The 264554-nt window shown below is 43.8% G+C and overlaps 2 protein-coding genes across 3 annotated transcripts; one reads left to right on the top strand and one right to left on the bottom strand.

Annotated features, from left to right (window-relative positions):
• Positions 1–49944: 49944 nt before the first annotated feature.
• Positions 49945–121896, top strand: PDE6A (phosphodiesterase 6A). The gene is made up of 22 exons (XM_066591312.1): positions 49945–50418; positions 80440–80592; positions 81732–81821; positions 82653–82793; positions 84797–84871; positions 86791–86855; positions 93585–93651; positions 94548–94595; positions 95906–96055; positions 99795–99938; positions 103201–103266; positions 104914–105060; positions 107556–107663; positions 109734–109843; positions 110837–110924; positions 112394–112494; positions 113856–113963; positions 115377–115440; positions 116628–116702; positions 117570–117653; positions 119734–119890; positions 121766–121896. Exons 1-22 carry the CDS (start codon positions 49945–49947, stop codon positions 121849–121851), a joined length of 2601 nt encoding a protein of 866 aa, XP_066447409.1. The 3' UTR covers positions 121852–121896.
• Positions 121897–131256: 9360 nt separating this feature from the next.
• PPARGC1B (PPARG coactivator 1 beta) lies at positions 131257–230707 on the bottom strand. Of its 2 annotated transcripts, none has more exons than XM_066591310.1 (12): positions 230625–230707; positions 165294–165461; positions 161320–161514; positions 157656–157772; positions 156394–157426; positions 152826–152862; positions 149422–149486; positions 146576–147290; positions 145377–145455; positions 138507–138625; positions 138268–138422; positions 131257–136899 (listed from the first exon to the last, which is right to left on the bottom strand). In XM_066591310.1, the coding sequence occupies exons 1-12, from the start codon at positions 230694–230696 to the stop codon at positions 136796–136798; spliced, it is 2859 nt and encodes a 952-aa protein (XP_066447407.1). In that variant the 5' UTR covers positions 230697–230707; the 3' UTR covers positions 131257–136795. The 2 variants fall into 2 exon arrangements, with proteins under 2 accessions (XP_066447407.1, XP_066447408.1); XM_066591311.1 differs by having other exon boundaries at positions 145377–145452.
• Between the last annotated feature and the right edge of the window lie 33847 nt (positions 230708–264554).

Genomic DNA, 264554 nt, shown 5'->3' with positions numbered 1-264554 from the left:
GCATCACATTGCGGTGCCATGCATCATGCTACATTTAGAGGAGGCTCACACACCAGCGTGATTTCATTGCATAGTACGTGCGCATAATACGCGGTGAATGGGGTCAATGAAAGTATATTGATTTTCATTGATCGACTGACGTGTTTTGCAATTCGCTCCTGCGCAATTTTTTGTGCAAAGCACAAATGTATTTTGCGCACATGCCCGCGCAATTACTGTGCGTACTTCTGCAGGCACCAGGCACCGCCCATTCAGACGCATATGGGTGGGTTAGATTCCGCATGTGGGAGCTTATAGTGGAATCTGTGCCCAGCCGGCGTACCTGCTTTCTTGATCTTCATCTGCGGATGGTCCACATGGTTCGCCGTCGGACATGCGCAGGACAGATTTCTTTCTAAAAACTCCTACTTTTTTTGTGGAATCCGCAGGAAAATGGAGCATGCTGTGATTTTTTTCTCTGCGAGCGGAAATCGCAGTTGATTTCCGCTCATGTGTAGTAAGCAGCACATCTCCATAGAAAGTAACCGGCGGTACTTGCTGCAGATTCGCTGTGCGGACGCCGACCACGATTTTTTCCACAGCAAATATCCGCCTGTGTGCCTTCACCCTAAAGAGATCCCGGTGATACCCGTGCATGCAGATGTTTGCGTTTGCGCACCTCCAATAGACCTCTATAGGGTGCTCTGGTGCGCAAATATACACAAAATAGAACAGGTCCTACTTGTTTGCGCCCGTGAAAATAGCAGGCGCAAAAAAAGTGAGAATAAACCTATTGAAATCAATGGATTCTATTCTCTGTGTATTGTAAGCAAAAACATGCTCGCTTGTCAAAGACCTTACTGCTTATTGCGCATAATAGAGCCCTGTTGTTCTCTATGGGTGCGTAATAAACGCTATACATATGCAATTACATCACGTATGCGCAGCGTTTTCACACGACATAGCAAAGTGACAGCGGGAATTTATAGATAAAAAAAGGAAAACTGCGCATGATAGCGTGCGTCTGATACTCTGTAATGCGCAGTCAAAAACGGCTGCTCTACGTGGCGATACACCAGCTCAAACAGTGGTAGAACACTGCGTTATATACAGTGTTTTAGCCCACGCTTGTGTGACCCTGGTTTTACTATGTCTTTTAGACACTTTTGTCACTGTGCCTGACCCAGGGCATCCCTTTGAGTAAAAGGGGCACATGGCCTAAATGCAACATCGTTCTCCACTGCTCTCTGCTAACACAGATTTAGGCCTCATTCACATGACCGTATGCGTTTTTACACTCGGCCGATCATAGCTAAAAATCACACGAATGAAGAATTGTCGCGATCAAGTCCCAATCTTTAGCTGCGTATTTTCTGCTGTTCCCATGGGCGTCTGTGGAGTATCCATAAAAAATATGCCGCAGTGCTGTAATCCTTGGAATGACTGCTAATGCTTAAATAGAGCCAGCTGTCTTCTTTTCCTGGTGTTAGACGCAGATAAACTCCTTCCTCTTTCCCTTTTTTCAGCTCCCATAGAAGTCTATGGGAGCTTCCAGTATATCTCAGCCAAAGATTGAGCAAGACTTATCTTTGGACGCAGTGTATGAAATCGGTTACTGATGTGTTATTGTTGTTGTTTTTTTAAGCACCCAAAAATTGCTAATCTGAATGAAAACATTGGAATCCAATGCTTCAGATGGTCCCGCCCCCTTCCCATTGTAATCAGCCAGAGGGGAGGAGAGAAGAGGGAGAAAGTTTAGCAGTCACGCTGCTAAACTCCCTCCCACCTCCCTTCTCCGGCCGCTGTCGTTGGCTCCCATGCAGTGGCCGATGTATTCCGGCCCAAAAGATAGTTCCAGGACTATCTTTCGGGCCCGATGTAAAAAAGCCCAGCGCTATATTAGCCAGCCGGGCGCTTTTACGTCTCAGTAATACGCCCATGTAGTATGATGTATTGGAATCCAATGCATTAGATCATAGTGTATATCGGCCAATATAAGGAAAGAGCCCTGTGTGCAGTAAAGTTTTTTATGTATTGCCCATCCACACACAGTGACCTAAGCACTGCCAACTTCGGACACAGGGGTCTAGTCGTTATGAGAGGTGGGGTCCCAATCCAAAGATTGTGGTATTAGAGCTCCTCTAAGCAGGCCATAGTCGTTGTATTCAAGGACATTCTGATTAGAACAACTTGTCCTGAAGTCCAGCAGGCGATTATGTAGTCAAAATACGTAAGCGCTGCTCGTATCTCGCATCCATGTCATACAGCAACACTATGGAGGGAAATGCCTTTGACACAGTGATGTGATAAGATTATTTGTGAAGAATAAATACAAGTAGGAACTAGGACTTTGAAATCCATATATAATGAATCATATTAATTGTTAACACCGTCATTACTGGTATCATTTACCATCATAATCTGCCAATGTACATTTTCACAACTCAGCTTTGATAGCCTAATTTGCAGTAGAATTGGCCTGGTCTGACAGCTGGCTGATATGAAAGTTGCGGTGTATTCCAGTATTGCGGTATGACATGCAGGGAGTGGCAGCTGAGTTGGTATTACCATGTGGCTGTCAAAACAATAGGTTAATAATTTAGCACATTTATCTACAAACATTGCAGAAATGAGTCTCATTAGTGACCAATGTAGATGTTTTGCTTTGACTGCAGATGTTATAAAGTTTTGCTATGTATCTGATTTTTCATATATTGTATATTTCAGCACTTGGTTACATCCGCAGAAAAGTAGCCTGAAACGATAAGGGCTCCTTCACATGAGTGTATGCACAAATTTGCACACTTCAGCGCAACGTGCTTGCGCTATGAACGAGGCTGATTTGCGGGGGCGAAAGAACACGCCCTGATTTAAATGAGGTCTAGATGTGTTATTTTTGCAGCAGAATTGCGTAGCGTATTGCACATTTGCGTGCGTATTTAGCGAGCATTTGCTCTGCTGTCGGGATATGAGAACGAACCCATGGAGATCAATGGCTTCTATTGTCTGCGTATTGCGTGAAATAGACTCATGTGAAGGCGTCCTAAATCCAAATTATACATAGTGGAGGGGATCTGTGTAGACTAGCTTAGCTTGTAAATTCTATGGACAAGACAAGTTGGGTTCATCATTGTAACTATGTTTCTGCTTGTGAACACAGCCCATTCTTTAAAAGGAATGTATGACCTAGATTTATTTACTTCACTAATTAAAACCAGATACCAAACATTTCTTCCTAATATGTTTTTTTTTCTAGTTGTAGAATTTTTCTTCTATTTTCTGTACAAAATTATAGATTCAGCCATCTTTAGTTCACAGCATTCAGAGACATGCTTTACAGCAGCCATATGGACATAGGAACCTGTAGACTGGAGATGTTCATGTACTTCTTTGGTAAAGTATTTGTTTTTCTTCATTTATACTCATTGTAGTATTTCAAAAACAAACAAACAAATATATTACACAACCAATAGAAACATTGTATAAAAAATAGACTAAAGAACATATTCCTATCAAAGCAGGACATTACCAACAGGAAACCTCCTGCATTGCCTCAAATGAAATAACAGACAAGGTAGTTTACATGACTATTGTATTTGTATTCCAAAAACAAAATGTGGTAAATGATTGTTTTACCTGATTTGCATGAAACAGAGAACTGTTGTTTGAGGAAGAGGCAATCATGGATTCAGACCAACAGTTATGGTGAGTACTTTAGACATGATCTGTAAGCTGTGAAGAAGTAATTGTGCAGGGAGGGGGAGGAAGTGAGCTGTGACCATCACATATTGATTAGAGATGAGCGAGTATACTCGCTAAAGACAATTGCTCGAGCGATCATTGCCTTTAGTGAGTACCTGCCCGCTCGAGATGAAAGGTTCGGGTGCCGGCAGCGGGCAGGGAGCTGTGGGGGAGGGGAGATCTCTCTCTCCCCCCACTCCCTCCTGCTGACAGCCGCTACTCACCGCTCCCCCGCGCCGGCACCCGAACCTTTCATTTCGAGCGGGCAGATACTCGATAAAGGCAATGCTCGCTCGAGCAATTCCCTTTACCGAGTATACTCGCTCATCTCTAATATTGATGTATCCTGTATTACCTGCCTGTAAGTGGAGTAGATCTCATAGTTGCTCCTTTTGGTAAATTGTGTTTTTCACTTTAACCAGTTAAAGACCTAGCGCCATAAATATATGGTGCTTCGTCCTGGGCTTTAATCCTAGCTGGCGCGGGACTAACGCTCCTGCAATATAGCAGGAGGAGGTCAGGTGCTTGGCTGTCACAGACCACTAAGGAACTGGAGGAGAAGACAGAAGTGGTTTATAACTGCTTCTGTGTTCTATTTTTCAGGCTACATACACTCAATTAGTGCTATGCAAAGAATAGAGGAAACACCAGTGCCATCTCCTCTACGGGATGCAGCGATCACGTGATCACTGGTGACCCCTGGCATGGCAGAGCTATGTTATGGTAGTAGGGTCACCATGTGTTGCTGTGCCCACTAAAAAGAGGTCAGCATGAAATGGCTGGTGAGTTTATACAATTTGATCAAAATGTAACAAAGAACCTCATGTTTATAAGTATAGCTGAGAAGCGCTAGATCTATGTATCATATGTAGATGTATGTCCATTCTATTTTTAAACAATGTAGGTATATTATTACATTGGAGACTTCTTAGGTCCCAAGTCAACATCAGCAGTCAACTATCAATCAATACCTTAGGCTTTCCAAAAAACGATTTATGGATTAGATTTCTTGATGGCAGGCTTTCTGCATAAATGCATGTGTAACCCCTGTAACTATCTGCCGGTCTGCACTGGTCATACCAAACCTTCTCTAACTGCATGCTTTGGCTTCCATAACTTAGAACATATTCACTTTAATAACTTATTGTCCTAATAAAAATTAGAAAAACTACTATGAACTAAAAAAACCTGTATTGGGTAAGATAGAAAAACAAAAAGAAAAGTGCTATATCTGAAGCCCCTTGTGGCTAAAATCAAAAGAACGGTCATAGAGCTGCTCACCTGGGTTAACTGTGGTGTGATAGCTCCTCGCGGTGTGGTGGCCCCAGAGGACAATAATATTTAGTTGTGGTGCACTGCGGTCCGTCATCTACGTTCTTTCTTTGCTTAAGAAAGGAAGATGCCATGTGAATCTGTGCATATATATATATGTTGGAGTCGGAAGCAAAGCTCCATGGGGCACTATGGAAGATTCCAAATGAGGATATAAAATTGTTTCCTTTTCATAGTAAATTGGTTAATTAAATCCGAAGAGAGTGTGACTGTGAGCTGCTACATGTGATCTAGTGTAATAAGTACATTTGTGATGCTCCGTTACGTTGCTTTGACATTTTATCCGTATAAACTTAGTATTTGAGTAGCAAAATGCACTATATCTGTGAATAATGTCCCAAGAACTCATCATTAAAGTTGTTTAAGGTAAATGCATACATATATGTGATTGTTCATGTGATCCAACTAATTTGTCACATCATGAGACAAATCCCTGTTTGTAGTTGATAATAATCATTAGGAAATGTGTGTCATCAGGGAAGTCAAATTGGGTAAGCCATTCTTAGTTATTATCAGCATAGGATTAATAGTTTGTCCATGGCAGTCTTTAATCAATGATATGACGGAATTAGTCTCCATGTCTTTGCATTGTAACACACAGGACTATGGGATTGTATAACAGTGATAATCGATGCAACAGTGTTGGTGCCCCAGCCGCCACACTGACATGGCATGGCAGCCATGACACGGAAGCGGGTCAGGGCTGACATCATGATGTCAACCCAGCCCATGTGACTGTGGCATCACAACACTCACCCTGTCTTTTGGCGCTGGGGTTTGATTGGTTAGCAGGGGGGTTCCAGCCGGCAATCAACCTTTATTGTATTATGTAAATTTTGGTCCCTCCTCTCACAGGACGCCAGTTATTTCTCTGCATGGTGGAGTTCAAGTCAGGTCCATGTACTCCTAGTACCATCTCACAGTTAGATAAGTCCATTTTTACTTATTATTTGGGGTTAAATCTGCTTTTTAGTACAGTTGTCTTCTCCTTTTCCATCCAAGGACAGTGTAGATAGCCCCCAGGTTCTGGACGTGAAGCCACCCTTTTCAGGGCAATCGCCCCACTTTTAGGCAGGGTTTTACCATATTAGTATGATAGGATAAGATTTTCCTTAACCCATTGTTTAGTTTCATTATTAATACTTTAGTTCTCTGAGTTGTCAAATAGCGTGTATATTCGTCCTTTTAGACAACCCTTTTTTCCGATCCAGACAAGGTGTTTTTGGCTTCTGGTTGAAAGTAACATTAACGGTCTATATAATGCCATATTCAGACCTGAATAATAGGGTTCCATATCCAATCCCAAAAATAGGGTAACCGAAAGGTATTTTGGGGAGATAAGTTTTCCTGCATTCCCATATGGATTCCATATCTTAATGTGCCCATCTAAGTAAGCTAAATGGATCTCCCTTGTCCAGGTCTACCATATAGCGAGGGAACATATTTTGTAGCAATAGTCACTGACATTTATGTCGATTGTATTGTGTACATATTTGTGCTAAAAACATATCAAAATTATAAATACATATTTTTTTAATTATTGGTATTTCCAGGACGACTTATTACGTTTTTTCTTGTCGTCTACTTATGTTTGTGTATTTGTTAGCCCATGGTTTAATAGTTATCATTAAAGTATTATTTTTTAGTCTATATCTGTGTGGGGAATTTTTTAGTATATTCCTCTTGATTAGCTAACATACCAGACTAAGGGCTAATGCCTGCGGCTGGATTTCTTCCGCGTCTTACGTCGCGGAAATCCACGGCGTTATGTCGCAGCTATTAGGTTCTTTTGAACCTAATAGCTCAATGTTCACTCTGTGGAATTCAACTCTGCGTGAAAGAAATCGAGGCATGCTCTAATTGCTGCAGGAGTCAATGGAAGCTGGCCATCACGCTACGTGAATACGCGTTCCCGCCCACCGCGTCATCCAGCACTGCCGGCGCGTCACGTGCTGTACTGCACATGCGCGCCGGCTCGAGGGACGGGAATAACGCGGCGGCTCCGGGAGGTGAGTATGAGGGTTTTGGGGGGTGCCATGGCAGACTCCACTACGATATTCCGCTAGAGGAGACCACCACAGCCGTAGGCATGAGGCCATAGAAAGATGAATGACTGATGACAGCAGTGCTGATATTAATATAATACAAGTGATACAAAACAACATGCCTGAGGCCTTCATCATACTGTACTTGACCTAAAACATAGCCAGGACACCAGGGCACCTATCAGCCTGAAGACTATGGTGGGATGTGAGCCAGCTAGAAATCCATTGTCTGCATATTTAACGCAATGTTGAGTTTTATAAACAATAGGTGAATAGTTATTTCTATTAGACAAACAATTGGACAATATATTTATATTAATGGAGAAAGGGTCCAACTATCCAGAAAGCAGCAAAACACAGTAGGACCTGCTTGGCACCCAGCACCTTGTTTTCTGCTGGTTTCACAGATAAGCATCACATGCAGAGTCAGATTTCAGCTACAGCTGTGCAAACAAACACCTTGAAGCAATTGTCAAAAAGTGCAATGCATCTGTTATGTAAGTCCCTGATTGTAGGATTGTACATATCCCACAACTTCTCACATGAAGAATATTTCGGCAGTACCAGTCATATATTCTTCACCTATGTACATACACAACACAATACACACCAGTTGGAGAATATGTCTATCCTCTGAGCAACTTCAAGTCAAGTGCCAAACTGATGTAGTGGCATTCATGTATTTGGTGTATTGTATAGAATGTTTATTCTTTCATGTTCTTCAATATAGAAGGAAACTGGACCCGTCCTATCATGTAACCAAACCGCATTGGACAGAAACCAGACTAACAGCTAATATCACAACGGAGCAAATATACTGTGTTTCCCCGAAAATAAGGCACCCCCTGAAAATAAGACACCCCCTGAAATTTGCAGAATTGCCAAATATAAGGCACCCCCCAATAGTAAGGCATAGTAAAGTGTGCAGGCAAGTCAAGAGGCCTGTCCCCTGCTGCCATCCCCGTTGTCTCCTACCTCCAGATGTATAGGTAGATCTGCAGACAGTCTGCTGTTATCCTGTCCCTGCTGTGCTGTACGAGTGTGCTGTTGTGAGCTCCCCTTGCTGGCTGGAAAAGTCCATTCTGTACGTTCTGTTCCTGCTGTACATATCTGCTGTGATGAGCTCCCCCTGGTGGCCGGAAGCTGCAATACCATCCCTGCTTACAAGTGGTACAGGAACTTCTGTCTGCAGACAGGTATGTTACTTTACAGCCCTTATTTTTTTATGGCTCTGTGTGTGAGTCAGGCAACCTGTGTGTGATTCTTAAGGCTGGGTTGTCACAGAGCGTATTTCCAGCGGAAATCTCGCAGTTTGGCCACAGCAATACAAAGCGAGATTTCCCCTGGGAAAGCGCTGCTTCAAAACCCACAGCACTCAGCCTCTTGTTTTGAAGCGACCTGGCTGCACGCTTTTCCGTTTCTGTGGCCGGTAAATCCGAACCACAACACCGGCTTCTCCCAGCTTTGCCGTGACAGATTTGCTGTCCCATGTGGACGAGATTTCTGAGAAATTTCGTCCACAAAGCTGGCCAATTGAGGGATTAGCGGCCAAAGACGGATTTGCCGCATCGAAATAAGACACCCCCTGAAAATAAGACATACCGCATATTTGGGAGCAAAAATTAATTTTCGGGGAAACAGGGTATATTAATGCAAGTGTTACCATGCAGGGTGGCGCTGGGTCCCGCGGCCGGCGCGCGGCGCTCCGATGTCGGAGCTCTGCTGTCGGGGCTCTCCCGGCGGAGTGGAGCAGCCAGCGTGCAGCGGCGTGGACGTGTCCGCCCGTAGGGTGCCGCCCGCTCTCCTCCACCTTCCATATGCAACAGTGGGAGAGTCGGCTCCTCCCACTCTCCGCCCCTGGGCGGAGGCTTTAAGTTAAAAGGCTGGCAGTCACCTGAGCTCACTGCCAGTTATTGGTTCTGCTAGCCTCTAGTCAGGTCTGTCTTAGTCTGCTCTAGTTGCTCGTCGGTATCCTGTCAGTTTGCCTGTGAGCTCCATCTCCAGCCTTACTCTGCTTAGTAAGTTTTGTTGGTCTGTTCCACCTGCCCCTTCTGTCGGCACTCTGTCCCCTGTTAGTAGTTCCATCTAGGTAGTCGCCAGGTCCCTAGCCAGCGCAGGGACCGCCGCCCAGTTGTCTGCCTGGGGTTAGCCAGGGCCGAGGCAAGTAGGCAGGGACAGTGGGGTGCGGGAAGATCAGGGCACCCCACCTGGCGCTCGGGGGGCAGAGTGCCGTAACATAATAACTGGCCCTTAAAACCTGTTTGTCATGGAGGCGATCAGTTCCCTCACGAACCAGCTGCAGGCCCTGGTGCCTGTGATCCAGGATTTATCCGCCCGCATGGTGGCCCAGGAGTAGCGGGGGTGTCGCAGAGGTCGGACGCCTCAACCAGCCCCGAACCCAAGTGCCCTCTTCCCGAGGTGTTTTCTGGGGAGAGGAACAAGTTTTTTGTTTTCCGACAGGCGTGTCGCCTGTTTTTTCGGATGCGTCCCCGTTCTTCCGAGTCGGAGGCTCAGAGGGTCGGGCTGATAATGTCCCTGCTGCGGGGCTCTGCCCAGACATGGGCCTTTTCCATCCCTGAGGGTTCCTCCTGCCTGCAGTCTGTGGACTCCTTTTTTCAGGAACTCGGGGGTATCTTCGACGAACCGGACCGAGCGGGGTTGGCGGTTTCGCGGTTGTTGGCGCTGCGGCAGGGGTCGTCTTGTGTGGAGGACTATTGCTCCAACTTCAGACGCTATGCGGGGGATACGACATGGAACGATAGCGCGCTGAAAGACGTTTTTCTACAGGGCCTCTCGGACGCAGTTAAAGACCTGTTAATTTCCCATCCCGTTCCTGGGTCCTTAAGGGAGGCTATGGAGCTAGCGGTGAGGGCAGATAGGAGGCTCAGGTCTAGGAGGCAGGACAGGCAGACCCGTAGAGTCAGGGAAGTCGGTTGCCCTGGTCCCTCTTCCTCCTTACCAGTCCCTGTCCCTGAGCCGATGGAGGTGGATCCGCTGGACCCCAAAGAGCGACGCCGGATCCGTTTGTTGCATCGTCTCTGCCTCTACTGCGGGAAAGCTGGACATCGGGTGATAACCTGCCCACTGAGGTCTCAACACTCGCAGCCGGAATCGGCAGAAAACTCCGAGTCCTAGGCGATTGCAGGGAGGATCGCCTAGGACTTCAGGTACTTCCTAAACTTTTGGTACCATGTCAGGTTAGATTCCGGGACTTTTCCCGATCAGGACGGGCGTTTATTGATTCTGGAGCAGCTGCCAACTTGATAAGTCTGTGTTTTGTCCGTTCTCTAATGGCGGAATTTGTGGCGCTGAAGACGCCAATTCATTTTACCAGTATTGATGCTACCCCCCTCTCTACAGGCCTGGTACGATGGAGGACCCCAACATTACAGTTCACGGTGGGGATCCTCCACTCGGAAGAACTGTCTTTCCTGGTTATGGAAAAAATGTCGCAAATTCATTAGGAATTATTCAGTTATTGCTCAACCTCTGACCGACCTGACTAAGAAGGGGGCCGACTTGGGTAAGTGGTCGCCTGCAGCCCTTGAGGCCTTTAGCCGTCTAAAAAAGGCATTCACGACTGCCCCGGTGCTAATACAGCCGGACGCACTACTACCCTTTTTTTATTGAGGTAGACGCGTCTGAAGTGGGGACAGGAGCAGTATTGTCGCAGGAAGTCAGTGGGAGGTCTGGGTATAGCCCATGTGCGTTCTTTTCGTGGAAGTTCAATTCCGCAGAGCGCAACTATGACGTGGGTAACCGTGAATTATTGGCTATCAAATGGGCTCTGGAAGAGTGGCGACACCATCTTGAGGGGGGCTTACCGTATATACTGATCACAAGAATCTGGTATATCTCGCCAATGCGAAAAGACTCACAGCTCGTCAAGCCAGGTGGGCGTTGTTCTTTGCCAGGTTTAATTTCGTCGTGACATATATCCCAGGAGAGAAGAACATGAAGGCGGACGCCCTCTCACAGAGTTTCGGGGTACCGGATAGTGAGACCATGACTCCCGAGAACATCTTAGCCCCCGGCGGGGTGGTGGCAGCTGTGGAGTCTAACTTCGTCCCTCAACTACAGGATGCTCAGCAGGACGCTCCTTCGGGGGTGCCGGAGGGCAGATGGTTTGTGCCAGAGACCCTACGCCCTAGAGTCATGGACGAGTCTCACTCGTCGGTTCTCGCCGGGCATCCAGGGTTCCAGGGGACCCTGGAGCTTTGTTCCAGACACTTCTGGTGGCCAGGCATGTCTCAGGAGAGCCGCAACTTTGTGAGGGGTTGCTCGGTCTGTGCTCACAATAAGAGTCGGCGGCGTCCTCCGGAGGGTCCCCTGAGACCGCTACCTGTTCCTTCCAGTCCATGGTCGCACCTATCAGTAGATTTCATCACTGACCTACCAGAATCCCAGAAGTGCACCACTATCTTAGTGGTGGTCGACCGGTTGTCAAAGATGGCGCATTTTGTGGCGTTAAAAAAGCTACTCTCGGCAAAAGAGTTCGCCACGATTTTTGTAAAGGAAATAATTCGCCTACATGGGGTTCCCCAAAATATTGTATCTGATCGCGGGGTTCAGTTTGTGTCGCAGTTTTGGCGTGCCTTCTGCAGAAACGTGGGAACGTCGCTTTCTTTCTCTTCAGCGTTCCACCCGCAGACTAATGGTCAGACTGAGCGGAAGAACCAAGATTTAGTGCAATATTTACGGTTGTTTGCTAGCGAAAAGGCTCATCAGTGGGCAGAGTTCCTGCCATTGGCAGAGTTTGCACTAAACAACCGCCTTTGTTCTTCCACTGGGGTGTCTCCATTTTTTTGTGTATACGGTCAGCATCCTCGCTTCCTTACAGCAGTCCCTACTCCGTCAGTCTGTCCTGCAGCTGATGTCGCCACAGATACGCTTCGGGGGGTATGTAAAGAGGTACAGAGAAACTTGGAGGCAGCGGGGGCCCGTATGCAGTTGCGTAGTGGGAAGAGTCTGTCTGTGTCTGAACCTTACAGGGTGGGACAGAAGGTATACCTGTCTTCTAAAAATCTCAAATTGCGGGTCCCGTCCTTGAAGCTGGCGCCACGTTACGTGGGGCCGTTTGCCATCACACGTGTGGTGAACCCACTCGCCTACGAGCTGGGGTTGCCAGCCACATGGAGGGTTCACAGGGTATTCCATAAGTCGCTATTGAAACCTTTTGTCCCTTCGGTGATGCCCACCCTGGTCCGGGATGAAAGTGGAATACGAAGTCCAGGAGATACTCGATTCTCGTCTGTGTCGAGGAACCCTACAATATTTGGTGGCCTGGAAGGGGTTTCGACCGGAAGATCACTCCTGGGTGGCCGCACGTGATGTTCACACTGCTGTGTTGGTACGGCGGTTCCACCGTCGTTTTCCGGATAAGCCTGGAGGTCCCCCGTCAGAGGGGGGGTAATGTTACCATGCAGGGTGGCGCTGGGTCCCGCGGCCGGCGCGCGGCGCTCCGATGTCGGCTCCGGCGTCCCAGAGCTCTGCTGTCGGGGCTCTCCCGGCGGCGTGGAGCAGCCAGCGTGCAGCGGCGTGGGCGTGTCCGCCCGTAGGGTGCCGCCCGCTCTCCTCCACCTTCCATATGCAACAGTGGGAGAGTCGGCTCCTCCCACTCTCTGCCCCTGGGCGGAGGCTTTAAGTTAAAAGGCTGGCAGTCACCTGAGCTCACTGCCAGTTTTTGGTTCTGCTAGCCTCTAGTCAGGTCTGTCTTAGTCTGCTCTAGTTGCTCGTCGGTATCCTGTCAGTTTGCCTGTGAGCTCCATCTCCAGCCTTACTCTGCTTAGTAAGTTTTGTTGGTCTGTTCCACCTGCCCCTTCTGTCGGCACTCTGTCCCCTGTTAGTAGTTCCATCTAGGTAGTCGCCAGGTCCCTAGCCAGCGCAGGGACCGCCGCCCAGTTGTCCGCCTGGGGTTAGCCAGCGCCGAGGCAAGTAGGCAGGGACAGTGGGGTGCGGGAAGATCAGGGCACCCCACCTGGCGGTCGGGGGCAGAGTGCCGTAACAGCAAGTCTATTAGCCTACAGCTATGCTTGGGCTTCTTCCAGCACAACGGTTCCAGTTTCTCAGGCAAAATTGGGACTTATTTACACAATTGTGTCCAACAAGCTGCACATGGACAGTTCACTGGCCCATTGACAGTACTGCGGCTTTTCAGACATACAATTTAAGAAAAAAAAAGTTTTCAACCATATCACTGACAAGAATAGGAAATGCAATATCCAATGCCTGCGAGAGGCTTGGACAGCAAATGGACTTGCATCTGTGTGCTTTGCAATGCAAATTGTACCTGTGAGTATTGGTCACAACTCGAATATGCCTGTGTAGATAAGCCCTGAGGCATACAGAGACTAAACTCTGTTCACTTGGGAGGTATGCAAACCATTGACCACTCGCACCTGCCGTTCATGGCCACATTGATTTATAGTAGGCCTTTTCAGAGGAAAGTACTTGTAGGAAATATTTCTAGAACAAGACTGTTAAAAATGTTGTTCTTTTTCAGTGGTCTAAAAAATATGACCGCTGCAGAAGTCAAGGGATCAGCTGATAATCTATTGCATCATAAAGGGGTTGTTCTCCTTGGAGCTGTTTTGCTGCAGGAAGCAGATAGCTCCATATATTGCGTAGTGGCCTGGGTTAGTATCGCAGGCTGAATCTATTGAAGTGGATGGGACTCCGTTTGCATTACCAGCCTGGGCCACTGTGCAATGTGGAGAGCTGTCTTCTACGTACAGCAAAATAGCTAGAAGTTGGACAACCCTTTTTACATTCTCCTTGATCCACTCACTTCTCTACTAAGTGCCTTCCTGTAAAGACTGTGTAAATGTCCAACAGGCTGTTCTTAACCCTTTGCAATCCAATTTTGGATTCAGGGTTTCCTAGGGGGTTTTCTCTTTCTGCCATTATACAATGCCGCCATCTGCTGGCTTGAGGCAGTGCTGCAGTATGGGACATGCTGGAGAGGCCCCCGACAACAGAGCGGCCAGTAATCTACAATAAGAATACCCGACATCGGAGCTGGACAGCCTTAAATCAGAATGTCTTTAGACGTCAGAGAGTTGATTGGAAAGGGTTAAATATCTGCACAGCTGTAAAATTACTTATTGCAAGATCTTGGAATTACATAGCAACATAGTATGTTAGGCTGAATGAAGAAAATGTCTATCTAGTTCAGCCTATTTCAACCCGCCTTGCTGGTCCAGAGGAAGGCAAAAAAAAAAGCAATGAGCAAATTTAATTCATTTGGAGGGAAACAAAATCCTTCCTGACTCCATAATGGCAGCCACAGTAATCCCTGGATCAACGTTTGAGATCAACAACCCCGCTAGTCACCAATGTCTATATCCTGTAATATTATAGCGCTCTAGAAAGACGTCTAGTCCCCTCTTAAACCCCTCTATGGATTTTGCTATCACCACGTCCTCAGGCAGAGAGTTCCACAGTCTCACTGCTCTTACAGTAAAGAACCCCCTTCTGCATTGGTGATGAAATCTTCTTTCCTCTAACCGTAAAGGATGCCCTCTTGTTACCGTGACAGTCCTGGGTATAAACAGATCATGGGAGAGATCCTTGTATTGTCCTCTAATGTATTTATACATAGTTATTTGGACGCCCCTCAGCCTTCTTTTTTCCAGGGTAAATTAAAGGGGTTGTCTCGCAGGAGCAAGTGGGGTTAAGCACTTCTGTATGGCCATATTAATGCACTTTGTAATATACATCGTGCATTAAATATGAGCCATACAGAAGTTATTCACTTACCTGCTCCGTTGCTGGCGTCCCCGTCTCCATGGCTCCGTCTAATTCTGCTGTCTTCTGGCGTTTTTAGACGCGCTTGCGCAGAAGGGTCTTCTGGCTTCTCTTCGGTCCGGCACGAGCGGTGTTCTGGCTCCGCCCCCTTCTACGCATCATCACGTAGCTCCGCCCCGTCACGTGTGCCGATTCCAGCCAATCAGGAGGCTGGAATCGGCAATGGAACGCACAGAGACCATGGTGCACCATGGGAGAAGACCCGCGGTGCACCATGGGAGAAAACAGCAGTGCATCCCTGGGAAAGGACCGGCGGCCATCTTAGGCAGAAGATTTTTTAAAGTTCATATTTCGTCGGATCGGTGAGTAGCAAGCGGCTTAAAAACCGCTTTAAATTGCTATTTTATGAAGGGGGGGGGCAGGGGGAATGGGGTAATGTAAAATTTTGATGTTTGCCGTGAGACAACCCCTTTAACCCAATTTTGATAGCCTCTCTGCGTATTCCAGTCCTTCCATTCCGTTCATTTATTTAGTTGCCCGTCTTTGTACCCCCTCAAGCACTGTGACATCTTTCCTGAGCACCAATGTCCAGAACTGTACGCAGTATTCCATGTGAGGCCTGACAAGTTCCTTATATAGTGGAAGGATAATGTTCTCGTCCCTCGCCCCTATACCTCTTTTAATGCACCCCAAGACTTTATTGGCTTTTGCAGCAGCTGACTGGCATTGGTTACTCCAGTTTAATCTACAGTCCACTAGTACCCCCAGGTCTTTCTTAATATCACTTTTCCCTAGCAGTACCCCATTTAGTGTATATTGGTGACATCCGTTTCTCCTGCCCATGTGCATAACCTTACATTTATCAATATTCAACTTCATTTGCCTAGTACTGAACCCTGTGCCACTCCACTAGCAACGGTGACCCAAGAGATGTTACAGCATGCCGAGTTTTACAGCAAAATGACAACTCTTTCTAGGTGCTTGATTTTTATTTTAGAAAAAATGTAATTTCTTAGTGGGGTAAAATGGAAAAATACCTACAATTTTGTCATTTTTATTTTGCTTTATGGCATTCATGGTGCCGTAAAAATAAAACATTACCGGTGGCTCAGAACTTTGTGGGGACGCTACATTTTAAATGGTTTATGTCGTAAAGAAATACCTTTTTTTAAATGGTGTTTTGCTTCCATCTTTTGATTCCTATATCTTGCTGCCATATTTTGACCCCCATAACCTTTTGAAATTTCCATCGATGGGCTGTTGTGAGCGCTGTTGTCGTGGAGAATGGATGACCAAAAAAAACACAATTTTGCCATTCCACTTTTTTCTTCTTTTTATCCATGCAGGATAAATCTTACATTTTAATAAATTGGATACGGCAATACCCATTTTTTAATTCTTAATTCTCTATTTTGATGTGACAACTTGGGAAGGGAAGAGGCGTGTTGAACTTTAATATTTTTAAAATTTACTAATAATTTTAAAAAATCTCTATTCATCTTATTTTTTACTTTTTTTTAGTCTTCATAGGAGAGTTAAACTGGTGATCGACTGACTTCATGTACAATATATTGGAATACCTCAGTATTGCAGTACATCATACCCTTGCGGGCATTCTATTAACGCCAACCACGCAGATTAACAGGAAAACATGCATGATGCCAGGCTGCCATGGTAACCAAATCATAGCAGGGGAGCTGTTAAGGTGAAGAGGAAGCCCCCCATTGCGCCCTTTAACCCTTTCCAATCCACTGTCTGACGTCTTCAGACATTCTGATTGAAGGCTGTACAGCTCTGATGTCGGAAGACGTCCGGCAGGGTATTCTTACTATATATTACAACAGTACTCTGTTGTCAGGGGCCTCTCCAGCATGTCTCATACCGCAGTACTGGCTCTAGCCACCAGATGGCGACATTGTATAATGGCAGAAAGAGAAAGCCCCCTAGGAAACTCTGAATCCAAAATTGGATTGAAAAAGGTTAAATGCCGCTGTCAGTACAGCATCTAATGAGAACTGCCATGATTAGCGTTCCCCCTGATTCAGCCCACTCCATATAATGACATGGACAGTACAGCGCTTGTCGGTAAAGCGTTAATAAAAATATTTGTTAAAAATATGACTGCTGTAATAACAAACAGTAAATGCCATGTGTGAACTTGGCCTGAGTGATAAGAATATTGAATGTAGAACCTTATGGGTTGCATACTGTACCTCCCGAATCCGCAAGAAAAAAAATTGTGGCATGTTCTACTGCACAATGTGTTACCAAGGTATTCTCCCCCATTGTTTCTAGAGAAGAATGCAGTTCTTCACAGAGGCACCGTGTGTTGGTAATCATACATGTATTTTGTATGTACCATTGACCAGTATGAATTACATTGTTATTCCATTGATGTTTCATCTGGATGGGCAGCAGTAGAGCTTCCTGTCATATGAGCCAGGGTTAATTAATTTAGTATATGGACCGTTTTCAGTTTCCTGCAATATTGTATCCTCCATTTCCTCTTGGGAAACTGACACTTCATTTTATTACAGCAGTCACAACAAGCAGTTATCCTGTGTCATTTTATATACAATCGTTTAGAAGAATTCTATCCCAGTATTGAAGTGCTGGCAAAAAATATTCGTCTAATCTAAACTTTTCACAAGACTACACAATTGTAAAATACGTGAGTCTCTGGTCAAACAAGATTCTAAGAGGCTATGGTCACCTTTTGACATAGGAAAAATTATTTCACACAGGTTTGTATTTGCCTTAAGTAAAAAGAGAGCTGTTTCAGCATGGTGGCTCAGTGGTTAGCGTTGTTGCCTTGCAGTGCTTGGGTTCTGGGTTCAAATCCTGCCAAGAACAACATCTGCATGGAGTGTGTATGTTCTGCCTGTGTTTGTGTAGCTTTCTTCTTGGTACTCTGATTTCCCCTCACATTCTAAAAACATATTAATAGACAACTTAGACTTTTCTCACGTGGGATGTCCCTCCCTGTAATAGATGTGAGATCTGTGTTCATGATGCTGCAGCCTTTGCTTGCTTTTATATACAAGCCTAACTTCATTCCTGTACTACTTTCTCATTCTATAGCCCATTAAGGGATCTTTTATCCCCTCTGTTTAAAGGCCCATTTACACGGGACAAATGTCAGGCAAACGATGCCCGATACTTGTCCCTGTGTGTCCTCGCTCCTGTGCTGTTATACAGGAGCGAGTATCACTGGCTTGCTCACAGAGCGGCTAGCATGGGTCTGGGACAGTTGGAGGAGATTTCACTCCTCGCTCTCCACCACCCCTCTCCATTCACTTAACACAGCGGACGTTCAGTACTGAATGGCTGCTGTTTACACTGAGCGATCATCGTTCAGGATTTTATAGCGAGGAGTAAAATCTCCTCCAGCCGCCCCAGCCCCCTGCTGGCTGCTCTAAGAGCGAGTGAGTGATACTCGCTCCTGCGCAGCAGCATGGGAGCAAATACACACAGGGACAAGTGTCAGGCATTGTAAATGGGCCTTAACTGATGCTGAGAATGTGTGATTCCTCTTCTCCTCTGTGATGGGTGGTCTCCTCTCTCTATACACTGATAGGCAATCTATGTGATTTCCCTTTCCCATCCTTGGCCTCTACCTCATTGAGTTTTTTTTGCCTTCCTTTGAAGCACCTTTAGGGGAATGGGGTGATAATAGGCTGAACTAAATAGACAAATGCATTGTTTGATCTAATGTCTTTTTTCATTGTTAAACCCCTACGACTGTGCTTTTCTCCCTATCTACAGCATATGTAATCTGCCTTCCCTGAAAATGTGGATGTTTTCTTCAGTTGCCTAAGCAGACCATAGGTCATGAGCTATTTGCTGTTCCAACAGTTATCTCGCCAGTGCTTTTGCGCAGGAGCAATAATAATTCAGTGAATGGAGGCAGAGCATCCCCACCTCTATTCAGAGTAAACAAGCAGATGAACAACTGTCTGTTTGCACGGGGCATGATTTTTTGATTAACAACGTCTTTCCATATTTGTTGTTGCTATTGTCAACTACTAAGCCACTTTCCCATATTCAGTGCTAAGTAACTCTTTACTTGCTGTTTCATGCCTGGAGGACTATATCCATCCCTTTATGGGCCGGGTTTCTGACAAGTGATTGCAATAGTGAATTTCCTCATAACGTTCTATTTCTATTGACAATTGTTTCTCCTTGTCAGCAGCATATTTCAATCAAATTGTCATCAGACTCCTCTGACGAATGTTCCTCTTACTAGATAGGCATCATATCTGACCGTGTGCTCAGAAACAGTGTAATATACATTATTCCTTTATCCCAATAAGCATGGTGCATTATACCAAGCTTTCAGACAAATGGCACAATTGTTTACCAATATCAATGTTCCTCTTTTGCATTCAAGTCAAATTGACACGACTGATTATTCATAACTTGACAGATAAAGGGGTTTTCTGTCTTCCTAGCTTCCTTCTCATTGTTACTTCCATGACAACCTATAATTTCTACACAAGCATGCTACCTCTTCCTCTCTCAGTGCTGGGAACACTGCTTCCTGTTAGAGAAAAGTTCCAATTGTCCTTATCACTAACTTCAATTAGTTAGTGAAAATTGAAGATTTGTAATTTTCTTTGGTCCTTGGACCTTGTTCACTTTTGTTTCCTATGTTTTACTTCTCTACTTAAAACCAGGATAAGATGCTCCTCGAATCCCATATTTGGCCTTCTTTGGAAGAAAAACACAAAAATGAGTACACAAGTCCTGACAATTGAGTACATACATTTTACATTATTACTGGCAAATATTTGCTGTTACTATATTTCAGTTAGCATTCTCCTAGTGCAAGCTACGGTGTGTTCATGCTCTGTCCTAATCTACGTTTTGGGGTTCCATTTGAAGCCCTGTAAGTAGTCTTTGTTCTTTTCTGGCATTTGTTCAGGACCTGCAGGATGGAACCCTGAGACATAAATCAAGCCTTGGTGGTAGGGGTATTACAGCGCCTCATGGAAGAACCGCATGTTGGATAGAGTGTCTATGCTATTCTGTGAGCTGCTTTACAGGGTCAGTGTCATGTGAATGGACACTAAGGTCCAGCTGTTCGATCAGCTTCGGAAGGAGGTGTGATCTGGAATTACATACACCAACACCAATATGCATTGTTATCTCCTGTGAAAAGAGTCCTGGTCACCCTGAGATTAGTACATGGTCTGTTCGATATTATAATCGCTCTCTTTTATAAATGTCTTAAACATTATTCTTGTCTATTGTATCGTGTTTTTTTAAGAATTAATATTTTTAGCAAAAAGTTTTTCGTTTGGCTTCTTTATGCAGTTTTTGGCCACGGGAAATTCATATGCTTTGTTTCATTTCAAGGTTCTATTGGGGAAATCTACTACTTCTGGAATCGGCAGGAAGACCTGTGATGTGCTTTGGCAGCATCTGGTGCTTTTGGTGATGGCTCTGCCCTCTCGTCAAGACTGAATCAACATCGCCAGAGGATTCCAGGCTGCCGTGTAGTTTCCGAACTGCACTAGGGCGCTGGAAGGCAAACATATCCATGTTAAAAAAATGCTGCTCTCGGGGTCCCGATATTACAGTTATAAGCTGTACTTCTCGGTAGTGCTGTTGGCGTTTTCTAATAGTAACTATCAATTTATAATTGTGCATGTTGGGGCCTAAGGTAGCACTATGGATGCTCACATTTTCAGGGCTTCCAGCAACTTATGGCTAACCAACTGTCCATGCCAGAAACATGGAACTTTCTTAGTTCTTCACGTCCATGTGTCCTACTCATCATTGTAGCGGGTGCCTGATCACTCATGCTTTGTGTCCCTTCGTTTGCAGGGACATGGACACCAGGAGGCAGTCTTTAATTCAGACTCACAATTGCCTAGCATTTTTTGAGTATTCCACTGGCATTCTCACCAACAAATGGAGAGTTTTCCACAGCATGCTTCAGCTGAAACCTGAGAACATGTGTGCTGTAATAAGAGCCTGCGTGATTCTGCATATTTTATGCCTGGACAGTGATGTGGGTTGGAATGCAGAAGAGGAAGAACCTACAACTCTCCCATGGGAAGTTGGGGATGACCCCAGGCTGTAGTGAAGACCAGCAGCAATTGCTCTCCAAGTGAGGGACATCTTCACGGACTACTTTCTGAGCCCTTAGGGAGCAGTTCCATGGCAGATGTTTGAGAAATCAGATGAGCTGATCTCTCCAAACAGCATTTTTTTTCAAGTCAACTGTGCTTTCATTTTTTTTGTTTAGCTAGACATTTTTTGGCACATGTTTAGTTAGGGACTCACAAGATAACGAGGTCACTTGGCATGGCCTCCATCCACCATGTGTTGGTGTGTCTATATTGTCAGTAAACCTAATGTGGCTCATAACGCTGCCACTGTATGATTACTGCCTCAAAAGTTGACAATAAGGCAGTGCTCACGCGAGAATATTATAAAACGCTGTAGATATAACTGAGGTTGGTATTTACATGCAGAGACCTTTCCTGATAGGCTGGCAGGAGCAATCCACAGACAGACAGCAAAATCAACCACACCTGCAGCCATGTGCTCTTGGACATACATATTACTATAGATCTCAGGAGCACAATGTGACGCGGCGTTGCAGCTCATCCTCACTGCCTTGATGCAGCAAGGCACGGCACTGCCACAGAGTAGAGGGCCGTGCAAGATCCTTGGCAGCTTTCTGGGTCTCAGGAGTGATTTTACGTGGCAAGGAGATGCCAGCAGGGTCAGTCGCCTCCCCTACATCAATATCATCATCAGGGAAGTTATCAGATGACCTAATAGAAGAAAAAACAGACTGTAATCAAACACGTTTTTAAGGTGCATTTACACACAAAGATGATCACTCAAAAGATGGCTTTTGAGTGATCATTTAGCATAAACTACTATTTGGTACTAATGCCCATTAGTACCATTTAGTAGCTTGTGAGCCACCAGGAGCTGTATTCAGGGAACAGACCACCCGCTGTTCTCTGAATAAATTCCCTTTGTTCTGCCATGGGGGTGACAGCTGAGACAATGTAATCAGTGCTTCCCGGGCAGAACACAGCATGCGGTCCTTCTTATCAGCTGTTCATCATTCCGCAAAAAAGTCCTTCATTCAGCGGAAAAGTGAAAGACGGCCCATTTACACCCTATGATTATCGCTCAAAAGATGGCTTTTGAGCGATAAGCGTTGTGTCTTGATGGGCCTTTAGAGTGTTTGATATATTAGCAAAGTTCTAAACAGGTGACAGGTATAATCCTATAATGCTATTAAACACAGGTAAGTATCAGTCTTCATGAAGCTAACCTGGTGGATGTAAAACGCAACTAGCGCATGCAACTTTCCAAAGTTTGGAGGGTATTTACATCATGTCTCTGTGGTAATTAATAGTCCTTCACCACTATCTTCACATCTCCTGAACATGATATCGTGTCATCTCAAGGGCTAATGCCGCCAACACCAGTCCAGCCTTCATCTAATCGTCAACCGTTGTCCAGTGTTGAAGCTAACTGTTGCTGTCATGCAAACATGTCACCACCGAGGATTTAATGCTGCCGTGTTATCCATGCATGTCAGTTCAAGCCCTGTATTTTAATAGTTTGAATAAAATCTCGTTTTAAGTTGTCTATACTGTGAAGGCCCAATGCAAATTATGTTTATTTGTCAAATTTGCTAATTTTTTCAGCTGTTTGCAAAAAATCATATTTTTTTTTGTTAATTCACTTTTTATTGAAAGGTTTTTCATATAATAGAGTATACAACAGCATAAAGGTGCGCTTTACAGACTTAAAGTTTCACACTGTAAGTATCAGATATTTTGTTTTGGATTTATAAACAGGTACAATCAAAGGTCTTATCTATATCCGGTCGCAGCAGCCCATCCCCGCCCAGATTTGTACGCTTAGAGGCTTTATTCGCCGGGTCGGAGTGGGTCGCTGCCACCTTTCTATGGACACACTCATGCATTTGAGAACATTTAATAGCCTTGTAAGTTGGTTAAGGATTATCAACAAGGGGGGTGGGGAGAAAGAGAGGGGGGGGGAGAGAGGGTGGACGGGGGGAGGGGAGGGGGGGAGAGGGAGGTGGCGGCGCTATTATCCACAGGGTAGAGTCTGGTTTCCCGACCCACCCTGCTTATATTGTTTACTTCTGCCTGCGTTCCGTGTGATACGGTGTTCCTGGTGTGATTACCCCTGCTTCTCTACGTGTGCTCCAACATGCAAATCGTTGCACCCTCTGTTTGCAAAGCTATAGGATTTTGAACTATGTCTGATCTCGGCCGAAGTAGCCTAGACGAATTGCCGCGTCTCCGCCGGGGGATTGCAGAAAGGCAGCCGCCAGAGGGCGCACCCGATTCGCTGTCTCAAAAGCTGAGCTCGCTCTAACCCAACGGGGAAGATATTCCGTGTAGAGTTGCCAATTGGTTTTGTCTTGGGGCCAAGGGCCCGAGGGGCTGTCAACCTCCTAACCTGTGTGTCCGATTCTTTGTTTTCTGAGTGACGATTAGGTGTAGAATTGGAAGTGGAGGGATGGTTAGGTCATATTGTGTTGGCAGCCAGGAAGGTATTTCAATTGGGTCGATCTTTAGATGTTGCCAGACCACTTCAAGATCTTCAGGAGTTCTAATTGATATTCTGCGTCCTGAGTCATTAATAGCTAGACCAAAAGGAAACATCCAAGAATACTGGATTCCTTTAGATTTTAGGACTTCCAGTAGGAGTCGCAATAATCTCCTTTTCGCTAGGGTGGAAGGTGCAATGTCTTGGAAGAACTGGATTGTCGACTCACCGTATTTAAGCGGGTGGTGTGTTCTTGCAGCATTCAATATAGCACTTGTGTCAGTGAAGGAGAGTAAACCGCATATTACATCTCTTGGCGGGTCTCCTTCTTTGGGTTTGGGTCTAATTGCTCTTTGTATTCTTTCAATTTGAATTTGCATGGCTCTCTCTTCTCCTAGTAGAGCTGTGAAAATTTTTCCGGCCACTTTGCATAGAGACTCTGTTGCCCAGGTTTCCGGGAGACCCTTTATCCGGGTATTACAGCGTCTGCTGCGATTTTCTTGGTCTTCGATTAGGGTGAGGGCCCGGTCTAGATATGTGCGGTGGACTTTCACTACCTGTGAGGTCGCTTTTGCATGTTTAATGATAGCGGAGCATGTACCCTCCAGGTCTTCTACCCTGTGACCAATTTGTTGTAGTTCGGATTTAATATCTGCCAGTTCTGACATTATTGGTTGAGTAACTTTGAGGAGTGCTTTCTGTAGAAAGGATTTTGAGATTTGGGCACTGAGGTTGCATTCTTCCTCTTCTATTTCACTCTCATTCTCTGAATCCTGTGGCGCGAAGTCTGGTTCGTTTTGTAGGGGGAGTGCTTTTGCCATGGGGCTTTGTGAGCTTTTCTTTTTTAGAAATTTTTGCATGTCCGCTTGATTTTTTTGCCTTCTTGGAGTATCTGGTGGGTCGCTACTGCGTTCTCTGCTGCCTTTCACCATTTTATATTATAACTGAATGTACTTAATGGGCCTCTAGCTATTATGTTAGCCTTGGGGTACAAAAGTCCTGGGAATGACACACTTCACAAGGCCGGGAGCGTCTCTCTCCACACTATTTGGTGATTAGTCAGTCATCTTTGCAGGTACCCTCCGCAAGTGGTCAGGTGGTATTGTGATATACTTAGATAGATTAGAGTTTTGTGGTTATAACTGGCCTATGTCAAGGGTCCTGAAAAATTGTGGTGGTTATAGAGCTGAGAAGTTCAGTTCCAGAAAAATTTGAGCTGAGCCCTGTAAGAATCTTCTATGTCTTTTCGGGATTGGTGGTCACCTGTGGCGAGATAGTGCTGCGTTTGAGTACAGGGATGCTGTAGATATGCAGTTGGGATATAGCCACGCCTATGGTCCTTGAAAAATTGAATATTAGAAAAAATTGAGAGTATTATAGAGCTGGCTACAGCTCCCGGAAAAATTAGGGCAGCGCCCTTTATTCTCTTCTGTCTCACTGTACTGTGGGTAGTCTGTTTCTAGTGAGCTGCAGGCAATTAAGTTCTCTTTCCTCACCCTCCGCTCACTGCTGCAGAGCTATAGAGGAGGGAGGGGGGGGCAAAATGGCGGGGAGTTCAGGTGGGAAACTGTGTTTTGTGGGCAGTAAGTGGGGGGGGGGGGCAGATGTCAGCGCCACTCCCTTGGCCCCAGGGTGAATGTCCAATAATGAGGGCTTCTCTGGGGCCGTTAATACTCACTGCCCTTGTAGCGGATTCTACTCTTCTCTGTGTCGGCTCCCGCTCGCCGGTCTGTCTGAGCAGGGTCTCCGTGCACTGGCTCGATGTCCGTAGGGCTCACTCTGCCTCCCCGCTACTGTGGCTTTCTCCACTGTGGGACCGCTGCAGATCTCAGCCTCTCCGTATAGCCTCAGCGCGCGCCACCTCCCTCTCCTCTCCTGAGGTAAAGACCGCGGCTCCGTGCAGGCACCAGTCTCCTGACCTCTCGCTCCGCCGATTTCGTGATGGGACCTCTCAAACTGATCCCCTCGCTGCAGGTAAGGTGTTGGTAAAGATGTGAGGTGCAGCTGATGGCTTTAAAACACCAAAAGAAGCTGTAAAGACTTCTATGGCTCGGGAGCCCAATTCCAGCGCATCCTCACAATCTGCAGGCTTAGCCACGCCCCCCCAATAAATCATATTTAATACAATTAGCGCACTACAACTAATAGAACAAGCGGTTTCTCCAAATTCAACACAAAATGCCACTTTTAATGACCACTGCAACTGTACATGCTGCATCATTATCTAACATCAATGTATGGAGCTATAATGGGCTTCCATAGAGGTGCATGGGGCCTCTTCTGTACCTCTGTATGTGTCTGCTTTCAAACAGAGGTTTCATTCTAGCACATATATCGCATGGCAAAACCACATGTGCTTCACCACAAATTTCCACTTTTGAATTGCATCTTTAACCCCTTAAGGACATGGCCTATTTTGGGCTTAAAGGAGATGTCCCGCGCCGAAACGGGTTTTTTTTTTTTTAAACCCCCCCCCCGTTCGGCGCGAGACAACCCCGATGCAGGGGTTAAAAAAACCACCCGCACAGCGCTTACCTGAATCCCGGCGCTCCGGTGACTTCTCTACTCACCGCTGAAGATGGCCTCTTCCTCCGTGGACCGCAGCTCTTCTGTGCGGTCCACTGCCGATTCCAGCCTCCTGATTGGCTGGAATCGGCACGTGACGGGGCGGAGCTACACGGAGCTACACGGAGCCCCATAGAGAACAGCAGAAGACCCGGACTGCGCAAGCGCGGCTAATTTGGCCATCGGAGGGCGAAAATTAGTCGGCACCATGGAGACCAGGACGCTAGCAACGGAGCAGGTAAGTAAAAAACTTTTTATAACTTCTGTATGGCTCATAATTAATGCACAATGTATATTACAAAGTGCATTATTATGGCCATACAGAAGTGTATAACCCCACTTGCTGCCTCGGGACATCTCCTTTAAGGACGCAACGGTTTTTGGCGAATTTTAATCTCCATTTTTCAAAAGTCATAAGTTTTTTACTTTTCTGTCGACGCAGCCGTATAAGGGCTTGTTTTTGCGTGGCGAACTGTAGTTTTTATCGGTGCCATTTTTGGGTACATAGACTATATTGTAAAACTTTTATTATTTTTTTTTCATGATAACAGGGAGAAAAAACGCATCATTTCTGCCATAGATTTTTGGTTTGTTTTTTTTACAGTGTTAATCATGCAGCATAAATAATACAATACATTTTTTCCTGCAGGTCGCTGCATTCAAAGTCCTGTAACTTTTTTATTTTTCTATGTACAGAGCTCTTTGAAGGCTTATTTTTTGCAAGACGAGTTGTAGTTTTTATTGGTACCATTTTGGGGTACATACGGCTTTTATGATCACTTTTATTGCGTTTTTAGGGAGGCAAAATTCTATAAATTAGCATTTTGCCTGTTTTTTTAGAGGTTTTTTTACGCTTTTTTTCTGCGCAGAATAAAAAAACGTGCAACCTATTGTACATGTCGTTACGGACGCGGCAATACCAAATATGTATGTTTTTTATGCTAATATGAGAAAAAGCACAAAAAAGGGTTTTTTTTACATTTTTCTTTTTTGTATATTTTTATTGTCTTTTTTTACACCATCTGTGTCCCTCTTGGGGGACTTATAGTACAGCACTGATGAACGCTGTGATAAGGCATGGCAGGACTTCTCTCCTGCCATGCCTTATCGCTTTTCAGCGATCACAGGCTCTGGCAATACAGGACGCTGATATCTGGCGTCCTGTTGCCATGGCAAACAGTCGGTCTCTCTGCAATTATATCGCAAGAGCCCGGCAACTTCACAGAGGGAGCGCGCTCCCTCTGTGAACCCTTCCCATGCCGCAATCTACATAGATCACGGCAGGGAAGGGGTTAACAGCGGGGGGCGCATCTCTGATGCACCCCCGCTGTTGCAGTGGGAGGCCGGCTATTACTGACAGCTGGCTCCTGCTGCCGGATAGCGCAAGATCTGTCATGATCTCGTGCTATCCCTATGACGTAAGGGTACGTCATTTTGCAGGAAGTACCCCGCTCCCTTACATCATGGGGAGGGAACGGGTTAATGATCACTGCAACTGTACATGCTGCATCATTATCTAACCTCAATGTATGGAGCTATAACAGGCTTCCATAGAGGTGCATGGGGCCTCTTCTGTACCTCTGTATGTGTCTGATTTCAAACAGAGGTTTCATTCTAGCACATATATCGTATGGCAAAACCACATGTGCTTCACCACAAATTTCCACTTTTGAATTGCATCTTTAACTGTTAGTGTTTCACCTGCAATGGCTGTGTCATAAAAAGCTATCAGAAACATGTAGTCAAATGCAGGTGGTATCAACGTATGTTTCTCACCACTACCAGTGCCTTTCTGTACCTTAGAATCCACCCTAAAACCACAAGCAATTGGGCGCTGTAAAGTTTAAAAACAAAATAAGGCATCACTTAAAAACATTCACTATAAGAAGTATCACAGTGACAAAACCTAGGGATTTTATAGAATAATATTGCTGAGAATGATCAATCAGTAGTTTCTCTAATGACTGTACAAAGCTGGCATCACACAGTGGCTGAACAATAACGCCTTCTGAATAGTTTATTCTCACATAAAGGGAAGCTATTGTTCTTTTCACTAATTGCGCCTCTCCATGAGCAGTAGCCATAAACTCCAGATCAGGATAACCCAAGGTTGACAATTCCCCAAATGTCAAAGAAATAAAGCACTGTGCTCTACAGCTTCCTAATGAGCCATGTTTGTAATAAAACAACAAATAGGAGCATCCTAATTATAGATAGAATACACAAAGCAGCTTACATGAGTCACCTAATCTATGGATCATCATCTTACAGGTATTATCACCCTGTGCGATGTGTGAAGATACTGCCTCTAGAACGCAGATCCCATTTAATATACAGCAATGCAAACTGTTAAAGACACTTGAGAACTAACTACTCCCAGATCGCATTTTGACAGCTGGGCGGGTTAGTTACTATCTGATTTCAGTTTATTTTGCCTCAGTGAAGTTAGACTTTTATCAAGGTCATAATCAGTTTTTGAGTTGTTTTCGTTCCATCTGTTGTGCAATAAATTGGCTGTATTTTGCATTTCTGTACTGAGAGCAATGAATAACTATTAGAAAAAAACAAACAAACAAGACTTTAGAACTAGTGATGAGCGAGCATACTCGCTAAGGGCAATTGCTTGAGCGAGCATTGCCCTTAGCGAGTACCTGCCCGCTCAAGAGAAAAGGTTCGGCTGCCGGCTGCGGGCAGGGAGCGGCGGAGGAGAGCGGGGAGGAATGGAGGGGAGATCTCTCTTTCCCTCTCTGCCCCCCTTTCCCGCTCCCTCCTGCTCACTGCCACAACTCACCTGTCACCCCCGCCGGCAGCCGAACCTTTTGTCTCGAGCGGGCAGGTACTCGCTAAGGGCAATGCTCGCTCAAGCAATTGCCCTTAGCGAGTATGCTCACTCATCTCTATTTAGAACCCAACAAATGTCATCCAAACATGCAAAATCATTTTATGGTACAGTTTCTAGGATTTAGTTTTTTGGGGTATTGTGTGTGCCTCACTATTCTGGCTGCAGTCTCCCTTAGGCCTCGTGTCCATGATCATGGGGATACATCGGTGTCCGCAAATGCATTAAAGCATGCGGATTTGTTTTGCAGGCCTTTCAGTCCAGAAAATAAATTGCAGGATGTTTAGTTTTATTGCGGATTGAAGTCAATGGAAGCCATCCAATCCGCGGCCCGGTATAATTGTGGAAGGGCTGTGGATACCACGGGAAAGCAGGAGTTTAAAACATAAAAATGTACTGCGCATGTGCGCCGGCGCGATGCTGGCACATCCACAAGACAGACAAGAAATAATCTGGGCAGATACGCAGGGGTCGCAGTGAAAAAGAAAAAAGATCCGCACAGGAAGCAGAGACCCGCATAGGACCTACAGAGGTAAATATATGTCCTCGGCCACGGGCAGGGTGGGATTCCGCTACGGAATAGACATACGTACACGCCCTTGTGAAGATGCCCTTAAGGGCTCAGTCACACAGGCGCATCCGGGCGCCGATGCGCCCGTGTTCATGCAGGATAAGATGGCCACACTGCAGGTGCGGACAACTCTCCTCACCACAAGAAGAAAGAACACATGACCGGCTCCATTGCCAGTCATGTGTTTTTTCTTACGGTGGTGCGGAGAGTCAGCCGCACCTGCAGTGTGGCTGTCTTCTTCATGCAGTGACACGGGTGGATCTGTGCCCGGATGCGCCCGTGTGACTGAGCCCTAAGGAAGTATACTATATTTTGGATCCATACAAGACAGCTATGTAATATGGTTCTGTGCTGAAATGTACTCCAGATATTTGATGATCTGTAGCAAGATTATATGGGGTGAATGTCAGCAGTTTACCTTTTCTTTTAGAGTAAACATGAGCCGCCTTTCACAAACACATTAGCATGATAATTATTCAGTAACTATTAGTCATGATAATTATTATGTAACTGCTCCTAAAATGGGATATATTTGATAACTAATGTTGAAACTTGGACTGATTGCTGGGATTTTTTGGCCCGTAAATATGTTTGGATACTTTTCCTAGAAAAGTCCAGGCGAATCTCCAAAATATTTGACTTGCGTAAGAAAATAAATAGATCTTTTATTTGTTGGACTTTTCATCCGTACAAGGGTGAGGCAATTTGGCAGGCACTCATGGAGACCTTATGGCTTGCACTGTGGCTGGAAATGAAGTGGGCACTGCTGAGGAAGTGTCGGGGGTTGAAGTATGGTGGTGCTGGGCTCAGGATACGATACAGAAGATGGAGTAACCAAAAGTATGCAATATTTATTTAAGAACACAAGAATAAAAGTAAACAACAGAATAGGAATGAGTAAGCAAACAAGTTTACACCTTCACTTATCTAGACACAGTGTACTATCAACTACACTGTACTGATGCTAATAATACATTAGTACAAACAATAAACTATAAGGCCTCATGTCCATGGGGAAAATCAGGCCCGCCGCGGATTCTTCATGCAGAATCAGCGGGTCCCCCCTTTCCCAGGGACATGAGGCTAAAAAAAGATTAAACTTACCTGTCCGGACGCTGCGGATCTTCCCTCCGTCGCGGCCGGATGTGCTCGGCATCCGGTGTGGTGCTACTTGCATTTGTTACCACAGAATTTGGTGTGGAATTGCTGCAAATTTTACTCCCTTGCTTGAAGAGGTGAAGTCCACAGTGAAAATCCACAATGCAAATTGACATGCTGTGGAGTTTAACCTCTTAGTAACCACACATAAGTGCTTTCACATCCTGGGTATCTGGACTTTATTCTGCAGGGCCGTGAAAGCACGTTGGCCCTGCAGAATAAAGTAGCGCGGTCGGGGAGTGCGAAAGCTCCCTGCTTGGACCTGTTACTAGGTGCTGCGGTGTGCCGGTCACGTACGCACCGTTATTAAACAGATATAATAGTGATAATGTGAAAGTTTAAATAAAAGATCCGACCCATGAGGGGAGATGAAACTACTCACCTAAGGCTCCTAAGGCGATGTTCCCCGATCTCTTCCTCCACTGACCTTTCACCGGCTTCTGCACATGCACCCGCCGGCAAAATGGTGGACACATGCTCAGAAGCCGGGGAAAGTTAAAATATCCTTGCTCTTGGCTACTAAAGGTAAGCAAAATCCTGGAGCCACTGGATAACGGTGATCACATAAAAGTTAAAGTTTCATCTCCCCTGGGGATGGAACTTCTTACCGGAGGCCCCCAGATTTGTCAACCAATGCGATCATCCTCCACGGACCTACCATAGCTTCTGTGCGAGTGCAATGGGGCCTGAAACACCTTCAAGCAAAATGTCTGTTCTGAAAGCCACCGGCTGCTCCTTTTGGTTTGGGCCCCGTTGTGAATAAGGACATAAGATTAGGGCCACAATGGGTATGTTTCTGAACACGCGACAAACGGGGGTATCCATTTTGGGGTGCAAAATCTGTCTTTAAAATGATGCATTTGCAAATATATGAAATTTTATTTTTTCTCCTCTAAATTGCATTAACTCCTGAAAAAAACAGTGCAGTCAAAATACTTATGACCACAGTCAGTGAATACATTAAGGCTGCCGGTCCACAGGCGAGATGTCATAGTGAGATCCGCGACGATAAATCGCACGCAGAGCTCACATGACACGCTTTCCATGGGATAACTATGGAAAGCACAGCCCAACGTCCATGAGCGGAGAATCATAGCGATTCTCTGCTTGCGCGATTAAAATTGCGTCATGACGCGATTTGCCGCAATTCTCTGCGGTGAGCCTATCATTTAAATAGGCTCATCGTGGAGATCTTGTAGTGCGCCTCCCTCCTCACCCATAGCAGAATATTACTAGCAATATTCTGTCCCGGCCATGGACAGGCAGCCTAAGCAATGTATTTTTTAAAATGACACTAGAGATGAGCGAGTATACTCACTAAGGCACATTACTCGAGCGAGTAGTGCCTTAGCCGAGTATCACCCCGCTCGTCTCTAAAGATTTGGGGTCGGCGGGGGGCGTGGAGCAGCGGGGGAGAGCAGGGAGGAACGGAGGAGAGATCTCCCTCTCTCCCGCCCGCTCCCCGCCGCAACTCACCCGCGTCGGCCCCCAAATCTTTAGAGACGAGCGTGGAGATACTCAGCTAAGGCACTACTCGCTCGAGCAATGTGCCTTAGCGAGTATACTCGCTCATCTCTAAATGACACCTATGAGCCTTTACAATTTTGGTTTGATGTAGGAAAACAAACTGTTCCTCAAAATTGTAATAACACGAGAACAGAAAAAAATATTTCCTGGTGCCTTGAATTTTAGACTTTATTCTTGGTATTTTTGTTCCGCTGAATCCAGAAATACAATCCATTTTGTTCTAGGAACTCAAGTTTTTGAGATATTCCTGTTTTCTTCTTTATTTTTGTTATATTTCCTTTATTTTCCTGCCAGCATTTGCTTACTATTAGTACATATGATACATATTGTCACCACTATCTCTGTGTATTGCACGTGCAAATATTACATGCTTAAATACGCCTGTGAATTCAGCCTAACCTTTGTATTGTCGTAAATGTACCAACCCATAAAAAATGTATCATGTCATTTATGCTACATGATTAACGCTGTAAAAATAAACTCCAAAAAACAATGGCAGAAGTGATGTGTTTTTTCTCCCAGCCCTCAAAAAAAAATGAAAGCTATATAATTCATTAAATGCACCAAAAAATGGAACAAATGAAAACAGCAGCTCACCACGCAAAAAGCAAACCCTCATATGGCCATATCGACAAAAAAGTTACGGCTTTTGAAAAGCAGAGATGGAAATCCCCTAAAAATTAAGACAAAACAGGCCACGTCACTAAGGGTTAAAGTCTAAATGCCATATGAACTGCAGCACATACAGTGTATTTTGCTCTGGGGTGTTTTCAGGATCAGTGGCAGGGTTTTTCTATAGCACTTTTCAATGCCTGCGTTTTGCCGCAGATTCCGCAAATGGAATTCACGCGAGTGAATCGGTCTTTAGGATTGTATAGTCCTGGCCTCGGAGGTGTATTGCAGTGTGTAGCTCCAGTGATTGCACTGTTCCCTCACTGTTCTCTCTCTTTCATTGTTGCAGATACTTGTATAAAAAATGTATCCAACACGTTGTACATTGTGTCACAAGATATGCAAATAGACAAGCAATTACAAACCTATGCACTCACCTTGCAAAATCTTTTGTCACTTCAATATTTGCGAAGAACATGAGTCATATAATCCTCTCTGTTACAAGAAGCATTACCATAATGAAGAGTGATGGCTGGAGACCACTGCTGGAGTCGAGCCAATGACCTATTGTGTACAGCTACCAGCCTCATGCGTTATGTATCGTGCACTCCTGCCATGCTGACGGACTAGAATATCGTGCCACTTTGACACATTTAAACGAGGAGGAGGCAAAGCAAAGACTCCAATGTACTGCTTAAGGGCTCCTGCACGCTGGAGCCCGGGCAATAAAAGTGCGCGATTGTCCAGCACTGTGAGAAATCGCAAAATTATGAAGCCAATGGCTCATGTCACATGTGAGATGTTTGAATGCTTGCCATGCAATGTGAAAACAAAATCGCAGCATGTTCATTATTTTCGCAATCTTGCCCATGGTCGCCAATGGGGCTTGCGGCAGCAGCGCTGGCCCCACTGAAAGCAATGGGGGAAGATCGCGATCCTCTGTTGCAGCTGTGACAGGGGATTCTTTCATCCCCGCGGGGAGTACCCTCATCACTGAACACCCTGCTGCTGTCACAGTGTTTAGTGATGATGCGACTCCCAGCGGAATAAAAGGAATCCCCTGCTGCAGCTGTCACAGCAGCGGCCGAAGATCGCGATGTTTTCACTATGTATTCAGTGGGGCCGGCGCTGCAGTTGCTGCCGGTCCCATTGAGAACTAAGTTAAAGGGGTTGTCCCGCGCCGAAACGGTTTTTTTTTTTTTTCAAACCCCCCCCCCCCCCCCCCGTTCGGCGCGAGACAACCCCGATGCAGGGACGTAAAAAAAAAACCGCTCAGCGCTTACCTTAATCCCGGCGCTCCGGTGACTTCTATACTTACCGGTGAAGATGGCCGCCGGGATCCTCTTCCTCCGTGGACCGCAGCTCTTCTGTGCGGTCCATTGCCGATTCCAGCCTCCTGATTGGCTGGAATCGGCACGTGACGGGGCGGAGCTACACGGAGCCGGCATTCTGCACGAGCGGCCCCATTGAAGACAGGAGAAGACCCGGACTGCACAAGCGCGGCTAATTTGGCCATCGGAGGCCGAAAATTAGTCGGCACCATGGAGACGAGGACGCCAGCAATGGAGCAGGTAAGTATAAAACTTTTGATAACTTCTGTATGGCTCATAATTAATGCACAATGTACATTACAAAGTGCATTAATATGGCCATACAGAAGTGTATAGACCCACTTGCTGCCGCGGGACAACCCCTTTAAACCTCTGGATGTGACAGCTGTAACAGCTGCAGCTGGGGATCACAATCTTCTCCCATTGCTCCTCATACATCTCCTAACCATCTGCTAACCCTCTCTATCCTGCTGCTACTAGCTGCTGGGGATATCTCTCCCAATCCTGCCCCACCCTCCACTGCTCCTAGCTATCACCCCCCTACCTGACTCACTAATAAAATCCCCAAGCCCAACTGTTAGCCCATGCATACCCTCCCCTAACTCCTTTAAATGTGCCCTCTGGAACTTCCAGTCAGCATGTAATAAACTCCCCAGCATACACGACTTTTTTACTGCAAAATCTTTAAGTCTGCTCGCTCTCACAGAAACGTGGATACAGCAGTCTGACACGGCCTCCCCTGCTGCACTGTCTTACAATGGCCTGCAGTTGTCTCATACCCAAGACCAGATGACAGGCGTGTCGGAGGAGTAGGTACTCTTCTCTCCCTGAAATGTACCTACCAGGTCATCCCCCTGTACCCTCACTCACTTTCCCATCATTTCAAGTACATATGCTACGGCTTTTCCATCCGCTGTCCATGCGAGTAGCCGTTATCTACCGCCCCCCAGGTGCTCCTCGCCTGTTTTTGGACCACTTTGCTGCCTGGCTCCCTCACTTCCTCTCCTGCAAAATTCCAACCCTCATCTTAGGTGATTTTAACGTCCCCACTAATGACCCCAACTCCCTATCTGCCTCTCAGCTTCTTTTGCTCACCTCCTCCCTTGGTCTCTCTCAACTCACAGCCTCTCCCATTCACAGGGATGGCAACACTCTTGATCTGGTCTTCCTCCGTCTCTGCTCTGCTTCCAACTTCACTAACTCCCTGCTCCCGCTCTCAAATCATCACCTCCTCTCTTTCTCTGTCATGCTCCCTAACATCTCTCCAGACCCACCTACCTACTGTACCTACAGGAAACTTAAAGCCATTCACACACAGGACTTTGCTGAATCTCTATAGTCCTCTCTGTCCCCTATCTCTCTCCTCTCCTGCCCCAACCTGGCTGCCGCTGAATACAAAACCGCTCTCAAACATGCCCTGGATGAAGCGGCACCCCCCCATGACCCGAGCCATCCGATGTAGAACGCGGCAACCCTGGCTCACACCTCAAACATGTTTCATCCGGCGGTGCTCTAGAAGTGCTGAATGGCTGTGGAGGAAGTCGCAAACGTCCGCAGACTTCCTCCACAACAAATTCATGCTCAGAACCTACAACCTCGCCCTCCATCACGCCAAGCAAGTCTATTTCACCTCTCTAGTCTCCTCACTATCCCACAACCCTAAACGGCTCTTTGATACTTTTCACTCCCTTCTCAGCCCTAAACCGCAGCCCCCTGTGACAGATCTCAGTGCTGTAGAGTTGGCTTCTTACTTCAAAAAGAAAATTGATGACATCTGTCAGGAAATAACATCCCAATCCCAGACTAGCCCTGACCCTAGTCTTGTCAGCACTGCATCTAGCTCCTGCTCACTGTCTGTACTCAGACCAGTGACAGAGGAAGAAGTCTCCAAATTGCTCTTCTCTGCTCGTCCCACCACCTGCGCTAGCGACCCCCTCCCCTCACACCTCCTCCGATCCCTCTCCCCAGTGGTCATCTCCCATCCCACCACTATATTAAACCTCTCTCTGACCACTGGCATCTTTCCCTCTTCTTTCAAACATGCCATTATATCCCCACTGCTAAAGAAGCGGACTCTGGACGCGACTGATGCTGCCAACTACCGACCCATCTCTAATCTCCCCTTCATCTCCAAACTACTAGAACGCCTGGTTTACTCCCGCCTTGTAAGCTATCAGAGCACTCTCTCCTAGACCCCCTACAGTCTGGCTTCCGACCTCAACACTCAACAGAAACTGCCCTTACAAGGGTATCCAATGACCTACTGACAGTCAAATCGAGGGGCGATTACTCCATACTGATCCTCCTCGACCTTTCCGCTCTTTCAGCGTCTCCTTTGCTGGCTCTACCTCTCCTCCTCTTCCCCTTGCTGTTGGGGTCCCCCAGGGCTCGGTCCTCGGCCCCCTTCTTTTCTCTAACTACACAGCCCCTATTGGACAAACCATCAGGAGATTTTGCCTCCAATACCACCTGTATGCTGATGACACCCAGCTATACACCTCTTCCCGTGACATCTCTGCACTTTTCCTCAAAACATCACTGTCTCTCTGTCCGCTGTCTCTAACACTATGTCCTCTCTCTACCTAAAACTAAACCTCTCTAAACTGACTTACTGGTATTTCCACCCTCCACTAACCGACCTCATCCTGACATCTCCATCTCAGTGTGTTGTGCCACCATAACTCCTAGACAACATGCCCGCTGCCTTGGGGTCATATTCGACTCTGATCTATCATTTACCCCCTACATCCAATCTCTCGCCCGAACATGTCAGCTGCACCTCAAGAACATCGCAAGAATCCGCTCTTTTCTCACTGTGGACACGCTAAAACCGCTTACTGTTGCCCCCATCCACTCCCGGTTTGATTATTGCAACTCGTTGCTGATCGGCCTCCTCTGCACCAGACTCTACCCTCTCCAATCCATCCTGAATGCAGCAGCCAGGCTCATCTTCCTGTCCAGCCGCTATTTGGACGCCTCTGCCCTGTGCCAGTCACTACACTGGCTGCCCGTTAAATATAGAATTCAATTTAAACTCACTACCTTCATTCACAAAGCCCTCCACAGTGCAGCGCCCCCCTATACTGCCTCCCTCATCTTAATCCATCACCCAGCCCGGGCTCTCCGCTCTGCTAACGAAACTAGACTGAGCGCCCCTTTAATTCTAACTTCTCATTCCCGCATCCAAGACTTCTCCAGAGCAGCACCTGTCCTCTGGAACGCACTACCAAAGGACACCCGAGCAATCCAGGACTTGCAGAACTTCAGGCGTGCTCTAAAAGCGCACCTCTTCAGGGAGGCATACCGCATTCCCTAAACAAACCCCTCTGTACTCCGCCTGATAACACGCTCCCTGACATACTGCCTGCAATCCCTGCTAGCCATCATAAACCGCTCCTGCAGTCATACTGTTTCTGCCGTCACACGGCTAAATGTCTGACCATTGTCTATGTGTATAGCATCCCACACTCTCCACCTCGCCATACCGTGCACATCTCCAGCCATTTTACCTTCTGTATCACCCCACTATTCGTAGTATGTAAGCTCGTTGGAGCAGGACCCTCACCCCTATTGTTTCCATCAACTGATTACTATGTAACCGTGGTTCTGTAATTTTAGTATTTTTTGTCTTTCTGTATTCCCCCTGTCTATGTAAGTGCTACAGAATATGTTGGCGCTATACAAATAAAGTATATTATTATTTATTATTATTATTCAATGGGGCCGGCGCTGCTGCCGCCCTATTGAAAGCAATGGGATGAAGGGATATCCCGCAGTAATGCGAGGCTGTTTTTATATGAAAACGCCTCGCATCCTGGGGTTTAGAAGGTTTGCAAAAGCGATATCAGGCTGTGTGCAGCGGCCCTGAAAATTAGTTATTCCAAGTGATTTGCAGATGCAAATATTTTTGTCATGCGGGATTAGTCTGTGCGGACATTTCGGCGTCACAATGTTATCACTTAGGGGCTTGAATTTAGCACCTGTTAACCCCTAATGCTGCAGGGCGTACAGTTACATCCTGCAGCTTCGGCGTATGTCGTCAGGGCGATCTCGCTCCATACAACACGGTGGCCGGCTGTTTCTTACAGCCAGCACGCAACTGCAAAAGCTCTGATAAACCGCGACGCTCATCGCAGCTATTAACATTTTAAATGCTGCGGTCGATTCTAACAGTGACATTTAAATGTCACATAGTATCTGTATCCTGTGCAATGAGCCCTTGTGACCCCTTCACTCGGGCGGATTTAGGGGTTGTGCAAATTTGTGTGCAATATAGTAGATGGAGATGCGTCAAACACTGCGTAACACACCTGGAACTCATTAAATTATTTTAATCGGTGCATCTTTGTTTGCCACGCACAAATGAACTTGCCCTGTAGGCACAAAAAAGTACAGTAAAATATATACCAATGCATGCGCACAAAAGCATAGTTCATTCCACAAATCTGCAGCGATCAGGCCCACACAAATATGCATACGCTCATGTGAAGGGGGGCCTTATGAGCACCTCAAGGTGTGTGCTTTATGGCTTCTGCAATGAATGAAGTTAAAGGGGTTGTCCCGCGAAAGCAAGTGGGGGTATACACTTCTGTATGGCCATATTAATGCACTTTGTAATGTACATTGTGCATTAATTATGAGCCATACAGAAGTTATTCACTTACCTGTTCCGTTGCTGGCGTCCCCGTCGCCATGGCTCCGTCTAATTTCAGCGTCTAATCTCCCGATTAGACGCGCTTGCGCAGTCCGGTCTTCTCCCTTCTGAATGGGGCCGCTCGTGCTGGAGAGCTGCTCCTCGTAGCTCCGCCCCGTCACGTGTGCCGATTCCAGCCAATCAGGAGACTGGAATCGGCAATGGAACGCACAGAGCCCACGGTGCACCATGGGAGAAGACCTGCGGTCCACTGTGGGTGAAGATCCCGGCGGCCATCTTCGCAAGGTAAGTAAGAAGTCACCGGAGCGCGGGGATTCGGGTAAGTACTATGCGTTTTTTTTTTTTAAACCCCTGCATCGGGTTTGTCTCACGCCGAATGGGGGGGCTATTGAAAAAAAAAAAACCCGTTTCGACGCGGGACAACCCCTTTAAGGGCTCTTTCACACGAGTGTACGCATTGTCTTGCTGGCCACACCGCACCTGAAAATCGTGTGAACGAGGAAAAGCCACGATGAAGTCCCAAGTTTAAGTAGCATTTTCTCGTCCATTCACACAAGGGTTTTCCGGGCTGCGGTGTATTGTTTTGCTAATACGTCGCACCCCGGATCTCCCTCGGCCGGCATAAAATCTCAGAATGACTTCTAACGCCTAAATAGTGGCACCTGCATGTTTTTCGCTGCATTGGATGCAGCCGAAATCATTCTCCCTCCCTTTTCTGGCAGCATATAATTCGGTTGCTGATTTCGTATGTGCTATTTTTTCCGGCGCAACATTTTTACCTAGCTAAAAATTGGTCATCTGACCAAATAAATTGGAAGCCAATCCTTCAGATGACGCATTTATATGGCTAAATAGCCACGCAAAAATGCTTATGTAAATAAGGCTTAATGGTCAGAGAAATCTCAATAGACTACTTCAGTCTCCAGAAAGGGTAATATAATACCACACCTTTAACTGAGGGCTCATTCACATGTTCCCTCAGGCGTCCTTCACATGGGCTACAAAAACACGCAGAAGTTAGTCGCACAAAAAAATCACGGCTAACTCGCGAGAAAATCGCATGAATGGACAATTTCCTGCTAGCAAGTCTCAAGCTTAATTAGCTGTGAAATTGCCCATTCACACAATTTGGAGTTGCGTGTCACTGATAAAAAGCGCTGCTGCTCCAGGAGGAGACAGAGGGGCTTTCCTTCATCACTGGAGACTCCCTTTATCTCAGTGGGGATGGAGGGATTCCCCTGCAGGGGAGCTGGATGGATATCCCTGCTGCCAGGAAATCCCTCCATCTCCCTTGCAGGGAAATCCTTCTCTCCCTGCTGCGGGGATATCCTTCTAGCACTGCTAAGATGAAGGGAATCGCCAGTGATGAAGGGGGTTCCCTGGGGACTCCCTTCATCTCGCTCTATCTCCCCGCTGTGGGAAAATCCCCACAGCCCCGCAGAAATGAAGGGAACCCAGAGGAAGTCCTCTCATCCCCGCGGGGACTAATAGGAGCATACAGGAGGACATTTAAAACGTGCTTCTGGGTTTAGCGTCGTTGGACACCCCACACACCCATCCTCCCTTTTTGCTCAGCTCCCATAGGTCAGGTCCTATCTTTTCACACAGCAGGGATTTTGAGTTGCGTGAATTTCAATCACTGATGTTCTCTCTTTTAAGGTACAAGTTTTTTGCGCAGTTAAAATTCCTTCATCTGAACATTTCCATAGGAAACCATTGGTTCTAATAGTCACGATTTTTTGAGGCATGTAAGTTACCTACCCCAATTTCCCCGTATAAAAGAGCCCTGACTCTGTATGAAGTCTACACAGCATTACTGACAAGTAAGCTACAGAAATAGAAAGTATAATGTGTGTTCTGTAGTGGCCAATGTGAAATATGTGTGAATATTTTAAGGTTTTTTCTGACAGTAAACATCACTAATAAAAAAAATATTTAAAAATAAGCCGCCGTAAATGTCATTTTCTGGTAATGCATTCAGCTTAAATGTTTTTCATTTGACATGATAAATACATTTGCATGAATACATTTACTATAATGCTTCAGAAAGCATCTGTTTTGTTCCAAACAGCATCTTAGACCCCAATTTACATATAATTTCATGATTTGTTGCAATTTGAACGTTAAAATCGTCTGTATTCAGGTGCTTCTTATGTAAATGAAGAAAACTGTTCAAGCATATTTATATGCAAAAGCGGATCTTTTCACGATGAACCATCCAATACGTTAGAAAGGGATGAGGAGTGAGGGACATTTAGGAGGAAACCAGCATGAATCTGTGCTGGAGTTAAAGGGAATTGCTTAGAAACAACATATATCATCTACCAATAGGATAAGTTAGAAATACCATATTTTTGAGACATGCTAAAAAGAATCAAGAAACGGAATGAACAGTATGACCAATTACCAACTGAAAATATAAAGAAAGGTGAAAAAAATTCCTTGATAGAAGTGTAGTTTATAGTGGAATGAAGGGAAATCCCAAATGGCAGATGCCTAATAAATTGGCTGTGCCTAATAGACGTGGAATGAACAGGATATATATTGTTTACAGTGGAATGAACGGGTCAGATTCTACATGCAGAAATCCCCAGTGGAAAACCTGTGATCCATCGCAGAAACAAATTGCGCATGAACGCAGTCGGTCGTAGATGTGTGCAATTTTCCACGTGGATGTAGGCGTATAAACAGCGTATCGTTCGCATGGAAACATAGTAACATAGTATATTGGGCTGAAAAAAGTCAAATGTCCATTAGTTCAGCCAGTTTCCACCCCCATGTTGATCCAGAGGAAGGCGAAAACCCCCAATGAGGCAGAAGCTAATTTACCCAATGCTGGGGGAAGAAATTCCTTTCGACTCCCTGGATCAACAAAAGGATCGCTGAAAGGGAATCACCAGAAAGCAGGAGAACATCACTGAGGTGAGATACATAGATTCTCTCTCTTCTTTCTCTCTCCTCTCTCCTTCCCCAGCTGGCATTCTAGCTTTTCTGTGTGGTCTGCGAGCTATTCCGCCAGTCATATGCAATGTTAATTGTAAATTGGCATCTATTGACTTAAATGGAGGCCATCTGCATGGACACGGGCTGAGTTTATGGCCTGATATCGCGCTTGGCCGTGTGAAACTAGCCTTAGAGGTGTGCAGCTACACAACGTGCATCACTCCTCCCCGGATCACAGGGCTGTTAATATTCTCCTTGTCAGTAGCTCAGCTATAATCTAGTAAAAGAGCATGGCCAAAATGCAATGTGCACTTATGTGTATATATATATATATATATATATTTATATATATATATATATATATATATATATATATATATACACACACACATTTTTTTAGAGAGTGGCTAGTGGCCTGTTGGCTGCATTTAGCTTTTGTACAGTTGAGCAAAGACACCGCTGTCCTGAAAAAAAACAGTTGCTGCAGAGAGATTCTTCCCCGATGTCATACAACACAGGAGGAGGCATGTTCACAGTAATCCTATTTTATGTTCACTATCAAAACAGGAGGGATTAAACAAATGTTTGAATTGAGTTTCTCCGAGCTCTAATCTGACGGCATATTGTGGCTGACTAGGTGGGGACACTATGACTTGTTCTTATAGAGGGGGAACATTGCTGCTCTCACATCATTTTTCCAATGAAAGTAGCTCTAGTTGTTGGAAATATTGTTTTTGTCCATTGTCGCAAATGTATCTAAAGACATTGACACGTTCTATACACATAGTAGGGGCTCTCCTCAATAGCACAGACATTTAAAGTACAAAAGTTTTATTGAAGAGCGGCACAAGTTGCGTGAAGCTGTCCTTAACCAGGGTCCAGGACTTTCCCTTATGCTGGAGGTACCACCAAATCCAGTTGCTCCAAATTGACTGTTGGCTTTTAGCTTGTCCTACTATTTGGCTGTTTGGTCTTCAAGAGGTCTCTCTGCCACAGCCTGCCCACCTGCACCACTCCAGTCATTTATTCTAGCTATTGTCTTGTGTTTCCATGCGTCCTTGGGGCCACTATAGAATTACCCCGGCATTCTCTGGGAAGGATGCCCTATAGTGACGAGAGACTATAACAATTATTACAAGGCTCCAGAGGCGTAACTTGAAGCTCCTGGGCCCCAATGCAAAACCTGCAACAGGGCCCCCAACTATAATGCTTTATTCATAGTACTCGGCTCCCTATATGGAGAAGAGAGGTCTTATGGGCCCCCTAAGGCTCCTGGGCCCGGGTGCAACCGCATCCTCTATAGTTACGCCCCTGCAAGGCTCACATAGAACATTTTGGCATTGTGGCAAACCGCTTATGTATAGGGCGGTTAGCCTATACACCAGGTCAGTTTATTCCATTGTCAATTGTCTTATATATTTTTATTGGTGCTCAGGGCGCTGTCTGGCATCCCCCATTTTATATTGTCTATTTGTACTTTTTTATTTATTGTGCTGCCTCTCTTCTCCATTTAGGTAGCCCAGTACTATGAATAAAGCATTATAGTTGGGGGCCCTGTTACTGGTTTCTCATTGGGACCCAGAAGCTTTAAGTTATGCCTATGATCATTGCTATGTCCAGTTTAATATGGTTGTTGTTAGCCGTTTAGTCGTTCACGACCCTCAGCGACCCTAAAGGCAAGCTCCCTCCATGTTTTTCGGTTTTGCACGGCTTCTTTCAGTTGTGTAATATCCATGCCAGTATCTGCTCTGACAGTATCAGCCATCGTGTCCTTTGGCGCCTGGGTCTTATTTTGCCACTGATCAGTCCAAGCATTATAGATTTTTCTAGTGACTCGCATTACATGGCCAAAATCCGTTAGTCTGAGTCTTGTCATCTTCCCCTCCAGTGATATATCATGTCTAATACGATTCGGGACTTCTGTTTGTTGCTCTCGCCGTCCAGGTGATTCGCAGCAGCTCTCACCAGCACCACAACTCAAACGCATCAATCCTACCACTATCAGCTGTTTTCGCAGTTCAGCTTTCGCATCCATACATACAGTGGTTTGCACTATCCTGCGTTTAGTTGTGATGCTGATATCCTTACTTTTCCAGATTTTGTCCATGTTTAGCATTGTCCTTCGCCCCATTGCCATCCTACGTTTCTCTGGCATGGATTCCCCAGCCTGGTCAATTTTTGAGCCAAGGAAGATGAAGTCTCGCATGCATTCTATGGCTTCATTGTCAATTTTGATTTGGTACTTTTAACTTTTAGATCCTAGCCCACCTTCAGAGGCAGATCATTTGTAAATGTCATTGTCATCAAAGAACAAAATCGCTGCTAGTACAAACTTGATCTATACATAAATTCATTTCTTTCTATGCTGGTTTTAGGTTGAGAATGGTAATTGAAACTTTATGGTAGAGACTCCCATGTTGTGTGCTTGCACACACACGCATTGGCAAAATAAATCAAGCACCTAGAAGGAGTTGTCGGAACGCAATGAAACTTTCTATGTGTGATTATAAGGTTGATATTACTAAGTGATTACAATATCAAAGCAAAAGGATCATTAAATTTAAAGGCACGCCCATATGTTTAAGTCCTAAGGCCTAATTCTCATGGCGGGAATCCGCGGCATTACACTGCAGCTATTAGGTTCTGTTGAACCTAATAGCTCAATGTACATGCTGCGGAATTCGGCAGTATGAAATTACCTGTGGCATTGTCCTATTTGCCGCTGGAGTATGCGCTGACGGCTTCCATTGTAGTTAATGGAAGCCGCCTGTCTTGCTATACTTCAGCTGCAGCACAGCAGAGGTATAGCGGGAATACGCGCCTTGCCCACCGTGTCATGTGACACCGCCGACACGTCATGCGCTGTACTGTGCATGTGCGCCGGAGCATCATGCGGGACTTCGCGCAGTGGATCCGGAGGTAAGTATGGGGTCTTTGGGGGGTTGGGGGGCACCGTGACAGACTCCGCTGCAGTATTCCGCTTGCGGAGACCATCATGGACGTGTGCATAAGGCCTTAGTGTGGATTTTTTCCACAGTATTTCGATAGGATTCTGAAAATCCCATCCACATTACTGCAGCTGTAAATGCTACAGATTTTTCACTCAGTGTGAACATGGCCAAAGGGTTCATTCACAGGTACCCTGTTTCCGCAGAAAAAAAGACCTACCCTAAAAAAAACCAAAAAGCCCTACCCTGGTTTTCAGGATTTTCAGGGAGACTTGAAATATAAGCCCTATCCTGAAAATAAGCCCAGCTGTAAAAACAAAAAGGAATACATTACTTAGCAGGCTCGATTCAGCTTCCTCCCGCTGCTCTCTGGAGCTTCGGGGCCCGGGTGCAAAAGTTCAGCTCGGGCCCCCCCAGGCCCTTTTTCCCCCTCGCCCTGTATCTATGCCTGAGGGCCAATGTCCACGTGCGGATTTTATTTATAGAATCCGCACGTGGCCCCCGCACGGGAGACCCGTGCATCTTACTGCCCAGAGGGATGCATTGGCATCGGTAGGGCAGCTAAAAGCATGCAGATGGGATTCCTTCCTGGTTTGCGGGTCACACGCACAGGAAGAAATCGCAGCATGCTCCATTTTCCTGCGGATCTGCCACACGGATGGCTGCCGCGGCTTCCGTTGAAGCCTATGGAAGCCGTTCGTATCTGTGGCACAGCCGCAGCTGTTTTTGTGCTGTGCCACGGATACACGGGAGAACAGGAGATTTTTTAAAATATTGGTGCGCACGTCCGCCGACCGGAAGAAAGAAAATCCGGCCAGCACAGAGGGGAGCCAGTGTCCGGAGAGGTGAGTATAATGTATTTTCCCTCTCCATGTCTGCGGGCATGTACGGATTACACTGCGGGATTCAGCAGTGAAATCCGTGCGAGCAAGTGGGCATGAGGCCTAAGAGAGAGAGATAGATAGATACATAGATATGAGAGAGACATATAGATAGACAGATGGATAGATATGAGATGTATTCATAGATAGAGAGATATTAGATAGATAGATAGATAGATAGATAGATAGATAGATAGATAGATAGGAGATAGATAGATAGATAGATAGATAGATAGATAGATAGATAGATAGATAGATAGATAGATAGATAGATAGATAGGAGAAAGATAGATAGATAGATAGATAGATAGATAGATAGATAGATAGATAGATAGATAGATAGATAGATAGATAGGAGAAAGATAGATAGATAGATAGATAGATAGATAGATAGATAGATAGATAGATAGATAGATAGATAGATAGATAGATAGATAGGTGATATATAGATACAGTTAGGGCCAGAAATATTTCGACAGTAACACAATTTTCGCGAGTTGGGCTCTGCATGCCACCGCATTGGATTTGAAATGAAGCCTCTACAACAGAATTCAAGTGCAGATTGTAACGTTTAATTTAAAGGGTTGAACAAAAATATCTGATAGAAAATGTAGGAATTGTACACATTTCTTTACAAACACTCCACATTTTAGGAGCTCAAAAGTAATTGGACAAATAAACATAACCCAAACAAAATATTTTTTTTTCAATATTTTGTTGCGAATCCTTTGAAGGCAATCACTGCCTTAAGTCTGGAACCCATGGACATCACCAAACGCTGGGTTTCCTCCTTCTTAATGCTTTGCCAGGCCTTTACAGCCGCAGCCTTCAGGTCTTGCTTGTTTGTGGGTCTTTCCGTCTGAAGTCTGGATTTGAGCAAGTGAAATGCATGCTCAATTGGGTTAAGATCTGGTGATTGACTTGGCCATTGCAGAATGTTCCACTTTTTTGCACTCATGAACTCCTGGGTAGCTTTGGCTGTATGCTTGGGGTCATTATCCATCTGTACTGTGAAGCGCCGTCCGATCAACTTTGCAGCATTTGGCTGAATCTGGGCTGAAAGTATATCCCGGTACACTTCAGAATTCATCCCGCTACTCTTGTCTGCTGTTATGTCATCAATTAACACAAGTGACCCAGTGCCATTGAAAGCCATGCATGCCCATGCCATCACGTTGCCTCCACCATGTTTTACAGAGGATGTGGTGTGCCTTGGATCATGTGCCGTTCCCTTTCTTCTCCAAACTTTTTTCTTCCCATCATTCTGGTACAGGTTGATCTTTGTCTCATCTGTCCATAGAATACTTTTCCAGAACTGGGCTGGCTTCTTGAGGTGTTTTTCGGCAAATTTAACTTGGCCTGTCTATTTTTGGAATTGATGAATGGTTTGCATCTAGATGTGAACCCTTTGTATTTACTTTCATGGAGTCTTCTCTTTACTGTTGACTTAGAGACAGATACACCTACTTCCCTGAGAGTGTTCTGGACTTCAGTTGATGTTGTGAACGGGTTCTTCTTCACCAAAGAAAGTATGCGGCGATCATCCACCACCGTTGTCTTCTGTGGACGCCCAGGCCTTTTTGAGTTCCCAAGCTCACCAGTGAATTCCTTTTTTCTCAGAATGTACCCGACTGTTGATTTTGCTACTCCAAGCATGTCTGCTATCTCTCTGATGGATTTTTTCTTTTTTTTCAGCCTCAGGATGTTCTGCTTCACCTCAATTGAGAGTTCTTTTGACCGCATGTTGTCTGGTCACAGCAACAGCTTCCAAATCCAAAACCACACACCTGGAATCAACCCCAGACCTTTTAACTACTTAATTGATTACAGGTTAACGAGGGAGACGCCTTCTGAGTTAATTGCAGCCCTTAGAGTCCATTGTCCAATTACTTTTGGTCCCTTGAAAAAGAGGAGGCTATGCATTACAGAGCTATGATTCCTAAACCCTTTCTCCGATTTGGATGTGGAAACTCTCATATTGCAGCTGGGAGTGTGCACTTTCAGCCCATATTATATATATAATTGTATTTCTGAACATGTTTTTGTAAACAGCTAAAATAACAAAACTTGTGTCACTGTCCAAATATTTCTGGCCCTAACTGTAGATAGATTAGATAGATATGAGACTAGGCAAGATAGATAGACAGACACATAGAAAGACATACAGACAGACAGATAGATAGATACATACCCTGGTGCCCGGACTACTTCTCTGCTGAGGAGAGCAGGTGTACGCAGTGTCAGCAGGAGGGAAGCAGCAGGGAGATGACATCATCCCTGGGCCACTCGATGCCTTGCTGTGCTGTGCCCATGTGCCGGTAAGTCTTCCCCTTCCCCTGTCCTCTCTCCAAATCCTCCCCCCTGCCTTTTCCTACTCTCCTCCTGGCTTGTGCTGTCGGCTGGACCGCACTAACTTAGCAAGCGGCCGCCGACAGTGCAAAGTGAAAGTGACCTGTATATGCTAGAGGGCGGCCTCTGGGCCCCCTCAAGCGCAGGGGCCGGGTCACTGTTGCGCCCCCGGTACCCTCTGCCGGTACGCCTATGGATCCGGGAATGTTTAGCTTGCAAAAAAGAAGGCTGAGAGGAGACTTAATAGCTGTCTACAAATATCTGAAGGGCTGTCACAGTGCAGAGGGATCAGCACTATTCTCGTCTGTACAAGGAAAGACTAGAAGTAATGGGATGAAACTGAAAGGGAGGAGACACAGATTAGATATTAGAAAAAACTTACTGAGAGTGAGGGTGATCAATGAGTGGAACAGGTTACCACAGGAGTTGGTGAGTTCTCCTTCAATGGAAGTGTTCAAACAAAAGTTGGACAGACATCTGTCTGGGATGATTTAGTGATCCTGCACTGAGCATGGGGTTGGACCAGATGATGTTCTATGTTCAATACCGCTGTTGTGGAATATTTCCTCCTGCGTGAAATGTCACTTAGGGTTCCTTCACATGGGCGTACGCATAATTGTTGATGCCTCAGCGCAAAGTTTTTGCGCCATAAACTAGTTTTTTTTTTGCGCGTGTATAGGCATATTTTACAGTACTTTTTGCGCCCGCAGGTCATGTTCATTTGCGCGTGTCATACAAACATACCCCGATTTGAATGAGTTCTAGATGTGTTTTTTTTAGTGCAGAATTGCATTGTTTTTCACACATCTGCTTGTGTATTACATGCACATTTTTGCACTCCCATGGACTTCTAGGGGAACCTTTGGTGCGCAAATGCACACAAAAGTAGAGCATGCTGCGTTTTTTTGTGCAAGCAAAATATGGAACTGTGTATGAATCTATTGTAATCAGTTGGTTCTATTTTCTACACATTGCAATTGCAAAGTTCATGCGTCCAAACACGCAGGCAAATACACTCGTGTGAACCATTAGGCGTCACCCATGCAGGCGCTTTTTCCCACTATTAACGCAACGTTTTCAGTGCCACACTAATCGCGGTATAACATTTCCCATTGTTTTCAATGGAGGCTATTAGACAGTGGCTCTATCGCTGCGCTTTCCAGCGCTGCGATTTTTGAGCGGAGTCTGTTCTTATCAATGATGACGTATGATAAACCCAGCTGTCGGACGCAGGTAGCTGCGGCCAAAAGCGAAGAATCACAGCAAAGCACCGTAATTGAAATTGTGGCATTTGCTGAATGCTTGTGTGAGGGAAGCCTTAGCATGCATTCACACATGACTGATTTGCTGTAGATTGACAGCAGCGGAAAACATCTGCATCAAATCCAATCTATACCAAAATGCACCATTTGGCGTGGATTTTGACACAGATTTTGGTGCGAATCTGCAGAAGATTTCACCCTTGCAATTGAATTCAAGTAGGAGTAAAGTAGATCTGCACTAGACTCAGCTATGTGTGAACGCACCCTCATATTTTAAGATATTTTTCACATGGCTAGTCACATAAAAAAAAAAAAAATTTTTAAAAAATATGTTTAGAATAAAAATCTAAAAACTAAAAAAGAATCCTTTTCCTCAGCAGTTGAAGACAAAGTTCTGCAGTTCTTGAAGCACGTGCAAAACCATTCCAAGTGTGTGCTTACTTTAGCATGCTGTGAATTTCTGATTGGTATTCATCTACAACATGCTGCTTTCTTTCACTCCTTCCTAATCTGCCAGCTGCAATGGATTGAGTATCATTGGCAATCATCTTCAGCCTTTAATGTCATTGGTTACTGGATTACAGAAATGTCATGTGACCATTTAAAATGATCATGGTAATCCCCATTTCACCTTCACTATTAGTGGAATAATGCTGGCCTTGCTAAGAATCATCTTACACGACTACTTCCAAATCAGGCTTACAGCTCAGAGCAGGGAGATGGCATGAGCTCCTTCCGTCCCCCTGAAGGCGAAATACCCAGGGGATATCTGAATTTCCCTGGGTTTCCACAATTCTCCATTCTTTCTACTTTTTTTTTTTCATCTGAATGTGTTGAACTATCTCGGTTGGATTCAGAGGCATTCCTGTGAAGGTGCAGTCTGAACCGTAAGTATTGTACTCAACATGAGCACGCTGACAGAGGAGGCAGTGGAGAAGTATTTAGACTCCAATCCAACTTTTGCCAAAGATTACTATGACAATAAATTTCGACCGGCTGTTATATTTGAGCTCCTGAGCTCTGACAAAACCAATGTGGACTTCAGCGTTTACCGTGACCTAAGCAGCGTGGATGAAAGTGAAATAGTCTTCGACCTGATCAGAGGCTTCCAGGAGAACCTCAATGTTGAAAGATGTGTGTTCAACGTACTCAAGAGGATGTCCTTTATTATTCAAGCCGACCGGATGAGTTTGTTCATGTACCGAATGAGGAATGGTACTGCAGAATTGGCCACCAGACTCTTTAATGTCAACAAGGATGCTGTCCTGGAAGACTGCTTGGTGCCACCAGACTGTGAAATTGTTTTCCCTTTGGATACTGGAGTACTGGGACATGTTGCACAGTCTAAAAAGTTAATTAATGTTGCGAATGTGACACAGGTGAGTAAAATGTTCTAAACTGATTTTGTTACCTATTGATTCGTCTTTATCGAATATGTCCAAGCTAGGCTTGCTATTGTTTCCTTCATAGCCTTCCCTGCATACCAAGCACAGTAATAATTCCATGCAGGAGTTCAAACAGGTCATGTACAATACACATGAATATTTAATCCAGGATTAAAGCCTTCCTTTGAAAGTTGTACCTTAGGAAGATAAGCTGCCATGCCTTGTGCAACATGAATGTCTTTCGATTACAAATGTAACAAAAAAAACTATTCCCGTGTGACCCATCTACATCTTCGGCAAGTAGTACATCATACAATCATATAAATGTACTAGACATACTAACGAAACATTTAGTTATAGAATTCGAAAGCAGTTCTGCAGAGCTCATTTGTGTCTGAGAGGATAATCCCATTAGGATGATATGGGTGGAAGACGTGTCAAGGAGAGAGAGAGTTTTATGCATTATGATATATTTTTATTTGTTTTATGTTTATTACTACTTTCTTTCTATTATTTTTTAGAAAGTCACAAATTGTAATTGTGTATACATTACATGGGCTTTGTAAACAGTAGTAAGGTGCACAATGAATCCCTATTAACGCATACATTTGACAATTTCTAAAAGTAAGAAGAATAAAGCCCCATTTAGACACACAGATGATCACTCAAAATTCACCGTTTGAGTGACAGTTTTGAGCGATAATTTTGCATAAACTATTAATGATGTTAATTAGCTGCTAATTTCCATTAGTTGCCGGGAGATGTATTTACAGAACAGCATGTGGTCTGTTCTTCAAATACACGTCTATTGATCTCCAGTGGGCTGGCGGCTGATAACAATGTTATCAGCACTGCCCGGAAAGAGAGCTTGGTGTGCGGTCTCTTATCAGGCATGATGGCTTTTATGCTGAGATGAACTCAGTGATGGACGAAGAGTGCATGGTTCATTTACATGCAATGGATATTGCTTAAAAGCTGTCGTTGGAGAAATTTTTAGCGATAATCGTTGCGTGTAAATCAGCCTTAATATTTATAAAGCGCCAATGTATTCTGCTGCACAAAGGCTGAAGGAATATACACAAAATAAGATGTAACATACAGTATGAAACCGACAGTTAAAACAATAGGAATGAAGGCCCTACTTGCAAGAGCGTAGACTATAAGGAAATAGGGGTGACATAAGAGGTACGAATGCTTGTTCTGTACAATGGTCCAACCAAATAACAGGTGAGGGTGCTATATAGATATACATAAAGATCTATGAGCCAGTATGCACATACACATGTTACAGTACATTACATTATATATTATACCTCCAAAGATCATGTAATAATGCAAATACTAGAAGCTGGTCAGAGCTGCATATTTATGGAGACATTTTGTATGAAACAACTTTCTCATAGTAAATTTGACATTTTCCCATAGAAAATAATTTCTGTATCGACGATTTACATTCTATCACAGCTAGAGCCCATCATTACAGATAAAAATAAAAGTCAGATACATTTCCTAGGTGGAAATGAACATTTTGGTCCTTTAATAATTATGGCTATTATGGATCATTTCAAATGGATAGTACAAAAAAATACACTCAAAAAAGGAATAAACTGCAATACAAAATAGCTAATTTTCTTAAACACACATACTAAATAAAATGTATCAAGATATAAGGAGCAGGTCTGTAGGGCATTACATCATTCACATTATGAGATCAATATAAAAATATAAGATAGATAGATAATGCTATCAATAATAGATATATAAAACATCCATGGCCAAAAGTTTGTGGACACACAATGGACCCCATGCTGTCTTTAGGATAAGCAATATTAAAGGGATTTTTTCCACCAAAGGCATCTAACATCTATCCACAGGATAGCTGATAAATGCATGATCACTAGGGGTTCGAACTTTGGGACCCACAGGGATGATAAGAACAGTGCACCCCAAGGCCTCCAGGTGTCCTGTCAAATCAAAGTACTGTTTAGTTACAAAAGTTCAGCCATAAATCAGTAGGCCACAAACCCTTACTGAACCACTAAGTGCTGATGCTCATTTTGAGTCTCTGGTGTCAGCACTCACCACTGAGTTCTAAACCTCTTCTAGATCAGCCCTAAAACTGTTGGGGTGCTTCAAGGATTGAATTTCCATGGCTGAATGGCCAAATCTAAGCCTGAGATCCACATATGCAAAACTTGGTTAGAATGACCTAAACTTAATGGAAAATTGTTCTTTGGACTGATGACCCAAAGGTCACCATCTGGCAGTCTCATGAATGAATCTGAGTTCAGCAGAAGGTCCAAATTCATATAGCCAAAGTTTGGTGGAGAAAAAACTAACTAGCAGCTGTTTTCTATAATCTGGAATATGGAAGTCTTAAATTGGCATTTTCTAATGCCTTTCTAGAGAACTAAAGATTTTCAGCTCTGTATCATGAGTTTCCTTATCAACATACAATGCCCATGAAAATGGTTTGCCAAAGCTGTGAAAGACTGGTTAATCCTAATAAACAACTTTCCGAAGCAGTTCAAACTTTTCATAATTATTGATGAACACCACTGTCCAGCTTCACTAATGCTTTTATACCTATACGGATGTGATGACTCGCAGTTATGTTCCAAAACCTATTTGGACACTCCAAGAGGAGTAGAGGCTAATATAGCTACATAGGAGGGATGAATGAGATATCTAACAAGCACATATGGATGGGATTTTTGGGGTATGCATCTGCTTTTAGCAATAGTCCTTAGTACATAGTCAAATTTTTTTACCATGTTTAGAAACAGAAACAAAAAGGAAGAAAGGACTGCTTAAGTAGCCATTTTGGTTGGCCAATATTTAATAATAATGTAGGAGGAATGTAGTTAATAAAAATATGTCTTTTACATTTTGGTAGACTTTTAACTAGATATTAATCATAAATAAATATGGCAACTCTCATTGATAGTGTTGCAGATTAGCACCGTGGACACATGGACTTCAGAACTTGTCTTCTGGGTTCTGACTCACCAACTTCGTGTCTCCAAGAAATTCTGCATTCCTTTTTCAGTTATGTAGCCACTCTTTAGCGCTTTTATATTGGATTTCTGTGATTTTTAGGCATTTTTTTTGGCATTATTAATGGCCTTTTTAAGGTAAGGTAAAAGATATTACTGTCGAGTCTATAAGAAATTATCAAAAAATCTACATAGAAAAATATTTTTATTGGTAGCATTCTAGTGGCTTATTTGGGGTTTGTGTACTAAGTATGGTATTTTCCCGGTGTTTTTCTATTAAGCTTCTATATATGACTTGAAATATGACAGGAAAAAGCACATTGTCACATTAAAAGGACACTGGTCATCTTCTTTTACCTGCTATGAAGGAGCCATTAGGTCTACACGGACAAATTTACTATTGTGAGTTTTCGTGTTCACCCTGACTCCCAGATTGAGGCAGAGCACTATCACAAGGTTTTGATCCTGGACAACTTTGATGGTATGGCCAGGTTAATCGTGGGCAGGATTAGGGTGGAGCTTGGTCCTGCACTGAGCAGGTGGTTGGACCAGATGACCCTGGAGGTCCCTTCCAACTCTACCATTCTATGAAAACATGACCTGCTGGGCTCTGTTGAGGACTGGAGTTGTGCACTCCTGCCATATGGCCTAGAGTCTACATCTATAAGTAAATTTTTGTAAAAGTCATATTACAAATGTGGAGGAGAGACTAGTCAGAGGAGAGAAGTGAAATAACCATTATACAGGATATAGTCTACCCAAAGTTATTTTCCAAGATACAGTACTAACATAGTAACATGTTACGGGTACAACTGAAAAAAAAACTTTTGTCCATTTAGTTAAACCTGCCACCTCCCTCCAGTATTGATCTACAGGAAGGCAAAAAAAAACATGAAGTAGAAGCCAATTTTCCTCATTTTAGAGAAAAAATTCCTCCCTGAATCCAGTCTAGTAATCAGAATAATCCCTGGATCAACAACCATTCTGAAGTGATCAGTGGTTATAATATTTGTAATTAATATTGTAACACTCAAGAATGGCATCCAGGACCCTCTTAAGCTCTTTTAGTGAGTTCACCACGTCCTCAGACAGAGAGTTCCACAGTCTCACTGCTCTTACAGTAAACAAACCCTCTTCAGTGTCAGTGTAGAAACTTTCTTCCTTCCACACATAGAGGATGCCCACTTGTTACAGTCACAGTCCTGGAAATGAATAGATCATGGGAGAGATCTCTGTATTGTCCCCTGATATATCTATACATAGTTATTAGGTCTCCCTTCAGTTGTCTTTTTTCCAAATTAAAGAACTCCAGTTTTGATAACCTCTCTGAGCATTGTAGTCCGCCAATTCCATTTATTAACCTAGGTGCCTGTCTTTATACCCACCTAAGCTGGGATATGTCCTTCTTGTGTACTGGTGCCCCAAACTGTCCACAATGTTCCATGTATGGTCTGTGTTGCTTTGCTCACAAAGACATGACAGTGACATTTTACTTACTAAAAGCCATTCTTGAAATGTAAAAACATTGGCCATTATACCTGAAGGTACAATATAAGGCACCATTCATGTACATCAGAGGTTCAGGCAGAGTTTTCAATTAAAACTCTGTGTGTAAGTCATTTAAAACTCTTACAGTTTGCGGACATCATCAAACCTAACCTTCCTTTACTGGTGATTGTGGTGCACACTCTCTCCATGTCTGTGGCAGACATCTGGCTCTGGCCTCTTCTTTGTCCCTCTCTGCTGCCTGAAGGGCACGAACAAACAAACCTGCAGTCTTCAATGACCAGCGTACTTCCTACTATTCTGTCCCCTGCCAATAATGGAGCGGTTCTGGTTATATCTGGTGTCTTTCCCTAAAAAAAGGTGCCTAAGCTTTTGGTTCTTTTGGTGCAGCTTAAGGTCCTCTCTAGTAGTGATGACATAATGGTTTCTTGCTCTGGCTACTGATGACTTTTCTACATTCTCCACTCCTGACCACTGCTTGTTGTATGGACCATTTTCCTGTCTACTGCTTACCCCAACCCTGGCTCTGTGTGCCCTTAACTCTGGCCTGTCCTTTTTGTGAAGTTATACTGCCTGCCTCATCTTTTATTTCTTGGACTACGCTTCTGTTCACATATTCTGGTACTGCATCATGGTCTATTGTAGCATCAACTGCACATAACTGGGACCACTTCCGCTGTAATGGCCTGAAGACTATGTCTGCTAGGGTAAATGGATGAAGCTGCCCAAAGTCAAACCAATGTGCGGCACAGCAGGTACACATCCGTTGACCCTGACAAAAATGGTTCACCAAACCCGATCTGTGTAGAGCTAGTGTATTTTTTACAGCAAGTAAACAATGAATACTGTCAAGGGCGTAACTATAGGGGGTGCAGGGGATCCGGTTGCACCCGGGCCCAAGAGCCTTAGGGGGCCCATAAGGCCTCTCTTCTCCATATAGGAAGCCGAATACTATGAATAAAGCATTATAGTTGGGGGCCCTGTTACAGGTTTTGCATGGGGGCCCAGAAGCTTCAAGTTACGCCTCTGGATACTGTAGAGCATCTCTGGGGACAAGCTTACTTTACTTCATTCCTGCCTTTTTCTATTGCATTTCAGCTGCCACATTTGAAAAAAGTGATCCAATTTGCCCCCATATTGGTTGTCACACAGTAAGGTCCTGTATGTATCGCCCTTGTCTCTCCCTGAGATTTGACAAAGCGGCATTTTCCTAAACCAAATGGGGTGCTGCTTTTGTGCCAAAAAAGATTGTGTGAGAAAAAGAAAAAGCAGATAGAACACAATATGTAAAAAGCGCACACCCAAAATAAGAAAACAAACTTTATTAACACACTATGAAGCAGATATTAAAAACATTAAAAAAAAGAAAAATGCCTATACAATATGGTGCAGATACACCTGTGCAATCAAAACTAACATAGCATTCCCAGCCCTTATCATCGGGTTTGGTTAGGGTTTACTATATTATTTTTCTTGATATTGGATGTCATATTTTGCTATGAATATTATTATTTGTTGGTATTTGCTCTTTATCGTTCAGACACCGTAGTGATTTATTATTGGGGGAAGTCTTGTCTTTTATTTTTGTATTTATTTTATAGATACTGATTTAGGGCTTATTCAGACAGGCGTATATCGGGCGGGTTTTCACGCTGGCCGATATACACTGCCCCTTTTTGCAAGGGGAGGAGGCTGGACGGGAGCAGTGCTCTGAGCTCCCGCCCCATCTTCCCTGTTTGCAATGGGAGGGGTGGGATAGGGGCGGAGCTAACTTTATTCATACATGGTTTACATGCTGCTTTGTATATATATATTTTTGGAGGGTTAGTTTTCATGTTATTTTTGAATGCACAGGTGTATCTGCGCCATATTGTGTGGGCAGTTTTGTGTTCTTTTCAAATGTTTTAAATGTCTGCTTCATAGTGTGTTAATAAAGTGTACATTAGTTTTTTTTAATTTTGGGTGTGCACTTTTTGCATATTGTCTTGCTTTTTCTTTTTCTCACACACACTCCCTGAGATTTGTCTTTTAATGATTATGATTCATTGCATCAGCCCTAAAGCACCTACAAGCCTTCTTGATTGCATAATTGGGAAATGGACTTGTTATTTGTATAGCGCCAGGTTATTCTGCAGCGCTTTCAGGTAATTTATTTATTACCCCCCACCAAGCTGGGTACTGATTTTACCGACCTTAGAAGGATGGAAGGCTGAGTACCTTGAGCCGGCTACCTGAACCAAGCGGGGATTTAACCCACAACCTTCAGGTCGTGAGCGAAAGCTTAGGACTGCATACTGCTGCCTTAACACTCTGTGCCACTCGAGGCCCAAAGTACATATACATCATGCAGTCGCAGAGGGTGTATGGAAGGAGCTCAGGGGTCAGGTCTGCTCTGTACCTGGTAGGTGTCAGATGTATGATTCTAACTATGGGGATGAACAATCACTCCCATACTACCAATAAACAATGAGTACTGACTGGCATGCCGATAGTCAGTCAGAGCTTACTACCACAGGCAGATGACCTGCGCAGGTAAAAGGACCCTTCGATCCTTAATATATACAAAACTAAGAATAATTATTAAGTGGAATGAAGTAATTTTATTATCATTCTTATTAGATAGTGCTGACTACTAGAAAGGTCTGCATTACCCACAAATCTCTTCCCCATTGGTTGTGGTATTCTCACACTTGCTGAAATTGCAAATAAAGTGCCTATCAGATTGAACTGTAGCATCATTTCTTCACATAAAGTTAATGTCAAGTTTCTATATGATTCTAAGTAACTTTCCAAGGGCTCGGTTTAAAGTGTTGAAGTACTATTACATATTATGTTGCTATGCTGACCTCAGAAGGGTTGTTGATCCAGGGAGTTATTCTGATTTCCAGATTTGGAGTCGGGAAGGATTTTTTTCCCCTAAAATGGAGATAGCATTCTCACAATGTGCCAGGTGTCTCTGTTCAGAAAATGGCAGTATAAGATGTCAAATAAAACCTGAATTCTAAAATAAAAAAAATATTTGTGTATGTAAAGACTGTGAGAATTGTTCTGGCAGTAAAAGGGTTAAATAATGCCAAGACTAAGTGAGGAATGCTGAAACACATCAGCATATTACAGTGCCAGGGTGAGGATGCCTGTCTCTATTGCTGAATTATAAAGGGATTTTAATTATGCAATAGCATTTGCAAGTTTGGATCTGATGTCCTGAATACTCCATGATATGATGCCGCCCCCTGCTGGTAGAAAGTAATATGGTGGTGAGGAAAGATGCTGAGCAAGGGACAGATGTCTGTCAGATGGTGAAATGCTAATGCTAGTAAACTACAGAAATACAAAGAAGCTCTAAACTGTACAGGGAGGAATAGAAGGACAGGCACGGTGGCGTCATTTTTTAAAGCCCCACCCCCAATTAGATCCCCACCCCTGGCCACACCCATTCTCCACTCCTGACCATACCCTGTCTCCACTCCTGACCATGCCAAATCTATCAGGAGGAGATGCTTTTTGTGGTGAGACTCAAAATTTTCATAACACATTCCTTACCTGGGTGATTAAGACATGCAAAATGTCTGTGATGCAGCACGCCGCAGAAAATTATCTCTAAACTAATAGTCCAACAAAACAATTATATTACTCCAAACATATATCATTGTAATCAGTAATAGTAGAACAGTTCATTGCATAAATACAGGACCAGAACCAACATCATAAGTATGGGACCAGAACCTAGCTCTGTACATAAATACAGTCCCAGAACCAAACTCAGTTCATAAATGCATGAAGAGATAAATCGTACAGTCACGTCAGCCCCTGCTATTTAAATTTGTACTTCAAAGTATGACTTGTATGATGGGAGGTGCCAGTTCACAAACAAGAATGCTACTTCCCATCATCACTCTACAGTTCATGCAGTGACGTCAGGATTAATCAAAGACAGCCAGTAGCAGAATAATCAATCACACTGACTTACATGTAACGTCATTAGTGTTGTGGTTTTCTTCTTCATCCAGTCCAGACCGGCATGACAGCTTCTCTTGAACACAACTTGTCTCTTCAGTGGTTGTCTTTGACTCTTTGCTTTTTCATATCTGTAATACTTATATTTAGATAAACCTTTAATAGTGCCAAACACAAATTTCCCCAAATACTGTATAAGAGTGCAACTCATAGCACCCCGTACAGTACCCCGCAGTAAAAATAGCCATACTGTCCTCCTGTAGTAATATATTGACCGTATTGTCCCCCTGTAGTAATAACCATACTGGCCTCCTGTTGGAATATGTAGTAGTTGTGACTGCCTATTACTATAGGTAATAATTGCCCTGCAGTAATATGTAGCTATAATGTTGTCCTGTAGTAATATATAGCTGTATTGTCCCAATGTAGGAAATTTATAGCTATACTGTCCGCCTGTAGAAATATATAGCCGTAATATTCCCTTGTAGGAATATATAGCTTTACTGCCCCCCTGTAGAAATATATAGCCGTAGTATTCCCTTGTAGGAATATATAGCTATATTGCCCCTTGCAGTATTAAATAGCAGCCATACTGTCCCCTGTAATAATATATAGCCTTATTGTCCCCCTGTAGCCAAAATGTCTCCCTACAGTAATATATATATACATTATGTCCCCCTGTAGTAACATATCCATAATACGTCCTGTAGGAATATACAGCCATAATGTTCCCCTGTAGGAGTATATAGCTACAATTTTCTCTGTAGTAATACACTCATTGCCAAAAAAATCAAGCACCTAGAAGGAGTTCTTGCAATTGAGTGAAACTTTTTATATGTGAAAGTAACGTTGATATAAGTGAGAGATTACAATATCAGAGCAGAAGGATAATTTATTGCGGAACTGAACCCTTTAAGGGAGGTTCTAGAAGCTCTGTTGTACCACGTCTAGCTTAGATACAAGATGTAATATGGGCAGGCATGGGGGCTCTAGTACACTGTTATACCACATCTAGCTTGGATGCAAGATGTGATACGGGCGGGAATGGAGGCTCTATTACCCTGTTGTACCGCCTCTAGCTTGGATACAAGATGTGATACAGACGGGCATGCAGGCTCTAGTACCCTGTTGTACCACCTCTAGCTTGGATACAAAATGTGATACATGGGCATGGAGCCTCTAGTACCCTGTTGTACCGCCTCTAGCTTGGATGCAAGATGTGATATGGGCGGGCATGGACGCTCTAGTACCTTGTTGTACCGCCTCTAGCTTGGATGCAAGATGTGATACGAGTGGGCATGGAGGCTCTAGTACCCTGTTGTACCGCCTCTAGCTTGGATACAAGATGTGATACGGGCGGGCATGGAGGCATGCAAGTTCTGTATAGTAAGCTGTAGCATATCAGTCCACATTTGCTGTAACTGAGCCTCTAGATCGTGCAAACTTGTAGGCTGTTGGAGTTGGCATTCCAGATGGTCCCATACATGTTCTATTAGCCATAAATCTAGTGACCGGGCAGCCATGGAAGTATGACAATGTTATGGGGCCTTCCTGTGACCCCCTTGCTGTATGCGGCTGTTGGAAAATGCCTCTTGGAAGCCGCCATGAGAGGAACACATGTGGCTACAGGATGTCCTGAACATATCACTGAGCTGTCATTGTCCCTCGCACCACTACTAGTGGTGACCGACTGTTGTATGTGATGGCCCCCCAGGCCATCATACTAACAGTGGGGGCTGTTTTCCACTCCACAGCAAAGGCAGGAGTGAGGCCTCCTCTAGGTCTCCAGACATGAAAATGGCCATCATCAGTGCCCAAACTAAACCTGGATTAATTGCAGAAGACAACCCCATTCCACTCTGTAGCACTCCAGTTTCTTTATTCACGACACCACTATAAACAGAGACAATGGTGGCACTCATAATCAGTACACATAATGGGCGCCATGGGACAAAATGCCCTTCAAAAAAGTGTCTGGAAATGATTTAGACAAGCACAGTAGCCTGTAAGGATGGTGCTACCTGTCTCTGGATGGCAGACAACAAAACAGTTAAAGCTGCTTGTGCTTGTCGGACCATCAGACGATCCTCTCTACTGGTGGTCTAAGGAAAGCATCCTGAGACTGGTTGCTTTGTGTGCATCCACTGTCCCAGTCTGGTTAGAACGGCGCAGTTGACAGCAATTCGTGGATACGACCATCCAGCTTCTCGTATTTCAATAATACTCCCCTCTCAAACTCTGTTCACTGGGTGAAATCTCATCATAGAGGCGTCTAGTGGTCAAAAAGCTCTACACAAGAGGAAAAAGTGGTCCACTACACACAAGGAGCCTCTGAGAGCCTTTTATAGGCCAGGATTATAACACTTTTAGGTTATCAGTTGGCAAGACCCGTATTATTTACAACTCGTATTATTTCCATATCTGCCTGAGATGTAACTGCATGCAGTGTTTTGCACCAAAACGATAACTTCTTCTAGCTGTAATAATATATAGCCATATTGCCCTCTATAGGAATAAATAGTCATAACATATTAAGATAATAAACTTACTCCCCTCCCCCCTGGTCCTATGGTGCTTTTCATCCACTTCCTGAGCTCTTCCAGCCAAGTTTCCTGTGGAATGACACAGGCAACGCAATAACATCATCACTCTGCCTGCGTCAATTAGAAGACTCTGAGTGGCGGAGCCGGGAGCCCAGTGGGGCATCATGAAATGATCATGCTGAGCGCACGAAGATGTGGGCGGGGCAAGACAGGAGGCGGCCGGGACGAGCAGTAGGCCACATGGGAAGGCAGAACAGCAATTGAAAATCGGGACTGTCCCATTGACATTGCAAGTGCAGCTTCTTTCAAATTCAATGGGAACTGTGCCTGCAGTATCAACCTGGGCTAGTGTGCTACAGATATTTCCAGGAGGGGGTATAAAAGAACTACTACTCCCAGCACAGCCAGGCTATTATAATGAGAAATCAGAAGAGGAGAGAACTACAGCTTCCAACATTTCCCCCTGGCTATCCAAGGACCTTCAGGCTTCACTGCTGAACTCATCCCTTGTGACCATCACTGGTCCTTTACCACTATAGCAAAGAGCGTATTCTCCACTGCTGAGCTCTGCCTCCTCGTGAAATCACCGCAGGCTCTGTCCTATTTGTATCACACCGCAGGTCTCAGGGTGCTGGCGCCGGACCTAATGGAAGACTGGATTTTGGCGGGACATGCCTCCTGCTGCCCAGGACTATGGGATAGGATTCCAGATTCAAGACTGTCCTGCAGAATCCGGATAAGTTGGGAGACCTGCAAAAAAGAGAACTTTATTCTGGAACTGCTATTGCTCTAAGAGCTTCTTCACTTGGGCGAATGCGCAACTACGTTCACCTCTATGGAGCGTAGTTATGCATAAACAAGGTAAAAATCTTTTTTTTGACCTTTCAAGCTCCGCACTATTCCATGCGAGTTTGGAAAAAAAAGTGGGACAATAAGTCCTGCCCTATATTTCTCACCCGTTAATACCTCTAATCACAACAAAATCGTTGAAATCAATGGTTTTGTTAAGTCCTGTTATGCGGCCGTGATCACAGCCTCATAACGTGACGAAATCATGCCTACGTGTTTTTTGCCTCACTCCTGAATTTCTAATACATATGTGATTTTTACGTTTTGGGTGGGGAAGCTCTTTGGGGTGCATTCACATGGGGCGGATTTACTGTGGATTTTCCACAATGTATAAGCATGCAGAAAATCTGCAACAAATCACAACAGCAGCAAAGTATATCAGATTTCAGCAAATCTCATAACCTAGTTGTGGAGAAAATCGCCAGCATTTGGCCTCCAGCTCTCTAGTGTATTTGGGTCTACGTGCTGTTAAATTATGGGCAGCACACACACCAGTGACAGCCTATGGGGCTATGCACACTGCCATTCTTTCACTCGGACTGATGGTCTGCAGGAAAAAACTCGACAGGTGTTCCTTGTGAGTTATGCCAGAACCTCTCGAGTGCAACTCACACATGACAAGTGCGCCCCCGCCTGGCCTTAGTTGACCTGCAGTGCAAATTTTAAATACTAAGCATGCCAATTTACGCTGTGGATTGTTCACCCTGGATTTTGCCACATTGGTTGAAGGTTTTTTTTTGCTGACTTTATTCTCAGTGTGGCTCTACAGTTCAACAGAACTTGCAAATGCAAGATCAGGTTACAGTAAATTCAATTACTTAATAATCGGTGAAGTATAATTCCAAAGTAGGCAATGGGTCACATACATAAATCCACTGCAGTGGCCTCTGAGGTCTGTCAGGAGGATTGGCATCTGCCCAGATTTTCTTACTGCATGCCTTTGCATGGAATATTACTGTCTACTGCGCTAATCCATAATTTCCTATGGGTATATTTGACGTACATCCAGTGAGCTTTCATGTGCGTACAGCAAACATGCAGCGGAAACAGTGTGAAAGGAGCCTAAATGACAGTATATTCGTCTTGCAGCAGTTGAAGGATCATCCACTTAATGGACAATGCTGCCACCATCTGGTCATATTGTATAAAGACACAAACAATACAGCTGCCTCATGCAGTTTGTAAAGGCGCCAGTAAATGTCCTGCTTCCCCCTTCAGGTTCAGGATTTGTATGTTTCCTTTTACAAGACTGTTTAATTGTTTGAGATGCTGCTGAGTTGTTGGTTTATTGTTCTGTACACGCCATTTAAATACAATGTATATAAACATACATTATACTGTGTGGATGTGATGTTGTATTGTGTATGTGTTGTATTATGCACTTTTGGATCCTGGGATTGGTGAACCACAGTATTCAGCCGTGTCAACATATCTTGTGGCTGGCAGCGAGAGTAGTTAAGGCCCATTTACACGCAACGATTGTCGTTTGAATGAACAAATTAACGGCATTTTTGCTTTCAATTGCTGAGCATTTACATGTAAGGATAATTGTTTGAAATCCTCGGCATTTCGCTTGTTAGCTATGTAAACACTGTATGTTGTTTGCTCAGGTGGGCGTGTATTAATGCCAAGTATCTCCAAGCTGGAGGTTTTTAATTAGTGCGAAGAAAAACCATTGTCTTCTGCTGCATGAGCCATTGTGTTTAGCTGGACAGACAATCACCCCTCCACTCAAGTCGTTTGAAAGACTGAACAACTGAACAAATGCTTTTTAAACTTAACGATAAGCAAACAAACTAACAACCATTTTTATGCAGGCTGAAATTCAACGATGAACGACAAGTGAGCGAATAGCACAGGGTGGCTTTGCGCACTTTTACATGTAACGATTGGTGCTCAGATGCATTTGTTTGAATGAATTTTGAGCGATCATCGTTGCGTGTAAATGGGCACTTACTCAGCTGTCAGCTAACAGGAGAAGGTCCCAGCATTGTCCCATTTACAGCCTGATGCTGATATGGATGTGTGCAGATAGAAGAGACAGCTGATAAACGATGAGTTTTGGCACCAAAAGACTGAATGCGGATTTGTTGTGTCAAAAAGACCTGTAATTGGTCCTTGTGAATTGTTATGCCTTATGGCCCTTTTACACGGTCCGACAGTCATTCAATCGTTTGCACAAACTCTGACATCATCGCTAAGGTCGTCAGCGCTCGTGCAGAGTGTTTACACGGAAAGACTTGCAGCTGGATCGCAGCCTTCTAAAGATGAGCGAGCGTACTCGCTAGGGGCATATACTCGAGCGAGTATTGCCTTTTGCGAGTACCTGCCCGCTTGTCTCAAAAGATGCGGGTGCCGGCGGGGGAGAGCGTGAGTTGCAGGAGTGAGCAGGGGGGAGCCGGGGGGAGGGGGAGAGAGAGATCTCCCCCTCTTCCTCCCCGCTCTCCCCTGACGGCACCCGAATCTTTTGAGACCAGCGGGCAGGTACTCGCATAAGGCAATACTCGCTCGAGTATTTGCCCTTAGCGAGTACACTCCCTCATCTCTACAGCCTTCTTATCCGCTTCTTTTATGGCACTATTTCGGGATGCATTCAATGTATCGTTTAACTTATTAAATTTGTTTGGGGTGAGCGGAAACCCCCCCAGAAAGTCTGCTATTGTACAGTATAAATGACATTAGAGTCTTGTGTGGTGCAGAGTGTAAGCTCTCGCCTACGACCTGAAGGTTGTACATTCAATCCCCACATGATTCAGGTAGCCGGCTCAAGGTTGACTCAGCCTTCCATCCTTCCGAGGTCGGTAAAATGAGAACCCAGCTTGGCGGGGGGTAATAAATACCTGAAAGCGCTGCGGAATAAGTTGGAGCTATACAAATACCAAGATTTACATACGGCGATACCACATTTTTATTTCTTTCGTCTGTTACTACTTTTCCATAACAAAAATAACTTTTAAAACCTGCGCTGGCATTGCTGCATCCAGAGACACAGAACGCTTCTATTTTTTTGCCAAAAGAGCTGTGTGAGTTTTTATTGTGTTTTATGAGACAGATAATTAAAAAGTAGCAATTCCAGTATTTTTCAATATTTTTCAGAATATTGTTATTGCAATGTTTTTTTAGTTTTTTTTTACAATAAGGTTCTTCGTAGGAGAAACTGTGTTTTTTTTTTCTTTACTATTTTAGACTCAATTACACTTTTTCTTAAATATTTTGTTTTGTCCCTTAGCGGGACTTGAAGAAGTGACTGGGGACCCCAGGCCAGCAGAGTACTTTAAGAGCGTAGCTGCTACAGCAGCCACCCGGCTCCACACTCTATAATTAATCGGTGACAGTGTTGGCTGGACAACACTAATGTAGCAGTGATAAGTAAATGTCCTCAGCGACTGCCACGTTAGTTGTTATCTTGTTAAAAATGAACTGTTGCAACAGCTGCCAGGCACATTTAGCCTGCGCTAAATGAGCCTTTCACAGCATAGCATGGAATATGACTGAGATAGCAGTAAGCTTTGGTGCAGTATAGTACTAGTCAAAGGGTCACTAGTTCTGTATTGCACCAAGGCTTACTGCTATCTCAGTCACATAATTTGGATAAATGAGCCAGGCGGCTGTTGCATCAGTTACACTGATAGAAGCAATGGGTTGCTGTAAAAATGAACTAATGCAACAGTTCCTGCATATTCACTTATCCCTAATATGTGACGGCGCTGCCCGGCCGACAGGGACACTGACTGTATATGGGAGCTGGGTGACTGCGGTATCCACTCCTTTCCAGCTGTGCTCCCCCTATATTACCAGTGACCACCTGCAGCTCTGCTCCCTTGCTTCTTCTTAGTTCCTCCATGGCGATAGTAAGATTATCAGCAGAGCCGCAGAGGCAGGCGACAGAAGCTTCTTGCTTTCCCGGGTCACTGGGGGGCAGGCAGGAAGCAGAGGCTCCTTCTCAAGGATTGGTTCCAACCTCCAGCCCACCCATCCAAATGTTCCTATCAATATTTGGTAGAGGCAGTCTCCCAACACTGCTGGAACACCCTGAGCAGGAAGTTGTTTTTTTTCATAGCATGATGCATCGCCCACGATGTCAAACAGTGAAAAGTTTGGTTTCTGAGTAAAAACAAAACTGCAAAGCTCGTAGACCACCTAAAAAAACACACTTCAACCACTAATCTTCTGTGCCTTATATGAGCAATTGTAGTTGTCATGAATTTGTATGCCACTGTACTGTAAAGAAAGTACAATCTTGGTCATTAAAGGGGTAGCTTCATACTACTGACAAGTTCAAATATCATTGTTTTTTTGTGCACTTCCTTTTTAGGTAAAGCCAAGAGAAAATCCTTGAAGAAGGAAAAATGAAATGTTTGTTTTTACTTTGACTTCCTTTTTGTATCCAATTCTGATTTAGGCTAATAGAAATGCATAAAAAATGTGGTGGGTGAAAAAGCACTTAGTAAGAATTAGAGATGAGCGGGCGTACTCGGTTCGGGCGTTTTTGCACTCGAGCACCGCTTTTTCCGAGTAACTGACTACTCGGACGAAAAGATTCGGGGGGCGCCGGGGGTGATCGGGGGGTTGCAGAGGGGAGTGGGGGGGGGGGAGAGAGAGCTCCCCGCTGTTCCCCACTGCTACCCCCCGCTCCACCACGCCGCCCCCGCCCCCCGGCGCCCACCGAATCTTTTCGTCCGAGTAGTCAGTTACTCGGAAAAAGCAGTGCTCAAGTGCAAAAACACCCGAACCGAGTACGCTCGCTCATCTCTAGTAAGAATCTGTCCAACCTTTTAGACTTTCCTTGCCATGATGCTGTGGAGGGTCGACAAGTTCCTTGTCTGCAGAGATATTAACAGATATGACAATATCTGTTTGTTACCCCACTACACCAAAGGGAGTTGGTATTTCACTAAGCGGGGCAATAGCACCTGCTGGATCTTTCATGTGGAAATCACAACACCCCTTTCATGCCTTTAAAAGTTATAGAAACCTGAACCCCAATTGCCTAGGGTCTGTAACAAGTCCTTCATGTAAATTGTGACATAGATATTTCTTGCAACAGAGGCTGACAACTTTACACAGTTAGTTTTGGCACATGGGAGATTAGGCTGATCATACACATTAATTAACTGTCAGTTTGTTCCTTAACACCTATCTCTCCTGACCCCCCATAGATATATATGGTCCACTCACCCAAATTCCACAGAGGGGATTAAGTCACTACTAAACTGCTCTGGTGGAGGCTTATCTTCTTGAGACCAAACAGATCTGGCAAGTGGAAATCCAAGTGCCTGATTCTTATCTCCCCCAAGATCTCCATTGGGAAAAATCGGGAAGCCACAATGCACATTAGATGATTGGCCGGTCTAGACAAAATAGGCTGGTTCAGCTGATGAACATCTAATGTACAGGGCCATCTAAAAGCAAAGAGAGATCAGCTGGAACTAATAGTGCATTTCAAGGACTAGTAGTACTGCTCCAGTTTACGGGACATTCGTTACCATATGCTTGTTACATATTGGTAATTTAAGCATTTCTATAAAGCACGTTAAAAGAGCAATTAGACACATATATTTGATATTTTCAAGGATGTATTATATATAATAAATTGCACTCCTTTCTCTTCTCAGGAAACGTAATGAAACATTTCTTGTGGCAAGTCTATTTAAACATAATTGCTAATATATGACAAGCAATTCACTGAAAAGGAAACAAATTAGCACTGCACTGCTAATTAGAATAGCACTGAAGAAAGCCACACTTGTTGATACAAGGTTAAAATACCAGATCACTGCAGGATGCAGACAGGTCCTAATTGTGTATGAGGGAGGTTGTACAGGTGCAAAATACTGATGGACATTCACTTCACCAACCCATGGGGGTGGATGTTTAGGGTTCCAAATCAGTGTTTCCCAACTCCAGCCCTCACGTATCTCCAACGGGTCATGTTTGCAGGATTTCCTTAGTATTGCAATGTAATTATTGTCAGTGCCTCAAAAATTACCAGAATTATCAGAATGTTCTGTCTGCAAGGCAGGGGCGTAACTATAGAGGGTGCAGGGGATGCGGTTGCACCCGGGCCCAGGACCCTTAGGGGGCCCATAAGGCCTCTCTTCTCCATATAGGGAGCCCAGTACTATGAATAAAGCATTATAGTTGGGGGCCCTGTTACAGGTTTTGCATTGGAGCCCAGAAGCTTCAAGTTATGTCTCTGTGCAGTACGGTTTAGGTATGGGTACGGGTACAGATACAGATAGAGGGGGAGCCCCAGCTCACATTTTGCATCAGGGCCCCTGAGCCTTTAGTTACGCCCCTGCTGCAAGGTATCCTTAAATCATGGCCTCTTGCGCACTTGAAGACTGGAGTTGGGAGACACTGTTCTAATGTACAGAAATAAGGCATCTACTGTATAATAAGGTGCCAGTCACATGGTTATGTGTAGTGCACCCTACTGGCCACCAGAGTATTGGTTACCCTCATACTATGGCCTTCAGGCACCTCTGTAAGTACACCTCACAAGTATCACACAAGCCCTCTATCAAAGAGAAGTCAAATGGATTTTTGATCAGTGAGTATCATTATGGACAGCCATGATATATTTAAGAAAATCTGGTCCCTCAGGATTGCTTACAATTTATCCTGGAAACTTTTTTCTCTATTGGAGCCAACTCCCTTCCATCTTGTTGATCTCTCCCCACACCATTTTCATGTCTTTATCTCTTGTTTGCTTTGTGATTCTTTCCTTCCAAGTAGTTTACTGTTTATCATTGTTCCGGGTAGTCACCGATTACCTTAGGCCTCGATCTTTTGGGCCATCTATATTGTATTTCGTTTTGGGCCTGTTTATTCAATTCTCTATAAATTAAAAACAATAATCTTAAACTTAGATTTTGGGTGTGTTAAATATTTTGACACTTGTATAGTTCGCCTAGTTATGTGCAGAACAAACATAGAAACTGCTAATCTTTTAATCCTAATTTAATTAGAACAGTCCTAGATTAACCTAGAGGTACAAGTTGATTTAGCAGTTTGCTTCAGCTTGCTAGCTGCTGGCTGCAAAGCTTTATTTCTACATTGTGATAAAATCCATACTGTACATTACACTATGCCGGGCATGGAATAGTTTCTTAAAGTGGATAAGGCATACAACCCAGGACAGCATACACGCATGTGTTCTAGATACTGGCTGGATCAGGGCATCCTGTACTTATTGTAACTGGCCTCAATTAGTATATACTAAAATATTACATTTTTTGCACCTATCACCAAATAAGATTCGGTTCTATACAGGGTACTATGCATGTCAACAAAGCACAATGAAATTTCAATGCAATGTTAGACTGGCACTTCACAGTACCAGGGGATCAACCAGTGGGACCAGGTTAAGACCCAGTAATTGGCCTTAAAAGTCCAACAGGAGACAAGCTGATTTGGAGTTGATTCACAAGTGACCTATTCGAATTTATTATATGCCATGTGTGCAGAATTATAGCAGCATAGTTTAGGATGGGGTTAAAAGTGGACAAGTACTTAGTCTGTATAGTTTGACAACAAGAACTCACAATCATTTCCTTTGGTGGATCCAACATACCCTTCCAACATTGTTTCTAAGTAGCCCTCCCATAAAGGATCAATACATACAATATCTCTTGCACATATTGCTTATTTGTGGACAGGCAACTACTTCTACCGCAGATAGACACAGGAAAGTGGCTGCCCTGCATCAAGTGCAACAAATAGTGGTTCAACCACATGTCTTGGGTAAAGGTTTAGCAGCTACTATAGTTACACTTTCTCACTGAGAGTTCTTTGTAAATGAAATAGACCAAGGGACCAGCTAACAAGGAGATTATAGGTAAATTGCAGGGAACGTAGCTAGAGAAATAGGGCAAGCATAAAAGTTTTCTTAACTTTGGAAACATTTTGTTAGGCACACTGGGTCCAATGCATGTTGATCTGTAATTAAAATCTCTATATGCATAATCACATTGACTAAGAATGCCCATTGGATTTCTAGATGGGGCAAGGTTCTAAATCAAATTATTACAAGTTGTACTGTTATACATTTAGTCTGCTCTTGCTTTCTTTACCATGTATGCTGCCCATAAATAGAGTGGCATGTTCAAAATGGCAAACTCACTTTACATTCTCCAGGCTTTCCATCTTATTCATAATACTCTTGACGTTAAGGGAAGTGATTAAGGTAATAGGTATCCATTAGAAGATACAGTTTGTGTAATCCCCTAATGTATCCTGATAAGTTTAGATAATGTCAGCCTATGCTTAAAAAGCAAATACATTTTGTGAAAGATACGACCTACAGTACAATAAAGAAGTTGGAGTCAAACCAACTCTGAAGGAAGTTCACAATGGTAACATAATAACAAGTAATTATAGACTTCATGGATTAGTAGCTATTACAGGAACAGAGCAATCAGAAAAAAATCATGTCATCCTCACCTGGGCAAAAGAGAAACAGTATATTCTCTGACAAAGGCATTCATTACAGCCCAAAGTTTCCTGGTTTACCAATACGTTCAGTTGCATGGCTCTCAATTCATTCTGCTTTAACCCCCTTAGGACCAGATGCTTTTTAGGGATTTTACCCAGATGGTGGTTTTACTCCTTTAGCTACCAAGATTATTTTTCCGTTGGGTAAAACGAAAAAAAGGGGATTTAGTACGGTGTTAGCCTGTTGAGCAAAGTGTGATTCTTCTCAGTAAGCGAAACCAAGTAATCTTGTAGATATGATACCTTTTAATGGCTAAGAAAAATAAATGATGTTACAGCAAGTTTTCAGGTCTTCTATAGACTCTTCATCAGGCTAAATGAAACTCGTTTGGATGGAGCACATATCTAATATATAAATGCAGAGAGTACACCCCTCTTGATCTAAATACAAATGTTCACACAAAGAAATTTGAGACTGTTTTGCACTTAAAACTTAAAACACCAGATAAACTGAGCTGAGAGATAAATACTTAATCAGTCCACTAAGATCAGGTATGGGACAGTTTTATGATGTGTGTTATCTCTCCTTCAACCTGCACACAGAAGGAGATGGAACAATGCCTCTGCAGCGCCACATATTGGATGGCAACATTCTTATAAGTCAATCTCTGAATTTTTATGAAGTTTTTTTAAAAAAAACATTGATTTGGAAGAGGACATCCCTCTTGACCTCCTTCAGACCTTTCATATTCTCCACTTATGCAAGAATCCCAGGCTGAAGTTCATTCCATTCTTGAGGGTATCAAACATGGCCATAAATGTATATTCCCAAATTCTTCTGTGATGCTGAGACTTGAAGTTGCGCTTCAGTATTATAACTCTCATCTGCTCTATACTGTGTCCCTGACCACAAAAATGTTTTGCCTTGGGTAAATCTGTCTTTCCCTCTGTAATTAAGTGGCGATGAGACTACAGATAGGATATGGATCCCCAACACACAGCAAGACTATAAGATCCCTGGGAAATTCACGTTTCACGTCCAATGTTGTTTACCTAATCCGGTGCAGCAAATGTCCTGTTGGGGGGCTTTATATTGGGGAAACAGGCCAAAAAATGAGAGGTAGGATGAGATCTCATCGCCACACAAACATTTTGTACAGTTTTGGATTACAGGGCAAATAGGGCAATGGTTTTGGTTGGTGTCGGTTTTGGGTCATTTTCTTTTTTATGTATATATTTTTATTTTATTCTGTAGTTTTTTTACCTTATTTTTGTAAGTATTTATTTACCATCTATGTCCCCCATGATGTCATATAAGACCTTTGGGGGTCATTCACATGGGCATTATTTTATTTCAAACTTCTCCACTGTAGCTGGGGCTTCCATAGGAGACCCATGTGATTGTTCTCAACAAGAGAAACCAAATAATCTTGTAGATATGATACCTTTTAATGGCTAACAAAAATACATGATGTTATAGCAAAATTTCAAACCTACTCAGGGTTCTTTCTCAGTAGGAGAACAATCACATGGGGCTCCTATGGATTCATTAAAGGGGTTGTCCCGAGGCAGCAAGTGGGTCTGTACACTTCTGCATGGCCATAATAATGCACTTTGTAATGTACATTGTGCATTAATTATGAGCCATGCAGAAGTTATAAAAAGTTTTATACTTACCTGTTCCGTTGCTGGCGTCCTCGTCTCCATGGTGCCGACTAATTTTCGCCCTCCGATGGCCAAATTAGCCGCGCTTGCGCAGTCCGGGTCTTCTGCAGTCTTCTATGGGGCTCCGTGTAGCTCCGTGTAGCTCCGCCCCGTCACGTGCCGATTCCAGCCAATCAGGAGGCTGGAATCGGCAATGGACCGCACAGAAGAGCTGCGGTCCACGGAGGAAGAGGCCATCTTCAGCGGTGAGTAGAGAAGTCACCGGAGCGCGGGGATTCAGGTAAGCGCTCCGGTGAGCTTTCTTTACCTCCCTGCATCGGGGTTGTCTCGCGCCGAACGGGGGGGGGGTTGAAAAAAAAAAAAACCCGTTTCGGCGCGGGACAACCCCTTTAAGTGCTTTCATGTAGTTGTCTAAGATTGCTAAGATTTGCATGCTAGTCTTGTGCAGTACATTTATGGTAAAGCATTAAAAAGCCCATCCCAGGATGATGACTGCAATCTATATACAGTATGTAGGTATCCATGCTCAGGAGCCATTTGATGTAGCCTTGCCGCTCACTGTTCCTCACTTTTGTTGGTTCCTCGTTGTCTCATTCTCTCTGCTTGTGCAGCTCAGCACTCCTCTTCGCTGCTATATATTTGAGGATGCACCAAGAGTTCACAGGACTTAAGTTTGGAATTTGTTACATCAAGATTTTGCCTCTTCATGAAACCATCATCATGGAACCTCAGTAGATGATTAATGAAAAAGTTTACACTTTACAAAGTAGGCTACTGTGTTTGATTGACATATGGTAACTTCTTCCCACTTGAGTAGATGTAGATGATGTGAAGCATGAAGTTTTTTTTACAGGATTAACCAAGAAAAAATTACTCCAGTATCACACTCTTATAAAAGCTCTCTAAAAAAAGCTTTGTTGCCCATAGCAACCAATCACAGCACAGCTTACATTTTACCTCAACAGTGTAAGAAAAGAAAGCTTTGTTGTGATTGATTGCTATGGGCAACAATGGCAGATTTTCTTTTAGACAGCTTTCATAAGTGTGTTGTGCTAGGCTACTTTTCCGTGGCCCACTCTGTAGATGCTATGGTGATGATGAGTGACTGTGAGGCATAGCAGGTAGTACAACATAATATAAGATAGTATATATACATCTTAGCCTGATGTGGTATGGTTTGTCATCAAATAAAGTAAGCCGGCACCACACTCTTTTGAAAGCTGTCTAAAAGAAAATCTGTCTTTGTTGCCCATAGCAACCAATCAAAGCGCAGCTTTAATTTCTTATATTGTTGAGGTATAATGAAAGTTGTGCTGTGATTGGTTGCTATGGGCAAAGTTGTTTTGATAAGAAACCACACCACATCATTGTAAGACAGGGGTGTCAAACTCATTTTCAATGAGGGTCTTCTGCTTCAATTTTTCTCTCATTAGACATTTTGGCATTCAAATTGTTCCAGCAGAGATGTAATGGTGCATCACCTAAGTAAAAGACCAAGATGTCCTTTAGGACCAGGTTATATAATAATCAGCCGCTTCCATCTCTTTAGCACCAAGCTATGGCCCAAATAATGCCTGCCTTTGTGCTCTGCATAGTCAGAAGAGGTGCTGACAGTTCTCCAACATACTCAGTAGCTCCCGGCTTACTGGTTACCCTTTATACAATTGGGGATGAAAATATAATGGCGCCCGGTGTGTTGATGACAGCAGTGATCTGTGGCTAAACCTCCAGGCCATCTTGTGGAGGTGAGACCAAGACTGGAGAGATAGGACGAATTGGTGAGGGGAAGACCCAACCACAGCATGCAGGAACTCCTGTCAAATCTGGAAGTCCTGCTGCTCTGGCGCTGCATGTAAAAACCTGATTCAGGCCCAATGTCCACAGGCGGATTTGATTTGCGGAATCCGCACATGAGATCCGCAAATCAAGCCGACCATAGGGAAGGATTGGGTGTCCACACTGCATTTAACACCTGTGGATTTGTTTTTATTTGATTTGCGGATGCCACACACGGATAATAAATCGCAGCATGCTCCATTTTACAGTGGATCATACTCCATTCTTCGCAGCATGCCCCATTCATCTCTATGGGACCTTACGATCCGCAGTACATCCGCAAATCCATTTGCGGATTCACTTCGGACTTGACGGTTAAAATCAATTTGGGAGGTAGGGTTGTGGATTTTTTGCGCGTAGATGATCCGCAGTGCATCCGCGTGAAAAAAAACCCCGCAATCCACGATCTCCTGCAAGTAATAAGAAATCTATTTAATGACGACTCGCAGTGCATCTGCTATGGAAATCCATATGAAAATTCTGCACATGCTGTGGACATGAGGCCTCAGATTTTTACATGCATCGGACATCGTAGGCCATGTAAAATCAGGTGGCGGGCTGAATTTGGTCTGTGGGCCTTATGTTTGACATATGTGGTCTTAAGATATATATACATGTGTGTGTATATATATATATATATATATATATATATATATAAGATAATGGAAATTTGCTTAATAATAGTGTGAAAATATCTTGTAGTACAGCAGTCAATATTTTGTTATATAAAAATGACAACTGTTTCCCTTAATTGATGGTCCTCTGTAGTGATAAGGGATTAGTGGAATATTCGGTTCATATCGGTATTAGGCCGATTTCATGAAAATCTTTGTGAATCGGGATGGTCGATTCTGACTCCCATTAAAGTCAACGAGAGTAAAAGTTCGGTTCACTAATTTGCCCTCCAAAATGTCTCCAATGTGTGAAAGCCCCTCAAATTGCATGGGATTATTGTCACACATCTAGGGAAGACTGTTCTCCTTCCAAAAGTTGGTCAAAATAGTGTAAAATGGTGTAGGGGGTCAATCATAGCACAGAGTTTTCACTGAAAACAAAATAAAGCCCACATAAGATGTGCTGCTTGTTTTAAAAGCAATGTGATAAATTTTACAAGGACAAATTCTACAAGGTGAACACAACACTCAAGCACGGGCCTACTCAAAGGAACCGCTGTACAGCTACCACAAATTACACCTGATGTTGGTGCTGCAACTAGTAGTAGCTGTGGGTGACAGTACAGGTCTTATGTTTGTCTACGATACCCTACTCTCTATATGAGCATCGTGCTACCATGCAACATCCACCTCTTACTCCCCCCTGCAAGCTGCTATTATGACTCTCCCTGTCTGTCCATGTTGGGCCAAGCACCGCAGCCTCTTCTGCCTCCTCTTCCTCTTTCTTAACCTTATCCTTCTGACTGGACTGTATGTCATAGAGAGCACTGGGAGCTGGCACCTCTATTTCCACATGGTCCTGAGTACACATTGCCTGTAGAGTGCTAACCACATGCACTGACCCACCTTCCTCTTCGGAGGAAAGAAATGGTTGGGCATCATTGCATTCAATGTCTAGGTCTTCTCCTGGTTGTTTGGACTACCGGTTGACATCCATGACACTGAATGATTAAACAGTTCCTCAGACTGACCCTTGTGGACTGCTTTGTAGGATGTGGGGAATTTGGCATGGGGTAAAGTAGAGAGGGGATACTGATGCTCATGGCTGATGGCAAACTGATTACTGTGTGCCTGCCACTGGGAGGAAGAAGAGGTCGGGATACTTGATGCAGGCTGTGTGAGCCACTTTATGGCATGTTCTGTGTGCTGCAGATTTAATCCACAGACAGAATCACATCTCAGGAATAGCAGTGGGCTTGCCTAACTTACTGCAGAACATGGAGCTGCTGCTTCAATGGGAGCCATTTAAAGTGCCAACTTGGTCCGTCCTCTACCACCTCCACCACTACCACTACCAACAAGTCTCCTACCCCTTGCTTTCTTCATGTTTCCTTTTTATTTATGTTTTTTTATTTACTTTTTAGTGTAGTTTTATGTAACTTATCAACAAACTTTGTAGTTTGTAGAAAACCACTGCAAGCTGCGTAAGGCCTGCAAATAATAGTGGCTGGACTGGCGATTTGAATGACGTTTGGGGCTATTGACATGCACTGTGTGTATTTGCTGTTTCCCTGTTTGGGTTTCTTTTTGTTCTATTTTAACAAAAGAAATATTACCAACTACATAAGGCAGAATACCTGGGCGACATGACATATGAGAACAGAAGGGCACATAGTACAGTTTGTATATTTGTGCAATGTCTCTATTTGATGCAGCATAATTGAATTCCCCAAACCCCACTGCTGGCTGCATATGGACTGCAAATAATCCATAGTGACCAGACTGGCAACTTTGAATGGTGTCTGAGGCCACAAACAGACAAAATATGCTTTGGTTGTGGGGAATATTGTAGTTATCTGTCTTCTTTGCTGCTATATACGTTGACAGCAGCAGAAATATACCCTCTCCCAATGTACAGACCACGTTTTGTATACGCATATAAACGTGATGCAACAACATTCTCTGTTCTCTCCAACGGAACTCTGTTTAAGTTCTCTGCTGGTATACAAGCATTCACACCAGCAGCTATATATCATCTGTGGAATATCTTGCCCTACTAACAGCAGACCACGTTTTATATAGGCATATAAACATGATGCAGCTTCTTACTGTAGTTCTTTCAATAGAGCCTCGCTATACAAGATTTCACACCAGCAGCAATATATCCTCTGCAGAGTATCTGGCCATAATAACAGACCACATGTTATACAGGCATATAAACATTATGCAGCTTCTCTGTCCTTTGCTCAACTGTAAAATGTCCACTTGTTACACCGTGCCTATGTTATATATACCTACGTCATGTGATGCAGGTATCCAATAAAACTGCTGCCCATATGCAACACGGAGGACACATTTGGTGACATCAGCAAGGTGCCATGGCTGCCAATTGGCTGCAAGTTAACCTCTGCAGCAGGCATTATGAGAAATTTGATTTTCGTGCAATTTTTGACAAAAATCTGTTCAAACTTACACAATTTGATTTTGCTAAAATTGGGGCAATTTTATTGGCAATCTGATCAAGATGAGCAACACTAGTCTTCTGTCACAATAGGGGCACAGCTTTAGGGGGTGCAGAGGTAGCAGTTGCTACCAAGCCGTAAGGCTCCTCTATCATATAAGAAAACACCAGTATTATAAATGACACATGGTAGGTAGGAGCCTTGTTACCGAATTTGCATTTGAGCCCAAGAGCCTCTAGCGATATAAAGCAGTTAGGCCGGCTGTCCACGGGCGATGCGGTATTCCACGGTGAAGCACCGCCGCGGGAGCCGCCACCCAGGAGCAGGAGCAGCCGGCGAATCTCCGCCGGTCAGCCTTATCTAATAGATAGGCTGACCGCGGAGAATCGGGGCAATTCGCAGCATGCTGCGAATTGCCTACCGTGAGCAGAGAATCGCAATGATTCTCCACTTGTGGACAGGTGCCGGCGCTTTCCATAGCAATGCTATCCCATGCCATCCTAGGGTATCCACTTCTGAGACTGTGCTGACTAGGGTGGCATGCTACATATTTGGTTAACCTGTGCTTGTGTAACCTACTTTTGCAATGGGATTCATGGCCTACCATTTTCCAGGAACCCTTAGATGATGTTCTGTCTGTAACGGTTCATGGTCTCGGCGTCATCTTGTCTCACCTGCTGAGTTGATGCTCACAGCCTATTGCCAGCCTATCTCAGCTGCCATATTACTAGGACTACTTCTAGTGTAATGGCCTGTAGACCCTGCAACAAAGACCAGATTCCAACTGGTAGGGTGAAAGAGTGAAGACTGGGGTTCCTCAAGTGTCACCTCTTGATTTGGCTGTGTTTGGCATAGCGGGTCCACATCTGCTGATCCTGACACTTTCGCATTACATATCCCATCTCCCTCCTCTTACTTCTTTACAAATACAATACCTGGTGCTTGAAATAAAAGGCTATAAAAATTTACTCTAATTTTGAGGGACTTTAGATTTTTGGGAACTTGTGGCAAGTAGATCAACCTGGCCTGTCCTAAGCTATACTGTATCTGTTAACTATTTGACCAAGGTCCTTGAAAAGACCCTGGTTTTCTCCTAAGTATTGATTCTCAACATGCCCCTATTTCCTCTTACCTATGGCTCAACCTCACTGAACATACTTACCACTATGTTTTAGTAAGGTTCTCCTTACCGATTCACCATTTACCCATTTTAAGTTTTCCCTTTGAACCTCAATAATTCATTAGTTTATTGCTTATGCCCAAATGTTGAGATTTTATTCCGTATTGGTGTTAGACTCATCCAGTGTTAATAAAGAAGTACTATTGGCAAACCAAACAAAATACAATTTCAAGCTTTCAGGGCACAAAGATCCCTCCCTGCCCAGAAAGGCTGCAATTATTACTTTTCCTAGCTTGTCAATCAATGTATTGTGCCCCATATGTATATTGTAGACATGAAGGGAAAATATATACAGCAGTTTATTCTTAAAGCTTGCACATATAAGCTTTAGGCTTATGAGATTTCAGACAGATACAGTATGCACAAAATGATTTGGCAACAAAACAGGATAAGAATTAAGGTTATCATGACCTGCTGGAAGGGAAGGAACTAAAAAGTCATCAAATCAAAGACATTACCAATACAGATGTAACAAAGGTTAACTTGACACTTAACTCTTTCCAATCCACTGTCTGATGTCTAAAGACATTATGATTTAAAGCTGTACAGCTCCGATGTTGGAAGACATCTGTTGGGGTTCTCTTACTGTATATTGCCAGCCTCTCTGCTGTCGGAGCCTATCCAACGTGTCACCTCATGCAGTACTGGCTTTAGCCAGCAGATAGCGCCATTGTATAACAGCAGAAAAAGAGTAAGCCCCCTAGAAAAACCAGGATACAAATTGGATTGGAAAGAGTTACCATGTTAAACTATGGCACAGAACTTTTTCTTGCCCTTTCAATAACTTTTCAAAGACTTTCAACGTGTTGCTGCAAGTTATCAGCATTAAGTTATACTTTGCTAAATCTATACATAGATAGATGCCAGTTATGAGCTGCTCTAAGTCAAGTCAGAAGTCCCATTAATGCAAGGCTTCTCTCAATGGGTGCCCTTTTTTCCCCAAATGTATGGAAAGTACATGGCAGGCAGGGTCGCTTGATGAAGGTTCCCCTTGCAGTAGTAGTGTTTATATGTGAACAAAGGCAATGTTTATACTGATGTGACATTAAATTGTCCTTCCAGTATGCTGATAGGGCATTGTTTGTATAGCAACAATATACTGTCTGAAAATGACTATTTATGACTTGTCTGCTTAGATGCTGCAAGTCATTTACCTGTAAATTACATCAGACGTTGAGCTAGATGAGTCAATTACTTACAAACCATTTATTAAAAGGCGATTTCAATCAGATACTGGTGTCACGAGGATGAACTTGCACTTTCTAGATTCCGGACGGCTTCATTTAAATTCAAAATATTTGAAAGTTTTAAAAAAGAAAGTTTTAGTAAAGAAAAAGTGGATGCATTCTGCCATCTGCTGGTAGCAAGTGGTTTTGCAATAAGTGACACTGGTTTGGTTAGATACCGTACCGTAGTAAGCAATATTTTTAATTTTTTTTAAATATTAGAGAAGGAAATCTGCATGAAATATGTAACCTGACATAATCAGAACTGAGGTAGTTAATCATCTACATTGCATTGACTTCACCGGGGGAGCTCTAAACCCATTCACTCATAGTTTAATTTTAAGGTAGTCTGCCAAGGACACCATTACCATATCAAAATGAAAGTTCACAATGTTCTGTTCCATAAGTGCTTCTCTTCAGCAGCCATGAGCGATATATGCTTGGAATAGATGCAGAGTCATGCCCACTGCCAGGGTGGCACCTCTAGTAATCTGCAGGCTCTGAGTGGCTACAAAATGTATTCAGTTGACTTTTTGGAATCACTGTGAGCCACTTGTTGCAAGTGAATATTGAGCTATTCAACAGCAAGTTCTATTGCTTTGTTAACATTCTTTCTCCTCTCTTGCTTCCATATTCTTGATGTTTTAGGCTGTGAAGTAATGTACAAACCTTTTAAGATTTTATGCAAAGTTAACAAACAAAAAAGCTATAATACATGTTTCTCAACATGAATCCTTTTCCTTAGGACACCCACTTTTGCAGTTTTGTAGATAACCTTACAGAATATGAAACAAAGAGCATATTGGCCGCCCCTGTGATGAATGGAAAAGATGTAGTGTCTGTACTAATGGCTGTTAACAAAAATGATGGCAACAGTTTTACTAAGAGAGATGAAGAGGTAAGGACTATCAGTTATACATGGACTACATCAGTCTCTATTCTGTACGTTGTGTGATTAATGTCATTCTATATAAATGTACACTGATTAACATTAAAACCACTGACAAAGTGAATAACATTGATTATCTTGGGAAAGTGGCACCTGTCAAAGGGCGGAATATATTAGGCAGCAAGTCGACACTCGGTTCTTAAAGTTGATATGTTGGAACCAGGAGAAAGGGGCAAGTGTAAGGATGCAAACAATTTTTACAAGGGCCAAACAGGTGAATGGATCAGAGCATCTGCAAAATGGCAGGTCTTCTAGGGTGTTCCTGATATGGAGTGGTTGGTATCTACCAAAAGTGGTCCAAAGAAGGACGGTCAGTGAACTAACAACAGCCCAAAATCTCAATGATACACGTGGGCAGTGAAGTATAGGGGATGCAGTTGCACCTGGGCCCAGGAGCCTTAAGGGGCTTATAAAGCCACTTTTCTCCCTATAGGGGGCACAGTACTATGAATAAAGCATTATAGTTGGGGCCTTGTTACAGGTTTTGCATGGAGGCTCAGAAGCTTCAAGTTACACGTCTGGAGTGAAGGTTAGCCTACTTGGTCAGATCCAACATAAGAGCTACTGTAGCACAAACTTCAGAAAAAGTTACTGCAGGCTATCATAGAAAGGCGCCAGAACACACAGTGCATTGCAGCTTGGTCTGTATGGGGCAGCGTAGCCACAGAACAGTAAAAGTGTCCATTCTGACCTATGTCTACTACTGACACTTTCTGAGATGGGAACATGAACATCAGAAACTGGACTATGATGCAGTGGAAGAAGGTAGCCTAGGTGACTTTAACGCTTTGGGCAATTAATGTGTTTGTGTTAAGACCACCTACTTATATGAATGCTATATATGTAAAGAAGGGACATATAGTGCTGAGCTACAAGACAGCTTCACTTTCAAAACCGTTGCATGAATGTGGATTAGTGTTGACCCACAAGCTAAGAAAGGCAAATTGTTGCTATGCATAGCATTTGCAAAAACTTTATGGTAGATGCAGTTCACACATAATTGAGATGAGAAAAACAAAAATCTTATTTTCTACAAAATATTTATTCTCGCTAAAGTGGAATTTGACATAGTATATATTTTTTTTCAGATGTTTCATAAGTACCTCAATTTTGCCAACTTGGTACTCAAGGTGTATCATCTATCCTACCTTCACAATTGTGAAACTAGAAGAGGGCAGGTATGTAAACATTGGGTTGATGCAATATTAATGGGTAGGCATAATTAAAGAGTGAAAACAAAACAGTAAAGGCATTGTCTTGCCTTATAGGGGACATCCTATAGAGAGTCCTTTCCCCATTTAGGACCTCCCCTTTATTAGCCACAGTGGAAAACTGCTAAAATTGGTGGGTCTTTTGATTAATAAATTTGGTGGCCTAGCTTAATTGGGTTGTCCCGCGCCGAAACGGGTTTTTTTTTTTTTTCAATAGCCCCCCGTTCGACGCGAGACAAACCCAATGCAGGGGTTAAAAATAAAAACGGGACAGTGCTTACCTGAATCCCCGCGCTCCGGTGACTTCTTACTTACCTGGTGAAGATGGCCGCCGGGATCTTCTCCCTCGGTGGACCGCAGCTCTTCTGTGCGGTCCATTGCCGATTCCAGCCTCCTGATTGGCTGGAATCGGCACGTGACAGGGCGGAGCTACGAGGAGCCGCTCTCCGGCACGAGCGGCCCCATTGAGGAAAGAAGAAGACCGGACTGCGCAAGCGCGTCTAATCGGGCGATTAGACGCTGAAAATTAGACGGCACCATGGGAACGAGGACGCCAGCAACGGAGCAGGTAAGTGAAAAACTTCTTATAACTTCTGTATGGCTCATAATTAATGCACAATGTACATTACAAAGTGCATTAATATGGCCATACAGAAGTGTATAACCCCAATTGCTTTCGCGGGACAACCCCTCTAATACCACATTTTCACTCTAGCGGCCGTGCAGAAATGTGCCAACTTTGATGTATGAATCTAAGAAATACTTTCAATTTGTAATGCTTTTTTCTCTTTTCCATAGATACTGTTGTGGTCAGCCAGCAAGGTCTTTGAGGAGCTTACTGACATTGAGAGACAGTTTCACAAAGCCCTTTATACAGTCCGCGCCTTCCTTAACTGTGAAAGATACTCCGTGGGGCTTCTTGACATGACTAAGACAAAGGTGCTTTGACTCATAAAAAATTGTGTATGTTCATTAAGGCTGGGCTCACACGAACGTATGGTAAAACGTTGTGTTTTACCGGGGTGTATAATGGCTTATCGGTGCGTATTGTTGCGGTTTTTGCCTGCGCATGACCACTTATTTCACACACTGTCCTGCACTGGTTTCTTCTTTCTTTTTGACTTTCCTTCTATTGTCTCTTAGTGACGTTGTGTAGAAATGTTGCAATTTGCCATGTAATTGCGTATGTACAGCGTTTTCATACGCACCCATAGAGAACAATAGGGCTGTATCGTGCGTAATACGCGGTAAAATAGAACATCCTGCCTTCTTTTTTTATGGGAGTATCATACGCAATGAATATACACAAGTGTGAGTGGAACAGCGAAAATCAATGTATGTGAATTACGTCATGCATGCAATATGCAATTCCAATACGGTCGTGTGAGCCCGGCCTTACACTGCTTTATGTAGTATTTTTATTTATTTGTCACTAGCTGTACACATATACATTTTAATGTGATTCTTCTTATAAGCTTTCAACATGAACTTGTTTCCAGATAGTGAAATAAACGTTTAGCCCCTGGGCACAAAGCGCAGTACATTTACAGCACCCTGCTTTGAGGGCAGCATAAGGTAGTGACAGTCTCGCTGATTACAGTGATATGTCTGCTGGGTGTATCTGTGCAGCAGTTTGGGAGAAACTTATCAGTAGCAGCACATGCATAGTGCACTACAAGAAGTAGTCCTCGATATTCATGAACTGCAGATAGCCCCACCCATATCATACTCACTGATTGACTGTTGTCTGCCTATTCTATTACTGTGTATAGATAGACAGCTCTCAGTTAGTGACTGTAGGACAGGATGGGCTGCAGCTGGACATCAATGACTAGCTTTCTGTGTGATTGGTACTACCAAAATGCAAGTTTCTCCCAAACTACTGCTCAGATACATACAGCACTGTAATCGGCGTGCCTATTACTACCTTATGCCGCTCTTAGTGAGGTCTGCTGAACCATGGAGACAGATTCCCTTTAATGCCTGGTGCTGTAAATAAATGGCGCAGACATGATGTGGGTGTCACCAGTAACTGGAGTCAGCTGTATATTAGTAAATTCCGCAAGGAGTGGGTGTAAAAAAAAGGATATGAAGAATTCTTGAATTATCAAGTCAAGCTCTGGATCCAAATTCCATACTGATCTTGTGGAGAGATTTAAACAAGCTGTTTCATGCAAGATATGGCTCAGTAAAACAAAATCATCCAGAGACCAATAGAAAATAAATATCCCCAGTAAACGTCACATATTAATGGACAGTGATAAGAAACATCCGCTGGAAGTTGTTTCCGCCAAAGGCGGGTTTACTATGTAGTAGAACCATGGGTTACTTAAACTTTCCACCAAAAGAAATGACACATCTGTGAATGATTAGTTTAAAAACTAATTAGCTATTGTTCTCTTTGTTCAGTAACATCACTTTTATCTTTATAGATTGTTTAGAGGTGGAAAGACTACTCACTTTACATGGGGTGTCTTTACTGTTCATGACACTTAGCCCCTGCTGCTGATGTCATTACTCTGATGATTTCATTGGTTACCAGTTGCCCCCCTTTCTTCTTAAGCAGTGTCAAAGGCAAAGTAGAGCTGAAGAATAAGGCCAAAAGATCCTAGTGAATTCCTCAATAACATTCACAATGTAACTTTTTTACAGAAATTAGAATTTTTTGTAAAACAATTTTTTTTTAAATCTATATAATTCATATAGAATACTTTAACATCTATTCTGTATAAATTTAAAATATACAGTGGTAAGCAGTCATTGCCTTCCTAGCCATGTGTGAATGCTATGCTTCGCTGCATATTTTCACAAAATTTAACCTTTAGCGCATAGTCTTCTATACAAATTGTTGGCATTTAGGCATTAGAACACAGGAACAATTTTAGTATTTGCCTCTAGTGTGTAACTATCACAATTTTACTGATACTCTTCTCTTTCTGCAGGAATTCTTTGATCTGTGGCCAGTGCTAATGGGTGAAGTGCCCCCATATGATGGACCAAGGACACCAGATGGCAGAGTACGGCATCAGGCTCAGAATTATATTTTATGCTTCCCTATTCCAAATGCTTCCTTCCCAACTTCCACTGCTATCCTGACCTTCTTCAGTTGTAAACCCCATAAATATTGAACATTAAAACCTAGTAGTAGTACCGGGTTACCACAGACAGATTAGATTAGAATATTTACAACACAATGTCATGGTGTAGTGGCTGTGACACTATTATGAGGGCCGCGAGACAGAAGCAAGTCTGGGCTGATGTGATTGTGGTGGCGTCCCATGCGCCCAATTATTTGGTGTTGTACACTGATGTATTAACATCTATGTGTTGTGTGAGGTTTGATTGGTTGGCAGGCAGGTGGATTGCTATTTACATCTGTCAGTAGTCATCCCCCTTTCCATCTAGGAACAATCTAGATAGTCCCCAGGTTCAAGACATGGGGCTGCCCTTATCAGGGCAATTACCCTGCTTTTAGGCAGGGGTTTCCTGTATTAGTATGATAGGGTGAGATTTCCTGTTTTCCCCTTAATTTTGTTATTAATCATTTTGTTCTCCGAGTTATAACTAGTGTGTATATTGCTCCTTTTGGACACCTATTACATCCGATCCAATGTTTTTGGTGTCCAGCTTGAGTGTAACAGTTGTACTGTAATGCTAAATTAGTGTGTGAGCTTGTAATTACATCCTCAGAGTGCTACTCTGGAGACTGCAATATAGGGTACCATTATGATAATGGACATTAGTGGACATCCATGTTGTGACTAGCGATGTCCATTAAGTAGTACCAATAAGATCTGTCAGTGTTTTGCAAGCTTTGAAGCTCCAACTTCAAAAGAATTAAAAAGGTGAGGAAGTTGCATATTCACCAATGTGCCTCATAGCTTTCTCTTAGACTTTTAGTGTTTGTTTAATGGGTCATGTTTAGCCCACTAATTCATGTGGTATGTTTAGGACACATTAAACACACATGTCTAACTTACCTCTAGGACAACAGTTAATAACCAGGGGTTTCAGGTAACAGACCTGCAGCGATTAAAGGGTTGTACCAAGAATGCAAGTTATTCACTGCCCATAGAATAGGGGATAACTTGCAATCTTGGTAAAACCTCTTTTAGGCTGCTACACATGGCAAAGCCGGATTCCACATGCGAGAGCCTGCAGTAGAATCCGACCCTGGCAGCAGGAGCATCCATGCGTACCTGTAGTTTCTTTGCCTTTTCTGTACTGCAGATGGTCCGCACGGCTCGCCGTCGGACATGAGCAGTACAGCTTTTTTTTCTAACTTCTGCTTTTACCGCGTAATCGCCTAGTGGTGACACAGAATCCGCGACCCATCTGCAATGTCAATTATGGAAAGGCTGCGGGTTGGAGGGCTTCCATTGACTTCAATGGAAGCCGTCCGTGTGGAATCTGCGCAAAAATGGAGCATGCTGTGATTTTTCCTCCACTTGCGAAGATGGCAATTAGTTTCTGCAAGTGTGCAGGAAGAAGCATTTTTCCATAGCATGCTGTGAACAGCATTTGCTGCGGATCCGCAGTGCGGACGTCCGCTGCGGGTTCCGCAGCAAAACGCCTCCCGTGTGCAGGTGGCCTAACTGATTGCTGTTCTGGCATCATTACATGTAACAAGTTCCTGATATGTAAAAATGGGATTGGAAAATTAATAAACGGAATAGAATAAATAATTCATCTAGTACAATTCCAGTAATCCTGAGCCCCCTGGCCCCAGATATACGTGAATACAAATGTATTAGCCTACAAGCATTGGGCCACCATGTACTGAATTATCAAAATCCATCATCTTATTCTCCAGCTAAACATTAATTTTATATTCCACGTTTGTTTACCTCTATCTCCAGTAACAATTACAGCCAAAAATGTTATTTGGAAGATTACTATTAAACTTGTTTTTCATTCTTTAACATTCTTTCACCAGGAAATATCATTTTATAAAGTGATCGACTATATATTGCACGGAAAAGAAGAGATTAAAGTTATTCCGTAAGTTTTAATGAAATTGGCTTCATACAATTTTATCATGACTAAAGGGTTTTATGGTACAGCAGTAGATTTCACTTGACATGTCTATATGCAATTGTATCCATTATATAATCCAAAATATTACTACTCGAGCCTGCTGGATAACTTAGAGCTCAGTCACATGGGCGCATCGGCACCCGTGTTACTGCAGGAAGGAGACGGCCGTACCTCAAGACGGACGTCTCTCTGCAGCGCCGGGAGAAAGAACATGTGACTGGCTTCATTGCCGGTCATGTGTTCTTTCTTCAGCGCTGCAGAGAGACGTCCGTCTTCAGGTACGGCCGTCTTCCTCCTGCAGTAACGGCTCAGTCACACGGGCGCATCCGCGCCAGTGTACGGGTGCCGATGTGCCCGTGTGACTGAGCCCTTAAAAGGGCAAGGGCTGTAAGAAGGAAGTCAGTATGTCTATAACTCCCTCCCTTTTTGCAACACTTTCCTTTAAAGGGATGTATCATCAGTAAATAAGCTATTATAAATCAAGTTTTTATGTTAAACATATTTTTAAAGAATTTTTGTTTTAGTTTTCCATTTTCAGTCACAGTATATATTTTCACACGGACCACAGAGCCTAATAATAGACTGAGAATTCCTAATCTGTAGGTAAAACTTTGCAACAGTTATCTCAGTAATGGCCCTTTTGCATAGGCTGACAGTCGAGTAAACGACAGCATGAGCACTGAGAGACTTTACTGTTGGATCGAGGGCTTCTCACTCATCACTTCACCTTCTGTGAATGAATAGTGAGCGATGTTTGTGCATTTACACTGCACAATTATCGTTCAAATTCGTTCGAACAAATCATTCCGTGTAAATGGCCCATAATTTCACAGGTAGAATTAAGGCCCATTTAGACACAACGATCATCACTCAAAATTTGACCAAACGATGGTTTTTGAGCGATTATCGTATCTAAAGGCCCATTTACACAAAGCAATGATCGCTCAAAAATCGCTAAAAAGCAATCATTTTAGTAATAATATTTGCGTCTAAACATGTGCCCATTTGCACTTTTCGTGCACTGCCAGCTGATCCCTAAATTCAGTTCAACCTAAAAATCATCCTTAGGCCTTATCAGTAGTTCTCCACGGGGAGTGCTGATAGCATTGTTTCCCGTTGGAGAACAAAGGATCTAAATGTAGATAATAGCTCTGGAGCTATTAGCTGCATTCAGTGAAGGCTTCATTTGCACACTTAATTGCTCTTAAGTAGCTGAGTAGCTACTTATTAGTTTATGCAAAATGATCGCTCAAAGCTGTCACTCAAACTGTTGTTTGAGCGATCTTTGAGCGATCCTTGCTCCATGTAAATGGGCCTTAAATCCGACCATTGTTTGCTTTTCTGCTGAACAATCGATTTCATGTGAGCATGAAATCCATCATTTGTGATAGCAGGCACCGCACGCTGAGTTCTCAGTGGGCAGCACTGATAAGATTGTTATTAGACTTCAGCCTGCAGCAGAACAAAGGACATGTATTTATAGAACAAACCACCTGCTGTTCTGTAAATATATCTTCTGGTGGCTCATTAACATGCAAATGATATTAATTAGCTGCTACTGAACATTAGTGCCCATAAGTTGCTATGCAAAATGATCTCTCAAAACTGTTAAGACCCATTTACATTGGACAAGTGTCGGGCAAAGGATGCCTGACACTCGTCCCTGTATCCCCACGCTCCTGCATGGGAGCTAGCACAGCTGGCTCGCACACGGAGCGGCCAGCAGGGGACAGGGCAGTGCAGGAGATTTCTCTCCTTTCACTTCCCCGCCCCTCTTCATTCACATAACACAGGCACCGTTCGCTACTGAACAACCGCTATTTAAATTGCACTATGAGCGATGATCATGCAGTTTAAACAGCTGCCATTCAATAGCGAACGGCACCTGTGTTATGTGAATGGAGAGGGGCGGGGGAGCAAGAGGAGAGAAATCTCCTGCACTGCCCCGCGCTCCTGCTGACGGCTCCGTGTGCGAGCCAGCTGTGCTAGCTCCCGTGCAGGAGCATGGGAGCGCGGTGATACAGGGACGAGACACTCGTCCATTGTAAATGGGCCTTTACTCAAACTGTCTTTTGAGTGTATTTTGAGCGGTCATCTTTGAGTGTAAATGGCGCTTTACACTGAAAGGCATCATCTGCATGTAGATAACACAGGATCGACCATTCACTGTAGGTGATCAGCTGTGACTATTTACTCCCCTCCCTGCAAAATGACCTCTGAACAGGTCACAGTGCATGTCTAGAACAGTCTCCCATACAAGTTAATGGGTCTCCTCCTGTCTGTTATGTGAATGGCCCATGAAGCTGCTGTAAAGTATATCTCTAAATCCTCTAAAAGCTGTTAAATATAGTTCAGGCAAGATCGAAGCCCCCATAGTCATGTATAGATAACAGAATCAAAAAATATACAATAAGAAAATAAATACAAATTAGAAAAATTGGAAATGTTTTACTCTCTGATTTTAATTAGTAAAAAAATATATAGGCAACACATTCCCTTTAGTGCCTCTTCCTATGTCATCTGGATTATAAACTCTAGTAGAGCAATCTCTCAGTTATATTTTCATCAGTAAATGTTTGTTTCCTTGAAATTGTTATCATTTTGTTTACAATTTCCCTGAATATAAAATAAATTCTACTGATTCCGGAGTGGTAAATGCTAATTAGTTGAGGTTGCATACTATCATATTTATTGATGCTTTATGCTATGATACACGCAGGGCTTAAGGGAGATAGAGAATGTACAATATGCGGAACGAGTAATAATAACCAATACTTTGGATCTGAAGAAAACTGATTTTAAGAAGATTATCCCCATTTTAATGTGCAGGTGATGAGCTGGCATGGAAATAATGACATGTAGACACAGAGCTAAAATCACAAAAAACTTACATTTTTACTTAACATATGCCAAACCTGGAAAACAAAGATGGTGACTACATACCATGTATTTACAGAGTCCATACGCTTTGTGGTTACTTATGTACAGTCCATGTATAACTACATTGCAGCCTCTCCTGGGTCTTAGGTGCCTCCAGCTTGGCATCTCTCTCTCCTGCAGCTTGTCCCACTCTATCTCCCGGACACTGGAGGGCAGTTGCCTTACTCAACTGGACCACTAGAAGTCAATTGGCCCGACTCCTCTCCATCCACTCTCTCAATGAGCTCCACATTAATCATCTCACAACAGCCGTCTCACAGGGGGTCATTCCAGCTCTCTTAACCCCTTGAGTGGCGGGTTTCCTACCACTCTGTCGTGCCCACCAGGGCAGTTTTTTTAAAATGGTCTAATCATTGCATTTCAACTAATTTTGCAGTTGCGTCTCAAGAGCCATAACTTTTTCATTTTTCCATTGACACGGCCATATAAGTGTTTGTTTTTTGCAGGACAAGTTGTGATTTTTTAAACAGGGGGGAGGAAAAAAAGAAATGGGGAAAAAAGAAAAAAAGGGGCCATGTCATTAAGGGGTTAAATAATGTTTTAACTTCCTTCTCTGGGTCATTACGACGCATTGATACCACATGTGTGATTATATTTTTGATTTTTTTACAAAGTAAAGGGAGACAAGTGTTTTTATTATTTTTTTAATAATTTTTTTACTTTTTTTTATTTTTATTTTTTTGTCCCTTTAGGGGACTTCCACAGGGACCCATCAGGACCCCTGATCACATTCCGGGGGTCCGATGGTGACAGCCCTTTACATGCTGCAGTGACAGCCCTTTACATGCTGCAGTCACATAGACTGCAGCATGTAAAGGGTTAACACAGCAGAGATCGGAGGTTTTCTCTGATCTCTGCTGTAAGAGCTAGTACCTGGCTGTCCTCTGACAGCTAACAACCAGCTCTCCCTGCCACAGAGACCATCGGCTTGCTTCTGACAAGCCGATGGTCTCTATGGCAACCTGTAAACAAAGCAGGAGATTGCCGGCATATCGGCAATATCTTCTGCTGGTTTTTCAAACCCCTTGCTTTGTTCTCTGTGGGTCTGTGCAGGCAGAGCACAATGTCACAGCTTGTGGCATTGTGCTCTGCAGCTCCCATAGTGATACATAGCCCGGAAATCTTCCGGGCTATGTTGCTATGAGCAGTGGAGCTCGTCCCGGAAAATTTCCAGGCGTGCCACTCAAGGGGTTAATAGGCAACTTTCACCGCAGCTCAAACACTCTATTCATGTAATAAGTAGCCTCTGCCACCTCCCAACTGCTATCTCTGTTCGGCTAGGAGCAACAGATCCCGTTGCAGCACATATGGTTTCTACGACATTCTGCTCTCCTCTTCCTCTTACCAACCCTTTTTACATAGCTGACGTGACATAGAAATCTATTGGCAGCAGCCACACAACACCAGACAACCATGATAGTGCAAAACAGTAAGGCCTCATTTACATGCGTTTTCATGATCACCCGCACACGCTGTAAAAATCGCATTAATGAAGAATAGTTGTGATCAAGTCACAAGTTTGATTGCATTTTATCATCCACTCACACGGGCGTATCGCGGGAAAAATACACTGCAGTGTGCAATTCCATCGGTCGGAAGAAATCCTTGGACTTCTAATAGCTTCAGTAGCTTAAATAGCGGCAGCTGTCTTCTTTTGATGGCGCAATTTTAACAACGCAATTTTTTCACACAAGCAAAAATTACTCATGTGAATGAATGCATTGGAATCCAATGCTTTACATGGTCACGATTTTCGGACAACGTTTTTTCGCAGCTAAATGGCTGCGTAAAAACACTTGGGTGAATAAGGCCTAATGCACATGGCAGAACAGGGTACAGCAGTCATTTTTAGAAGGTGGGCTCTGGCCACACCTTACACAGCAAGATATCTATAAGCAGTTAAGGGCACAGTACACAATAAGCATATATTTACCCCTATCAATAAATGGACTTATTGTATCTCATCAGCTAGAGATATTTCCCATATCCCACCCTACCTGTATGTTCTGTTGATCTTGCAGATACAGCAACTACGTCCACATAACTACCAAAAAGAGCTTAGATGAGTTATTAATGAGTAATTACCTAAGCGGGAGTATAGATAATTTGGTTTTGATCCATAAAGTATTTTGGCAGTAGTAGTGAAGTCTTTTGCCGTTGCTTTCCCCTCTCCTCCCCATTTATACGGGCTTGGGACCGGCATGCAGCTGTTGCCAACAACACGGCCACTGGAAGAGGCCACATGGTGCTGGAGGAGAATGCATCAGCAATCATAGATAATAATTTGGAAATAAAGCTTATGGTGAAGAGAATCTAGTAGACAAAAACAAAGGTCAGTCGTTTTTAGGCATGAGCATTAAAAATGACAGAAGTGGAATCCAGTGGATGACTACTGGATTGTTAACCAAATTACACATAACCATGAAATCTATATGACTATGTATATGAAGCATCGTATTTTGGACATTTCAGGGTAAGACCTAGCCCAACAGAAAGGACAGGTACAATCGGAGTAGGAATCAGCTACTAAACAGCAAGAAAAGAACGGGCTTTCTTCAGGGAAGGCCAGCATCTGTACGCAAGTACTTTTGAGACCACAAGTGGAAAAAACAGTAACCATTGTGTGGCTTCTATTCGGTAAAGCTGTGTAAAAGACACAGCACTATCATGGCCATAGAGGAGATTCATCTGTCCTGGGTAAACTGGGTTCAAGTTACCGGAGTGTAAGCTGGAGTATAAGGATCTTCATCTCATATACAGAAATGTGCAAAAGGATTAGACAGGTGTGAAAAAATGCTGCATACTGAGAAGGCTTTCAAAGAAAGAAGTGTTAATAGTTTTTTTTTGCTAATTAATATACAAAATAAATGAACAAAAGAAACATCTAAATTAAATCAATACTTGGAGTGACCACCCTTTACTTTCCAAACAGCATGAATTCTTCTAGGCACACCTTCTTGCAGTTTTTGAATGACATTGGCATGAAGGTTGTTCCAAACAGATCTTCGGGGATGTAGCTTCCTCAAATTATTCTGTCTCTCCATGTAATCCCGGACAGACTCGATGAAATTGAAATCAGGGCTCTGTGAGCGATATCATCAATTCCAGGACTTCATAGTTCTTAATGACATTGGCTGTATGGTTGGGGTCGTTGTCCTGATGCAGAATAAATTTTGGAGCCAATCAGATGCCTTTTATTTTTTTTAAAATTGCTGTTTTGCAGCATTTTTTTTTCAGACCAGCCTAAAACATTTATACAATTCTGTGTATTTAGTTTGATTGCTCTTATCACATCAGATTACAGATCCTAACTAGAGATGAGCGAGCATACTCGGTAAGGCGATATACTCGAGAGAGCATCGTCTTTTTCGAGTACCTGCTGGCTCGTCCCTGAAGATTCAGGGGGGCCGCGGGCGGTTGCAGAAGGGATCGGGAGGGAGAGAGAGAGAGGTATCTCTCTCTTTCCTTCCCGCTCCCCCTCGCTGCCCCGTGCTGGCCCCGCTCACCCCCGCGGCCCCCCCGAATCTTCAGGGACGAGCCAGCAGGTACTCGAAAAAGGCGATGCTCTCTCAAGTATATCGCCTTACCGAGTATTCTCGCTCATCTCTAATCCTTATGTCCAGATTTTTCATATAGTATCTAGGGGAGAAATTTGACTTGGTAGCACTGTGCATATAAATATGTGGGGAACATCATCAATGGTATAACAGTAAGGACGCACCGCAGCACTAAGGCTTAATATGTTTTTTACAGGAACCCACCTGCGGATCATTGGGCCTTGCTTAGTAAGCTTCCCACATATGTTGCAGAAAATGGTCTTGTAAGTATAATACGCATTACACAGATATCATTAATATATCTACCAGCAGAACAAAGAGATAAAATACAATTTCAATAATAAAGAAAATTGAATTTTAAAAAAAGAATTGCTGTACAATAGAAAAGAATGGTGCATATTACAGCATGCATACACGCTAAGATAGTGCCTGGGGATTGTCTGCACGAAGCAAGTAAGCAGTGCCTAGCATGGTGCACTGGCAAAAAACGCTTGTGTGGGAGAGCGCTTAACCATGTTGTCTAGTATAGAATACCCCTTTTGAATACCCTATTAGAGAATTTTAAATTAAAGCGGTTGTCCAGTTTAGAAAACCCATTTTCATATATAGTGCAATATTAGGTAATTCTGAGTTCATAGAGGAGGGTGTTCTCTTCGGGATCCTCAACTCTTGGCCAGAGTGGAGCATGGCTACATTGAGCGACTATCACTTTGGAGGACCTCTTCTGTCCTACATTACACAGACAGCTCCTTGATTTGAATGGACACTGTGTAATGCTTAATTTCCCCTGTGAAGGCGCTGCAGGGAAAGAGAGCACTTTACTGCTAAGATAAAAGCTGAATGCTGGGGTTCCAGCAGAGGAACACATTGTGATCAGCTTGTTATAAAGGAACCCTTCTAAGGCCAGGCTCACATAGGCGAACCAAAGTCTGTGTTCTGCCTCAGAGCCCGACTGGTCACCTTGCGAACCTGTTTCCACTGTATTGCGAATGACTGCAGTCATGTGCAGTACAGGGCTTTTTTGTCTGTATTTCCTGTGCCGTCGCTTAGTGAAGCCTTCATTGACATCAATGGAGGCTGTCCGCACGGAAATCACGCTGATGAATAGAGCATGCTGCGATATATGTTGAAAAATGAATACTGAATTTGCTTCTTTTAGATTTGCAATATGATGAACACGGGTGCTGACGACTTCTTTGAATTTCAGGTAAAGACTGGAGAGTTGTATAGTGTAGAGTTCAAAAGCTAAAAGCAAAAAGAAAGTAAAGGAAATGAAAATAGATTAGATAGATAGATAGATAGATAGATAGATAGATAGATAGATAGATATGAGATAGGATATAGATAGATAGATAGATAGATAGATAGATAGATAGATAGATAGATAGATAGATAGATAGATATGAGATAGATAGATAGATAGATAGATATGAGATAGGATATAGATAGATAGATAGATAGATAGATAGATAGATAGATATGAGATAGATAGATAGATAGATAGATAGATAGATATCAGATAGATAGATATCAGATAGATAGATAGATAGATAGATAGATATGAGAGAGATATAGATAGATATGAGCTAGATAGATAGATAGATAGATAGATAGATATGAGATAGATAGATAGATATGAGATAGATATAAATGAGATAGATAGATAGATATGAGATAGATATGCGATAGATAGATAGATAGATATCAGATAGATAGATAGATAGATAGATATGAGAGAGATATAGATAGATATGAGATAGATAGATAGATAGATAGATATGAGATAGATAGATAGATATGAAATAGATAGATAGATAGATATGAGATAGATATAAATGAGATAGATAGATATAAATGAGATAGATAGATAGATATGAGATAGATATGCGATAGATAGATAGATAGATAGATATGAGATAGATAGATTGATAGATATGAGATAGATAGATTGATAGATAGATATGAGATAGATAGATATGCGATAGATAGATAGATAGATATGCGATAGATAGATGGATAGAAATGAGATAGATAGATAGATATGCGATAGATAGAAATGAGATAGTTAGATATGAGGTAGATAGGTATGCGATAGATATGCGATAGATAGATATGAGATAGATAGATAGATATGAGATAGATAGATAGATAGATAGATAGATAGATAGATTGATTGATTTGGGTCAGGTTCACACTGAGCGATATTATGCAATTTTGAATCAGTTATTTTAAGCCAAAACAAGAATTGGATAAAGTATAAACCAAAGACTCTTACTTTTCTGCCCTTGTTTTATTTCATTATTTTGTTATATACTTAGACATTACTTATCCATTTTTGCATTGAATAACATGGATAAAGCTGCCATATTGATTGTCTCTAGCTTCAGTGTCCCAATACAATGATGATTTTACCAGTCAAACTACCCGGTAACATGACGCTCATCACCTTGCGGTTTGTGCACTAACGTTCCACAGAAATATCTATAAACTAAACACTTTGTCCTTATCTGTCTGTAGAAAGGTCCAGTTGACGATTCTGGGTGGATAATTAAAAATGTCCTTTCACTGCCAATTGTCAACAAAAAGGAAGAAATTGTTGGAGTTGCCACATTTTACAACAGAAAAGATGGAAAACCATTTGATGAAATGGACGAAGTATTAACTGAAGTGAGTACACACTACGGCTCCTGAAGGCTTTGTTAAGAGCAACAATTCCCGGGATTGGGGTATATTGTCTACAATACCTTCAATATAGTCTCTTGTGTAATGTGAATTAGATTGCAATTCTGCAACTAGAATAGATTTCACACACATTTTGTATCTTGTAACCACACAAGCTATGTAATACCGGCTCCATGCTTTTTATTGTGGTGTTTGTTGCTCTTATGATTCCAGCATTACTATTGTCAAATCCAATATCATTTGCAACGGAAGCTCCAGATGGAGCCTGTAAACAGAGCCCAAGACATGACTAGGTATGGCAAGCTGAGCCATAAAATACTTAGCATGTGGTAACATCCTCTGATAGTATTATATATTTCTATAGTCGTAATACATTATGCACTTGGGATGAAAAAACTAATTTTAGTTACTAAAAGAGGTCTTGCAATATTGGTTTACAGTAAACTTGTCTCAAGCAATCAGCATCAAGCAGCTGCTGAAAAGGGATATAATATTAATGGGATGCATCAAAAGGGGCCAAGATGCAGAGATGATAAAACATAACTTTACCGTCATACGAATAATATCACCATATAGCAAATATAGTGCAACTGTGAAATACATAGAATAATTAGAGCAAGGAATTGGTGAATTGGTGTTTCAAGAAAGATGAAGAAAAAATGTCTTTGGAACAAACGTATTACCGTATATACTCTAGTATTAGCCGACCCGAGTATAAGCCGAGACAATAAGTTTCACCACAAAAAAACTGGGAAAACTTATTGATTGGAGTATAAGCCAAGCTATACTCAAGTATATACTAAGTAAAAAAAAACCTCCATACTCACCTCCCAGCCGGCGTCTGTGTCTGTGCGACAAGCTGCTTGAATTCTCTCCGCTGTCATCACCCGCTGTCCTCTCTGGCTCTGTCAGTGCTAAGCGCTGTGATTGGATTCAAGCAGCCTGCCACACCGCCGCCAGAGACACAGTATGGAGGGTTTTTTTTAAAGCCTTCCCTGACTCGAATATAAGCCGAGGGGGGCTTTTTCAGCACAAAAAATGTGCTGAAAAACTAGGCTTATACTCGAGTATATACAGTATGTACAAATATAGCAGTGGTTGGTATTAAATGTGCACACATAGGTTGTTATTTTGACCAGCGAATATCCACTATGTCTGGAGGAAAGAGGGTTCAATCATCAGTTTGAGGGCAAAAACACACGGCCATATGCTCAACTACACTCACTGCTGCGGACCGTAGTTGCGCATGAACTGTCTTTTTTGGGGGGAGTTTCGGAGTATTTAAACTCTGCGCTATAGTGTATGAGTTTGAATAAAACAGCGGGAAGATAGGTCCTGCCCTATCTTTCCCATACGTAGTTAATATTGCATGTGGGAAAGATAGGGTAAGTCCTATCGTTTCTCACCCGTACTACTAATGGGTGAGAATACTGCTAGTGAAAACTATACCATTGAAATTCATGGTTTCCTTCCGTCCAGTTATGCGGTCGTGATTTTTACAGCCGCATAACCGGACTAAAACACGCCCATGTGAAGAAGCCCTAAAAGGGTTTTCTTTACTGTAAAAGCTATGGAGCTCTCTATCACAGGATGTTCTTTAAAAGAGGTCTGAAGGACATGTTTCTCATTAATAAATGATAGAAGTAGTGTTGAGTGAACTAAACCAGTGGAACCCTGTATCGGGTAGAACTTTGCTAAAAGTTTGATTTGGAACGAACTTGAACTGAGCTCTTAGCAAAGCTCTACCCAAATGGGGTCCTATTGGTTTGGTTCTCCGATCACTGGTGTATAACACTGTCTAAGAGCCTTAAAAGACCTATATAACACATCCAGGGTGTTGCACGGGGCTTTTATGGCTCTTAAACAGTGTTATACACCACTTTTAGTGTTTTTTGTGAACTTCTCTTTATGTTCTGAACTGAACTTTTTGCAAATATTCGGTGAACCAGATGAACGGAACTTTTCAAAACTTCACTCATCAGTAGATACAACTTTTCTGTAGTAGACCCTCTATTCGCTTCCCTCCTTCTCCCATGTTATAGAGCAGTTTACATGCAGTTGAGCTACTAGTTTGGCTTTAGATTGAGAAAGATGGAGACTGGAACTTAATGCCAGGAGAACTTCCAAACTTTTTACAGGTAATAACCCTAAAGTGATCACAGCCAAAACCATAAACACTGTCAAGGCTATTCAGTGCAGATGTAACAAGCTCTTGGTCCCCAAAGCTAAATGTGTAAAAGAAACCTCACTTATAATACTAGTGGCTTTTTATGTGGTTTGTGGAACCTTCTCATGCACCATGGCCCAAGTGCAACTGCTATCTCTCCACCCCATGTAGCTACAGGGTGTAACTGCAGGGGATGCAGAGGGTGCAATTGCACCCAGGCCCAGGAGCCTTAGGCCTCATGTCCACGGGCAAATTATGAATTAAAATCCGGAGCGTTTTTCCTGCACGCGGATCCGCGCCCCATAGGGATGCATTACACACCCGCAGGTAGTTAAAGGGGTTGTCTCGCGAAATCAAGTGGGGTTATACACTTCTGTATGGCCATATTAATGCACTTTGTAATAAACATCGTGCATTAAATATGAGCCATACAGAAGTTATTCACTTACCTGCTCCGTTGCTGGCGTCCCCGTCGCCATGGTTCCGTCTAATTTCGGTGTCTTCTTGCTTTTTTAGACGCGCTTGCGCAGATGGGTCTTCTCCCTTCGGCTCCGCTCGGCAGCATCGGCGTTTGGGCTCCGCCCCCTTGTACGCGTCATTGCGTAGCTCCGCCCCATGACGTGTGCCGGTTCCAGCTTCCTGATTGGCTGCAATTGGCACGTGACGGGGCGGAGCTACGCGATGACGCGTACAAGGGGGCGGAGCCAAAACGCCGATGCTGCCGAGCAGAGCCGAAGGGAGAAGACCGCACAGCGCAAGCGCGTCTAAAAAAGCAAGAAGACACCGAAATTAGACGAAACCATGGCGACGAGGACGCTAGCAACGGAGCAGGTAAGTGAATAACTTCTGTATGGCTCATATTTAATGCACGATGTATATTACAAAGTGCATTAATATGGCCATACAGAAGTGTATAACCCCACTTGATTTCGCGAGACAACCCCTTTAAATACCTGCGGATGTCATTTTTCCCTGCAGGCGCGGGTCCCGCGTGCAGGAAAAAATCCGGACATGCTCCATTTTAGTGCGGGTCTCCCGCGGGGACGTCTCCCGCAGGCTTCTATTGAAGAATTTAACTCACCTGCTCCAGACGGTATGGGTCTTCCCTTCTTCGCGGCCGGATCTGCTTTCTTCGGCCCGGTGGATGTGCCCGGCGCATGCGTGCCAAGCACATCCGCCGGGCCGAAGAAAGAAGATCCGGCCGTGACGGAGAGAAGATCAGGCTGTGAAGAAGGGAAGATCCGGAGCATGTGGAGAGCTGAGTAATTCTTATTTTTAGCCCTCATGTCCACTGGGCAGGAGGGACCCGCTACGGATTCTCCATGGAGAATCCGTAGCGGGCCTGATTTTCCCCGTGGACATGAGGTCTTAGGGGTCCCATAAGGCCTCTCTTCTCCATACAAGGAGCCCAGTACTATGAATAAAGCATATTACAGACTTTGTACTGGAGCCCAGAAGCTTCAATTTACGCCTCTGGCCACACGACTACTATTCTTCATCCCTACTGTACTTCAAAACTACTTCAGTCATATTCTCCTTATCACTTTCTTCTTGCAGTCTTTGACGCAGTTCCTTGGTTGGTCTGTCTTGAATACTGACACGTATGACAAGATGAACAAGCTTGAGAACAGAAAAGATATCTTTCAAGAGATGGTTAATTATCATGTAAAATGCAATAATGATGAATTACAGATAATCTTGGTAAGCAAGCATCTTCCACCTCAATGATGTGTATGTATATCGAATTATGTGCTTGATACACGTAGACTGCACACATTATTGGGAGGTTTCAAGCTTCTTATTTAGAATAATATACATGGTGTTCTATATATACTGTAGATGTTGCTCACCTCCTTTCAATCTGCATTCATGTCTGTACTATCTTGGTGAGATCCTAACATCAAAGGCATGCACTAGCGACAAAGAATAGCTTGTCTGTCCACAAGATATAATACGAACATGTGACAAATGTCTAACACTGGGCAAAGATACAATTATTTCTTTACTTCATTCAGTAAAAGCATGTTGACAGGCATCAGATTCTATAGCCAGGCTCCAACTAGGAGCTGCATTGCCGCTTGAAACGCGTAAACATACTATGAAACCTGATATTTGTCAACATGCTTTTACTATGGCCAATGCTGGCCTTTTTTTTTTAATTACTATTCAAAAATATGTACATTACAATAAATCATCCATATACCCCATTCACATTAAATGATAACCTGATGCTTATTTCAGCTAATTTCTCATAATAACCCCTTAGTGACCACAATACGCCTTTTTACAGCAGGCACTGATAGGCATTAAGACTGCACATACATCTTCTTAAGGCCGTGGCTTGGTTGACTACTGACAGTCAGGCTCCTGCTGTCATTGCCAGGAATGGAGAAACCTCAGATCCTGGTAGTTTAATCTCTTACATGCCACAATCAATAACAACTGCAGCATGTAAACAGATGACAGGAGGAGGGGGCTCTGTCAGACATTAGCACCCACTGTGCAATCAAAAGGTACCAATGGGCTCTCATGGCAGCTGGAGGCCTAACAAGGGCCTCCATGTCTGCCATGTAACTTGGCCTATTAGGCCATGTTTCCTGTAGGGTCTAATAGGCTGATGTCATAGACATAGTAGAATGCACTACATAAGTAATGCAGTGTACGATCATAGAGATCTAAACATCGCATCTTCATGTCCCCTTGGGGGCCAAAAAATAGCATAAAAAAGTTTTTTTTTTAAATCTAGTTTAAAAAAGTTTTTTTTCCCGCAAAAATTTAAATGGATAAAATACCAAGAAATGTTTAAAAAAAACAGCCTATATTAGGTATTACTGCAGTAATTTAAAAAACTAATGCTAACATTTTAATTTTTCTTTTGTTCACCCCCCAAACAAACACAATAAAAAGTCCAATCCAAAAGTCCCATGTACCTCAAACAGGAAGCAATAAAAACTGTTACTCTTCCTGCAACATATAAGCCTCCACAAAGTTCTGTTGCTGGAATAATAAAAGTGCTATGGCTCCTAGAATGCAGATTCAATTATTTTTCTTTAAAAACTTTTTTCGTTCTAAAGTACTAAAAAATAAAAAATCTATATAAAAACGTGGTATCGCAGTAATTGTGCTGACCCAGATAATAGTTTTTTCATGTTATTTTTACCGAATGGTGAACACTGTAAAAACAAAACCACAAGACAATGGCGGAATTTCTGAGAGATTTTTCCTTCTCCCCCTAAACAAATGTAACTTTTAATAAAAGTTGCACAATGTACGATTGTATGCTTCCCAGGGTGGTGCCAATAAAAAAAATACAACCAGTCCCAAAAAACAACAAGCCGCCATATGGTCGTGTCAATGAGTTATCGCTCTTACAATGAAAATCACTTGGTCCTAAAGGCACAAAATAGGCTGATCACTAAGCAGATAAATAAGCGTTTTTGAAACTGTTCTTGCAAACTATTTCCATTGACTTTAGTGCACATCTCCGGTTAACCCTTTCCAGTCCACTGTCTGACGTCTTCCTACATTCTGATTGAAGCTTGTACAGCTCCAATGTCAGAAGACGGCTGACAGGGTATTCTTACCGTCTATTGCCAGCCACTCTACGGTCAGAGCCTCTCTGGCGCACACACACTGGCTTTAGCTTACAGATGGAACCATTGTATAACAGCAAAAAGAGAAAGCCTTTTAGGAAACCCTGAATCCAAAATTGGATTGGAAAGGGTTAAACTGTAAATTTGAGTTTGAATGCAGTTAATCATAGTAATAAGTTAGAGCAAGTCATGCACACCAAAGGGTCTAGACAAGTGGAGGAGTAGGGCTGTGTTCAGGGTCCAAGCAATGGAGATCTATTTAAAGCGCCCCTCTAGTTCTGCACAAACTTTCCAGGGACCAGAGTGGAGAGAGTCATAGTTCCTGGTCACATCCTATTCCCACTTCGGCTGCTACTCCGCTTGTTCCTGGAGCCTCTTATTATATGTCCAAGATGGCTGTGGCCATTTTTAGACTACCCAATGCACATTATGCACTGATGATGCATTAATAATCTAAATCATTGCACGCTGTTCTAATTGGCTAGTGATGTTCATGTGAACAGCACTGGCCAATCAGTGAGCAGCATGCAATGTTTGACAGCCAATGCACAGTATGCATTGAGTAGTGACACAAGCTCTGCGGCCAAGCTGGAAGAAGGACCCCAACTGTGGTCCCGGGACAAATTTTGTCCTAGAACTGGAGGGTCGCTTTAAGGTACCCTTGTAATTGCAGAACCTATAAGGAGGCAGAAGTGAGCTGTGAATGTCTTCTCCTGATTTACAAAACATAAATACCATTTCATTAGTCCCATAGAGCCACAACTTAGCCAACTCTTTAGAACAAGAACTCTCTGTATAAGAGAAAAAAATGGGTAGATAGCATGCACTACAACTAGAGATGAGCGAGCATACTCGCTAAGGGCAATTACTCGAGCGAGCAATTGTCCTTAGCGAGTACCTGCCCACTCGGGAGCAAAGACTCGGGTGTCGGCACGGGTGAGCAGTGAGTTGCGGGAGTGAGCAGGGAGCAGGGGGGAGCAGGGGAGAGAGAGAGATCTCCCCTCCGTTCCCCCCCGCTCTCCCCCACCCGAATCTTTTCTTCCGAGCGGGCAGGTACTTGCTAAGGACAATGCTCGCTCGAGTAACTGCCCTTAGCGAGTATGCTCACTCATCTCTAACTACAACCAATAAAGTAGTTCTTGGTAAACAGATTAAAGTTCTGAGGTTACATTTCTGTTATATGTAATGAATCACATATAGATAAAGTAGAAATTGAGTCACAGCCGTCCACAGGTTACATGTAGATACAAGTCAATCCCCATGCATGCAGTAATAACAATTGGGTCAACCAAAGATTCTAGCTGTCAATCCTTTTCATCCATTGCTGTAGATGGTTCTGCATTTTAATGACACATTTTTTCTATGCACAGAAAACCAGAGAAATATTAGAAAGGCAACCAGATGAATGTGAAGAAGAAGAGCTGTATGAAATATTGGTAAGTCAAAAAGAACTTGTTTTCCTGACCTGTATGTAACTTCAGAGTATCAAGAGAGAAATCTACAATGTAGCTTATCAAAATGCATCAGAAAACTGATAAAGAATATTGTAATATCTTAATAACTAGGACTTCTAACATCTGGGGTATATCTATAGGGGCTGCAGCAATCACATTTGGAACCACGGCCATGATGCATCATGTCTCTTAGAAAAATGAGTCTAGTAATTAGGGCCTATGTAGTTTCCATTAGGTGAAATTATCACAGCAACTCTTTCATTTACTCATCCTCCTCGCTCTCAGGTCAGGTCCTCTTCAGCTCTGATGCCACAGCTAATACTGTTCAGGATATTGTGTGTATCATGCATACAACAGGGCCTAACATACCATTAATGCAGCAGTGCTCGGAGCTGAAGAAGACCCAACTTGGAAGCGAAGAGCCATAAGTAAATGTAGGGGTCTGGTTTGAGGTCCAACATAATTTAGGGGTCTAGTTTTAGGTCTGCATCCGTTTCATGGTCTAGTCTGGGGTCTTCATTTAGTAGGTCTGATCTGAGGTCTGAATTTATTTGCGGTCTGATCTGGGGAAATGGACCTATGAAATGGTCTGGGTTTGACTTAATTTTAGGGTCTGGTCTAGTATGTGCATTCATTTTGTGGTTTGGAATTTAGCTAGAAAGATGGTTCAGAAGGGGCACGACATAACCAGTTGTAAATGTCAAACAACCGTATACTCCCATGGTGTACTCTCCAATAGAAGGCGACAGTAAATTATCTAATTAAATAACCAGTGTCATTTTCATACAATGGAAAATTCTGGAAAGTATGCCTCGCTTAGTTGTCTGAAAAAATTACAAATGAAAGTATAACGGACTAAGGCTATTTAAATTTAATTTACATTTTGCTTAATTTTCTAATAAGACTGAGCAAAATATATGAGCATAAATGAATCTGCATAGAATTCTCTGTTCCTTGGCCTTTCACAATAAAATGAACAGAGGCTGATTTAAATTTCTCTTCTCTTCTAATATTAAAAAAGGTACATACCAGTTCTTGTTAGGCATATAAAATCAAAGGAATCCTCCACTGTCTGAAGAATTTAGTTGATTAGATTGGAGAGAGCACTTTGCAGGCTTTTCTAAGTACGTCCCTTTAACATTCATTCTCTATACTGCTGTTTTTATCCATGTCTTAAAGGGGTTGGTAGTTACTGCACAGCGTCAAGTCAATAGGGCTGGCTGTAGTAAAATAAACTGAGTATTACTTACTCCTCCACCATCACCGGGATCCAGTGCTGCAGCCCCGCTGTGGTCCCGGTGTTTGTTGTAGCAGCAGACATCACTGGAAGTCAGGTGACTGCTGCAGCCAATCAGAGGCTACAGTATCACATTCCTGAACTCCTTGCATGACTGGTTGAAATAAAACATGTACAACCCCACAGTTTTCACCTGTTTGCGTCATAATGGCTGAGGGCCACATAGGACGGTTACACTTCCATGACTTCTTTAGAGGATAAGGCAGTTTTTGTTATTATTGTCATCTTTGTAAATTGCTGTAATGCTAGCATGAACACAATGCCAAACAGCAATCTAGAAAAGATTCATTTCCCTATTATTAGCTAACTACTTATTGTTCCTACTCTTACAGCAAGAAGAGCTGCCTGATCCAACAGACGCTGAAATTTACGAGTTCCACTTCAGTGATTTGCCTCAAACAGAGCTGTTCTTAGTAAAATGTGCAATTCAGATGTACTACGAATTAGAAGTGGTTGACAAATTCCATATACCTCAAGAGGTAAGTGCATTCATTGTTAGTCACTTTACAGTGTTGGACATAAATTACAGCATAAATAGGTTACATCGACAGTTCAAAGAAACATTCTGCAGGGAGCACTTTAAAGGGCCACCAATGCCTCCCATAATGCAGCATTATAAGGTATGCTGCTGATACAATGTATCTGGGAAACTGAAGACATGTGAGATCTATTAGTAACTAGGGGGGCAGAAACTACTTCCTGCAATCATTCAATTGAAGAAGAACTTGGTCAACTACTCGTCAGCTTAAAAATAACTTGGAGACCATGAACAGGAGACAGAGACAAGAGTGTCCTCCTTGAGGACTTTTTTTACACGGGCATTGAGATTTGCATCACATGAACGAGAGAAAGCCACGATCAAGTCGTGGCTAAATCTTGCCTTTTTTGCCCATTCAGACTGCTAGGTGTAGCATAAATACACTGCAACCCAGAATTACGTCGGCCAGAGAAGAGAGTTTAGCGATGCTAAGCAGTCTCCTCTTCCCTTTGCCGGCTGATCGCTGCAATAGAATCTCCCATAGAAGCCTATGGGAGCTTCCTGAAAAGGGAGGGAGGTGGGAGGGAGTTTAGCAGGGCTGGCCACTGCTGAAGCTCCTCCCCCTCCCCTTGCCAGCAGCATCCATAGGCTTCTATGGGAGTTGCCGGCTGATCGCGGTCAAAAGATAGGACAAGATGGGAATCCACAGCGTATGTGCTATCTTTTCCGGATGGCCGCTTTTACATGCCAGAAAATCTCCCACCTGAAAAAAGGCATTGGAAACCAATGCTTCAGATGGCCGTCATTTTTGGCAAACCTTTTATTGTGGCAAAATGGCTGCAATGAAAGACTTGTGTGAATAAGGCCTACAGAGGAGTGGTAAAAAGCTAGAGACCCAGGGTCTGTTTACACCAAACGATTTACCATGTGAATGAGTGAACAATGTCAGAGTTTGCTCGCTTATGCAGCCTGTTTATACAGGCAGATACATTGTTCACTCTTTCATTCAGTTGTTTACATTCACTGTATAAGTGAACGAGAATGACTGAATGAGCGCTATTCAAACCGGACGATTAGTGAATGAGCCAACGATGATTTTTATGCTTCCACAAAATGATCAATAAACGAAAATTGGACGATTATCGTTCTTCGTTTGGTCGTTGGCATGTGCATTTACACTGAACAATTACCACTCACTTTTGCTTGTGTGAACGTTTTTATGAATGGTAATTTGCAGGCATATAAATCATTGTTCGTTGTTTGCCAGTCAGTCTGTGTAAGAGATGACCGTTCAATCATTCGCAAACCATTTCCAGACTCCCCTGACAGACCAACGATGGACTGAATGAGCTATGACCAAATTTTTTTTAAAGTTTAAGCGAATTATCTGCACTTGTTTGAAAGCAGCAACTTTTTCGCTCGTTCCAATAATTAATTGCTCAATGTGAAAGAACTCACAGAGGTAATTAGACTTTGTAGTGGACGTGAATTGCACACTTCAAAATCTCTATCATGTTATGAATGGAGATGAGCGAGCATACTCGGTAAGGCGATATACTTGAGAGAGCATCGCCTTTTTCGAGTACCTGCTGGCTCGTCCCTGAAGATTCCGGGGGGCGGCGGGGGGCAGGGGCAGCAAGGGGGAGCGGGGAGGAGAGTGAGAGAGATCCCTCTCTTTCTCTCTCCCTCCCGATCCCCTCTGCAACCCCCCGCTCACCCCCGCACCTCCCCCGAATCTTCAGGGACGAGCCAGCAGGTACTCAAAAAAGGCGATGCCCTCTCGAGTATATCGCCTTACCGATTATGCTCGCTCATCTCTAGTTATGAACTATGACAGTAAAAGTTTGCTTCCCATGAGTCTGAAGAGTAATTCACCTCTTAAGGCCCTTTTACACGCATTGATTATCGCACAAAATTCGTTCAAACGTCTGAAAGAAAATAATAATCGCTACGTGTGCACTATTTGTTCACTTGTCTTTTGCGGCTGGTTTTTAGCCAGCATAAAAACCATTGTTCAGCTGCTCAAAAGACATTCCATTTAAATAAAATTCCTGCAGTCTTTTGAGCAGCTTGCAGACTTGAACAGGAAGTGTTTGTTTGCCTTGCATACACAATGAGACTCATTCCAGGAGAAGACAATCGAATCTGCTGGCCAGATAATCCATCACATAAACACATGCCCACCTAAGCAAACAACTCCTACTGAATTTACTTTAGCTATTCAGGAAATAGAGATAATTAAAAGACATTATCTGTATGTGTGATTTTATGCAAAAATGTTGTCAGTTCATTCAGTGGTGCGGCTGTTTTAGCGATAATTGTTGCTTGTAGAAAGGCCTTCAGAGCACTGACCTGATGTAGCAACAAACTGATCCTATTATTAAAATAATCTCTGTAGATACGTGCAACAAACTGCTCATCTCTTTCTTATTTTACCTATTTGCTCCCTGTGTCTTTAATGAAAATCATTAACAAAATGCAATGTCTATCACACAGGTTTTAGTGCGGTTCTTATTCTCAGTAAGCAAAGGGTACCGAAAAATTACCTATCACAACTGGAGACATGGCTTCAATGTGGGACAAACCATGTTCACTCTCCTCATGGTAAGGAAATTATAATACTAGTAATAGTGTTGATAATGTAGAATATTTATTTTAAAGCACAGATACACGTTTGCATCTTGGTAATGACTGGGCTGGAACTAGAGATGAGCGAGTATACTCGCTAAGGCACATTACTCGAGCGAGTAGTGCCTTAGCCGAGTATCTCCCTGCTCGTCTCTAAAGATTCGGGGGCCGGCGCGGGTGACAGGTGAGTTGCGGCGGGGAGCAGGGGGGAGCGGGGGGGAGAGAGGGAGAGAGAGATCTTCCCTCCGTTCCTCCCCACTCTCCCCTGCCGCTTCCCGCCCCCCGCCAGCCCCCGAATCTTTACAGGCGAGCGGGGATATACTCGGCTAAGGCACTACTCGCTCGAGTAAAGTGCCTTAGTGAGTATACTCGCTCATCACTAGCTGTAACCTCCAAGCAGTTGATACTTAAATTACCTGGTTAGTCTAGTAGCATAGTAGGATTTCTGCAACAGCATACACACTTTGCAAAAAAAATTCAAGTGCTAGTGTTTCCCATCTCCAGTCCTCAAGACACCCCAACGGGTCATGTTTTCAGGAGATTCTATAGTAAGAACACCTTTGGCAATGTCTGAAGCACTGACTTTAATTTCATCCCCTGTGTAATACTAAGGAATTCCACAAAGCATGGCCTTGAGGACTGAAGTTGGTAAACACTGATCTAGAAGGAGTTGGCATTTTATTGCAAAACTCAGCATGCCATTACATCTCAGGCAGATATGCAAATGATTAGAGTTGTAGCATGATTAGATGAACAGTCTTGCCACCTGAGGCCATAAAAGTGGTCCTACCCTTGGCTTACAAAAAGGCTCTCAGAGGCTACATGTGTGCAGTGGACCTCTTTTTCCGCTTGAGTAGAGCTTGTTGACCACTAGACGCCTCTACGATGCAATCCAAGAGATTTCAACCATTTAACAGGGTTTGAAAGGGGGTGCATTATTGGAATGCGAGAAGCTGGATGGTTATATCAACAAATTTTCTACCACCTGGGCTGTTTTGAGCAGGCTGTTAGAAGGTGTTGAGACCAGTGGATATGTGAGGGCATGTACACAAGGCCCCCCAGCAGACCACCAGTAGAGAGGATTGTCTGATCATCTGAGAAATACGAGCAGGTCCAACTGTTTTGTTGTCTGCCATCCAGAGATAGCTGGCACCATTGTTACAGGCCCCTGTGTCTGTCGGAACCATTTCTAGGCACTTGGCTGAAAGAATTTGGTCTCACAGTGCCCATTACATATACTATCTTTGACATTTGCACTGATGTCAGGAATGACAAAACTGGACTACAATGGCGTGGAACCGGGTTGCCTTTAGCAACGAATCTAGGTTTAATCTGGGCTCTGATGACAGCCATGTTCGTGTCTAGAGACCTAGGGGTGAGCACTTGAACCTGCCTTTGTTGTGGACCTGCAAATGGCCTCCAGTGCTGGTGTGATGACCTAGAGGGCAACTGCATATGACAGCTGGTCACCCCTAGTAGTGGTATGAGGGACAATAACAGCTCAGTGATATATTCAGGACATCCTGCAGAGCTTCCAAGAGGCATTTTCCAGCAGGATAATGCTCAGTTGCAAACAGCAAGGGTGTCACAGGAGTCCCTCCATTGTCCGTGGCCTGCCTTATCACCAGCTTTTTTTGCCAGTAGAACATGTATGGGACTATCCGGGACACCAACTTTAACAGCCTACAAGTTTGCATGATCTAGAGGCTCAGTTACAGTAAATGTGGACCGATATGCCACAGGATAACATAAAATACTTGTATGACTCCATTCAGCCTGTATCACATCTTACATCCACGCTAGAGGCGACCCAACATGGTGGTAGAACGTCCATTCAAGTGTTCAGTTTTCTGCAATACATTCTTCTTTTGCTCTGATATCGTAATTACTTATATCAACGTTACAATAACACATAGAAAGTTTCATTTGATTTCGACAACTCCTTGTAGGTGCTTGATTTTTTTGAGAATGAGTGTATACTATTACCATTAATGGCCAGCATCATTTCTCCTTCAGTTGGTTAAAGCTTTCTATTTTTCGTTTTAGACAGGAAAATTAAAACGTTATTTTTCTGATCTGGAGGCCATGGCGATGGTGACTGCTGCATTCTGCCATGATATTGACCACCGAGGTACTAACAACTTATACCAGATGAAGTAAGTTTACATGGACATCATTTACATTTTTACTGTAGTATACTTTGGATATTTTTTGTTGTAGACTGATTTCTCAATCTCATTAATGCTATTTCTAGACAATGAGTGGTCATTTTAAGGTCAAAGGCCAATGTTAAGTTCTAGTATGTGCTATAGACAGTGGATAGTTTGCAAGTAAGTGGTGTTGAGATGCAGATTCAGGATACAATGCAGCAGAAGGAGTTACAAAACAATCTTTATTTACTAACAAAGACATTAAAATGAGTAATGTTATAATAACAAGCAGGCAGTAGTAGTAATGCTATAACCGAATCAGTCCTGCAGAACAGAAATATAATTCTCACAACCTAATGTACAGTTCATTCATGATGAGGTTAACACTTCATTTTCTGCGATCAATATACCACTCAATCTTTTAGAAAAACTGTTTTCAATATCCAAGTACACAGTCCATAACCCAGATTTGAGTACCTGGAATTTACACAATGTCACTGTCTGTATTAGCCATACCTATTGCCATCACATAGTTTTTAGCGGTGTGCACACCTAGCGATTTTACTGAGGCTGGCCTCACTTACAATTCATTAACAACAGACTCTTTGGTGCCCTCTTTGGTCTTGTTCTGTTGACCTGCCACATAATTCCTTGCTCTTTTTGTTCTCTAGACAGCTTCTCTTCGTGAATCCAGGCATTTACTTAGACAGTACAACAGGAGCAACTCAAACTACCCTTCTTACACCCAGGAGCAGAAGCAGTCTCCTGCTGCTTATTTCCTCTCTAGCAGCTGCAGTTCCTCTGCAAGCTGTGGCACCTATCCCCCACTCACTAACACAGTCTATGCACTCTGTCTGTCCTGTAGTAGAATTTCCTCTTTTAGTGCTGACATCATCTCAGTAGAAAGTTCCCAGGGAGAATGCTTAGTTCGTTTTTCCTTCCTCTTATAATGTATAGTATTTAAACTTAGGGCCTTACCTGAACTGTTCTTCTTTTCAGATCAGGACATCCACTAGCAAAACTTCATGGGTCTTCTATCCTAGAAAGGCATCATTTGGAATTCAGCAAGACACTACTTAAAGATGAGGTAATATTAAATGGATTCCAGACATCATATGCAAATATTAGAGGCACACAAGAACCAGTTTTTAATTAAATCAACATTATTATATACAATGTACAATTTATCATTGAAAGTTAAACCATCTTAGATAATTACAAAATTTTGACCAAAGTCAACTTTTTAAGACTTTGTATTCTTGTATTTTTTCATTAGCCTACAGAATTATGTTCTACCCAAACTGCTATAAATGAAAAGGCATTAGTCACACAATGTCCCATGTTCTTCTAATTGATGCAGAAATGGCTACCTGGATGTTCGAATCGATGTGCATTAGGTTCTACTAGCCAGAGTTACAATCCAAGAAGGAACCCTAGCTTAAAGAGGTTACTTGACAAACTCAACCCCTAGCCACATGTCTACTTAGGGCATATAGATATCATAGAATCATTCTTCTGCTCGAAGTAACCCATAAAAGAAACAGCGTGAAGCTGAATTAATAGTAGTTCTTGCTCTGATAGAATTAAACCTTCCATTTATCACATGGTTATCCATTAGTACAGGAGAAATGTATGGTCAGCTGCAGCTTCAGAGATCCACAGAGATCAGTTACTAGGCTTTTTAATAAAATATGATTAAGAGAAGATAAAAATGAATGCAGTAGTCCCAACTATGGATTAGTCATAAAAGCTTAGTCTAGCCAATTGTAATGTTTGGGAACATATAGCTCAAAAGTTAAAATATGCTTACACCCTTTCCCACTGAACCACGCCTCCTTGTCCAGTGACGCATAGAAACTGTCAAACACATATAATAAATGGGGTGAAAGACATATACTCTAATTTTTGTGTAAACTGAACCAGGTGATTTAGCTTAGCAGATCTCCTCCAGTGTTTTGAAAACCTCTATGAATTATGCTTAATCTATTGTTATTAAAGATTTTGTTGCAAACAAGAATAAAAGGAAAAACACAAGGCATCGGGTTATTAAAAGATCATGCACATATAATCAGGATTAACAAAGAAAATACCCAAGGCATTAACAATGGAGACATTTGAGTCTATCATAAATAAGACTAGAACCTAGAAAAGGCACCATCCCCCTAAGTAACAGATGAACCGAACTGTTATTAGCAAGTTTCTAACTCAAGAACAAATACATAATACAGGACTTGGGGACAAGACACACTAGACAACATGGCAGGGAAAGGAATGGGCAAGGGGAGGAAGGAGTAGAGAGATACAAGGAGAAAAAAGGGGAGGCGTTACAATTTATATTATAGTATATAGCTACATTCACAATTCTGCTAAGGAGTTAGGGGTGTCTGTCCATAAGGTCGTTTTCCATTGACAACCACTGGACCTGGGAATGTAACTCTAGACTGTAATACGGGATTTAATTCAGGCCTCTTACCAGATAAAGTAATGTACAATAGCTATATGTTTAGCTTTCTTGAGAAGATATCCACCTGATGCCATGTGCCTTATTATTCACAGTCAATAAACATCTACCAGAACCTGAACAGGAGACAGTATGATCACGCCATCCATATGATGGATATTGCAATTATTGCAACAGATTTGGCTTTGTACTTCAAGTAAGTATTCGGCAGATTTTCTACTGTGTGTGAAAGGATAATGCAATAGACATGTTCAGAGGACTTATTTTCTTACACTCTCTAACATAAATACTGTACTGTATATAGTTAGGTTTCCACAACAGTTAAGGTCCAGTAAAGCCTACAGTCATATGACTAGTGCAACAGTGAATAGCTACTCTTCAGCTTCAAACTCACACTTGTCAAAATACCATCAAGACGTTATAATCATCATCATAACAATAATAATTAATTGCAATCTCTTCAAAAACTGCTGTCTGTCCACAATAAAGAACTACCGGGACCAGGAGCCCGAAAAAGAGGCACAAAATGAAGCTGCAAAAATACTCTGGGATTACCACATACAAACAGACAAAGTCTTAAGGCCCATTTACACAGAACAATGATTGCTCAAAATTTGCTCAAACAACAGTTTGAGTAACAGTTTTGAGCAATCATCTTTGCATAACTCTAAGTAGGTAATTAGCTACTTAAGAGTCAATGCAGGTGGAGCAGGATACTGCCGCGATAGCTCTGAGAACAATGCAGCTGTTTTCTATTTGCAAACAGCTGCGTTGTTCTCGGAGCTTTCAGCTGGTATCCCGTTGAGAGCTACCAGCAGGATACCAGCTAAAAGAATGCTATCAGCGCCACCCGCTGAGAAAATTAGTGTGCTGTGCTTATAACAGTCGTCAATGATTTCTAGCTTGCATAAACCTTTGGCATATAGACATGACAACGTGTGAGTCTAAAGACACTTTTACACCGGGTGATTATTGCCTGAATCATCACTGGAAAGAGCAAGTCCAGGTGACAGTTATTCTGCATACACATGGCCACCAGCAGGGCACTGAGCAAGAAATCGGTTACTAGTCGGAGTCACTTAGTTTTTAGCTCATCTAAAGCAGCCATATGAATGATGGCCTGGAGTGAAAGCGGGTGGCCGGCAGAGATCTCCAGTGCGCTCCACCTCCATTCACTGAACTACTATGATTCCTGTGTGAAAGCCCCAGAGTATTAGTCTGTGGGGTGGCTGTTGGGTCATTATGTACCAGACAGTTGTCCCTGTAAAGGTACCTTTACTCTTGTCAGAAGCTAGATGAAGGCTGTGATCTGCATTTTCTCTTATCAGCATATCTAATAATCACTAAATGCCTAATAAAGAGACTCACACTGAATTGGGCAAAAAGTATGTAAATAGGGACATGGTTCAAAAGCAGCAATATTTTATATTGTAATTGCAAATGAAAAGTACATGTAAGATGATGCTTTCATTGTTATTTCATTTTCTATCTGCCGCATATACAAATCCAGGATGTGGAAAGTACAGAATATTTGGAACTTTTTTGTTTCTCTTACAGAAAGAGGGCCATGTTCCAGAAGATAGTAGACCAGTCTAAAACATACGACAGTGAAGCAGCTTGGACAGACTATATGAAGCTGGAACAGACCCGCAAAGAAATTATCATGTATGTTACATGTATACCTTCCAACTTTTTTAGGGGTGGAAGGGGTCGAAATAGACATTTATGTTTCTCTGTATGAAGGATCTATATCTGCATATATATACAGTATATTTACATATAATGTATATATCTTTTCATTTACACATTAGGACTCAAGTTTAAATACAAGCATTTTAAGATTTTAGGTACAAGTGCTTGTTCTGTATAACAGTCCGGCCATCTTTCATATAAATACAGTAGTATGCATAAAGTTGTGTGAACCAGAAATAGAGAAGAGCGAGCGTACTCGCTACGGCAAATTACTCGAGCGAGTATTGCCATTTTCGAGTACATGCCCGCCCCAAAAGATTCGGGGGCCGGCAGGGGGAGCGGTGAGTTGCAGGAATGAGCAGGGAGGAGGGGGGGGGGGAGAGAGAGCTCTCCCCTCCCCGTTCCTCCCCGCTCTCCCCCGCCGGCCCCGAATCTTTTGAGACGAGCAGGCATGTACTCGAAAATGGCAATACTCGCTCGAGTAATTTGCCTTAGCGAGTATACTCGCTCATCTCTAGCCAGTAACCACCAACATCTACAGATGCAGTTCATTAAAAGTTGAATTTCAGATAACACTACATAGTTCGCTTAGTACACCTATGCTGTTTGCTTAACCCCAGAGTCATTGACTGAACTGGTACAGAAATAGTACAGCATGCCAAACTATCAGTCAGAATCTTAAATACACAGATCTAGTGCGCCAAACCTCATATTGGTGCACACTACATCTTTATATACGTACAGATGTAAAATGCTTTAAGGTGTAAGAGGTGTAGGAGATGTAGTGGGATGAAGAGGTCAGCTTCCAAGGGGAATGTAGAACAGGGATTTATGAACAACAATCAGATTAGGGAATTAGATACATTAAACTGTGGGTGTTGGTATTAGCCTGACTATCTGGCGTAGGGTATTTCACAGAACGGATGCAGTTCAGCAAAAACTTTGAAGACAGCAGCGGAGGGTTCGGGTAAAGGAAGAATTTAGCGGAAGATCATTAGCAGAACGGAGAGCACGGATAAGGGGACAGACAGAGATGAGGGAAGAGATGTAGGACGGGCAACCAGTGCGGTGACTGGAAGAGGGTGGAGGCATCATTGTAGCAGTTGGGCAAAATTATGGACCCGGCTGCTGTATTCAGAATGGATTACAGAGGAGAGTTTGAGTGATGACCAGTGGTGTGATTACCACTTCAGTACTTACAGTTACTACAAGGAAACCATAGGATAAATCTAATTATTTAATACTGATGAGTAATAGACGAATATACAATTAGGATAGCAGTCTGCCTAATGATTCTACTTATCTACTGAAGATATAATTTTTGTGTATGCTGTCTATACAATGAAGCAGCACTTCAGGATAAATCCTTTTTTTCTTTCTTTCTAGGGCAATGATGATGACTGCATGTGACTTGTCAGCCATTGCAAAACCCTGGGAGATCCAGAGCAAAGTATGATAACCCAATACATAGAAAAGAAGACTTTTTGGGGGCCACTATTAAAAAATATAAAGTTCTGTTGAGCTTGCATTCATCCCTTCATGTAATTTAAAGGGGTTTTCCAGGCAAAATACTATTGATGACCTATTCTCAAGCTAGATCATCAATAGTTGATCGGTTGGGGTCCCCCACTTGGGACTCTAGCCAATCCGCTGATCGGGTGCAGGCTGTCAGTGCCGCAAATTCACAGGGGTCAGAGTGGAAGCTGCTGCTCTGCTCCCTGTGTAGTGGCCAGTGCTTGTAATTGCAGGCACAGCTCTAATTGAAATCAATGGGACCTGCACCTGTATTTACAAGCATCAGCCACTACACAGGGGTTGAGGCAGTGACTTCGGCTTTGACTCCCATGTATGCCGGTGCTGACAGCAGGCGCTTGATCAACTATTGATGACCTATCCTTTAAAGGGCAAGTCTAGACAAAGAGATTTTCTAATATTTTATGGATAATTTACATGTCAGAGGATCATTGACCACCAATCATTTGCAGAATAAAAGTATAGAGTAAAACCCCTTTGGTGCTGCTCGGAGCTTTCCATGCTTGAATTCTAGATTCAGCTAAGGTAGATCAATGTAGGCATGAAATATTAAAGCCTTTTCTTTTGTTGATGTCAGTTTCAGAACATTTAAGAATTATGTCAGATTCTTTTTAGCAACAGTCAAAATTGTCATTTTTTTCAACATGTGCTGTTACTAAGAGAATGGTATCTTGTAGTCTGTTTCTAAGGAACAGGAAAGGAGCAACTGGAGGATGTAAATGGTCACTGTCCAAAGCCTTGGACATGTCATAGCAACTGCTGCTGAGACTGGAGTGAAGAGGCAGAAGCGCTCACCTGAGCACTGCGTCCCTTCTGCTCTTATCACTTTTTTGTTTTCCCAGAAAATATAGCGTCTCTACAAAGTAATTGAATAACCCAATATATAGAAAAAAAAGACTTTTTGGGGGCCACTATTAAGAAATATAAAGTTTTGTTGAGCTTGCATTCATCCCTTCATGTAATTTAAAGGGGTTTTCCAGACAAAATGTTTCATCGACATCAGTGTAAATCAATGGAAAGATATATTGTACATGGCTGGCCTTGTGTAATAGTGACTGTATGAACCGGTGTTGTTATATTACATACCTTTGCTTTATCTTGTAGGTTGCATTATTTGTTGCTGCTGAGTTCTGGGAACAAGGTGACCTGGAAAGAACCGTACTGCAACAAAACCCAATTGTAAGTTACCAAATACAAAACTGGGAGATCATGTCTGAATAAGATGTTGGGAACCAAGTTACTGAATGTCTTTACCACAATAAGACAACATGACCTCAATGAAGAGTGTCAATGGGTGCATTTTTTTCCGCATAGAGGAATTCAGTGACATACCTTTACTTTATACACACTTTCATGTCAGACTGCCCCTCTGCTGCCATCTGTCCAATGGCAACAAGATTTAACAGCTATTGGCTGGAAGGCTTAAACTCTATTGTCATACCACCAACATCTCCCTCTGACATCATGTGCCAACATAATAAAATGGGAGGCATTCGTTTTGTAGCAACCCTTGTATATCACTACTTGCACTACAGGTATACAGTATAGACTTTGGGGTAGATTTGTAAAAGCTTTTACACCCCTTTCTGGCGTAAAAACGTCGCAACATATTGTGCAAATGGGTATTTATGACTTTTTCTCCTTTTGACACGGCCCTTTTCCAAAAGTGGGTGTGGCTTGTCAGAAGGAGGCGTGGTCATCCTGGAACGGCAGACTTATGTATAAAATAACACCATAAACCAGTGTAAATTATACCAGAAATTGATATCAGGTCAAACCTGGCCTACATTTCTGAGAGGGCGCACAGAGGTTCTGGGATGTGCTAAATACATGAAGAGTTGTGCGCACTATTCAGTGCACCACGCACAAGGGAACATTGTACTAAACCCGCTGCCAGAAATGCCAAGCTTTAGTATATTCCCCCCTTTGTTCTAGGAACTGCTGCTATCCAGAGATTAGAAATGAGCACTGAGCACATTTATTTAACTTATACCAAACAGACAATATTCTACTGAAAAACATAACTCTTTTCTGGCTTTCTTATAGCCAATGATGGACAGGAACAAAGCGGAAGAGCTGCCCAAGCTGCAATGTGGTTTTATCGATTTTGTTTGTACATTTGTTTATAAGGTAAGTTATTCCTATTTATATATGAATTAATGATAAAATGATCAATCAAAAATGTATTAGCTTACCGTATATGATAAAATATATTGATCTGAGGAGTGAGAAGCCCTGTTATATAGAATATACAATACTATATGAGTTCTATGAGTCCTCATAGCATTGCTTTCTTATGTGGCTAGCTAGGCAAGGAGCCCTTAGGGGCCTCGTTACTGTTCCTTCATTTGTAAGCCCACTAGCACTGTGAAACCAATTTAGAACATATAATTGTCTATCGGTCATTTGTAATTTTTATAAGATTGATTATGGGCAAAAACCCATGGGTGTATGCACTAATATGCTTACCGCTACGGAGTGTATTAGAGCATGAACCGTTTCTTCTTCCTAGACTACTCAAACTCTGCATTATAGCACATGACTTTAAAGAAAAAGCGGGAAGATAAGTCCTGTCCTATCATCCTCGCACGTAGTATTAATGCATGAGAATAGTGGAAATTAAGTCATTAAAATCAATGGTTTTGTCCCGTTATGCGGCCAAGATTTTCACAGCCACATAACGGGATTATAACATGCTCATCTGTTTACACCCTAACTGTAGTAGTAAAATAGAAATGTTGGCGTTTACAAGAATGAAGGTTATAGATAATGAGGTTCCAGCACAAAAAAATTATCCCCTATACACACAGGATAGGGGACAACTTCCTGATTGGTGGGGATCTGAATGTTGGTATTCCTACTGGTCAGGAAAATGGGGGTTCTGAGCATCTATAAATGAATGGAGCAATGGTTGCGCATGCACACTACTACTGTTACGATAGTGTGGGCAAACCAAGCTCGGGGCCCACACAATCATGACCAAGAGAGGACTGGGTACGCACACGGGTTTCTGGCAAACTGACCCTATTCTACAAGGAGGCATGGCATGGCCCTACCTAAGCAGGGACATTGCCCCAATAAGGGCAGCCAAGCGGTCTTCGGATCTGGGCCCTAGCTGATCCTGGGAGCCATGCACCAGAACAGGACACATTCACATGCCACATGACACGGACTGAACAACAGGACACACAGAGCCAGAATACACAGCATACAACAGCCAAAATGCTAGTAACAGATGATAAGCTGAATATAAATACCAAGTGTTAGGTGACATTTTGTACAAAACATGAAAGCTAGCAGGCCACTTCATGGCTCCCGGCTATACCGCTAGTCCCTACACTAACCAGGAGTCCAGCAGCACCAGACACAGTTCACACAGCAAGCTGCAACAGGACAGGACACAGATCACAGGTCACACAGCAAGCTGACACAAAACTGACAGAATATAAATGAACAAACGGACATGGACCAGCACAGGGCACAAATCACACAGCAACCTTCAACAGACAAGGATTCGTGACTGCTCACCCTGAACACCAGACAGAGACTGACCAGGAGATGGGTTGATATGTGAGTACAGACCCAGGAAAATGGCTAGCAGGAAGTACCACACCCAGCCAGCTCAATCAATTAACCCTGTGAGGTCTGTGCTGCTAGGAAGCTTATAACTACAGATCCTAGCAGCACACGTAACAACTACTGCTTGCATTTCACTGGAATTGCTAAAGCTAGCCCAGCGCTTGAGTTGTTCAGGGAGGGTGAAGGTTAGTCTGGTGCTCGTTACCCATTCACAACCTTTCCATGAGCCCCTGGCAAAATTCCCACTAATTTACTTGCTAACAACACCTTCTGGAGACGGGTCCTTCAAAAGGTCTCACCATGCTGTAGCAAAGGAAATGAAATCAAGAGCTCCATAGTAGCCACATAGGCTACCTCTATGATCTACCCTTCTTTGTAGCCATTATTAATTTCTGTAAATATATCAGAATGGCAGACTACAAGAGTAGAATTTGGATCAGTTATGTAACACTCTATGCATACACTATACTAATCTGATTCCCAGTGAACTTGGCACATTTCATACTTCATCTCCAAGGAAAGAAGACACCACTGATCATGATTTCATTGGATAAACACTGATAAAAAGCTAAGTTGCCATTACACATAACCAGATCTAATCTTTAATATACGGTTCTTTGTCCTGATCCAGGAATTCTCAAGATTCCACCCAGAAATAACACCAATGTATGACAGGATTCTCAACAACAAAAAGGAATGGAAGGCACTGGCTGATGAGCATGAAGCAAAAGTGAAAGCTCTAGAAGAGGAGAAGCAGAAGAGAGAAGGCATCCAGCCTGCAAAGCCAGGTAGTGATACAATAAGGCACGAGCTATAAATTAAAGGGGTTTTCCAGGGAAATAATATTGAAGACCTATCATTAGGATAGGTTATCAATAGTTGATCGGCTGGTGTCCGTCACTTGAGACCCCAACCAATCAGCTGAGCAGGCACATGCTGCCAGCACCACAATAACACAGAGGTCGGAGCAGAAGCCTCTGCACCGACCTCCATGTAGTGGCCGGCACTTGTAACTGCTGTGACGTCTCTCATTGAAATTAAGGGGAACCGTGCCTACTACTATACTATACAAGTGCCGGCTACTATACGGAGGTCAAGCGCGGAGACTTCCACTCTGACCTCTCTGTATTTAGAGCAGAAGCCTCCGTGGTGACCTCCCGTGTTGTAGCCCCGGCGCTTGTAACTGCAGGCATTGCTCCCATTGATTTCAATTGGAGCTGTACCTGCAGTTAAAAGCACTGGCCACGACAAAGAGGTCGGCGCAGAGGCTTCCACTTCGACCTATATGTATTTGCGGCGCTGACAGCATGCGCCCGTTTAGCTGATTGGTCGAGGTGCCGAGCAACAGACCCCAGCCAATTAACTAATAATGACCTATCCTGATGATAGTTCATCAATAGTATTTCATTGGAAAACCCCTTTAAGTAACAAAAAGCCTAAAAGATAGGAAACGTGGTACCTGAAGGTACTACAACACCCATGCAGCCTGTAAAACAGCAGAGCCCCACCCCACCACAGACCAGCACAAGCCTCCAATCACTAGTGAAAGTATGGAGAAAGAAAACCTGCTGTATCTGCATACAGCGAAGGGAGGCTCATTTACATGCAAATGAAGCTAATAAGCTACTAATGGGCAGTAGTGCCCATTAGCAACTTATGAAAAATGATCGCTCAAACCGTCATTCTCCCTAAGTTTTAAATGAATTTTGAGCGATCATCTTTGCGTGTAAATAGGGGTTTAGAGGTATAACCCGTAGAGAGAGAGAGAGAGAGAGATTGTGATCCACTGTATAGCGCTCTGGTGAGACCATATCTAGAATACTGTGTTCAGTTCTGGAGATCTCACCTACAGAACGACATTGATAAATAAGAGAGTCCAAAGACGGGCTACAAAAATTATGGAAGAACAAAACTCAAGAACAAAACTTGTCAGAAAAGATTAAGAAATTAATCTGTACAGCCTGGAAGAAGACAGGGAAAGGAAGGACATGATGGAAACTATTTCATATGTTAAAGGTATAAAAAAGGTTCAAGGGGGAAGAGTTTTTCTTAGGAAGCTAAACACTAGAAGGGGAACAATCTGAGATTAGTTAGAGAAAGACCAGAAGCAACGTCAGGAAATATTAGTTTACTGAAAGAGCCGTAGATTCTTGGAACAATGTCCAACAAACATGGTTGGAAAATCAACAATCAAAGAATTCAAGCTACCCGGGATAAGCATAGAGCTATCTCAAGAGAAAAGTAAAAAGGACATACTGTTAAGGGTGTACTAGACAGACTATGTGGTCTTTTTCTGCTGTCAATTGTTCTATGTGTCTCTGACAACGAAATATATTATATGGCCAGAGATTGCAGTGTGCCACCACTGCATCGCGACCTATTGTAAGTGAATGCACTGCAACTCCCAAGTGGCTCCAACCCAACAACCACAGGAAATTCTAACCTACTAGATTTCTCGTGTTTATCAGGTTGGGGTCATTTCAACTTGCGAGTCACAACACAACTACCTCCACATGCATTAAATTGCCATACAGCAATTTTTGACCCTGCAATGTGTGTTTCGGTCAAGATCGTTGTGTAACCCTACCCTAACCTGGAGAACCTACTCATGTGACCTATAGCCCGATGTTTGATTTACTCATGATTTCTTCTTGTCTCTACAGCCCCAGCAGCGACAGGGAAAGAAAATGGAGGAAACGTCCCAGTAGCTGAGCAGGCACCTCAGTCAAAAAGCTGTTCTATCTTATGAGACTGTAAATATTTTTTTCCTTGGTTTCCTTTTTTCTGTTTTCCATTTTCTGGGTAGATCATGGATAAGATTATATGATAATAATCTAGTTCTGGTGCTGTGAACAGTTATGACAACATACATTTGTAATGTTATTATTGGCCCACATTGACAGATATGTCTATTTTTGTAGTTTACATGAAGATATTGTCTTATATTAACATTTCTTGTCGACTGAAATAAAAAATAAAGCTGCAATCAGAACAGTGTTCCACATATAAAAACTGGTGTATATTGGCTAATAGTTATGTTTCCTTCCTATTCTTAACCAGTTAAATAAAGTAATAATGCGCATTGTGCAGATTTCAAACATCGCTTGCCACATGTGATCATTTGACATGCCCCCCTGACATGTAGGAAAAGATAGATGAGCATTATTGCATGGGAATAAAGCATTTACTACATTTCCAGGAGGAATAGCAGATGAACTGTAGAACTAAGAGTTCGAAGAAAAGATGCTCTAGGATTGTAACTTCAAGGGCAATACAACTATTTATTACACCATGCATGTCAGGATAGTTTTATCTCCCTACAGCTGTAATAAAAAGGCCATACTTCACAGAGAAGGCGGCTTGCCCCACATTTTAAGAGTAAATATGATACCCACATCAATGGGCCTTAAAGCCTTACATGAAAGCCTTGATACATTTTCATGTTCTATAGAACCATATTATTAACCAGTTATCAAATATAATTTTTCTTGAAGTTTACATGTTGTCTAGGGAAAGCTACAAATTGTATCAGAGAAGGGACCAGCAAACACAACTAATCAGAGACTATGAATGGAAGCTTAAGTCATTGGCTACAAAGGGGCAAACAGGCAGCACTATGTAAGGGACCAATATTAAGTGGTGCCCATTTTGACTTTGTGAGTTTTTGTTACTTTTGAGTAACTTTTTTGTTACTTTTTTAGACAAATGAAAAAATATGGTTCAGTAGCCTCCCTGTCTGCATCCTCGGATCCCATGGAAGATTCTAGCTACTTGCGATCCCTGTCACTTGGGAGTACCATTAGCTGTGAAGTTATTTGATCATGGGTTGAAAATGTTATTTCACCAGCTGTCAATACTGTTGTGATTGCAGATGGATTGTTTGTTTCAGTCATAAAGTAACCCCATAAATGAAGTACAGTAAATATGTGATGTATCAGTTCTTTTAGGTTTTAGGTCACCAAAGTGAAAATATGAAGAAAGTGCGCACAGCTCAGATTTTGACTGGTAGTGTTTATAAAACAAGTGTTACTTGTACATACATGTATAAACTTTCGTCTTTTTAACATAGCAAGGCTGTCATCAAAATTAGTCTGTTTGCACAATGCAGACAAAAAGTTAAAAAGTTGCCCATAGGGACCAGCCCGACCAGAAGTGAAAGCTAATGTAGATTCTCACTAATGGCTATGAGCAGCTCCTCTAGTTTTTGTGTGCGCTAGGTTAATAGACTCCACCATATTTTACTAATAGGCACTTGATTCGTATGCAGAATAGATGACAGATTGGTAAACCTTCCCCATGTACTAGGGGGAAGATTAATTGAAACCTGTAAAGCTGTAAAATAAACTTCATTTAAGAGATTTACACCCAACATTATCATATAAAAATATGTTAAAATGATATAATCCAAATACATAGAAGGTTAACAGAAATTGGTAGCTTTGCCACTTACGAATAGTATTTAGTCAACATTTATTTATGTGCTTTAGAATTATCCATAACCTGAATTTTGTAAAAGTTGGCAAAGGGGGTTTAAGGCCACATAAGTCAACAGCATTGTTACACAATGCAGCGAAGACGTAAGTGACCCATGGAAAGGTTTATCCACCAATTACTGAAGTTCAATTTATCATTAAAGGATTAAGGAAATTACTAATGACCATCTGAAAGTTCCATAAAAACTGGTTCTAAGCTGACTGTTATTACACGCACTTAAGAGGAGACCCGTGGTGGCTGTAATGTTAAAGTCTAAGCTTTAGGTTGTTGCAGAAATTTAGGAAGAGAAGAATGTTTTGGGGGAATGTCTATAGTAGAATTGACTCCAAGCATGGAGGAGGCAAGAGTAGCCCAATGTCTGCTTGAATGTTCCATCAAACAATTGGTTTTGATCTATACAATAAGTTAAGAGTCTGGAAGAGATATATACCCCATGGAAGTTTCATCAAGTACTTAGATTTAAGCTTTATATCATACCCAAAGATGAAGAAGAGACCATGGTCATTTGCCAGATTAATCAATTTGTTCTAAGGCTAATGTCATTTCAATGACTGGGAAAGAATCAAATGCATGTATTGATACTATTGTTCATCTTGTAACTAAGGAGTTAAAAGCATTTGAATATATTACTTTTAATACTTGCTTTATGTTGTACTTTTCAATGATTTAATCAGCAATGCAAAGTGATTCTTAATTTCAAAGGCCTGAAATGTTAGTATTAGCATCACTGAGTAGTCCTTAGGAAGGTGAAGAAAAATGTGTAAAAATAGCTTAGTTATAAATTAGCAGACTATGCACTGTATTAAAGCAAGCCTAGGAACAGAATTTGAAGTTAGACTGGGGGTTAATATTACCTATTTGCACCGGAGCTGCCCTTTCTGGAGTCCCTTTTCTGTCTGCTAAGGTGGCCATAGCTCTTCCATGACAACCGGATGAACATTGTGCATTGGTAGTCCGAATCACTTCATATGGCTTTAGGATTGGCAAGCATTGTTCATATGAAGAGAGCTGGCCAGTTCGAAAGCAGCATGGCAGTGTCTACTGATGGACCACCAATACACAATGTGCATCAGGGAAGCCCCATGGTCATCATAGAAGTCAGAAGGGCTCAGGAGCCAGCAAAATCAGCAGATCATTACAAACAGAAAGCACAAGGTAATATTACCACTCCAGCTTAACTTCAAAATTTGTCCTGGGAACCGAGGGTCACATTAACTGTATAAAACTGTCCCTACGGAGATGTAATGTTAAGACATTCCACAATGGGCTGCTTGTAAATAAAGGAATATAAATGACATTTGCCATCAATTGTGTCTGTCCAAGAAACACTTTGGAAGACATACACATATACTGTATAGCCTTAAAGGTTACTTCAGTTAGGTTTAATTCTAGAACTTTCCAAAAGTTGTAAAACTTATCTATATAATGTTGTTATGGGTAATTCATGGACCTTCTAAAACATCTACAGGATACCATCTGTGTGCACTTTGTTGATTGTCTCCCCATTTCTATTGGTTACGTCCTGTATGCACTTCACAAGCAGTGGGCAAGCATAGTTCAGAAAACAGACCCACTCACGGTAAAGTATGTCTACTGCTAATTTGTCCTGATAAAATCGAGAACTCACAGCAAAGAATTCTGGGATTTGTCGTAGATAAACTGATTGGGTGGGTCAGCAGCTGCTGCTATCTTGCTAAAGTAAGGAAAAAAAAGAAGAGGATGGCAAGGGCTGGACATTATGATAAAGTATTTGCTTAAGTGATGAACACTATTGACAAAGCTTTATTTAAAGGCTTTGGATGCCTTCATTTGAAATTGTTTTTATTAAATTGATGAATTTTTGCATATAAAGCATTTCTCTAAATGTTCTAACATAGTGTAAGCTGGAGGACCAAGATTCTTCTAAAATCTGTCAGACAGGCAGAATGACAGGAGGAAGGGGCGGGAGGAGATGCAAATTAGCAGTTTATTGCAGGGGAAGGAGGAGATGATAACACTTCATGTTACAGCCATGGAGGTCGTGGTTGGTGGTGCGACACGGGTTCAGGATGGTACAGTCATGACAGAGGCGGCACATTCTTTTTTTCTTATAACTTCACTGAACAATTGCACAATTAATAAGTTTTGCGCTCCATAGGAAGGTTCGGTTATTTTTAACGTTACATAATAAAATGGAAGCATATCTCTCTCATTGAGGTGACAGTACTCTTGGAGCAACAGTGCTTCTCATCACTTGCCGACATAAACATCTCGTTCTGTTCCTCTATAGTACCTCCTTGCATCAGCAAGGCACAGGGCGTTCCTCCTATTTTATCAGCGGAATGTTACATCTCATTATTGCTGCATAACCGCTACATCCATTATCATCGTGGCCATAGGCCTCAACCACAAATGTGTAGTGTAGAGGAGCACTGCTAGGAAATGGTTAAAAATTTGTAATGAAAACCAATTAAAGAAATGTTTTATATCTAAAAATGCATTGATTTCTGGAAAAAAAAATATCCAAATGGCTGGGTCAGTCTTTACATGATGGGGATATTGAAAATACATTATGGCACTGGAATATGGGTAAGGGTTAGAGACGAGATTTTACACTTTGCACGTACTCACTAATGACATGTATGACCTGCGGATTGTACTTGAACATTCTTTCCCACATATTTTGTGCTGTTTATCTTATTTCTCACTTCTGTTTATAAATTCTCATTAATTTGCTCTATGACTAATAGAAGAAAATGCTAAATATTCCATGGGTAATACGGCTCTATTGCACATTACTTCTGTCATCTGCCGCACCATATACTGATGCTGCCGATAGCGAATACTGGATACAACCCCCCCTCCTCCCCCCCAACTCTAATTAAATTATTTGACCTGCAATGTGACAAGAAAAACTAACTTTTAAAATATCCAAGAATGAAGCATCCTCCGGAAATAGCAAATTCTCTGCAGTCGCTTCAGGTTGGGAATCATCAAGTATATTATGTGTTATTAAATGGAATGCTTGCAGATACTTTATAATATCCATGGTAGATGCAGGTCCCCATTTTAAGGTGGAGCTGTTATAGTACACATGCTTGTTTACCAGCCCATACAAAAGATCTGGTTTAGGGCCCTTTTACACTGAACAATAATTGTTCAGATTCTTGCTGGATCGGGAGAATCCGAATAATCGTTTACTGTGAATTCCGGCAAAGACTGAACAATGAACAATAATTCTTCTTTCTTGCTACAAGGAAACTAAACACCTACCTCCAGGTTCCCACAGAGTTGGCAGCTGATTTCTGGGGGTCCCAGGAATGCTATAGTTTGTGATCAGCTTATTGTAGGGGGACTTTTCTAACAGAAAAGGATTGTCCAATGTGGAGAACTCAACCCTTTTAAGTTGGAAGATTTAGCTTCAAACCTTACTACTTGTGGTGGTCCAAAGGCAGAACATACAGATTGGTTGAGAACTTCTACCTAGATTAAACAGTGCAATTTTCTTTACAACCATTGTGTGGGGAGGGGTGTAAGCGAATGCCCATTTAACATATATGGATACAATCGATCAGCTTGTGATTTCTATTATACGCCACTGCCGGTTTAAGACAGTGTGGATTCCTGTGATTCGGGGCCTGTACTAGAAATATGCACACATATATAGTATCTTGTATATAACTTTATCTGTAAAGTTACTGAGAAAACTGTGTGATTGTAACAGACATTGTAACCCGGGAAACTGTTCTAAAAAAGAATAAATGTCTGACAAGTAAGGGGATGTGATCTGCTTCAATGCTGTCATTCTTAATTCAGCTTACTTACTTGGAATGATAGGGACATCATGAACATACAAGTTACATTGCTGACAAAGAAAAGTTCATGTAAGCAGTGCCAATAAGACCTGGCAAGCTTCTGCTCCTTATTGCTATTAGTTGCATCATTTTCATTTCTTGCTAAAAGGCCATACAAACAAAAAATGACTCGTAGATCTCTACTAGATTATTCTGCAGCTCTTCTCCTGATATACTTTGTCATGCTCCTCCCCTTGGGTCTCAATCTGTGTACATAACATTCTTCACCCGGTGGGTTCTTCACTCCGCTTCCCGCAGGCCGAGCTTCATTCCACCATTCGAACAAAAATAGGTATTCTTCCTTTGCTCATGTTATATCAAATATGTATTAGGCCCAATGCGCATGGCCGGATTTGCATTGCAGAATGTGGAGCGGGTGTCTGCCTCTGGATTCTGCAGCAAATACTGCCCATAGACATGCTATGGAAAATCACTTTTCCCCGTCCACGAGCAGAAATCAATAGCGATTTTCCGCTCACAGAGGGAAAATCGCAGCATGTCCTATTTTGGCACAGATTCCGCACAGAAAGTAGAGATGAGCGAGCGTACTCGGATAAGCACTACTCGCTCGAGTAATTGGCTTTATCCGAGTATCCCTGTGCTCGGGTCTAAAGATTCGGGTGCCGCTGCGGCTGACAGGTGAGTCGCAGCGGGGAGCAGGGGAGAGCGGGCGGGAGAGAAGGAGAGAAAGATCTTACCTCCGTTCCTCCCCGCTCTCCCCTGCAGCTCCCCGCTCCGTGCCGGCACCCGAATCTTTAGACCCGAGCACAGCGATACTCGGATAAAACCAATTACTCGAGCGAGTAGTGCTTATCCGAGTACGCTCATCTCTAACAGAAAGCTTTCATTGAAGTCAATGGAAACAGTCAGATCTGTGGCCCGTCCGCAGTTTTCACTGCCGAATCTACGTCATCGCCTAATGATGGCGCGACGTCATCTGTACTGTGCATGTGTGCCGGCCGGCACATCCACATTACAGATGAAGAACACTGCGGACAGGTACGCAGAAGGTCACCGGGTCCGATTCCGGTGCAGAATGAAAAAGCCTTATGAAAGATATGTAAATGCACTTATATATTAGTAGTGATGAAATGTTTAAATATTGAGAACATAGGCTGTTCTAGTCTGTGCCTGGAAATCATCTTTATGTAAAAATGCAGATTATTCATAATTGCTACAATTCATAATGAAAAAAGCCAGGTCCAATCAGCAGTTACTGGGCTTGTATAAGAAAGTGATTTCCTTGAACTTCTTGGTTAAATGGACACTAACTTTTTAAAAAAACTTCTGCTTAGATGATAGTAGTTTTGCAAATTATTTCACTGGCTTTTTACTTTATTCACCTAAAAGTACATATTTGTGCTGAAAAATCACTCTAAAGTTCTGGCCACTAGGGGTCTCCCTTCTGCCTAGTGGCTGTCCACTGCCGGCTTTCAAATGACTGACAGAAGAGGCTAGGATGTTAGAGTAAGAAAGTAGTCATCTTGCTCATTAAACAGTATGACAACAGAGTAGAGGGAGTGAGAGACACGCAGAGGTGGAGAAGGAGCTAATGGGGAGTTATCTGCTGTTTATTCACATGTGCACTGCTCAGTCTTGCTGTACACTCCTACATGATGAGGTTATATCTGTGTGTATATTACAAAGAAGGATCTATAGTTCTTTGTGCCCCAGCATATGGAACACAGCACAGCAACCAGGCTTCTCTGACCAATTCTGAGAGAATTGAGAATCAGATGTACAGTCTGCAGAGGGGAACATATACTGGAAATCATATAATGGCCAGAAATAATGTTATTCCTTGTTTACACACGTGGCAGCTTATTCTGAACAGCCAGTTGTAAATGCTCTAAGTAGATTAGTTAGAGCAGTTTACATCTGATAGAGAAGAATGCCAGAGAGATATGTATAGTTTCTTTTCGTGACAGAAATGCACAGGAAAAATATGCACATGTGAACAAACCCATTGAAATCGATGGGTTCTATTTAGAGATGAGCAAGTATACTCGCTAAGGCAAACTACTCAAGCGAGTAATGCCTTATGCGAGTACCTGCCCGCTTGTCTCAAAAGATTCGGGAGCCGGTGGGGAGTAAGAGCGAGGAGGAACGGGGGGGGGGGGGGGGGGGGATCTCTCTCTCACTCTCTCCCCCCCCCCCCCAGCTCCTCCCTGCTCACTCCCACAACTCACCGCTTTCCCCCTCCGGCACCCGAATCTTTTGAGACAAAGGGGCAGGTACTCGCATAAGGCACTACTCGCTCGAGTAGTTTGCCTCTAGTTCTATTCTCACGCAAATATGTCTGTGTGAATGTAGCCTAACAAGCGGTTGTACTATTCATGTCTTTTATCGAGCACATTGAGTAAACATCTGCAGTGCAGGGAGAAAAATTGAACCCTTGAATTCAATAACGTACAGATTCTTGCTTAGCAGCAATCACCCCCACCAAATTTTTCGTGCAGCTAAAAACAAGATTGAGGAGGAATTGAAGACCATTCCTCCTTGCAATTGTGTTTCAGTTAATTAATGATTTCAGGGATACCTTTTTGGGTCATACCACAGCATTTCCATAGGATTAAGGCAGGACTCTGACTTAACCATTCCAAAACATATATCATCTTCTCTCTTGGCTGATATGTGGCTACAACTGCTGGAATTGGAGATATTTCCGATCATAGCTGTTAACCCTTTAGTTGCCACTATCAGTACTGACAGCAGCATTTAAAGGGCTTGACAGAAGAAGGGGGCTGCCTCTGTCATCTGAATGGCTTGCCTACAACAAGATTGCAGATGGATGTACATTTGTCATGGCAGCCAGGGCCCTTCTGAAGGCCAGCAGGGCTGCATGTATTTCTACCCATTAACCCATGCCTGTTGTATGGCTTAGTAGAATATCTGCTGAAACACAGTATACTGCAATACTAATGTATTGCAGTTTATTGTGTAAACGATTAAACGATTTAGTTCCCCTATGGAAACTAAAAAAAGGCAAAGTTTAATAAAGTTTTTTTAATTAGTAAATTTAATAAAATAATTAGTTTGACACCCACCCATTTTCCAAGTTGTTGCATAAAGAAAATAAATGAAAAAAAAAGTTTATTCCTGCATTCGTAATATTCCAATTTATTTAAAAAAAATTGCTTTGTCCCGTACAGTGAAAGCAAGCAGGAAAAAAAGTACGCAATGCCAGAATTATGCTTTTTTAGGTCACCTCCATCTTCAAGAATAAAAACTGAACAAAAAGCAACCAAAAGATCATATATATCCCAATAAGGAATTTATATATATATATATATATATATATATAAACTACAGGTCACTTTGTGAAAAAAACAAGTGCTCGCACAGCTACATAGATGGAAAAAAAATAAGTCCGAAGAGGTTTGCAGAAAGCAATTTAAAATAAAAAAAAAAGTGTTTTTTTTTTATAGCACAACATAAAAAAAAAGCTATATAAATTTTGGCATCACTGTAATTGCACTAACGCATAGAAAGTAGATAACATGTTACTTTTACAGCAAAATGAACACTGTAAAGGCAGACAGTGAAATTGCATTATTTCCATTGCACTCCACTTGGAAATAAAAAAAAAATGTCCAATACATTATAAGGTATGTTAACTGGTACCACTGAAAACTACAACTCGTCCTGCAAAAAAACAAGCTCTCATATAGCTGCGTTACTAGAAAAATAAAGATATGAATTTTTGAAAACTGGAAGTGAAGAAAAAAAAAAAAAAAAAAATCTGTTTTTTTGACTACCAGCCTCCCTTTTAAATTTTTTCAAATGCGAAAAAACCCCTAGAACAAAATCACTCTGAAGACTCACACTTAGTGGTTAAACTTTTTCCATCCACGGTTTAGTTTTATTCGTAGGCTGAACACAATTGCTATTTACAGTACATGAATGTAGAGATTCTACAGTTTATTTTGTAATGTAAACAAGAAACTCCTTATCCAGAGGAATAGAATTTGAGTAAAATAAACCAGTCCAGAAAGTATTTACACAATTTAAAATATATTTTATACTCACTGGATAATACACTGAGCGATTTTGGTTAAATTATTATCTATGAAACTATAGGATCTGACAATGTAAAAATACAATAAAACATTCTCTTCTTTTATAAGGTAGACAGTTAAATCACACTAGAAATAAAAAAAAAATGCCATAGCGATGCATACCATCCGAAGGTAAATGTATGGTACATAAATAAAAAGATACAACTAAATTCAAAAAGTGAGATATAAAAAAAGAGAAACCCTCTACCATGAATGAAACAACAAACAAATCATTCACACATATTAACCATTAATTCAATAATTAGCAGTGTTCTTTAAAAAAAATAGATTTATCCTGTAATTATAAATAACAGCTGATGTGGTGCAGCAAAAATCCATACACCTTCCTAGTGAAATGCATTAAATTCTATACAACATATCAATCATCCTTATGTTAGTAGTAGGGATGCTCCCTGTACTGGGATCTAGATGATTGCACTCTAGATTCCACGGACGGGCGCACGGCTACACAACGTAAAGCACCAAACCAGCAGTTTGTTTTACATGGTCCAATAGACAGCTGCGGTTGGAAAGCTAAAACAAGGTACCTCCAAAATGGAAATGCAGGAATCATGCCAACATCGGTGAAGGGAAACCCAGCACAACCGGACGGATTGTTCTTTTCTACTATTGCTTAGGATTGTTGCCGAATACGAAACAAGGCAAGGTGTTTATGACACACTCGTTAGGAAAAAAAAGGGCAAACAAAGCAAGTAACTAGAAACTATATACAGGTGAGGAAAAAACTAATTTGGAAAAAAAAAAAAAAGAAAAAAAAAAAAAAATCGGTAAAAATGATAACAATTTTGTCCAAAACGATCATAAACCCAAACACCACATAAAAAGAATGGATACAAAATCAAAACTGGGAAAAAAAGTGAACCGTCTGCAATGGGATGAACGTGTATACTCCGTTTAAAAAACACAATGTATTTATTACTCATTAATAAGTGATTTCTGGTTTTTCTTTAGAGCAAAGTCTCCACTTGAAGTACATAGTATGGCTGACCTGCTTATCTACAAATTAACTCTTACAGGTCCTATCTTAAGGTGACATGGATCGATCAGCCATATTGCTTTTTCTAAGATTGGACAGAACAGATTTTTTTTTATGTAGAATTCTAGGATTCACAACAAGTATTCATTTACCTATCTTAGGATGGCTAACAGATTATTCAGTAGCTTAATGCACGAGATTTTTTTGGGGTCTTGACGTTAGAAAAAAATGAAAGGCGTTTTCACAGACTTCGATATTGATGACCAGGTTGGTGGAAGTCTGCGACTCAGGACCTTCAGCAATTGCTTAGGTAAGTGCTGCTGTCACTTCACTACGTACCAAGCACAGTGCTGTACATTCCATAGTGGCTGAGCCTAGCATTGCAGCTCAGTCCCATTCATGTGAACAATGAATGTGATATCACAGCCCTCAACTGAGTGCCACAGCCTCTTCATATCAGCTGATTTCAGGAGTAACAGACCCCCACCAATCAAAAAATTGATCCTAAGGATACGTCATCAATACGTTAGTCCTTTAACTACCTCTTATGAGCTCACATGGTTATAACTCTCACTGTGTCTTTTTCAATCCATCCTACATGACTATATGGTGACAAGACTGGCCTGAAATAAGGGTCTATTATGCCCATTTAGGAATATGTAAATAGAAAACAAAAAGTTTCTGAGGACCAACTCATAGTTAGATAACCCCTAACAAAACATTAGGCCGCTCTTTACTTGTAGTAGTGTAAGTCCTTATTTATTAAAGCGGTGTTGTCTAGACCCAATATACGATTGATTTTTTTTCACAACTGGCAAGGCTATCCTGGTTTAGGGGTCCTTTTACATGGAACGATTCAGGTAATCACAGGATCTTGTGAGACTGAATGCTAATCATTAGTATTAGTATAAACACGGTCGGCGATTGAACGATGAACGTTAATTTGCTCACTTATTGTTCATTTTATGCAGGCATAAACACCTGTAAACGGAGTCAATCTACGAATGATGGCCTATTTACTCTGAACGGAGGTGGGCAGCCAGAAGACATCTACATCTCGCTCCACCTCCATTCAGTGAGTATTACTCCTGTGTGCCACCTATTGAAAGGTAGCATTCCTTTCAATAGGTGGCACTGTGGAGGATTTATTCGATCTCCCTTATTTGCATATTACCCAGAGGAGCGTGCGTGGCCATTTGAGTCTCCTCACTTAGTTTATAGTATATAGTTGCTCTCCCTAAGGAGAAAAGAGTGTTTCTGACCCCTATTACTCCTGTGTGACAGCAAAGGAGCGATGATCATGGGGATGGCTATTAGGCGCTTAAGCACTCAATCATCCCATGTAAAAAGACCCCAATTTTTCCAGATCTGAACACATTGTTGAAGGCCTTTTATCTTGCCAGATGGGATTAGGACTATTAACAAACTGGGCAGCAGTAAAATTCTCCAATATGCTTAAGGGAAACATTAGGACCTAATTTTTTTTAACCAATGTCTTAGAACTAAACAGCTCTAGTCATTGGGCTTATGGCACAGTCGGTGGCCAGTTTGTCGGACGAGCTTGTCCCATTGAGTGATGTCAGTGCCCGGTTCATAGTCCAGTGACATCACTAGACCCAGACCTTCACCGTTTACTTTTTTACCCAATAAACGTGTTTGATGAAGAATTACAGCTCTCAGTTTTGGACCCCCCTTATCCAGTGTAATCCGAGCTCTGATGGTCTGCCTGTCTCCAACGATCACCCATTGGGAGAGTACATTTTCCTTTTTCATACTTTAGCATACTTAATTTCACAGTTGTATAAAAAGTACAAGCCCAACCCAATTCAACAAACGACATCCGTGTGGATAAAAATGTCAAATTTCAATGACTATTAGCACATCCCGTAAACGAATGTTAAATATACAATTGTTACTATAAAATCCTTATCTCCGTTATCACAGGCTACAATCTACCATGAAATACATTCATAGGTGTTAAGTGCACACCATGGAAATGAACAATGACAACCAAACGTGGTCTACGAACATACATACCATTGGTGGACCCGCAATGAGACTACCTGTGCGTGTACGCTTTGCATAAGTGCTGGACTAGAAGCTTGCTAAATAATATCTAAAGGCCTCATGGAAATCAATTCTTCCAAGTTCTGACTATACAGTCATTCAAAGTTTCTGCCATCATGTCCTCTGTCAGAATGAGAGCCAGACGAAGCTGGTCAGCAAAAGGAAGCACTACTGGACATTAGAAGCAAGAGATTCAGCAGCCGTGTAAAGGCGACAAAGAGTCGCCACTGACCCGGCCGCTCGAAAACCTCAATTATTGATCTTTAATCCTTGCGCAATTGAATCCCCAATGCAACATATGTGCTTTGTGTAAACTGTAGACATCTATTCAAGAGAATATTCCACATACTGTTCTCGAAACTATCAGCACAGCACAGGACGTAACGGTTCACCCTAAGGGTAACATCATAGTTGTATATATATTTATATATATTTATATTGTATTCTACAGTAAACTATATAGCAATCACATGTAAACATCATTGCTGTATGGGAATACTATGACAGATAAAGGCAGATCTACAAGAAGGTGTTTGCCGAAGAGGTATGTTCAATCCTGGGGTTCGCGGGAGCTGCTGGAAACTTTGGCAAAAACATAAAAAAATAAGACCGGCGGTATCTACCGGTGACTATTTAAAGAAGTAAGGCTATGTCTCCTAAACTACACATAATGGCTTAATCCTACATTCTATGCTACCCTGGTAAACATATATAAAAACGGCTTCAGCAGTCCCAGTTCTCAAGTGTAGATGGCGCTATTTACAACACTCCCGTGTCATTGGAAAGAATGGCTTTTACACTAAGCTAAAACGTTGACCCAGAAACATTTCTGTCTGTCAGGATATGGCGGGCGTTATTCCAGCTGTGTATTGCTGTCAGTCACGTCGTGATATCATGAATGCAATGAATACAATAAGGTAAGGAGGAGGAGGATCTCCTTGGTAATCTTTGGGAAGAAGTCATACTATAGGTGACCGGAAACATTATCTATTGTACATACATGGGAATATAGGGCATCGACATGAACTCTACATGGGAAATACTGGATTTACAGTTACGCTTATGACACCTGAACCGCAACGTCAACTTCTACATGCAAATCAGTCGTTACAAGTCATTCGTTACAATTCAGTCGTTACGATTCGCTATTGTGCAAACAAGCACCGGATGGAGACGACGAGTCCTGACCAGATCTAGGAATGGGGTCCTCCGCACAAAAGGTTCTCTTCTCTGTAAAGGGAATGTGAACGTTACTTTATTACAAAGTTCATTCATTAATACGCTGCAACTTTTTATGCCTTTGAACGAATAGAAAAGAAGAAGGTTAACCCTTTCCAAGCCACTGTCTGACGTCTTAAGATATTACGATTTAAGGCTGTACAGCTCCAACGTCGGGGTTCTCTTACTGAACATTGCCAGCCTCTCTGCTGTCAGAACCTATCCAACGTGTCACCTCATGCAGTACTGGCTTTAGCCAGCAGATAGCGCCATTGTATAACGGCAGAAAAAGAGTAAGCCCCCTAGGAAAACCAGGATTGGATTGGAAAGGGTTAAAGTTCTAGGAAGACAAAAAAAAAAAAGAAAGAGGGAAACGCAAGGGAAAAAAGCATAACAGTGTCTCCAGACTGTGCGATCCAGTGTCCTTATTACAACATGACACATATAGACTTGATATCATCTAGGTAGATCTCCCCCGATCCTCCCAGCATTCCTAGTGATTCGTGATGATTCGTAATGGTCACGGATTAAAATCGGATCTTTTGCAAACACCTCACTAGAGTGCATAGTTCAAAATGAAGCAAACGACAATATGAAATACAGTACGTGTGAACCATAAATACATTAATTCTTTCTTCTTTTAAGAATATACATCTTTCTATTAAAAGTAGTTTTGTAGACTATTCACAATAGACTTTTTTTGTTTTTTTTCTCGTGGTGATGAGTTTTTCACACACTACAGACAAAAATGTTATGGAGAACACAACCACAACCACAAAGGGGGGAAAGAGGGAAGGACATTATGTTTACAGATGCACCTGAAAAAAGCAAGGATACTCAAATGTGGCAGTGAGACAGCAAACACCATGGGGAGAGAAGATCACATACAGAAGCAGCTTTGTTCAATGTAAACATCAATTCAAAGGATAAAGTCTTTTTGTATCTGTATTCCACTTTGTTTCAAAACGTAAACATGTTGGAAGTGCCTTGACTGAGGTATTGAGGTACTCCTCCGTGATAAGGCTGTCATCGATGCAGACTTCTCTGTGCCTCTTTCAGCAAGCTGTCAAAATCCATGGATTCGTACTTGCTCTTCATCCCAGCCGACGACGGCTCCGCTGCATTAGAATCTGGTGATCAAACGAGAAAGCGGAAAAAAAGTTACAGCCGTCCGTGTTTTACGTTTGATCGTTGCCTAATGAAAAGTTCTACAGCTTTTTTTTTTATAGACTCTTGTTTTTCCAATTTCTGCTTTCAAGATCTCTCCTTGCAGTCAGTGAATGGAAGCGTTCTTGTTTAAATCCAGGTGCTGAGAGCCTGTAAAGACCTAATAGTTGAGAGTTCGCAACACATCCAGACTTGTCAATTTTTTTGTGAGCTGCTCACACTGGCAGCACAATATTCCTCCTGTAAAATGTTTAAAATGTTAACCCCTTAAGGATATGTCAATCGACAGAATAGGTCATCAGTAGCTCATTGTCGAGAGTCCGTCGCTCCAGACACCAGCGATCGGCTATTATCAGGCCAGCCGTCATTGCAGACAGAGCTGGAAGTTGAATGACATAGTAACATAGTATGTTAGGCTGAAAGAAGACAATATCCATCTAGTTCAGCCTGATTCCCCCCCCCCCTTGTTGATCCACAGGAAGGCAAAAAAAAACAATGAGACTGAAGCCAATTAGTCCATCATGGGAAAGATTCCTTCCTGACTCCATAATGGCAGTCAGATTAATCCCTGGATCAACATTTCAAAGTTCCTACCTGACTCCAAGACCCGGATCAACAACCCTGCTGGTTATTTAATGTCTATATCCTGTAATACCATAGCTGTCTATAAGGATGTCTAGTCCCCTCTTAAACTCCTCTATCGATTTTGCCATCACCATGTTCTTAGGCAGAGTTACACAGTGTCACTGCTCTTACAGTAAAGAATCCTCCTACAGTGGAAGCTGGGCCAGCAATCACTAACGTAGTTCGCTGCAATGCAGAACAAGATTCCGGCTCCATCCTCAGTGGCAGCTGGCCCAAAGGTAACTTATCACCAGGGGTTCCCAGTGATGGGCCCTGCCAATCAACTGTTAATGCCCCCATCCTGAAAATAGGTTATGGAAGTGTATTCTGGTTGAATTTATGCGCCTGTAATACTAAGGGAGTCCCGGCCTAACTGCACATCTCTTGACCCGAACTGCAAGTTACATAGAGATTCCCGGTCATACCGGGACACCCGCCTGTATTACGGGCGTATACATGCCGTTGAAATACACTCGCCAGCCTTAACCAGACCCAGTAGGACCACAAGGAGTCCGGACGGTGGTGTTGGAATAGGGAAGGTAGAATTAAGCTGTATCACGGATGTGAGAAAGAGCTCTAAATCGTCATTCTCTGCCTAATTGTGTACATTTTAGGGCAAGCAGTACCATGCAGGTAGAAAATCCAATCCAACACATCATGACAGAGGTTTACCAGAAACATGTAACTTACACGGCCATTCAATTTACCTAGGTCAGTGTATTTGGTCCAAAAAAAATGCCTGAGACCTCCGTAGTTCATGTGAAATGAAGGCTCATTCCTTTTTCTCAGGGAAAGGCCCTTCTTTAGAGACAACGCAGCATCCTCATGATAACGATAAGTGATTAAGCCATATTTATCTCCCCTGGAATACAAGACAGGAAGGACAAGGTCAAGACTTGTATACAGTAAGCCGAGGACTCCTCCACACACTATAATGGACTCATACCTGTTCCTACTAAGAATGAGACATTCAGTAATCTCTCCAAACACCTCGAACCTCCTCTTCAGCTCATTAGCACTGATGCTGTTGGAGAGGTTTCTGATGCAGACGAGACGCTCTTCATCCTATACAGAGAAGACGACACGAGTCACAATGTTAGCTGTGTGCATTACAAGAGGCGAAGCTTCAGTCTTACAAAGGAGCTGCTAAATATTATGTTAGAGGAGCAAGTCTGTGCAGAATGCAGACTCCCCATTACAGCCATCTAGGTACTGCCAGGCACCAGGGTTGGGATATCATTTCTCCTTAAGGAGAGCACCTAGAAGGTGAGTTAGGAGACTTATTAAGCCGTCCATGCTCTTCTGGGTAATATGCAAATAAGGAAGATGGAACGATACCTCTGCAGCGCCACCTACTGGATGGCAGTATTCCGTCAAATCAATGTCAGACCCTTAAAACAAGTCCTTAAGACAATTCCCAATCATTCCCTTGAGGACTTGTATAAAGAGTCTGACATTGATTTGAAGGAATGCTACCATCCAATAGGTGGCGCTGCAGAGGTATCGTTCCATCTTCCTTATTTGTCAGGCAACAGTTATGTAAAAACCACCTGCATTCTGGTGATGGTGCCTGGAGGGCTGCAGAACCGCGCTCCCCCATGAAGAGAGGGGTTCTGATGACAAATGTTTATTACAGGTATATTTGGCAAGTGCTGATAATGCAGCTCCCTAATATACTGTTAAAAGAGGCTCCAAGACAAATAATTGACATTGAGCTACTAAAAACTAATGGAAGCTACAAATTAAACAGAAGAAAAATCCTTCATTTCCGCCCCTAGCAATGGAAACGTTGATAATATTGCACCATTTAGCAACTGCACAGACATTGTGTTAGTGGGTCTCCTGGAAGGTTAGTGGGTCTCCTGGAAGTTATTTTAAAGGGGTTGCCCCACTTTCCAGTTGTTTTGCTGCAGGAAGCAGACAGCTCTGTACACTGCACAGTGGCCTGGGGTGGTACTGCAGTCTGAGTTCCATTCACTTCAATAGGACAAACCTGGACCACTATGTCTGCTTCCTGCAGCAAAACCACTAGAAGTGGGACACCCCTTTAAAACAATATGGAATCATTGTCATTTTACTGTGGCATGCGGTGGCAAGGCAGTAAACAGATCTCAGCTGCACAGCATAAGTTTCAATATGTTAGTTGGTCATTAAACAATATAAGCAACCATTACAAAGTATATCAATATAACCTGCCTGTAAGACCATACAATGGAAGAAGCCTTCGTTATCAAACATAATGGTTACTATTCTTGTAAACGGGCACATATTTCCTGTATTACTACACACAAGCATCAGAAAGTTTTCTGGCAATCTAGAAGTTTTGACTAAGTACAATATATTTCATCAGCTGATCTTTGCTTCTCAAAATTAAATGACAAAGCCTACTTAAATCTGCTGAATAATGAAACATGCATTAAGAATGTGAAGAGGTTGCACCGTTCTCCCGTTATTGAATTTTCAATACATTTGGCTCGTAGCTGTGTAATTTTAAAGGACATTGTGGTCCATTAAAATCTCGGCAGCAGCCGCGCTCCTTAGGTAAGAACCTTGCGTTTTATCCTTCTGCGGAGGATTAATCTCAAATTCTGCAACCCACAGATATTTCACAAAGGGGGGGGGGGGGGGTTGGGGGGAGACACTAAATCTTATATCAGCCTGAATATGTGCGTTCTAGATATAAATCATAGCTGCAATGTTTACGTTCAAAATGTAGCGCTCTATGGAAGCGAGACGGCAGCGGTATCGCATTTTAGGCGTTTTTCAATACATTGAAGGCAGCATTCATTTCTGCTTCTTAATTAGCAAGAATTGATCCACCTCTTACGCCAACGATTCTTAGATAAAATTGCGACGTTCTCTTCCTGAAGCGGGAAAGTCAATGTGTATATTGCACGGATACTTGACCGTATGTATTGTTCAAGGCCTGTGTAGGCATCTATGAGCACAAGTGATGAGCGAGTATACTTGCTAAGGCCAATTGCTCGAGCGAGCATTGCCCTTAGCGAGTACCTGCCCGCTCGAGACAAAAGGTTCGGGTGCCGGCGGCGGGCAGGGAGCTGCAGGGGAGAGCGGGGAGGAATGGAGGGGAGATCTCTCTCTCCCTCTCTCCCCCCCCGCTCCCCCCTGCTGACTGCCACTACTCACCGCTCCCCCGCGCCGGCACCCGAACCTTTTGTCTCGAGCGGGCAGGTACTCGCTAAAGGCAATGCTCGCTCGAGCAATTGCCCTTAGCGAGTATGCTCTCTCATCTCTAATGAGCACCATAAACTATGTCATGATGCTCAAAAGGTGAGGGAATGGGACCTCAGGGGAGGTATGTTTTATGCTCACTTGGTCCCCTCTTTCTGTGGATGTTCCTGTGAATTTGGCGCCCCTGTAAATTTGGCGCGTGCACACAATGTGACTTTTCAGACGGCTCTATGCATGCACTTTAAATAACTAGCAGTGCCTCCATTTCCGGTTCAAGATACTTCGATATATAGTTTACTAGGAACCAAAAAGACTCAACTAGGATATGTGCAAAACATGAAAATGGGCAGAATTATAATGAAGACGTGTAATATTGCTGACACGGCACACAGGCACTATTTATAGGAAAATATCGGCGAGATGAAGATATGTTCCGTTTTTTTCTCTCATCTCTGCTGACACTTGCCTTTGGCTGGCATCAATGTCACGAATAGCTTTGAGGTCACGGAGAACTTCATGGAGACAAGGAATGTGTGCACATGGTCTTGATGGGGTGTATGATGGGGATGGATTAAATAACTGAAACCCCCATGTCAGTCAAAGGGAAGAAGTCACCGACTATGAGCACCATAATTCAAGTACTCATATAGCAGGTTTCCAGGAAGTTATCTTTCATACTTACCCACCTCCTGATGCCTGCACTGCCATCCCTGAAAGTTGGCACATGAAACGTGTCAGACTCAAAGTTACGGGCTGTGTACACATGCTCCCATTGATCTCTATGGAAACACGTACACATGAGTCCAATAAGACGGTCGCATGCCGACTTACAGGGCTCACAGCACGGGCACCAAGAGACAGGTAAGTATAAAAAGTACCTCTCTGGGCTCCTGCACTGAGAGCAATGTGACTTAGATTATGGTGCTCATATCCAGTGAAAGGTTCCCTTTAATATAAATGGACTGCCGGGCTTTCTGGTAAAGTGAGCGGCTTAAAGTAAGGACAACACCCTTTCCTAATGTAACCCCCAACCCTGGAGAGCAGTTGATTTTGGAAAGTCCTGCCAATGAAGACCCCAATAACAAGCTTTCATTGGCAGAAGCAGCTGCTAGTTCCTACACATTTCTCCTAGGAATTGAGGTCTAGCACAACGCTAATTTCATGAATAGGAGACCATGAAGTCCACCAGAGCTGCCAGCATAATAATTTGTCTGACTTCAAATACCAGTCCAGGAATGAGGAACTTCTAAGACGACTCCAGACTTCTTATTATGGCAGAATTTCACCATATATATCGGGGACAATATAGAGATCTCTCCCATCATCGGTTTATACCCAGGACTGTGACTGTAACAAGGGGGCACCCTTTACATCTAGAGGAAAGAAGGTTTCAATACCGACATAGAAGGGGATTCTTTACAGTAAAAGCAGTGAGACTATGGAACTCTGTATTGGCTGTGAAAACTATTGGGATTGGGCTTCCCAATGACAATTTAATTTTTTGCTTTTCTCAATGACTACAAAACCACGGTCTGTTTACTCACTCAGAACCATAACCACTTACTCCACATGTATTTGCATTAGGATATACACAATGGGTCTGGATATTCAAACTGGTTTGAGAAAACAGTGGCCTTTTTCCCATTGCAAAAAATTAACCCTTTCCAATCCACTGTCTGACGTCTTAAGACATTATGTTTTAAGGCTTTACAGCTCCAATGTTGGAAGACGTTCGTCGGGGTTCTCTTACTGTATACTACCAGCCTCTCTGCTGTCGGAGCCTATTCAACGTGTCACCTCATGCAGTACTGGCTTTAGCCAGCAGATAGCGCTATTGTATGACGGCAGAAAAAGAGTAAGCCCTATAGGAAAACCAGGATACAAATTGGATTGGAAAGGGTTAAAGCAGACCTCTGACTGGTTGCTGGGAGAAGTTATGTTATATAAGCACCATCTATGGCCATTATGCTCCTGTATGAACTTCGTTCTTCATGAAATGTAGCACAAGCTTTAGAAAAGTCTGTTGGTACACGATTGTAGCGTTGGCCTCAATGCTGCTGGGTGATCTGCTGTAGAGAACTTTTATTAGAAGCTGCTGTGTCAGAAAGGTTCACTGACCCCACAAGCATTTCCCTTGCTTACCTAGCAGATTGTATTCCCTGTATACAACAACTCTGCATTGTAAAAAGCATTTGCAGCATACAGTTCAGCAGCAGCGCTCCAACTCGGGGGAATTATACTCCTTCCATATTACATTGGCAAATATGAATAGCCAGAGGTCATGGATTTAATGCAGAAGAACTGGATTTCCTGAGCTTGTAGGAGTAGCCTTTTTTTTTTTAAACATTTTTTATTCCATTTTTTGTAATAACATACCAAAATAGTAATGGGTTATAGTAAATCTATGTACAAAAACTGCTTGTGTTCATAGTAACAATAAAGTTGGTCGATCGCATTCCAAAAGAATGGGATCAGTGTTGGGCATAAGGAGAATCCAGAAGAACATTTGATGAGCAAGGAGTACAAAGGCGTGGAGCAGTGGCGTAACTATAAAGGATGCAGGTGATGTGGTTGCACCCGGGCCCAGGAGCCTTGGGGGAAGGGGTGTGTGTGTGTGTGGGGGGGGGGTGGGGGGGGGCATAAGGTCTCTCTTCTCCATACAGGGAGCCCAGTACTATGAATAAAGCATTATAGTTAGGGGCCCTGTTACAGGTTTTACATTGGGCTCCAGAAGTTTCAAGTTATGCCTCTGCGTTAGGGTGTTAAGAGAAGTTGGGTGGGCCCAAGATAAACTTTTGCACTCATGAGCCTTTAGCTACGCCCCTGGCATGGAGGGTTGGGATACAGCATTTTAATGCACACAGACAAATATATTTCACAAGCAGCTGAATAGATATGCAAAATCCTAATGAAATGAGAACAGCAGTTTAAACAGATTTAAGTAAGAAATAACTGGACATATTCAAGCAAGGGGATGATAGTGAACACAATGACATACTGTGGTTCCCAGAATCAATCCATTTAGCCCAAATTTAGTGGGATGTGACTGCATTACCAAGTCTACCCGCTGCTCCATCATGGAGTTGACATGTATAGCATTAGTCATTTCAGAAGTTTGGGGAACTTTCGTATCCCTCCAGTTTCTTGCTATAAAGGATCTAGTTACAGTTAGAATGTGATGTGAAGGTGATCCAGACCCAAGGAGAGGTGGGCCATAGCAGGAGAGGACGCTATGTCATATCCCAAAATCTTTTATATTAGTTGTCTAATATAGTTCCAAGGGGGCGAACAATGGAGCAATGCCACCATATATGGATAAGTGAGCCTTCCGCCAAACTGCATCTCTAGCATCTATTAGATAAATTGGGGTACATCTTTGTAAGACAAGATGGTGTGAGGCACCACATTCAGACGTTCCCTTGATATTTCAAATTGGTTGGCGTATATGGAGGCATTTAGGACTTCAATTAAAAATGAAGTTTCGCCGATGGCTAGTAAACCTGGTACCAAAGTCTTCTTCCCAGCAGGAAACAAATACATAATCATGGAGGAAAATAACATCTTGTAGAGCTTTGTATGAGATAGAGCTTTGTGAGAGTTGGACGGGTCATTCTAGAAGAACTCAAAGTGTCGAATTGGGGGCTCTTCTAGTCCATCGAGGTAAGCAAGAAAATGTTATCAGTAAGTCTTGAGTATTTAAAAAAATCTTTGCAAGGGATGTGAAATGGCATGGAAGTGTGTTCAACTGTAAAAATGTCCTTTACATGTATTATTCTTTTTTTATCCAGGAGCAGAACTCTAAATCTGGGATGTTGTGTTGGATTAGCAGAAGGGCCATGTTTTGTAGGAAGGCAGAATACGCTTTGTGCCGGTCAGCTTCTGTCGTTCTAGGAGACCAGCTTTGATACTAAGGATGATCGGCATTTCTGAGGAGCAGGGAATAAAAGGAAACCATAGTAGGAAGGATAAAGCGTTGGTTCCCACAATGTCCATTTCCATGTCTGTTTTTGGATTTGCCTCTGGCCATTGTTAGAGGACTTCTCCAAACACCAGTTCCCACACTGATCTATCAGAGAAGTGGCCTATTTTAAGAACCTCTACAATGATTAACAAGTGTGCTCCTTGCCCTTTGTCCTGACGCAGCATAAGGGTACGTTCACACGGGGCGGAAATGCTGCAGATTCCACAGCAAATCTGCGTAATAAGCCGCATCAAAAGCCGCACAATTGGTGCAGATTTTGACCAAGAATCTGCTGCATAACTACAGCTAATGTTAACAGTTACAGCGCTCCCCCTTACCTTGGAATACAACCCGCCCCATCACACATTGCCTGACAGCCTCCAGTGAGTGACGAGCCGCTGATCAGGTGAGGTCACTTCCAAATCACCTGACCAGTAGCTGGGCGTTCAATAGACATGTGACGGGGCGCCATGTATTGGGGGTAGAGGAGTAGTGCAGCAGCTGCTAAAATCAGATGCAGATACAACCAATTCCTGGTCAAATTCTGCACCAATGCTGTGGATTTTAACGCGTTTTTCTTAATGCAGAATTCCTGTGGAATTTAAGTTTGATTATTCTATGAAGAGGGTTATGTTAGAAAGTATAGAAGACTTCACTACTTACAATTGCCTTCTGCCTCCTCCTTTGGATTTGCCTCTGGCTCAAGTTTCCAGTCTGCCTCTGCTCATTGCTTTCACATCTGCTTAAAGCCAGATACAAGAAACATGTCAATACAAATCCGTCCCGTTGTATGTATATACGCATGCATTCATTTCCTATTGTCAGCACTCACAGAGAAGCCATAAGATGTATTATGCAAAAACTAAATGTCACAGAAATGAATGATGTAAAGGCAGAATTCTGTGCTACTGCAATAAACCCCTGGGCCATCTCATCCACTGTGACCGAATACTAAGCATCCAGCCTAAGAATCAGCGCTGGAAAACATTAACATAATATTATTACCAGCTAAACACTGTTAAAAAATGGAGAAAGCCGACACCACCGGTCACTTATTTGACCCGATACCGTTCGGTAAAAGTATCTGAATACATTTTGGGAGAGAAAAGCAGACTTCAGGTGCCGAGACAGTCACCAATTTCTGGAACAAAGCAGCAGAATGGCTCATCCAAGTGCCATCTCTGCTCACCAGCTGAAGATGGGTTCTACACACTTTATATTGAGCCTATCTTCAGCTAGTGAACAGAGAAGATGCTCCGGCAAGAACTTCATCACCTTCGTTCCAGCGACTGGTGCAAGTCTTAGCACCTAAACCCCACCAATCAAAACTTTTGACGTATGCCAAAAGTTTTCTGAAAGTACGGTTACATTTTATAAAACACTGAGAATATACATAAAATGTATAGAATAGGTGTAAAGGCCCATTTAGACACTATTAACGCTCAAAAGCCATCTTTTGAGTGATAATCGTTATGTCTAAACGCGAAGCCATCATGCATGCGAGAAAGCTAGAAATCCCAGATGACTTATCAGCGCCACATGCTGATTATCTCAGCGGACGGTGCTGATAGTATTCTTTCAACTGGTATCCCACTGGCAGTTCTCAGCGGGACACCAGCTGAAAGCTCAGAGAACAATGCAGCTGTTTGCATATACCGCTCTGCCTCCATAAGTCTTAAATTGCTAATTAGCTACTTGGAGTTACTACTTTCGTTTGAGCGAATTTTGAGCGATCATCGTTCTGTGTAAATGGGCCTTAACACGCCCTGGCAGATTTAAGGATCAAGTATGTAATTTCCCCTGAGGTCAGGATGGTTCAATACCACCAGATAGGTCTTTGTTTATATATTGGACAAGCCTACCTGTGTGTCCTCTTGCTGTCAGATGAGCTTATAATTCTAGCAGTGGTCCGACTTTGACGATAGCTCTGCAGCTTGGATTGGGGGCTCCTTCTAGAAAAGGACTTTGTTCTAAGAGGTGACAGGCAGGTCTCTTCGGGAGAGCTGCAGTCACTGTCACTGTCCTCAAAAACTGAATTATACTCATGGTTAATACATGTAACATCATCCTCTTCCTCTTTAAGAGTATTATCTGGAAAACCAAAATGCTTAGTGAGACTCGCTCGAATCTCAAGGTCTTTTAAGACTTTGGTGTCTTGCGTCAAGGACCCTTCAGTGACTTTCCTCTGGGGTGCTGGAGGTATAGGCAGCTTCTTTCTCTTCTCACCATAGTTTGGTGGATCCAAAGGCTTTAGTATTTTTCTCTGGACTACAGTTTCTGATTTCTTAACCTGGCAATAGTCATGGTCTCCAAAAGACCGGGAAAATGGCCTTTTAATTCCTAGAGATGGAGAATTTGCTGGAAGGGATTCAGTTCGACTCAAATGTGCATATAGTTCAGTCCTCTCTGGCTGTTTCTTGGAAAATTTCCTATTTACAGACAGACGTACTTCAGCGGCCTCTTCTTTAGGGGACAAGGTAATGGGGGAACCTTTATTTACAGATTCCTGATTTATCTCTGGCTTGTACAGGTCTTCTTCAGCAGGCTTGTATGGTGGAGTAGTGGGTGGGGTGAGTCCTAGTAAAAAGAAGACTTATTATTGCAAGTGTGTATAGTATATGCAATATATGGTGAACGTAAACCTAGGTAATAAATGGTACTGCCCCCCTTCAGAGGACCATTCACGTTATTCTAGAGTTCATGTGCCATTTGGTGACTATGGATAGAAATAAATGGTAGTCCACAGCCTAAAGGGTTTTCACATCAGATGCCATTGTCCCGTATTAGTAGAATGGAGAGCTGCTTATAATGAAGAGCTTCCAGCAACTGGAACCATTGTCATCAGCTGACTACTAATTAGGTGGACAATCCGGACAAAATTAACCCCATGATCGTCTCATCTTGACACACTTTGTCTTATGATGTACAATATAAAATGTATCCCCTGATAGTAATCACCAATAATAAGTAATAACCAGACAAGACACATGCATAACTGCAAATAAAAAGCTTTTTGGGGTTACTAAAAATCTGACAAGACTGAATAAATTACACTGGTCAACAAAGAAAAACTTTTTTCCTCATTGTAAACAAAAACAGATTTTGCTAGACCAACTTTTCATGCCGATTCCAAATATTCATTTGTCTTTCTCCTACCATGTTCAGTTTTTCAAATATGAACACATATGATTTTTACTGATTTTATGTATATTTAAAGGGGTTTTGTCAGTAAAAAAAAATAATTCTATACTCACCTATTCCTTCCCAGGCAGACTCTTTACGGCATCTTCTCCTCGCTGATCTTCTCCAGTTCCCCGGGTCACTTCACCTCAAGCTGGCCGGTTTGTTATGAAGTCGACATTCCTTGCCTTTTTCTTCTGGCAGGTCAGTAAAGTTCACGTCCCTGTGACGCAGCGTTCACTGGCTAGGAAGGAATGCTGATCTATTGCAGAGACAGCGGGCATGAGCATTCTGTGCAATAGCTCGCTACTCCTGCTAGGCTGTGAACTATTGACGTAGTGCCCATTGGCCGGCAGGAAGAAGACTGACTGCAATGTACGTAACGTCACAGGAAGCAGAAGAATCAGCCAGTTGGAGGTGAGGTGACCCCCCCTGGACTGCAGGAGACAGGAGAACATCGTCGAGGAGAAGATGCAGTAAGTAGACTGACGGGGGAGGAGGAGAGGAGTATAGAATTTTTTTTTAATGACAGAACCCCTTTAAGAATGTATCAGGAATGGAATCATTCCAAGGTGCACCTAAGTAACATGTATCATGCACTTTCATCATCAATTCAAGCAATTTATATTATACTTTTTACCAAACAAAACATTATTACAATTTGTAGATTTTTTAAAGATTTGCGGTAAATTTAGGTCCTGTCCTGAAGCTGTAAATTAACCACAGATACAGTAAAACATATCTAGGTGATCTTTACATTTTTTTAGGCATGCCAACAACAAATACATTTATGACAAGTGAAATCCAATCTGAAATGAGGAATCTTGATTACATAGCACTCATATCACAACCAATGCTGAAACATAATGCATCTCATCTAGAGATGAGCGAGCATACTCGCTAAGGGCAATTACTCAAGTGAGCATTGCCCTTAGCAAGTACATGGCTGCCCGGAAGAAAAGATTCGGGTGCCAGCGGGGGGCGGGGGGGGGGAACGGAGGGGAGATCTCTCCCCCCCCCCCCCCCCCCCGCTCCCTCCTGCTCACTCCCGCAACTCACTGCTTCCCCGCGCCGGCAGCCGAATCTTTTCTTCCGAGCGGGCAGGTACTCGCTAAGGGCAATGCTCGTTCGAGTAATTGCCCTTAGCGAGTATGCTCACTCATCTCTAATCTCATCACAAAAACTACACGTGCTACAAAAAAAACGGAAGATGGATTTGAAATCAGAACACAAAAATCTATCTAGTCCACCTGAAACCAACTGGGATGAAAAATGTTTGTTGACCAGTGTTATTATGGTCCAAGAGCAGTAAGGCCTTGTATTCTCCATGAAATAACAATTCTGCATCATCATTTAGTAGCTTGTAGGTTGATCTGTTCCTGTTAGTTCTCCTAGGAATGTATGGATGACTTGTCCATTGGGTCTTACCATTCCCCTTGTGGAAGGGTTGTGTGCCTGCACCCCGGAATAACAGAGGCACAATGTACAACTCCAGAATAACATGTATAATAGATCAGTCGGTACCTACCTGCAGTCCCACACAGCTCAACAGTAAGTGCTTGCTCAAAAGTCCTCTTATCCAACGAAGAGCTGCTGCAAAATAACAGGTAAAAGATATTCAACATTAAGTATTTCTTTGCCAACTGAATGTGATTGTTCTCAGCAAGAGAAACGACGTAATCTTGTAGATATGATACCTTTTAATGGCTAACAAAAATACATGATGTAATAATAGCGAGCTTTCGTACCAACGCAGGGTTCTTCTTCAGGCTTATGGATTGGATCTGAAGAGGCATGCATATTTATACACACTTATAACATACATACTTATGACAAGGCACAGATATGGATGTGATTGGTTCGCACTTAAAAGGAATTCTGCAAACCAGAAAACAAACTTTTTTTGTCTAGGCACTGATAGCGGAGTGAAAGTTTTATGGTCCCTAAATTACTGTTGGAGGGGGGGGGGGGAAAGGTCAACAGGCTCGAATTGTTATAAGAGATACACAAACATTTTTAGCTAAATACTGATAAGGGAGTGAAAGTTTATGGTCCCTGAATTACTGTTGATGGGGGTCTTATCTGTGCAATCAAGTCTCACACTTCCCATTCACGCATAAATCCTGGGGAATAATTTAACCCAGTATTCAGCGTGTTGTTATCAATTTATACTCCCAAATTCTTCTGTGGTTTTGTGACTTGAAACCACCCTTCAATATCAAAACTCTCATATCTCCTATGTCATGTCCATGGTTAGAGAAGTGCTCGGCCACAGGTAATTCTCTTCTTCTGTGTTCAATCGTGTGGCGATGAGATCTCATCCTGGCTTTCAGTTTCTGTCCTGTTTCTCCAACATAAAGACCCCCAACAGGACATTTACTGCACATGATCAGGTACACAACATTGGACGAGGAACATGTGAATGTCCCCGGGATCTTATAGTCCTGCTGTGTGTTGGGGATCCGTATCCTGTCCGCAGTCAGTACATGTGAGCAGGTCTTACAGCTCCTTACATTACAGGGATAAGTTCCTTTTTGTGTGTCAGAGGGTAATGCACTCCTGATTATAAAGTTCCTCAAGTTAGGAGGTTGCCTAACATATCTGTGCCTTGTCATAAGTATGTATGTTATAAGTGTGTATAAATATGCATGCCTCTTCAGATCCAATCCATTTAAGCCGGAAGAAGTACCCTGCGTTGGTACGAAAGCTCGCTATTATTACATCATGTATTTTTGTTAGCCATTAAAAGGTATCATATCTACAAGATTACGTCGTTTCTCTTGCTGAGAACAATCACATTTTGCTCTACTGGCTAACACGGTACCAGATCTTTGTTTGCCAACTGATGCACTAATGAAACTAAACGCCTTTCTACAAGTTCCCCCAACTATTAAAAAGGATTCTATCACCGGGTTCATGAAGTTTGACCCAGAGCTGAGCTCCGAGTCACGGAGGCGGGCCGGGCCGTCTTCTCCCCGCCCACATCATGTAGACTGACAGCTCCATTTTACTAAATACTTGTACTCCCCATCAAAAGCATCTTTTTTTTAGAACTCCAGGTAGTGTTGTTCCTCTTCCTGCAAACCTATGAATAAATCAGCAATTGGGTCCCTACATGCTCTGACACAGTCCGACCACTGCTGATCGTACCAGACTGCGCAGAACAAGGGGAAGAGTAACACCCAGTTGCCAATTTATTCATTTTCTAGAAGCAATAACAGAGGAGTAAAACAGAATATGCCAGAGAATCGTTTTTTCACGGGAAATGCAAATATTCACTAAAAAAAGACACATCAAGAGTGCGGACATGTCCTGTAAAGGGTTTAAATGGACGGGGGCATGTGCAAATACGCTCGCCGCTACGGAACATCTTTGTGCATGAACCTGGCAAAAGTTTTGTTTTTTTTTGCAGCTCCATATGCACACGTAAAAAAAAAAAAAAAAAAGTTGAAAGATTGGCCCTGCCCTATCTATGTAGAAAAACTATGTGCAAGAAAGATAGGGCAAGGCCCGTCTGTTGTTGTGTGTAGTATTACTGAGCGAGAATCATGCTTGTGCAAATGATAGCATTAGTGAAAACATCGCTAATGTGAAGGAGCCCATTGGAAAGCATAGCTTTCACAAACATGCGGTTTCTCACAATTTTGTCGCCCGAGATTTGTGCGTTTTCTCACACTGCCAAAAAAAAAATAATAATCAGACGAGATTTTTTTGCGTTATGACACAAATAAATCTCGCGTGAATATGGGTGATATGGTGTGGGTAAAAAAAAAAAATCACGGCATTATCTATATTTTTGCCTTCCTCGGAACGCATCGCTGAGTGTTTTCAATGGGAAAGGAAAACAAGCAAGTGTGATGTGAGATTTCCCACTGACAATGGGAAACACTTGCTGATCCTCCGACGAGGCTGAAAGCGGCACCGGTGTATCGCAACTGTACTGAAGTGATGGGACACCAAAACACATCGCATCTGCGGGGACATCGCACATTCACAATATCGGTTGTGTTTAGGAAGCCTAAGGGCGCCCACCCACTGGCGATTTTTTTTTCTTTGCGTTTTGCGTTTTTTCTCAAGAGCAATTAGAATTGAATGTACTCCTGTCCACTGGCGTTTTTTTTTGCGGTGCGTTGCGATTTTTAACATAGGAACTGTCAGTTGCATATGTGTCCTTTTTTTTCTCCTAATGCACCCATGAATGTCAATGGAAATTAATGGAAAAGGCGCGAAAACGCCGCAAAAAACGCACGGAAAACACGCCGAAAACGCTGCGTTTTTCACCCACGAAAATCGCAAACGCCAGTGGGTGGGCGCCCTAAGGCCGCCAGCAGACGGCTGGGTCGAATCCCGCTGCGAGACCCGTGCCCCTGCAGTGACCAGTGCGGCTCACCTTCTACCACGTCTGCTCTGCTCTGTGACGTGCCGTCTGCCGCCCAGCCAGCGCATGCGAGACCCACACAGAAATAGAACATGCCGCAATTTGTTTTCTGAGTGTGTTTTCACGTGGACAAACTGCGTCCGTCTGCATAGGATTGCGTTTTGTAATGCAATCCTATGCAGGCGGGCACGGGCGGAAATTCTGCGGGAAATCCTGCCACGGAATTTCTGCCCGTGTGCAGGGGCCTAAAACAGAGATTTACAAAATCATTCTTTTTCCACAAGGTGGCAGTATTAAGCCCTGTGCATGTAAGATAAGATAAAGAATCATATTTGGCGTTAGTGTTGCTTTGCCTAGCGTCAGACATTTGTACAAAACGGAGGAAGGACAGAGGAAGGTGCTCGTATGTTGGTTTCTCCTAACCAACAGCATTCTAATAAGCTATGACTGACCAAAAAATGGAACTCCGATTTTAAAAAATAAATACAGTGGCATTTAGGCTGGCAGAAAACAATAGTTGAGGATTGTAGGCATTATGTTCGTAAAGTGCTTACTTTTCAGTCAGTGACAATGGAGAGCATCTGGTGTTATCTGAAAGTAGAAAAGGAATGACAGCGTTACTGAAATGTTTTCAGGTGATACGTGCAATACTTCTTCTCCCCACAGGATGGCGCTATCGCCTACAGATAAATAGGGGGCTCATTAGTGCTATCAGTCTTGGGCTGACCAGAATGCTGAAGTACCAATTACCTGTACTAGACCAGAGATGATTAGGAGATGTGTATGCTGAAGGCACTATCGCTGTCATATTTGGATGGGCTCTGATGCTACTGCTGATTACCAGTAAATTCTCTTCACGTTTAACGCACATTTCTCTTAAAAACATTTATTTCTCACATCTCATGATCAAATCACATATTTTAAGACATGGATACAGAGAGACTTGCGTGTACCCAGTAGGGCTGAAGACCTATCTTGTCAGGGTATGTACACAATTTGCTGAAAATACCCCAAACCTAGGAAGGTAGATCACAATCCTTTTATGGAAAATCTCGTCATAATTGATGATTATCTGATTTGTCATGAGGAGATCACAATGGCGTAGTCTGATCACAGCACACCACTATACTGACAGCACTTACAGTCCCCTTGGCATGGCTCGCAGATTTCTGTTACTGAAAACCTCCCCTCCATTCTAGGGAGACGGACATAGTAAAATAGTATGTTAGGCTGAAAAAGACCGATGTCCATCCACTTCAGCCTGTTACCCTACAAGAGGAAGCAATACAAGGATCTCTCCCATGATCTGTTTATACCAAGGATTGCGATGGTAACAAGAGGGCATCCTCTACGTCTAGAAGAAAGCAGGTTTCATCACCAACATAGAAGGGGGTTCTTTACTGTAAGAGCAGGGAGACTGTGGAACTCTCTGCCTGAGGACGTGGTGATGGGAAAATCCTTAGAGGAGTTTGGGAGGGACTAGATGTCTTTCTGGAGCACTACGATATTACAGGATATAGACATTAGGTGACCAGCGGGATTGTTGATCTCAAATGTTGATTACTCTGGCTGCCAATATGGACTCAGGAAGGAATTTTTTCCTCCAAATGAGCTAAATGGCTGCTTGTTTTTTTTTTTTGCCTTCCTCTGGACCAACAAGGGGTGGGGGTGGGGGGTTAAACAGGCTGCACTAGATGGACATTGTCATTCAGCTTAACATACTATGTTACCCCCCAATGTTAATCCAGAGGAAGGCAAAAAAAAACCCTTAATGATGTAGAAGCCATTTTATCTTATTTAAGTTAAAAAAATCCTTCCCGACTCCAATCTGGTAATTGAAATAATCCCTGGATCACCAATCCTTCTGAAGCAACTCTTATTGAATTCGCCATGAGGCAGAGAGTTCCATAGTCTCACTGCTCTTACAGTAAAGAACCCTCTTCTATGTCGGTGTAGAAACCTTCTTTCCTCTAGACGTAAAGGGTGCCCCCTTGTTACAGTCACAATCCTGGGTATAAATAGACTAATAATTATTAGGAAATTATATAGCACCAGTGTTTCTGGTGGTGCAATGCACCACACAGTTCTGCTACATGCATGTCACACACACACAGCCATGCTATACGTACATCACATTCAACACTGCTACATACATTCTTCATATAACAGGGATGAAAAGCAGCACACATTGTTCACCCCCCTGGTCATGTGACCCGGGCCTGCTCCCACACAGGTGACTGATCACATGAGGGTGACATCATCACAGGTCCTGTAAGCACACAGCTGCTGGAGGTGTTCGTTAGTATTCCATCCCCTACAAACACCCGTGGCCTTAGTTGCTATGGAATACTAATGAACACCTAGCCGGACAGCAGCCGTGTGCTTACAGGACCTTTTATTAGGTCATCATTATGTGATTGGGGGCGGAGCATGTAACTCATTCATTTGGGATGAGGGACCTTTGATGACATCACCGTCATGTGATTAGGGGCAGAGCATGCTCAGGCCCTGATCATCCGGAGTGAATGAGTTACATGCTCCAGTCCGAATCACATGACTGTAACGTCATCACAGGTCCTTCATCTGGAAGTCATCCCAGTAAGTTATGTATCCCCTACAAACCCCCGTGGTCTCAGTTGCTATGGAAAAGGGCTTGTGATAACATCACTGTCTTGTGATCAGTGGCGGAGCATCTAACTCACTGACTTGGGATGAAGGACCTTTGATGACATCGCTGTCATGTGATCAAGGGAGGAGCATGTAACTCACTTACTCATGCACGGACGGACAAGTGGTCGTTAGTAGTTTGATGATGGGAGAGATCTCTGTATTTTCCCCTGATATATTCATACATAGTTATGCCGCCCCTCAGCCGTCTTTTTTCCTCCCCGATATTGTAGTCTTCCATTCATTACTTTAGTTGCCCGCCTTTGTACCCGCTCAAGCTCTGATATGGCCTTCTTGAGTACCGGTGCCCAAATCTGTATACAATATTCCATGTGTGGTCTAACCGGTGACCTGTAAAGAAGAACGTCTCTACAAAGACTTGTCATTCTGGAAATTTGTGGCGGTCTGAGATCAGAGGTCACCAGTTTAATACTCTGATTTGTCAGATACATGTCAGCAGATGAAGATATTTGGGTGAGCTCACACATTGCAGAATTTCAGCTGCGGAATGAAATCCACAGTGGAAAATAGACATGTTGTGGATTTGAAAATCCACAGCATGCTCCATTTGTTGCAGAAAAGCAGCGGATTTTCACAGCGAGCTTCTATTATCACAATGCAATGCGTGAATTCCACAGTGAAAAATCGCTATGCGTGATCATACCCTTCGACTGGACTTCCTCTGTAATTGACAGGTACAACTACGCTTCTAGAAGATGGAACTGCAGAATTGGCAATTACCTAATATATAGTCTGCATCACAAATAGGAACTAGGACTGATTTTCACATGAACTGTAAGAAAGGGAAGACCTTGGACACTTCAGAACAGATCCACGGGAAATTTCAGTAATCCCTGTGGTTCTGTATTTCATTTACTCCCGCAGCCCTTTAGGGCAGATTTGGATTGTCCCCCAGATTCGGCCTGTGACACTGGACTACCAATGGCAGATTTTAAGTCAGACAATTGGGACTAGGAAGGACCTGTGATCGTTTTAGGTTGCAGGCATATACTGTAGTCCATGTCGGACCATTGACATATAGCCTTTGAGGAAACCACCTAAAGCATCTGCCCTGTCCACACTCTGCTTTGGAATGTAATGTTTTCCTCAAACATGGTTTTTACAAAGTATTACGAATATTTAAGATTATTGAATAGTGTATGTTTCAGATGGTTAGGCCTGTGATCACACATTTTTTTCACCAGTTGTGTATGGATTTTTTTTAATAATAAACAGAAACCACGACTCAGTCCAGGATCCATCTCACAATGGACACTGGCAGTGACTTAAAGACCCCAATGACTTATAATAGGTTCCACTGTGGTGATGGAAAAAATAGTACAAATATATGTGAAACCAGTGAGTCAACATGGATACAAAAACATACCAAGCTTCTATGATGGTCAAGCTAAACCCTTGGTTTACCCAGCACAGTTTGGTCTTCAGGTCACTTACCTAGTGGATGATACTGTTGGGTGGCAATGCCACTGTGTGCTTCTACGGCATCACTCTCAAGGTTGTCCAAATCCTCTAGACCTCTGTCCAGTTCTGTTTGGCCATTTGTTTCATTTGACTCTTCAACTTCGACTTCAGCAACCTGCTCTTCATCAGCAAAAGGTTCCACTGCCAAACAGAGGTTGTGTGCGGCTGGCAGCTGGCCGTCCGCGTCTGTCCGTGCTACACAAGTCTGCAAAGAAGTTTCCTCATTAAACCAGAACTCTGGGTTTAGTCTGCTCGAACGTCTCACGTAAACAGAGCATTCCTGTTTAGAAGCAGATTTATTGGTCAACTGCTCTTGAGCAGTATGTGCTGGGCTTCCAGAAACTGCGCCCATACATCGGCCCTCTTTCCTGAGAGCCAGATATGGCTTTTCAGTCTTCTCCACCATGGGTTTGTTCCCCTTCCCCAACCCCCCTTCTATTATATTTTGTGGCAAACGACTACAAGATAAACGGGAGAATGATGCATATACTGGGTTTGCCAGCCAGTATGGCTTGCTCACGTCCTCACAAATGTCTCTCGCTAGGAGTTCTTTCAAGATGGAGGACCCATATCGGGTTTGCTTTGTCCTTTTAAACATGCCCAATTGAATATAGTTCCCTCTGGCCAAGTTTACTTTGTTTCCACAAGTATGTAGGGGTTGTGAGGAATCACTTTTAGTTCTCCCTAAGAGACTGTTAGGTTGCTGGTGTTTCTCATCACTTCTGAGTGGAAGGCAGTAGGTGTGCATATACCGGATGAGGTCTACCACCGCTTGCTTTTCCTTCTCACACATGAACTGTGGATCCTGACCCTGTAAAGCATACAATCGTGAGGAGCTTCCAGATTCGTCTTCGCTGCGCTCTTCTTCATTTTCTTCTTTATTGCTTTCATCCTTAGCTTCAGCTTGAGGGACACTTGTGGCTGATACCAAATGCCTCTGCAATTCACTACAGTTTCTGCCCTGTGCTTGCGAAATGCCAATCGATTTTTCTGTTGGACTCTCCACCTGCAAGAGAAATCCCACTATGACAAGTCATCATCAAGAATAACCAACATCTTTGAGGACAACTAGCTCCACTATCAAAAACCCAACTAAAGTCTTATACTGGTTGGAGGTTTTCATACGGGCCTCCAATCTCTACACAAGTTACCATCAGAGAAGTAAATTATGCGCATAATCTACATGAAAAGAAAAACTTGTTACAATGCCAATGTTAACCAAAGGCCGACTTTACCTTCAAACATTGCCGCTGAAGACGGACCTTTGAGGTTCCTTGATGTCGAGAGCTGTTCTCACTGTGTGCATCAGAGCCTGTAGGCGTCTGTGCCGGAGAAAGAAGCAACTTCTTAAGCTGTAAAAGACAAAGTGAAGACACATCAGAGACCAAACATTGAAAATGAGCAAAGCTTAAGAACATAGGATTAAAAAAAAACAACTAAAATACTAGCATGGCTTTAATTACATTACATAACATGCTGTAGATTCCTCTGACAACAAGACATATGGATACATCATCCACTCTCTAGTAATCTGTTATTAAAGGGGATTCTATCATCAGGCTCAGGCAACATGAACCCAGGACAGGTTTGCCTATTGTCCCCATCAACGTTTTACATACATTAGAGCTTGACTTGGGAACGGAGCATCAGATCACTGAGGGGGGGACTGCGCCGGTCTTACCAGACCCCATTATGTAAAGTGGCAGCTCTCCTCCCTTTGGTTTATAGGGATAGAGAGGTCAGTCCACATATGGGTGGGGAGAGGCCAGCGGCCCGTCTCTGTGACTCGGAGCTCCGTTCCCAAGTCAAACTTCAAAAATATGTTCATTTCAGAACACAAGGAAGCAATAGGCATACTTGTCCCAGTTTCATGCTGCTCATGGTTTGGTCGGCATGAGCCTTATCACAGAATCTATTTCATATGGCATTATGTCTTATTCATATCGACAACAACTGAGAATTGCTGGAACCGCAACACCTTGCTGACACCAATGCCAGTATTGGGAACGCACTGCACAGGTATTAAAAGGGGTTATCCTATTAAAGGGGTTGCCTTATAAAAAGAACAGATCCACGGGATAGATAAAGTATCTCATTTGGTGAGTGTCCGGGCACTTTTACTTCGCTATCTCCAGCAGTCCCATAGAAATGAATGAAGCAGTAGGTCACACTGATAACCACAATACTATTAATTCGGGGACATTTTGAACCCCCATTCTTGCAAGTGGTGGTTTTCCAAGTGGTCAGACCCACACCAATTAGATCCTTATTACCTGTCCTGAGGATAGAGAAGTTCGTTTTTTTCACGGAATAACCCATTTAAGTTAAAACGTGCTAAAATGATGCATAATGTAACAAACATCTTTACAACGTACTTCTATTTTTGATATTGAACTATTTGAAAGTTAGCCATCTTTCCTCCATGCATCAACTTTGTTTAGAAATCTGGTTGCCATTAGTAATGTCCACCCACGCCAATCCAGTTTGGTGATGAAACGTGTAGTAATGTATTAGTCTCTCTCTCTAAACCCCGTACTGGTGCCTCCGTGCCAACACTGCTGTCATAGGGGAAACTAGGGGCATCACGTGACAATACAGCGTTATATCACCAAAGACACGAGGGTAGAGCTGAGGGTTAGCCTGGCAAAGTATGTGGTCCTTGTCACTTTAGCACTATTTCACTTAATGGGAAGACCCCTTTAAGGCATGATCAGGGCAGAACGTTTTCCACAGAGATCCTTGTCATTTTCTTCATTCGGACTGTGAATAATGTCAGAAATGACTTTTTGTAACAAGCGGGATTTCTAACTTGTTATAATGCAATCATGTAGCTGATGTGTTAGGAGTGGGCTCTACTAAGTTTTACAACATCATCTGAGATCCCTTTGAAGTCATGTAAACATGATTATTCTTATAGATTAATCCGCCCCTTTTTTTTTTAGATACAGAACTGTCCCCTTAGAAGTTCAAACACTCTCAGATCTGAAACAGATGCTGTAGAAATGGGTAAAATAGCATCCATTAAGCATAGATGTCATTTGCAAGCTCCTAATAAATGATCCTTTTCGCCAACCTGCTCATCTGTGTAATAAGTATTATATCCCTCGCATGCACCACCAACTATCACCAATTTTTCCTTTTCTTTCGCTAAAAATAAAATAAAAATAAATTGAGATTCCTCATCAAACCCTAAAGTTTAACCCCTATAACTATGGATTCCCCTGCAGTGCAGTTCAAGAAATCAGAATATAAAATAATTTATATATATATATATATATATATATATATATATATATATATATATATATATATATATATATATATATATATATATATATATATATGCTTATATTTAATTGAGTCATTCCAGATTACTAATGCCTTACTATTTGTGACTTCACCGGATTTAAAAAATACAAATAAAATAGAGTAGATAGATGTAAAAGAAGACTACTATGCTATTTTCATTCAAGAGATGTAACATTCCCCTGCAAAAGTTCATCAGTGAAGTCATTTTAACAGGTCGGTTTATAATGTGTCCAGCAAGTTTTAAAGGAAACTAGTCATCATCTAAGAGCTCTATAAACTAAGTTATGGTGCTCATAAACCAGGTCCCAGTAACTCCAGGGGTGTACTTTTTGTACTCACCTGGCAAGCTGTTTCCACGCTGGGAGAGCATGTGCACAGCCTGCAGGGATGAGTCTTCGGCCCTTTCAGGGGTAACAGTGCAGGAACGCAAAGCTGGGCGAGTATAAAAATGACACCCCTGGACTCCTCGGGACCTGCCCTATGACCACCATAACTTAGTTTATGGTGCTCATAGACGATGACAGGCTCCCTTTAGCTTAATCACGTCATAAGGAAAAACAAATATTCACTCCATACTCAAAATAGGTGGGAGGGGAAGGGGACTTGTTATCTGTATAGAGCCAACTTATTCTGCAGCGCTTTCAGGTAATTTATTTATTACCCCCCCTCCGAACTGGGTACTCATTTTACCGACCTGGGAAGAATGGAGGTTTGAGTCAACCTTGAGCTGGCTACCTGAACCTTGCGGGGATTGAACTCACAACCTTCAGGTCGTGAGCGGGAGCTTAGGACTGCATACTGCTGCCTTAACAGCCTGTACCACACGAGGCCCAAAAATACACTGATAACATAAATTTTAGGAGGGGGCAATAAATATAACTATTATTTTCATTATTTGCAGCCTTTTTAATATTACTTACAGAAATGCGACCTCTATAATTAAATGGGGGAAATGATGATGCAATAAAAAAAAACAAAAAACAGAAATTTGTAACTAGTATGGCTCTCCTATATGAAGGGAAGGAACTGAAAGCAGCGCTTTCAGGTTATTTCTTTATTACCCCCCAGCAAGCTGGGAAACTCATTTTACCGACCTCCGAAGGATGGAAGGCTGAGTCAACCTTGAGCCGGGTACCTGAACCAGGCAGGGATTGAATCTGCAACCTTCAGGTCGTGAGTGAGAGCTTAGGACTGCATACTGCTGCCTTAACACTCTGCACCGCATGAGGCCATATGACATAAATGGACAATGGAAACTTCTCTGCCTCTTACAAATAAAATAAAGTGATAGAACTTGACTATCTTTAGAGAATATATTCCCTACAATGAAATAGAATGTCATACTTTGCATTTCCAGCATGACCTCTAGGGCAAGTAACTCTGGACATTCTGTGATTTGCCCCTTCAGAGAAAGCATTGTGTCCTGGATACTAGTAAGAACATATTACACAAACAACATATGGATGAGTTTTGTATCATTTTAAAGCCTTAAATGAAAAAATTCAGACCTTTGGTGCCTATCATACCCATGCAGGCGGCTATTCAGGGCCTCATCCATTTCCACTTTAAACAGTAGGAAGTGGTTCTTACTATAGACAGCTCATCTTCAGTTTCTAGACTCTTAGGGAACTCAGTTGGGCGGCTGGGTTTTGGCGAAAGGGCAGGTGCGGGGTAGATGTCCCCATCTCCAGAGGATATGAAGGCTGACAAGTTGATATCATCTTCCTGAATATCATCCAGTGTCTGTGTGAGGGCCGCCAGCAAGGCCTCGTTTTCCCCATCAATCTGAAAAGACAAATGGTGAAGTTGAAATATTAAGCACTATGTACATACATTGACCTGTGACCAGTTTAGTAAGTGAGTACTGGCCAACTGGACATTATTATATAACAGTATGACATAGGAAAATACATACTATCAAAACCTATATCTGCAGGATACGCCATATATGTTTGATACTTATGTCTCGCGCCATGGACCTGCACTTATCAGGACAATGGGGTTCCCCTAACATGCAGTCCCTCTGGTGTGGCTTGTCACAATCTATATTTTAGAAGAATCCTAAAAGCTTGCCTTTTCATACTAACTACCGTACTAAGCCGCCTAAGGGCTCTTTTACATTGGCAGATTTTCTGTTTGGAACGAGCGTCGATCAACGATTTTGTAAGTCGGTTGGCTCGCATTCACCTGCATGTACATGGAGAATCAGCAATACTGAACCAGTCTGAATGATCGTTAGTGTGATCGTTCAGGTACATACAGTTGTATTATTATTATTCCTGCGTACACAGGCCATAGCTGGATTTATTTCAATGGAGCTAGCGGTAATAGCCGAGCATAAGCAATTGGCTATCTCCAGTAATTCCATTGAAAATGAATGCAGCAGCACCTCACATGTGTGACCGCTGCTCCGTTCAATCTCCCCCCTCACTGGGGGTGCAATATGCCTGCAGTGAGAAGGAAGGGGGACATGGGACACCCATTCTTGGGATCAGTGAGGGTCTTAGCAGCGCGACTCCCAACTATCACACTTCGATCACTTATACTATGGATAGGTGATAAGTATTTTCTGGTACAACCCCTTTAAGCATCCAATAACAATGTAATTAATATTTACCGTTTGAGCAATACATTAGGGTACAGATTCTAATGACTATATTCCATAAAAGCGTATAGTATATTGCTTACAGCGTATAGTATAATTTATCCCAACTAAATGCCTGGTCCCTTAACCCCTTGAGTGGCGGGTTTCCTACCACCCTGTCGTGCCCACCAGGGCAGGTTTTTTAAAATGGTCTAATCATTGAATTTCAACTAATTTTGCAGTTGCCTCCCAAGAGCCATAACTTTTTCATTTTTCCATTGACATGGCCATATAAGGGCTTGTTTTTTGCGGGACAAGTTGTGATTTTTTAAACAGGGGGGAGGAAAAAAAGAAATGGGGAAAAAAGAAAAAAAGGGGCCATGTCATTAAGGGGTTAAATAATGTATTAACTTCCTTCTCTGGGTCATTACGACACACGGATACCACATGTGTGATTGTATTTTTGATTTTTTACAAAGTAAAGGGAGACAAGTGTTTTTATTATTATTTTTATAATTTTTCTACTTTATTTTCTATTTTTTTCTTTTGTCCCTTTAGGGGACTTCCACAGGGACCCATCAGGACCCCTGATCACATTCCGGGGGTCCGATGGTGACAGCCCTTTACATGCTGCAGTGACAGCCCTTTACATGCTGCAGTCAGGAGGTTTTCTCTGATCTCTGCTGTAAGAGCTGGTGGTACCTAGCTGTCCTCTGACAGCCAAGCACCAGCTCCCCCTGCCACAGAGACCATCGGCTTGCTTCTGACAAGCCGATGGTCTCTATGGCAACCTGTAAACAAACCAGTACAGGAGATTGCCGGCATGTCGGCAATATCTTCTGCTGGTTTTTCAAAGCCCTTGCTTTGTTCTCTGTGGGTCTGTGCAGGCAGAGCACACTGTACAGCTTGTGGCATTGTGCTCTGCAGCTCCCATAGTGAAATCTTCCGGGCTATATCGCTATGGGCAGTGGAGCTCGTCCCGGAAAATTTCCGGGCGTGCCACTCAAGGGGTTAATAGATAAGGCTTGGTCCAGCTTCCCTCCCCGCCTGGTAACAATTTGATCCATCAAAAACAGAACTATTGATTATATTGGACTCTTACAAATGATGAAAGGATTTCAGCCAGACTCGAAACCCTCTTCCCTATCCATACCGATAACTAGCTCACACAAGTTGTAACTCAGTAACTGTCTAAAGACCACCTTGCCATCTCCTCTCCTGCCCTACATACAGTGTTCTCTATATCGCTGGACAAATTATAATTTTAAAGAGGTTGTCTGGAGAAAATAATGTTCAAAATTTAGGGCCACATCACCTAAAACAACAAATGGGTACTTACCCTTCTCAGCCCTGACGATCGAGCGCTACAGCCCTGTGATTCATCCGGTTTCTGTTGACCGCATAAGTCAACTGGCTGCTGCCTGTCAATCATAGGCCACAGCATCACTGCTCACATCCTGGGCGCTACGAGGCCAGGAGTTTTGAATGGTGATGCTGTGCTCTCTGATTGGCAGGCGCAGATCACCTGACGTCCACTGTCAACAGAGACTGGGGAATCGGAGGGCTGAAGAGCTGGATCGCAGGGGCTGAGGAGGGTAGGTACCTGCTATTCGCAAGAGGATTATGCATTGTACTGTGTGTTTGTAACATATTTACAGATCTACTAATGTATCTTGGTTATATTTTTTTACATCTACTTCCGGATTGTTAATTTCTTTTATATACAGTAAAATACTTTAAAGGTAAAGTAGTAAATACACAACATTCCTGTTTAGAGCCGGCTATACACTATGGTCTGATCACTAGAATAATGATCAAATCAATGTTTGAATTACACGACTGCGGGAATGTATTCACAAAAAGGGCCGTCTGACCGCAGTAATAGATTTATAGGCGGTTGGTATTAGACATTCTGTCATACAGTGTATTAGGTCATGAAAAATGAGGACTGAAATCTGCCCTGAAACAAGCAGGGCACTTATGCTTTATGTTGACTTGCAGACCGTTTCATGTTTATGTCTCCCACTGCCCAAATGACTGAGCCATCTAAAGTAGACTCTGGGTTTAGCAAGGAATCAAGATGGAATTAATTGATTAGCCCACGAAGAGGAAAAGCTTTCTGCTTCTTCTGCACTTTCATTGCAAGATCTAAGCTACATTTCCAGACTCTGCAACTAGCGTTCGCTATAACCTGCTGGTAACCTAGCTTCCAAATCCCTTTAGTCCTCTCAGACTTTGCTGCAGTCTCGGAGATATCAGACGTGTTTAAACACAAACTCCCAAACATCCTGTACTCGGCATTTAACAGAACCCCAGAGAATCCAAACCCAAGCTGACAAAGGAGAACCACAAGTCTAGATGGAAAAAAAAAAACATTCAAAAGTCCTAGGTGTAATACAAACCTGACAAAGGGAAAAAAACTAATTGTTTGGGGAGCAAAGAAGATACAAATAAACTATAATATGCTTAGTAAATAACTAATGGACCAAAGGTACCTTTACAAGGGACGATGTTTGCCCGAATAATCACTTGGAACAGCAATTTTCGGTGATCGTCGTACCAAGGACACACAGCCACCGGCAGGGCTTTGAGCAAGACATCGCTCAGTAGCCGCAGCTCAATGAAACGCATCAACTAGCAAGGACTTCTTTGCCCAGTGTAAACTGGAAATTGTTCATCTATGAATGACTGCCGGTCCAATGTAGAAGAGATCCCGCAGTGCTCTACCTCCATTCATTGACCAATATTTGCTTCTGTGTGACAGTCGACCCCTATAAAGGTAGCCTAAGCAGATAGTCCTGATGAAGGGAAGAACACTGATCACCATGGGTGTTGCCCAAAACCAACCAGTCCATGGCTTTTTTGAGTAGAGTTACAAGACTGTTGGCAAGCATTCGTAGCTGTATAGACCTTCAAACTTCCCACGGCACATACTCAATGAACTACATCGAACATCAATGAATATCTGCAGAGTGGTCACCTGAAACAGCTCAGAGTCATCAGTGCTGTACTGGCTGGACTCATTCTCCGACTGATCGTTACACCATTGTAACTCATTAAAGCAGCTGTTAGTGTCAAAATCACTGGCATCCAACTGGGAAAGATCGATCTCGGGAAAGTCCAACGACAGAGACTCCTCACCAGGCTCCTAAAAGAGAAGCAAAGGACACATGATGATAAATAAAATGATTTGCACTACAGGATATCAAGAAAATCCCATTACTGGCAGTACAAATGAATAGCTTTGTAGGCCCCCGACATCTAGCGCAGAAAAAATAATATGTTCCGAAACTCAAGCTTGCACTTTGAAATCCCGAATAGCCTTATGAACTATTGAGTATATATTACTTTGTATCACCTTGGGTAATATAACATTATTCCCCCTCTATAAGTTGACATGTTGTTCGATGCACATGCGTCCAACATCCGGATGCATCAGCAGAACAGAGGCGCCCAATCCCTACACCAAGTGCTGTAGTAGATGCCAGGTCTCCAGAGATGCAGAGCATACTATACAATGCAAATCCTAAAACTGTGTGGGCATGGCAAACCTATTCACAGGCATTTAGTGATTACAATTACGGTAATCAAACATTTTATGCAATCTATTTCCAGCATTAAGATACACTGGAAGCCCATTCTATAACATTTGTCTGCCTCTCCGCTTACACACTGCCAAGCAACATGTGGCCAACAGAAGTCTAATGCTGGCCACAGACACATAGATAATTTGGCTGGCCCAACCCTTCCCACGCAGGCAAGACAAAGCGCCATTATTTCCAAAGCAGCAGCGTCTTGGCTTCCTCTCCTTTCTGAGAACACTGATCATGGACTCACAGATGGTTTCTTCCTGACATGTGAAAAGATAAGACAAGGCAAATGTCTTAATGAAACATCTACCTCTACTTTCGGCTTATTGACAGAATCTCTCTCTCCGAGATAATGTGTGATAGAATAATGGCCCGTGTTTGCTACAAAGCTTATCTTTTCCGTGGGTTAATGTACAACATTTTACACCCAGCAATATGATCCTGGCTGCATTCATGTTCCCATCTCTCGCTAAAAATGTACATTTTAAATGAATTTGAGCCGAGATAAGAAAACAAAATTTGATTTCAAAAAGCAGAAGAAAAAAAAATGACATTGAAGATCAATTTAAATTACGTTTGTCCCTTCCCATTAGATCCGAAAATATAGGGCTTAGAAGACCTAGTATTAAAAATCGATTCAATTCAATATTCACATGAACAGTCCTAACATATGGTTTAAGAGGCCTGTCATTACCTTGATTAAAGATTTGTTTGGCTGGGCAGGGTGCAGAGGGTAATGAATGAGACCTTTCATGCCTACCTGCCCAATATACCGAGTAAGTAGAACATCAAGCAATTCGAAATGTTCCCCATCTGTGAAATTAACTCGAATATTCAGAACATTGCTAATCATCACCCGAGGGGAGTTTTACGAACCACTATTGCCTACCTGACTTGACTTTTTTATTATAAGGGTGACCAAAACCTACAATCTGGTTGGCCATGTCAAGGTTATACTTACCACTAGTCTTCATATGACTGGGATGAACGCATCTAAAAAATTACTTGATGTCAATTGTGATTTTCCACTTGCAGAGGAAAAAATCAATAAAAATCGCAGCATGCTCCATTTCTGTGCGGATTCCGAACTGATGGCTTCCATTGATGTTAATGGAAGCCGTCCAATCTGCGGCCATTTCACAATGACATTGCGGAAAGGTCGCTGATTCCACGTCATTGCCCACCAACGACGTGGAAAAAGCCGGGATTTGAAAGAAAAAAAAACATCCGCTGTACAACCGGCGAAAGAAAAAGCAGGTACACGTGGATGCCAGCTGGGCCAAAGGTTTGGATTCCGCATGTGCAATCTGACCTGCCTGGCCTTACTAACACAGCAGTCTACCTTGCAGAGTCTAAACTCTTAGGCCGCCTGCACACAGGCGGAAATCCCGCGGCGGTATTTCCCGCGGGATTTCCGCCGCTGAAAGTCTGCATAGGAGTGCATTACAATACGCACTCCTATGCAGACGGCCGCGGTTTGGCCGCGCAAAATCTCGCGCGGCAAACAAACCGCGGCATGTCCTATTTTTGTGCGGGGCTCGCACTCACCCGGCTGCCGGCTACGGTCTGCGCATGCGCCGGCTGCGCGGCAGCCGGCACATGAAAGAGCCGGGGCCGCCAGGCGCGGGTGAGTACGCGCTCGTCACTGCAGGCTCTCGGGTCGGGTCCCGCGGCGAGAATTCTCGCCGCCGGATCCGACCCGCTCGTCTGCAGGCGGCCTTAACCTGGATTTTATTATGGATTAGTGGTCATACAACACAACAGTGTTAAGGTACCTTTACACGGGACGATTATCGCCAAAATAATCACTTGAAACAGCGATTTTCGGTGCTTGTTGCACCGCATACACACAGCTACTGATGGGGCACTGAGTCAGAAATCTCTCAGTAGTCGTTAATCACCTGGTTTCAGCTCACTGGAAAGTAGTGACTAGTAAGCGACTTTTCGCTCAGGAGTCGTTCAATCTTTAAACAACTGCCTGTTCAATGTGAATGGAGGCGGGCGGCCAGAAGAAATCGTCATTTAGACATTAATAGGGCCAAGGGAGACAAGTGGAGGTCAAACACTTCAGAGAATAATCTCCCAAAATAACAAAGTATTGGCTATGTTGACTTCCAGTCTTTAGTTTCTCCTCATATTTGCAGGTGAGGTACTGTAAGAATACCGCCATACACATTAAATTATTAGCACCTTAATACAGATTTGAAATATGACCTGGGAAAGCTCCTGGCCTACACTCTGCATGTTATCATAGGTTCCCAGTTTACCCAGTCTATGCCATAAGAGTATTTTTGGCATACGCTGGGCTGGTATGTATTGGCATACCTATTTTTTCTTTACTGTATAGGATAGCATGTGCTTTCCTATACAGAGGGACATGGTACAAAAAAAGATGGAAAAAAAAAATCAAAAACCTCAACCACATCGGAATCAAGGGCCAACTATAGTGTCATACTTTGGGGACTTCCATTGGAGAAGTCAATAAGGAATAACTCCGATGTACACCTCCAATGAAAGAACAAAAGAGAGCAGAGCAGAGAGTATCCCACTTCGGCTGTATTCACACAACTAAGAACAAGTTACACCTGAGATTCTTGGGCGCAACTTGCCTTGCACAGAACACGGACACTGCATTTTGAAAGAAGCCATGAAGTAGCTCCTTATTTCCAGGGTGATATGTTACATTGGGGACAGTTTGTACAAGATACACTGTTCTTGTTGGAAAAAAAAATGGATCATCGTCCTAGGATGAAGCTTTCCCTTTTAGCTACAGCTTACATTCTATAGTACTGGGAAAATCGACAGTCAGATCTACTACCAATTTCTAGTATTTACGAGGTGTTAGACTCGTACGTGCAACATTATCACGTAAGACCAGACGATTGAGAAAACATGCCTAAACCTGCTAAATATCAACCGTTATGGAGGTCCATCATCTTTCTAATGTCTGTCTGGTGATGCAATGAAACCATCTACAAGTTTGGCTTGGCCATCCTTCTCATCGAGACGCTCTTGATGTTTTCCAGTAAGGGCCACTTCATTACGAGTAATCTAATAAAGTGAAAAGAGGCCTTTTCTTTATTTAACATGAAATCACTGGCTTACTTTCCGAAGACTGGATTAGCGCTCTCGTAGGTCTTTAGAGGTGGTAGGCTTCTAGCGTCACCCTCTCCGAGTTCCTTTTTAACCTAATCATTTCCACACGTCAATGACAGATGAGGACACTGGGAGCAGAGGTGTTAAACCAGGTCCCACTATCGGCACAGCACAAAGAGGCGGCGCGCGCTCTGTCTTGTGTATCACATCTCGCTCCCCTCCCTCCGTGTGATGTGCGTAGGACTTAGCTCTATGCTCTGGGAACACAAGCTAAATATATCTCTCTAATTACAGAAAGCAGCTGGTACCTAGAGTGGCTGTTTCCTCTACACTCTCACTGTCTGTTTGCATTACGTAAAGCGGGAGGTAAATGATACAAGTTTTTTTTGGCGTAACTTATCCACGTAAAATGAATATATAAAAAATAAATAAATAAATAAATGATTGACATGACCGATGAAGAACGTTGAAAGTGTGACACAATGTACTTGTGACGTGTCCCATTGTTTAAATTTTGCGGCAAGGTATATGTCCTCATTAAGGCGACATGATTAGTTGCTTGCTATTTAATTGAAGAATAATATTTAGATGAAGCCCCGGAACAAACGTCATACAATGATCAGCCACGGCATTAAATCCACTGAGATGCAATGTGAACAACATTAATTATCTCATTACAATGGCGGATGTTAAGTTGGGCAGCAAGTGAACAGTTAGATCTCGAAGTTGATGTGTTGGAAACAAGAAAAGCGAGCAAGCGTAAGGATTTGAGTGACTTTGTCAAGGGCCAAATTGGGGTGGCTAGACGAGGTTGTCAGAGCATGCATAAAACAGCAGGTGCTTTCGAAAATTCCGGTATGCAGCAGACAGTAACTACCAAAAGTGGTACCACGAAGGACGACCGGTGAATTAATGAGTAGGACATTGGTGCCCAAGGCTCATTGATATGCATGGTGAGTGAAATATAACCTTTTTGGGTCCAAGATGACTTAGTCCTCTTTCACACGAGCGTCATTTCTCTGCAAAGTGAACCACGCTAAAAAGTCCTGACTAACTGCTGAAAATTGGATGAATGAAGAATAGCCAGGACCAAGTCACGGCTATTATTCACGATTTTATCATCCATTCATACGGCTAGCTGCGGTGAAATAACGCCGCAGCCCCGAAATTCCTTGCTAGGTAGAACTACTTTAATGACTTAAATGCCTCAACTAGAGTTAACTGTCAGTGTTTACCAGCGCTAGCCGCTGCTAAACTCCCTCTCCTCCCCTTTTTGGATGACTACCATAGACTCCCATAGGAGTCTAAGCAGCCTCCTGCGCAGGCAAAGATAGGACAAGACTAGAGATGAGCGAGCAACCAAGTGCTCGGGTCCGCGTTATTAGAGTCGAGCTTTTTGTAAAATTCGAGAGCGCTACTCGAGTAACGAACCCCATTGATTACCAAAGGAGACTCGAGCATTTTTGTATGTGGGTCGCCGGGTCCCGAGCTTTTTTCCCTCTCTTCTCGCTCTATATAAGGCTTGTGTGAATGAGGCCTTACTGTACCCAAATTGCTGAAAAAGTTAATATAACTTTAACAGAAAGGCGCTATAAAACTAGTACATTTCAGCTTGTTGCGTAGCCTTGTAGTGCACAACCATAGGCATGTTTTAGTGATATTGCTGTATGTTTTAGTATAGCATGTTCTGGGTTTATTCATATTTTGGCCCTAATCTGATAGATTAAGTAAGAATCACCCAATAATGAATGCTATACCTTAGGTACCCCCTGGACCCAGCCACAAGAGGGTATCACTGGCTGACATATGAAGATAAGCCCAGGTCAGAATGGAAGAACCAGGCATGTTCTCAACACAATTTTGATTTTCGAGGAAAGCTGTAGCAGGTTTATTAACATGGTGACTATGTTGAATGGAGACGCTGCTTTTCTTCACTTCAGAAACTGCAGTAAATTGTGAATATTTGTATAACCTTTGTTAATTATCTGATATAATATTTCTAATTTACCCCAAAGTCACAGCTGTGCAATGTGCTGCCTGTGATTGCAGCTGGCTCTATCACAAAGTCATTCACAGGAACATCTTTTATATTGGCGGCTGTGGCAGGAGAAAGGAGTTGGTGATAGGATAGCTCTGCTAAGATGATAAAATCCAAGGCTTTCAATGGAAATTACTTTTATGTTTAAAAAAAGTCTTTGCATAATTTTTTTATTGCATTTAAAAGAAAGTTTGGAAAAAAATTTTTATTAACTGCTTACTCAAGATTTTTTTTTTCTGGAATGCAGAATAAGTGAAACTCACCATCTTATCATATACTGTATTACCCCGTTTCCTCCAAAATAAGACCTACTCCAAAAACAAGCCTTACGCTGATTTTTCAGGATTCTCTGGGAGGCTTGATATGAGTCCTACCCTGAAAATAAGCCCAAGCCGCATTACATTAAAAAAAACACCTAGCAGGCTCGGTCCATGTCTCGCCAGCTGCTCTCTAGAGCTCCAGCATAATTCCTGCAGTCCTTGGCCGTGCACAGAAGATCACTTCCTGGTTACAAGATTCATAAATCCCGCCTCCAGGAAGTGATGGCTCTGGTTGGCTGAATATCAGTGATTGGCTGGGTAATGCTCAATAACCAATCAATGCAGTACTCGATTATCCAATGCGACAGCTGTGATTGGTTTATCCAGCGCTGAATTGATTGGCTGAGCAGCGCTCAAGAACCAATCACAGCCATTGCGTTGTGGAGGTGGGATTTATGAATTGGCCAATCAATGCCACGGCTCAGGGACCTGCACCAAGCCTGCTAGATAAGTATAATAAGACGCCCCCTGAAAATAAGACCTAGTGCCTCTTTTGGGGCAAAAATTAATATCAGACAGGGTCTTATTTTGGGGGAAATACAGTTTCAGAATAGCATTAATTTATCATCTTGCTCTGGAAACAAAATATCCTCCAATTGACAAACAAGTCCCTTAATAGCTTCATTTCCTAAACTGGACTTGAAACCTGATTGTGTCAGCTAGAAAAAAAAAAACTAATGAAATACTATTACACCCTACTCAAGAGTTTAATATTTGTTACCCTTTTGGTTTCCGATTAGCTTTTTATATTTAACCCTTTGCAATCCAATTTTGGATTCAGGGTTTCCTAGGGGGCTTTCTCTTTCTGCCATTATACAATGGCGCCATCTGCTGGCTAGACCCAGTACTGCGGTGTAGGACATGCTGGAGAGGCCCCTGACAACAGAGCGGCCAGTAATATGCGGTAAGAATACCCTGCCGGACGTCTTCCGACATCGGAGTGTACAGACTTCAATTAGAATGTCTTTTGACGTCAGACAGTGGATTGGAAAGAGTTAATTCCCCCAAATGGAAACTAATTCCAAAGAAGGATGAAGACAACTTAAAGTGCCTAGCAACAAATGCCAGTCTACACATCATACATCCCCCACTCGCAGTAAGACGCCTTATCATTTTGTGCAGGTACATGCTTTACAAATATATTCATTGAAAATCGCTGCAAAAGCTCACTTTGATTTCGCTTTGTGACAATCTTCACAAAACTCTCCCACTCAGCTCAATTAGGACCCAGAAATAGACCTTTAAATATAACTTACCGAGTTGTGTTAAAAACTGTGACTAATAGTTCACACATACTTAAATCACAAATGAAATAGGAAGACGGTGTATACGCTTACTGGCCGTACATTTACTATTGATAACAGACATAAAAGGGGACAACGGGTCCATTTGGTCATGTGCTGGAGGTAAGGAGGGGCTGTAGGCCTCCAGAGCCGCTCGCCAGCTGGATGAGGAGCCGCTAACTCTGCTCTAACGTCTTTACACATGTGTACTGTTGACTTGAGAGGATTGAAGGGAAGTGGCGGTAAGAGTATACAGACACCTGATCTGGGAATCCCAGCCCCATGACCCAGACACCCACCTCCAGCGTAGATTCTGGCAGACGGCGCAGTAGTCTGTCCAGATCAGACAACTCATTTCAGATTGCATGCACCTAAAAATAATATTTGGGCATTTTATTTCATTTGGCTTCGGTCCAAGTTAAAATTAATTGCGTAAAATATTATATATCTATTACCTATGGCCTTATTTAATGGATGAGTAATAACACTCGTGACTCCCATAAACAATACCCAGGAGAATGTAGGCACTTTATATACCTTGCTCCTGGGATGTGTCTAACCATACACATGCTGTATACTCATCTATACATTTATGTGGTGATTTATGATGTACCCATCCTATTATGTGTTAAAGGGTCCCTATGACAAACATACATTGGTCCATCCCTGCCCCCTCACCCGATTGCCTGTCACACTCTGGAGGTCTCTTCTGTGTACTCCAGTTACTTCCATGTAGTGCAGCCCCCTGTTTGATGCTTATATTTACTTTCAGTTTCATATCAATCCCATGATGCATCAGCACTGCATTAGCTCAGGCTAAACTAGTCTGCCTGCTGGTGAGATCTTCTGCATTCACCTATATAAGCTATAAACAACAAGTATACAGTCAAGAGGATGAGCTGTGATCTCCTCTCTTATAACTGTGTGGCAGGAGCTGTATGATCATCATCAGTAACTGTGATAGGCATGACTGTATACCCCTGTAAGCAATTTTTCGTGGCAGATCTATGTAACAGCATCCCACAAACTGAGAATCTGACTAGAAAATGAATCCATAAGCCCAAGTGGATCTGAGCTGGTCAGAATTGAGATCACATAACCATCTGAGAAAATAAAAAAGGCTAGTAGTTTCAGACAGAAGAAATAGCTAATCAAAGTAATGGCCCATTTAGACGGGACAAGTGTCGGGCAAACGATGCCCAACACTCATCCCCGCACATACTAGCTCCTGTGTACCTGCATGGGAGCTAGTATCGCTGCCTTACAGCGGGGTGGCAGGAGGAGATTTCTCTCTTCGCATTCCCCTGCCCCTCTCTATTGACATAACATAGCAGCTGTTCAGTACTGAATGGCCGCTATTTACACTGAGCAATCAGCGTTCAGCTCATTGTCCATCATTTATGCAGCATAAACGATGAACGATGAGCTTATCACTCAGTGTAAATAGCGGCCGTTCAGTATTGAACGGCCACTATGTTAAGGCAATGGAGAGGGGCAGGGGAGCGTGAGGAGAGAAATCTCCCTTTGCCCCGCTGTGAGTCAAAGATACTAACTTGACACTCGTCCTGTCTAAATGGACCCTAACACTAGCAAACTTATATACTGTGGGGATAGCTGCATAATGTATGAATTTTTTTTTTTTTTTTAAATCACCGGAGTAGTCCTTTAAATTACTTAGCGGTCTGAATGGAGATATTCAAGACACATGCATGTGATCCTTAAAGAGGTTGTCAGATGATGTCACAGGAAATCAGGTGATCACTGCAGTCAATAAGGCGCCACAGTATCACCACCTGTTCTCCTGGCATCTGCACTCTCATTCTAAGCACCATGATGCCAAATGTTCAAGAATTGATGCTGCAGTCTCTCCTTGTAGATGTCACAAGATTTCCTGTGACATCATCTGTCACAACAAACCCCGGGACTGCAGTGAGATGCACCGCTGGATCCCAACGGCCACAGAGAGTAAGGGCTCCTGTCCACGGACGGATATTTGCTGCGGAGTCTGCGGTGGGCGTCCGCATCGTGCATCCGCAGCAAATAGTGACCATATCGTGCTATGGGAAACCGATTCTTCCTGCACACTTGCGGAAACCAATGGTGGTTTCCGCAAGTAGAGGAAAAATCACAGTCAATGGAAGCCCTCCGATCCGCGGTCCTTCCGCAATAACATTGCAGAAAGTCCGCAGATTCCTCGCCATCGCTAGGGAATGATGTGCGGACCATCCGCAGTAGAGATAAAAAGAGAAGACAGCAGGTACTTGCAGACGTCGCTGCTGGCAGAGCCGGATTCCGCTCTTCCGTGTGCAGGGGGCCTAAAGGCCTGTTTAGACACACAGATGATCGCTAAAAAGATGGCGCTCCCCAGGCAGAACACAGAGTGCGGTCCATCTTATCGGCTGTTCTGCCGAATGATGGATTTCAAGCCAAACTGATGACCGTCGTTCGGCAGAAAACTGAAAGATGGGCACATTTACATGCAATGACTATCGCTCAAAAGATGACTTTTGAGCAAATTTTGGGCGATAATCGTTTTGTCTAAATGGGCCTTAAGTGTAGCAGTGTTTATGTTAAAGAGGTTGTCTGGTTTCTGAACAATAGGACCCATTGTGTGAAAATAATAAACCACACAAGCAGGATGCACAGCTTTATAATGGTGTAGGTCCACAACTGTAATGTTGGTGGAGCATTGACTGCATAATCTTTCAGGGCTCACTAATGTCATACAGTTCCTGTCGGCTGATATTATTTTGCAGGGTACGGTGCCATATAGAGGAATCTATGATGTGACTACTAGCAATCCTAGGTCTGGCAGGTAGGTCACGTGCTTTTATTTTAGGAACAATAGGAGTACTAGAGGCAATCGCTTTACTCCGATACTGCTTATCCAGTAAATGTCCAGGCTGATTTGACCAAATTGAGTTACATTTATAATGCAATGTGAAATCTGAAATTGTAGGGCTCTAATCAATTGATTAGAAGTACCTGCATGGCAGTGTGTTTGGGATGCTCAAGTACATAGAAAATCCAACAGCGGACATGCCCGGGGTAAATGAGCGCGACATCTTCTGTTTAGAGGAACAAGAACTTAGAAATAAGGAAAAAACAAACAAACATGAGCCTACTGGGTCGCTCTTCTTCAGTGGCTTCTGCAAGCTCATGGATGAAGAAGAAACAGGAGCCTTAGGGTGCTGTTACACGGGATGGTCTGTCGGACAACATATGCCCGATAGGTGGTCCCAGCAATAATCGTTCCTGTGCTGTTCTACAGGAACGAGCTTCACTGACTGAATGGAGACATAGCGGGGCTGGGGATCATTCTGGCCTACCTGCCTCCAACCACAGTAAGCAGGCAGAAAAAGTAAGTGAATTTACTAATTTTTAGATCCTCACTTTGCAGCAATCACCTCCATGAAATGTTTCCTGTTTGCCCAACGTTGGGAAGGAATTTTGGACCATCTTTCCTTGCATTCCCCTCTTCAGGCCATTCCAGAGCATCTCAGTAGGGTTAAGATCAAGTCTGACTTGGCCATTCTAAAACATAAGTCTTTTCAGACATTCTTTAAATTTACTTGCATGCTTCGGGTCCTCTTCCATCACACAACCTCTCTTCAGCTGAAGCCCATGGACTGCCACCCCTACAATTAACTATATAATGTTCAAGACACTTTAGAATTTATTATTCCCACCAAGGTGTTCAGTCCAAGGCAGCAAATCAGCCCCAAACCATGATGCTCCCTCCACCATGTTTCCCATGTAGGATGAGCATTTGGTGTTTTTTTTTATCTCCAAAACATATTGTACATTTGAGCTGAAGAGTTCCACCTTAGTTTCATCTGTTCATAGAATATTTTCCCAGCAGCATTGTGCAATATTCAGCTGGTCCTGGGCAAACTTGAAACAGTGCTTTTTGGACATTGGCTTCCTTTGTGGTGTCCTTCCATGAACACCATTCTTGTTCAATGTTTTTCGAGTAGTGGACACACATGGACAGAGGTTTCTACAGTTTGTAGAGTCCAACTGTAAGTCTCTCTCAGGATTGCCGGTTGTGATCTTAACAGGATACCCCCTCCTAGGTAGGCCGCCTGCACACAGCCAGGTCGGATCCCACTGCGAGAATTCTCCAGCGGGATGCGACCCGCACCCCGGTATTGAGCTTATACTCACCCTTCCGGCGTCTTCTCTCTGCACTGCGATGTGCCAGCTGGTGCACAGCCGCACATGCGCAGTGCAGAGGTGGTGCGTCAGCTGTGACGTTTCTGTGTGGGCCTCTGCAAGGCTCGCACAGAAATAGGACATGCCGCAATTTGTTTACCGCGCGTGTTTTCACGTAGTCAAATCGCGGCTGACTGCATAGGATTGTATTATCTAATGCAATCCTATGGCAGCGGGCACAGGCAGAAATTCTGTGGGAAATTTCCGAGGCCGAATTCTGTGGGAAAGGAGGCCGAAGAGTAGCAACAGTCCTGAATTTTCTTCATTTGTATTTATAAATAATTTGTCTAACCAAGGACTCATGTGCCCCCAGATGTTTAGCAATGGTTTTCTAGCCTTTTATAGCTTCATGCATCTCCCGAACACATCTTCTGAAAGCTGTTTGCATTGAGGCATGGTTCAGACTAACCGAACTTTCTTGAGAAGAACAGATTTATCAGTAACCAGGCTTTATATGCCTTTATTTAATGGGCAAAGCATCTGTGACACCCAATCTTATCACCTTAACGGAAACACCTCTTGACAATTAGCTCTTGGAGAACTCATTAAACCAGAGGTTCACTTACTTCTTTCTACAGTATGGAGGTTTAGTCTTTTTATTGAGAACAATGACATGGACTTAGAGGGAAGCTACCTATCAAATAGGTGGCACTACAGAGACTGTATGTGTAAAACTCTGCATGAGTCACTCAGGGTATTACCGCTGTGGCGCCAGCAGTGAGCCGGTCTATCACTGCGTATGGCACGCTGTCATGCGCAGCCTTCATGGAGTTTTTCGTTTACATTTTCTGCCCTGTTTCTATGCAACTGTGTGTATGTACGCTGCTAATATGCAATATAACCGCGCATGGGCGGCGTTGATTATGCGCCAAGAGAATAATGCGTTATCATGCGGGTAATACGTGGCAAAATAGAACATGCGCATTACTTACACATAAGTGTGATCGAAACAGCAGAAGGTGATGTATTTGATTGCCTGCAAATTACCACGTATCGCGCGCGCAATACACAGCAATCTTACGCTTGTGTGAGCCTGACCTAACCTGGACAGTAGCAGGAGGGCTTCCATTATCTTCTAGCCATACCTATATGTTATGTACGCTTTTTTCCTTTTCCTCCAAGCCCTACTGAACTTTACCCCAGTTTCCTCAAACAGCAGCTGAAGGGCCTAGCCCCGCAGAGCAATACTACACTGATTGCAAGAACGCTCTGCCAGAACAGCAGTGATAAAGATGTGAAGGAACTGCCGGTGATTAATAGTGTAGACACCATTTGCTAACCTTCCTTTCCTTCTGTCACACTCAACTGGAGTTGCAGTCTCAAAATGGTGGCTACAACCAGCCCTTTTTAAAATGGTGTTCGGCGTTCAGCAACTTAGTAAATGAAGTACTGTAGCTATGCGTATTTCATTTGCGTGTTGCATTTCGGATTTTAATAGCGCATAAAATGTTGTTTGGTGAGCCCATTGTGATGTATAACTAGACCAAGCAAATACCGGCATGTAATGTTTAATTCTTATTCTATAGTGTACACCAAAAAATATTAAGACAGTAATTTAAAGAATTCATACTAGGCTAGGACTTCGTTCACATTATCATTATAGGAGAGGGAAACTCAGCTCCAACAGAAAAATAACGCAGTCCATTCAGATTCCGGCCGGTATTTTACAGGATGAAATAGCGCTGCATGCAACATTGTCTCGCGTTTTAACGGACGGCACGACGGAGGTGCAGAACAGAGCCCCAAATGCTGGCATGAACAAACCCTAAAACAGCACGACAGTACCGATTGTAATGGCAGGCGGCACAGGAACTTCTGTTTATTGGAGCGCTTTGCACAACAGGACAGTTGCGCATGGAAGATTTGTTGCAGAACTTCTGTTCCGTTTTTTTCAAATGGGGTTATTTTGGCAGCAAGCATATAGATTTTTGCACATTTTTGCAGATCCTATCAAGTGACAGTCAGAGAACGTTCTGCAACAAACTGCCGAGCGTGAATTCACCCCAATGGTGTGCCCGCATTTTCCACCACAGAAAATCTGCAACAAATCAGTGCAAAATCTAAATGTAATACATGCAAACTTGTTGTGGATTTCACCCGCTCATTTTAAAGGATGAAACCCATGGTGAAAATCCACTGCATATATTAACACATTGCAGATTTAAAATCTGTACCACAGGTCAATTTATGAAGCGATTCTGTTTTCAAAGCACATTTGCGCAGGGAAAGACAACATAATAAACTAAATTACATTAATCGCCCATTTCAATGAATGGTAGCATAGTTGTGTGTTTTTTGCGCACACACATAAACACTATTTATGTGCATAAAAAGTACAGTAAAACACGCAGATTCGTGCACAATCACGCAGCGCAAGTGCACTTACGCCCGTATGACACGGAACCTTAAGAAAATCGCTTTCTCTTCTGTGACAGGGTGTGACCACTACATAATCATCTTAAAAAACAGGCTAAACAACTTTATTTAAGCTGATTATCAGTTACATCACGATAGCTTTTTATACAAGGAAGTTGTTCTGAAAACGCCGCTGCCCACAAAACACATCGCAGGCACTCCATGGGTCCAGTGTGATTGTTAAAGCCGCTCTACAAGGAAAACTCCCAGTAATAAGTTGCTATTATGGTCCACATATATAAAAGTTACAGAAAGTACTGAACATGAGGCAGATATTTGCTACACTATTTATCAGTAATTCCATTTGATGGGACTAAAATATTTAATTTGTCAACATCCGACCTGTTGATGTTAAAGCATTCAGGTAACTACTGTGGCCTGTTCACTGTATACCAGATACAGTGCCGTACATTTTGTAGTGGTGGTACCTGGTATTGCAGCTCTACCTTATTAACCTCAAGCTACACATAAGCCATGTCACCAATGGACAAGATGTCACAGGCCACAGAAGAGACAGTCATGCCTGTTCGAGCACTGTGGCCTCCTTATACAGTCGAACGGCAGGGTTCTGGGAGTCAGCCTACCACTGATCATCAATTCTTTAAGTCCTGGGAAACTTTTTTTTTTTTTTAAGAATACTACAAATGATTAACAAGGAAAATGTATTAAGCTAATAGATTGCAGGGTGCAGCCCTGGGAATTGTATAGCATGGGCCAAACTATACGTCCCAGACATGGCCGCTCCTTCGGTCAGGAACAAGAGTAATGTGGTCACCGTTGATACATAAAGGCTAGTCCAACGACATTTTCTCTAGGCAGTAATGTGGAATAGTCTCCTGAGCCGCCGGTTATTTTAAGCCTGTACAGAACAAGGTATCCAGATCCAGCGAACACAATCATCTGATAATATCACCTCCGAGAGAAAGAAGTTTCAGAACGGAAAGAAACGCCGCTTGATGTACAAGGGAATAGCTATATTTATGTGATCCACATGTGACCGCTGAAGTGATACAAAGACACAAAATGTCCACAGCCGTGCCCGCTAAGAGGCCTACGTGCCCCAAAAAGAGGATCACGCCATGCCCCTGCACAAAACAGACAGGGTAAGCCCCCTTTTACACGGAACGACCTGTCAGACGCCAATGCCAGACAAGCTGTGCCAGCGATAATCCTTCCTGCGCTTTTACATCAGCGTATTTTATTGCACTTTTTACACCTGCAATGCATGTTTATTTGTGTACAGCAAAAAAGACACTGATTGAAATGGCTAATTAGCCTAATGAGTTCCATGTATGCTTTTTTTTACTGTGCAATTGCAGTGTTTCATGCATCTCCTAGCGTATTTTACGCGCATTTGTGCATCTCCATCGACGTCTATGGGGACTATTCGTGCGCAGGAAAATAGAGCGCGCTGCTTACTGTTTTGTGCGACCTAAGTGCACAGGAAAAATCCGCGCATGCGAACAAACCCATTGAACGCATGAAATCAATGGGTTCTATTCTCTTCGTACTGAAATACGCTTGCGTTCCGCCAGCCTTAGTTGTGAAATTTTAGTGCCAATCAAAAGTCTGTGAATAGTACACGGTGTGTTTTATAAAAAAGGACGGAAATGCTCCGAATTTCCACAGTGGAATTTGCAGCTGAAATCTGCAGCATTTACAGTACAAGCCGTGCGGAAGAGCTTTAAAAAAAAAAAAAAAATCTTGTCCGCGTGGAGCAGAAAAATTCTGCTGAATGTCAATGAATGCTATGTTTTTTAACCCTTTCTAATCCACTGTCTGACGTCTTCCTACATTCTGATTGAAGCTTGTACAGCTTCAATGTCAGAAGACGTCCAACAGGGTATTCTTACCGTCTATTGCCAGCCACTCTGCTGTCGGAGTCTCTCTGGCAGACACACACTGGCTTTAGCCAGCAGATGGCGCTGTTGTATAACAGCAAAAAGAGAAAGCCTTTTAGGAAACCCTGAATCCAAAACTGGATTGGAAAGGGTTAAACCCGCACCAAAATTTGCAGCAGAATATTAACCATTTAGGTTTGGATTTTGTCCCTACGGATGGGCTGTGTATTTACTACTGATTTCCCGCTTTGGAAGTCATCTGGCACAGACTGAGTCATTTAAAAGGACCTTTAGGCAAAAAGTATATATTACCAGATAGCACTGAAGAAGGTGGCTCCCCATGACTGGTACTCTTGGGTAGTCTTTGAAAGGATTTCAGTGTGCCCCTAATGAAAGGCTATCCAGTACCAGCTTTCACAGAAGGCTACATTCGGCAGATTTGTTGCAGAAATGTCTTTGATCGCCCCTTGCATTTGAATGCAACCTGCAGTAACCCATGCGCATGCTGCAGGAACAACCCCTCTCCGATGTACAGGAGTGGTGTTCTATGTCTACAACAAATCTTAAGAATGTGAATATGTCTTAATTAATGCTTCTTAGAAAGAAACTAACTATGAAATTCTGCATTTTCCATATCGGAAGCCTTATGATCCGCAAACCAAGCATAAAACAAAACCTACTCTCTGCCGACACCCATATAGTCCGCGCAATGTAGGTCAAAAGTGCCTGATCCAAATCAGCTTAGCGAGGCAATGTAATTAATACTACAGTACTGCCTGCACACAATACCCCCTGCAAAACAGGAATTAGACAAGTCAGAGCATCCATATCAGCAGGATGTATAGCCGTGCAAAGAGTCCAGGAAGGTTTTTCCTGAAAGCCTTGTTAATGCAGCCTACAAACCATCTGCTTGGTTTTACAGCTTACAAAATGCCCACATTACCCAGCGAGAACTCTCATTAGACGGATGAGGGATGGCAAAGACATTCTGGTTATCTCAGCACTGACTGCTATCAGCCCATCAGCCCCGGTCTGACCTGACCACCAAGCACTGGCAGAGGCGCATTACTCCAGCATTCTGCACCTTGGTCGGGCACATCTAAAAATTAACCAATTGCTTCATAAATGATTGAGTGAAAACTGGACATTTGGACTATTGTATCCTCCCTAGCAGAACATTCACGTCGCGCTCAATTTGCTCGCCAAATGTTAATCCTTGGCAAGCGAGTTAATCCTTAACGAGGATCCCAAACTGTAAATGCCTTACTGCTCACCCGAGCTGCACATGGGTTGCAACAAAGCATGACAACCGTCCAACGACGAAACTCAATGGGGTGAATTTACTAGTACTGTCTGAACTTAGGCAGTTCTCACAAGGGTGTATTGTCTTTGTGCGTCACATGCAGTTTTCCCACATGCGATATGCGATGCCAACAGCCTGTTGAATTCTATTGGGCCACTCACAAAAGCGTTTAATACGCATGTGAAAAAATTTGAAGCGTGCTCTATCTTGGTGCATATTGTGGGTATACATGCCAAGATAGTGCATGGGGATTGGTGGCATGTAGCACATTCGCATGTCATTGTGTTTTTACTGCATGCCTGCATATGAGAGATTTGCGCACATGGTCATGTGAGTCCGGCCAAAATCTTAAAATCTGCCAGATTTATCACAGCGACTCTACTGGACGCAAAAATCAGGACATCTTTAGGCCAGTTTCACAGCTTGGGAACGTCTGGCTGGAGGTTCCATCGTAGATCTGACTGCAAATACCGGAAGAAAAAGAGCTGAATGTAGTGCTTTGTCTTCCATACCTAAACTGGCAACTGGGTGGAAAGCGGGCAGACCCCAGAGTAGGAAAAGTTCGGCTGTGGGGATTCCACTTTCCTGCTTCCCGAACAGAGCAGGATTCCCAACGCAGATGTGATAGCAGCCCTAGGGCTCCTTCACACGGGCGTATGCATAAACGCTGCATGTGGTCAAGCAGCATTTTACCGCCCTGCAACCCAACGATGAGCCGGCTATCGCTGCGTATGGCAGTGATAGTGCACTGTGCTTGACAGCGTATCTCCTGCACGCCGTCATGTGCGTTGTGACAATTTTTTATTCCCCGCTCTGTTTCATAGCGGCGTTGCGTGTATATCGTCTTCCATATGCAATGTATTGCGTGTAGACAGAGTTGCATACTCTACTCTCGTTAGTGATATGCGGTGAAATCACGGTCATGTGAATGAGCCCTTGTTCTGTCCAAAGTTTACACCATTTACAACAGATTTTGCAACACTTGTTGGCAGTAAAAGAGGCATTAAGGTCACCCCCTTTCCTGTCAAGCCCCACCCTTTCTCGGACTTGGCATAAAGCGCCTAAAACGCATCATAAATGCGGTGCGAAGGGCAGGCCGTGCTTATTTGTAGCGTCAGATTACTAAGAGTAATAAACACACTCACTTGTGTTCCTAGATATTTTATCTGAAAGTGCGAAAACGAGGGGCTATATTTGTACGATTCTGAAAGTCATAATGAAGAATTTACTACCTGCACACACTGACTTATCGTTGTGTTATCCCATTGATAAACAAATACTTGTAAGAACAATAAACTTGGCGTTCTCAGTTTCTTGAGAAATTCATCCCTGATGGACTCTGCACTCGGGAGCGGCTGGTGATGTGCAACAGTAACTGACTCAGACCAGCAAAACATCCACAGAAGACTCAGCCAGCACTAGTGTTAGATCAGGGCAGCTTACCGATGCCAAAAAATGCGCTCAAAGAGTGGGGGCAATTACGGCGATCAGGCACGACAATAAAACCACTGACAGGTGAAGTGATCATCTTCCACAACAGCAGCAAGCCAGCAGTCAGTTGTTGAGGTGTTGAAAACAGGAAAAACGGACAAGTGTAAGGGTCTGTACAAATGGTGATCATCTAAATAATTGTATCAGAGTATCTTAAATAACAGGCTTTATGGGGTACTTAGGGTATTCAGTAGTTAGTACCTACCAAAAGTGGTCCTAGTAAGAACAAGTGGAGAAGCAGTGACAGGGTTATAGATGCCCACTGATGTCAGTGGGGAATGAAGGGTAGCTCTTCTGGTCTGATCCCAAAACAGAGCTACTGTAGTACAAAATGATAAAGGTAGAGTTGGCCATAGTACATCACAGTTTGCTGAGCACGGGGCAGATTCCCCATGCTGACCCCTGTTCACTGCTGAAAGCACCTATAATGCTCACGTGAGAATCAGAACTGGACCATGGAGCATTAGAAGAGGATTGTTCTCTGATCAACCACTTTTTCTTTTACATCACGTGCACGGATGATTGTGTGTGCGTTCTTACTTGGGGAAGAGATGGCAGCAGAATGCACTTGAGGAAGGCAAGTCAGCGGAGGGCAATGTTCTACTGGGAAACATTGAGTCCTGACATTAAGACGCTAGAAAAATACCACCGAACCAAAAAAATAACATTGTTTGTAGCGAGTTTTATACTTCCCTATAGACTTTCATATAAGATCTTAGTGTGGCGGTTTTTGGGCATGAAAAAATGGGGTGTGTGAAATCAACCTCACAGAAGAGGCTTGCCTATGTCTAACTTTTCAGCCCTTCCAATGATGGATAGAACCCTGTCCACCAATAGTTCCTTCAAATGGTAGAAAGGGTAGTCAGAAGAGGCAAGATCCTCTTCGGACTTGTAGTCTGTATGAAAGATGGTCCTAAGAGAGGTGTAGTCCTCCTTTTGCCATATTGATCCAGCTGTAGGTAGGTTACTAGAGTAAAGCTCTCTCCTAAGCTTACCCTTCTCAATAGGTGTACCTGTAATTACACCACATAGTTATAGAGTGCCTTCTAGTTCTTCCGAGCTTTACCTGTCTGGTTAACACTTATTATGTCCATGAGCTTGATAAAAATATGCCACTGTGGAGATGAAGAATGACATTTTGTCGGCTTTTTAATGTCACATGCAAAGACTGCCTAAATGCAGTGGGACCTCCCGCTATGGTATTGGATAAAATGTCAGAGTGAATAGGAATTGCTGGGTCCTTTGTCTGAATGCCACCAACCATTGAATTCTAATTATATACAGGGACGACGTCTCTCTCCGGGGAAGGAGCTCTCCCATGTATAAATATTTAATGCTTAGAAGGAAGCACTAAGCCCTTCTCCCACCGAGTTCAGGAAAACAGGTGCAAAAAGGTCCACGGCACAAACATTTCCCATTAAGCAACAACTTAAAACAAGATTTTTCTGGAGGCTTCAAAGCGGGAACACTTATCTGTGATTTACACATTACTTTTTTGCGGTCAATTTGCTTCTTAGTAAAGTTTTCGGCTTTACTTCTTTGCAATGTAGGTGAAGAGTAATCCGAGCATCGCTGCCATATGTCTAACCTCTATACAGAGTTACAGCTGGTGAACCACTATAATCCCTGCTGGGAATCAAGACGGTCCCTATGGTGAAGTTAATTCAGGACAAGTATTACTTTAGCACTATGTATCATATTTCCAATAAAATGGAAATGACTACTTTAAGCCTTTAAATTCCAAATGGTAAAAGGGGTTGTCCCACTTCTAGCCGTTTAGCTGCAGGAAGTAGACAGCTTGGAGCATGCACAGTGGCCTGGAGTGGTACTGCAAGCTGAGTTCCATTCACTTCAATACGACTCAGCCTGCAGTACCAATCCGGACTACTGCACAAAGCAGCTAGAATTGGGGCAATCCCTTTAAAGAAAAATTCCATTGACTCTCATGGAAAGGGGTCAGTAGTCTAGGACCCCAGAAACTCCAGAGATGTTTTTACAGCATTGCTCATAGATTTCCATAAGCTAGAATACTGAGGAGGAACCAGCTCTATAGGGTTTAAGTATCTGTAAGGATTCCCGATGGGTCAGCACATCATATCAGTACATGGGCTGAAGGTCCACATCTGGAACCAACCAGTTTCCTTATTGTCTAACAGACTGAGGAGGTAAAGTGTGTCCTGAAACGTGCATTACAACGTAGTTTCATGTCTGCGCTCGGAGTTCCGCTTCCGTACGCTGGAAAGGGGAATCTCTGTGGCCGAATGGCTCCATTGCTGGACGGAACTAAACAGCGCCGGACGGACTTTATTGATTATAATGGGGTCCACCCGCTTTCCGTCCAGCTTTGGGACAGAAGAACAAGCACTGCATGCAGCACCTTTTCTTCCGGTACTTGGATCTGGATCTGGATCTGTGACGGATACTCCAGCTGGAGGTTCCAATGCAGATGTCAAACCAGCCGTAGTAGTTTGGTACTAGGGGAGCAGTGGAGGCAGGCTGCTGGGGTAACAAAGTACAGTTATGCCTATTTTCGACTGACAGACCTCTATTTTAGACCGGCCTTGCACCAGAGATCAGCAATCTCAGCTCGTCTATAAACATGGCTTAGAATTGGCAATTACATGGCAAGAAAGAGGTCTCACATCTGGAACACTGGCATTCGGTCACAGGTTTCCGTTCCACGACAATGAAAGCGTGTGCCCTTGAGATGAGATAACATCAATATCCTCTTAAAAATAAATCCTGAAAGGAGTTCTGCTGGCAAAGAATTGGGTCTGAATAATGCCGGGAACATTTCACCTTCAGCACATCAAGCAGTGCTAATAGATCTATTCTGTGACGGAAGGAGCAGGAGAGTTCTTCACTTTCACCTAATGGAGTTCTTCATAATTCACTAGTATTTCCAACCTGCAGTTCAACTTCTAAGGTCAGGCTCACATAACCGTATTTGAATTGCGGATTCCGCGATTGCCTGCAATCAAATGGCGATCAAATGCATTGACTTACGCAATTTGAGTGTAGGAATTCGTACTACACGAGCGGAAGAAAGAACGTAGCATGCTCCTTTGTACAGCGGATTCTGCGCGTGTGAGCCCCATTGATCTCTATGGATGCGTTGGAAACACAGTGCATATGTGAATAACATTGCGTATGGACGTGGGTTTGTACGCACATTACTGGGATACCAGATACAAATGGTATAAAGAAAGCAGGAATTTGTGGGCAGACAATGCAGGACGGAGTCTGAGGAGCAATACCCCCAACACACCATCCAGACTGCTGTCTGCAACCGCCGCTTGTTCTTCTGGGCTCTTCCTCCACATGAATAAGGCCGGCTTCACATGACCGGGTCGGATTCCGCATTTTCTTCAATGTTTGTATTCCCCATGCCATGACTTAGCAATGACGCAGGTACCTGCGGCCCACACACAATGTTAATTGTATATGGGCTGCGACTCGGACGGCCTCCGTTGAGTCTGCAGCAAAGTAGGGCATGCTGCGATTTTTCCTCTGCTCACAGAATACGCAATTCATATCCGCGAGTTTGAGCGAAAAATCAAAAGTACATGCCTTTTAATGTGTGCGATTTTCTGCGGATCCTCTGCGTGGACGCTGATCGCCAAATCCGATCATGTGAAACCAGCCTTAGTGCGTTTTTTTTTTTTTTTTAAATGGTTTATACTACTCCCAAAAAAAGTAGTGTAAACCAGCTGAGCCAAGAGAGCAGTATCCCGTCCTCAAGGTATGGCTTTCAGAACAGCTCTCACCAACCATGAATGTCGCCTGGGCGGTCGCCTGAGCAATAGAAGGGGCTTTCCAAGGGGTTGGGTTTACTTTCTGATGTCATTCCCTGCTTGCGTTTGTTCTTGCGCACGGACCATATGCTGTACAATCGTGCGGAAAATCGTACGCATACACAACCATACGCAATTCACTTCGACGGCCATATGCAGGTCATACCCTGCGGATATACACTTGCGGAATACAACCTGGTCGTGTGAGCCCAGCCTAACCACCCTAATAAATGGGTATTTATGCATCACTACTTATGTTAGGGATATTAGCCCAACCCTGATGCTGCATGCACATTTGGCAGTACGATGTGCTGTATATTACAAGGCAGGCCTATTAAGTGAACGTTACAAAAAAATCAGGTAATGATAACGGATATTCAAAATGCGTGAACCTGAATACAAGTAATTCAAGAAAAACTGCCTAAAACCCCCATTTCCCAGCATTAGTGGCCATGCCGTATGTGACACACTACTGTAGAAATGTGCAGCTGTCCCCCTCCCATTCCCAGGAAGAACACATGGAGGGGAAGAGCTGCAGGAAGCGTCATTGTGCTGGTGTAACACATCCGCTCCTGCACACCTCTACTGGGAACGGAGAACAAAGCCGGTGTCTACAGCACCAAACCGCATGCAGCAGAAGAGATGAAGGGCACACGGCAGGCTCCATTCACACCGGGCGGCTCGGTTGCAATAAAAAAAAAAACGCACCAAAAAGTGCTTTGGTGAAACCATGAGTTTTTTTTACTATGTAGTAAAATGTGGCAAGAAACGTACGCAGTTTTGCAAATGCACTTTTGGTGTGTTTTGTTTATTGCACCCGAACTGCCCCATGTGAATGGAGCCTCAGGTGTAAGTTCACAAGTCAGATCAAAGGGGTCGTTTCGGCACACGACACATGGGATAGTCGCAGACCTCACTGCAGCAAATATTGTCACGTGTGAACATTCAATAAAGTCATGTTCATAGAGTGGATGTGCGGCAGAATCCACATGGAATCTGCGCCAATTCTGTATCACATCTATGTAAAAAAAAAACGTGCCATTCGTTTGATGTAAATGAGTACCGTATATTCGAAATCTGTGTCATGGGGAAAAAAATGATGTCACTTCCTGATACTAAGAGCTCTTACACATGAGCGTTTTTTTTTTACGCCAAGTAGGCGTGTCAAAAAAATCGCATCCATAAGAACCAATGGTTTCCTTCAGATGAACTATTTTTTTGGCACTCCTGAAAAATAAAATCAGACCACAGAAGATAGGACATGAACGCGTTTCTTTGGGCGCTTAAAGATAGGTCTTGTCCTATCTTTTGACAGCACAACACGGGAGGCTCCATAGACTTCTATAGGAGTCTATGAGAGCCGTCGGAAAAAGGGAGGGAGAGAGAGTTTTGCGGTGGCAAGCACTGCTAAATACTGACAGGTGCCTCTAGTGAGGCATTTAAAATAATTTAAAGAAGGTCTGCGGACCGAGGGATTTCGGGACTGCAGCGTTATTTCACCTCAGCCAGCCATGTAAATGGACGGTAAAATCGTTTTTCGTTCATGCGATTTTCGGCGGAGTTAGTCGCGATTCTTTAGCGTGACTAGCTGAACATTAAAATAACGCTCATTCATATTTGTGTGATGGGTATTTTTTTGCACATGACCGTATTTTACAGTATTTTTTGAGCGAGCATGCCTGCACATTTGCACACGCAAGCATGCGCCTATCGATTTTGATGGGCATTTAAGTTTAACATTTGCAATTTTTGTGCGCAATACGAAATGCGCGTCCAAAATACGCTCATATGAATGAACCCACTGGAATCAATGGGTTCTATTTACTGAGTATTACACGCACAACCTTTGTATGCATTAAGTATGTTATGACGAAGGAATAAAAAATACAGTATATGTTTGCAAGGAGTCTGATGCAATGCCTTTCTTCTTACGTGACAGCAGCAACAGCGCAATAACCAGTAATCAGTTCTCACGCTCGGACCAATTTCTATACTGTATAACACGAGCATCTGCTATCACCCATGTACATAAAGCCCTCTCTACATAGCAGAAGACGTTCCCTCTTTAATACCATCACCCTATACTATATGGCAATACTGTATATTATATACTGTATAACACGAGTATGGATGGGGGCGTGCCCTGGAAGTTCCCTGTCAGTGACACCGGACAATCCGCGTGGCCAACCCATGACTCCACCCATATATCCGGTGGAGACATAATGCACCAGTACTACGAGCATGTGCTATCACTCATGTACATATAGCCCTCTCTACATACCCTAAGACATTCGCCCTATAACACCATCACCCTACACTATATAGTAATACTATATACTGTATAACACGAGCATGTGCTATCACTCATGTACATATAGCCCTCTCTACATACCCCAAGACGTTCCCTCTATAATACCATCACCCTATACTATATAGTAATACTATAATACTGTAAAACACAAGCATGTGCTATCACTCATGTACATATAGCCCTCTCTACATACCCCAAGACGTTCCCTCTATAATACCATCACCCTATACTATATAGTAATACTGTATACACACAAGCATGTGCTATCACTCATGTACATATAGCCCTCTCTACATACCCCAAGACGTTCCCTCTATAACACCATCACCCTATACTATATAGTAATACTGTAACCTCCTTCAGGATACAAGCCCAGCATGTTAATCCTTGAATTAACCTCGGAGTCCTAACTTGTCTGTTCTAGTTTGTCCCTGTTAAACCAAACACTATCCTTCTCCTATCCAACGAAAACTGGGACAAACCGACTGAAGTCTCTCGCCGAACCATCCCTCTTCGTTAGAGCTGATAATTAGTGCTCTAGAGAGACTTCGGTCCTCCAGACAGCACTTCTACAGACACCTCACATTTTATAGTGATATTTAAGGATTCAAGATTTACTAACCATTTTCTGATATCTAATTCATCCAAGTCAGAAGGTGACATCAGTGTGGTGTGATGATATGTATTTTACATGACAAGACTTGAAAATCCCTTAGGCCGCCTGCACACGAGCGGAAATTTTGCGGGATTTCCGCCACTGGAAGCCTGCATAGGATTGCGTTAACAAACGCAATCCTATGCAGACGGCCGCGGTTTGGCCGCGCGAAATCTCGCACGGCAAACAAACCGCGGCGTGTTCTATTTCTGTGCAAGGCTCGCAGAGCCCCGCACAGAAACGTCACTCACCCGCCGCCGGCTCTGGTCTGCACATGCGTCGGCTGCCTGGCAAGCCAGCACATCAAACAGCCGGAGCCGCAGGTGCAGGTGAGTACGCGCTGGTCCCTGCAGGCGCTCGGGTTGGGTCCCGTGGCGAGAATCCTCGCAGCCGGATCTGACCCGCCCGTCTGCAGGCGGCCTTAAAAGGGTATTTCCAGCTTGGAGATTTAGGACTTATTCTGTGGATATGCCATACATGTGTTGCATGGGGATCCCACTGCTGTGACATGTACCTATGTTGATGTCCCCCAGGCCAGCAGTTATCAGTCACCGCATGCAAGTTTAAAAGTGTATGGACTGGTGCCTGTGCATGTGCGCTGTTAGCTGCATTGACTTCTATGGGAGTCACAGAAACAACTGCCCTCTTCCAGGGGGTTGAACCACCATCTCTCAGACACATTCATGGCATAGCCTATAGATATGCCGTAAAAGTCCAAGGTGGGAATACTACTTCAGATGTTCCAGGAGGTAAAAACTAGTATCTAGAAGATCTACCACTTCCCTTTTTTTCTACACATAAGTGATATTTCCTAACCCGTGGAAGAAACGCTACCTATTGAGGAGATCCATATTCAATATGGTAATGTAAATATAAGGAATTACACTGACATACCAAAAGCCATGGGGCAGAAACCAATATCGTGTAGGACCCCCTCCGGTGCAGTGCAGCACCTCAATGTGGCATTAATTCCACAAGTGGATGGTAGACATCTGGAGGGATGTTGAGCCATGCCGCCTAGATTGCCACCCACAGCTCCGTATATGTGGTACAAATGGGCCTTCCCACCACATCGCATGAATACTTGATTGAGCTCATGTCTGGTGAACGTGGTGGCCACACCATTTGTAGGAACTCTCCAAAATGCTTTTCAAATCAATTCTGGACAACTTTGGCCCGATGGCACGATGCATTATCCAACTGGAATAACCCATCATTGTGGGTGTACATGAAATCTATGAAGGTCTACAAATGGTCACCAAGCAGTGAAACATATCGAACACCAGTCAATGACATGTTTAGGTGGACTACTGGACCGAATCCATGCCATGAGAGCACACCCAACACCAGTAATGGAACCACCAGCCAGCATAGTGCATTGTTGATAACTGTGGTCCATGACTTCATAGGGTCTGCGCCATACACGAACCCTACCATCAGCCCGAAACAATTGGTACCATGACTTATCAAACCACATCAGATGTTGCCAGTCCTGTAGGGTCCAGTACACAACCTCCGAAGCCCAGGTGCAGCGCTGTGTACAATGTTGTGGTGTTAACAGAACTATTCTAGTGGGTCTTCTGCTCCCATATCCCATGGAAGCTGAGGAAGGCTGAACAGACCTGCGGTATATGTTGTGATCATTAAGCACCCATGGTCGCCCATTGTGCTGTCCGCTATGAAGGGTAATGCCTTCGATGACGTTTTCTCAGTACAGACTTGAAACTGTGGTTCGAATAGTATTTAATGCCCGCACAACCTCAGAAATGGAATGCCCCATCCATCTGGCACCCACTATCACACCTTGTTCGAACTTCGATAATCACATCACCTTTCCATGAGCATGCTGGTCAGTGTTCAACTTCACTCACAAGATAACATCTCACAACTTATACAGGTGTGTGCATTCCCAGTCACTGGAGCTAACGCAACTTCATAATCAATTTACGTACTGCTATCCCATGACTTTTGGCATGTCAGCATAATAGAATCACGGAACTGAGACATGATTCAAAAACTAGTAAAATATAACAAAGTAATAGATATCTAACATCTTCCAACACAGATCACCAGCAGATTCCCTTGGAGTACTTTGAAGCCGAAGATCAGTTGCACTCCCCACAACCCCTTTCATCTCAGGAGTACAGATTTAGGTCTTTGTTCGTATAGCGCAGAGCGTTAAGGCAGCAGAATGCAGTCCTATGCTCTCGCTCACGACCTGAAGGTTGCAGATTCAATCCCCGTGTGGTTCAGTTAGCCGGCTCAAGGTTGACTCATCCTTCAGAGGTCGGTAAAATGAGTACCAAGCTGGCTAGGGCGGCAAAAGATGACTGGGGAAGGCAATGGCAAACCACTCCACAAACAGTGTCCCGAAAAGACGTCGCCCTAGGAGACAGTCATGACTCGATGCTTGCACCAGGGAACTTTACCCTATGGCCCACCCATGCTTTTTCGTCACTACAGTACCTAGCAGTAATCCAGATGGAAAGTTCTAAGAATATGGATGGAAATGCTCTTCTACGTCCCATTTATTCTTCACTCCTGAATTTTTATATCTGCTGACAGGGCATTTAAGAGTAATCTCCCCCTACTGCCACAACTTACCTGCTCTACCAGCTGCAGAAATGACATTCTTACATCAGTCTCAGAGGAAAATGTTATTCGATAATTGAATTAAGGTGGAAATTGCTGCCTCCAATTGTATTTCCCACGCATGTATGGAACTGCATGCCACAAAACATTTCATGAGAAACCATTTCATGTGAAGTGCGTTGAGAGCAGAAGACTGGAGGGCAGGGGATGTGATGGCAAGTCACTTTGGATTCCCGTCAAGCTGCTCTTCAGGATTTTTCTGCTTGCTAGGACCCTGATCTTATGAGAACAAGCAGACTTCTGGACCGTGCTGATGGATGATGTGCTGACCACATATCAAGCACAATATGACTAATTACACTGAAAAGGTCATCCATATCCACAGATTATCTGGCTGGAATTGATCAGATTAGCTAGTAAATTTGTATGTTATATACTTGTTATTAATGTACTTGGACAGCGACCGCAGATGACACGGAACACAACTAGAACGCTGGATGTTACAGGGGAACTTCATAGAAGGGGGTAGAAGAGTGCTAGAAACTTCCCCCAAAGGGGTGATCTCCATCCCCTCTGGCACCTGGCAGAGCCATACCCCTTCCTCTGTCAATAGAGTTCTCCTTTGAGGCCAATTTTCTTGTAGGTATTTTAGTAAGCAGCATTTAAGGAGGCTTCATGCAGCAGACACAGAAAGCTCTCCAATTTACTGAGGTGTGCAATATTCCAATGCAAATACGTGATTCCCAAGCTGGAATGATGCCGTTAGAAGCTTATCCTCTGCAGTGCTGCTACATATACACTATATTATGCAGCATATTGTGCAATTCCGCTATCCGGTGCACAATAGACTTCTATGGGGCCTTTGGCGTCCAAATGCACAGAAAGATAAAGCATGTTGTGGAGGCTATTTTGCACATGTAACAATGGTAGAAGAGAATGAACTCATTCAGATCAATGGGTTCTATTCTCTGCGTATTGCATGCACAGCTTTTACGAACGCAAATACTTCTGTGTATGTCCGCCCTAAGGCTGCCTGTCCACGGGCGTAGCGATATCCCGCGCAGATCTCCGCCGTGGGAGCCGGAGTCAGCTAACAATTCACCGCACTGAGCCTATCTGACAGATAGGCTGACCGCGGAGAATCAAGGCAATTCGCAGCATGCTGCGATTTGAATCCTACGAGCAGAGAATCGCTATGATTCTCCGCTCGTGGAAGCCGAGGCTGCGCTTTCCATAGCAACGCTATGGAAAGCTTCAGACAACGTGATTCGCCATCGATTTATCGCCGGCGGAATCACGCCCATGGATATGCAGCCTTAGATGCAGTTTTCAGCAAGATAAAATCTTGCTGAAAAGTGTCTGTGCCTAACCATCCAGAGGCAGGGGGGTCTGGTAAATCCAGAGAGCCCTGACAGCTGCCCAGTCACCAGAAGAACTCTGCAGCCATACATACTTGTCCTCTGTAGCAGATAACAATGGAGATCACATATCTCCCCCAGGGTGCAGGTCCTCCATACTCATAGGGACAGACAGCAGCAAAGATCAAATGTCTTGCAGCAGCAGCAGAACCGTAGCTGATGTCATAATCATGTGACCAGGATGCAGCTAGAGGGGGTCATGCATTACTTCACTTGTAAGTGGGGATTTAGTGCTAATAAAATCAGTGCTTAACATGCCGCCTGCAAATGTGTGTGTGTGTGCATGTAGCAAAGCTGTATGTGTGTATGTAGCTGAGCGGTGTGTGTGTATGTAGCTGAGCGGTGTGTGTGTATGTAGCTGAGCGGTGTGTGTGTATGTATGTAGAGGGGCTTTATGTGTATTCTGTAAAGCTTTTTGTGTGTGTTTGCATGTCGTAGAGCTGTGTGTGTGTATGTATGTAGGTGTGTATGTGTATGCTGCAGAGCTGTGTGTGCGCGCATGTAACAGAGCTGTATGTGTATGCAAATGCTGCAGTGCTATGTGTGTATGTAGCAGAGCTGTGCGAGTTGTGTGTGTATGAATGTAGAAGGGCTGTAAGTGTATGCTGCAGAGCTGTGTGTGTGCGTGCATGTAGCAGAGCTGTGGTGTGTATGTATGTAGAATGGCTGTATGTGTATGCTGCAGAGCTGTGTGTGTGTGTGCGCATGTAGCAGAGCTGTATGTGTATGTGAATGCTGCAGTGCTGTAAGTGTATGCTGCAGAGCTGTGTGTGTGCATGTAGCAGAGCTGTGTGTGCGCGCGCGCATGTAGTAGAGCTGTATGTGTGTATGTGAAAGTTGCAGTGCTGTGTGTGTGTTTGTATGTATGTCGAAGGGCTGTATGTGTATGCTGCAGAGCCGTGTGAGCTGTGTGTATGCTGCAGAGCTATGTGTTGTGCGCAAGTACAACGTGCGTGAGCAGTGCTGAGTATGTGTATAACGTGAACCCATGTGCTTGTGCCATTGTTTGAATGGACAAACTAGGTTTAATAGCATCTGACTTAACTCTCAGAGACCTTAAAACTAGTATGAAATATTTTTCCCGGTTTTCTGCCGCCTAAACCCTGGGGTGCGTCTTATAGTCGGAATAACACGGTATGTAGATTTCCTCGACATTACATTGATGTGTTCATTACATATTACATGTAGATTTCCATTTGCCAATGAAAATGTGTATTCAAAGGGATGGCTCAACATGAAGATTTGAGAATAATCAACAGAGCACTCCTCAAAGAGCGGACTTCCACTTCTACAACGTGCCTGCTATCTGTTCAGTTTAATGCATACCAAAATAAGTCATTTATCAGCAGAGCGACTTAAAAAACTAAAAAGGAAAAAGAAAAAGAAATAGGTCAGAAGTGAATCTCTTACATCTATTGCTGCAGAGTCTTCAAACCAATTTCCGTTATTGTCCTTCTTCTTGAAGAGGCTATCAGACGAGCGCACTCTACAAAGACTATGTCCGACACTACTAAGGCCTTGATGTTCCCATCTAAGTTCCACTTCCATTTTGTTCTTTTTTTGGTTTCATAAAGTGTCTGACAGAAAAAAAAATATCCCCAGATAATTAAACTATTACTTGGCTTATTAAAAGCGTCTTAGATGTGACCAGCAGCTTCACCTCCTGGAGTCTTAAGCTCCTGTGGCGTAAACAATATTGTGTTGAGTCTCACCTCGGAGTAATCAGTAGTGCAGGCTTTAATTAGAAGATAATGACAATTCAACTCTCGCTTGAAGAGAAGCGCAAATGTACGTTGTCTGGATAGCTGGTTCCCCAATACAGTGTCCACAAACCTAAGGTTCCATACTGTATCAATCTCAATGGAAGCACTTTCGCTCATGGGTACATCACTTTGAAGCATTGGCACAATGTAGGGCTTCAGTGCCACCAATATCTATGGGTCCATAATTAGAGATGAGCACGCGTACTCGCTAAGGTAAACTACTCGAGCGAATAGTGCCTTATTTGAGTACCTGCCCGCTCGTCTCCAAAGATTCGGGTGACGGCGCGGGTGAGCGTTGAGTTGCGGGAGTGAGCAGGAGGGAGAGAATGAGAGAGAGATCTCCACTCAGTTCTTCCCCGCTCTCCCCCACGGCTCCCCGCCCCCCGCCGGCAGCAGAATCTTTAGAGACGAGCGGGCAGGTACTCGAACAAGGCACTACTTGATCGAGTAGTTTGCCTTAGCGAGTATACTCGCTCATCTCTAGTCCATATTACTCACCACAGATTGTCCGTAAGTTGTGTAGCTGTCTCAATCTCAAGGAAGAGTTCGACAGAAAAGAAAATCTCTCTCGAAAAAAAAATATTGGGACAAAAAGTTTTTAGTAGACAACTGTCATATTTGCACTGGCTTTACATCCGACTCTTCTATGGTCAACAGAACCCTATACAATCGATCGTCTTTGCATTGTCCTTTGGACAGGGTCACCAGACTCACTTTTGTACCAGAAGAATGATTACAGCAGTGCAAAATCAGTAAGGGATCATAATATGCCGTTCTGAGCTCCTATTCATCCCACATCCCCTCATTTGGAAATACCAGAACTTGCTAAACCACTCCGTTAATAGCTCCGGGGTCACGGATTACAAAACAAGCAATGTTTTGAGTAGCAACAGAGACCAATTTTTCAGTTAATTGATGGTGTCTAACATATTCTTAACATCAGGAAACCAGGTCGAAACTGAAATATTTGCAAACAAAAACTAGAAAGGTTCCCCCCCCCATACCCCCCCGACCCCCAACCCGCCCCTGTTGCTTTTATACCGCACAGAACACAGTACTTACATATCAGTCCCAATACCCTACGTGGTCAGTATACTCCACCAGAAACACACACTACAGCCAATTTCATAGGGTGCCGATTGACCTACCAGAAAGATTAGACTAGACGTTCTATCGATTCATTAATTGGTGGCCACTCTCCATTAGCGAATAACTAATCCTTTCTATAAGCAATAATCTTTGAAACCTAGCAACTCCGTTTCTGAGAAGCTCCGATAATGTGCATATGGAGGACAATTAGTATAGATCCCTATCTAGTCGTTGCGTTTCCCACAATTCACTGCACTTATTAATCATGCACGGTTGAAATAATGACACATGTTTAATCTCTTCAAGCCTACGAGAGCGCGTTTCTCATTGTTGACTGTTCTCTCCTACAGTACTTGATGCTACAAAATGAAACAATACACACGATTCCTGAGGTCATCGGCCCATCTATCATATTATCCTTCTTCTGTCATTGTCCCGGCTTCCTTTGTTGAGCTAGCAGAGTCACGAAGAGCCAGGTCTCGCATGAAATGGGACCCTCCGACCAAGGCGTCATGGTTTCAGATTACTGCTGATATTTTGATATGTGATCTAGTCTTCAATAAATGATAACGGTTCTCTATAGATGGAACAGATGAGAGGATCATACTGCCGGGTGGAAAGAAGAAGCAGTCAAAAGAAAGGTCTACAGCTCCGTACCGTCATTATGTTCCCCATTAGAAATACGAATATAGATATCATTCCACAGTCCGGGTCTACAAGGCAATGGAAACCGCGAGTACGCGATCTTCACGAGGGGTCATCAAGAGCAGCTGCGGCATCTATACACCAATACTGACAGCGTGATGGATAGGAAATAACTCACTCTTGTTAGCCGAAAGGTTGGAATAAAGGAGGAATCTGGGAAAGTGATAATGCTCAATTACAACCTCGCTTTTCCAAAAATAACTAAACATATGTTAACTGTTGGCACTAGCAACATTTTACGTCGGCACAAGACAATCATCCGCCTCCAAAAAAGCACAAGAACGTGTGCTGAAAATCAATTACAACTTCTCGGGTTTCCTTTAAAATCAACTTCACGATGAGTCCGAGCGTCAGATAAACCGGTTTGCTCAACTGTCTCCCGGTAGACCTTTTTGTCCTTCACATTACTTCCCACTGACACAATAGTAAATGTCTTTCACGAGATGCATTGACTAGGCTGGAAGAGTGGACAGAGGTGAGACGGTATACAGTGTATAGGAAGAATGTGCTGACGTCCACGTGACGGTACTATACACCGCTTGGCTCTAAATATAGCAGTCTCATTTATTATTGCTACCCAATGGAGAATGCCGTCGCCTCCCTTAAGAAAACCTGCATTGCCGCAGGCTGCTTCTTCTCAAGGCCTACAACGAAAAAAACCCGATTAAACCTCACAGATATGAAAGGATTGCAAGATCTACACACAGCGTATCCACAAGAAGCAATATTGGAAGTCCGCTCCATTAACATATGGCCTCCTCTTCATACATGGCCATAGTGGCGAGACAAAGACCAACGCATGTACAGATGTATGTGGTTACAAAAGTCTCGTATTCGGACGCTCCACATGGCCACCAGGGGAGCTGTTCCATTTTAAGTCCCATTAATTACAATGTGAGGCCGGGCTCACAGGACCGTAGCGTAAAAAGAATTGCGTACATACCGTGTTCTGAAAGCAGTCATTGAAAACAATAGGGCTGTACTTGCGTAATAGGGCTTATTCAGACGACCGTATTTGCCCAGGCATTCACGCACGTTAAAAAGTCGCACTTATAACGCGACGATGCAAAACACTTGATTTCAATTGCTTTAGTCAGACGAACGGTTCTTTTTCGCACTAGAAAAAAAATAGGACCTACTTGATTTTCTCGTCTGTCGGGCGTGTAAAGATTGGTCTTGCCCTATCTTTCCTCGTGATATGCAGCGAGCTCCCATAGACTTCTATGGCAGCCTGAAAAAAGTGAGGGGAGGGAGTTACCCTGCGTACAACGCTGGGAAAAGAAGACAGCTGGCCCGATTAGGCATTTTTTTGCCAGAGGGTTTATTCCAATCGTTGCTTGCCATGGCTCCAGCGTGTTTTTTTTACATTCGCGCTGCAGGGCCCCGTGTGAATGACTTTAAAAGCTCCAGTTATGATTGATAGTCAATAGAGATGAGCGAGCACTAGAGATGAGCGAACGTACTCGGTAAGGGCGATTTCGCAATCGAGCACCGCGATTTTCGAGTACTTCACTACTCGGGTGAAAAGTACTCAGGTGCGCTGTGGGTGAGCGGGGGTTTGCAGAGGGGAGTGAGGGGTAGGAGCAGGGAACAGGGGGGAGCCCTCTCCCCCCCACTCCCCGCTGCAACCCCCCGCTCACCCACAGCGCACCCGAGTACTTTTCACCCGAGTAGTGAAGTACTCGAAAATCGGGGTGCTCGATTGCGAAATCGCCCTTACCGAGTACGTTCGCTCATCTCTAGTGATCACCCAAATGCTCGGTTCCGCATTATTCGAGTCGAGCTTTTCGTAAAATTCGAGAGCTCTACTCGAGTAATGAACCCCATTGACTACAACACGGCTTGATGCTCGTTTGAGTAACATACTGCCTTCTTATTTACGCGCGTATTGTAGGCAAAAAATATATACAAGTGTGAATGGAAAGATGAAAATCAATGAACTTTCATTGAAGCCATTCAATGCCTGCGTATTACGCAATTCAAATACATTTCTATGTGCCCAGCCTACGTTGTGCTCAGTTCAATTCCGTTCGATTTTTTTTCCATAGAAAATAGCGCAGTCCGCTTTAAAAAAACGTAAGCTTCTTTTACGTTCTAGGCAATTCGCGGCTGAACTGAATGGACACATTTGGTTCCATTTTTGGTGTCCAATGAACTGATCTGCTTTTAAAGAAGATTAGAAAGACAAAAGAATAAAAACGGATCCGTTAAAACGAAAAAAATGGAGCAAACTTTTATTAACTGTCCGTTTCTTTAACGGATCCGCCTAAAGCATCTATTAAAAAATGGAAACAATGGTTTTTGTTTGAATTCCATTTTGCTATCCATCCGATGACAACCCAGATGTGAACGAGCGCCAACTGAACAGCGTATTGCTGCATGTTACAACCTATCAACGGCAGCATTAGCCTTCAAGGATATTTGGCAGGTAGTCCGATAACAGCTATATGATGTACATGTCTGTATCTGCTGTGTCCCTCCTTTGTTCCTGCATGCATCGGTTTGGTATGCAGACTATATAGACCTGTTAGACGGGATCCCTTTCACTACCGGGGTGTTGTAACTGAACAGGGACAGGCTGAACATTATGGATGATGTATATATAATTAGTACATTTTGGTTTATACCCATCTGACATGGCTACTGGCTCAGACAGGTAAGTGTCTACAGTGTATACAAAGTAGCGCAAACACTGCACACAAATGGTGTTTACTGTGCACACACTCTGCTGTTTACACGCCACATCCAGCCAGACGCGTTCAGCTAGAGCCGGTGGGACGGGCAATGTCAAGAAATCTTCTAAATCCTAAATTGATGACAGAAATCAAGTTTATATTTGTTTTATTCTTCATTTTGTTTATCAAGCAACTATTTCTTGGAACGACTTTCCTAATTTGATCCCTTTGTACATCACACCATCTACACTACGTGGTGAGAGATGGCGCACAATAGAGAACCTACTGCATTATGGGAAGGCAGTAGGCACTCTAATAAGTGCCCCAATAATCAAGATGCCACGACCAATGTCAAGCCTGTATGGTGCCCCCATGAGATCCATACAGTTCCTCTATAATTGAATCATTTGCTTGCTATGCAAAGCTTAAAGGGGTTTTCCTATGACCTAAACTTGCTTCACAGCCACTCTGTACTTCCTGGTTGCTGCTGTCCAGGACGCATATATCTATATTACACTCAAGTTCGGCACTAACAGCCAATCAGATTGAATCAGGGAACCCAAACAACCAATGAGGTTAAATCAGACAGGCCAAACAACCAATGACGTTGCTGCAATTGTGAATCAGAACCAATGAGGTTGCTGGAATTGCTCCATAGTGCCAAACGTGAGTGTAATATAGATATAGGCGTCCAGGACATGTGACGGCAGCAGCTAATCATGGCTATAGAAGGTCACTGCTGAGGCCAGTGATCGGCTAATCACAGGAAGTACAGAGTGGTTGTGAAGCAATTTGAGATAGTAGGAATACCCCTCTAATTCCAACAATATAAAGCCCCACCAAGGCTATTGCACTATTTTACATCCAAAGACCTCTTTCACACAAGTGTGATTTTCGACTGCCCCCATCGTCGTCGAATATAGCATGAACGAGAAATAGCTGCAACCAAGTCGTGGCTAAATCTCGCGTTTTCTCGCCCGTTCACATAACCAGGTGCGGTGTATATACGCCCCAGCCCAGAATTCCTTTGGCCGGGAGAACTCTTCTAAAAGACTTCAAATGGCTCAACAGAGCCAGCTAACATGGTTTAGTAGTGCTAGCCGCTGCTAAACTCCCTTCTCTTTGTCGGCAGCTCCCATAGAAGCCTATGGGAGCCGCCAGATGATTGTGGTTGAAACATAACAAGACCCATCTTTTCCGTCCGCGTCAAAACATCAGATGTTTTAACATGGCCAATAATCGCCCACACGAATGAATGCATTGGAATCCAATGCTTCACATGGTGGCGATTTTGTATCACGGCTAAATTAGCCACTCATGTGAATAAGGCCTAAACATCACACAGGATTCAATTCTCTATACGACCTACTGCGCCGTTGTCGGTTTATAAGAGGCCGGTGTATAAATCATTTTCATATTGATCCAGAACAAGCATACCGCCAAGTCAACCCGCTATTCAACGGCATTCAATCAGAGATGGCAGCCTACAACACAGTATAGGATGGGCACAACATCGCAGAAAAAGTAGAGATGTTGAAACAAAAGTATCAATTTGCTACTTCTTTGCACTGCAACACTTTGGGTATTTCACAGTCTTCAGAGCACACAGTAACAAGATGAGGCCAGGCCTAGAAGAGAAAGCAGAAGGGGACAGAAGGAGAACCAAACAAGGCAAGGAGCAGGAATGCAGAGCTCCCCGCCGCCGCCAGCAGCACCGGGCTCTACTGTAAAAGGAAATCCCAAACAACTGCTGCTTCACATTATTATCAAAGGTAACAGCGAAGGAGGGCAGAGAGGGGAGATGAAGGAGGGCAGAGGAGCGCACATCGTCTGGTATCTTCTAAGACCCAACATTATCAAGTCAGATTTTAATATACGGAAAGACATGCAAGAGGGAATTACCAGCATTTGGCAATATGCATTCTTCCTCAACCAGGCCGGTCACTATTCTGTATGAGAGGTAAAGGCCTGCGTCGTATCAACTCATTCAAGAACATGATCGAAAACCAAAATCCAATCCCCTTCATTGCTACACAAAGTGGAGGCAGCCATAGTAATGTCTACATAGCTCATTATATTAGGACTGCCATTAGTTTCCACTTACTCATAAATTAACTTCCAATTCTCCTTCACATTACCACTGCAGGAGATCCAATTATTGACTGCATAATCAATGGGGACCGCATATGATGCTGATGTACGTTATAGAGAACGCATTACCGGAGTAGATAGAGTATATAACCTAGGTATTCCTATCATATACTGCAATGGCATATCGTTAGTATATGCCATATAACATTATGGGGAGTCGGACCTAAGTCAATCCAGAAAACATAGAAACAGAGGCTATTCTGGCATTTCTCCGGCACAGTAGGGCTCCTGTCCGCCCGCTGTGCTGTACAGTGCAGCACAGCTCCATCCAAGTAAACTCTGTTGTAGCTCACAGTAGGTTGCCAGTAGCATCACTGCAGGCAAGGAGCTGAAAAGGGAATCTATTGGCTCCTATGGGCCCCATAAACTAAAATGATGGGCTTATAGGAGCTCAAGCGCTGAATCCAGGGATGTGAATATTATATTTCCCCCCCTGTGGCTGCATACAGATTGTGCACTACATAGGCACATGCATGGAATGGCAGGATTAGTCCTCTTGGGTGATGCACGCCCCTATGTAGTCGCGGCTTTGAGAGTTCAGAGCGGGGGAACTCTAAGAAGGGTAAGTATAAGGGCTTATTCACACGGGCGATAATCTTGCGTGATTTTTGTGCATTGCAAGATGCTAAACACTCGCACAAATATGAACTCCATTTTTTGAATGGGCTTCTTCACATCAGCGATTTTTTACCTTGCAGCGAAGATAAAAAATTGCAGCTTGTTCTATCTTTGGGCGTTCCCTCGGAACACCTCGCCTATTGTTTTCAATGGGACCTTAAAAGACAACGCATGGCACTCACCATTGAAATCAATGGGAAAACACCTGACCCAGGTGAAACGCATGCCTGAGGAGCGCAATTTCACAGAAGTGATGCGAGGAATTTTTGAATGAAGAACGCCTCGCATTGGCGTGAAAAACACATGTGGACAAGCGCAATATCAGGCCAAGCTTCTCAACCTGATATCACGCTTGTTGCTGTGAACATAACCTAATAGTTACATCCCCACATTCAGCGTTTTAGCTCCTATGAGCAGAGAACGTTAGTTTATGGGCCTGACAGACTCTTTAATGACGGGGCCCCTCAGTCAAAGGATCCAAGCAGTCAGAGCCACAGTGAACAGTAAAAGTTATTGTATGTGCCTACAACCTTTGCACTATGTCCCCCCCCCCCCCCCCATAAACACCTCAGTGATTGACGGCCACATTACTTCTTGCCATGTAATGGTGATAGTATATACTACCGTAGCAGAAACACAGGGTTCTTCTTTGGAGTAAACTTACTCAATTTTCTTAGAAAGAGGTTTGTGTCTTCTCTGCACAAGACACGGTTGCACCATCTTAATGCTGTGTCTGGGTATTTTTACCTCCTTTATAAGGAAGGGATGAATGAAAAAGAAACTGGAACTAAAGGTTTTGATGTGAACGTGCAGTATATATAGTCAGAATGCTGTAGTTGGGTATTTAGTTCACTATGGCCGAGCTGCAATACCAGATACAGCTTATGGCCAATGTGCAATCTCTAGTACATCGTACAGAAAATATCCGGGATACAGCCATATTGGCTTCACTTCCGACAGCCAAGATCAGGAAGCGGAGGCCACAGTAGGCACACACTTACCAAAACTGGGCAGTGAAAGATTGGAAAAATGTACTCTAGCTTCTAAAAGATCTGGATTTCTGATACACCATGAAGTTTGTAGAGTCAAAATTTGGTGTAAACCCCTTGTATCCATAGATGCACCTTGCCTTGTGTCAACAGGACTAGTGGTGGAATGGTGGACAACCCCAATCTTAGGATCCCCTATAAACAGCCACTAACACCAAAGGAAGCCCCGCAGCAGAACAAAGGAGCTGTATGCAGAGAACAGACCACCTGCTGTTCTCTGCAAACAGCTCTGAAGGCTCATTTACATGCAAATGAAGGTAATAAGCTGCTAATAAGCATTAGTGCCTAATAGCAGTTTATGCAAAATGATCACTCAAAGGGTCATTCTCCCTATCTTTTGAACAAATTTTGAGCGATCATCTTTGCGTGTAAATGGGCCTTAACATCTTGCCCACAGTAAGGTGTTGAAAAAAATCATTGGACTAACAAGCTTTTAAAGATATCAGAGCCTATGGGAAGCGAGATTACAATTGGATATAATTTGACCCTCCAAGTGCTCCCAAAGTACGTGCAAACAAGAAGTTTACTCTCACTGAAGTATACATTTAGTCTTCTTCTCTAAGTATGGAGGAAACAGAAATGAATGAGCCTTAACATGCTTAAGAACCTGTGATGTAATACTAACTGCCTCCTCAAGTCTCTGCCTAGCCTTTCTTTGTACCTTCTGAATGCAAAAGACCAACGGAAAGGAGGAGGGAATATCACACTGTACAATTGTACCTATTCTCCTAATTGAACCTGTAGCACAACCTTTAGAGAAATGTAATTGTGTAAGTAGAACACATCTTGATAACACTTGGCAAAGGTACAGTAATTTCCTGGAACCAAGATAAGTCAGACTTGGCTAGGCCTTTTATCTACCAGGAGCTAGTAAGTACCTCCACCAGCACCATCAATAAAGCAGATGTCAGCAGAAAACAATAAAGTCCCGTTGACTTTAAGGAGTTGTCAAATTATTGATAGCCTATTCGCAGGATAGACCATCGGCAAGGGTCTGCCGATCAGTTGTTTGCTTGGTCAGTGTGTTCATAGAATGAGATGATTTCTGCAGGAGGCAGACAGCGCCGTTCACTCTGTAGTGGCCAGGGTTGGTATTGCAAGTTAAGTTCACATTTACGTCAATGGGACCTGGGTCTGCAATACCATGCTTGGCCATTGCAGTGGGAACAGAGCTGTCTGCTTCCTGAAGAAATCAACTCAGTGCACAAGCACATAATCCCAGTGAACAGCTGACTGCTGGGGGCTCTTGGCAATGGACCTCCATCAATCCACTATTGATTTTCTATCCTGAGGATATACTATCAATATTTTACAACTGGACAAGCCCTTTAATTGACATCCTCATTGCACTCTTGTTACTTTATACGAAAAGCAATGTTTTTCCTAGAATGTAAAAGGTAATAAAACTAAATGATACATTTACAGTGCTTATTGCACTCATAGCTTCAAAATCAGCTATATTGGACCAAAATTAGACTAATCTCTTCATTATCCTACGAGATGAAATAACGTAAAGGAACTTTGAAAAAAAGAATCCAGCCATGACAGCTCAGGTCCCAAGCTTTGAAGTGACAGCCCCTATAGAAGTAGTAATAGGATTTTAAGAAGTGGAGTCATGATAATCAGAATTACCACCTTCTAGTAGAACAGAGATCATGTAAATACACCCACAAGGGGGCAGTGTAAAACAGCCAGCTAATAGCTTCATCCCCCTCCACCTTCTGTAGCAGCAAAGACAAGGATGCCCAAGCAGAATGTCACTTGCCCTGCAAACATCTTTGGTGCCATTTGGAAGCAGCCAGGATATCTCGCGTATCCTTATGGCAATCCTTGTTACATACCAGAACAGTTGCTCTCATAACAATTAACTCCCATTTTAAGGCTAAGCACCAATAACAACTAGTACAGTGCGATATGGAATTTCAGAGTCATTTTGCCTTAACACTGCCAAGACTGAATCTTCCCACAGAGATTTAAACATCCAGTTTGGCTCTCGCTTGAAACAAATACTGACGATGAATGGAAAAATAAATAGCATTCCCAGTGAAAACTCTTTCATATGATTTTGTACAACCCAATGACAGTCAACGGATGTCCTAGAATTTGGCCTGGGTCGGCAACCCTGCTTTTCTGTATTGCAGATGACCGTGGGCGCTCGCCGTCGGTCACGTGCAGTACCGATTTTTTTTTTTAATCTTTGTTTTTCCCACATCATAGCTAGGTGATGACGCGGGTACTATCAATTGCAGATGGGCCGCAGTTCAGACGGCTTCCATTTACTTCAATGAAAGCCAACCGCGCAGAGCCCACAAAAAATAGAACATGCTGCAATTTTAATTCCGCTCGCGGCAATCCTTATCTACTCATCATAGCGGATATGTGACATATTTCAGTGTGTGTGATATATGGCAGATCAGCCACGTGGGTGACGATCACAGATTCTGCAATTGAAATCCGGTCGTGTGAGAACGACCTAAGGGTTTGCTTTTTTTTTCTAGCAGTAGTGCCAACTCCTTTCTATAGGCTCTACCCAACATTACAGCACAGCCAAAGTGAACGGGCAGAGCTGCAACACCAGATATAGCCTTTGGCGCGTTCCCACATACTGGTTTGCGGCTTCAATTCCACTCAGCCACAGTTGCTAATGGAAGCGTTGTCTTGACGATAAGGAGAGAGAAAAAGAGAACAAAAGAAAAAGAGAGAAAACGAGAAAAAGTGAGAGAGAACAAAACAAGCAGCGAGAGAAAGAACAAAAGAAGCAGCAAGAAAAGTGAGAGAGAGGATGTACGAAAATAGAACCCATCATTTTCAAATGCAACTATCTGCATGAGCGATTTTTCTCTAGCAGTGATGCTGCCAGAAAGATATGTTGCAGCATGCCCTATATTTGGGCAATATTAACCATTACTTTCAATGGACCAGCAAAAAAACGGCATCGCACTTGCATGCTACGCGGTGTACATGTGAGTGTAATTTTTCTATTTTTTACTATTGAAACATGTGATTTTCATGTGCGTGAAAATTGCAGGATGAAGCAATGCATTTTTCTTGCAAGTCGCATCACAGAGGAATCGCAGGTTCACAAGAGCGGTATCACTCCCAGTTTCTCAGAGCGATACCGCTCTCGCTTGTATAAATGCAGAAAGAGAGAGAAAGAGAATCGTTACTGCATTTGTTCTATTGAGTGACTATTCGGACAATAGTTATCCCGTGTAATGCCACTCTCAAGAGGCAAAATGTGTTAAATCTCATTTGGGAGGATGGAGATGACCCATTCCAAAGATCTCAAACTTAGACATGGCCAGCATCCTTCATCCAGAAATTAGATAACACAGCATTGGCTGTTCCTAGGAGTGTCAGGCCACTAATGGGAGGATTCCCACCTTGTTACCTACATGTCTATGGTTAATCATTTTCATATCATCTCCAGGTCAACAGCTCTACCTTAAGATTGATATACCAAAAAATGACTGAATGAAGGAGTCGTTGGGCCTTCTTCGCATTGAGGATTTTCGGAGTGGATTCCACAACAAAATCCACATCATTTCTGCATTCTACTGAATGCAATGAAAATCCACTCCGGTGCTATCAAAGCAATCCCACCTAAATGGCATCAGCTGTTCCCAACATAAAGAACACAAAACCAAGAATAAGGAAAAGATAACTCAAAGAAAATGACAGATCTTTGACGATAGAAGTTACAAGATACGTTCCCATCTCAACGAACTAAATCAGAAGATGGAACAATCTCGAGTATGGCAAGGAGTCTTCTAAGCACATAGGCCACGGAAATGCACAAATCTGGCTTTAAACTGTACAAATGTAGCAGGAAGACAAGAATAAAGATCTGGAGATCAATCCATGAAAGACTTAAGACGGTTACTAAAATAACTGGAGTTCTAGGATGCACAGAACGTCTTCTGCTGCCCTCTTCAGAATGCGGGCTATGTTAACAACCTGATTTAATAGCTTTGTGCCGAACATTGAGGCTTTCTTCTTGGCTGAAAATAAACAACTGCCACCAGTTAGAAAACTCAAAAGGTTCTTCTAATAGACCGGCTACTGTTTAACATCAATGTTGGGCTGACAGGAGCAATGGTTCCTCCAATATGATCAATAACACTATACGGGAACTTCTCACGGAGCACCATCGTACGCTGGAATATGCGAATACTTCAGAAGTAAATGGACTGGCTGCTCTCCAAGAATGTGCTCTTCTACGACTCGCGTGCCAGTTCACCCAAGTTTTGTAAATGCAGATGTTGCCTAGTCACGGTTAGTTTTGTGGAGGGTATACAATGGATGTGTTCTAGCACGTGAACTCCAACTTGTTGCAACACCTGTAAAATATGACTATACTTCTATGAATATACTTTAGCCAGCCATACACTTCAGGGTGAGATGACTATCACTGGTGTGATAGTTGGCCAGCGAATGAAAGGGAGAGTGCACCGGAGATCTCTTCCGACCAATCGCCTTCATTCACAGTGAACAGGCAGTCATTCATAAATGGAACGACTGCCTCTTTACACCAAGTGAGAAGTCACTTATTAGTCACTGAAACAAAGTGACTAATGAGCGATCTCTCACTCAGAACTCTGCGGGTTCCGCTTTTAGACGACTTTCGCTGGAAATCACTCATTCGAGCAATTTTTGGGTGGATAGTTAGTACCCTAAGATAACGATGGGCCAGTTATTGTTTGTACGAATGATCTCACCAGCAACACTGATGATAAAAATGGACAATCAGGTAGTCCATTTAGAAAAGCAGACTCCCTGGAAAAATAGCAGATAATCGTCTGCATTCAGCCATTCATGCCATACATATGTATGCATTTTAGCCAACCATTGGCAAAATTTTCCAACCATGGCCAATCACATCTTCAGGAGACTGAAATCAGCCATCGGTCATCGTGAATGATTAGTCACATAAATTTTTCAAACGAAAGTCACCTGAATGGGCACCTTCTGGTGGGAGTCTGATAACTCCCTTTAGAACAAGAGATCACCATAATAAAGGGTCAGCTTAAACACATTAGCATACTGCTAATGAAAACCTATTGACCCCTAGACAAATCACCCGTAATATTACCATTATTTGGGCATGTCTAACAATGTTGATTCTGATCTTCCTGTTTTTGGGGTGACAGCAGCAGGAAAGAGTAGTAGAGGAAAACCCTATCACACTTTATAGTTGGTCATGCATCTCCAGGTACTTTCTAAGTATGACACTACTGTAAAAGTAGAAGGAAGTAAAAGACCCCACAGTATAGAAAAAGATAGTTCAAAGCAAGTTCAGGGGAGTCCTTATTCCTGCTAAGGATGTGTTAGGTGCAATGTGTAATGGAATAAAATGACCCATTTCACCTACATGAAGAAGTAGCTCTCCCTGGAGCCAAAGATATCCAGAAATGGAATCCATTAACGACGGTAAGCATCCTGTTTCCTGAGAGCGTGGCCAACCGGCTATAGCACCAGACATCAAACACTAGCGGGAGGTAGAACATTGAATGCTGGATGTATACTAAACACTATAAAGCTCGTCTGTACAGTCTACAGGATTCTCTACTTTGATTTTGAAACCTATATCAGTTTAGTAAGTGAACCTAAACCGCCGTGAGATTATGCCCCATAGCACAAGGGTTAACCTGTGACATTTACTCACCTATCCCCGGCCCCTCCATCCTTCCTATTAACCTGTTAAGGACCAAGCACCGTAAATATACAGTGCTTGGTCCTGGGTTTTAATCCCGGACGATACTAAAAATATGGAGTTAACGTGGTATTACAGTTATCTATGTGTCCTTTATTCTCACCGTTTGGGGGGACAAAATTAGCTGTCACTGGGAAGGCTTCTAGGGGGCTCCGTAACGAGCCTGGGATTGGATAACAAAAGCGGTTTGGGATTTAAAATTTAGGATGTATCAGGATGTGGGTCAGATGACTGGCACATTCCCAGAAGAGCAGAAGTTGCCCATCCACCCTCCCAGTGGGATACAGTGTGTTATATTTCACGTTTTGTTCTTATTGTGGTCAGCCGCTCAACAGTTTTGAGTAGAAACATTGTTTGGCATAGGATTGAGTTTATGGCTAAGCCAATTGATTATCTGCGGATTGATTTAAAATGTATTATTTATTAAAGTTTGGAGCAGTAAAGGTAACATGTTGTCCACTGCCTGTTGTCCATTGATGTCTATCTAGTAATTTACAGGTTACAGGAAGTGGGGGGAGGGGCTTAGCTAACATAATGGAGATTAGTGTAATATATAGAGCCTGTTGATCCTGATTTCATCAGCTGCTACACTCTGCGCCCTGTGAACTACTGTACCTCCTCTCCTCCCTCCTGTTTCTGTTCTTTACAGTAAGTAGCCAGCAGTCCTGGTAAAGCCCAGTCCTTCTACAAGCCCACTATGCTGTGTGCAGGACAGCGGTGTTATGCTTTTGCTAATACTACAGCTTTCAGAAGGTCTTTCTATAAAACTAACTACTTTCGGCATCAGTAACAGATATCATTGTGTCCTTGCTGATAACAGAGCAGTGCAGTGCTCAGACGGATTGGTAGAAGTTGCCGAAGTCACTAAATCTGTCACAATTATTACTACTTTACTGTACAATTACACTTTGCATGTCTGTTCGCTAGTTCTCTCCATTCAGGGAAGAGGCGGAGTCTCAGATCAGGGCAGTACTCCTATTGGTCAGGTGCAGGAGGCAGCTAAGGGAAAGGAAGTGGCAGCATGCACCGTACTGGCAGTCAGGCAGGGATACCGCCCACTGAAATGAGTGGATGGATAACAATGCAGTAATTCTGGGGTTGCTAATCAGCAAAATAATAAATATATGCCCCCATTCACAACACTATACAGTCTGAGGCATAAGAGCTACAAGCCCAGGTATTTAATTCAATATGTAATGAAATGACAGGTGTGCTTTAAGTATATATTGCCTAAACCAAAACCCATGTAAGAAGGGATAGCAGCCTAGAAGCTATTTTAGGAGGTCGGTCACATTGAAAGAGTGATCTGTATTATATTATGGCACATAAAATGATATTGATGGCAGTGACATTAGACCTCTCCAGCTATAGGGAAATAGGAAAAAGGTGTGTAGAATAAATACACGTCTGATGCCTCCACAATCCTCCTAGAGATAATGTGAGTCCTTTCATAAGCAGTCCTTGTGTACCCCCAGTAGAAGAGGTTTAAAGGTTATCCTCTCATTAGTCCAGATGTCTCAGCCATCAGCTAAACGAATCTGTCACACTGACGGCGCTTGAGCTTCCTCCACCTGTGCACCACGGACCGTGGCATTTCTAATGAATATATACCGGTAGGAGCCGATTTACTAAGCAAAATGCAACCTATCATAGGTACATTATTAAAGGGGTTGTTCAGCATTAGACTATAGATATCTTACCCTCAGGATAAGATATCAATAGCAGATCGGCAGGGGTCCAACGTTCGGGACCCCTGCTGATCAACTGTTTGCCAAGCCAGTGCACTCATGCATATAGCTGATGAATCTGATGTTTGCAGCAAGCAGACAGCTCTGTTGTCACGGCCGTCCCCAGGCTTGGTATTACAGGCAAAGTTCCCAATGACATGAATGGGACCTTTGATTATAATAGCAACGTGGGCCACTAAAGTGGGAACAAAAGTGTCTGCTTCCTGCACACATTAGCTCATACGTAGGAACCTATCGGCGCCGGCTACCAATTTCTTTATGCATATAGGTTTTCAATATATACAGACACTGTTGCTTTGAGGATACAGCCATATATATATATATATATATATATATATATATTTTTTTTTTTTTTTTATTTTTTATTTTTTTTTTTTTTTTTATTTTTTAAACTATAACGGTGCACAGAACACATATGGCACAATGATCTGGACCTGTCGGATACGTAAATCCGGCCGTCCCTATATAGAAAGTCCTCTGTGAAGTGCTGCTAAGTCAAAGCTCCTAGTGTGGTTGGTGAGAGCTTATTCTTGGAAAGCTCCCGCAAGTGATGCACTAAAAAAGATTTGGATGATATTGCAATCTTTGCTACTGCCAATTGTGGAGGGGGATACCGTAGGAAGTATTGATCTAAAGTGAGCAGGCAATATATTGTGCAGAAGCCGTTGCCAATGGGATAGTAAAACTATTCTGAATCACCAACATGCGGCCACAATGGTCTCCTTTCATCTCACGCCATTCACCACAGCACCATCCTTGCAAAAAGGTTCCCCTTCATGAGGTTCGACCTGATCTTAGGCCCTTCTTAAATGTAACTCCTACCACCTCATCCCACAAATCAGATGAGATGTTACGCACTGGCCCAGCGCACAGTTGAAGGGTGGGGGTTCCTGGCCGTAAACCCCAACCAATCAACTATCGCCGGCATATCTTGATCATGGAACATTAAAAACTCAGACAATCCCTTTATGAATTACTTTACAAGTCCATTTATGAGGTGGACTTCTAGGCATCACAAACCACTAATATTTTTAGAGCAATGCACTGTGCAAAACATATCAAGAAACATCTTCCCATCTTATGGACCGGACGGGATACATTGTGCACAGTGAGCACGCTCCCCTATGCAAAACACTGCTGCACATCACTGTCAGCTGCAGACGTCCATGCAGCTCTGCGCCGCTTGCATATCAAGTCTCTGCAGTGGAATGGAATATATTAAACCTCACATGCTAGGGAGAACAATTAGCCTGATTGCTGTCTCCATGCCGCACAATCTCCCACTTCAAGCAAATCAGAGGTTAAAATGCAATTCTGCTCTAAAAGCATCAAGCAGAAGGACGCGAGTGGTCGCCCTCCCCAGGAACATAAGGAGGGTTTTCTTTGGAATCATGCCTTTAAAAGGAAATCGCAAAAAAGGCTCTCCCAGTCAAACAGTGCAGTAAAGAGAAGAGGCAGCGCCTTACAACCCCTCTCATGCATTCCAGTCTGATACAGAGTCACAAGACTTGTCACACAGCACTCTAGCCAGCAATGGAACACGATCTAAATCTGGAAATCCTGGCTAGCGCGCTTAGAAACCACATACAAGGAAGCAGTCACCCTCCTTCTGTCCCAAGACCCCGGCACTGGGGGGTTCTAGGAGTGGAAATGCTGCCCCGTGCTTTCTTCTGCTTTTTGTGATTCATTCTGTATGTCCAAAAAGGAGGAAAAACAAAAAATAACGGAAGTGAACGCTTGATGCGCCATCCGTGTAGATAATGATGTTATGGTAAGGGGGGACTCAGGCCCTGTGATGGACCAGTTTGTAATGTTTTAACGGCAGCGTTTATTTACAAGTAAAGTGGTATTCTGGGCTTTTGGAATCCTCTGCCGCTCAGAACCCCCATTCTTCAGCTGATCGTCGCGGGCCGGATGTCATCATGAGTGATCACGACAGGAAGTGGAAAAGCCAACTTCACTCCCGTTGAAATCAATGGGAGATTCGAGCTTCTCATTAACTTCCTGCTTCTCTTTGGTACCTTTCAGGCGGGCGGAATATTTCCGCATTCCACAACTAAAAATGCTGAAAATTCTGCACTAAAATTCGCAGGTGTACATGCGGGTGAAAGGACTGGAAATCATCAGCAGCAGATTTAGCTGTGGAATGCAGAAATATTCCGGTCAGGTGAAATGTCCCATATGGTCAGAATGCCACGACCTGTCCTAACCGTAAATATTACAGAAGCACGGCACTCCCGTTCATTTTAATTGGAGTGAAGCCAGCATTCCCACTTCCTGCTATGACCATTGATGATTACCTCCGGCAAGCTACTCTGGTAGTGTAGGGCAATCAGCTGATTGACAGGAGTTTCAAGTGGCGGACCCCATCCATCAACTACTGATGACCTTTCCAGAGGATTCAAAAAGCCTGGAATACACCTTTAATGACACTGCTATTTTCTGCTTCATCTGAACTACAGATGACCCGTCTTCGGGATAAGTCATCAGAAGTTGATCAGCGAGGGTCCGCCACTCTGGAACCCAGCGATCATCTGATCGCTGGATCACTCTGTCAGCGTCTAGAACTAGTGTGTTACAGGAAACACATAGCCCTATTCTCTCTGTAGTGGACTGGCTTTGGTATTGCAGGCAAATGTCCTATTTAAACTTTACCTGCAATACCAAGTCCTGCCACTACAGAGAAAACAGAGCTGTGTGTTTCCCATAACACATTGGCTCCATACACTGGCAGTGGGACTGGTAGATAGGTAATTGGTGAGTGTCCGAAGCAGCAGACCCCTGCCAATCAACTACTGATGACCTATCCTGAGTCAGATGTGAAAAAGCCTCCTAATATTCAAGTATCAGACTCGAAATACAATCAATGGCACATCAATGACAGATTACTGGGAGGGGAGGGATCCAGCGGTCATGGTACATATTGGCACCAATGACAAAGACGTAGGTGGAAGGTCCTTAAACACAATTTTTAAAGGGAACTAGAATGCAATGTTACAATTATACACTAAATGGGAAAAAACTGACATGGAAAAGGACTTGGGATGTTCTGTTCTGAAACGCTGTAGCATTTTAGAATAAACACACTTTGAAGTTTGACTCAGAGCTGAGCTTCGAGTCACGTGGGTGGGCGCACCGACCCCTTCCCACCTGCAACATGAAGGCTGACCGCTCGGCCCACCCCTGTGACTCGGAGCCCAACTGACTCAAACTTCAAAAGTATATTTACTCCAAAATGCTGCAGCATTTCTGAACAAAACATCCACAGGGGCAACAGGCATCCCCAACCCTGGTTCATGCTGCCCATAGTTCAGGCAGCATGAACCACATAACAGAATCCCTTTTAATAAAGCATTAAAAGACCATAAAAACCACTTATGCCCCGTAATTTATTTCCCGACGCCGGCAAAGAGCAAGATGCTATAAACACACAATGAAAATATGCAACAGTTAGATTCACGCCAAGCTATGTTGATTGAGTACAAACATCGCGTCCGTGCAGGAGAATATCACAGTAGGCACATCTCTCACGTTCGGAGCTGCAGCTTTTAAAAATGTGCGCGTAGGATGGCGACTCGTGAGCGAGAAGGCGTAGGATAGAATTAGAACAGCAGCAGGGTTGGACTTGGTTTTTCTCAGAGTACAGTACAATAGTGCGGTTTGTCTGCTGCGGCTGAGTGTACGGCGTACGTGCAGCACTACTTCCTCATATCAACACCCCCAGCTGCAATCAGGAAGGCTGCTTTGCATACATAGCACATCCATCCTACAGGTAAAAATCGGGCTGCTCGCCTGCAGCTAGCACCTGTTCTCTCACCTGTGACACCAAGTCTTCATTAATGATCTGCACCAATGGTCTCCATGGGGGCGACGATGCACCAGTCTTGTTAAATGCTTGGCTGGTCTTGTGCTTTCAATGAGTAACCTACATTTTTATTTAACCAATGTCATTCTCAGTGCCCTTAGGGGCCAGGAAGCACGTGATAGGTTATTAGATTTTGTATAGAAGAGGGCAAAAGGGTTTACATTGCAGGTCTGTCCCAGGGATTTATGAGATCGATCACTAGTGAATAACTTTTGCGCTTCCTCCTATACCAACATCAATGTCTCGCTTCTCTGAACTTCATTCAGCAGATGAATAGTTCCCAGGAATGAAAGGAGTATTACTGCACTTGCCTGTCATCAGATCTGCATTACACTGGGAAGAACGGAGGTACAGCTTGTACATGTGACAAGCCCTGTACACGCGTGCTGCCAGCTGGCATGCACAACTACTAGTACAAATAGCATGGTATACCGTATTTAGCCCGATGGCGGTTTTGTATGAAACTAATCATGTGTATTAATCACACAGATTGTGCTCATTAGTACAGAACTGTTACTTCTCCTGGACACAAGTTACTACAGCAAGAAATCGGATAGGGCTTATCCCAAACTAGGAACAAGCTGCTAAAAAGAGTATTCCAGGCTGTTATGGTATATCATAGGGTAGCCTATGCCATAGGAGTCTGATAGATACAAAACCCAACTCTGGTACCTGCACCTATCCCTAGTACTGTCTCCCCCGTATAACAGCTGTGCAGGTAACACTGCAGCATTGATATATCTCCCATAGGAGTGAATGGGAGTTACGGAAACAATGTAACACAGCGAGCAACATTGTTTCTGTCAGGCCCAATGTCCACGGGCGGATTTGATTTGTGGAACCCGGGCGGGAGATCCGCAATTTAAAGTGTCCATAGGGAAGCATTGGCATCCGCGACTAAATTTAAGCATGCAGATTTGATTTGCGGACCGTTTGGTGCGGAAAACAAATCGCAGCACTCTCCATTTCAGTGCGGATGGGCTCAATAGAAGTCAATGGCTGCGGGTGATCCACAGTGCATCTGCAAATACAATTGCGGATGCACTGCGGATTTGAAGGTTAAAATCAATTAGGGAGGTGGGGTTGCCGATTATTTTCCGCACGGATGATCCGCAGTGCATCCGTGTACATCTGCACGGAAAAACCATTACATCCATGATTTCCCACAAGCAATTAAAAATACTTTACACAGGCCATCTGCATGCAGAATCCGCCCCGTCCATGGACATGAACCCTTACTTGGGAGCTACGGAAAAATTCTGTGGCAAAGTCTGCAGCATTTCTGCAAAAAAGACAGAGTCAAAATCCACTACAAAACTACAAATCAGCTGCAGCCGATTTTAGCAGCCACGGTGCTCCCCCTCACCTCCAAATTTTTTGAGCGTAATTGCATATGGGAGCACGTATATACGCACCCATAGAGAACAACGGCTCTATCGGGGGTATACACGCAGCAAAATAGATCATGCTGCTTTCTTCGTTACACAATTCCGGCACGCTAATGTGAGCAGAACTGCGTAAGGCAATGTAATTTATTGCCTGCACATTACCGTGTATCACGTGGGCGTACAGTGCACGCATAATACGCAGTGTGCCCACGTGAGCCTGGCATTAAGCAGACATTACAGATGACTATTGTAGGATAATCGTTTTCTTCCAATTTAAGTCGATCTCCCCGTTTACATTCATTTTATTTTTCCCCTGCAATTCAATGCAACATTAAGATGGCTTGTAACGCAGCATTTTTCTGCGGCAGTTTTGCGAATTGTTCATCCAGCGCTCCCTGGTTCGTGACTATTTCAGAACTAATGTGGCGCAGACTAGGAAGTAGGAGAGAAGGAGCAAGAAGTAGGAGAGAAGGAACAATAGTGTATAACGAGATTGACTTGTTTCAAGGTCTATGGAAAACTGGATAGCAGTCCTTATAGACTTTTGGAGAAGTAGCATTTATCAGACTACTAGAAGCCAGTATTGTTGGAGACAAGTCCCAGACTCCTCCGACAAGCAGGATGTGAGGCACTGATTCATACTTCTGCAGAGTCTCCATTTTGCAGTGTTTACAGTAAGGATATACAAGGATGACTATACTTCCGCATATACACGGCGTGTGAAGAGGAAGGACCCTGCTACAGTGATTTATCTAAAACATGTACAAGGGACAAGTCTGTAATACTCAACAAACCACAACAAAGTAAACCACATATACATATATTCCCAACATTGGACTGGCCAAATATCTGATACTCATGAGGGTCTGCTTTACATTTTACGGGGGCATTTAGATCAATCATATTTGGTTTTCACACTTAATCACAATGCTGAACTCAGGGATATATGATGAGGAGAGTGTATGGCGACTGCTCCCCGACTTCTGAAGGGATTAACATGTGTAAGACCAGATTCACATGGCCATACTGGGAGTTGCATCCTAGTATCACAGGCGCAACTTAAATTGGACAGCATACAGTCCAAAGCTATGGTCGTCTGAAAAAGCCCTAATTGTCTTAACACTTATAGGGGTTTTATCGAGACAGGTGATCAAAGTTTGATTGGTGGGGGGGGGGGGGGGGGGTCTTCCACAATCCTGAGAACGGGGGTCTTCTGTCACTATGGGGATGCTTTTCCCACCTACAGTGACGTCAGACTGAATGCAGAGATGGCTGAGCACGCTTCATTCATTTCAACAGGGGTGACAGAAATACCCGACCGCTTGTACTCGGCTATCTCCGGCAGTCCCACTGAAAATGAATGAAGTGTCATTGCGAATACGTGACCATCGCTCCATTCAATCTTCTTCTGGTTGCAGTGAGCCACAGTGAGGGAGTGAGGGTAGAGAAGACATAGGACCCCCACCAATCAGACTTTTATCATTTATCCTAAGGTCTACCTTGCTACAACCCCTTTCAGAATCCCCTTTAGGGAACTTTGCCTGTAATATCAAGCCTGGCCACTGAAGTGGAAACAGAGCTATCTACTTCCTGCAGAAATCAGCTCAGTGCACAAGCTCACTGGCTAGGGAACACCCGATTGGTGGCAGTCTGGGCGTTGGACTCCTGCCATTCTCCTATTAATGGCCTATCCTCAGGACAGGCCATCAAGAGTTTACAACTAGGCAACCCCTTTAAAATCCTGCAGTGGCCAACACATGCTAGCACGGGTAAATATACCCTAATAGCTGCTTTTGCGTTTATTCAAACCAACAGCAGATCCTCTGGGGTTCATTTAATGGAATCAGACTATCTGAACCTGAACATACGTTTGAAAGTAAAAGTCGACCTATGTATAGATTTCATGGCACATGGAAGAATGCTGACAGTAGGGGGCATACCGACACCCAACAGGGGACCTTGTAAATACTTGCATTCCCAAGGGAGCAGCATAACAGAATGGCAACTCTATATTTACTCAAGCCAGTACAGTATTACAACCAGGACTTCTGAAGAACGTCTACCATGACCTATAAAAAAAACTAAACCTCAATAATCCTAAAGAGGTGGATACTGTGAGACAAAGTTGTGTATCAGAATTTATAAAACATGTTACAACTAATATTCCTCAGAATTCTTGCTATGTGTATTCCTGGTTGAGCTCATAATTGGCGTTATTTCTGCCTTACCCCCAGATTCTTCCAGGTACTGGCTTTGGGCACATAAAGATGCCTCCATAATGTCTGAAGAGTTTCACAAATAATTATATAGAAGAACTCATAAGTTGGAGATGCAACAAGGTAACATAACCATCACCAGGCTTCAGTAAGATAGCGCCACCAAGAGGCCTAGAACTCTGAATGGCATTTTACTGTACCTCTGTGACCCTTGCAATGTGCCAAGCAAGAGAAAAAGCAACAGTCTAACGTATTACCAAATCACACTTTCATAAAATGCCGTGAAAACGTGTTTTATAGTCACTGGTGGCAAAGTTCAGGGATTGCAGCAAACGTTACAAATCCTTTCCTTCATGGAGCTAATTCCAATTATGTTACCAAATGTTGTCTGAGAGGTTTCTGAAAGTCTCTGCAAAGTTCAAAATCATTCTGCGTTCTCAAAGTACGCTCTTCGCCTTCCCGCCATACGAAGAACACATTTGCTGAAATGTCAAGGAGTTCATTGTAAAAGCATCACAGATGCTCAGGTCTTCCAAGAAATATTCTTCTAGGGCTATTGATTAAAATGTGCAGATGTCAGGGCAAAAGCTGTAGTTAGTCATCTAATGTCAATAGTCTATCTAGACTCGCCTCCACCAGTTCTACCCTTTGTTGCAGAACAGTTAGTTGGCACTGGGCTCGGAAAAGAGTAATCCAGCACCCACACTTCAGAAGCGAGTTGATAAAGTTGTCACTACCCGATAACCTCATCACGTAAGCACATCATGTGTAGAGCTGGCTTAGGATTACATTGTAGCAACACAGAGCTTGGCCATTGGTTGTAATCTTTTGGTTGAGCAGTTATTGACAGGACACCAGCATGTAGACAATGATTGAACGGACTGGCCAATACATTTAGACCATTTTTTCTAGTCCCATTAAACAAATACTGTGTATATAAGAGCTTAGGTGAAATGGGCTTTAGGCCGGGCTCACACGAGCAGGTCGGATTCCATCTGCAAATATCTGCAGTGGAAGACCTGCGAATGATTGGCGCAAAAGAAAAATCGCAAGCAGGAAATTACATCAGAAAGTTGCCCAACCCCCTGGAAACAGCCTTCTATCACTCAGGTGACGTTCTCTTGTGCCGTCGTGGTGAGAGCTGTAACAAGAGCCTTCAGAACAGGATACTGCTCTCTAGGCTAGGCTGGTTTATACTACTTTTTTTGGAAGTAGTATAAACCACTTAAAAAAAACCAAACACTTATTCTTCTGGAGAAATGCACTACGGATCGAACGTATCCTTAAAGATCAATGAATCCCATCCACGCGGGATCTGCAGTAAAATAGAGCATGCTCTATTTCTCGGCGTACCACACAGTATGAGCCCTATACATTGGTATAGGCAGTGTGTGAGACGCTGTCCATACGCAATACAATTGCGTATGGGCGGCGTTTTCATACACATCCCAGCTTGGAAAAAGAGTGGGGAATTTATACATTCAAGGACAAGAGCCCTTAAAAACACGTCCAGGAAGCAGGGAAGTCCAGAGACTCAAGAGCAAACGCCCCAACCACAGTGTGAACTGGAGCTAAAGCTGCATGCATAACACCGCTCAGATCACTGCAGCACCGTTCATTGATGAAGTCACACCGATTCTTTATAAGTGGACACAAATAAATAAAATACAAATAGAATACATGAAAAATAAAACAAACCACCCCAAAAAATTATATATTATGAACCCGCTGTCTTTGTCTGGACTGGAAGATTGTCGGCTGTGTGGATCAGGCCACCCAACCCTTCCCTGACAAATGATGTCCAGAGAAAGAAGAACAAGACACGGTGAATTTCAACACCTGACGCTTATGTTCCCCCGGGAGATAAATCACCGCTAGCACTCTCTGGCTGCGGCTTCCTCTACTGTCCACATGTACAACACATGAGCGCTCTGAATGTTCTTGTGTATGGGGCAGTCAGGGGAAATAACTATCAGCCCAATGAGAGTGTGGCCAACAGCTACTGAAAGTGTATGGGCCCCTTAGGAGAGGGTTCGCACGTTCCCGATTTGATGTCGATTTTGGTGCAGATCTGCAGCAGATTTCACCCTTTCAATTGAATTCAAATAGAAGGAGTAAAATCAGATCTCCGCCAAAATCAGCTACAAAATCTGCAGGAAATCAGCAATGTGTGAACTCACCCTTAAGGCCCTTTTACACTCAACGATTATCGTTCAAAAGCCATCTTTTGAGCGATAACTGTTGGATGTAAATGTGCCCATCTTTCACTTTCCTGCCGAATGATGATTTTCAGTTCAGCATAAAATCCATCGTTCAGCAAAAGAGCTGATAAGAAGGACAGCACGCTGTGTTCTGCCTGGGGAGCGCTGATTACATTGTCTCAGCTGTCAGCCCCGTTGCAGAACAAAGGGAATGTATTCAGAGAACGGACCACCCGCTCTTCTCTGAATATAACTCCCGGTGGCTCACCTGCATTGCTTAAGCTACTAATTGGTACTAATAGGCATTAGTACCAATTAGTAGTTTATGCAAAATGATCGCTCAAAAGCCGTCTTTTGAGCGATCATTCTTGTGCATAAATGAGCCTTTAGGCCAGGCTCACATGAGCGTAACTCGCTGCATGCCGCGAATAACATCGCACACTTGCTGTGTGCCGCCAATCGCCACGCACCAGCTTGCAAAACTGGTGCGCGTAATACACTGTGACTATACACTCGTGTGAGCCCAGCCTAAGATTGTGAAAGACATTCATCAACAGAGATCAAATCTTGGGGTCATGTCCCAGCAATCCATCATTTTATGGGGCTGCCAAACCGTCACCCAATGTCAATTGTAGGACGGGTTACACTTGCACCGTCGGATTATACTATGTCTCCGCCAACAAGATAAGCTGGAGGTATCTAGTTACACTCGCCTATTAAAAATGTATCTGAGCAGTCAGCAGAATAAAGAACATATTATACATAATCTGTATGTGGGCACGGTCATATAGTCCGATTTACCATTCATTGCAGGAACCTTAGACTTTCACTCTTAACACTGTAAAACCGCGACCCGCCGCTACGGTCGTTGTGCTGTCTCTTACTAAATACTTGGCTCCCGTACGGTTACATCGGAGATATATTATGAGCCTTTGTAGAGCATTTTATTTATAAACAACTATTTGTTTCCTCTGTGATTGTGACATTGTATCCCCTGTTTTTATGACAAACAAGAGACGGAATGGCCTCCTCCAGGATGAGTGATGTGTGCAGCGCCCCCACCTGATATGTAATGGTACGACCGGGAGCCCCTTCATCCAATTATGGTGCCATTATATACTAAACCATCCGCTGCCTCCTGTAGTGTCATTTCAGAAGGCTGCAGCTAAATGATAATGAATTAGTCAATCAGCATTCAGTCCTTCTAGAAATAGCTCTTCTTTGTGAATACTTAACACTAGAGGAGGGGATTTATCTAGGGAAAAATTGGCAGACGAAAGCTGCACATTTTGACATAAGCCATGCTTGCTCCAAAAATTTGCGCCCTTAAAAGACGCTTGAGCGGTGTAAATTCTTAAAGAAAAGGGCAAGTGGCGTTTGATACGCTGGTCTTAACAAATAACCCCAAGTACCCAATATACAAGGGTGCGTAAATCAATTGTCCGGTTACTTTTTGCAAGTGTGATGGCAGGCGCAGAAGTGCCCTCATCCTCAGCCCCGGTGATCCAATGTTGCAGCAGCACGGTTTTCTTGGTCTGTGTTGACATCAGAAGTCAGCAGACTGCTGCATGGCAATCACAAGCCATGCCAGGGGAACAACCGGGGACGCTGCAGACTTTGATTGGCAGGCAACGTGCACACGACTTCCGATGTCAACAGAGACTGAGACAACCACAGGCTGGGGATGGGTAAATACTGCTGTATTTCTTATTTTCATAATTTTGCACCTGCCATTAAGTTTTCAAAGAGTAACCAGACAGCCCCTTTAATGGTGACCTGTCACCAGGCTCATGCCGCCTGAACTATGGGCAACGTGAACCAGCGACAGATATGTATATTCTGGACAAAAATATGGAAATACCATACGAAATGCATGGGATTTTAGTCATTAGCATTGAGCTGCCCTTTTGACCTCTGCTTGGCTGAGAGCTTTTCTGCCAAATTTGTGATTACTTCACCTCTTGCTCTGCTCTGGGTGCTTATGGGAGCCAACTGGTAACAGCGGCTGAGTGGCTCAAACCCCTGACCAATGAAACCTTGTTGTCAGGCAGATATTCACATCTGCCCGGCAACATCTGTGTCATATGACCTCCACTTAAAATGCATCATCCCATGTAACTTAATTTTGTACAGTGTTTCCATATTTTTCTTCACCCCCTGTATGTCTTATACAGAAACACTGCAGCATTTCAGAAGAAACATACTTTAAAAATACCATCTGAACGGGACTTGGGAGTCATTGGGGTGGAGCCACACCAACCTCTCCCAGCATGCTTCATTTCGAATGCCATCTGTTTCCCTATACACAAACAAGGAGAGTCTTGGATGCCAAGGAGAGGTAGGCGATGGTCACAACCCAATACTAGTCTGGCTTCACGGCTGAATGGGAGTCATTACACATGCCTATTGGTATATGTGATGAGATATTTTTGGGCACCCAATATACAATTTAGAGTGAGTTAATGAATTGCCGCCACACTAGTTCTGATTATTGAGATCCAATACAATTTTCAATTTACAGGAATCATCTCAGGAGCCGTAAACTGTATTAGAGACTTTAATCATTTCATAAGCAACACAGGAAAATGTGGCAATTCCTATCAGTTCAAAGTCTAATAAATCTCCGCAGCTTTGTCACATTCTGTGAAGCAAGCAGCAGGAGGCTGGGGTGCTGCCAATTACATGGGGATGGTGAAAATTACTTACTCTTTCTGCATGTTGATCTATTCTTTGTGCATCTACTTAACAGGGAACAGAAGAAAAAGGCATCTAGGAAGTGTCTACAACCTGGCAGCGGATGCCCAACTTTACAAAGGTCTATACCTAATATCCAGAATTATGTACCCTGCACCATAACGCTCTTCTCTTCCAATATACAAATTCGGATGCCATGTGGACCCGCATTCTAACACCTCCTTGGAAGCTCTTGCTATACAACTCATGGCAATGCCAACCATAACCATCTTTCTATACAATCTGCAGAACCCACTTCTTCAAGCACATGAGATTAACATCTCAGGAGTATGTAGTGAAGGATCCAATAACTGGCGGAATAATAAGCCCGGAGTCCCAGCCTCCCACTAATAAACTGCAAAGAGATTTATAAAACACCATGTAAATCCCCTCAGCAGACTTCTAAGGCTTACTCCAATTCTATCACAGGTTAACTAGCGCCTGCAGGTCCGCATTATCACTAGCCTACTTGTAAAGTAATTAAAAGGGCTGATACGCCGTCCATATGCCTATCGCCGCGGTATCTAACTCCTGATAATTGCGCGGCCCTGAAATATGTACCGATTAATCAGTTCTTAAATGAACTCTAGGCCACCAAGGAAGCAAAGTAGATTTCCACTCCCAAAGCATAAAGGTTTAATCCTATACAAAGCGGCTGCAGAACTATAGTGAACTGCAGGCATAAACATATCTATTAACTGGCAATACAAGGTGTAGTCAAAAATCTGATCCAGCGCTATATCTGGTGTCCCATATAGAAATAACAGTAGGGTACTTGAAAAGGAAGGCATGGATGTGCTACATGATGGTATGCTGCTCGGGTTCCTAGGGGCCCTGGAACATGGATTTGTGTTGTGGCTCCTTGGAGAGTAAAACCCAATTGAAAAGTTGAGGAGTCGCATGTGAGAAGAAGAAATCCACTTTCCGCGTCTCTCTAAGTTCTGTGAGGCCGCTGCTGTGACTGAAGTAAGGAAAGCGTACACAACGTGGTCCCTTCTCCTACGATGCATGCATGGAGTCCATGGCTGACGCTATCATTGCGGGATCGTGTTAGTGAACGGTGAAGCGCTGATTCAGTGCAGATGCAATGCAAATGACTAGTAAGAGCACGACCCAATCAGAAGACAATGCAAGTTTGAGCGTAAACGTGTAAAATGAAATTTGGCGCAATCATCCTGTTGGACCTGTGTTCAGTCCAGCGACTCTAAACACAGATCAGTACCTGGATCTCCAGCAGATGATGGCGGGTGACTTCCTAGACCTAGATGATCTGCCCCTATCATGGCAGAAGGAGCCACGTTGTGTACACTTTCCTTACTTCAGTCATAGTATAGCGGCCCCACGGGACTTGAGAGACGGGGAAAGCGGATTTCTTCTGCTCACATGATTCTTCAACTTTCTAATTGGTTTTACTCTCTTACAGGGGCCACAATCTAAAATTGAAGTCCAGGTCCCAGCGCCTCTAGAGGCCCCCGTATCATATAATGTAGCACATCCATGCCTTCCTATTCAAGTACACTACTGCTATTTCTATATAGGACACCAGTATAGAGCTATAGCATCAGTCTTTTTGACTACACCATGTATAGTGTCATATATATGTTCGCAAATGGCATTCACAGCTCACAGAAATAAATTCAACGCCCCATGAAAGTTGTAAAATAGAAGAAGAAGTTGTAAAACTTTTTCACACACATAGGCTGCTTTGACATCTGCGGTGGGGGTTCTGTTTCCCTGCTCCATCATAGGAACAGAAAAGGGAAATCCCCTGGCTTATGATGGAACCGAACGGACCCCATTGACTATAATGGGGTCCGTTTTGTTTCCGCTCACTGCCCGGGATTTTACCGCGCTGCATGCAGCGTCTTCTTCTGCATTTTGTGATCGAGATGCGATACTTGTAGAATGATAGTAAACTTCGGCAGAGAACAACAAAGTTACATAAACATGATTATTATACACTTGCTGAAAACGACACATTTTATATGATTTATTATAAATATTTGATACTTTTTTGTTTACTATAAAAGCTTCAATAGACGTCCCATTCCTCCAGCACATGTTAGGAGGAAGCACTGCGCTCATGTCCTTTATGTTGCATCCTGCAGCCTCCATTCACATGTAAGAGTAGTAAGGAGGAGGCGGGTGAGAGGCGGGCGTACAGGGGGCTGGTGAGCTGGTAATGCGGGACGTCAGCAGCAGCAGGCAGGCCCTTCGCCTTCCCTTTATTACAACAGCAAGGCATGTGACTGCTGAGGAAACCTCACAGCGTTGCATCAGAGGCGACACACATGCACACGCCACTCTTGCCCTATGACGCTGGCAGAACCCAACAACTGCTGCTAATATTTTACCAGGCGGCTTAGAATATTTAATCACTTTTGCAACATGCTTTCAGCCAAACCAGTGAAGGGATTAACATACCGGGTTATATATCCACTCCATTTCTAATCTTATTCCATGTGCTGCAGCCTGCAGGGCTGAGAAGTAATACACTGCAATGCTTGGGGCCTATACATATGCCTACATATCCCAATGGGCTCCTGCATTAACCCCATAGATGCTGTAAGGCTGCAGGAGGCGGCGCTGGCACTGCTATCCTGTGTAGTAAGCTGGGGTTTCAGACTACTACTATTGTAACCTTTGCTCTTGGTAATCTTGGAATGGAGGGAAGGAGCCTTTCATAGGCGGACACAAAGGATTGTGCAATTTGTGTTATTTTAGGACATCTCTTCCTTGTATTGCAGATTGCAATGAAGAAATGCCAATTGCTTCCCCACAAAATCTCATCTTAGGTGATTGAATGGGATTCATTCTGCGTATTATATCCATTGAGATGAACTGTCCGTATTTGTATACTCGCTGTAAAAGATATCCCTCTAGGGCAAATCACTATGAGCTTCACCTGAGATAGGAGAAGTAGGGTGCGACTGCGACTCAAAATCACATACAGATGTTTTGGGCCGGCGACAATCACCCACGAGTCACGCGGTTGAGTATGCGCACGCCGATAGAGCGTACGAAACACCAATGGGCCAATCTCTTTGTGCCGCCATCAAACTCCTATTACTAAAGGTGTGTCGTACCGACAAGTGGTGTGAAGATATGCTGCAAAACACGCAGGTCCACTACACACAAGTTTTGATGCGGACATGGGTGCGGATTTGCCAGGGAATTCCTGTTGATTACGCCTTTAGCATTGCAGATTTATATATTTATGCCTTATGTGAATCCACCCGTGTTTGGCCAACATTACCCAGAGGCATACGTGCCAGGCAATCATTTGACCAATGTCGGCATTAAAGTGGTTTTCCAGGGAAATCGATCAGCTGGGGACCCCGGACGATCAACTGATCAGCTAACTGCTGTCAGCACTGCGACACACAAGCTGCTGCTCCATCCCCTGTATAGTGGCCAGTGCTTGTAACTACAGGTGCAGCTCCCATTGATTTTAATGAGCCTGCAGTTACAAGCACCGGCCACTACACAGGGCTGGAGCCAACTGCTTCCGCTCCATACCACTATGTGTAGCACCACTGACCGTGGGTGCCTGATTAGCTGCGGACCCAAGCAGCAACTGATCAACTGTTGATGACCTATCATCGCCAGGTATCCGATGCACCTAGATATTGGATTTTGCTCCCTAGGTTTTTGGACTTCTTTTCATTGACGTCTATTGAACATCTTACTGTCTCTTTACAATCAAACAGTCTCTGGAGAGGGTCAGTGGGCTTAATGCATTATCAACCCATGCAATTAAATAGTATGCCATATACTGTAATATAAAGACAGATCTAAGGGGACTAAGATTGGGGTAAAGGGGAGCAGTGGCAGTGAAACTGCTGGAAGGATGGCAGATCCATAGAAATCAATGTATATCATGGATCCTATACAGATTGGGGGCCCAGAAATAAAATGCCCCCCCATCAAGAGTGCAGAACTCAGGGTTTACAGTATAGAGTTTGAGCATTGCTTCAGTGGCATCCTTGGTCATTTCTTGTCACAACATTACGCATAAATCACCAGTTGAGGTCCTGATCAATCTAGATAAAGATGCCACCTGTACCCCGCTGCTGCAGCCTAATGCTACCTACACCCCGCTGCTGCAGCCTCACTGGGGATGATTCATGCAATCACATCTCCATCCATTAGAAATGTCAATATAGCCGGATTTCACTGCCTATAATAATAGCCTGGAGCCGGCTGCAGCACACACATGCCCAGAACAGAGCTGTTTTGTAAGCACTACTCTGCGGCACGGTTATGTAGCTGACATGACACCCAGTCATCTGGATTCCTGCTGCAGATCTGAGAGTCAGAAAGCCGTCATAGAAGCCCACCGTGGGCAAAGCACGGGTACCCGCACCCTAACATCACCTGCAGAAAGACTATGCCCGTACTAATGCTCTACAGGGTACAGAATCCCCACCAAGCAGGTAGTGCTGCTCTCGTTACTTGTACAGATGTAGCAGAGCTGAATGGGTTAGGCTCGTCTCGCAGGAGCGTATTAAATCTGCACGTTCGACCGCGGGGTTTACTGACCTGAACTGTCACCGTCATAATGACGATAGTTCGGGGCAGCGGAATTCACAAGGTGAAATCCGTGGCAGTGTAAGGAGTCGTTCATATGGGCATAGGAAGGATTTTTCTGGCGCGGATTTGACAACCTCATTCGCGGTAGATGGAGCTTCGGAATTCCGCAGCGGATTTTTAAGCAAATCCAAATACAGATTTAGTGTCTATAAATGGGGCAGATTCGCCCGCCGGAATTCCGACATTTCGCTACATGAATTTCAATGCAGAAAACTCCACCCCGGATGAACTATGGCGCGGATTTTTCATTCAAATGGAATGCTAAACTGATGCGGATTTTGTCATACCCAAATCTGGGGCAAAATTCCAAAGCCTAAATTGGCTGCAGATTTGAAATCCGCACCTTCCGTTAATTTACGGATTGTTTTGCGCGGTGTGTCAATACGATCTAGTACAATCTCATCCTCTACGCCAATGACTGGAAATGCTGCAGATTTTCTGCAATCACTGTGACGACTCTCAGACTATAGATGCAGTCCCATGTAAACGGGCAATATGTGTCGTGATGAGCAGCGCCAGATGACAACCTCAGCTCTGCTGCATCCTCATTGTAACTTTTCAGTGTTGTTGCAGGCGAAATTTGATATTGTTTCCACATGTAGCAATTTGTGCAAGAACTTCTAACAGAACACGTGGTCCCATATGGTAAATGATACTTCCACTACGTAAACGAGGATGGCGTTAACGAGAGGGCGCCGTAACGATCACCCATTAATGGAAGTATCGATTAACTTGGCGTAACGACGCACCATCATCCTTGAAGAACTCCAGTGCCACATTTGAACTCATTGGTACCACCAACATCATTGGCGCGCGTTAAGAGGATCGGATGACGCGGGTTTTGTATCAGGAACCCTATTCTGGGAGTGTAACAATAATGATCTGATTCTATCGCCTGGCACAGCGCCAACCACACATCATCCCAGAGGAAATAAGGGGTAAAATAAGCCTTCTCCCAACAATAGCAGCAGATTACAGCTCCATCCTGCATGCTGCAGGGAAGCTAGCCCCAATCTGGATTACATAACTAGTAATCCGTGCCCACAGCGATGCCAGGCACCGCACCATGCACATGGGCACGGGATGATAGGCCGGCTACACGCCCCCTCCAGCACCGCTAGCAGTCCGTGCCCCCGGGCTCCAGCCCGCTCTGTGGGACTCCACGTGTCAGGGAGGCATGAAGTTGACAGGCTGTGTGGGCATTCCTGCAGGGGGCAGCAGAAGGGGATGGGGTGCCGGCTGCACGTGCTGCAGGGGGACACGTGAGGGAGGATATGGGGGGCACTAGTGGGGGGCATGCCGGCATGCTGCGCTGTCTAATAAAGTGGTGCCGGCATGGACGTTCCCCACATGCCTCCCCGTGCAGAAGGCAGAAGATGAGGCGCCGGGGGGTAAAGGGGCTCTAGAGCTGCCGGGCTGCCCGCCGGGGTGGAGGCACTTACCGGGCTGTCAGTCAGGTAGCTGAACACGAAGGACTCCAGCGCCTCATCCAGCAGTGTGCTGCAGTCCGCCATCTTCAGCGAGTGCAGCTCCAGCCTGAGAGGAGAGAGCTGAGAGACGAGGAGGAGGAGGAGAGAGGGGAGGGCACGGAGGAGAGGGCACACTGACAGCTCCGGGCATGGGAGGGTACTGCCCCACCTGCTGCACAACCTCTTGGACAACTGGAGGGGCTCTCTACAATCACTAAGCTGCTGCATAACATCTTATCTATAGACATTGTAGGTTTATATTATCTGAGCTGCTGCAGAACTTCTTATCTGTAGACATTATAGGGATATATTACCTGAGCTGCTGCAGAACATCTTATCTGTAGACATTGTATGGGAACGTTACCTGAGCTACTGCAGAACATATTATCTGTAGACATTATAGGGGTATATTACCTGAGCTACTGCAGAACATCTTATCTGTAGACATTATAGGGGTATGTTACCTGAGCTGCTGCAGAACATCTTATCTGTAGACATTATAGGGGTATGTTACCTGAGCTGCTGCAGAACATCTTATCTGTAGACATTATAGGGGTATGTTACCTGAGCTGCTGCAGAACATCTTATCTGTAGACATTATAGGGGTATGTTACCTGAGCTGCTGCAGAACATCTTATCTGTAGACATTGTATGGGAACGTTACCTGAGCTACTGCAGAACATATTATCTGTAGACATTATAGGGGTATGTTACCTGAGCTGCTGCAGAACATCTTATCTATAGACATTGTAGGGATAGGTTTCCTGAGCTGCTGCAGAACATCTTATCTATAGACATTGTTGGGATATGTCACCTGAGCTGCCGCATAACATCTTATCTGTAGACATTATAGGGGTATATTACCTGAGCTGCTGCAGAACATCTTATCTGTAGACATTGTAGAAGTATGTTACCTGAGCTGCTGCAGAACATCCTATCTATAGACACTATAGGGGTATGTTACCTGAGGTGCTGCAGAACATCTTATCTATACTAATAGTAGGGGTTTGTTACCTGAGCTTCTGCAGAACATCTTATCTGTAGACATTATAGGGGTATATTACCTGCGCTGCTGCAGATCATCTTATCTATAGACATTATAGGGGTATGTTATCTGAGCTACTGCAGAACATCTAATCCATAGACACTATAGGGGTATGGTACCTGAGCTGCTGCAGAATATCTTATCTATACTAATTGTAGGAGTATATTACCTGAGGTGCTGCAGAACATCTTATCTATAAACATTGTAGGGGTATGTTACCTGAGCTTCTGCAGAACATCTTATCTATAGACATTATAGGGGTATGTTACCTGAGCTGCTGCAGAACATGTTATCTGTAGACATCATTGGGGTATGTTACCTGAGCTGCTGCAGAACATCATATCTGTAGACATTATAGGGGTATGTTACCTGAGCTGCTGCAGAACATCTTTTCTGTAGACGTTGTAGGGGTATATTACCTGAGCTGCGGCAGAACATCATATCTATAGACATTGTAGGGATGTTACCTGAGCTGCTACAGAACATCTTATCTAAAGACGTTATAGGGGTATATTACCTGAGCTGCTGCAGAACATCATATCTTTAGACATGTATACAGACATTATAAGGGTTATATTACCAGAGCTGCTGCAGAATCTCCTATACTGAACACATGTGCATACTGACAGCAGTCTAGAAGTTGTGTTGTATATTGAACAGTACATTGTAGACATTCACTATACATCACTAGCGTTAGCTGATGCAGAACATCTTACATAGGAGAGTGTAAGAGCATGATGGAATCTCTATGACACAATTGTATACAGACAGAGCCCAGTCGTTATGTCTGAAGCTGCAGGAAGCATTAGGTGAACGTTCACACGTAGCAGAAATTATGCAGATGCAGATTCTGACAAGGTTTTTGATGTGGATCTGCAGTAGATCTCACTTTCAGGGCGTTTACACAGGCGGACTTCCAGCAGAATGCCCACAGCGGACCATCTGCATCAAAACCCGAACGATTTAGTGCAGATTGTGATGTGGAATTCACCCCCATATTGCGAAGAGGTAGACACCACAGCGCATCCAGCGCTAACAGTTACATGCCGCACGTCAGATTCCGCACAGGTTTTGGGCACATTTTTCCACGGCATGTGCAGCAGATCTTGAAAATCTCGCTTTGCTGCTGCTGTAAAGTGGGAAGCCGCGGAATTCTACACCAAAATGCGCAGGTCTAACTATGGAATTGCAGGCAGGTTTTAAACCATTTTCAATTCTGCATGAAAATCGGCCGGTAGCCAATACACCGGAAATCCATACTGGTGCCGATTTGGCAGTGGTTTTTGGTGCAGATTTTAACCCTTGCATCTCAAGGGGTTGAAATCTGCAGCATAAACAGACATGATGCAGATTTAGAACCCACATTGCTTTTCAGAAACACTGCAGATTTGGTGCAAATTTTAAAAAAATTGGTTAAAATGTTTTTTAAATCCCCTCCACATGACTCGTACTGCAAATCAGCGAAGTTTCGCTGCATTCACATTAGGTGTGACGACTGCCTTAGGGTAACTTCACAAAAGCTATAGATGCTGCAGAAACAATACAAATCTGTGGATGAGATTTAAAAAAAATCTTGTGCACATCGGTCGCAAAATATTCGCACAGAATCCGTAACGTATTAGAAATAGTCTGCAGATTCAAAATTTGCAACAGATTGGCATATTGTCGCGATTTTGTGCTTGCGCATGAAAGCGTACTGGCTTCCTGGTTTCTTTTTTTGCTTTCCTTCTATTGTCTCTTAGCAATGTTGTGTAAAAAATGCCGCACATATGCAATTACACTGAGTATGTGCAGCGTTTTCTTGTGCACCCAGAGAGAACAATAGGGCTGTCTCGCGCTTATAATAGAACATGCTGCATTCTTTTTTTACGTGCGCATTATACACAATGAGTATACATAAGTGTGAACGGAACAGCGAAAATCAGTGTATTTGAATTGCCGCAATTCTTCGCATATTATGCACACGTCCATTGTGCGCGTGATACACAATTTGAATATGCTTGCATGAGCCCGGATGAAGAACTATGGCAAGAGGTGCAAAACAATGAGTTTAATACTCGCCTAGTTGTCAGAGACAAACAGAATACCTGAGCCTGGATATAGTAACTATGGTGGTTGTCAACAATGAAGGGCTTGTGTTGTATCCTGACCAGCACGGCACTGCTAGTGAATGGTCCCCATTGTAACAGGGTGCGGACTGATCTGCAGACTGAACAAACCATAGACACAATATTGATACATTGTGATAACAGCAATAATGAAAAAATACATGCAGTAATTCAAAAAGTGACAAATATTTTATTTCTAGCAGCTTCTCTTTATGACCCTGCTGCTGGTTCACCGGTCATTCTTCAATGGAGAACCTTTAGTATGTACTAACAATCCATGCTGAGAGCATCCCACAAGACCTGATGATTGGTGATTAGAGATGAGCGAGTATACTCGCTAAGGCACATTACTCGAGCAAGTAGTGCCTTAGCCAAGTATCTCCCCGCTCGTCTCTAAAGATTCAGGGGCTGGCGGGGAGCGGCAAGGGAGAGCGGGGAGGAACAGAGGAGAGATCTCCTTCTCCCTCTCTCCCGCCGCTCCCCCCCCGCTCCCCGCCTGTCACCCGCGCCGGCCCCCGAATCTTTAGAGACGAGCGGGGAGATACTCGGCTAAGGCACTACTCGCTCGAGTAATGTGCCTTAGCGAGTATACTCGCTCATCTCTATTGGTGATCCTCTATTCCAGCCGCCTAGCCATTACAGTTTGGCTCTTGTCAAAGTCGCTTGTATCCCTATGCTTGCCCACTTTTCCAACTTCCAGCACATTAACTTCAACTGACTGTTCACTTGCTGCCTCACCCCTTGGCAGTGGCCATTGTTACACGATATCAATGTTATTCACTACATCTTAATATTATGGCTGATCACTGTAAATTCTGGATTATCAGAGATGCGTCCTCCATGATTACATACTTTTTCAGAGGAACAGTCACTCTTTCAATTGGCAAAATAAATAAATAGAAAATAAAATGCTGAATATATGCAGGGAGCCTAATAGGATAAATAAAACATTGTAGATATTGCTACTCCTCTAACTGGAAAGATAAAACACTGCATGCAAAATACAAATGTAGGTAAACTGTAATGTAAGTAAACGTCTGACATCCATGAATCTTGGACTGAGCCAGGTGTGTTGCTTTAAAGGGGTTTTACCAGAATAACAAGTTATTTCCTCTCCAGAGAAGTTCATAGATTTTCAAGTATTTTGATATATTTTAACTGATCCATAGTCCCTTGTATGCAATCAATAGGCCCAACACCAAGGTATGAGAAACATCCCCATAGAATGATTTTTGTAGCACCATGCTTTACTGTCTTCACAGTTTACCATGGCTTCAATTCAGTGCTCAGGGATCGTTTGACATACGAGGCCACTAGACCCAAACAGAACAATTTTGCTTTCATCAGTCCACAAAGTGTTGCCCTGTTTCTCTTTGGGCCACTAAACGTGTTTCTTTACAAATTTTAACCTATTCAGGACATGTTTTTTTTCAACAAGGGGACTTTGTGGGGCGTTCTTGCTGGTAAATTGGCTTCACTTCATCGTCTTCTGATTGTAGCAGTACTCACTGGTAAGTTCGCATCCTCTTTGATCTTTCTGGAGGAGTCATTGCCATTTTGGCTATTCTTTGATCCATTCGAACAGTAGTAGCTCCCATCCACATCCTTCAGGCTTGGGTTGTCCCTTCAAGGCATTTGAGGTCATTTTAGCTGAGCAGCCTATTATTTGCTGCACTTCTCTATATATTTTTCCCTCTCCAATCAACTTTTTAATCAAATTACGTCCTTCATCAGAACAATGTCTGGAGCAACCCATTTTCATCAGTATTTCCGAAGGATGTGATAGAGAAAAACTGGGGTCATCTTTGAAATTCGAAGGAAAAAAAGATAGTAAAAACAAGTATAAGATTTAGGTCAAAAATACGGAAATTGTGTTCCCCAGTGTAATCATGGCTAAGGATTAGAGATGAGCGAACGCGTTCGTCCGAGCTTGATATTCGTGCGAATATTAGGGTGTTCGGGATGTTCGTTATTCGTAACGAACACCATGCGGTGTTCTGGTTACTTTCACTTCCTTCCCTGAGACGTTAGCGCGCTTTTCTGGCCAATTGAAAGACAGGGAAGGCATTACAACTTCCCCCTGCAACGTTTAAGCCCTATACCACCCCCCTGCTGTGAGTGGCTGGCGAGATCAGGTGTTCGCCTAATATAAAAGTCGGCCCCTCCCGCGGCTCGCCTCAGATGCGGTGTGAGTTAGATGAGGGACAGTGCTGTTTATACCGGAGCTGCTGTAGGGAAAGAATTGGTAGTTAGTGTAGGCTTCAAGACCCCCCAAAGGTCCTTATTAGGGCCACTGATAGCTGTGTGTTGGCTGCTGTTAGCAGTGGCATTTTTTTTTTTCTCAAAATCGCCTCTGCAGACCGTTGCACCTGGCATTAGGGACAGAAGTGCTGCATAGGCAGGGAGAGTGTTAGGAGTGAGTGTAGCCTTCAAGAACCTCAACGGTCCTTTCTAGGGCCATATTTATCCGTGTGCAGTACTGTCCAGGCTGCTGTTAGCTGTGCTGCATTTTTTTTGGGCTTCTCAAAATCGCCTCTGCAGAGCATTCCACCCTCCATTGATACTGCAGGGAAAGAATTGTATAGGCAGGGCCACAACACAGTTATTATTCATAGAATATACGCAGTGCTGCCTTTTGGTGGAAAAACAAGTGAAAACAAATCTATTTGTCCAGCCTCTGTCCGTCCTTACGGGCGGTGGAGACGTGTGAGCTGCGTGAAGAACAGTGCTAAATCATACGCACCCAGCTACGCTTTACTGCTGGCTTCGCCATTTGCTTTCCTTAATTGGGAAAAAAAATACCTGCTCTGCCAGAGTTATAATAACTCTGCTACCCTCACGTTCTGTGACACATAAGCAGGGACACAGCACAGTTATTAAACTTCTCATGTTCATAGAATATACGCAGTGCTGCCTTTTGGTGGAAAAACAAGTGAAAACAAATCTATTTGTCCAGCCTCTGTCCGTCCTTACGGGCGGTGGAGACGTGTGAGCTGCGTGAAGAACAGTGCTAAATCATACGCACCCAGCTACGCTTTACTGCTGGCTTCGCCATTTGCTTTCCTTAATTGGGAAAAAAAATACCTGCTCTGCCAGAGTTATAATAACTCTGCTACCCTCACGTTCTGTGACACATAAGCAGGGACACAGCACAGTTATTAAACTTAGATAATTCATTCACTAGAGGCAGTGGGGCCTTTCGTTTTCCAAAAAGGGCAAAAATTATATTTGGCCTGCAGTCTTGCGCCAATTTATTTCCTGCCTGTGAAATCAAATCACTGGTAATACAGCATGCTGAGGGGTAGGGGTAGGCCTAGAGGACGTGGACGCGGCCGTGGACGAGGACGCGGAGGGCCAAGTCAGGGTGTGGGCACAGGCCAAGCTCCTGATCCAGGTGTGTCGCAGCCGACTGCTGCGCGATTAGGAGAGAGGCACGTTTCTGGCGTCCCCACATTCATCGCCCAATTAATGGGTCCACGCGGGAGACGGTTATTAGAAAATGAGCAGTGTGAGCAGGTCCTGTCCTGGATGGCAGAAAGTGCTTCGAGCAACCTATCGTCTACCCGCAGTTCTGCGCCGTCCACTGCTGCCAATCCGAATCCTCTGTCTGCTGCTCCTCCTTCCTCCCAGCCTCCTCACTCCACTACAATAACACCTGCTCAGGAGCGGGAGCACTCCCAGGAACTGTTCTCGGGCCCCTGCTTAGATTGGGCAGCAGCGGTTCCTCTCCCACCAGAGGAGTTTATCGTCACTGATGCCCAACCATTCGAAAGTTCCCGGGGTCCGGGGGAAGAGGCTGGGGACTTCCGCCAACTGTCTCAACAACTTTCTGTGGGTGAGGAGGACGATGACGATCAGACACAGTTGTCTTGCAGTGAGGTAGTAGTAAGGGCAGTAAGTCCCAGGGAGCAGCGCACAGAGGATTCGGAGGAAGAGCAGCAGGACGATGAGGTGACTGACCCCACCTGGTGTGCAACGCTTACTCAGGAGGACAGGTCTTCAGAGGGGGAGTCAAGGGCATCAGCAGGGCAGGTTGCAAGAGGCAGTGCAGTGGCCAGGGGTAGAGGCAGGGCCAGACCGAATAATCCACCAAGTGTTTCCCAAAGCGCCCCCTCGCGCCATGCCACCCTGCGGAGGCCGAGGTGCTCTAAGGTCTGGCAGTTTTTCACAGAGACGCCTGACGACCGACGAACAGTGGTGTGCAACCTTTGTCGCGCAAAGCTCAGCCGGGGAGCCAACACCAACAGCCTCACCACCACCACCATGCGCAGACATATGATGGCCAAGCACCCCGCAAGGTGGGACAAAGGCCGTTCACCGCCTCCGGTTTGCACCCCTGCCTCTCCCCCTGTGCCCCAACCTGCCACTGAGATGCAACCCCCCTCTCAGGACACAGGCACTACCGCCTCATGGCCTGTACCCACACCCTCATCTCCGCTGTCCTCGGCCCCATCCAGCAGTGTAGTTCAGCGCACCGTTCAGCCGTCGCTTGCGCAAGTGTTCGAGCGCAAGCGCAAGTACGCCGCCACGCACCCGCACGCTCAAACGTTAACCGTCCGCATAGCAAAATTCATCAGCCTTGAGATGCTGCCGTATAGGGTTGTGGAAACTGAGTCCTTCAAAAGAATCATGGAGGCGGCGGCCCCGCGCTACTCAGTTCCCAGTCGCCACTACTTTTCCCGATGTGCCGTCCCAGCCCTGCACGACCACGTCTCCCGCAACATTGTGCGCGCCCTCACCAATGCGGTTACTGCCACGGTCCACTTAACTACGGACACGTGGACAAGCACAGGCGGGCAGGGCCACTACATCTCCCTGACGGCACATTGGGTGAATTTAGTGGAGGCTGGGACAGAGTCAGAGCCTGGGACCGCTCACGTCCTACCCACCCCCAGAATTGCGGGCCCCAACTCGGTGCTGGTATCTGCGGAGGTGTATGCTTCCTCCACTAAAGCACCCTCCTCCTCCTCCTCTGTCTCACAATCAAGATGTGTTAGCAGCAGCATGTCGCCAGCAGTCGGTGTCGCGCGGTGTGGCAGCACAGCGGTGGGCAAGCGTCAGCAGGCCGTGCTGAAACTACTCAGCTTAGGCGATAAGAGGCACACGGCCCACGAACTGCTGCAGGGTCTGACACAGCAGACCGACCGCTGGCTTGCGCCGCTGAGCCTCCAACCGGGCATGGTCGTGTGTGACAACGGCCGTAACCTGGTGGCGGCTCTGCAGCTCGGCAGCCTCACGCACGTGCCATGCCTGGCCCACGTCTTTAATTTGGTGGTTCAGCGCTTTCTGAAAAGCTACCCACGCTTGTCAGACCTGCTCGTAAAGGCGCGCCGGCTCTGTGCACATTTCCGCAAGTCCCACACGGACGCTGCCACCCTGCGCACCCTGCAACATCACTTTAAGCTGCCAGTGCACCGACTGCTGTGCGACGTGCCCACACGGTGGAACTCTACGCTCCACATGTTGGCCAGGCTCTATGAACAACGGAGAGCTATAGTCGAATACCAACTCCAACATGGGCGGCGCAGTGGGAGTCAGCCTCCTCAATTCCTTTCAGAAGAGTGGGCCTGGTTGGCAGACATCTGCCATGTCCTTGGTAATTTTGAGGAGTCTACCCAGGTGGTGAGCGGCGATGCTACAATCATTAGCGTCACCATTCCTCTGCTATGCATCTTGAGAAATTCCCTGCAAACCATAAAGGCAGCTGCTTTGCGCTCGGAAACGGGGGCGGGGGAAGACAGTATGCCGCTGGATAGTCAGGGCACCCTCCTGTCTATTTCTCAGCGCGTACAGGAGGAGGAGGAGGAGCATGAGGAGGATGAGGAGGAGGGGGAAGAGACAGCTTGGGCCGCTGCTGACGGTACACCGGCTGATTGCCTGTCATCCTTTCAGCGTGTATGGCCTGAGGAGGAGGAGGAGGAGGAGGAGGAGGATCCTGAAAGTGATCTTCCTAGTGAGGACAGCCATGTGTTGCGTACTGGTACCCTGGCACACATGGCTGACTTCATGTTAGGATGCCTTTCTCGTGACCCTCGCGTTGCACGCATTCTGGCCACGACGGATTACTGGGTGTACACACTGCTCGATCCACGGTATAAGGAGAACCTGGCCACTCTGATTCCCGAAGAGGAAAGGGGTTCGAGAGTGTTGCTATACCACAGGACCCTTGCGGACAAGCTGATGGTAAAATTCCCAGCCGACAGCGCTAGTGGCAGAAGGCGCAGTACCGAGGGCAAGGTAGCAGGGGATGTGCGTAGATCGAGCAGCATGTACATCCCAGGCAGTGCAACAGTCTTTAAGGGCCTGGCCAGCTTTATGGCTCCCCACCAAGACTGTGTCACCGCTCCCCAGTCACGGCTGAGTCGGCGGGAGCACTGTAAAAGGATGGTGAGGGAGTACGTAGCGGATCGCACGACCATCCTTGGTGACGCCTCTGCCCCCTACAACTACTGGGTGTCGAAGCTGGACACGTGGCCTGAACTAGCCCTGTATGCCCTTGAGGTGCTTGCTTGTCCTGCGGCTAGCGTCTTGTCGGAGAGGGTGTTTAGTGCGGCTGGGGGAATCATCACAGATAAGCGTAGCCGCTTGTCAACCGACAGTGCCGACAGGCTAACACTCATCAAGATGAACAAAGGCTGGATTTCCCCAGACTTCTGTTCTCCACCAGCGGACAGCAGCGATACGTAAGCAATACGTAGGCTGCACCCACGGATGGAAGCTACGTTCTCTCTCACCATCCAAAACGGGGACATTTCTGCTTCATCAATCTGTGTCTAATATTCCTCCTCCTCCTCCTCCTGCTCCTCCTCCTGAAACATCACGTAATCACGCTGAACGGGCAATTTTTCTTAGGGCCACAAGGCTCACTCAAATAATTTTTCAGAACAATTTTTATAAGTTTCAATGCGCTTAAAAGCATTGGAACTTTAACTTGAACCAATTTTTCGTTACACTGGGCTGCCTCCAGGCCTAGTTACCACTTAAGCCACATTAACCAAAGCGTTTCACCTGCCCTCTTGGCTGGCCATGGCCAATTTTTGGGATGTACATTAGTACTGTTGATACAGCAATTTTTGTGGGCCCTCGCCTACAGTGTAATCAAATTAATTTTTAGCCCACCTGCATTACAGCTGACGTTACCTCAGCTGTGTTGGGCAATGCAATGGGATATTTTTATGTACCGCCGGTGGGTTCCAGGGAGCCACCCATGCTGTAGGTGCACACTGAGTTTTTAATACATCTGTACACTTCTAAAGAACCCGTCTGACTGGGCCATGCAGTGTGGGCCGAAGCCCACCTGTATTACGCACGACATTACTACCTCAGCTGTGTTGGGCAATGCAATGGGATATTTCTATGTACCGCCGGTGGCTTCCTGGCACCCACCTAGGCAATGGGTCCACAGGGAGTTTAACCTACATGTGTCCACTTGTAAAGAACCCCAGTCTGACTGGGGCATGCAGTGTGGGCCGAAACCCACCTGCATTAACCCTTTCCAGTCCACTGTGTGACCTGTGAAGACATTAGGGTTTAAGGCTGTACAGCTCCGTTGTTGGTAGACGTCCGTCGGGGTTCTCTTACTGTATATTGCCAGCCTCTCTGCTGTCGGAGCCTATCCTACGTGTCAGCTCATGCAGTACTGGCTTTAGCCAGCATATAACGCCGTTGTATAACGGCAGAAAAAGAGTAAGCCCCCTAGGAAAACCATATACAAATTGGATTGGAAAGGGTTAAGCACAACATTACTACCTCAGCTGTGTTGGGCAATGCAATGGGATATTTCTGTGTACCGCCGGTGGGTTCCAGGGAGCCACCCATGCTGTGGGTCGACAGGGACTTCACAATAGGGAGTTGTACCTGCCTGTGTCTATGAATTAAAAAGCCCGGTCTGACTGGGGCATGCAGACACCTTGACAGAATGAATAGTGTGTGGCACATAGGTTCCCCATTGCTATGCCCACGTGTGCAGCTCCTGATGGCGGTGGCACAGGATTCTATTTCTCATTGCTTCTGTACAGCATTGTGGGCTATCGCTCCGCCACTTTTAAAGAGGGTCGCTGCCTAGCCGTGCCAACCTCTGCAGTGTGTGCCTGCGGTCCCTCGTCATGGCAGACGCAATTCTAAATAGACATGAGCGTGGTGTGGCATGAGGGCAGCTGAAGGCTGCCCAAGGACACTTTGGTGTGCGCTGTGGGGGGGGAGGGGGGGCGGTTGGGCAGCATGTAACCCAGGAGAAGTGTCAGTGGAGTGTCATGCAGGCAGTGATTGTGCTTTGTTGGAGGTAGTGTGGTGCTTAGCAAAGGTATGCCATGCTAATGAGGGCTTTTCAGAAGTAAAAGTTGTTGGGAGGGGGGGGGGCCCACTCTTGCCGGTATTGTGGCTTAATAGTGGGACCTGTGAACTTGAGATGCAGCCCAACATGTAGCCCCTCGCCTGCCCTATCCGTTTCTGTGTGATTCCCATCACTTTGTTGAATTGCCCAGATTTTCACACATGAAAACCTTAGCGAGCATCGGCGAAATACAAAAATGCTCTGGTCGCCCATTGACTTCAATGGGGTTCGTTGTTCGAAACGAACCCTCGAGCATCACGGGAAGTTCGTTCCGAATAACGAACACCCGAACATTTTGGTGTTCGCTCATCTCTACTAAGGATTTAATAACAAACTGATGGACTGTTAGGCCACTCTCACACATGAATGCAGCAAAGTGCTACACTTTCGGACGTAGCTCTCTTTATATCGATCTATGTGTGTGTGTGACAACGGTCCGTGGCATTGAGCTTGGAACACTAAGAAGTAATTGGAAGAACACAAGACAATGAGTTCTCCACACTTCCTTGGCCCCCAACCTCACCAGACTAACATGTTTGGGATATGCTGGAGAGAGCTGTGAGATCTGCTCTCATTTATTCCCATTTATCAGCCAACTTGTGTATGGAAGATGTTTGCCGTCTTGTGGAATCTGTTCCCTGACGTCTGAAAGCTGTGATCACCCAAAAAAGGTGGACCAACCCATTATTGAACAGGTTCTGGAGCATGGGCCTGGCGAGTCAGTGGCAGGATAGGGCAGAGCTATTTGGCCTCAGACCTGATCTCCTGTGCCGGACTGATGTCCACACCTCCTTGGTGGATAGTTGCACCCAAAAGCCCCTTAGGTGTATAAAATGTATTATGAAGTAGTGTATGGTAAGTAGGAGGCCATCTTATTTTAGGGCACAGGAACTCCAAGTTCTACCTTATTGGCACGGTCCTATTATGCCAGCTAGCTCTGGCACAAATACACCAAAAACAAATCTACCACAAAACCCACATGCCTTATGTTACGGCACTCTGCCCCCCGAGCGCCAGGTGGGGTGCCCTGAACTTCCCGTACCCCACTGTCCCTGCCTATTTGCCTCGGCCCTGGCTAATCCCAGGCAGACAACTGGACGGCGGTCCCTGCGCTGGCTAGGGACCTGGCGACTGACAAGAGAAACTAACTGATGGGGGGACAGAGTGCCGACAGAGAGGCAGATGGAAAAGACCAACAGAAGAAACAAAGCTACAGGCAGGCTGAAGGAAACTGACTGGCAAACTAGGGATAGCTGAGAGTAGCTGCAGACAGACTAGCTAGTAGCAGACAGAACCAGAACAGACAGAGTAAAAGGCACACTAGAAAGAGACTGACACAGGCGGAACTGACTAGTGGCTAACAGAACCAATAACTGGCAGTGAGCTCTGGTCACTGCCAGCCTTATAAACGAAAGACTCCGCCCCGGGGCGGAGTGTGGGAGGAGCCAGCTCCCCCACTACTGCACAAGAGAGGTGGAGGAGTGCGGGCGGCGCCCTACGGGCGGACACGCCCACGCCGCCGCACACAAGCCGTTCAGGTCGCAGGGAGAGCCCCGAAGTCAGGGCTCCAGGACGCCGGATCCGACGCCGGGGTGGCGCGCGCTGACCGCAGGACCCTGCGCTGCCCTGCATGGTAACACCTTACAGTTTAAAGAAGTGACATTTGGGCCACTGTTATTATTGGACAGTGCCACCATATACAACATATGCAACTAACAGAAAACGTGGTGTGCAGTGAGACCGGTGTATGTACCGAATGATCACATTACATATGTTAAAATATTAATTACAGCATATAAAAAAATATCGCTGCTACAAATGCATAAAGCAATTTTCACAAGAAGTAAGTGACATTCTCCTAACCCTGGAAAATGGTAGGTACAAGGTCTAAATAAAGTGCATGCAATGCATAGTAAGTATTAACAGTGTCAGAGGGCCTGCCAAAATACTACATCAATAGGCATAGTCAGGCAATGATAGAACACCATGCCCTGTGATCATATCCAGGGGGAGCATATCCCCCCACATGTAACACCCCGTCTGTGCCTTCCTCAGGGGTTTATGCCATGTGTGAAGCCACCCTCCTTCTGGTAGCTGGTACAGCTATGAGAATACTGTTATCAGGGCACAGTGGTTGGCTCTTACCCACTAAAATCAGGAATATGAAGCTTCTTAAAGGGCTTGTCTGAGTTGAGGGAAACCCTTGCCAGCAGGTTGCCATGCATCAAAATAAATCAGTAGTTAGGCCACCTGCACACGGGCAGATTTGCGTTGCCGAATCCAGAGCGGGTATCAGCCTCCGCATTCCGCAGCAAATACCGCGCATAGCATGCAATGGAAAAGCAGTTTTTCCTGAACACAAAAAGAAATCAATTGTAATTTTCTGCCGCAGAGAAAAAAAACAAAATCGCAGCATGCTCTATTTCTAGGCGGACTCCGTGCGGACGGCTTGCATTGAAGTCAATGGAAGCCTTCCAACCTGTAGCCCTTCCGCAATCATCAGTGCTGGCCTGGCCATCCATAGTACAGATTAGAAGACTTCAGGACAGGTATAGGGAGACACAGACACAGGGTCGGATTCTGCTGCGGGATCCCACATGCGGAATCTGACCCGTCAATGTGCAGGCGGCCTTACTCACCCCTTCCTCCCACTTCTGTCTGCCCTCTGCCATCTGAGCACTGTCATTGGTTGTGGCAGCTTGGTTGTAGACGGGCTTAGCCTGCCAAATGACGTCACAGGGAGACGGCAGCGGAGGACGAAGAGGGGAGAGGCTAGTTTGATATTTTAATGCATGGGGACCTGCTGACAGAGGTTTTTCTTAACTCAGACAACCCCTTTAAGGGTACTTTTATATGGGCAGTTACCTGAGTGATTGCTGAAAAAAACAATTACCAATGACTGTCATGACGTGCATCACTCACTTGTCGGAGTCACTTGGTTTTTATCTCACCAAGCAAGTATTGGAGCGCATATATAGGCAGACGTTCATCTATGAGATCTCCAGCGCTCCACCTCAATGCAGGGAGCGTTAGGATGGCTGTCGGGCGTGCAAATCGTCTTACGTTAAAGGACTGTAACAACAGATACAAGAGGCCAAACTTTCATTTTGTTGTCTTAGTCACGTTTCCTTTTTTATTACTATGTTTTAACTTCTGCCTGTCTGTAGTTGCCCAGGACACTCACAGCAACACCTGTCCAGTCACACCTGTCTATCTGCCATCCTTGGACATAGAAGGTGCCGTCCGTAGGAGAGACCCTGTTTCTCCACTAAGCCTATTGCTTAGCCCAGATGTCAGCTGGTACCCTATTGGCTGATAGTCAGCTTCAAACTCATTGGTGCAGAGTCCAAGTGCGGGAAAGCAGCAACACTGGCCCCTGTGCAAGAGTGGCAGGAGTAGAGAAAGTGGGAGAAGGAAAAGAGGGGATAAAAGGAGGAGACAGTGAGCAGCTAGACAGAGGCAGCCAGGAGTGAGAGAGTGGTGGTTGTAGCCAGTCGTTGGAGGAGAGAGGTCATGTCGTAGAGGAGGAGGTACTCGTGCAAGAGAACAAGCAGTATTAACACTTTCTTCCCAAGGCTGAGCGAAGTCTCATTCCGCTCCCTCGGTGATCCACAGCAGAGTGGTGGAGGATATTTTCCGAGGTCGGTCTTCCACTAAAACAGTGAGTCCAAAACTACCCGGTGAACTCAAAGCCAGGATCAGTCTAGTGAACACCTTACACTCTGCTTCGTCTACACTTTGCTAAACCTTAATCATCCCTTCAGCTAGAGCAACTAGTAAGGAAATTTCCTTACAAATCAGTTTCAGAGAAAGGAAAGGAGAGAGTGTTGAAGTCATTTCTTATTCAAGTCAATATTGCTGTATTCTTCATCATGTTCAATTCACTGTATAATGCTATATCTACTTGTACCATTACCAAGTGCTGCATTGGAGATTCTGTATTGTTAACTGTTACAAACATCAGCTTAGTAAATCTGAGTAAACCAGATTACTACCACAAGCTACTGGACTTTCAATTATTTCATCGGCATTCCATCCCGAGGGTCCCGGTGGGAGTACTGGCGTCACGAGTGACAAATCAGGCCTTCCTGTTAAGCGTACCACGGTACGTTCTATGGGCCACTGCACAACCCCCGAGCAGAGCAACCTTAGCGCCACTGTCGGAAGGGACCACAGAGTCACCCATGACATCCCTTCTGCAAACCCCATGGTCACCCTTATTTTTGTGTGCTCGGCCGTTGCATGTCTGTTTTGCATTTAGTGCAGAAGGATTCTGTGAAGATAAGACCTGCGCCTCCTGTCTTTTCTCCCTATATAATTGACTGATAGCAATGATCTAGCAGATAGTTGGCATCTCCTTCCCATTCACCCATTTTCCACATGAAAGCAGAAATCCCATGATGTCATTATGTTGTCATGGGTTTCTATGGTGACCCACCGAAAGAAGATTTCTGTTCCCTGTCACATTGCTGTTAGCAGACGGCCACTGATAGCAGAGATGAACTCGTGCAGTACTGCTTTTATGTCATGAGAAAATCAAGCCTGCTGTCTGCAGGGAAGTGAATTTATTGTGCATGATCAAGTGGTGAAAGTAAATTGACTCTAGACGTGTCACACCTCTTATTTCTGCTCCCAAAATGACAGTATATTTCTCAGAAAGCGTGAGTCGGGTTGTGGTGCATATATGGTTATTGCAGGGAAGATACTCTGGCATCTTGCAATAGTCTGTCCAGATGGAGGAAGTCCTCACTGTGCGTGTAGAGGGGATGATACAGAGGAATCCTTCGCCAAAATGATAACAATAATAATCTGTATTTATATAGCGCCAAATATATTCCGCAGCGCTTACAAGACAGGGGGATACAGAAAGACAAAAATACAAAAACCATGGTTACATAGTAATCAGTTGATGGAAACAGTAGGGGTAAGAGTCCTGCTCCAACGAGCTTACACACTACAAATAATGGGGGGGATACAGAAGGTAAAGCGGCTAGTTATGTGCACGGTATGGTGAGATGAGGAGTGTGGGATGCTATACACATAAACAATGGTCAGACATTAAGCCATGTGGTGGCTGAATCGGTGTGACCGCAGGGGGAAAGTTGATGGCGGCTAGCAGGGTTGCAGTCACTAGGACACGGAGCCCGTTATCAGGCGGAGTACAGAGGGGTTTGGTTTAGGGGATATGGTATGCCTCCCTATAGAGGTGTGTTTTGAGAGCACATCTGAAGTTTTGTAAATCATGGATTTCGCAGATAGTTTTGAGTAGCGCATTCCAGAGGATTGGTGCTGCTCTGGAGAAGTCTTGGAGGCAGGTGAGAGAGGTTCGAATTAAAGTGGCACTTAGTCTAATTTAGTTAGCAGAGCGGTGGGCCAGGGTTGGGTGGTGGATTCAGATGAGGGACGCAATGTAGCACGACACTGTGCTATGAGAGCTTTATGGGTGAAGGTAGTGAGTTTAAATTGAATTCGGTATTTGACAGGCAGCCAGTGCAGTGACTGGCACAGGGCAGAGACGTCTGAATAGCGGCTGGACAGGAAGATGAGCCTGGGTGGTGCATTCAGAATGGATTTTAGAGGGTAGAGTCTGGCGCGGGGGAGGCCGATCAGCAGCGAGTTGTTGTGGATGCGCAAGTGGAGGCACGAGTGGTTGAGGGTAACAGTGAGCGTTTTTAGCGTGTCCACGGTGAGAAAAGAGCGAATTCTTGTGATGTTCTTGAGGTGCAGCTGACATGTTTGGGCCACAGATTGGATGAAAGGGGTAAAGGAGAGATCAGACTCGAATATGACCCCAAGGCAGCGAGCATGCTGTCTCGGAGTTATGGTGGTGCCACACACTGAGATGGAGATGTCAGGATGAGGTCGGTTAGTGTAGGGTGGAAATACCAGTAAGTCAGTTCTAGAGAGGTTTAGTTTTAGGTAGAGAAAGGACATAGTGTTAGAGACAGCGGACAGACAGTCGGGGATGTTTTAGAGGAAAGGTGCAGAGATGTCATGGATAGAGGTGTATAGCTGGGTGTCGTCAGCATAGAGGTGGTATTGGATGCCAAATCTCCTGATGGTTTGTCTAACAGGGGCTGTGTAGATGCAGAAAAAGAGGGGGCCGAGGACCGAGCCCTAGGGGACCCCAACAGCAAGGGGAAGAGGAGGGGAGGTAGAGCCGGCAAAGGAGACACTGAATGAGCGGTCAGCTAGGTAGGAGGAGAACCAGCAGAGAGCAGTATCCATTAGGCTTAAGGAGCGAAGCATACTCAGGAGCAGTTTGTGGTCAACAGTGTTAAATGTTGCGAAGAGATCGAGGAGGATCAATAGAGAGTAGTCACCCCTCGATTTGGCTGTCAGGAGGTCGTTTGACACCTTTGTAAGGGCGGTTTCTGTTGAGTGTTGGGGCAGAAGCCAGACAGTAGGGGGTTGAGAAGAGAGTTTTCTGAGAGATAGCTTATAAGGTGGGAGTAAACCAGGCATTCTAGTAGTTTGGAGATGGAGGGGATGTCGGTAGTTGGCAGCATCACTCGAATCCAGAGTCGTTTTTTTTGCAGTGGGGATGTGATGAAGTGTTTGAAAGAGGAGGGGGAAATGCCAGAGGTCAGAGAGAGGTTGAATATAGTGGTGAGATGGGAGATGGCTACTGGGGAGAGGGATCAGAGGAGGTGTGAGGGAAGAGGGCTGCTAGTTCAAGTGGTAGGGCGAGCAGAGGAAAGCAATCTATAAATAATATGTTAGGGCTGGCCAGGGCAGGGAATCCCTACGCCAACCCTCTCCCATGTCCCTACCTACTTGCCCCCCTGGGCTAGGCCCCAGAGCGACAAATGGGCAACGGTCCCTGCGCTGCACTATCGACAGGGACCCCAAGGAAGGAAGGAGAGGGGGACCAGCAGGTGAGCACCATGTAACTGACAGGAAGCCAAAAGGCAGCAGACAAGAGAATAGTCGTAAACAAGCAGGGTCAAACTGAAAATCACGTGCGGAGTACAGGAGTGCAAACCAGAAGCAGAGTCAAACTACAGGCCGAAGTCAAACACAAAGCAGTCAGGTAAAATATTGCGGGTGTAGGCAGATAAGTCTTAAACCAAACACTGGCAATCAGTCTGGGCCAGCCAGCTTCCCCCCGGCGGCACGCACTGACCCGAGCGGCGAACTAGCGGACGGGCCGCAGCGACCAACCACCAGAGTGGGAGAACCCCGGACAGAGCCCCCAGTCCAGGCCCCTGCAGCGCCAGCACAAGCAGCCGGCACCAATCGGACACCAGCACCCCCAGTGGTAACCCCATATCTAACATAATACACATTTAACAATCATGTTTTTAAATATTTTTTATTAAGATTTTCTAAACAAGTTACGTTTTTTGTCAGCTAGTAGTATAATCTTAAATATATAAAAAAATAGCATTTTAACGACATTGTATAATATTTCACAGAATCAAACTTTAAGACAGAGATGAACATAACATGTCTTTTTACCTTGGCCAAGAAATTGGTCAGATTCACCGCGATCAGCCCGCTCCTCCTCCATTTACTACTGATGATTGTTCCTTTGTAAATCCACCATCTAAAATGTGAAGGGGAAAGATCTGCTGCAAAAAATTGGATTTGGAAAGATGGGTGCAGCTGGTGTATGAATTGATCACAGGGGAAAGGCCTTAAAGGGGTTGTCCCGCGAAAGCAAGTGGGGTTCAGCACTTCTGTATGGCCATATTAATGCACTTTGTAATGTACATCGTGCATTAAATATGAGCCATACAGAAGTTATTCACTTACCTGTTCCGTTGCTAGCGTCCCAGTCGCCATGGTGCTGTCTAATTTCAGCGTCTAATCGCCCGATTAGACGCGCTTGCGCAGTCCGGTCTTCTCCCTGGTGAATGGGGCCGCTCGTGCCGGAGAGCTGGTCCTCGTAGCTCCGCCCCGTCACGTGTGCCGATTCCAGCCAATCAGGAGGGACAACCCCTTTAAGTCTATCCCACATAGTCAAAGAATGTGAAAGGATTGGGCACAAAATGGCTGGTCTATTCCTAGAGGGTAGCCAGGGAAAAAGATCATATTTTATTAATCTTCGTAGCCCTGACACATTGTTCAGTGTTTTACACAGAATGTGTAATAGAGATGAGCAAGTATACTCGCTAAAGGCAATTGCTCAAACGAGCATTTAGCGAGTACCTGCCCGCTCGAGACGAAAGGTTCGGTTGCCGGCGGCGAGGGAGCGGGGGGGGGGGGAGAGGGAGAGCGAGATCTCCCCTCCATTCCGCCCCACTCTCCCCCGCAGCTCCCTGCCCGCCGCCGGCACCCGAACCTTTTGTCTCGAGCGGGCAGGTACTCGCTAAAGACAATGCTCGCTCGAGCAATGGCCTTTAGTGAGTATACTCGCTCATCTCTAATGTGTAACCATTTACATCAGGATCTTAAAGGGATTGTCCAGCTGTAAACTATTGATGGAGAATTCTCAGGACAGGCCACCAGTAATAGATTTCAGGGCTCTTTTTGCCAGGGAGCCCGCCAATCACCTGTTTGCTAGATCAGTGTACTCATGCACTGAACTGATGTGATGGCTGTTATTGGTTCATTGAGTGCTGCAGTGATTGGCTGAGCCGGAACCCCTGGAGAACCACCAATCAGAGCCAGCGCTTCCTGGAGGCAGGGATTTTGAACCTCCAAACCAGGAAGTGCTGGCTGAAAACTACAGATAGAGCTTCAGAAGGAGATGTGTGGTGGAGTGGACAGCACCTGTTAGGTGATGTATTGTGAGTTTTTTATTGCAGTTAGGGCTTATTTTAGGACTCAAACAGTAGATCTTCCTACTGTAAAAGTTGCATCGCACTGTAAGAAGGCGAATACCATAAGAAAACATAGGCTACAAAATCTAGCAAATTGCGGCAATATTCATTTTTTTCTGGTAATTTAGCAGCCTACAAAACATCGCTAATGTGAAGGAACCCATTGGAAAGCATGGGCTAGACATACAGGCGATTTGTAGCACTGTCGCATCGTGAGAAAATTACGTGATTTTGTCACCTGTATGAAAGCAGCCTTACGCATCAACCACTCTCCCTGGGTCTTGATTAATGGCTCAAGTATGACTCTAGCAGCCCAGCAATGTGTAGCTTGCCTTCCAACACAATACAAGCAGTATACACCATGATTCTGTCGAAAAAAGACGAACTGCACTATATATGCAAATTGTAATAAAAAAAATATTATTAGACCTTTAACAATATTGATTAGTGTTGATAGAAAGGAACACGTGTAAGAGAACCCATAGAGTACCCCAATTTCATTGAAGACATGGTGAAAAAAGTGTATAAATATGTGAGGTGGCAATAGGGCAGAATAGTGTGTTTGGCATTGGCTAGATTATGTCACTTGTGCATATTTGCTAAATTTGTCACAAGTGGCTCCACTGTCAGCAACTAGCGAGTCCATTTACCTTATGGCACCATTGAAGTGGCACATGGACAGCCTAAATGGTTGTTTAGGATGTGACACTCTAAAGGCCGTTTTAGACACAACGATTTTCGCTCAAAAATCGCTCAAAGCCATCTTTTGAGCGATAATCGCTGTGTCTAACTGCCCTGACATCGTGCAGTTTTCGTTAAGCCGTCGCCGATCACTGATGCTGAAAGATCAGTGATCAGTTATCAGGAATTCACAGCGGATACAGCTGATACTATTGTTTCAGCTGTATCCCGCTCCCTGAAGACAGGTGCGGTATGAAGAACACAGCGGTCCAGCTGTGTTCTTTATCCCCTGCTCGGAGCACTCAGCTGTATAACAGCCGGGCGCTCCGAGTAGGGAACAGCTGGATGCAGAAGACAAGCAGCCCTGCTTGTTTTCTGCATCCCCCCGCTCGGGGCGCTCAGCTGTATAACAGCCGGGCGCTCCGACTGGGGGACAGCTGGATGCAGAAGACAAGTGGGGACAAAAGAAGATTTGAGTGATCACCTTGCACTGTAAAAAAGTACACAACCATTTTTGCTCAAAAATCACTCAAAAGATTTTTTTCAGCGATAATCGTTGTTTAAAACAGGCTTTGGTCCAATTGCCCTATCCACAGTTATGATTAGCCATTGGTAATAGTCATGTACACAGCCATAAATCGCTCAGCGGCATTTCCATTGCTTGCACTCTTCATTTTATGTGAATAGAAATCACCCTTATTCTTTTGGCATGTGGCTTGGACGGCGCACAATAAAAATCTTTCACACAATCTACTGCAAATTCTGTACAAGGAACAATGGCTTACACTGAGGAACTGCCTTCTTAAACTAATAAGCAAGTAATGATACTATGTCTCAGGTGTCTGACAGGCCATTGTGTGGGCGGCTAGCCGTTAGAGTGGTACTGCCAGTAGGTTTAGTTGAACCTGTCTGGTATATAGATACAAAGCAGCTTCTGAAACAGTTTATCACAGCAGGAGGTAATGTGACATACTAAACCACTCCATCTGTCCAGTCCTATGTATTCAAACAGAGGTGTGATAAGCACAGTATCTAAAGTTTTGCTGCACGCTGATATAGAAAATCAGGTTTGAAGCCCTGGTCTAGCAGGAAATATAAGGGCTCTCTATGCTTTCCTCTTTATTACTTCCCTCTTATTTTCTTTTTCCCTTGACCTTCTGACTGCCTAATCCAACCACCTGTCTTATTTCTCAATCCTCTTGGAAAAGCCATGAGTTCTCCTGTATGTTATGGCCAATACAACCAGAAGAATGTTAACACTCCTGCTTTTGACGTGTAATGTAGCCACAAGGATATTGCCACTACTGGACTACAAAAGTAACCTTTGTCTTGTTCAGTAGTCAACATATTAGTCATAAATGTAATAACAATACAGAGGTCTGTGCTGACAACCAGATGATTTTATTTATTAATCCTATCTAATGTGCAATACTTGTGCAATACTCTACAGAGGACTTTTTAGCCTTTTTTAGTGCTTGTGCCTCTGGAAGAATTTTAGAAATGTACTGTCCTATTATGTCAAAACAGATAGTCATTGGAAAGAGCAGTTCTCACTGTGCAGGATTGAACATATAAAAGTAAAGGTCCCTTTAAATGGGATGACTGTTGGGGGCATAGATGCCTGACAGCTATCCCACAGACTATCACTCCTGTGCTTTCATAAAGGAGCAATAGTCACACAAAGAATGGAGGCAAAGCAGCCAGAGATCTCTTCCAGTCACCATTCAGTGCAAACAGGCAGTCATTCACAGATAAACAACTACCTGTTTACAAGAGCTGATGCAGCAACCGAGAACCAGGTTCAGCTAAGGAGACAGCAGGGTTCAAGATGGCAAGGGTTTACGGTGGCTCTACAGTCTCCTTTCCTCAATGGCTGAAGCATAAGCCAGCTCAGTCACTAGCAAGGGAGATAAGATTTTAGTAGACTCTGTAAATGCAATTCATTCCTAGATTATTGTCGTGACGCCAGTGTCCCTAGATGAGTCATAAGTTACTCGCGATGAATAAATGAGTTCGCAGACAAACAAAATGCTTTTCAAAATCAGGGACACACGGTTTTCCTTTTACTCACAATCCAACTTTGATTTTCCGACACAGGTAAATTTACTAGTACTCAGCATGAAGTTGCAGGCTTCGGAACAGATTTCTGAACTCTACCTTTCTTACCTTCCCCCAAAACACACACATTCTTCGTCACTGTTATCCGAAGGGCACTTGCTTGGGGTTACATGGTCTTTTATATCATTCTCACTTTAGCGCGTATGGCTCTTGCATTCCCATACCAACTCTTAAGCAGCATCTCCTGCGCTTTTATCCCTGGAGGAGACAAGCCTTCTAGTAACACAGACATAGCCGTGGCCTAGCCCCGGCAGGAGCATCAGCCAGTCTCTCATTCACACACCCCTTTCCCCGATGACACACACCATACTCCACTATCTCACTCACTAACTCCTCCCTATTCTCCCCAAACCACCAATCACAACACTGGGACAGAGAAACAAACAAACTTACTTAAAGACAAACAGTCTTACAAATGATGGAGGGACCCTACTCTAAATCACTACACTGAGAGTAGCTTGGTTTTTCGCTCAGCTCAAAACACAGTGACTCCAAGAAGTGAGTGATTTCTTACTCAGCGCCCTGTTGGTGGCTACATGGTGACTATCACACGAATTCTCTGTTTCCAGCTATTATTTGGACAACAACTGCACTATGTAAAGATACCTTTATACATGATTGCCATGTTAAGGTGCCCATATACCTTCAATCATGGTCTTCCACACTCCCCCATACGCAAGCACACTCAGCCATGTATGTGATCTCAGTTGGCACTGCTTATCTCCCTGAGAACAAGGCATTTGCCATGTTAGAATTCAATTGCCCGATTTTTCTTTCCGCCAATACCTGCCATTTAGGCAGCACTCCTCCATACACGTAACATGGTCAGCAGGTGTCACCAAAATAGGTAGGTTCAGCTGACTTTACAGACACAGTGATAAGATACAAATTACAATGAAAACATTGTAAATCTGGCTATATCACTGTTTTATCAGATGAATCATACATAGACGTTAGAAATATCTAAAAGCTAATGTAGTTGGTAAACACATATGCTACACTATGAACTGATTGTACTTGGTATGACATCACAGAGATACATATCACATTAGGTAATATGGCCTCCTTCAGGGCATCCTATAACAAAATAACCCTGCAATAAGAGAATGGAACAGTTTCACCAGTTCTTCCTGTGAAATGTCCAAGGTTCTACGCACACAAATTGCTATTTGCTCAATGCTAAGATGTGCTCAGCTCTGATGTATCATCAGTTATATGTGTAGATCACAAATCCTATTCAGATGGACACTTGCTAATCGGTTATCTTATGGTTCACATTTGAGATCCAGAAGAACCTGAACACGTTGGCGATTTATTCCCGTGTTTCCAGGATTAACCCTTTCCAATCCAATTTGTATCCTGGTTTTCCTAGGGGGCTTACTCTTTTTCTGCTATTATACAATGGCGCTATATGCTGGCTAAAGCCAGTACTGCATGAGGTGACACATTGGATAGGCTCCAACAGCAGAGAGGCTGGCAATATACAGTACGAGAACCCCGACGGACGTCTTCCAACATCGGAGCTGTACAGTCTTAAATCATAATGTCTTCAGACGTCAGACAGTGGATTGGGAAGGGTTAATAACAGAGAAAGAGTACAACTGTTGTTTAATTGGAAATGCAAGTATTCACTACAGCAGATGTCAAAAGAGCAGATGGGTTGTCCTTAAATGATGCTTTTGGGCTTGAAAACCCCTGTAAAGTGGATAGTCATGTACCATATTGAGGCGCACAGAGAGATTAGTGATTAGCAGCGCTGTAAGAGCGGGATTCCACCTCTGGATTCTGCAGCAAATCCAGCCCATAGCATGCTAGGAGAAAACACGATTTTCTGCTCATGAACGGAAATCAATTGCAATTTTCCGCTCGTGGGTGGGAAATCGCAGCATGCTGAGATTTTGTGCGGGCTACGCATGGCCGGCTTCCATTGAAGTTAATGGAAGCCGTTCGTCCCACGGCCATTCTGCAGTGAGCACTGAGGAAGTATTGCTGGATCCATGTCATCACAGAGTGCCAGACGGCACATCCGCAGCGCTGAACAGAAGACACCGGCCAGGTATGTGGGGGTCACCAGCCAGGCATTGGGCCGAACTCTGCTGTGGGAATCCTGTGTGCAGGAGGCCTTAGTATATGGCCATTTTCAGTGATTGTTTTTATATTTCCCTTTCTGTGATTCACTGTGGAGAGACATGGCAGCATTGCCAGCAGGAATAGCAGGAGATCGTGGAGACGTTCGAAGGAGGGGAAAGGCAGTTGAGTCATGATAAAGGCCTGGGGAGCAGCTGTAGGGTCATGCACCCGCCACTGGAGAGCCAGGGTAGACATTGTGCCTCTTAAGCAACGAATCGTAATTGGGGCCGAGCTCCAACATATAGGTGTTCACACTGCTAGGGACTAAACGACCACCAGGCATGCTGCGACCAACGACAGGGACTTCCGTGAGCAGTTGGACTCTTGTTATTTGAATGGGCTGTCATAAGTTCTGGGCTTGAGTACTCGGGTGTGGACTAAAGTAGGGATATTAAACAAGCCTGAAATCTCTGAGACGTTGCTAGAGCTCATCTAAATTGTGTTCCTGAATTACCTAGTGAAGTCATGTTCCTTTAAATACAGACTGCATTATGTTACACAGGTTGTCTTTCTGTTCTACAGGATTGCTCCTTTGACTTTCATTATTGATACAGTTTTGCTGGCCTTGATGTTAATTCATACGGAGTACAAAGTATTATCGTTTTCTTATTGTGCATAAAGTCTTATTAATCCTAGGATTTAGTTAGCTGTAGTCAGCGTTAGGTACATCTATGGTTGCTTGCTTCTTATTGTAATAGTATTCACTTTCACTTCTTTGTTCATAAAGAGTCTATTATTTCGTAACTCCATCTGCTGCATCGTATCCTGAATCTGCGTCATGATACCATCACACGCAACACACACGGCAGCTTATCCTGAAATGTCACCTGAAAGTGTGGGTACGCTTTTAGGACTGATTCACACGAGCGTATATCGGCCGCCGTCTTCATAGACGGCCGATATACGCTTCCATCTGATGTATTGGATTCCAATGCATCAAATCACACAGGCGTATTCCAGCGGCGTAAGAGCACCCGGCCAGCCAATATAGCGCCTATGGGAGTCTATGTGAGCCGGCTGGCAAAAGGAAGGGGGAGCGGCACAGTTGCCAATACTGGCTGTGACGTGCTCATGGCTAGTATTGGTTCACACGATATAACGCTCAGATAGCCGCGAAGTTTTAGCGTGGCTATCTGAGCGTTAGGCTTTACGCACATGGGCAAATTTTTGCTGCGGAATCCAGATCGGGCGCATGTCTCCAGATTCCGCAGCAATAACCCTCCATAGCATGCAATGCAGAAAAGATTCTTCGTGCGCACAAGCAGAAACCAATTGCAGTTTCCACTCGGGGATGAAAGATCGCAGCATGCTCCATTTTCCTGCGATTTCTGCACGAACGGCTTCCTTTGAAGTTAATCCGATCCGCTGCCCATCTGCAATTGGCATTGCAGACGGGATGCAGATTCCGCGGGAAAAGCAGGAGTTTAAAAAAAAAATCAGTACTGCGCCTGTCCGAAGGCGAACCATCGACAGTACAGAAAAAAAAGACACAGGTATGCAAGGTCGCCGGCTGCAGGCACGGGCAGATTTCATGCGGGATTCCCAATGCAGAATCTGTACGTGCCTGTATGCATTCGGCCTTAATCTGCCGCCCATGTGAAAGAGGCCTAATTCAGTTGATGCACTAGTATTGTCCAAATGTGCCCAGTTGGACCACAGTTATTGGAAAAATTATCAATCAGCCTGATAACTATATATTCAGCCCAGACAAACTACTTTTTAATAGGATCTTACTAGTGCAGTGCTGGTGGTAGAGAAAGTGATAGATGTTACAGTGAATTTCAGACTACCGCTTGCCTCCTGATATCAGCGCTGTATAGCGTATGGAGCAGGCACCGCTAGTGACATCACTTATCATTTATCAGCGTCTGCCCACCCCTTCATATTCAAACAATGACTCGCAGAGGAACTGCAGGAAAACAGAGGTGTAATATTATCTTTAGCCCACCCCAGAATGATCTGGACAGTCACTTTAAATAAAACGGTATGGTTATGGATGAGCTCCTTACTCCTCTCCTTAGACCGCAATACCAATCTTCTCTTTACTTCATCATGAATACTTTAGGCAATATCTTTAATGATTTTGTAATGCCTTCCATGCTACAGCCACTGTCTACATCTACCAAGGCTTCAGGTACTAAAGACAGACAGGATGTATCTATAGACTGTACGTCATGCATTCATTCATTCCAGCCACCTTGTACTCCTTGTACTTATCTAATAGCTGCTCTTTTGTAGACCGCTATAAGACAGCATGCCGCTGAGGAGATGCTAGGAAATATTGTCCGTTTTGCAAAAATGATGATTAGTTCAGCCTTATGTATTAAAAATGTCAGAGATACGAGTGGCTGAAACAGCTAGTCATTGGTCATATTTCATTCTTACCATGCAATTTTAGAAAGTGTAACAACTCTGATCAGTTCATCTGCCAAGTGCCAGCCTGTATACAGTAGCGATGGTGCCCGTCCTCAGATTAACACCACAGCCACCCTGCCATGTTATATGCAAGACTCCAGCTGCAAAATCAAGACCCAACGGCAGTGTGTCAGCTTCCAGGACTTTAAAGGGAAACGACTCCAATCATTCCATTGCTTTGTTTTAAGTCCTATGACAGGCTTCCTGGCACTTTGCATTCTGCATAATTCTGTGTTTGACCCCACTTGCCTAACTCTGCTAGAACTGGATAGTCTGTGAACTCACCCTGACATGGTCTTTTAGCTTCATCTTCTGAAACCGAATTTGGACTTGATGTTAACCCTTTCCAATCCAATTTCTATCCTGGTTTTCCTCAGGGGGCTTACTCTTTTTCTGCCGTTATACAATGGCGCTAGCTACTGGCTTAAGCCAGTACTGCATGAGGTGACACGTTGGATAGGCTCCGACAGCAGAGAGGCTGGAAATATACAGTAAGAGAACCCCGACGGACGTCTTCCAACATTGGAGCTGTACAGCCTTAAATCATAATGTCTTAGGACGTCAGACAGTAGATTGGAAAGGGTTAAATTTCTAATCCTGACCAAAATGTGTTGTGATTACATCTCTGACCCATTACGCTACCTCCAGCTACTCAACCATGTATTGTAGAACTTCCTGAGGACCATGCCCTGGGTATTCGACTAATAAGGCCTAATGCCCACGGCCAGGTCGGATTCCAACTGTGGAATATCGCAGCGGAATCAGACCTGGCGCCCCCCAAGAGACCCTATACTCACCACTCTGGATCCGCGGCAAGAGTCTCCGCCGGCATACATACACAGTGCAGCACATGGCGCGCCGGTAGTGGGCAGTGACACGATTTCCCGCGATACTTCTGCTGTTCTCACAGCGGAAGTATCGTGGGACGGATGGCTTCTATTGACTACAATGGAAGCCACCCATGCAAATTAGAACATGCTGCGAGCGGAAAATCGCAGTTGATTTCCACTCGTGGGAGAATCGCTTTACATGGCATGTCTATGGAGGGTTATTGCTGTGGAAATTGCGGCGGGTGTCTGGCTGTGATTTCAGTAGCAATAATCCGTCCGTAGGCATTAGCTCACATCTCCTTGCTGGGGTCAAGACCTCATTCACACAAGCATTTTTATGCGGCTATTTAGCGATAAACGTCGTCCAAAAATCGCGACCATGTGAAGCATTGGATTCCAATGCATTCATTCACATGAGCGATTTTCGGTCGCGTAAAAAAATATCGTGCAATCACTGATTTTTCTAACTGCGTGAAAAGATAGGTCTTGACCTAGCTTTGCTGAAAAACGCTGGAAGCTCCCCATAGACTTCTAAGAGAGCGCTGAAAAAAAAAAAAGAGCGGAGGAGGGAGTTTAACTGTGTCCAACCCTCAAACAAAAGAAGACAGCTGCCACTATTTAAGCTATTAGACGTCATCCCGAAGATTTCTGCCAACCAAAGAATTTCCGCGCTGCTGCGTATTCTTCCCATGATACGTCCGCGTGAATGAATGAGAAAATGCTAATTAAACTCCGGACTCAATCACGGCTATTCTTTAGTCATGCAATTTTCAACTGCGAGGCGGCCAGCGTGAGAACGCACATACTCATGTGATTGAGGCCTTTGGGTGAAGAATGGTAGAATACTTTGGACTCTGCAGGTCAGGTCAGCCAAAGCCAACTCATGAATGGCGTATTGCAACTTCATGTCGCTCAAGTTGGGCATGGTTACGTTTTTTGCTGTGCAACTCTGCCTTCCGTTTCGGAAGCCTGCTATCTGTATACTGACTTCATCTGTCTGTGGATTAGCCTCCAGGTAGCCATCCAGGGATGGGAGAGAGTAACACAAGGAGTTAAATCTAAAAGACAATGTTGATTTATGAGGCCCAAAGGATGAACAGGGGTCTAACCATAATGAAGAAGTCAGTTTTATGATCACCCAAATGAAACCCCCTTTTACTCATAGCTGTGGCCTTAACCTCCTTCCCTCCCATTACTTGGCTGTACACTTCACTGATCTTAGGTTCAATTAATGTTTATTGAGACATTTTGTCTGTAATCTTGCTACAGTGACAATGGCAGCATTCTTCAGTACTGCAAAATGTTTGTCGACGTCTTGAGACCAATACTAATAAAGCAGCTGCTCTGACCTTAAGCAAGTCCGTTTATTTTCCAGTCCCTCAGTCACCTAAATGGGATTGTAAAGTCTACTAGCCAGGTACTCAATGTGCCGCAGTCACTGCGTGTACAGAGCAGACTGCACAGTCACATACCAAATGACAGCATTCTCATTAGGTATTCCCAGCCCTACAGATACAGTGATCAACCAAAAGAACAAGAATGCTATAAAGACAATATGGAATATCGTAAATTCACAGAATTAATAATGTTTATGCTTTCTTGTTGCTTTTATTACTAGTGTTTTTCCGCAGGGCCCCGAAACGTTTACCAACAGCAATGCCAATGGTAGTCACATGAAGCTCTTTAACGAAATAGTAGGAGTAGGGCTGTTGATTTATCATGTGATTAGCAAAAAAAAAACGGCACACAATAAGCAAAGTGGAAATTTGAGCACGGAATTCCTGTAGGGATAATCTGAATTGGCAGCAGGAAAAATTGGGGGTCTACAGTCTTTCCTGTAGAGGAACCACATTGCTCTCCATATGAATGAATTATAGCAATCTGCTAAACTACCAGGATTATCAGGCATGATCCACATTAAAGTAATTTATTCCATTTGATGTTTGTGCTAGGTAAACATATTCTCCAAGGTTGTCCACTGTGCAGAAGATCTTGCCGAATATTCTAGCTAGAGAGACTGTCACCATCTTTTTGAAGTCCTCACTGAGAGCACCATAGAGTGGTAGAGCCAGTCACACTGATTGCAATGATATGTCTGCTGTATGTACATGTGCAGTAGTTTTGGAGAAACTTACATTTTATTAATAGCAAACAGACACAGAAGTAGTCTTACATATTCATGAGTTGCAGGCTGGCCACACCCACCTCACCCTTCAGCCAATGATTGGCAGCACTCTCTTAAATAGTAATAGGCAGACAACAGTCAATCAATGGCTGGAGGGCAGGTGCGTGTAGTTAGCCTGCAGCTCATGAATATCCAGGACTACTTTTGGTAATCCTCTACTCATTTACGGCTACTGATAAAGGGCAATTTTCTGAAAAGCTGCTGCACAGATACACATAGCAGACATATCACTGTGATCAGTGTGCCCATCACTACCTTGTGGTGGTCTCAGAGAGGGGTGCAAAAAATATGGTGACAGAGTCTCTTTATGGATTTTAGCAATCATATTTACTGTTGCTTGATGGCAAAGAAGAGGCCATGCAACTGGCAATCAGATTTTAGCATATACCAAAAACTGTCATCTTATAAGATGAATATTCATGAACAGCCATTTTTTGTAGGGATTGTACAGGATTACAAAAACATGGTTGCTTTCTTCCAGAAACAGCGGATTTCTGCCCGTGGGATGTGTGTATTATTGCAACTTCACTCCATAGAAGAAGATCCAGCTGAGCTGCAATACCACACACAATCTGTGGACAGGTGTGGCACTATTTTTGGAAGATGGTCTCAAATCCCATTCTGTACACTTGCATGTACTACTCTCATGTGAGACTCACAATTTTTTCCTCTTGCAGCATCGTTGTGAGAGAAAAATCGCCCATATAAATAGACCCATTGCAAACAATAGGGTCTATTTTGGTAAGCGTATTGTGCGTCTTGCAATGCACAAAATTCGCGTGAGAATATCGGCCTTGTAAATACGGCCACTGGGTGCCTACGCACTAGCGTTTTTTTTTCCACTGCATATTCACTGTGTTTTTTTTTTATTGTCAATGGGACTTTCTAATGTTAACAACGCAACGCAATACACCAAAAATGCAAGTTGCGTTGCATTGCGTTTTTAACATTAGAAAGTCCCATTGACAATTGGGGAAAAAAAGCAGCGAATTTGCAGCAAAAAAATAAACGCTAGTGGGTCGGCACCCTTACTCATAAACATAAGAGCCAGGGGCGTAACTATAGGGGGTGCAGGGGATGCGGTTGCACCCGGGCCCAGGAGCCTTAGGGGGCCCATGAGGCCTCTCTTCTCCATACTGGGAGCCCAGTACTATGAAAAAAGCATTATAGTTAGGGGCCCTGTTACAGATTTTGCACCGGGGCCCAGGAGCTTCAAGTTACGCCTCTGATAAGAGCTAATGATGACGAATTCGTCATAGACTTATTAGGACTTTAATATGCAGAACAACACTAACACAAGCATCTGGCTTGTCTCCATGACATGTCAGTGGTTTGTAGGTATACTTACACTACAGCTCCGCAGTCACTTTTTAGTTGTGCTAGTCACTGAAAAAAATTGCAGGGGAACGGCAACCATTGAGCAACCTCAATATTGTGACAATCACAAGACTTCCAACAAGTTTTAAACAAAAGCCTTTCTAGAGCTTCAGGTGTAAAGAGCCACAAATCACGTTCAGGAGAATTACAATGTAAGGCCCGCTGCACACCAGCGTATTTGGGGTCTATGGCCAGCACACAGATCCATTATCGGGCTATGAGGCTGTGCACATTGACATTTATTTACACGGACCAATGATCCATGTGCGAACGCTCATTGCATGTCCTTTTACTGTCCGCATTGCCAATATACTTCAATGTAACATGTCCGTTCAGAGTTGCGCCCAAGCGTCTTGCGAACAACTTGCATTCACAGCTAGTGTGCATCTAGCCTTAGGCTGCCTGCACACAGCAGAGAGGGATTCCGCACGCGGGAGCCCGTAGTGGAATCCGACCCTGACAGCAGCGGCGTCCTCGCATACGTGTATCTTCGCTTCTTCATCTATACTGCGGATGAACTCGTCAGACATGCGCGATAAAGATTATTTTTTCACATTCTTTTTCCGTGCCGTCACTAAGCGATGATGAGGAATCCGCGACCTGTCCGCAATGATAATTTCAGACAGGCTGCAAGTCCATTGACTTCAATGGAAGCCGTCTGCATGGAATCCGCCTAAAAACGGAGCATGCTGCGATTTTTTTTTGATTTTCTCAAGTGTGCAGGCAAAAGTGTTTTTCCATAGCATGCCATGGATGGTATTTGCTGCGGACTTGCAGTGTAGATGCCCACTGCGGATTTTGCAGCAAAATTCCGTTCGTGCGCCGGTGGCCTTAATCTGACAGCCTGTGCATAGCGCTGAATCAATTTATTACATTATTTCAAAAGGATTGGTCCAAAGATATTATCCCACCAGGCAGCTACCAAAACATATCAAACAAAGTGCCCCACAGTCTTTATAAGAAATGCTGTATAATGCATGATCTGGTGTTAGTTTTCGGTATGCAGATTTCCAAACTTGCACTGTTTTCCGAGTTCTGCACTGGAGGCAATATTGCCATAGAATACTGGAAATCTCTGCCGCATTACATTCTGGAACAAAGCTGATTTTTCACACCATAAAGCTTTAATCACACGAGCATCTTTACACGGCTATGTAGCCGGCTGAAAAATGCAACCATGTGAGGCATTGAATTCCAAAGCATTCGTTCACATGGGCGAATTCGCGGCACGTAAAAAAGTTGCACTGTAAAAAATTAAACATACGCGACCATAATCGGTTGGTGCTTTTATGCACTTCTAGAAAAGGTAGTTCTGGAACTATCTTTTGACCGATATACACTGGCAGCTCCCATAGACTCCGATGGGGCTGAGAAAAAAAGGGAGGGGGAGGCAGTTTAGCAGCGTCCAATGCTGCAAAAAGCTTACAGGTGCCTTTGTTTAAGCATTTGAAGTCATTCTATGGATTTAGATTGAGTGAGGGAATTCCAGGGCTGCGGCGTATTTTTTCGCTAATCGCCCCCAGCCGTATAAATGGATGAGAAAACGCTAAGTAAGCTCGGGATTTGATTTCAGAAAATTATTCTTTAATGTAAATTAACGCGTACGAGCGAACGTGAAAACCCACACACTCGTGGGAAAGAGCCCTAACAAAGATATAACCTTTATGCGAGTCTAAAGGGTACTTTACATGAGACAGTCATCCCGTGTAAGGGGACCTTCAGTGTTGAAGAATTGGTCAGTTGAAACAAGCTTCATTCAACAAAGCATGTCAATCGGTGCTCATTCAGGGCTGTTCGCACATGGCAGATGATTGTCTGTACTGAGGAGAACTATCACTAATACGATCATTAGTCCCAGTATAGCTATCATTGGTCGGTTGCACATAAGCCAATGACCAGTCTGACGAACAACTG

The sequence above is a fragment of the Eleutherodactylus coqui genome, chromosome 2, assembly GCF_035609145.1.
Source record: "Eleutherodactylus coqui strain aEleCoq1 chromosome 2, aEleCoq1.hap1, whole genome shotgun sequence".
In the NCBI taxonomy this organism is placed as follows: Eukaryota; Metazoa; Chordata; class Amphibia; order Anura; family Eleutherodactylidae; genus Eleutherodactylus; species Eleutherodactylus coqui.
Note: the sequence above shows the minus strand (reverse complement) of the source record. Positions and strands in the feature narration are given on the sequence as shown.

Coding starts and splice junctions, on each gene's coding strand:
- PDE6A (XM_066591312.1), top strand. CDS start 49,945: ATGAGCACGCTGACAGAGGAGGCAGTGGAGAAGTATTTAGACTCCAAT. Junction 103,267..104,913: donor AAGAGCTGTATGAAATATTG/GTAAGTCAAAAA, acceptor CTACTCTTACAG/CAAGAAGAGCTGCCTGATCC. Junction 112,495..113,855: donor GATTTGGCTTTGTACTTCAA/GTAAGTATTCGG, acceptor TTTCTCTTACAG/AAAGAGGGCCATGTTCCAGA.
- PPARGC1B (XM_066591310.1), bottom strand. CDS start 230,696: ATGGCGGACTGCAGCACACTGCTGGATGAGGCGCTGGAGTCCTTCGTG. Junction 152,863..156,393: donor CCAACAGTATCATCCACTAG/GTAAGTGACCTG, acceptor TTCTACTTTCAG/ATAACACCAGATGCTCTCCA. Junction 136,900..138,267: donor GACCAAATACACTGACCTAG/GTAAATTGAATG, acceptor TTTGATCACCAG/ATTCTAATGCAGCGGAGCCG.